Raw genomic sequence first — 246,360 nt, 5'->3', positions numbered from 1 at the left:
TGAAAATAACAAGATGGATGACTTCAGCTGAGTAGCTTCTCCATGGAGGATTGGTGGCAAGGCATGGGTGAGGTTCCATTGAGGCAGATCTATCTGTAAGAGCAGTGAGGCTACAGAAGACAATGCAGATTGAGTCTCCCTTATCTGGAATTCTGAAATCCAAAACGTTCCAAAATCCAAAATAGCGACATCTTTGCTTCCTGATGGTTCAATGTACACAAACTTTGGTTTCATGCACAAAATTATTTAAAATATTGTGCATAAAATTACCTTCATGTGTAATATTAGCATGCACACATGCTATGTGTATGGACCTTATCACATGAGGCACTTATCACACTGGAATCATGGCCCAAACACTTCAGAAGCGCAGAGCTGGGATCGCCAGTCACGCTTTTCAAATGTCATTGAGGCATTTCTCTGTTCTTCCATTGTCAAAGCGTTTGTGGAACAGCCATTTTTTGCATAATGGAATATCCTGTTATTACAGAAATGGCTGCTCCACAAACGATTTGTCAATGGGAGAAGAGCGGGATGTGTTTCAGTGATGCTTCAGAAGCATGACCGGCGATCCCACCTCCACGCTTCTGAAGTGTTTGGGCCACGATTCAGGCCTCATGTGATAAAGTCTTATGAGATGTATACAAAACATACATGAATTTCGTGTTTAGTCTTGGATCTCATTTCCAGTATGTATTTATATGTAAATATTCCAAAATCTGAAAAAATCTGAAATCCCAAACACATCTGGTTCCAAGCATTTTGAATAAATGTGACTCAACCTGTAGTGTTTCCCTTTTGCTGTTTCCCCCCGTCTTCTCTGAAATCCATATAATATGAAAGCGCCACCCTTTAATAACCAGAAATTGCTTTCCAATATAGAACGCCCAAACCACAGTGCTCACAACAACCAGAATGTTCTTATCCTGTAACTGTACCAGTAACTGAGAGACAGTTTGCTTTGTCTGAGAGACAAAGAGACAAAGTGGGTTTGCTTTGGAGAATGCCATTAAGAATGGTGTTGTTCATCCTAGCAACACTTCATTATGACAGTAGCATCTACAGCTGTCATATACTCGTATTTTTCATATAACTTTTATATATAGCTCGTGTATAGAGCTTTATATAGAGTTGATATAGTTGTCATATAATATATTTAAGGAACTCTTAGGCTACATCTACCTGGAATTCTGGGATTTGTAGTTTTGTGAAATATTTAGCCTTCTCTGTCAGAGAGCATTGGTATTAAAACCAATGTATTGTTTTTAAAATGCTGTAAACCGCCCTGATCTGTGGAAGGGCGGTATATAAATAAAAATTTTATTTATTTATTTATTTATTAAAACGAATCCCAGTATTCCATAGGATGAGAGCCTTGAGAATTAAAGTAGTGTCAGACTGCATTAATTCTGCAGTGCAGATGCAGACTTAGATCCTCCTGTTAAGGTCTGACAGGGAGGGTACAAGCCTATGGACTGGAACAAGATGGACTTGCAATACAGTCACTGGCAACTAAGTGATGATCGGGACCTAAAATGTTGTAAATCAATGTGTCCAAAGTAGGAGGTGAGTTGGATAATTTGCTCCTTCTTTCTTCTTGCTGCTGTAGAAGAGGAAAGAGATTTGCTATTGAAAAGCTTGCTGTGGAAACTTTGACTGACCTGGAAGGTTGCTTCAGTGGGATGTACTATGCCCTCAGTTTATTTCAGTTGCTGCAACTGAATTGAAAGTGCAAAAGCAGTTTATACTCAATTAACTCAGCTGGGGGAAAGAGGAAACAATGCAGATGAATCTTTCCTTTTCTTGTAAATTCAGGCAAAAGCAAACTGTTGTGCCCTCTTTTAACTCATGTGCTCTCTCTTATTAATATTTTTTGCCATCTTGACCAGACTCTGATGTTGCTTGGCCACTTGTGTCCCAGTTTTCACCTGTGAAATGTTGGAGAGCAGGTAAAGTAGGCCCATGGAATCACTTCTTGAAAGGTGAGTCGACTCTTATGTCAAGCCCATCGATTCACTTACTCTAGTTGAGGCCACCAATAAGATTCAGGCCTAATACTTACCTGAGTACCTCCCTCCCTCCTTAGATTCTTCTGGAATTGTATCTTCCAAGCATTTCCTTCCAGCCATGTGGTCAATTTCCTTTTCTTCCTATATAAAACAGCTATTAGAATAGTCATCTTTTTCCTTCCAGTACATCCACCCCAGATGTTTTATCTTTTCATATAATTGAAAGCAGTGCCCCAACCCCAATAACACTCTTCACCAAATGGCACATGGCCCTTCCATCTCAGCTTACTTTGAAGTTTACAGATCTGATTTCCACTTGGACCCCTGCTGGTCTTGGTGGAGCAGAAGAGCATCCAAAGGACACTGAGAAAGAAATGCAGATTGGATGACCACATTTCCATCATTCAGAGCAAGGCTAGGGCTACAAATACCTGTTCCAAATACAGGTGCACACTTTTCACTCCTAGATTTCTGACATTAGTAGCTGAAGCTGAAAATCTGGACTGAAACAGAGTAAACAGTACAGAATAGACAGTACACAATAGTTGGAATCCTGTTGCCCCAATGGAAGCGATCATTTCTGTCCAATGCAGAATGTTTGCACTGAGTTCAGGGTTATAGGTACCAAGCAGCATTGCATGAGTAGATGTGCATTGTGCATGGACACACCTTTGCATGGACACCTGGTAAATTGGGCTATGCATTTAGCCAAGGAAAAGGCAGAACTGCTTCTGGTTCATGGTCATCCGGGCAGGGTGTGGGTGGCAAGATATTTAGATCCTTTTTGATTTCATGGTACTTTGGATGGGCTACTTGGTTAGTGGAATGGGACTAATAATTCCTAGTGTCTTAGTTCCTGGTGTCTTAGTTCAGTTGCACAGTATTGCCATTGACCTCAGTCAGAATTACCTCCAAGTAAACCTGCTTAGCTATGCCCTGACACAGGGGCATCTTCCAGGGGATGGGGGGGGGGATGCAGACCTTTTGAGGTCTGGCCAGGTGACACCAACCCTAGTAAGGCCACTGACCTCACACATAGTTCTTTAGTGGTACTAGATATCCATTATAATCAAGGAGCATACTATGGTCACCAGTATAATGCATCTAGATTCGCACTGGAATATCATCACTGGTGTCCAAAACCTTTGAAGGGCCAAAGCTTCCCTATCCCTGCAATAAGATGGATTAATCAAGTCACCAATGATCACCAATGCATAGTTACCTATGTTATCAGCCCAAATAACCATTGTTAATAAGGTAATTGTCATGGTACTGTCTACATTTTAATTCTTTCCAACAGCGTTTAAAATCTTATCTCACCTCCACCCAGACATGTCTATGTTTACCTGTAACTTAATGGGTAAAATGTCAATACATCTGACACCCAACTCCCCCCCCCCCCCGGAGAGTTTCTGTCTGAGAATGTTGCCAACACACATTCACATGGCTGATAAGAGCCTTCTCGGCCAAAGGAAACCACGCCGAGCTGCCAAGAAGCAGTTCCTCAAGCAACAATGCCAAACGACGTCTGAATAGAATAAGCCACTAGCCAGTCCAAAGTTCAGGATTACAGAGAGCAATACTACCAGTCCAGTCCGAGGTCAAGAGTGCCAGAGAGTTGGTCAAGGTGTCCAGTCTGAGGTCAAGGATTCAAAGGCAGTCAAAGATCTAGGAAGCAAGGAGTCAGATCAAGCAGCATTCACTAATGAGAACCAATAGACTCTGCCAAGAGAGCTCAGCGTCTGCCCAGGGACGTAGCTAGGATTTTAGGAAGGGGGGGGAGTCCAGACTAAGTGCCACCATTATAATGGGGCTTGGGTGCGGCGGCGCAGCAGCACACACCATTCATTTTTCTAATAGAAGGGGGGTTCTGGACCCCAAGAATCCCCCCCTTTGGCTACATCCCTGGTCTGCCAGGTGTCTTATATCCAGCTCCCTTATCACAGCTGCTGAGTAGCTAATAAGCGTTTCTCAGCAAGCCTCTTGGAACACCAAAGGCACGCCCTTTCTGATCTCCTCTGGCTGAAGGTAGGAATCTCAATGCTCTGCTGCTCTATGTCTCCCAAGTCTGGCACTTCTTCTGGGGCAAAGCTGGGCTGCTGAGCCCCAGGCTCCACTGGAGAAGATCCCGCAGAGCTAGGGTCTGGCTGAGCCAAAACTACTGGGGCTGGGAGAGCAGAGCTGAGATCTAGCAGGGAAGGACTGGGGCCTGGCACAGCCTCAGGTTCCTCCTTTACCTGAGGAGCTGAGTCCTCCTTGTGGCTGGCCATGACAGTTTCCTGGAAGAGATATTGACATCCTTATAGGATGAGAGTCCCTTTGTGAAGCTAGGTTGGTTACTGTCAGCTTGTGACCCATCTATTGCATATAGAATAGCTCTATTTGCTAACGCTGCAAAAATATTAATGTAGTCACTCTGTATGTTATTGTGGTGGACTGTGCAGGGGATTCATTAACATAATTTTTTATTGTATTTTATTCTATATGTGGTTAGTAGTGGCTTTGGGGCAAATAAAACAAAAGGCACTGCCTAACTATCAGTACCCCTGCTAAAGCAGATTGTTGCGGTCGCGTGCCCTCAACTCGTTTCTGATTTATAGTGACCCTAATGTGAAACAATCATGGGGTTTTCTTGGCAAGTTTCTTCAGAGGGAGTTTGTCATTGTCTTCCTCTGAAGCTGAGAGAGGGCAACTTGCCAAATATCCCCAGGGGCTTCTATGGCTGAGCCAGGATTTGAACCCTGGTCTCCATAGTCCTTGTCCAACACTCAAACCACTATGCCATGCTGGATCAGTCAACTAAACTCTGTGGGGTTCATTCCAATATTTAAAAACCTCTCACTTTAATCTCCCTTGGTTTAATCTACAGAAAAAAGGATCTTGGTTTTCTCCGGATTTGCCAGGAAAATTCAGATGAGCAGATGGGGGGGCTGGTGGATTTGCATTGGCGATGGAGGGAGGAACTTGTGGTAGGATGGGATGGGTCAGAAAGGGGTGTCGGTCACATGATTGTTTCCGGAAGGAAATGACAATTGCTTCTGGGAGGTTCAAAGGGCTAGGTTGCCATTTTTAAAATGTGAAAGGTACAGGTGACCACAGAATACCTGCATAAATTCAACCTGGACAACAAGGAAATTGAAATAATTCAAGATTTTCCATACCTTCGATCAAACATTGATCAGAACTGAGACTTTAGTGAGAAGATAAAAAGACTAGGAATGGGAAGGGAAGTGATGAAAGAACTAGCTCACAATTTCATTAGGATACGCAAGCCTCTCCCCCACGACAAGGGAGCATCAATGGAGAGGTAGACAAGATACCAAAGAGCAAAGATATAAATTGAGCAGTAGAGTTAGATTAATCCAAACCATGGTATTCCCCATCACTAAACAGGACTTTATCACATGGGAAAAAGTGACAGGAGCATAGCAGGATGCTCCCGTCACCATCACACTAGTGTGCTAAAATTAGACGATGTCATGTGATGTCACCATAATCCCATCATTCACATGAATTAAAAGCAGCTCTAGAATTCCTCTTTATTCACCCAATTATGAGATTATGGCGACATCATGCGACATTGTCTGATAATTTTAGTACACTAGCGCGATAGTGATGGGAGCATCCCACTATGCTCCCATCTCTTTTCACTGTATGATAAAGTCCATAGTATGGATGTGAGAACTGGACAGCAAAAAAATAAAAATAAACCCATTTGAGATGTGATGCTGGAAAAGAGTGTTGAGGATTCCACGGACAGTCAAAAAGACAAGCAAATGGGTCCTTGAACAGATCAGTCCTGAAACTTCCCTGGAAACCAAGATGATCAAGCTGAGGCTCTAATGCTTTGTCCACATCATGAGAAGACACAACCCTCTGGGTAAACCAATAATGTTGGGAAAGATTGAGGGTAGAAGAAACAGAGAAAGACCATAGGTCACATGGATTACTGAATTAGGGAGGTCAAGGGCAAGAATCTACAAGACTTAAGCAGAGCACCTCCATACTCCCTTGTCCCCCACTGTGCTGCTTAAATCTTGCAGATTCATGCCCATGACCTTTCCAATTCAGTCAATCCATCTGACCTGTGATCGTCCTCTCTTTCTTCTACCTTGGGCGAGTCACACTCTCTCAGCCTCTGAGGATGGCAGGAAAGAGCTGCATGCTTCCTTGCCTGTGGAGCATCTTAAGAACTTTCATGGGCACAGTACCAGCAATTGCACCAGTTGCCTCCTTCCAGATGTGTTGGATTATAGCTCTCATCTTCCCCAGCGATGTTCATTGAAGATGCTGGGAGCATCATCCAACACAGCTGGAAAGGATCACAAGATTGGGAAAAGTTTGAGGGTATTATTGTGATCTCCACCAGATCTTCTATTCCAACCAGCTCTTCTGTCCACCAGCCATCTTGGCCATATAATAATAATAATCTGTATCCTGCCTCTCCCTGTATTGGATCGAGGCGGGTTACAGATAGTTACATCTCATCCCCACAGTGATCTGTACAAACTGTACAGTTGCGACTTGTGTTATGCATGTTCATTTGACCTTAACTTGGTCAGGTTCTAGACATGGTTCTGCCTTCAGCCCATTTAAGCCACAGATGGACAACTGTGGAAGGGTAGGGACCTACATTAGTCCCCTCGGAAATTTTTGAGGACCATATATCCACTGCACTTGCTCTGAAAATAACAACAACAACAACAACAACAACAACAATTTAAAAATCTCCTCCATGTGCCAAACACCATCTAGGGGGCACGGAGGCATTCTCACCATGTTTGGGGGCTTTCCTGGGTCATTTTCACCATTTTGAAACCAATTTATTATTATTATTATTATTATTATTATTATTATTATTATTATAGTTGTTGTTTTGTTTTGACCCCCAGGCAGCCCAGTAGAGCACCAAATATGCCATGTTTTTCCCCCCTGACTGTCACAGCAAATATCCTCCAGCCAACATGACCTGCATGCACCAGGACCCTTTTACATACTTGTCCATGGAGGATTTTGGGAGCTGTAGTCCAACATGTAACTTTTTGGAAATGCTTTTGAACCAGGTGTGAACTTGACCCCCTCAGGGAGACATTTGGTTGAGATCTTGCATTCCTCCCCCTCCCCCCCCCACAAAGCTTTCCATCCCAACACAGCCAAGTGTGTGTGTTTGCGTGTTTTGTGTCTTCAAGTCAATTCCAACTTATGGCAACCTAAGATGAGGCTATCATGGGCTTTTCTGGGCAGAGGAGGTATGCCATAGCTGAGAGATTTTGACTTGCCTAAGTTCATCCAGTGGGTTTCAGGGCCAAGCTGGAAACTGAACCCTGGTCTCCAGAGTCCCAGTTCAACACTCAACCTACTACACCAGGCTGGCATGGTACACTTGTGTTTATCTACCCAGTGCTCTGAGTTTTGATAGCCTTCTCCAACTTCATGTCCATCAGAAGAAACAATCAGCATTAGAATAGCCTTCCAGGGACCTTAGAACAGTCCCCAATGTGCCATTTTCCATACGTGTTAAACTACAACTCCCACAAGCACCCCCACCCCCACCAGTCTACTGGGATTTAAGAGATTATCACATGGGGGGAAAGAAGCAGTTTGAGGAGGTACAGTCACACAACGCCACCAAATGCTTTCACAAGGCATCCATTTGTGCAACTGCGCACTTGAAATAATATCTCAATAGCTTTTCGTGCACATCCACAAATGAATTGTTAGTCCATCGCAGTTGATTGTTTTGTGCATGTTTGGCATATTGGCGCAACAGCGTATGTCTGCTAATCATGTTCCCGGATCACAAAGAATAAAGACAGCAAAATAAAATGTATTACTTTGACACATTGTTTTAATCAAGTGTTAACTAAATTGTGCTCCACAGCTCAAAAGGAGACTGAAATCCACTGCAAAACTGATTCTGGCAATGAGAATGGATTGTGACCACTGCAATGCATTCTGGGTATCTCGAGTTGCTTCTTTGATAATGGTAATGTAGCGTGATTGACACCCACATTTTCTCAATCATTTTTTATTCCTGCTATCATGAATGAATTCATGGGAATGAATGAAATGTTGCTCTCTACTGCTTCTGCGGCTATAGATTTTGTGCGACATCATTAGTACGGATCAGGGAAGTCCATGGGCAGAGGTCCTGGGGGCCTCTGCTCTGTCATGGACGGACCACTTCCTAGTCAAGGTGCGACTGAAGGCAACCACCCAACTCCCCCCTGGGGGTGGAGGACCTATTAGAATAGTCTGCTCTCGAAGGCAGATGGAACCCAAAAGGTTCCAAGAGGCCTTAGAGGGATTTATGGCTGGAGCTGACGATGATTCTGTTGATGCCCTGACAGATACCTGGGACAACGACCTTACCAGGGCTATAGACAGCATCACTACCAAGCGTCTTTACCGGCCCACTCCTAATAGAAAAGCCTGGTATACAGAAGATCTTCGGGAAATGAAGTGGGCTGCGCAATGACTAGTGTGCTGCTGGCGGAGACATCAGCACCTATCCAACAAGACACTCCATCAGAGTCTTTTGAAGTCCTATGGAGTGGCAATAAGTGCAGCAAAGAATTCTTTCTATGCTGCACATATTGCATCTGCAGAGTCTTGTCCGGCAGAGCTGTTCAGGGTAGTGAGGAAGTTGACCCAGCTATCTCCCACCCTGAACCCTATATTAGAACCAACAAAAGCCTGCTGTGACGACTTTAATAACTTCTTCACAGATAAAATCTCTCGGATAAGGGCTGATCTCGACGTTGGCATTAAAACAGAAACAATAGGAGAGGTATCCAGAGCTTCTGTGGACCCTATTAAGCTGGATTACTTTGAGTTTGTAAATACCGAGGAAGTGGACAAGCTCCTTGGATGTGTAAAGAAGACAACATGCCCTCTCAATCCCTGCCCTTCCTGGTTGACCACCCAGGGAGGAGATGCCGTAACTACATTGTTATGATTAATAATCAGTGCATCCTTCTGGGAGGGCAAATGTCCATCCAAATTGAAATTAGCAGTGGTTAAACTGCTACCGAAAAAACCCTCCCTGGACCCCCTGGTGAGAAACAATTATAGACTGGTCTCCCTGCTGCCATTCTTGGGCAAGGTAATTGAGAGAGCGGTTGCCTTCCAACTCCAGGTTGTCTTGGATGAAACTGATTATCTGGACCCATTTCAAACTGGCTTCAGAGCAGGATACAGAGTTGAGACTGCCATGGTCGCCTTAGTCGACAATCTCCGTCTGGGCAACGACAGGGTAAGTGTGACCTTGCTGGTGCTCTTGGACATCTCAGTGGCTTTCAATACCATTGACCACGGTATCCTTCTGGAACGCCTGAGGGACTTGGGTATCGGGGGCACTGCGCTCCAGTGGTTCCAATCCTACCTCTCTGGCAGATTCCAGATGGTGAAGCTGGGGGACACTTGCTCCTCTAAGAGGGAACTGACATCTGGTGTCCCTCAAGGAGCTATTTTGTCCCCATGCTGTTCAACATTTACATGAAACCGCTGAGAGAGATCATCTGGAGATATGGGGTGCGATGTTATCAGTACGCTGATGACACTCAAATATGTTTCTCTATGTCTCTGACTGATACAGAGACTAAGGATGGCATCTCTCCTCTGAATGCCTGCCTGGAGTCAGTAATGGGCTGGATGAGGGAAAACAAACTCAGACTGAATCCAGAGAAAATGGAAGTACTTATGATAGGTTCCTCGGGTCTAAGGAAGGAAATTTGTCAACCTGTCCTGGACGGGGTCACACTTCCCCTGAAGGATGAAGTTCACAGTTTAGGAGTACTTCTGGACTCGTCCCTGCAACTGACATTTCAGGTAGATGCGACGGCCAGAAATGCTTGCTATCAACTTCGGTTGATATGCCAACTGCAACCCTACCTAGACCGAAGGGACCTTGAAACGTTGGTATACGCTCTGGTAACCTCTTGTCTTGATTTCTGTAATGTGCTTTACATGGGGCTATCCTTGTACCAAGTTCGGAAGCTTCAATTAGTGCAGAATATGGCAGCCAGATTGGTCACCGGTTCATCAAGGTTTGACCATATTACACCTGTCTTAAAAGATCTTCACTGGCTCCCTATTTGCTTCTGGGCACAATACAAGGTGTTGGTTATTACCGATAAAGCCCTACATGGCTTGGGCCCGAGTTACTTACGGGACCGCATCTCCCCATACAATCCGCCCCGCACTCTCAGAACATTGGATAAGAACTTATTAGAAATAGCAACTTCCAAACACGTTACTACTTTGCAAAGAGCTTTTTCTACAACGGCTCCGAGACTTTGGAACAGTCTCCCTGAGGAGATTGCTTGGCGACCTCATTAGAGACATTTAGAAAAGCAGTTAAAACCAAGCTTTTTAGCCGAGCATACCCCACCTGATATGAATACCCCCCTGATTTGAATGACATGCCCCTTTGTATATGATCCCTGCCTTGCTTGTTGATGCTATTGTTATTATTGTCTGATGTTGGATATTTTATTGTTTTTAGCTGTTTGTAATTGAATTTTGATGTAAACACTTTGTGCTTTTATTTAGTCTGTAACCCCGCTTCGATCCACTGGGAGAGGCGGGGAAACATAAATAAAATTTATTATTATTATTATTATTATTATTATTATTATTATGTGATTATACACGGTGCAATTGCACAATTTTACTCCTCCAACTGCTTCTTTCCCCCCGTGTGATAATCTCCTTTGAGTCTAAAAGACTTCTGGAGGGCACCAGATCAGGAAAAGCAGTTCTAGTAGATAAGAGAAGCAGCTACAGTTAGGCCACTTCCTTCTGTCAGTTGATTTTTCCAGCCCTTGGTCTGCTCCACTCACTCAAAACAAAGATTGTTCCCAAACCGTTCAGTGGCACCCAACATTTCCATACTGGAGAAAAACTGTATGCCCGGAACTCAGTTCATAATTTGCACCTTCAACTGTCCCAATTTGAAAGGATAATTCATCCTCTGTTGTCCCCTTTTGAGCTGCTTTAAAATTGTCTCAGTTTCTCTCTCCTCCTCCCACTTCCCCCCTTTGTCCTTGGTTTACTTCAATTGATGTAAACTGAGTTCAAAGTATGAAAGCAGACTGTGCTCGGTTAACACAATAGGAGGAGAAGAGAAGAAAGAAGAGGTTGGAATCTTGCCCTTCCCAATAGATTCTGCTTTTATTGGATGGCAGCTCCCAAAATCCATCAGCCAGTACAGGCCAAAGCAAGCTGCTACAGCCTCTTCTAGCCTGGGTGTTCTTCTTCATTAATAACTTTTGCAATTTTGATCACACTCTGATGTTGCTTGTCACATATGTCCTGGTTTCCATCTGTGAAAAGTCAGAGTATGTGTATTCTGTATCCATGGATTCAACCATCCACAGCTCAAAAATATCTCCCCCCCCCAAAAAAAAAGTCAAAATAATTAAACTTTGAGTTTGGTATTTTATATAAGGGACATGATTATGCTATGCCATTATATATCATGAGATTTGAGCATCTATGGATTTTGTTATGTATGGAGAGTCCTGGAATCAAACCACTGCAGATACCAAGGGTCCACTGTATGAAGTTCTCCATGGAAGTGGCTAGCCATTTTTTGTCTCATGCAGAATATTTGTGTTCAGTTCAAGACTGCAGAAGCAAAGTTGCACATGAGGTGCTGCTGTTCATATGAATGCCCATGTTGGTGTGTACTGATTGTACACTGGTTGTATGTTTGGTAGTGCAATTTTGCTATTCAACACAGCCCTGACGTAGGAACCTCACCTATGTCTACTATTTCATTTACTATTACTGTTTTCAAGTGCTTTTATCTTTTAGATGACATTTTATTCTGTTAAAGAATAATGTGTTTTAATACTGTACTAGTTTAATCTGTTTTAATGCTTATTTTTTATGTTTTTAATTGTATTGTTCATTTAATTTGAAAGCTGCATTGTGTCTCAATTTTGGGGAGAAAGCAGGATGAATAATAATAATAATAATAATAATAATAATAATAATAATATTCTGGACTCTCCAGTAGCTATTGCTCTTGCCTATACTGAGAATGGGAATTGTGAATACATGCTAGCACCAGAGTTACCTTCCAGGTGTGTGGGTGGATCACGAGAATGCACATCTGAGCTTCAGAAATGCCTTTATATATGCATGTCCAACATGAATTTGCCACATTCCAGAACTTCAAACATAAGGTTTACACACTGTTTCTGCACAATTGAGATTCCTTGCTCACTTTCATGGAGTGAGTGAGGAGGTCTACAAGACAATTCCTTTTGTGGATATCATCCTGAATAGCTCAATGTAATGTAGCATAGCTTCCACCCAGCTATTACTGACTGTTTGAGACCAGAGGAGTGGTTGTGGTCAGAAAAGCATCTCACTATGTTCTTGTAGCCAGACGTGAAATGTCTGCATCACCTGCTCATGTATGCTGGGTCCTCTGGAGGTCTCAGTGGATTATGTAATCATTTTGCATCTAGTTACAGGGACATAGCCAGACACTTCTTGAATCTCCCTTCCACCAAGTAAAGAATAGACATGCAGTTCATGGCAGTGACTGTACAGTAAGGAAGGGAGGGCTTTGGTTGCAGAAGGAGGAAGTGAATACACTCCTCCCGAATGAGAAAAAGCAAAAGAAAACCAAAAACATACACGGGCATAAGCCTACATATTCCACTAACAGGATGCCAAGTGTGTTTTTGCTGTCACCTTCAATTAAATGGAGAAACAGTTACTGACTGATGAGGGGCAGGGGGAGCTCTCAACATGCATTGGAGGACCATATCTGCTAGTAGACCTCATTACATCTAGGTGAGTGGCTGTCTGTGATTAATTCTTCAGATGTCATTGCCATAAACATAGCTCAAGAATGGTGCCTTTAAAAAGAAAATGAAGTAAAGCAAATGAAATGAGAACTTCATATGAATTTAGAGACCAGAGTCCATGGGGAGTTCAGCACGTGCTTGTATCACAGAAGACAAGCAACCACGGAAAGCACAGTGCAGAATGGGGTCTCTACCCTTCCATAACAGGCAGCTATCATTGTACAAGACCAGTGCTTTGACACCATTGCAGAACAGGGAAAAATCAAGAAACAGCAAGAGCATGAAAAGTGTGTATTGTTTCTTCCACCAGAAAATGAACTGTGCCATGAACCAGTTAACATATAATCCAAACCAGATCATCCAGGGGCAATCAACCTTAACTTGTTAACAATAGTAACACAATCAGCATCCATTGTTCCTTTTAACAATCAATAGTCTAATAAGGTGCAAAGTCACACTTGAAAGTCTGTTTAAAGAACTGCCCAATTTGTGGGTCCCTCAATCAAATGGAATGGCATCAAGACATTGACATTGTCTGGACTTCAATTGTCTGAAATTCTGGAACATTGTTAAGAATTTATTCACACATGCTGTTTCTTAAGTGTACACTTTAGGGCCTGAATCCTGTTGGCTGGATCCAACTAGCGGGGCCCTGTTAAATCCACTGTTGAATGGTGAGTCAACACATAGGTAAATCCCATTGATTCAATGGGTCTAGTTCAGTTAAGACCAACTGAACTAGATTTAGGCCAAACTATTTAAGTATGTATTTCACAATGTAAGATCTGAATGCTATAAACATGCTTATGATTACATGCATCATATTGGCTAGTCCACCTGAAGAGTCAACAGCTGAATTGAATGAAAAGGTCTGTTTAGTTTACAATCCAGGCACAAGAAGGTCGATTTTTCTATTCCCCTCCTGCCAAGGAACAAGACTTTGACAACTGTCAGGTAAGAACAAGATACATTTACTTAGTTACTTCTCTGTAAGTCAGTAGCTGATCTAGAATATTGGTGATCCTCAGTAAAGATCCAGGAATTCCTGTAATGTGTGAACCAACCTTTACCTTTTCAATGTTTTACTAATATCCACCGGAATCCTATATGACCTGTTAACGCTACATAACTTTATGTATACCTAGCTATGTAGCAGAGATGCCACGAAATCCCTTTACTGAACTGCGAAGATGTGTTAACAAGACACTAGCAAGAGCGCCCAATATGCACTGGTAACCAATGCACCTCAGGACTGATGTGACATGCATCAGGACCAACGTGATGTACATCAGGACCAATGTGATACAAATCGGTTCCATTGTGCATCAGTTCTGTTGTGCATTGGGCACTAATGCACATCAGGCACTCTGCTGGCTCTGGAACATAGTAAGGTATCAGCAGCCCTTTACTGGGTGTGAATGTTACACAACTGAGCAATTCTAATTCTTACTTATATAAGATTATTTACAAAGACATATGTCCCCAACAGGATTCTGACCCATGCATTTTTTAAAGAAAAACCCTGCATGTTGCCAATAATTTAATAAAATTAATACTGCTCAATAAATACATAAAAGTATCTTTCCTTGTCTTTTAAAAACACACACACACAAAATCTAAAACTTCAAATAAAAGTTAAGGATGATTGTCCCTTGATTATCTAAGGCAAATCTGTTATATGTTGATCTCCCCCCTCTTTTCTTCTTTACATAAAGCAATCACATAAAAATAGTTATAAATAGAAAAATTCCAAAGGGTTTTCTACCTCCCCCAACACACAATCCCATCCCAACAATCAGGAAACATAACCCCCCAAATGGTCCCTTTTTTTCTTTTTTCAAGTTCTTGCAGATTATACAGTACTCAGAATCTTTGGATATTTTACAAGGACTCCAAACTGCAGGTCAACCCTCCCACCAATTTTTTTTTTAAAAAGGCAATCCAACCCCAAATAATTCTCCCAAACCTGAAGAAAACGATCATATGAAAAACAGTTTAAATCAGAAAAGGTATCTGTACATTAAAAAAAGAAGAGGAGGAAGAAAAAGTCTGATGTTGGACTTGGAACAGTTCTCCTTTCATCCTTCTGTATTTGCTGGATGCAAAGAAGCGATGTCTTTTTTTGTGGAGTTTGAACAGGGCTGGGCAGTTTGTGTGGGCAGTTTGATTTTCAACAGTCTTTCAATAAGAAAAAAAAAGTCCTTGATTACTGATGAGTCCCTTTGCAAGAGGTGGCCATAGCAGTGCTGAAGAGGGCCTACGGATGGAAAAAAAGAACAATCAGGCTGTTTCTGAGATAGGAAAATGATGCTTCCAATGTGCAAAGACCTACCTCCAAGAGTGGAGGTAGGTCATAGCAGCCGCCGCCACCACCACCACTAGCATCATCGTCATCTTTCTTTATACCCCACCTGTTTCCCACAATGAGAACTCAAGGCAATTTACAAATTAAAATGAGTACAATTATGACTGGTAGCCAATGATAGCTTGATCCTTAGGAATTTGGGAATGTTACTCTATGGGGAAGTTGTTGTTGTTGTTAACTGCCCTTGAGTAGACCTCAACTCATGGCAACCCTGTAGATGATCTGCTCAAGGACCCATTTGTTTGTCTTTGGGGAAAATAACTCCTCAAGTCCCCCAACCAGCATGGAATTGTAATCCAAAAAGAATTTTTTCTGACCTCTGCAAACGACCATGCTGAGAGAATGTGTCTTGCCCAGAGTCATCTAGTGGGTTTCCATGGTTGAGTGGGAACTCAAACCTAGTCCAACAGTCTAACCAGTACACCACAATAGCTCTCTTCTCAACCTCATACTATTCTTATCTTATCTTAATATCCCATCTTTCTCAGATCTGAGGCAGCTGGATTTAGTTAAGTATAAAAGATTTGTTGCTGTTGTTGTTGTTGTGCATCTTCAAGTCATTTCTGACTTATGGCAACCCTAGGGTGAACTTATAATTTTGTTTTCCTGGCAAGATTTTTTCAGAGGGGGTTTGCCTTTGACTTCCTCTGACGCTAAATGTGACTTGCCCAAGGTCACGCAGTGGCTTTCCATGGCTGAGCAGGGGTTCAAATTCTGGTATCCACCAACACAGAAATAGCCATTGGTGGGAGTTGGAGGACTGTAACACTGAAAAGGTGGAATTGGGGAGGGGGGGGGTTGATCACTGCACAGTCTGAACAGAATTTTGACTTTTATGGTTACCAAAAAAGTGGGCTACAATGGCATAAGTTTGACTTTCACGATTGCAACTCACTAACTAGAGTTCTGCAGGTGAAACTCTGCTATGGCTGGCCACTCAGCACCCCAAGGATTCACAGTTTTATTCTAATAGCCTGCCCCAAATAGCCTTCTGTGACTGTTGAAGGGAGATAGAAAAACTGTGAAGCTATGCCCCAGAGCTTGGCACAAACCAATTACATCTTCTAGGCCTTGGTGGGTTATGTCACTGGTCTGCTTCTGGTTATGAAACATAGCCTAATGCTTCTCTCCAGCAGCTATGGAATGGCCATTCATGTGGGCTATCACCTAGCAAAACCATGAACTGTGGGAGGGCTTTGGTCACTGTGGAGCATGGTAGAGAATACCAACTTCTGCAGTGACAAAAGACAAGACATACACAGATGTTAGGTGGATTTATGCTTGCATATGTCACTAGCAGGATGCCAGCCATGGTCAGCATATCTTAATGTATACACCTAGCTCACACTCATATTCTATGTACTTCCCTTCCCTTTTTTTCATTCTTGTTTTGGTTTTCTCCTCCTTGTAATCATATCTTTTAAAAATCATTTTTTTAAAAAAAGCAAACAAGTAAGGTATTAAACTTACCAAACCCATCTATTGGCTAGAAGGTGCCTTAGTTAGTAGCTTCCGTAATGGGGCCAAGGTGGCTGAGCCCTGTCAGTCCACCAAACCCTGTGCTCCATGGATCAGGGAGGGAGAAGAATGGCCGGGCTGAGAGGCTCTCATTGGGGCCCAGCGCAAAGGCAAAGAGTCCACCATTTGGCTCCATGTCCAGGTGCGTCCTCCCAAAGAGTTTCATTTGGGTTTCCTCAAACTGGCTCTCCAGCTCTTGTAAATTCAGGGAATTCTTTGCACTGTCCATAAAATGCTTTGGGCTCGGGCCCGGAAGGCACATTGCTGCACTGCCAAGATGGCTACTCATCTCTTCTAGAGTCGGAGGCATCATGAAACTTTTATCATCTGTCTGGCTATTCTGCGCAAAGAGTAAGCTCGCTGTTCTCCAGGTGGCTGGTTTCCGTCCCCTCCTGGGCCGGGAGATCCGGCAACTCTGGCGTTTGATATGGCGATGAAGGTGGTCTGAGCGGGTGAAGCTCTTGTAGCAGAACTTGCACTGGTAAGGACGAATGCCTGTGTGGATACGCATGTGGTTCTTTAGGTCATAGTTGTGAACAAATTTGGCGTTGCAGTGGATACAGAGGTAGGGCCTTTCTCCAGTGTGCTTCCTCATATGGATCTTCAGCTTGTCTTGCCTGAAAGAAAGGAGACATAAGAGACTCCTGTCATTGTCAGCTTGGGACTGGTGCACAGAAACATGAAGTTGGAAGGCATCTAGAAAGTACCACCTATCCCAGAGGTGGGGAAACATTGCTCTTCCAGAGGTTTTGGATTTCAGCTCCCAGAAGTACAAGCCAGCATGGCCAATGGGAGGGAATCAAGCAAGGCTCTATATATTTAAAAAGATAAAGGTAGTCCCTTGACATTAATGTCTCGTCATAACTGACTGTAAGGGGTGGTGCTCATTTCTGTTACTAAGCTGAAGAGCCAGCATTGTCCAAAGACGACTCCGGTGGTCGTGTGGCCAGCATGACTACACAGAGTGCTGTTACCTGCCTACTGAAGTAGCACCTATCTATTTACTTGCATTTGCATGCTTTCAGACTGTTAGGTTGGCAGAAGCTGGGACTAGTGAAAGGAGTTCACCCCATCATGTAGCACTCAGGTCTTGAACTGCCAACCTTATGATCTTCCAATCATCAGAATTGGAGTCTTAACCACTAAGCCACCACATCCATACCTATTTAGTTACACGTAGCATTAAGAGTTCTGCATGTGGAACTCTGCTACAAGCCCCCAGGACTCACTGTATTACTGTGATTGTCCCTTCCAACAGCCCTTCTGTAGTTGGCAGAGAGTGATGGTGGTAGTGCAGGGGTAGGCAACCTTTTTGACCCGGGGGCCGGGTTGCTGTCCCTCAGACAACTCGGGGGGCCGAAGCCAAAAAAAAATAATTAAATATTTTTTTAAAAAATTAAATAAATAAACTGGGACAAATGTAGGACAAAAATTTATAATGGAGGACACTTTTTTAATTAAAAAAGTGGAGGACATGCAAAAAAAATCTGCTGATTTTTTAAAAAAATGTTAATATAAATGCATGTTTCTGAGGCTTCTATAGACAATTGCCCCCGCTGCTCCCCCTTGCCCCCACTTGCTCCTCTTTGCTCCCCTTGCCTGCCGCTTGCCCTGTGCACAAAGGCCCTGCGCGCCTGCGCCGGAGGCCAGAGGCCCTGGTGGCAATCTGCAGCAGGGCCAGGCTGGGGCCGGTCCCTAGGCCTCGGCGGGCCGCATGCGGCCCGCAGGCCGTAGGTTGCCGACCCCTGGTGGTAGTGTATCAAATAAGAATCTGGCTATGTTCCTGTTGTCAGGGATGATGGGAGTTGTAGCTCTTCACCTCTGGCTCTAACTCACCACCTTGTTATGCAGCAGAGCTGACCAGCTTTGGTCAGTGGTTAATGCTTTTCTTCAAAGCAGCAGAGTTTCAGAGAACAGGCTGAAGACCCTGACAAACTCTCCAAGCCTTCTCACTCTTCTTCCTCAGATGTTTCCAAACTTCTCCAGGATTCTGCTGGCTCTTGTATCTTCACTCAAGACACCAGACAACTCAGTAATCTTATATAAAAGATCTACTTTATTCTACTATATACAAATACTATATGCCCTACAAAATCACAATCTCCAATACTCCACAATATCTCCAAACTACTCCAACTACCCAACAAAAAACATTGGCAAACATTGCAATTATTATAGCCATTGTTAATCACCACCCACTAGTCAGTTTGCACCCAGTGGGTGGGTGCATTCATTTTGATTGGTTCACATAGTTCAACCCACACTTAAGACCAACCCAAGTATTTCATCATTTTACCTTGTACACTTAATGAATCTCAGGTGTTTCCAATTGTACATTCTATAATTCTGTCCTTGACTTTCAAGACTTCTAAATTACATTAGCTTTTTCACCTGTGTAGCTTCTTAATTGCTCTTGCTTAGTCATTGTGACTTTCACATACATATTTTATTTCTATTACTGTATGTCCCATGTTGCATTTTTCTTAACACCTGTAGCAAGATGTGAAATGATTACATCCTCAGCTGAGACTTCCAAAGGGGACTAGCAAATGATACAATCATTTTGCATCTGGCTACAGGCACATAGCAAGACACTTCTCCAATCCCTTTCCCATGGTGTCTACCAGGCATAGAATGGATGGGTGTGTGCAGCAACTGTATGGTAATTTCAGGGGTGGTGAACATCCAGCTATAGCCAGATGACATGTTTTATCAAGATTTGCCAGGATGCTCCAGAGGACTCAGCAGATGATGTCAATGGTCTGCACCTGGTTGTGAGGGCACGGACAGACACTTTTCTGATTCCTTCTGCTCTCCACCAGAAACAGAATGGCTGTTTGGAAGGGCTCTTTGAGTGACATGATGAGTCCTGGGGAGGGATTTGGTTGGTGTACAGAACAGAAAGCAATACCAAACTCCGGAACTACCAACAAAGGATGTATGGAAATGTAAGGGGGACTTGGAGTTTTAGTCAAAAACACTGGAAAGTCAATATCTTTCCCATCCCTGATTCAATTCAACCCACAAGCTAAAATCGGACATCTCATATCTCAGGGATGGCCATATGGGGCCCTTCATATGTTTTGTGACTTCAGTTCAGATAATATTTCACTGCTGGCTGTGAAATTGTCTTACTTTGTTTTTAAATGCTGTTTATGTATTTAATACTTTACATTTTTCTAGCTGTAGATGGAGGGGGGCGGGAGGGCTGAGAAGCAATAGTTAAATGATATAAACAAACAAATAAACTAGCTAGCTAGTCAGCCAACTAGCTAACTTGCCAACTACAAATCTCAGAGTTGTAAGCCAAAAACATCTTGATGGTCTGGGATATCTGAAAAGGCATGTCTAGAACAACCATTTATATTAGTTTAACAGGAGGACCTTCCACCAAAATAGCCTTGAAATTGCATATTATGTGATGGGTTGATGGTCTGTTGAGAAGAATTCACTATACTCTCAAACAAACCACAGTAACTAAACTATTATAAATCTAGGCTGGAATTCACAATTGCAGATACAAATGTGTAACCTAGATTTATGCAACTGTTAGGTGACTGGCACCACAATCCCTATGTATTCAAAAGTGTTTGGAATACATAGGGATCAGAACAGTACCCCAATCCCGTTTTACCAGGCAGCAGCCCTATTAAAAGTCTGTTCTATCAATCAAAGTGTAGCAGACTCATGTTTTCAACTTCTCTTGGTTGTGATCTCTAGTATGAGGAGAAATTGGGATAGGAATTGTTGCACTGACTGTTGCACTGGAGATTGCTCATGGGATGGGTATGAAAATGTCATAGAATCATATCACAGAATCATAGAGTTGGAAGAGACCACACGTCCAAACCCCTGCCATGCAGGAACACACAAAAGAGATTCCACCTCAACATTAGGAGGAACTTCCTGACAGTAAGTGCTGTTCGACAGACTCCATGGAAGTGTGGTGGAGTCTCTTTCTTTGGAGGTCTTTAAACAGAGGCTGGATGGCCACCTGTTGGGGATGCTTTGATTGTGAGTTCCTGTATGGCAGGGGGTTGGACTGGATGGCCCTTGTGGTCTCTTCCAACTCTATGATTCTATGAACCAAAGCACTCCCAACAGATGGCCATCCATCCTCTATTTGAAAGCCTCCAAACAAGGCGATTGTGCTATACTCTGAAGAAGAATATTCCACTCTTGAACAACTCATATTGTCAGGAAATTCTCAGTATTTATGTGGAATCTCTTATCCTGTAGCTTGAATCCATTGCTCCATGTCCTAGTCTCTGGAGCATCAGAAAACAAGCTTGCTCCATCCTCATTATGACATCCTTTAAACGTGACTATCTTCTCTTCTCCAGGCTAAATACCCAGCTCCATAGGCTGCTCCTCATTAGGCATGGTTTCCAAATTTTCACCATTTTGGTCAATCTTCTATGTCCCAGTCAATGGGAGAACAGAATCCCATTGCCCTCAGAAAAAGCCATCTTATAGGTGTATCAGGTTGGAAGATGCTACTTAGCTATATAACTAAGGTTAGTAGGTAAGTAGCTGATCCAGATTCTCAGCCCTTGAGTGTGGGGCAATTTTTCAAACTATGCTGGCTTTCATGCAATCCATCCTGAGAGAGCTCAGTCTACAGTTGCCTAAACTATTCTTTTGGGTTAACCAGTGACAGTGGTGGTCAGTGATTCCCATGTTGGTGGGTGGAAACTCCACTCTTGCATTTTAGTCTAGAGTGTAAAAGAGGTCAGACTAAACTCCAGAATAGATTCACCACCCTTAATAACATGGAAGCCCCCAGTAACCACTGATGAGTGACCTCCAAAAAGGTATTGTAGATACAAATAGTCAAGATTTCTACCATTACGGCAGCATTAGATAAGGCTGAGGCTAAGGCTGTGTTATATGAGCTCCCAGATGTTTCTTAAAGTATCTCTGGCAGAAATGACTGGACTTTCAAAACCTCCAACAAACATCCCCATGCACTTTAACAAGATCCCTGAGATGTTTAATCCTCCTGACTTAATATTCTTCAGAACAACACATATTCCTTCTTACTTAATTTTCTTAATTTATTCAGAGACAGAGGATCTGATTATGCTCAGCATAAAATGTGGGCTACACCGTCAAGTTCACCTTGTCCTCTTTGCAAGATTGGTGAATCTATGCAGACAAGTGAAATGAAGGAGAACTTTACCTCGAGCAACTGCAACAGAGTCAAGGGAGCCAAGCTCCATTCTGCAACCGAGGATGCGTAACAGCAAACCAAAAATTAAGAGACTGGGGGAGGACACATTCTCTTTCTTGTGCTAACAAAGATACAGGTCAGATGTCTACATCAGCTACTTATTTAATTAGGTAACCATAGTTTTTTTGTGGGTTTTTTGGGCTAAGTGGCCATGTTCTAGCAGAGTTTCTTCCTGACGTTTTTGCCAGCATCTGTGGCTGGCATCTTCAGAAGATGATCTCTGAAGATGACAGCCACATGCTGGCGAAACGTCAGGAAGAAACTCTGCTAGAACATAGCCACTTAGCCTGAAAAAACCCACAAAAAACTATGGATGCCGGCCATGAAAGCCTTTGACTTCTAATTAGGTAACCTTTCCTGCCCCTCCCCCCAAAACCCCATCATTTACCTGCCAGAAAATAGGATCTCTTTCTCTCCATGCAACTGATAAAATAGGTTGGCATATGTACAACCATGTCAATAGTGTCACAATCATGACAAAGCAGTGATTGTGCATATGGAACAGTTACCTAGATGAACTGATACGTCACTGTTCCATATTTGCAAGCACTGTTTAAGTCTTGACTGTGACACTATTGCCACTATTGTGTACCTAAGTAAGTAACCAATGCAGAATACTGGCCACATGTTGTAAAAAATGATTTACAGGAATTATCATAAATTTTGCAGCTCTCTGTCTCTACCGAGAGCTGTAACTTGCATTCTTTGGCTGGAATCATCTTGGTGACATATGCAGGTGTATGTTGTGCTATGCATAAGGATATATTGTGTGTGTGTGTGTGCACACATGCGTGCAGAACAGATGTACCCAGCTGAGGATGGCAAGAATCGAGTTCTGCATTCAAAACTATTGCACATGGACAACAGCACACCTAGAGTTACTGAGACCCTATTGCTATATCCTGAGATATATCCTGAGATTCTAATACAGAGTCCTTTCATAAAGTGTTGATACAAATTCTGCCTCTTTAGACTTTACTGTTTAGACTCAATAATTAAAAGTTGGAATTAATAAAAGGGACCTCCAAACAAATACAAATTAGCTGAAAAATGAGGAGGAGACTCAAACCCTCAATCTCTCAGTCTAAAGAGATGGGGTGGTAACCACACCTGTTTCAGTGTGCCAATGTATGTTGCACATTGCATCTGTGCATTGCACATTTCTTATTGTATGCATTGAAGTTAAAGTCATGCATATTCATCATTTCTCATAACAAACAAACAAGCTTCATTTATATACCGCTACATACCGCCTAAGCAGTGTCTAAGCTGTTTACAACTGTAAGCTAATTGTGCTATGGTGGCATTCAGTATGGTGATATTCAAGGACTGTGTAGTGCTACCTAGCATAACAAAACTCCACCAGCAAATATGTGCATGACTTATCTGAGATAATACTCTGAGGCTACATGTGTAGAGCGACACACTGAACATGCTACACAACTCTTGAGTTGCAAAAGTGAATAAGCAACCAAAGAAATACTAATGGCCATTTCAGCACAGGCAAGTGTATAGACAGCAGCTAAGAATGCACATCCACATGCACAATAGCATTATATGCACAACTCTGCTTCTGCAACCTTGAACTGAATGCAGACATTGACCAACAGACAAAAATGTTCAACTGCTTCTGTAAGGGAAGTTACACATGACACCAACAGGATCCCCAGCTTCTTTTGCAAATATTAATATCCAAAGAACCAAATGAGCACTGAGGTCCTAGAGCCATTAGGTGGCAGTAGAAATCCATATCAGAGCACAGCCCAGAGTAAAGCGAGGAAGGCTGTGATGCAGGGTGCTATGTGCACAAAAGCACCCAAGACTAGGAAGAAAAAGCTAGTGGCTTCATTTAAGTCTGATAAAAAGTCATAATGGGGCTGGAAATCAATGCAAGCCAGAAGCAACGAATGAACAGGATTTTAATCTCTGCCATTCTGTGCAAATATAACAACGAGGTTAAGGTGGTTCACACATGGTACATGGGTCATTTCCATGCCAGCACTCAAGAGGCATTAGGGTGCTGGGGTGATAAGTGATCACATAATCCAGTGAAGCCACATGAATGGTGCTCAAGTGTGTCACCACTAGGGCTGTGAAAAATACTTCTGTGCATTATTTTGTCTTCACTGATGAAGGGTGTGGCAACACATTGAGACACCCCACTGAGTAAACACTACTACTGCATGATTTTTCACATCTCCAGACTTCTCTGTGAAGAGCTGTACAGAAACACACCGTTTTGTATGCAAAAATCAAAGGTTTTTGCATAAAATCAAGATTTCTCAGCAAATGACTTTTTCACCAAGAAGTTTTAAAATGCAAAAACCCATTGGAAAATGTGCAAAAGCTCCTTTCACAGTGGAGAGAAAACTTTTGAAATAATTCATTCTTCCATATAAAAACAAAAAAGGCAAGACTTACATCCTCAGCTGCCACTGGAGTATGCAGCTGCAAACAGAGGTGTCTGATTGGTAATTGTGAGAACAGAATGCTGGACAAGATAGACCTTTGCAGAGAAGGACCACAGTGGGTGGATGGACTCACTTCACCAGTCTGGTCTGAGATGAGGACTTGAGGTGCCTTCCCTGCTCAAACCATAGGAGACATGGCTGTGGTAAGGGGAGATCTTATGTCAAGTAACTATTAACTAGACCACCTAGCCTTTGATGGTCTATTCTAGGTGGTCCCTTCCCTGCCCTGAGCCCCAGGAACTAGGAACCTGGAGATGTCAAAGATCAGTCTTGGCTCCATGCAAAGCAAGCTCACAACCACTGTACTATAGCAACTGCTCCGCCACATTGTCACCCTCCAGATATGGTGGACTGTAATACCCAGAATCCTCTAGCCAGCTGCCAGATCCTGGACAAGGCAATAACAAGCCATGTGCCATGTAGTCTTGGGCTGACACCAACATGCAGCTGGGGTACAGTAGTCCCAAAATGTTGGCTAGTTGGAGTTGGCAGTATCCTCGATGACAACTTCTCCCTCCCCTCATCCCTCACCACATCTCAGTTTTCCAGTGCATGCTCCCTTTTTACTAAGGCCCCATTCACACTACAGAAATAAACCAGTGTGGAACTGGTTTATTTCCGTGAAGTTCACACTTGTCCTGACTGCACTCACTACAGTTTGTGGTGTGTGTGTGACCAAAAAGCCCACTTAAACTGGTGTATTTAGCACTGGACCCCTTAGCAGTTCTTTTTTAAAGAGCCACAATAATCCACACCGTCGGTAGTGTGACCACACTACCAAATCAATTCAGATTGCACTACATCGTTCCCGGAAATTGAGGCGCCTCCATTTTAAATCGATATAGTGGCAAATGTGAACGACAACAAGGTTAAAATGGCACAGAAAGATTCGGTTGCGGTAAACATAGTGGGAACACTGAAACCATTTTGAATTGGATCTGAATTGGCATGGAGATGCAAATCTCTTCTTTCAAAAAAGGTAAGTATGAATGACCCCTATACCATCTTTTTGGCCAGCCACCAGAAGCCTTTGCAATGGCATAATGAAATCTGTGTAATTCTTGAGAAATGGGGTCATAAGAACACAGGGCAGGAATATCATGACTGCCTTTGTCCTCTATGCAAACTCCACCTTGACACACAAGCAATCTGCATGACATCGCTAAGGGTGGCTGGTGGCCACTTCTTTCCTCCTGCTCCAGCCTCGATTGCACAACGGGTGCGGCCATGGACTAATGCTTACTTTGAACACAGAGCAGAGACACCCCACCTATTTCTTGGCTGAAGCAAAGTCAAGAAAAAACAGTCACTCACGTCTACCCAGAAGAAACCTGCTGAATTTGGACTAAAGGTCCCTCTGCATCTAGCAAGGCATTTAACACAGTGGGCAAGGCTAACTACAGTGCACAAGAAGGGCTGAAAGCAATAGTCCTCTTCCATAGAGCTTGGAAAAGTTACTCTTTGGACTGCCTTTTCCAGAATTTTCATATCAAGCATCTCCACTGGCCATGGGCTGTAAACTGCGATTGTACTGGCTGCCAGATTCTGGGAGCTACAATCCAATAAATCAATTTTTCCAGGCTTTGGTTTTTTCACACTTTTCCTCTGCTAGATTGATATGCCAGAAAGAAAGGTTGTAACATACTGGAAAAAGAGCATAATCTTTGCTTGCACTAGGTTCTGGGTTCAGTCCCCATTATTGCCGGGAAGTATTAACTGTGAAGCTGTTTCAGTGAGATGGAACTAGTGGTATGACTGATCTGAGGCAGCTTTGTGTGATCTCAGGTGTTGAGAACATGGAGGCTGCATAGGTAACTGCCTTGAAACTTTTGTCTTCCACAAATGTATGTAATACCTTTTTGCAAATATCTCAGCCACCACATCTTGAAGCAGAGAATTCCACAGATTAACAGTTTATTACATGAAGAAGGATTTGTTTTGCTGATATAAAAAACCCTGTCAATCGGAGTCACCAAGTGACTGTGATAAAGGAAGAAAAGTTACTTTTAACCCCTTTCTTCATGCCATATATATATCATTTCATAAGCTTCTTCTTTGTCCTCTATTGTGCTTCACTGAGGGATACTGGGAGCAGTGGTCCAAAAAAGGTTACTATTCCAAGCTCCCCTCCTTCTGTTCCAGTCCACCATTGTAAACTCTGTGACCGGTCAATTTCTGCATATGTTATATTAAAAAAAGAAATCCTCTGATGGCACTACATAACCTAGTAATCCTAGTAATACAACAACATTCCCTGCTGCAGCAGAACCTTGTTCATTCTGAGGTTTGTCTTTACATGCTCAATGTGTTTTTGGAACAACTCATTCAGACTGTCTGTAAACAGCAGGATGCAGTTTGGGGACAGGTAAGTCTAAAGGCACCAGATCTCATCTGATCGTGGAAGGTAAGCAGGGTCTTCTCTAGTTAGTACTTGGATGGGAAACCATCAATGAATGCTCGGTGCTGTAAGTTATATTGCAGAGGAAGGAAATTAATGGGGCCACCATATGTCGGCAGGAAACTTGAAGGCACACACACAGACACAAGCCACTAGCAATCTGTTACCTATGAGCAGGGTGGATTGCTGAATTGGCCCAGTATCAAATAACATACTGAGATCAGTTTATGGATGTATGAATCAGTGCTTGGTAGAACTCAGCCCTTTCTATCCCACCAAAAATAATGACAGCAGTCTTAACAAATGCTACAAGCAAAGATTTGTTTGGAAACACCAGAGCACAATCTTGTTCCCACCATATCTTTAAAGTGTGAGATGGGAAGGGGGAGACATCTAATTTTTCCTGTTGTGGCTGCATTCTCTTGAGGGTAACCAGCTGTGGGCAGCATGCTAGTAGTCAGTGAGGCCAGAACTGAATGGGCCCACATCTTTTCTCCCTTTTCTCCCTGTCATCTCCTTATTTTCCTCTCTCTCTTATCTTTTCTACCCCTCTCTCCATCTCACTGCCATTCCTACTCTCTCTCAAATCACTTTCTGCCACCAATTTTTTCCCTCCTCTTTCTCCTCTTCCTTTTCTTCCTCCTTCAACCACATCTTGGCAAAGATCTTACAACAGAGTTACATGGTGTAAATCATCACACATGAAGTTATGAATTGATTGTGCCACACAACATTTATGTTGAATGACATAGTTGCACAACTGAATGTACACCTGAATGTGCATCCAAAGTACTGAGTTCTAGTGCCCCCCTACACTGCAAATCCCAGGATTCCACAGGCTGTAACCATGGCAGTTAAAGTGGATTCATAGTGCTATAACTATGTAGTGTGAAAGGGCCCTTTGATATGAAACTGCACGCTGCTGAGGCATTGAGCTAAACCTTGTTCATGGTACTATGTGTGCATAATCAGTTTGCCATTAGGCTGGCAGAACATGCACAGTCTTTTCCAACACATTCCCTCATTGTTCACTCTAATGTCCATGGAGCAATGCATCCACTCTGGGTTTTAGTCCAATTTTTAAAGAAACTATCTCAAGGTGCTGCAATCTACCCCCAATCCCTCCATGCTACTTTTAACTCAGAACAACACCAGCAACATCTTGACAAAATGCAGGACTAACAGCATCAATTTCTTTTTTCCTGTATGATTTTTAACACCTTTGCCTGATGAAGAAGCCAGTGAAGATTCAAAGTTTGTGACACATATTTTGTGCATTTTGGTTGTCCCCATAAAGGTATCACAGTTTTTATGGCTTTTGGATGTTATTGTACATGGCTGAGTATACTTCAAAAAGTAAGCTCTCTTGGCCTGGTGGAAACATCATGCACCAGTGCTCCAACTGCTGTCAGAATGGATCTCCTTCTCCCCCTGAAGCAGATGGCCAGTAAAGTAGGTTGGGGAAGAAGTTCCAATCATTGCAATAGCATCACAATTGTGACTATGCCATGTTCACATTTCATATTCATGACTGCTACTCAGTCACGACTACGACATTATTGCCATGGTGGTAATTCCTTCCCCAACCTACTTTATTGGAATCAGCTGGATGGGGAGAAGGAGGTCTAGTCTACCAATGATGAGAGTGTGAGTGAATGTTGTGTGTTGAGGAGGGGGGATGGGGCCAGGAGAGGTTACCCAGGTTGCATCCGCACTACAGAAATAATCCAGTTGGACACCACTTTAAATATCATGGCTCAGTGCTATGGAATCCAGGAAACTGTAGTTTGTTGTGACACACGAGCTCTCTGATACATAAGGCTAAATGTTGCACAGAATGACAATTTCCAGAATTCCATAGCAGTTAAAGTGGTGTCAAACTGGAGTATTTTTGCAGTGTGGATGCAGCTTTAGTTAAGTATACTTCACTAAGGAGCCAATAGAGAACACCAGTTCTTTTGGATGCAGTTCCTCTTATCTTTGGGACTTGCCTGATGCAGCTCTCTGGGTAAACAACCCCCTTTGTCTTCTCCTTTTTGTCCCAATAGATCTCCACCAGCACAAGGGATGGTGAGGAGGCGAGACAGACTGAGATTTACCCCCTTGGGTTTTTCAGTATTCCCTGCATTCCTCATGTTCCACTGCAGCACTCTTCACAAACTGCTTGAAAAGCTCCCGCAAATTAAATTGGACTGCCCAGGCAAATAAATCCCAAGGTCTGTGCTGGCAGATGATAATTAATGGCTAATGAGTGGAGTCTTTTAGCATAATAATACTCTCCAAGCAGAACAAGACATGAAGGCTTATAGCTGGGCGGGGGGGGGGGGGGGGAGATGCTGATTCTGGACAGATACCCAAGGCCAACTGGCAATAGCGATAGCAATAGAATTTACATTTCTATACTGCTTCATAGTGAACTCAGCACTCTCTGAGTGGTTTACAATCTGTAAGCCAATTGCCCCCAACAAGATGGTATTCATTTTACTGACCTATGACAGGATGGAAAACTGAGTCAACCTCGGAGCCCCGGGATCAAACTCACAATTTTGTGACTGCAATATTGGCATTTAATCACTGGGTCACCAGGGCAACAGCGGGAGCACCCACAAACCTGGCCCCTACCCCTTTACTTCTTCCCAGGGATGACTGATGACTTCCAGGTCAGTGGGATGGAGAATCCACTCCATGTTTTAATCTGAATGCCCAAGGAACTGTCCAAGGTTCTGAAGGTACAGTTCAGCATCTCTCATAGCTGCTCTTGGCTTTAATCTGGGCTTCCATGCTAGTGAGGTTGGTGAACTTGCTCCTGGTTTCATTCTGAATTAGAAGATACCCAACGTTCTGAACTCTGTTCCCCAACTAGCTTCAGCACCTTGCATAAATAACGTCTTTAAAAGCTGGACTAAAAACTGATACAGATTCAATGCTCCTACTGACATGGATGCCACCAGCCACCACTGCTTCCACCTCAGAAATATTCTCCATGTTGGATGGTTACTAGCAACTTTGATGGGGGAAACAAACAGTATTACACAAGAAGAGGAGGTCAGTTTACCCTCTACCTCTGCAACAGACCATCCATCTTTTGCTGCCAGGGACCCAATGAGTTAATCCATAAGAGAGACCCTCCCTGCACACCACAATAATAGACAATTTGCCATCATGAGAAAGTATTGTTTAGAGAACTCTTCCCCAGCCCTGGAACATCCAGATGTATTGGATTATATTCCTCATTATCTCTGTCTGGCTGCAGTTGCTGGGATTCATGAAGACTGAGACCCAACAGATTTGGAAGGTGCCTCATTGTCAAAAACTTCTTGGGTAGGACCAGGTTTAAAAATCCCCCATTGGTCCCTGAAGTTCTCTCTGTTGTGACAGTGGTGTCGCAAGGGTTGGTGTCACCTGGTGTGGTAACTCATGGTGTCTCCTCCTGGCATTGACCTCCTCCCATTCCACACCCATACAGAATCCTTTGGCCCGTTCCGCACAGGCGTAAAGTACGTCCCCAGGACGTACTAGGGTTAGGAAAGGGCGTGCTTTACACACGCCCCTAACCCTAGTACGTCTTGGGGATGTACAAAATGGTGGCGCTCGTTCTACATGGGCGCCACCATCTTGACCTTGCGGATGCATAGTGTCCGCACGTCTCGCAACAGAAATGACGTCGCGAGTGCGCCATTGGCCACTTGTGGTGCCACTTCTGGGGTCCAAAAAGAAGCTGCTTTTTGCGGCTTCTTTTTGGTGCATCCAGGAACCGCGCGGTTTGACCACCACGGTTCCCGGACGCAGCAACCAGCGGCGCCGGCAGAGCACCCATTTTGGGCATTCTGTAACACGCCTTAGTAATGTTTTTTGTACTAATGTTATTCAGAAATCATAATTCCCAGATATCACTGTATGCAAAATGGTAATAGCTGTGACATAAATAACTAGCAAAATTTAAATTATACCTTTAAATTACAATATCATATGTACAGTGTAAATGTATTGACATGCACATAGTTTCATGTGGTTAAAGTGAAAATTGGATGAGATGAGATGTTTTAAAAGAAATTTTGAAAAGAATATTTAAATAAAATACTTTTTTTAAAAAACAAACAAACCGCTTCATTTATATACTGATTCATACTGAACTAACAGTGTCTAAGTGGTTTACAACTGTAAGCTAATTGTCCCCAACAATCTGGGTACTCATTTTAGCGACCTTGGAAGGATGCAAGCCTGGGTTGAGCTTGAGCCCTTTCACTGGTATTGAACGCACAACCTTATGGTTTTGAGTGAGTGGCTGCAGTACAGGCATTTAACCACTGCGCCACCAATATATTTTTAATTAAAAAAAAAAAACCCCTGGAGATTCTCCTTTCTCTTCCCACTGAGCTTCTCCTCACTCACACCATCTCTTCAGCATTTTAAAGGCATGCAGTTGAATCCCAGAGCACGTTTCTGATCAAAGGCAGATGTTTGGGGGGGCAGTGGTGTCATCTCCCTTAGGGTATCACCTAGCATGGTGAGCACCCCTTGCACCTCCCTAGTGACACCCCTGTGTTGTGAGCGTAAAGGAAAGTAACCAAGGCAAACATGACGCCCTGAAGATGAATTGGATAATATACATAATAAATATATGATACAGGTTGCTAGACACCTGATACTGATCCTTGCTGAAAGAAGGATTTTATTTCTCTTTCCCCCCCTTCCCCCTTTTTTGCTAGCTTGAGAAAGTAGCATTTAGAGAAGTCTTCCCCAAACAGGCACATGCTGGTGAGTTAGAACATATTGCCCATCATCCCCTGCTGGCTGGGGATGATGGAACATATGTTCCAACAGATTTGGAGGCTGCTTTACTGTTGAAAGCATAGAATCATAGAGTTGGAAGAGACCGCAAGGGCCATCCAGTCCAACCCCCTGCCATGCAGGAAATCCAAATTAAAGCATCCCCGACAGATGGCCATCTAGCCTCTGCTTAAAGACCTCCAAGGAAGGAGACTCCACTACACTCCGAGGGAGTGTGTTCTACAGTCGAACAGCCCTTACTGTCAGGAAGTTCTTCCTAATGTTGAGGTGGAATCTCTTTTCCTGGAGCTTGCATCCATTGTTCCGGGTCCTAGTCTCTGGAGCAGCAGAAAACAAGCTTGCTCCCTCCTCAATATGACATCCTTTCAAATATTTAAACAGGTCTATCATATCACCTCTTAACCTTCTCTTCTCCAGGCTAAACATACCCAGTTCCCTGAGTCTTTCCTCATAGGGCATAGTTTCCAGACCTTTCACCATTTTAGTCGCCCTCCTCTGGACACGCTCCAGTTTCTCAACATCCTTTTTAAATTGTGGTGACCAGAACTGGACACAATATTCCAGGTGGGGCCTGACCAAAGCAGAATACAGTGGCACTATTACTTCTCTTGATCTAGACACTATACTTTTATTGATGCAGCCTAAAATTGCATTGGCCTTTTTAGCTGCCACATCGCACTGTTAACTCATGTTCAACTTGTGGTCTACTTGGACTCCCAGATCCCTTTCACATGTAGTTTCATTCAGCCAGGTGTCTCCCATCCTATATCTGTGCATTTTATTTTTCTGCCCTAAGTGCAGTACCTTACATTTCTCCGTGTTGAATTTCATTTTGTTAGCTTTGGCCCAGCTTTCTAGTCTATTCAGGTCATTTTGAATGTTGATCCTGCCCTCTGGAGTATTAGCTATTCCTCCTAATTTGGTGTCATCTGTAAATTTTATAAGTATGCTCCCACTTCTGTCATCCAGGTCATTGATAAAGATGTTGAATAACCCTGGGCCCAGGACAGACCACTGCATAAAGGGAAAGGGACAACTCAAGTATGTCACCCCGAAGAAGAATGGGATACAATGTATAATTCAGGGCGCATCTACACTGTAGAAATAATGCAGTTTGTCACCACTTTCACTGCCCTGGCTACAGGCTACAGAACCCTGGGATTTGTAGCTTTGTGAGGCACCAGCACTCTTTGACAGGGAAGGTGAAAGACCTCATAAAACTACGAATCCCAGGATTTTGTAGGTTGGAGCTACGAAGTGGTTCCAAACTGCATTGTTTCTACCAATACAGGTGATGATACAGCTGATTACCACTCCCTGTTGAAGGAAGCCTACTGCTTAAAAAAAAAAAAAAGTAGGCAGACCTGGTAAAGCGAACTTCACAGATACTGCACATATATGGCTTCTCTCCTGTGTGGGTCCTCATGTGCCGTGGAAGCTTCCCTGCCCCCATGATTATTTTGTTGCAGATGGGGCACTGCTGGGAAGCTTTGGGTTTGATCTTCCTTTCCTCAGGCCACCGAGGAAAGACCCCACCAAAGTGGGCAGCGCTGAGGAAGTTCAGGTAAGCGCTGTAATCATTTTCGGCCTTAATGTGTCCCAAATGGCTGGCTGGGTTGCTGACAAACATGTCCTTGAAGAGGCTGTTGGGGAATGGGGTGGGTGGAGGAGGCTCCTCTTTCTCCTCTTCCTTGATCTTCCTTTTCCTGATCACCAGATCCAAGGGCCCATTGTCCACCTGGGCCTCCTCCACTTGGGAAAAAGTGCCAAAATCTCCATTCCACAAGTGAGGGAAGAGGTCCGGCACAAATGGAGACAGAGCTGGCCTCCGTTCAGGAAGTCCAGCTTTGGGATACAAGTTTTCCCTTAGGAGGGATTCAATGGAGAAGTCTCTTATGGCCCCCAAGCTCCCATTAGGGTTACTGGCTGGGAAGTGGTTGGAGAAACCATTCTGCAAATCTGAGTATGCTTCTTCGGCGAGATCAGATTTAGAGGGGCTTTGGTGACAGCTGCCATCTTGGACATCTGTTAGATTCTGGGTTCCAAAGTCCTCTGCATCCCCTTCCCTTTCTTCTTCCTCTTCCTCCTCCTCTTCCTCCTCCTCTTCTTCCTCCTCCTCCTCTTCCTCCTCTTCCTTCTCCTCCTCGCCCCCCGCAGGCTCCATGATTTCCAGACAGACGTTGATCACACATGGGATCTCCAGCAACTTGGCCGCATTGAGGATGTGCTTGACGTTGGCGGTGGTGATGGTGAGGGTGGAGGTGTAGGCAAACTCAAGGATTGCTGAAAGTGCTTCAGGCTTGACAAAGTCTATCTCGTAAATGCAGGGCTGGTCTGCTAAAGTGCCAGTAGTGAAGAGTTTCTTGAAATATTGGCTGCAGGCCGCCAAGACAGACTTGTGGGTCCTGTATTCTTGATCCTGGACAATGAGGATGACGTCGCAAAGGAGGCCGTTGTGCCGCTGCTCATTCAAACCACAAAGGATTTCACTGCTGTGGTTTGGGAATGGGATCCCAATAAGGTCTTCAACGCCATTGGCCATATTCTCATTTAGAGCCCTAGGAGAAAACATATATGGAATGAATTATGTGTATCAAAGTATTTATCCATGGAGATGGCAACTACACTGGTTGCTGGTCTATTTAACATCAGAATTCAAAGTGGTGGTTATTTATTTTATTTATATGCCACTTTTCTCCCAGAGTGGGATGAAAGCAGCTCACAGAAGGACATTATGATCTACCCATCTACCCATGCAATTTATGCCTTTTAACGGCCTACATGGTTTGGGTCCAGATTATCTGAAAGACTTCTTCTCCCTATATGAATGTGCCCAAACTTTAAGATCTGTAGGAGAAGGCTTTCTCTGGGTCTTGCCACCATTACAGGCACATTTGGTGAGACCATGGGCGACAACCTTTCGATGGCAGCTCCCAGGTTGTGGAATTCCCCTCCATGGGAGATACGGTTGGTCCATTCCCTCCTGTTTTTCTGCTGTCTTTCTGGCCTTTTTTTAAAGGGAGGCATTTGGCTTTCTATTTGTTGCGGCACATAGAGCTTTTAGTGTGTGTGTTGAGTTTCCATTTTATTATGCTTTAAACCTATTTTTAAAATTGATTTTTATCAGTATTTTTCACTTGTTTTTAAAATAGAAATCTGGCTTTTGTTTCATCTTTGGTAGTAAGAGGTTTTTTTTAAAAAAAGTTGTACCATGCATTTGAATGACTGTAAGCCACCCTGAATCCCCTGCTGGAAGAAAGGCAGGATATTGACTAACTAACTAACTTTACTAATAAATATACCTAATGTCATAACAGGGTTTTCTTGGATTTGTTCAGGGAGGGTTAGCCTTTGCCTTCCTCTGAGGCTGAGAGAGTGTGACTTGCCTAAGCTCACTCAGTGGGTTTCCATAGCAGAGTGGGGATTCAAACCATGGTTTCCAGATTCATAGTCCAATACTCAAACTACTACACCAAGCTGGCTCTCAGCATTATTATATTTCCTAACAACATACCAATGCTAGTGATGTAAAATTTCCAGAAATTTTGAAGCCATGGGGGGAAAAACCTATTTTATTTCATGTAGATTTTGAGAGAGTAAATGGAAATTTTCAGGGGAAAATATAGAGACTAAAAGTCAGTTTTTAAACCTTAGGAACATGAAAAAAGCAATTCAGCATGTTTTTTTTAAAATGGCAATAAGAATTTTATGCAATTCTTTTATGCATTTCTTTAGCCTGACAGCGGGGGGGGGGGGGGGAGGGGGGGTTCAGAAACTTCTCCCTTCACAATAAAATTTATTGACAACAATTTCAGGGGTTTATTACAGGTCCAAATATAGGCTGGGATTCCATTAGGTAGATATGCCAGTGTAAGTGTCCCTTATGCATACAGATGTCCCCTTTTGAGTACTGCAGGGGCTGGTATTTCTTTTTTTCCTCTGCAGTACTCAAAGCTCCAATGACTTATTATAAAATTCACAAAACCACCCAGCATGATAATCCAGCAACCAGGATATGTAGATCAGTATAGCGTAGGTCCACAGGTGGATATTTACATTCCACTGAGGGGATTTTGGATTGAAGCCAGTTTATGTTGCCGGTTGAGTCTCCCTTATCCAGAATTCCAAAATCCAAAATCTTCCAAAATCCAAAATGTTCCACATGGGTGGCTGAGATAATGAAATCTTTGCTTTCTGATGGTTCAGTTAAACAAACTTTGTTTCATGCACATCATTATTAAAAATATTGTGTATAAAATTACTTTCAGGCTATGTGTGTAAGTTGTATAGAAACATAAATGAATTTAATGTTTAGACTTGGATCCCATCTCCAAGATATCTCATTATGTATATGCAAATATTCCAAAATCCCCCCAAAATACAAAATCCCAAACACTTGTGGTCCCAAGAATTTCCAGTAAGAGACACTCAACCTGTATTATGTTAACCATCCTCCAAGGAGCTTACACTATCTTTGCAACAACGCTGTGAGGAATCTTTATGACAATGCTGTAAGGTCATCAGGTTGATCTACTGACAGACATAAGCTTTATGAATATTTAAAGATCTGAATCTGGGTTTGTCACTATTTGGGTTCTCAGGTACAGGCCTGTATCCTGTTAGTGACATATACTGGCATAATGCTGGTGTATGCCTTTTTATGATTGTTGTAGAAAAAGGAATTCACTACTTCCATCACACAATGACCCCCACCTTGAGACTCACTTTCCTGTTGCTCCCCCCAACACTTATTTTATTAATTAATTACAATATTCATATCCCACCCTATATCTAAATAACTCAATTTACTAAAGATAATAAATAATAAAATACTTTTAAAAGATTAAAATATCTGAAATATATAAACTCTCTAAATTCATTCATCCTAAGTTGCTTTTCTTACTGATTTTATTTTTAACCCAGTGCTCTGCTTCCGTTTGAAGGAATTCCTCAAGAGAATTTACACAGATAATTCAAAGCCCCCAATTCTCCCCACATTTCATGCATGTTGATAGAAATAGTCTATCAATTATTACAGTAAATCCTAGCCAATTTAAAACTGGTAAAAATTTACACAGTGCATGTCGCAGCCAGAGGCTGTTAGGATATTATACAAAATTTGGCAATGCTACTTTTATTTTGGAATAATGGCCACTTGCCATGCTCATTATGTGATTCTGGAAGTTGCCGTCCAAACAAATTAATTTTGCCAGGTTCTGAGATTAGGTGGGGTACATAATTTTGTTGATGTAGACCTTTCATTCCACCCACCTGATCCCTCCCAGCACGGAGCGTTCCTTTCCAGCCACTGTTATCTCATTAATTTTGCCTCATCCCAGTAAGCTTTTCATACTCGCTGTCCTTCCAGTTACCTACTTTCTTCCCCCAATTGCCATGAATGCAATCCTGTTCTATCGGTGCACTTGTGTGGCTCCTTATCACCATCACATCTTTGCTCCTTCCAAAAGCACATTAAGAAAACCACAACTGATTAACATCCTTGGTTGCTTCCAGGTGCCCCCAGATGCATCATATCTCTGCAGTAGCTGCCACATTCCAGACATTAAGCTCCTTGTTCTGTCCTTCAAAGCCCACTGTGATCTCATTCTACACCCTCCTCCCTCCGACCCTCCTTCCGTCTGCTCTCCGTCTTTATTTAGACTGTTCCTGACAAATGTAGCTGCCTTGGGTCCCTCCTCACCTTCATTTAATTATCCTTCCTGCTGGACTCCTGTTCTTTGCTCACAGCATCTCCCACATTTTCCCATCTGATGTCCCTTGTAAGACTTGTTTTGTGTATGTCTTCTTGGGAGACAGACTCACCAGGGTGGCTCTGACTTTGGCCAAGGTGAGAGGTATATCTCTTGAGCAGGTAATCCTTGGGTCTGATGTAGTAGCTCATTTAAGGTATTGATTTATGACCTCTGTGTGTCATATGACTTCAAGTCTTTCCAATTTATGGTGACTCTAATGTGACCCCATCACAAAGTTTTCTTGGCAAGTTTCTTCAGAGGGGGGTTGCCATTGCCATCCTCTGATACTGAGAGAATGTGACTTTCCCAAGGTCACCCAGCGGGTTTTCATCCCCAAATAAGGAGACACTTTATCCTTGGGCAATGAAGCACTTTTGCACATTACTGTCATGATTAGAACTCAAATATATTTGCAGAATCATTGCCTATGGCACATGGACACTATCACATGCTGGAGGCATGGTACTGCCTCTCCTCCTGGGAAAATGGAAATTTGCTTTGAAAACGTGGCCACCTCCCAAAAAGAATGCCTGATAGAGGCAGGTTCCCAAAGAGGGTTATCTGTGATTTGGTCCCTTTATCAAAAGTCTCCAGCAAAGGCCTCAATCTGAGACTGAGGAGAGGAGGAAAGACATTTCCCACTCCATATTCCCATTTCCATCTGTGTAATACTGGAGGCATTTACATTTAAAGCTGTACTTAAAAAACACAAAAACTTTTGATTGGTAAGTTTTAATGCCATATTCAACACTTTAATGCCACATCCTTCCCCTTCCTACTGGTAGGCATTAGCAACAGCAGTAGGCTTCCTGGTGCAGGGGATGGGGACAGACCTGGAACTGCGCAGGAGGAGCATTATGCTCTGCCTGCTTAACGTAGGATCTTGGCCAATGAGGATCAAATACACTTGTGTAAATAAACTCTCTAAATTCATTCATCCTAAGTTGCTTTTCTTACTGATTTTATTTTTAACCCAGTGCTCTGCTTCCGTTTGAAGGAATTCCTCAAGAGAATTTACACAGATAATTCAAAGCCCCCAATTCTCCCCACATTTCATGCATGTTATGAAACTAAAATCCACAAGGCATTTTCTTCTTCTTTTGTGTAAGGTCTCTTGATCATAGAATCATAGAATCATAGAGTTGGGAGAGACCCCAAGGGCCCTGATCGAGTCCAACCCCATTCTGCCATGCAGGAAATCACAATCAAAGCATCACCAACAGATGGCCATCCAGTCTCTGTTTGAAGACCTCTAAGGAAGGAGACTCCACTACACTTCGAGGGAGTTTGTTCCACTGTCGAACAGCCCTTACTGTCAGGAAGTTCTTCCTAATGTTGAGGTGGAATCTCTTTTCCTGCAGCTTGCATCTATTGCTCCAGGTCCTAGTCTCTGGAGCAGCAGAAAACAAGCTTGCTCCCTCCTCAATATGACATCCCTTCAAATATTTAAACAGGGCTATCATATCACCTCTTAACCTTCTCTTCTCCAGGCTAAACATCCCCAGCTTCCTAAGTCGTTCCTCATAGGGCATGGTTTCCAGACCTTTCACCATTTTAACTTAGACTTTCTCCAGCCTCTCAAGACACATTGGCTGGAACCCTATTGTTGACATACTTTAATGGAATCTGGTGTTACATAAGCACATGTGCTTTTACATTTGTTGCACAAGGAGATATTCAATGCCTCCTTCCACAATGCCTCACTTCCATGTAAGTAGTGTCTTAGGAAGACAGGGAAGCCCCAGACAGCTGGGAGAAGACAGCATACACTACTTGCTGGAAATCCAGGAGGGCAATTTCTTCTCTTTTCTGTCAGCTGCAAAACTGCAGCCAGATACTGCCCAAGCACTCCTCATCCTGCCATCTGGGGGCATGATCTGGCAGTGGAAAGCTACCTTCTTGAACCTAGCAGAACTGTATGGGCAGAAGGTTAAGTCCTGCCTGTGCATTGTAGGAGCTCATCTACTGATATTATTCTGGAATAACCCTCAGTCCCAGTGTCTGTTTTCAATTTCTTTCCATTTCTGTTCACACTTTATTATCTGGGAACAGAGAATCACAGAATCATATAGAGTTGGAAGAAACCTCAATGACAATCCAAACCCCACCATGAAGGAATACACAACCAAAACACCCCCCAACAGATGACCATCCAGCCTCTGTTTAATAACGTCCAAAGAAAAAGACTCCACCACACTCCGAGGGAGCATGTTCCACTGTCAAACAGCTCTTCCTGCCAGAAAGTTCTTCCTAATGTTTAGCTGGGATCTCTTTTCCAGTATGTAGTGTGAATCCACTGCTCTGGATCCTATTCTCTGGAGCTGCATCAAACAAGCTTGCTCCCTCTTCAATATGACATCCCTTCAAATATCATATCACCTCTTTACCTTCTCTTTTCCAAGCTAAATGTGCCCAGCTCCCTACATCATTCCTCATAGGGCATGGTATCCAGACCTTTTATCTTTTTGGTTGTCTTCCTCTGGACATTATATGGATAATGTCATTTCACTGTTCTATCACTAATGACACTGGACTGTATTTTATCTGAGTGGAATCAGGCGGTTGATATGTATGTTTTGTTCCTGACTGAGTGAGACAATAAAGTTCTCATTGAGTTTCTTCCTTGGTGCAGCTTGGATGGGGACAGGGGGTAAGCCTGTTAACTTGGAATAAATGCTTTGCCTGCTGATTCTGTTTTGAGACTTGTTGTCCATAAGAAGAAAAATTATCCTGCTCTCTTATAAGAGTTGATGGGAGGGGGGAGAAGAAGAAATGTCCATCTGATTGCACATTAGAGTCACCTTCAGATCTCCCCAAGCTTCTGCCTGCTTCCCCTGCAGGGCATGAGTTGCACAAGGTTACTGTGCAACTGGCTGCCACCGCATCCACCTGTCCAGCTGTGAAGAGACACAACTGTCAAACTGTCAAGCAGGGGGCAGAAGCTGTTCTTCACACGGATGCAAATATTGTCCTTCAATGGATGGCTCGAAAGAGACCAGTCTCAAAGGTGTACACAGCTTGGAAAGTTTAGCTTGTTTTTGGACTACAGTGCCCAGAACACTTCCTTTCCCCCAGCCAGCAGGACTGTACTGGCTAAAGGATTGTGAAAGCTGCATTCCTCCCCTCTCAAAATATGAACTTTTCTAAGATCTGGGGTTGCCTGGGAGGGCAATGCATCTACCCTGGACCCTAATCTGAGCTGAATTCTACCCACCAAACAGGCTCAGCAAGTTGGACAGCGCTTTTAAGGTTTGGACTAAAACACAGAAAGGTTTCACTATCCCTCTGACATGGAAGCGGCCAGCTGCTATTGGCCACGGATCTAACCTGAGATCTTCTAGAAGCATCTAACCTGTAGCTGCTTCCCAAACCTTGGTTTTAAGATCTTTTGGGTCTTGGCTGACTCTAAGTTCTTTTGTGACAGTTTCACAAGGAATAGCTCTGCAAGGACTCTACCACTATCCATGCAAGGGAAACCGTCTTAACCTGTCAAAGCTGGGAAAACATTATGAATTCATCTAAGCAGGTGTCAACAATTTTTAAAGCAGATTGTGTCTTAGGTTGAAACATACACACATACAAACACTACCCACATGACATATAACAAATAAAGAGTCCTATAGCAACTCTTAAAGACTTCTTTGTTTGTTTGCTATAAGATTTTGTAGACTTCACCCCACTTCCAGGAAACCTTGTGCCCAGTAAAATGTCTTAGTCTTTAAGCTGCCACATTTCTCAAATGCCTGTCAGAATAAAAAGGTATTCACCTGCTTGCAGAAAGACAGTAAGGAGAGTACCACTTTAAACTCTCTGGGAAGGGAATTCCAGAGCCTGGGGGCAGTCACCAAAAAGGTCCTCTCCCAGATGTATTTGTGAGAGTGGTGGGACAGAATGAAGGGCCTCCCTTGTAGATCTCAAAACATGGGAGAATTAAATAAGCTGGATCTGAGGCTTATAGGGATTTATCGGTCATAACTCTTTAGACTAGAATCATAGGAGTTTATCACACAGGACAGATCCCATGCAGAAACTGAATTTAAACTAGAAAAAACTCACAAACGTGGGTAGGTTTTCAAATGATGTTGGGGGTTAACCCAAACAAAAAGTGGACAAACCCCACAAAAGCAGGTTATTTTTTACATGTGTTTGTAACCTGCTCCTTTTTACTTTCGGAAGTTCCCGAAAGTAAAAAGGAGTGGGTTTTGGCAACTTTACATTTGGGTTAGTGTCGCATTATTTCTCCTTTACACAAACATGCCTGAAAAACAACCTGCTTTTGCAGTTTTTTTTCCAGACTTTCTGCATGGGATTTAAACAATTTGCCTCTGTGTGATAAACTCCATACAGTGGAAAGGGGTCTCATATAGCAATTGTGTCCAATTGCACCCACTGCTAAATGCAAACCAGTTTTGTTTGCATTACAAAACAGTTTCTTTGGATGGTAACTCCCAGAACCCCTCAGTCAGCACAGTCATTGGGGAATTCTAAGAACTGATGTCCTCTCCCCCAAAAGAACATGTGCCCAAGCTTTGGTCCAGACTCTGGGTTCCTAGTAAGCCCAAATTGGAGGGAGACTGGTTGTTCTTAAAATAGTTCTGCTCGAATCAACAAGGCTGGTCTGCAGAGGCAGTTGTTCTCGGTGTATCTTCTCTTCCGTGCCATTTCCCAAGGCCAGCCTGCTCCCTGCCAAGCAGAGGCTGGCGAAGACAAGTGGGGGTGGGCATGGAGAGGAGAGATAACCTCAAGGTCTCAGCTGCTTATTGATCTTCTGAGAGAGGAAGAGAGGTTGACCCCCATGAGAAAGCCCCCATCTACCCAGGCAACATCTGATTGCTGGTGGAGTCAGAAGAATGCAGCCTGCCTTCCCTTTTCCCTTACTATTCTTCTTCTTCTTCTTCTTCTTTCTTTCTTTCTTTATTTATTTATACAGTGCCATCCATGTACATGCCATTTTATAAGCAGTTGCAGAATAAACCATTTGTATACTATTCAATAATATAAAAAATACTAAAATACAGTATTAAAATACAATTGAAAAACCACACACACACATACACACACATCATGCAAAATAAAACAAAATAGGCAATTTCTCTCCTCTGCACCCTTAGAAAACCATCTTGAGTGTTTTCTTAAGCTGTGCTACCATCATCCCAGCCTTTCATAATGTTTTGCAAGATGGTCTGAGCCAAAGCTCCCCCAAAGCCCAGTATTATATTTCCAACAATGCCCAGTCAAGCATCTTTAAGGTGCAAGCCTATGTATGTTTGTTGTGACGGTGGCACTGTGCCTTCAAGCTGTTTCTGACTTATGGCAATCCTAAGGCATTTCGTGAGTTTTCTTGGCAAGATTTGGCCAGAGGAGTTTTGCCATTGCCTTCCCTGAGGCTGAGAGCATGTGTCTTGCTCAAGGTCACCTAGTGGGTTTCATGGCCAAGCTGGGAATCGAACCCTGGTCTCCAGAGTCATAGTCCAATACTGAAACCACTACACCACACAGGTTCAATGTGCCCATGTATTTGTTGTTGTTATGTGCCTTCTTGTTATAGAGTCCCTAAGACAACCCTATCACGGGATTTTCTTGGTAAGTTTCTTCAGAGGGGGTTTGCCATTGCCATCCTCTAAGGCTGAGAGCATGTGACTTGCACAGGGTCACCCAGTGGTTTCATGCATGAGCTGGGATTCAAACTCTAGTCTTCTGTTCAAACGACTACACCATGCTGGTTCGATGCATCCATGTATATACATGATATTAAAAAAAAACCAAACCTCTGGGCAGGATACTCACTCCCAGGTCTGCTTATAAAACTGTACCCATCATTGGCTGGAAATAAACTCCCAGCCAGTCTGTACATGGTTGGTGTTTGAAATTCAAGCTTGCAACAAGGATTAAGAAAGAAGAAGGAAGGGAAGGTGGGGGGGAAACAGAACCCATTAATCCACCCAGACGCCCACTCCCCCAAGTCACAAAACATTCCAAGCAAGGAGGGCTTTGGCTCATAAATCTCCTGCCACCGCCTCATGCGTAGCAGCAAGAACAGCATCAGGAAGCCACAGCAATCCCACTGCTTTCTCTTTTGTCCCCTGCCCCACCTCCAACACACACACACAACTGCACCACAAGATCAGAGGGCGGGGGGAACCTACCATTGTCTCTCCTTTCGGCATGTGCCATTTAGGGCCAAGTTTGTTATTGCAAACCTTCCCCCTGGACACACCCTGGAGACTATATTTGCCAAACTGCAGCCAAACCCACCCTGGCCTCCACGGGCGGCTTTTGGCTTTGCAAACTTTACAGAATTTTCTTTTTTCTTTTCTAAGATTTATCTCAGGGGTACATTTTGTTCCCACCCACTTTTCCTTTCAAACTTTGGCTTCACTCTCTCTTTATCTCCTCCTCTCCTTTCACTGGGAAAAAAATTATAGAACACGTAGAAACAATTTTGTGCACCAAACAGGTTATTTTTTTACCTTAAAGAGAAAAGGTAACTGCCAAGGAAGGAAGGAAGGAAGGAAGGAAGGAAGGAAAGCAAAGCAAAGCAAAGCAAAGCAGAATCTGTCATTTTTTAAAAAAATGTGCTGTTCCTGTTTAAGCCATAGCCATTTTCAGGGTACTCCATTCCATTTCCCCACTCCAGTGATGGCCACAGAACAGGTCTAGTTCTTATTAAGTTGTCACGCTTCCCAAGATTGCCCCCCACAAAGGTTCTGTAATCCTGCAAAGCTTGAGATTTCCCTCAGTATTCTGATGTGTCTCTGTGTGTGTCTCTGTGTTGGCTTTTGTTATTGTGGATGTTATCAAGTTGATCTTGTCTCATGGTGACCCTGTGGATGAGATATCTCCAGACCTCCTATCCTCTACTGGTCTGCTTAGGACCTGCAAATTCACTCATGTGATCTCTCTGGTTGAGTCTATCCAACTGGTGTTTGGTTCCCCCCTCTTTCTACCTTTCCTAGCATTGTTGTATTTTCCAGTGAGTCATTACCATAACTCATGATTGTGGCCAAAGTACGACAGCTGCAACTTGATCATCTTAGCTTCCAAGGAGACTTCAGGCTTAATCTGTTCAAGGACCAATTTCTTTGTCTTTTTGGCTACCCATGGTATCCTCAGCACTCTTCTTATTCATGGGTGGTGGTGTTTGGTCACATAAAATGTGGCTTTTGAAAAACTGAGTTTGCAATTTGAACACAGAATATTTAGAGATCCTTCTTTTAGGGAAGAGCTGTTGTTGTTTTTTACAATGTAGCCTGGACAGACCTTGGAAGAGTTAATTTTTGAACCTGTTAGTAGTCAGGATGACTATATGGAACATAGCAGCAGTATACTGGGAGTTGAAGTCCATTTTTTATTTTTAGAAAAGGATATTTCCAATCTCTAGTGTTGGATGGTGAGCCCTGGGATTCCAGAGAACCTAACTGTTATTGATCATGATGAGAAAATCAATAACAGCAGACAAACAGCTCTGAAAAGCAGCTTGTTCTCTCCCATCACATTAATGATCTTTGCCTCCCACCCCCAAATCCCCCACGACTGGGTGTGCTCTAGTGTCAGTTTGTTTGCTTTTTGTTTAAATTGTTTCTACCTCTCATTTCAGTTTTCAGGTCAAGGCACAAAATATTTAAAAACAGTAATAATTAAACACACAGAACAGCACGGAAAAACAAAACAAAACAGGGAGCCCAAATGGTTCAAATGTCAGGCTCAAATGGTTGCTGCCTTTCCCATACTAGATGAATTAGGTGCCCTCAACAGCACCCAAACACTCAGAGCTGACCCAAGACTTTTGGCTGCCTGAGGTAAAGGATGGCACCCTCTCCCCCATATCCAGTTTCATGTGCCGATGCAAAATGGACTGGCAGTTGAATATTATTTCAATATTGGTGATGGAATGGCATTGTTCTCCTCAATTAAAACCTGGGCGGAGGAGGGGAGCAGAAAAGGATATCAAAAATGCATATCTGCAGAGAAATCTGTACATAGGACAAGAGCCAACTACTGTATTACAACAGAATATGGAAAAACAGAATGGCTCCCAACTGGCAAAGGAGTCAGGCAAGGTTGCACATTATCACACAACTTGTTCAACTTGTATGCAGAAAAATATCATACAAAGAGCAGGTTTAGGCTCAGAAGAAGGAGGAGTGAAGATAGGAGGAAGAAACATCAACAATCTAAGATATGCAGAAGACACCATACTACTAGCAGAAAACATCATCAACTTGGAACAATTACAGTCTGCCCTTTGTATCCTCGGGGGATTCGTTCCAGACATCCTCAGGGATAAGGAAAAAGGCAGGACCATGAGTCCCATTGTCCTCAATGGCGGGTGTGACGTGTGCACAGCCGCATGCACATCCACCCATTGAAAGCAATGGAGCTTGCTGTCTGTGGATGCTTAAATCTGCAGTGAAAGCCCACGGATATCGAAAGTCCACTGTACTAAGAAAGATCAAGGAAGAAAGTGCAAAGGCAGGCTTACTGCCGAACATAAAGAAAACCAGAATAATGACCACAGAGGATCTACACATATTCAACCTAGAAATTGAAATAGTGAAAGAGTTCCCATACTTTGGATCAAACATAGATCAGAATGGGGATTGCAGTGAAGAAATAAGAAGACTAGGAATAAGAAGGGCAGCCCTGAAAGAACTAGACAAGATCCTAAAATGTAAGGATATACAATTGAGCACCACAATTAAAATTGCCCAAGTGATTGTATTCCCTATAACCAAGTATGGTTGCGAGAGCTGGACAGTGAAGAAAGCAGACAAGAAGAAAATCAATTTATTTGAGAAGAGTACTCAGGATAGCGTGGACAGCCAAAAAGATAAACAAATAGGTCAAGCCTGAACAGCTCAAGCCTGAACTCTCCCTGGGAGCCAAGATGATCAAATTGAGGCTGTTGCACTTGGGCCACATCATGAGAAGGAATGACTCACTAGAAAAGACAATAATGCTAGGAGAGGTGGAGGGTAGCAGAAAGAGAAGAAGACTTAACACTAGATGGATAGACTCAATTAGGGAGGTCCCAGGCCTGAACCTACAAGACCTAAGTGGAGTGGTGGAGGGCAGGGGGTCTTGGAGATGTCTCATCCACAGGGTCTCCATATGTTGAGGCCAAATCGAGGATAGCCAACAACAACAATCATCCATAGATGGTCACTCAAGCACACACTATCAGTCTCTTTTAGTCTGCTCAATTATAGATCTATGATTTCACTTTAACTGCCACAGCTCCATCTTACGGAATCCTGGGATTTGCAGTTTCACAAGTATTTGGAATTCTCTGCCATGTGCTTACCTTTGCTGAAGCCTGATTCTCTGAGGAATTCACATTGTGGGAGGGAATACAGTTTAATGGTGGGGAACTTGTATCTCGCTTGTCTATTTTGACTCTGAGTGAGGCAGCCACCTCTAGTAACAGATGCTGGCATTGTAGCAGTCTCCTAACTGCTCCTCTTCACACACACAAATACACACAGCCTGCATCAAAACTGCAGAAACAACCCAGATTGACACCACTTTAACAGCCATGGCTCAGTGCTATGGAATTCAGGAACTGTCGTTTTATGAGACATTTAGCCTTCTCTGTCGGGAACCTCTGGTGCCACAACAAACTGCAATTCCCAGGTTTCCATAGCATTGATCCATAGCAGACTGTGGAACGGCCTGCCGGATGAGATCCATCTGCTTACATCCTTAGACAGCTTTAAAAAGGCTGTTAAGACGGATCTCTTCTGGCAGGCCTTTCCAGAATAGTCAACCCAGCCTCAGGAAACTCCCATAAAGAGATGCTGCTGCTCCCATTGATCACTGTTGTATTGATTATTGTTCTGTTGTATTGTTTTGTTGTTTGACCCTTTGGTCAGTTTTAACCTGTATGATTTTAATTCTTTGTTAGATTTAATACCTTTTTAAGGAGGGGAGGGTACCAGGGATTTGATATGTTGTATATTTTTAACTTGTTAGCCACCCCAATTGTTCTCAGAGGGGCGGGATACAAATAAATTTTATTATTATTATTATGATTATTATTATTATAGTGGTGCCAGACTGCATTATTTCCACAGTGCAGATGCAGCCATAATTTCTCCCCTATCTTTGACAATTCTATCCTTCTTTGCAATTCAGTGATGAAATAAACTGGATGGCTGGTGCTTGAGGATTAAGTGTAACTTCATTGGTATTTTCTTTTCTTTTTTAAAAAATTATTTTTATTTCAAATTTCAATAATACATAAAATTCCAATTATGTCTTTCCTTCTTGTAGCTCAATTTACATATACAAATAAATTTGAAATGCATCTTCTTTTTTCTTACTTCCAGATCTTCCACCTTCTATTTATAGTAAATAATGTTAACTTGTTTCACCTCGGGTAATTTGCTTGTTACCTTATCTTTCGACATGACTTAAATATAATTGTAAACTTAGAAGTATCCCAATTATCACACTGGATCGGTTGATATATATTTAACAAGATATATATGATTACAATATATATTTTTGTTTCTGCTTGTTCTTATACAAATTTACATTGACCAAATTCTTCTTAGCTTGACTGGTATTTTCAAGATGCAAATTGCCTTATTTCTGGCCATTATATTTTCTAACTCTTCCACGTTCCTACTTTTTTTTTGGAATCTGATGCATTTTTTTCTTGTGATGTTCTTGATATTTGCTGTATGACATTCTTATATTTGATTGGGTTGATTGGGAGAGCTAAGAAACCTCTTGCACTTCACCAATTTACATACTACATCTGTATTCCTTCAACATTTACATTTGAGTGTTTAAAGTGAAGCCTCGGTAGGGACGTTTAGGACAAGGCACAACAACTGATGGGGATTATGGGTAGGGTTGCCATAAGTGAGGACCTCCAAACCGGGACAAATGTAGGACAAATGCAGGACAACATTTTCAAATGTAGGATGCGTTTTTAAAAAATGGAGGACACGCAAAAAAATTGAGGCTTTTTTAGAAATGTTCATATAAATCCATGTTTCTTAGGCATGATCAAAATGGAGGACATTTTGACATTATTCGTAGACAGATCACGGAAATGTACTTCCCTTTCTGGCCACCCCCCTCTCCCCATTCCAAACAGCACATTTGAGCATTGAACATGGCTTTATTTTAACATTGCCTCTTGCATATTTCAGAGGCTTATTCCACAACCAAACCCTTTGGTCAAGGGACTTTGGTTTTTCTTCATTTTGGCTTGTTTTGTCTGTATTCCTCCCCACTAAATAAAGGAGACATGAAATGGAGTTAATGGGTACAAGTTGTTCAACAAAAAAGTCTTGTGAGACTCTGTAGGCAAGAGGTGCACCATGTTAAGAACTGCATTAAGCATACTTAGGCTGCTGCCACACTGCTTTCACTCTCATCACTCCATCCTATGGAATCCTGGGATTTGTAGTTTGTTGTGGTGCCAAGGCTGGGCTTTGAAATCTCAGGCATAAGAGAGGCAAAAGGCTTGGGCTGCATCTACACTGGAGAAATAATCTGGTTTGAGACCACTTTAACTGTCTTGCCTGAATGCTATGGAATTCTGGGAATGGTGGTTTGTTCCAGCACCACAGCAGAATGGCAGTTAACCCCTGGAAAGCTCTCTGACCAAGGTGACCAATGCCCTCACCCCAAAATGTAGGGCACCCAAGCAAAAAAAATGTAGGACATGGCCAAAAATAAAAGCTAAAAACACCCATGTAATTATAAATCCATGCTTCTTAGCCATGATCCAAATGGAGGACATTTTGAAATGTGACAGAAGAGGACATGTCCTGGAAAAGGAGGAGGATGCCTGGTCACCTTGTCTCTGGTCCAAAATACACTGCAGAAATCAAACAATGCTGGACTGAAATGCCCAGAGTTCCTCACCAAAGCTGCATCCACACTGAGGAAATAATCCAGTTTGAGAGTGACTTAACTGTCCTGGGTTAGTGCTGGGGAATGCTGGGAATTGTAGTACATTGTGGCCCCAGAGCTATCTCTGACAGGGAGTCCCATAACCCTCCAAACGTAGTTGAACTGCAGTGCCCAGAATTCCTCCCCAGGTGCATCCACACTGAGGAAATGGTCCAGTTTGAGACTGCTCAGTGCTGGGGAATCCTGGGAATTGTAGTCTATTGTGGCCTCAGAGCCATCACTGACAGAGAAGTTTCAATGTCTCCCAAACACTCGCATTCCCAGGATTCCCTAGCACTGAGTTAAAGCAGCCTCAAAGTGGGTTATTATTCCTGCAGTGTGTGTGAGAGATATAAAAGCTAGGGACTGGATTCATTTGGAGGATCTCTGTGTCCAAAACACACTGCTTGGACTGCCAGGGCTCAGTGCTATGGAATCCTGGGAATTGTAGTTTATTGTGGCACCAGAGCTCTCTGACAGAGAAGGCCAAATGCCTCACAGACCCCAGAATTCCAGAGCATTGAGCTTTGGCAGTTAAAGGGGTCTCAAAGTGCAGGGGGGGGGGAGAGAAAAGCCAGGGAGTGTGAATGAGCTCTGAGAGGAGGAGGAGGAGGGAGGGAGCCAAGGGAAGTGGCCAGGTGTGGCATCCCCTGGAAAGCCCAGGGGGTGCACCCCCTCCCAGGATAGCAATGTCTACTGAGAATAGGATGCGATGGCCTCGCTGGCAAACCACGAGGTCATGACTCACCTTCTGGTTGACAATGCTTTATCCATAATTGGATAAGCCCATGTTGATTCGGCTGAGACAGTGTACACATCCTGTTCCCTTTGCTAATTAGGATTTTCCTGAATACACATTGGTCCCTGATTCTGCAAATTGCCTTCTGATGTACTATGAGATAATGAAAACCTAATGTAACCCTGATGTCAATAAAAGGGGCTGGCCAAGACCTGGCCAGAAGAAGCTTTGCACCCCCATTCCTGTCTCTGCGTCTCTCTGCCGCGACAGCTGGTGACCCTGACGTGATACGGAGAAGGTGGTTTTGGCCCAGCTCACTCGACTGGAATAGTCTGCACGCACATCCTCAAAGGATCCCGTGAGTATGGGAGGAACGTTGACCGCCGAGCAAAGGTCTCACGCTAGGGAGTTATAGTTAAGCGGTTGTCAGGGGATAGACAAATCATCCAAAGAGACATTAAAAATTTAGTCGCAGAGATCTCATGCCAGTGTCCCTGGTACCCAGAGAGGGGAATACTCTCTGCGGAGGAATGGGAGAAGATAGGCAATCATCTTAAGGCTGAGCCTCGTGCCGTGGCACCCCATTTGATTGCCTGGCAGGTGGTAAATACGGCCGTGGGACGGCTAAGCCAATCCACGACCCCCAAATCCTGCCCACAGCCCTCTGCTCCTCCAGCCTCGTTAGCTCCTCCAGGAGATCCACCTGGTTACCCCGTTCCAGTGGTCGCTCCTCCCTTATCGCCTGTAAGGCCCCGGCTGGGAGCGGTAGAAGCAGGAATAGCTGAAGCAAAGAAAAATCCTAAAGTCAGAACACTAGAAGTGGCCTGGCTTTAAATTCTACCTGAGTTGAAAGGTGGAGGGAATGCCAATAAATCCCTAAAAAGTCTTGGCCAAATTTGATTTGGAGCAAGTGGTTTTAACCCAGACTCTTCACTGGACAAACCTTTTAAGGTATCCATCAACTTCGACTAAAAATTGGGTCTAAACCCTAAGCCAATCACGTCTAAGAGGCTTTACAGCTTCACGACAGACTTGGAGGACATTCTTCCAAGGAAAGGAATAGTAAGTTTTCTCAGCTTTTCTGCCCTTCATCCTCCCACTGGAGGATAAGACTCAGATAAGCTCCCAAAATTGCTAGGGCTTTCCCCAATAAAATGAAGAAAGAGATTAAAGAATTGGTAGCCCAAGTCAACCTCCTCAAGGAGGAAAATTCCATTTTGGCAGCCAAGGTTCAAAAATGGGAAGCAACGTCAAATCAAGAACAAACCCATTTCTCCATCGCAGAAGCATGTATAATGGCAGATTTGTTAGGTCCCTTAAATCAGGAAACAAGCATAAAATGGATGATTCGGGCTGCAAATAGTTATCCATATGCTGCAGGATTTCATCTGACACAGTTGGCTAGGCTGTGCATGTCCTCTGTGGACAAGGACAACCTGGAAGCAGCAGTGATGTGTCGAAACCTTTTGTCCCAAGATATGTACTCCTGGATGGGATATATCTTGAGCCTATTGTGGCCAGGACAACTGGCCGAGGATTTATACTATGCACAAGAGCAAAAAACAAATGAGGGTCCAGAAACATACATGGCTAGGAAAATGTTGCTTGCAAGAATAGCTCTCCCCTCCAAAGCTATGAATAAAGAGTTCATGGGTGAAATATATAGAGGACTTCATCCCAAGAGCAAGGAGTCTCTGGGATGCCAAATCAAAGAGTCAGAGCTATTTGGGGGTTGGGAAACCTTTTCCCAGCACCTAAGGCAACTCTCTTCAAAATTTCATCTGATGATAGCACAGAGACAAGAAAAGTCCCTAGCCCTAAAGAAGAAAGCTAGAGAAAATTCCCTTAAAAAAGGCTTTTTAGATCCATCTAAAAGCCCTACCCAGCCTTCCCTCATTCCCCAAAGAGAGATGGAAACACCCGAAGGTCTGCCTCACCATGGCAAGCAGAAATTGCCAGAGACCCCCAAGGGACTCCATTCCAAGAGCCCCTATATTACTAGTTGCTCTGTAAATCTCAGGAAAGCAAGCCCCCCTTGCCCAAACGGAAAGAAAAATGTCTCACTTTCTTTTGGAGACACCTCTGCTACTGTTCGGACTACAGTCTACAAACAGAGAGATCAGAACCATACCCCAAATAAGCACTTAGAGGCCAAGAGGGTCAAAACCCCAGAAAACAGGGCATGGACTCAACCACAAAACCCCAAACTTTGGAAACCTTTCCAGCCAGACATGCCAGAGAAAGGGAACCTCAGAGGTCATATTTCCCATTCCCGTGGTTCAGATTGGAGTGGCACTGGGAGATGTGTTTCCTGGAAGAGGCAAAAGCCCAGCTCTCTGGGAAAAACAGTGAAAATGTATGACACCGTCTCAGCTTCAACCCAGCTCCTTGAGCAAGAGGTCAGGCACACTGTTTCAGCCTCAGCTCCCAGAACAAAGACCTCAGAAGGTAGTTCTCGAAAAGGAACCATAGAAACTGCTCTTTGAGAAACACAAAGCCCTGCAGGCATTTTAAACATTGCAGAGAACTTCTGTAAGTGTTGGGATCTTAAAAGACAGGAAGTTTTCCTTCTCCTCAGTAAGTCCAGTTTATCCAGTAGTCTGTGTTTTTTGTATTTCTGCATTTTCCTTTGTGCCCATGAGGCAAGTGGATAAGATCATTCAGTAGGAAATTCCAAATTCCCCCTCTTCTGCTCCTGCTTTGCAAATTGAGATTGAGAAATGTCTCACTATTTTCTGTTGCTGGCACTCTACATGTGCTCAGGCAGAGTGACTCTGTCTCAACCTTTTGTCTCTACATTCTGTTTTCAGAGGATCCTTTATGCCTTTAGTTTGTTCTCTCCTATTTAATTGTGGAAATTGTAAAGGGACAGGAGTTTCTAGGGTTTTTTCCCCCCACTCAAATCTGTGTTAATTTTGCGTTTTTGGTTGTGATAAAGCATAATTGAAATTCTCTTTGGATGCACAAATCTTACAGACAAAGTGAACATACCATTTTATGGAATAAAATCAGTACTTAGAGTGTGGTTGGAAAACTATGTCTCATTCTTCTAGTAGTCAGCTTGGCTTGCGCTCTGTCTCCTTTATGTGTTTGATTTGCCCAGGCTTGGCTGGAGAATTGCAACAGCTAGAGGCCAGAAAGGTTGTTGTAGATCCTATTAATTGTTGCTTGTATCTGTTAATTTGCTTGTTTGTTTGGCTGCTTGTGATCTGCAAATCTGAAGACAGCTCCCTTCCTTTAGTCCAAAGGTCTTTGCTGCATTGGTTTTTTTCCATAGGGATTAATTCCTGTTCTCAAGAGTCTTTTTCCTTGCTGTTAAGCCTCACTCTGGTCAGCATAGTCTATGTGTAAAAACTGTCTTGGCTAAAGTAGGAAGAAAGTTTTGTCTAGGTTGCTTTATATTCTCATGACTAAAGGACTACATATCCCATCTACCTAAATTGTGGTACATGTTTAGAAACAGATTCTAGTCCTCTTGCACCTAGAAATTGTTCATTTGTCTGTCTGTTAATGTGTTTGGATTTGTGCTTCACTTTTGCAACTCATAAGCCTGAATTTCTTGTACTCTTCCTACATTTGTGTTGTTTTTGCTTCCTTCTTTTATACATTGTTTCCTAGAGAGAGAGCTTCTCTTACCAGCACAGTCTATCTGTCTCTCTTACTCTTCATCTGGGTTAGCTATAGTGGGATTACTGGAGGGGGGAGAACCCCTCCTTCTCCTCTGCCTCGTCCTTTTTGTTCTGGAGTTTAATCCTGTACCCCATAGGTCTGCTTGCAGAAAAGGATTTGCTAAAATAGATTTCCTCATTTTTGCTAAAATTGGTGTCCTACCTTCTTTACTAAAGTCTGCTATTGCTATTCTTCTATGTTCTTCCCTATGGATAGACATCTCTGTTTAAAGTTCAAAAAGGGGGGAGAGATTCTTTTCCTCTCTCCTACGTCTTCTATAAACAAAAAAGGGGGAATGCACACCCCCCAATCAACACAAAAAGGTTGTGAACCGGGTCATATCTGTTGTATTTGATTGTCTGGAATAATTTAATTGCACTGTCTGATTATTTATTTCCAACACAGAAACATTTTCTTCATTTTCCCTGCTGCTGTGGCCCTTGGTGTGATATTGACAGAGACAGCGGAAAGGACCAGCAACCCCCGTCACTTGGGAAAGAGGCTGTGCAGCAGTGTCAACCCCAATAGGCAGAGTGTGGACATCAGCCAAGTATCTTAAACCCACAGAACCTAATATTTCAACCCAATCAACAATTTCACATGATGCTAAATGATGAACAACATGAACTTAGAAATGCCACTCTGGACAATGGAGCAGCCATAGACTATTTACTTTTGCTATGTGAAGAAATCAAAAATATGTGCTGTATTAACCCATAACTCTTGTACTTGGTTTATTATGTTTGACCAGTGGAGCCCCTTCAGCCCAGTGGTATCAAAGGGGAGATCAAAATGTTTGGGAAAAGAGATTTCATTTATATATATCCATGTTTTGTTGCCACCTGGATGGTCTTTGTCAAACCTATAATTCTATACCTGCCAATGTATCTGATGGCACACAGTGCTGTCTGAGTAGGCTTGTCCCTGTTCTCCAACACCCTTCTATCTCGGATGTTTCCAGGGTTCAGAGAGCAGTAACACTCACCTCTGACTACAATATACCTCCATAGCCCAACTGAATACTTTTGCTGTGTGAAGACGTCAAGATATGTGTTGTTTCAAATTGTCAGATAACTCTTGTTCCATTAATAATTTGATTGAAAGAGCTACATGATTTACCTGACTCAGGTCCACCAGAACATTGGATATTCTGGATTATGAAGCTGATTGATTTACTATTTGCCAGACCTTCATTGGCTGAAAAGACTTCTTGTATATGGCATTATCATTTTTGTATTATGATCCTATTTTGCCATCTCATCCAATGTGTTCTTGCTTTGTGTTCTAGGTTTTCGCAAAAGACAATGACAACCACGGAAAAGCAGCTGGTCGCAGGATATGTACACCAGCTCATAAAAAACAAAAAAGAGGGAGATGTGGCATTCCCTGGCAGGCCCAGGGGGTGCACCCCCTCCCAGGATAGCAATGTCTACTGAGAATAGGATGTGATGGCCTCGCTGGCAAACCACGAGGTCATGACTCACCTTCTGGTTGACAATGCTTTATCCATAATTGGATAAGCCCATGTTGATTCGGCTGAGACAGTGTACACATCCTGTTCCCTTTGCTAATTAGGATTTTCCTGAATACACATTGGTCCCTGATTCTGCAAATTGCCTTCTGATGTACTATGAGATAATGAAAACCTAATGTAACCCTGATGTCAATAAAAGGGGCTGGCCAAGACCTGGCCAGAAGAAGCTTTGCACCCCCATTCCTGTCTCTGCGTCTCTCTGCCGCGACAGCCAGGACCACCAGAGGAGCCCCTGCTTTTCCTCCTCATCGCAGCCTTCTCACTGCTGGCAAGAGGCTCTGCCCCCAGCCAGGCAACGCCTCCATTCAGTCTCCTTTTGTCAAAAGAGCTCTGGTGCCACAAGAAACTACAATTCCCAGAATCCCATAGCACTGAGCCATGGATGTTTAAGGGGGGGTGTCAAACTATTTCTGCAGCCTTTGCTACCCCAAAGCCTTCTATTATTTACCAGCAACTTGCAAGGCAAAATCTCTTCCTTCCAAGCCCTTGAAAACCAACCCAAGGGGAGGGGGGCTGATTGCTTCTTTCTCATTGGTCAGCTTCGGGAGAAATTTGCATATTCCAAGGAAAGGTGTTTAGGGCCTCAAAAACGACCCTGTGATAAAGAATTACAAGAATACTGAGTGCTATACATTTAAAAGATGAGGCATTTAGACTCCCAGTGAAACAGGAACGATTGATGGCCTTTTTTTCTTTGCTCACTATAACCTGAAAGTAATGCCTTTTGCAGGGTATATATACCAAGTGGGCTGGCAATAGCTCTGAGTGGCAGATGTCTTGAAGACCTGCTCTCTAGGCTTAAGTCAGGCAGGGAAGCGGGGAGGGTGGCACACAGCCATGGGGAGGGCTGGAGCTGCCTCCAGGGCCTTGCTGGGGGGGGAGGTCCTGGGGGAGGGGCCAAACCGGGGTGGGACTGTGTGGCCCCGCCCCAAACCGGGAAAGTCCCGCCCCCAGGCGGGATATGGCAAGCCTAATTATGGGACATGTTGTTGAACTTTGTAGAGACATTTTAACCTTAACTCCTGATTCTTTGGTCTCCTTATTAATTTTTTATGTTGTGGTACTGTCTTTACCACAACTCAAGAAGATATACAACCAGCCTCGTAAAACTGTAATCGCTGCCTTGTTACTTGCCTTTAAAGACAAGATGAAGAATTGATCGAATGAAATGTGTTTGCAATACATGATATCAATCTGAATTTCCCTCGTCTGTGTGCCGCATTTTGTACTGCACTGTTTTGTGCTGTATATAGTCTTTTAATGCATTTTAATATTTTAAATGCTTCATGTTTTAATGGTATAAATGGGTAGCTTTAACAACAAGTCTTATATCTAGACTTTTATTAATGCTCTTGTATAGTTTTTAATTTGTATTGTTTTAAATATGCTGTTAGCTGCCTTGAGCCCCATTATTGGGAGAAAAGCGGGATATAAGTGAAATAAATAAATAAAACAGCACTGTGTTTGATAATGTTATATTTTAACCTTGATATGTGTGTGTGTGTGCGCGCGCATGCATGACTTTATAGGACTAGGACACTGGGAGACCACCATTGTTTGAATCCTGGCTCAGCCATGGAAACCCTTGGGTGACCCTGACCAAATCACACTCTCTGAACATCAGAAGATGGCAATGGCTTTGAAGAAACCTGCTAGGAAAACCCTATGATAGGATCACCCTTAGGATTATCATAAATCAGAAATAACTTGAAGGCACACAACAACCACAACAACATTAGAGAGAAACTGAGTTTGAGATTGATACTGAGACAGAGAGAGAGAGAGAGAGAGAAATTTGCGTTCAGTGTCCACAGTCACAGTTCCCAACTCATTTGCTTACAAAACCTTGTAGGAACATTCCTCAGGAAATGAGCTAAGGACTATGTTCATTCATTAATTTTAAATTAGTATGAATGTAGTTTTTAATTAATCAATTATATGCAGTAGCAATATTGTTTTGGGGCATATTCTTCTGTCATGTAAAATGGGAAGCGCTTATATTTTTGCGCCAAGTGATACAGGTTTAATGGCTTAGATGGCTGGAGGCTACTCCAAGCCACTAAGAATTTCAGTTGCATCCACTTGAAGATAGCTGAACGAAACAGTTTTGCAGTTTGAACTGAACCATAGAGAGTGAAGTGAAAGTAGAAGTGTGAAAGCGACTAGCAAAAAGCACCACTGGGAAGTTGTTTGAGGCAGAAATAATTCTTGCAAATGTTTTCAGTCTTCATAAAGAAAGTTGTCTCGAGATATTTTTTTAAAAATAAAAGGCCTATTGCTATGCAATTTTCATTTCATTTCATTTCATTTTGCATTTGGGGACTTTTTTGGCCAAAAAGTCTGGCCAAGAACCTACATCACAGTATGTTTTGTAACTTTATGAATCCATAGATACATAGCAAGAATGCAATGAAGCACTGTTAGCAAACTGCAAAGATGCACATCTGGACACTGGCAAGAGTGCACCAATGCAAAATGGGTATGCCTGTCATGCTCTGGGATTATCTAGAATTAGATGGGGTCCAGAAACACATTGGGGAGCTCCACTGGCACTAATGGAGCATTAGTCACCCCAGTGCTGCACAATGGATGCGCATACATTTCTCTAGGTGAAGAAGGATATTGCAAAATCGCTTCTGGGCCCAATACAAGGTGTTGGTAATTACCTATAAAGCCCTAAATGGTTTGGGCCCAGGGTACTTGGAGGACCGCCTCTCCCCATATAATCCGCCCCGCACACTCAGGTCAGCCGGGAAGAATCTGCTGAAGGTCCCAACTGCGCAATATGCGGCGACCTCGCAAAGGGCCTTTTCCATCTCAGCCCCAAAAATGTGGAACAACCTTCCCAACGAGCTCCGTTCCACCTGGACCTTTTCAGAAAGAACCTTAAGACCTTTTTCTTTCACCAAGCTTTCCCCCCATGAGATGTGATATTATGCCCTCTCCCCCATTGTGTAACATTTTTGCAATGTTTTTGGATCAGTTCAACCAAGCTGGCTGTGTAATAGCTTTTAATGTGATATTTTTTTACATTGTTTTTATCAATATGTATGTATTTTTATGTTGAAATTTTAATCTGTATGCCGCTTTGATCATCGCGGAAAAGTGGGATAAAAATAAATCTATTATTATTATTATTATTATTATTATTATTATTAAAATGACCCGATCGATTCTGTGTAAGGACACTTACAAAGATGTAAGTCCCAAGCAGAATGCTAGTCTTAATTTGTACAAAAACCTTGGATTTTGTCCCAAACTCAACATTTTTATACAGAAAACACCACATTTTTTGTGCAAAATACATTGTTTTCTGCTCAAAATACAGAATTTTAACATAAACTTTACTTTTAGTATGAGCAAATGTTTTGTACAGGCAAATGTCAAGAGCTAGTTGGTATAGCGGTTTAAGTGTTGGACTACGGCTCTGGAGAGCTGGGTTCGAATCCCCGCTCAGCCATGGAAACCCACCATGTGACCTTGGACAAGTCACATTCTCTCAAACTCAAAGGAAGCCCATGCCACACACACCCTGAACAAATCATGGCAAGAAAACTGACAGGGTCACCTGAGGATCACCATAACCCAGAAATTATTTAAAGGCACTCAACAACAAATGTTTAGTCATTATGTATGAAAAATCAACCAAAAAATTAAGCAAAAGCTATTCCAATGTCACATCACAGAAAGGAAATACTTGAAATTATTTGTTCTTGCAATGAATACCAAAACAAGTGAACACTGACATCTTTAGAGGTTACTGATATTTGGGGGTGGGGGGAAGGGGAGGGAACTATACTGTGAACTTTAGATTCCTTGTCTGGATGCTTGTCTGTACCCCTCCCCATTGCACAACTTAAATATCTGTAGAAAAACAGGTATTATCAAACGTACTATAATTTGGGTGGGCAATGTCTAATGAAGACCTACAAACCAGGTGGGGTGTGGCAGGGCTTGAAATAATCAAAGTTTCAAGAGTAAATTATATATATAGCACATTTTGGGGAACCAAGACCGCTATTTTTGGTGCAGGAGCAAACTAGGAATCTGGGATTCCCCCATCCTTAATCGTGGAACCTGAAATGAACTTACAAAGAGTCCCAAAATGGATTGGTCATGGAGGGATGTTCTCCTTCCCCTTGAGATTCTGCATCTGGTGCTTTCCATTTTATCCCTTTATGCAGGAAATGAATAAAACAGCAACCGCCTGACCCTCCAGCAGAAACGTGCAATTTTCAGACTTAATTGCACACTTCCATGTAACAGCATGATCATAACAAGCAGGTTCTATTTGCTCAAATTTCTGTCCCAATCATCCCTTGTCCATATTTATACATCCTGGCCTCCGCTTTGCCCATAATTTAAACTCTCCGATCGGGTGGGTGCTGAGTGACAACCGATGAGTTCCAAAACCTTCTTTAACAAGAGGATAGTGATTCAAACCAGCGGAGGCCATTTCCTGAATTGTGTCCCCTTCTCACAATTATTCAGTGATTCTTGCTCCAAGAAAACCACTGGAACAAATGTATTATGTGACCAAACAGTGCCTGGAAGCAATTAGTTTAAAGTTAATTTGTTAATCATAAATCACAATTTTAAAAACAACCTTTAAAAATTATTTAGATGTACACTCTTAAAGATGAGATATTTCTTAGTATATGACAAGATACAGAAAAGACCGAGATGGTTCTAAGGAATAGATAACGAAGGAGGAACAAAGAAGAGAGCTGAATAAGTGATATGAGAAGATGTGTGTAAGAGACATCTAGGATGGTAAAGAATGATATGCGATGGGAAATGGGGGTGGTGGTGGAAGAGAAGGAATGTGATATACTGTAATGTGAAAATGTAAATATATATGTGTGTGTTTTAGCTCTATAATAAAATCAATAAAATTAAAAAAACACGATTCTTTACTTCTTAGACTGTACTGGCAATGTTGTTGTTAAAAGTTTGAGTGACAAGTGATGTTTTATGTTATGTTAATTTATTTATTGCATTGGGGGAGGGGGTAAATTTGGATTATTTTAAAGTTGGTTTTTGTTAAACTTTAAAAGTAATGTGTTGCTAATTATTAAGACAATGGCCAACTGCTCCAGCATAGCACAAATGCCCACTTGCAGAGTTATGTTACACTGGCATTATGTGACTCCTAAACAGAATATCAGAATATCATACACGTGGATAAATGGTCAAGAATATGGGCGAACAACTCCTTGCGTGAATGCAACCAATAATACGCAGAAGCAATAAGTATTCACACACTACTCTGAGTACAGTAAAACATGTGCAATGGTTCCACATATGCAACTCCATTTCTGCCATCATCTGCTGACTATGACTGTTGAAAATTATCCACAAAATTCACTCCACTTGTGTAGCACAAATTATGCTTGCATATCTCACCAACAGGATTCTGGTCAGCAAGTGATTTTAATACTTTTCTTGAAAATGACTAATGCTAATAAATTAACTTTCCATTTAATGTAACCCGTTAGCATTTCCAAGCTCTAGTATCTAGGCAATGATATCAATCAGCTGATGTGCTCTTGTCCACTGTGTCTTTCTCAGCTGCATTTCCCAAACCAGGGAGATGGTATTAACCAAAAATTGGCTAACACCAATTCCAAACAACTTTCAGAAAATATTAAGGCTCTTCAGATTCAAATCAGAGGCACACAGAGCACAAAGGCTGATGTGCAAATAAGTATAACAGACCTGCTCTGCAAGTATCTCCCTTGCAGACCACTCCAGAATGAAGTTAACGCATTGGGCAAACTGTCTCCTTAAAATTGTGGGGTACATGGGGATGGGGGGTGCCTTTGAGGGTTTGAGGCAGGCATAAAAGCATACCTGGGGTGAACTTCTCAGCCCGAACTACAGTGGACCCTTGTTATACGCTGGGATTTGGTTCCAGGATACCCCGTAGATAACAAAATCCATGGATGCTCAAGTCCCATTAAATATAATGACATAGCAAAATGGTGTCCCTTATAAAAATGGAAAATCAAGGTTTGATATTTGAAATTTATACTTTTTTTGAATATTTTCAAACCGTGGATGCTCGAATCCGTATATAAAAAATCCGTGTATAAGAAGGGACTGTACAACAGTAGGTAATGTTGGTGGTGAGTTATGTATCTATAATAGTAATGACCTACGTTTTAAACACCAACAACCAAAGCAGTCCTGCCTAGATCAAGGAGGGAACCCTCCAACTGTCTTGATTTCACAGGAATAGTCCCAACGAATCCTCTGTTGTCCCACTTGCTCAGCTGCTTTTTAAATATCTCAGTTCTTTCCTCTTCCACTCCCACCTTACCTCTTTGTCCTCAATGCACTTCCACTGCTGCAAACTGAGTTCAAAGTACAAAGGCAGTTTGTCCCCAAACTGTTGCAACCCCTTCTAGGGTGCAGCTATACTGTAGGGGGAAAAAAGCCATTTGATACCACTTTATGTGCTGTAGCTCCATCCTATGAAATCCTGGGATTTATAATTTTACAAGTTATTTGGCCTGCTGTGCCAAAGTATGCTGGTGGCTCACAAAACTACAAAACCCAGGGTTGTGTAGGATGGAGCCATGGAAGTTAAAGTGTGGTCAAACTGCATTATTTCTACAGTGTAGATGTACCCCTACTTTGTGGCTTCTTTTGCACTAATAACTTGACCACATGGTTTGGCCACATCCTTTTTTCACCTGTGAAATGCTTGAGGGTGCTATGTCCTCACTGAAATGCTACCGACATATAATGTATGTGACCAAGGGTGGGATGTGTAGTGGTGGAAGATAGGTGGGTGGGAGAAGCCCGCTGGGTGGAGTACACAGGCATGCTGGCCAAGCAAATGGCAAACTATAGGTATGGGATGAATGGTTTCCTCAATTCAAAGATGGAGATCTAAAGGCCTGAAATTGTACGCCCAGTTTCTGAAATTACAGTTGTCCTTTTTGGGAAGGAAAAAAATAACCCAAGCCCTATACCACCACCACCCTCATTCCAAAAATTCTACACTACATGTGAGACGGAATTAAAGAGACGACGTTTGTTAAAAAGAAAAAGAAATTTGTCATTTTAAACTGAGGAGCTGGAGGAAAGCTCCCACCTTTTTCTGGGTTGGTGGAAACAGTAATTGCAACTGGCAATCGCCACCTACAAAGGCCACCATCCTGCCCTTTTTTATAGGCTATTTGATTTCCTTTCTGGACTCAGTCATTCAAAGGAGTGAAGGAAAAGCAATCTCCAAGGGAGACAATGTGCCCAGTGTCTTCCCTCGGTTGAGTCATCCCCCTTTGCCACAAACCACTTTGGAGAGCCAGGAGCTGTGATTAGAACTGCTGCATCAGCAAGGGGGGAAAGCTATTTCAGAAGACGACTCTGCTTCTGCGGTTGCAAGAAAAAGTAGCCCTGGTGTAGAATGGGTCCCATAACACCAGAGAGAAGCAGCCATTCCTTTGGCAAAAGCATCCACTGGTAGAAAATGCTCCTGGTAGCTGTCAGTTCTGGACCCTCCCTAGTAGCACCCTGAGCGTGGCACTGTTCCAACTGGTCTTTGGTTCTCGAAAATTTCGTTTTTTGAATTGTTTGGTTTTAAATGATTTTTAAGGCATATTTTTAGTTTGTTTATACATGCCTGCCTGTGGTTTATGGTCTGCTAGAGGGACATGTGTGGTGTTGTGGTTTGAGCATTGGACTATGACTCTGGAGACCAGGGTTCGAATCCCCACTCAGCTGTGGAAATCCACTGGGTGAGCTTAGGCAAGTCACACTCTCTCAGCCTCAGAGGATGACCATGGCAAAAAACCCTCTGAACAAATCTTGCCAAGGAAACCCCATGATGGGCTTGCCTTAGGAAATTACTTAAGGCACACGACAACAACACTGCTGTCTCTCATCGATCAGTCAACCGCCTGTGGATACCAAAATCCATGGATGCTCAAGTCTCATTCAATACAACGGCGTCTTAAAATGTTGTCCCTCATATAAAATGGCAAAATCAAGCTTTGTTTTTTGGAATTTCTATTTTGAAAATAGAACCCAGGACAGGAAAAGATGCCCAAGAATCAGCTCTGGGGAAACAATACCACCAGATTTTCTGCTTTTAAAAAAAATGGGGGGGAGGAGGCGGATGAATAGTCACATTGCTCAAATACTTTTCAGGGTGGATCTACTCTGTATAAATAGCCAGTTTCAACCTGAATATCTGGCACAGTCCTACATAGTTGCTGCATACATGCAGGTTGATGGTGTCCTCTCTGCTTAATCTTTCTACAGTGGGTTGAGATCTAGTTTGCAGCTGCAGGATTATCAGTCAGCTTGGTATTGAGTTTCTGGTCCCGAGAAAGAACTTTCATCAGGGATTCACTCTTACTGCAAAAGAAATGGTCTTGCTTATATTTATATTGTATCATGTAGGCCAGTTTGAGAGCCAGCATGGTGTAGTGGTTTGAGTACTGGACTACAATTATGAAGACAGGGTTCAAATTCCCCACTTGGCCATGAAACCCACTGGGTGACTTTGGGCAAATCACACTCTCTCAGCCTCAGCGGATGGCCATGGCAAATCTCCTCTGAAAAAATCTTGTCAAGAAATCCCCATTATAGTTTCTCCTTGGAGGTCGCCATAAGTCGGAAATGACTTGAAGGCACCTAACAACAATAACAAAGGCCCAGCTTGGACAATTTTCTCACATCCTGCAACATTTCACATATGAAAACAGGGATGCCTGTGGCCAAGTCACACCAGAAGATGGTCAAAACTGCAAACATTATTAATGAGGAAGATCACATAAACTAGGAGAGGTTCTAGCAGTTTGCTTTTGCTTAAGCCTACTGGAAAGAACAAGGTTCTTCTCCTGTCTTCACCCCTCTCACCTCCTGATTTAATGGAGTACAAATTAGCATGGTGTAGTTGTTTGAGTATTGGAGTTGGACATTGGAGTTGGACCAGCATTCAGCCATGGAAACTCACTGAGTGACTTTGGGTAAGTCATGCAATAGTAAACCTTCTCTGAACAAATTCTGCCAAGAAAACCCCATGATAGGTTTGCCTTAAGGTTGCCATTAGTTAAGAATGGCTTGAAGACAAAAATAACAACAAAACTACATTTGTACTTTGAACTCAGTTTGCACCAATTGAAGTAAGCCATAGACAAAGGAAGAAAGTGGTAGGAGAAAAAAACTGGGACATTTTAAAAGCAGCTGAAATAGTGGGATGGCAATGACATAGAATTAATCAACCAAATCAGAACAGTTGGAGGGTGTGTACTTCCTCTCTCTCCACTCTCCACAACTGCCATCCACCGGCCTGAGAGGAAGGAGACTCCACTCTCCATAACTGCCATCCACCGGCCTGAGAGGAAGGAGACTCCACTCTCCATAACTGCCATCCACCGGCCTGAGAGGAAGGAGACTCCACTCTCCATAACTGCCATCCACCGGCCTGAGAGGAAGGAGACTCCACTCTCCATAACTGCCATCCACCGGCCTGAGAGGAAGGAGACTCCACTCTCCATAAGTGCCATCCACCGGCCTGAGAGGAAGGAGACTCCACTCTCCATAAGTGCCATCCACCGGCCTGAGAGGAAGGAGACTCCACTCTCCATAAGTGCCATCCACCGGCCTGAGAGGGAGTTGACCAGGCAGGTCCAGCTCCATCAGGGCCAGCCTGAGAGGCAGGAGACTCCGCCCTCCATAACTGCTATCTGCCGGCCTGAGAGGGAGTTCACCAGGCAGGTCCAGCTCCATCAGGACTAGCCTGGAAGAAGGAAGAGCCCTCCCTCCAATCCATCTGCTGTGGTCCAGGCCTCAGAGGGAGAGAAGAACCACTGGACCTCATCCCCTTTCCCTCCATCATTCTCTTCTCTTTTTGTGTCGTGTCTTTTAGATTGTAAGCCTGAGGGCAGGGAACTGTCTGATTAAAAATAATTGTAAGCCGCCCTGAGAGCCATTAGGGCTGAAGGGCGGGATATAAATACCTAAATAAATAAATAAATAAATAAATAAAATCCAGCAAAGTAAATGGAAGATATTGAGTACCTGCTCTAGCCCAATGTAACGACCTCCACTGCCAGGAGCTGAATGGCAGGGCTTACATGGTTAAATACACTCCATGCACACAGGCTGCATGTAGAAGTCTCTTCATGCATGACAAAATTGTGCTGTTGATTACAACTTTTTATATTAAGCAAGAAAATCAGCTGTATGGTTTCCTCCTAGGAACATATAAGAAAACAACAGACCTTATTCCAGTGTTCCTTTCTTGTCTGGAAGTGCAGGATTATCAGAGGCTGGTGAATGGGATTCCTAGCCTGGCAAAGTTACTTTTTTGGACTGCTGCTCCCAGAATCCCTCTGCAAACATGACCAGCAGCCATGCTGGTTAGAGGATTCTGGGCACTGTGGACCAAAAGAAGGACTTTGCCAAACTCTCCTCTAGCTATTTTCCAAGCTTTATTTATTTATTTATTTATTTATTTATGGTATTAATACCCCGCCCTTCAGCCCTAAAGGCTCTTGACCAGATGTCGGGGAGGGGATGTGATATTATCACCTCCTCCAGCTCATGGATTATTTTTCAACATTATAATTTACTGCATCTGGTTTTTGATCACATTGTGAGCCACTTGGGGTCCCTGCAAGGATATAAAGCAGCTAGATCAGGGGTAGGCAACATTTTTGAGCCGGGGGCCGGGTTGCTGTCCCTCAGACAACTGGGGGGCCGAAGCCAAAAAATAAATAATTGAATATTTTTTTAAAATTAAATAAATAAATAAACTGGGACAAATGTGGGACAAAATTTTCAAATGGAGGACACTTTTTTAAAAAATGGAGGACATGCAAAAAAATTTGCTGATTTTTTAAAAAATGTTAATATAAATGCATGTTTCGGAGGCTTCTATAGACACTTGCCCCCCTTGCCCGCTGCTTGCCCCCCCTTGCCCGCCTCCTCCTGATAGGCAAAAGGCCCCACGCCCTCACGCGAGAGGCCAAAGGCTCCGGCAGCAATCGGCGGCAGGACCGGGCTGGGGCCGGTCCCAAGGCCTTGCCGGGCCACATCTGGCCCGCAGGCCACAGGTTGCCTACCCCTGAGCTAGATAGACAGACAGATAGATAGATAGATAGATAGATAGATAGATAGATAGATAGATCGACCAACCAACCGACCCTAACTTGGTGGGAAAATTACAGTGTTCACCCCACAAACTTTGACAATAGTAGGTGTTTCCGCACTGCCAGTTATAGCAACTTGACACCACTTTAACTGTAATGCCTCTGCCCAATGGAATTCTGGGATCTGCAGTTTAGTAACTTAGAATTGCCTGCTAGAAGTCTGGTCCATTCCCCTGCACTCTCCACTAGGGCTCTTCTTAAGCAAAGCAAGTACCTGGCCAAACCTACAAATCAAAGGATTCAATAGGATGGAGACACTGAAGTTAAAGGGGTATGGAAGTGCTATAACTGTGCAGTGTAGATACTCTTGGTTAGAAGAAAATCTAGAAGAAACAGAAAATACCACTAAGGTAAACTGAACACTGCTGCTTTATTTTAAATGTTATAAACAAAACAAAACAGGAAAAACACAGTTAACAACAAGATAAATGTGTCTTTTTAAATATAAAGACTATTATTATTTTTTTTAACAGAAAGTGGAGACTATGACCAAGGATGGAATGGGTATGAACACACAGCTGAGAGTGTTATTTTCTAAGCGCACCACTGAATTCAAGAGAAGGCTTACTTCCTCCTCACTAGGGATGGAAAGAACATAGGAAAATATTCCAAAGAAAAGGTAAAAAAAAAAACTGTTCCTTGAATGTCTGGAAACCCTGACAAGGCGATTCCTGGACAGAAAACATTCTTTGCCATTCATGACTTATTCTGTACAATTTTGCATAGAAAATCAAATTTTCTGCATAGAAAATTGTGTCATGTTTTCATTACCTGCAAAGACAATGTTCTTTTCTGTGCAAAAACGTATAGCTTGCACAGAATAAGTCCCCAACTACCACCTATTTTGTAGCTCTGTCTTCAGACGTGACTTCCCAGCAAAAAATAGTATGAAATCATGCTGTACATCCACTAATTCCCAGGCACTGGCAATTACGCCTATGGCAAAGCTACCAACACCCATCCTCTCCCTTTGTCTTCCTTTGTCTACAGGCGTGTGTGTGTTGTGTGCACATGTATACACAATAGGGTTCCATTTTTCACTTTGGTTTGTGCAAGATGCTAAGGAGGGAATTCAGATTCATATATGAGATAGCACTAATCCCTTAAACTTCTAAAGTAATTCCAGGGGAAAAAAAATCTTTACTGGGCTTTAAATTCCTCTTTCCTGTAATTATGTCATAGTCTATATTGGTTAAGAGATAATTCGGACTCCCACACCTGAAAATGGTTTCTCCTGTGGCTTTGGGCAAACAAGGACTCAAATGTTTGGTGACCCAGTTTGCACATGGTGGGGACCGCCCAATGTTTCATCATGGCAAGACAGAATAAGTCCCTGTACGGTTGTATGACATGTGGGCACAAGGATGTAATACCTGGACTATTTCTTTGCATGTGAGGATTAACAGTTATGGTAGTTTTCTCCATGCCACGGCAGAAAACACATCATCTTCTGCAGTATTCTCCCTATGGGAGCCAGTGTGGTGTAGCCATCTGAGCGCTGGACTCTGGAGACATGAGTTCAAATTCCTGCTTGACCATGGAAACCTAATGGGTGACTTTGGGCAAGTCACACTTTCTCAACTTCAGAAGACGGCAACAGCAAACCCCCTCTGAAGAAATCTTGCCAAAATAATCCCGTGACTTGGACGAGTCATAGAATCACCGTCTCAGAAAACCACATGATGGTTTTGCCTTACGGTTGCCATAAATCAGAAATGACTTGAAGGCATACAACAACAACAACAACAACAACAACTCTCCCTATATACAAACATCTTGAAGTGTTTCATAGGAATTAATCTGCAGAGTAAAATACATGGGTTGGAATCCTCTTGCGTAACTAGTGTAGTTATGAAGCTATGCAGTGAATTCCAGCCCAATTCCCCCTTAACTGGGAAGCAGTCACTACAACTGACAGGAGTCTGTTCCTTGGTTGCTTAGGAAGCAACTGACTGATGTTTCCACCCCTTCCCATGAGTAATCTTCATTGCAACAGACTGAAGCAGTGTCCTTGTTACAATGACAAGTCATGCCAATCCCTTGCATGAGGGGTTGGTGGGACCATCAGTCAGCAGATCCCTGAGTGAGAGAGGAACAGACCACTGTCAATTGGAGTGAATGTTTCCTGGTAAATGGGGATTGCAGAATTTTCATGGTCCCTACACGAGAGCCAGCATAGTGAAGTGGTTTGAGCATTGGGCTATGACTCTGTAGACCAGGGTTCGATTCACGCTCAGCCATGAAACCCACTGGATGACCTTGAGCAGGTCACACTCTGTCAGCCTCAGGGGAAGGCAATGGCAAATCTCCTTTGAACAAATCTTGCCAAGAAAACCCCATGATAGGGTCTCCATAGATCAGAAACTACTTGAAGGCACACAACACACACACACACACACCTTAAACTAGGGGCTACATAATTAGTAGTATAATTCAATATTAGTATTTTATTGATTGTTCAATTTGTATTTTATTATTTTAATGATGTAATCCCACTTCGATCCTTGGAAGAGGCAGGATATATAAATAAAATTATTATTATTATTATTATTATTATTATTATTATTATTATTATTATTATTATTATTATTATTACATAGTGAATATCACGAAATTAGAAACTCCAGGTTACACATTCGTAACTCTCCAGCTAGATTCCAGCCATGGGTGGGGTTTTTTTGCACTTTTTCCTGAGCAGTTTTTCTGCACAGAAATTTCTGTGTTTGTTTTTTGTTTTCTGTGTGTGTGTGTGTGTGTGTGTGTGTGCACACGTGCAGTGAACTGATTTTCTGTACAGAAAATGGTACTTTTTTTTGTTTTGTTTTTGCATGTATGTACCCTTTTCCTGAAAATTCTTTTTATTCCACAACACTTTGGGACACTGAATAGCAGGAGAACACATCATGACATTCGCACTGCTCTATTTTTCTTCCCAACAAGTGACAGTCAGGAAATCAATTTTTCAACTTGAGAACCATTAATTATGCATATTATTTCCACTCCTACCTGAGAGTGTCATCTATGATATTGACCTTCAACTAGAAGATTCTGATCGACAATGGATTCCTACTCATGCTTAAAGAGAGTTGCACTAGGGACTCCATTGTCATTTGCTTTCCCTTTTTGGTTTATTTGGTGTTGCTCAAAGGAAAAGACCTTTGAACAACAGTCAGGCAAAGTCTTTTTTTTCCTTTTCATTCAGACAGCCTTTTGGTGAGTGATTTGCTGCTGAGGAAAGGGCTTCAAACAGGTCACTGCTGTATTTTTTTTACTGATGGCCTTTCAAAGAGCTTTTTTTCTATTTTGCATTTGAATATTGTAATTTGTTTAATTGTGTTTTAAGGTTATAACTTTCTGTGGTTTTATCTGTGCAAAGCACTGTACAAATTAATCTTGTTGGGAGTTAGCTTGCATCCCAGTTTTGGAGAAATGGCAGGATACAAACCATATTAAGAAGGAAAAAATGTTTGGACTGATTTGGTTCTGTTTTGTAAACTACTGGAGGAGAGACTTGTTAGAGAATCAAAATGGTGTATAAATAAACAAGTATTTAAAATAATGTTCAGGCTAATACCACATGAACATTTCATGGCCTGCTTTCACAAGTTGTACAGCTTTCTTTATATGGAATGACTTTTTTGTATGTTTGTAATCTGTAGTGTTATTAATAATTTGTAAACTGCTTTGAGTCCTAGTACTGGGGAAAAGACAGGGTAAAAATTAATAAAATGTAACAACAACAATATCAACAATGATGATATGCAAAGGGATGTTGTAGCCCCTTTGAAGCTGAATGAAAGATGTTGTACTGTAAGCTTTTGTAGATTTGGTTTACTTCCTGAGATGCACATGCATCTTATGGTACAATTTCTTTCACCCAGTTAGTCTCAAAGATGCTACAGGATCCCTTCACATACTGATATTCCATACTAACATAGCTATGTCTCTGAAGTCTACCAACAATGATGATATTGCTATCCTGGGATGTGTGAGGCGGCCCTTGCTGTTCTCTCTTTCAGAAAGGAAACACACATCACTGCCACTGCCACCCCCCTTCCTCCTTCCTTCAACCTGCCAGTACCAGACAGAGCAGCTAGCTTGGGAAATACAGCCGAAAAGTCTATGGGCCACAGTATGCTATCCCAAGAGCCTAAAATCCCAGCTGTGCTCTGCCTTTGCCAAGTGAGAAAACGCTGGGCACGGTGCCATGCTATAGAGAAGCCGCAGCAGGATCCCTGGAAGTTAACAGCCAGGAAGGTAGAAGCTGGCAGCCAGCCGCCCACGCAGAGAGTTCTGTCTATAAAGGCTGGAAACTGCACTGTGGACATGTTTCCAGGTGAAATCTGAGGAAGACAGAAAGAGACAAGTGGAAAAACCTGGTCTCAGTTCCATCAGGATGCCAAGGACCTTTGGGGAGAATTGGTAGGCTTCAGGATGGAGCATCCAGAAAGCAGCATGTAAAAGAACTCCAGGAGCAGGCTGGAATATTACCACTCAAACTGGAAGGAACACAAGAGAATTTGTTTTCAAAATATATAATTTTGAGGCTCAAGGGACAGGAGCCCTGGGTGAGTCATTTGAACAGGGTAGCTTTCTTAAAGGAAGCATCACCGCCAACCAGATGCTTTTCAACATTAGGAATGCCACAGAACCCTTCCTCATTAGCTGGCATCTGGGCCAGAGCCCCTGAATTCCAGCTGGGTGGCAGCCTTCCCAGAACAGATTCCAGGAATGTGGAAACAGAGAAAAAACCATGCAGATCAGATAACCAAGGATCCATCTACAGTAAAACAAGGGCCTGGGACTCTCAGGAATAATAATGAGGTTGCAGAGTAAGCCTAGAAAAAAATGTGGAATTTAATAGCACTCTTCAGAGGCTCAGTGATGCAGTAGCTCTTCTGGCCTTCTGTACAAAATCCCTGACCACTGCATGCCTTTCAATGTTTCACAGATGAAGACTGGGACATGTGTGGTCAAAAATAATCAGAGCATTGATAAGACAGTAAAAGTTATTAATAAGGAAAAACACACAATCTGGGAGATGGTGCAGCAGTTTGCTTTTGCCTGAGCTTACTGGGAAGGGCACAATTCTGTTCCTTCTTTTCCTCTCTCACCGCTGAGTTAATTGAGTGCAAACGTCTATTGCAATTTGAATTCAGTTTGCAGCAACTGAAGTAAGCTGAGGTCAAAGGGGGAAAGTGGGTGGGGGGAAAAATAAACAGGGACATTTTTAAACTGCTGAAAAAGAGGGATGACAGAGGAATTATCAGGACAGTCCCTGCCAAATCAGGACAGTTGTAGGGTATGCCCTTGGCTATAATGGCTGAAGATTCTGGAAACTGAAGTCCAAACATGAAGAGAACCAAAGATTGAGAACCACTGTAAGATGGGTTCACTGCTATGAACATGCCATCTATGCCCACCTCATAGATACTGAAAAGGGTGTTAGCCACACTAGAGGGTGGAACAACATCTGTGTCAGTCCAAGGGGAAACCAATAGTCTTGTCTATTGGGATGATTCTTCCAAGGGAAGAATAATAATAACAATCATAATTTTAAAACCCTGCTCCACAGCAGACTCAATGGGTGGGTTTCCTTCCTGTGAGGGAGAATATGGGCCTGCCTTAACCACAGAAAACTGGTTTGGCTCAAATCTGCCCAGCCTGGTCCAAACCCAGGGGGATGTGGACATCATCTTCTTTGAAGAGCTGTCAGCCTTTGTCAAGAAACACCTAAAATAAGCTGCTCGCCCATGCAGAAAGACAATGAAAAGGGAGACGGGGGTGGCATGGTGGGGAAAAAGAAGGTGGGGAAGGGTGCGTAGGTGTGTGTGTGTATTTAAAAGCAAACGTACACAGTCAGTTCATGAAGCCCTCAGGGAGAAGCGAAGGGGAAGCCGAGGTTGGAGAGTTGGCACATTAAATCAGAAACAGATGTGGTGTGCCCACACGGCCGCTGCTCCCAGTCTGCTGGACTGAGTCACCAAGACTGAGGGTGGTGTGTGTGTGTGTTCGTGTGTGTGTGTTGTGTGCGTATGTGTGTGGTGTATGCGTAGGGGGAGTTATCTTTATATCAGTGCTGGGTGTGGGGCACAGGCAACAATGCAAGCAGAGAAGCCATGGAGCGTCTGAGCAGGTTTAAGGCTGGATTAAGAGCAGGTACAGGCAAGCCTGGGATAGACTCTGGAGGCAAGAGTATGAAAGAGGGCTCCTTAATTATAGATACTTAATGACACAAAGGAATAAAGAAGAAGCCTGTTAGCACATCCAGTCCACCCCCCACTGGGACAGGATTGTTTTCCCCACAGATTTGTTTTCCCCCCAAATGTTTTTTCAAGGGATGGGTCTGAACCGCGCCAGCTGCAGGGAACACACCACTTCCCTTGGAAAGGATGTTTTATTGACCTTACTATGCAAGAAAAGTTTCCAGAGGTCCAACCCACATTTTTCCTTCTCTTTCTCTCTCTTTACGTTGCTTCCAAATACTCCTCCTCAACTCTTTGCTTCCTTGGCTATATGTCCAGTGGCCCAGCCTGGCCTGGCCTCTTCTGGGTATCATACATTATGCCTGTCTCCAATTATTTGCTCCTGGCTCAAATGTGCTGGGAGGGGGAAGATCCCAGAAAATGACAGAAGTTAGGGTGTTTGGGATTTTGGGTTGTTTTTTTTTTTTTGGTTTTTTTTTTAGGGGTGTCTCAAAATCAGGGTCATTCAATTACAGTGATCTCCTAGAAGCGAAGAACCATAGCATTAGAAGGGGCCTCATAGGCCATCAAATCCAACCACCTGTTCAGTAGAGGAACTCCAGCTAAGAGCAACCCCAGCAGACATCAGGACAAAGTGACCCCCACCACCCCTCTAGTTACAGTGGGACCTCCACATTTGCTGGGGTTAGGAGTGGAGAACCCCTATGAAAGTGGAAAATAATAAATTAAAAAAATTTTTTTTAATTGAGAGAACACCTATCCAGGAATCTCCAGGTGTCATGGAGTCATTGTGAACCCTTTAGGGGCTGCGTGCCGGGGGTGGGACTTCCAGGGCAGGACTTCTTCTCCCGCCCTCCCAGGCCTTCAGCTGCCTCTCCAGAGACAGTTGAAGGCCCAGGTGAGGGGTAGGGGGAAGAAGAGGAACAGGCATTTACCTCTTCAACCTCCTCCTCCGCACTGTCCCTGGCAGACGGGAAGGATCGGGAAGGAGGAGGAACAGAAGGGAGACAGACAATGTTAATCTTAAACAGCTCTGTCTGCAGCTGATGGTCCGACTCCTTTTGCCTGATCTTTATCTGTTTTATAACTAGTACAACTATTTCAAGTATGTAACTTGTATTTCATTGATTTTTTGCTGTCGGGGGAGAGCTGGGGATTGTCTTATCAATTATAATGTTATGGTAAGCTCTGATTACTTGCTATGCTATGTATTTTTAATTTTTTGTATAACAACGTTAACTGTTATGGTATTTTACTATTAAGTAATGGTTGGGGGGGGCTATAAGGGGATAGCATAATGCATTATTGTTTGTACTTTGTATGTTTTATTCTGTTGTAATTCCGCCTCGATCCGTAGGGAGAGGCAGGAAATCTAAATAAATAATATTATTATTATTCAGCTGCCTCCAAATAGGCAACAGAAGGCCAGGAAGGGTTGGAAAGGAGGAGGAACAGGTGTGCACCACTTCTTCCTCTTCCTGCCACACATGCCATAGGATTGCCATCATGGTTCTAAGTTCACTGGCAGCATTCTGTGGTCAACATGCTGGAGGACCTACAAATGCCTAGAGAAGTGTGTTTGGTAGGAACCTCTAGATGGCAGTTGTGTTAAAGGACCTAGAGATTCCTAGAGAGGATGTATTAATCAAATCCACAAAAGTCAAAGCTGCAAATGTGAAGTGCCAATTACAGTGGTACCCCGGGATACGAACGCACCGCGTTACGAAATTTCCGGGGTACGAAAATCTTAGATTTAAAAAAACTGTTCCGGGTTGCGAAGATTTTTTCGGCTTACGAACATTTTTTCGGCGCGTTTCGGCGCGAAATTCAAAAGCCGCCGCTAGCCGCTAGCGGCTTTTCGGGTTGCGAAATGTATCGGGTTACGAACGGCGCCGCGGAACGAATTAAATTCGTAACCCGAGGGAGCACTGTATAATTGTTATGACTGCAGAACCATTCTTACTGTCAAGATGTTCTTTCTGATGTTCAATAAAAATCTACCCTTCTGTAGCCTTAAAAGCATTACACCTGGTTTTACCTGGGACAGCAGAGAAAGGCGGCCGCCTGACTCGGCAGGCAGGCCGCGTTGCCGCCGGGGCCGGCCACCGCAAGGGCACCTGGCAGTGCTGCACACCCCAGCATGCCTTGCTGGGGCACACTGGCTGGCTATTGGCTGGCCGGGGGGGGGGGGGGAGGAGGAGGGACTTCCGCCTCTAGAGGGACACTCTGGGGGCAGAGAGCTCATCTCTATGGTCGCCCCGGTCCTCCAGGGCGACTGATTGGCTGGCTGCCCTGGGGGTGGGGCAACTCCCCTCCTGGCCCCACCTAGTATCTGGCCTATTTAAGGCCACATGGCGCTCCAGCTCGGCGCCATTTGCTGCTTGGATCTCCCACCCTGCCTCCCTAGGGTGCTTGGCTTTCCTTGTCACAACTAGGGGCGGCAGCATGGGTTCTGGATCTGGTGGGTATGGTCTACACGGGTTGCGTAGCACTGCATCGGGAGTCCCTGCGAGACATGGGAGTGCTGAGGGCATGCGCTGTGGCCACTGCGGGGGCCATAGCATGACAGCGTCTCCCGGTGACTAGGAGCTTTTGTTGTACATGCAATTTGTTGCTTGCATGGATGAAGAGATGGTGTTCCCTTAGCCCCTAGCTCATCCTGATGCCTTGCTGTTTTGACATGTCCCTTCATCATACAACAGCAGGCTGTACGATGCTCCAGATCCACACCTCATGCTTTGGGCCAACCCTACCTTTGGTTGCTGGTTTGCTTAATCAAGTTGTGGCCTTTCCTCCACATGTGGCTCCTGTTTTTCTTGTGGCGCCGCCCTCCAAGGCAACAAACCTGCATACTCCTTTTTCATCTTTCATTCTTCTAAGGCTTAAGGGGAAGGCCCACCATCTGCAATAGCCAAAAAGTTGGGCTATTCCCCTTCCCCCCATTGTTATTTACTTTGCAATGGAGGTTATTTATGGTTATTAAAAATAGTGGATCTCCTCAACACCTCCTCCTCACTCCCTTGTCAAAATCTCTCTCTCTCTCTCTCTCGTGTTGTTGTTTGCAAATGGAATTTGGGGGAGGTATAGCTTTCAGCCATCTCTTCTCTCAGACTGCTAAAGATGCTCTTCAACTGCATCCCTTTCTTGCTTCTGAATGCAAAAAGCTACTTTGGCCAGGATGTTCACTTGCATTACAAACAGCTGTCCCCTGCTTTCTCTTCCACATGAACAGCTATGAAAGCAACCATCAGACAGCATAAATAGTCAATGGGGGTGGAGGGAGACAGAGTGAGACTGAGAGAGAGAATGGTATGTAGAGACTGAAAGCACACAGATATGGGTATTCCTTTTGAGGCAAAACATCAGAATTTTGAGGACAGCCAGAAACATTTCAGTAAGATAAGTGTATTTTTCTTCAGCTGTCACCTGCATGCAGGATTGCTAGAGTGAAAACTGGAGTATGCTTCTGTACCTTTAATGGCTGTGTAGACTTTCAGCAGGCGTTGCTTGTCATTCAACTAGCTAACAAACAACAGCTGCTGGAATTCCATATTCTGCACAACCACTAAAGGTTCAGTATCTGTCTTCAGTTTTCCATCTGGCAAGCCTACCTGCATGTCTTCACCAGGCATCATTAAATGTCCATCCTTTGGATCTCAGGCTCTTCTTAGCAGCACTGGATGTGTTGTTGGGAATTAGAGGTGGGTAAAGAAATTCTCCACACAGCAGTGAAAGCTGTCAGATTAAATCTCGAGCTACCACCAAATTTCACCTGTTTTGATTGAATTTGGAGGTTCCCACTTGACAAAAACATCTGACAGTGTTCATAGATGCTCAAAAGAATTTAGACAAAATGAATTCCTACATCATTGCTATAGTACTCTGAGTTTGGTAATCATGTGATTCCAGGTATCAATCCCATGCTACCACTTATGATAAAGCTCCTGCATCTGCTTCTCTCCTTCAGTATGGTCAAAACGTTGCTTGAAAAAGCTGAATGCTGCTCAGCTGTCTTCTCGCCCTGCCCATATTACTCTTCCCATGGCATGGTATGAAGGTACATATCGAAGCAACCTTACTTTAAAAAGGACAAGGACTGGCCAGAACCTGGATGGGAGACTTCTTGTAATAATCTACCTGTGTTTCATTGTGAAAAAAAAAAGGCTGGATAGAAGCATGATAAGTAAATTTTTGCCAGCCATCACACACTTGACAAGGAGCAACCCAGGAATGTCTGTATTGTGCAGGGGAAGCCAAGTGCTGTACTTTCATGTCTTATGCCAATGTCAGCTGCACATCTGGGAACTCCTTCTATTTGGCATGTAGATGAAAAGCATAACAGGTATGGATTTTGCTTTGAGGTATTTGTTTTGAAAAATCCCAGCCTTCACATCACAATGAAGAAGGCAAGTAGATGAAGTGCCCTCTAATCTTAGCAATTTCCATCCTGGAGGAGTTGGGGTGAAAGCAAAAAAGAAATGTTACAACCCTTGATTCACCTGGAGATTTGTATGCATGCCAACTGTCCAGATTTGGCAGGGGCAATCCCAATTAATATTCTCTCAGCCCATTTCTTCAGTTCCTTTTAAAATGTCCCAGTTTCTCTCTCTACTTCTCACTTTCCCCCTCAGTTGCTGCAAACTGAGTTCAAATTGCAAAAGTACAGGACCACGTATTATATGAGGGATACATTCCAGCGCCCTTCCTGGAATACAGTACAATAAACTGGAATGCCATTTTTTAAAACCTGATTTGAATGATGAAATGTTCTCTCTAAGCATTTTTTAGGTCATCCTGAACAATTATATGGTATGCTGCTGCTGGAAGTTGATTAGAGAGTTGTGCTGGAGGACTCAGAGGTTCCTACAGAGAACACTTCTCTGGGCATTTTTTGGCTCCTCCAGTGCAACTCTATGACTCCAGAATTGCACTGGAAGACCTAGAAAATGCCTAGAGTGAACATGTTTTTTGTAACGTGTGTAAGTGAACCTGTGTTATATTAACTTGTGTCATATGTAATCTTATTGTAGTTTACACTTAGCAGGGTGGAGGTAAGAGGGCAGAATCTTGCCCTTTCCAATAGACTCAGACAAAAGCAAACTGCTGCAGCCTGCTAGCTTATCTATTCTGCCTTTCACCATCTTGAACACATTCTGATGTTACTAACTTGGCCACACATTCCAGTTTTCATCTGTGAAATGTTGGAGGGCCAAGAAATGATAGTTTCATCTTAGGGGCTCCATAACTTGGAAAAAAATTTGAGGGCACATAACAAGAGCAACAACATGGACTTGCACTAACTAGTTCCTAGACATGGAACAGTTTCCATCTAGAAGGAACCCAGCTGTGTGGAGAAAGTCTGTTACCTTTCTATGATAGAGAAGGAATGCATGATAGCAGAACCAATGTCATGCCCCAGCAACCAAATATATTGCAGTGTTTTGAATTTATGTCATGCCATTGACAAATGTTTCAAGTCAAACTCCGAGTGAGGTGCCAAATAGAAATAACACATGTAAACACAAAACCAACATGTTTATCCAACCAAAGGATTTACAAGGAAGGAGACCGATTGGGTGTAACATGGAGGCAGAGTCTCCTCTGAATGATGAATCAGATAGTCTTCATTCCATAGACAGCACCTGCCTTGAACACACTGGGTGGCCTTAAGCAAGCCTCTCTCAGTCCAGCTCAGTGCCCCACCTGTAATATGGGAATTATAATATTGAACTTCTTTAGAGGGCTGGTCTGAGGATTATAAGAAAATAACAAATTATTCTAAACTAGTGCTTCTCGTGCTATCAGATCCCCCCTTCCCAATGCATCAAGGACCAGTAACATATTTGTGTCCATTGGTTACAACTGTTCCTTTCTTTCCTGGATACTCTTCATGGACTTGCAGCTTATGGCTCATAAACTACCACTAGTCCATGGATCACCACTTTGGGGTTGTTCCCACTTAAGATTTGAAACGATTTAAAATACAACGTTTTTAATAAAATCGATTCAAAATAACACTGTTCTTATCCCGCTATCCGAATCGCTTTGTTCATCGTTCCCATCTGGTTATTTAAATCGAAGTTTTTACCTGCAAGCGTTCCTACTTGGCATGAAATCGGTGTTTAAATAAAGCGATTCTTCTCCTCCATACCTTATTTGGAGCTGTCAATCAATAGTACGTCAGAATGACGTAACGTTAATCCGGAATATTTGGAAGCGATTTATCCTTTGGCATCGTTTCCATTTCATTGACTGTTTGTGAATTTAGCGAATTTAGGAAAGCGAATTTAAGAAACCCAAGCTCTTTCCAGAGGAACTATGGGATAGGTTTTCCATGACAGCATCCCCTCTTCATGTCTCCCAAAAGACAGCCAGGGAGAATCCCTTCAGAGAGCACAGAGATCAATGGGGGAGGCTTCTGGCAAAGCGAAGCTCTTTCCAGAGGAACTATGGGATAGGTTTTGGAGGGCAGCATCCTGTCTCCCAAGACAGCCAGGGAGAATCCCTTCAGAGAGCACAGAGATCAATGGGAGAAGCTTCTGGCAAAGCGAAGCTCTTTCCAGAGGAACTATGGGAGAATCCCTTCAGAGAGCCCAGAGATCAATGAAGGAGGCTGCTGGAAAAGCAGGGAGGGAGCACTCTTCCCAAAGATTCTCTTTCCAGGGTTGGAGGAGAAGGCAGATTCCATTTGAGAAAGGGAGAGAGAAAGGCTCTATCCCCCCCCATTGATTAGAGCCCTTCCCTGCCTGGGCGAGATCAGATGTCTCCTCGCGAGGAGCCATCCCTTCCCTGCCTCTCCTCCGTTAGAAATGGGCTCTCCCCACACAGAGGGGAGGTTGCAATCCACCGGGGGAAGCCTTGAGCAGCCGGGACTTCAGGTGTTTAAAGCGCTGAAGAGATTAAGCGCCTGTAAACCATTAAAATAAAAAATAAAAATAATCCTTATCTCTTATTGAAAGACCACAGCGGACAAAGGGGTGAGGGAAGCAAAAATGGCGACAGCCAGACGGATGGGGACAGAAAGGGCAACTCCCCCAAGGACAGCCCCATCGCACTCCGCTCCTCCCATTCATCTAACGCAATTTTAAAGGCTGTCGTTCCTATTTAAATGCTCCGGTTCCTAAATCGAATCAATGGAAAAACGTAGGTCGGACCCTAGTGTTTTTTAACACGTGTTAAATGAGGAAAACTCGATTCAAAATTTTATTCCGCTCTACAATTCGATTTGTAGTGGGGACGATTGCGGGTTGCTCTAGAACCATTCTAGGTTTAAATCGGATCCTAATAGGAACGCCACTCCTTGGATTCGATTCAGAACGCGGGGTTTCACCTAGTGAGAACAACCCCTTTGAGTAGAACTGCTTTAAACTGAGGCTCTGGATCTCAGGACAGGCACCTGTGTCAAGTTACAACATTTTCAGGCAGACTTCTAGCTGAAGATGTAACATTTCTAGAAATTTTGGAGCAAGTGTCCAAATTTATTTCAGGAAAAAATTGACATTTTTGGTAAAATAGAAAAAAAATACAACATTAGCACCCTTTACAGTTTGAAAGTCTGTATAGATGGAAAATACATTAGGTATAACTCAGTTTAGTATAAAATTATAGGCTGGACTCCTCTGTCAGCTACTTAGTTCAGTATACTTGTGTATACAGGATTCTGTATTTTTCATCTGTACAGACTTTCAGTTTGTAAAGGTTGCTATGATTTTATGTCAAACTGAGTTATACCTAATAAAGTTTCCATGCTGTTTCCTGTGCAGAAAATACTTTCTTCTGCTCAAAAACCATTTGCCATTTTTGCAAAGAATAATTGCTACATTCCAAATATCCACATTGGCCCAGATGTTAATCAGGATGCCCAGACACTTGTTGTTGACCAATTTCTGAACCCCCTATTGGAGGGGTTAGTGGCATACTAATTCAACCTTCCATGTGAAGCAACTGCCGCATCTTGTTGAACAGTGGGGCCAGTCCTGTCTAGCCATCCTTATGCCTAGAGATTTTTGACATGTGAGTGCTTTTCAAAGAACTGACCCTCCAGATGCATAATCTGGGGGAAACATGCCAAAGGCACATCTAAAAAGGAGAAAAAAAGCAGCATTAGTTGCTCTTCTCTAATTGGAAATGGTGCCCCTTACGACAACCTCTACCCTTTTCCCTCAAGAAGCTTTTTAGCCAGCTTCCCATGCCTGTACCTTTGCCCTTCTATTTCATTGCAAGCAGCTGTTCCCTGTACACTCCTATAATCAAACGCTCTGCAGCAAACATAAACTGGATCAATCCAACCACACTTTCTATAGCTGAAAAACAAGCACATACACACACACACACACACACACATATATATATATATATATATATATATATTCTCTTTCTTCTTCAAAAATTAGATTTTGTCTAGTGCAGTGGACTCTGGGTGAACCATTGCCATGTTTCAGTAATATTAAACTAACAGATTTCTGTACTTGCTCAACACTGTTTTAATACCAGCGCAAGGCTAACCCACCCAGTAATATCACCTTTCAGATGAGCATCGGTTTTGTGCCAATTTCACTCTGAAAATGGAAAAGCAATGCTGCTCAACCCAATATTTCTCAAATTCTGATCAAATAAATGGTGTCTTGCTTCCCAGATGGCTAGATCTTCTGTGCTGCACTCTGCAGCCTAGAAATGCTATTAAGTATGTATCTCCCACATCTCTTCCGGAATGAGATAAAGTATTAGAAGTACAGGAGGGCAAAACTTTGTCTGCTAGCTGTTAGGTACTGTTTCTGGAAGGTTCTTGGGCAAGTTGATGCAAGATCCATGCTTCAGAAATCCCAGAATTTCATTAAATCAGGAGCAATTAAGGTGATGCCAAGTGGCTTTATTTCTGCAGTGTGGTGGCAGCCTTAAGAGTCTATGTATATCACATTCATTCCCTGTTTTTAAACAATTTTTGGGAAGGTATTTAAAACTATGGAGAGTCTTTTGCATGGGTTGGCTTGCCCTGCTGTTTGAGAATCACTGGCCAAGAGTCTATTTTGAGTTTGCGTAGTGTGGACTTTTTGAGTGTACATTGTGTCTTTTGTGTTGATTGGCAAGGTTTTACAACTAAAGGTGCAATGGAATGCACAACTGAAGAAGACATTCAGCAAGCACAGATGGATACCCAATAGCCAAGAACATATACCCTCATGACCAAGGTGCTCTGCTACTGCAACCTTAAACTGAAGGCAGAGGTTGCACATCAGGCAAAAATGCCCAACTGCTTCCATAAGACACCAAAAGATTCAAGCCACACCAGGCAGGTAGAAGACAGGAATACCTATTATAAAGAACAGGAAGCTGATGCCCAAAATGGCAGTCCAGTATCAATTTATCCTCATATCTACCTGTAATAACCAGTACAATTTATTTCTTCCTCACTGTCATTGTGGTGCAAGGTTTCTTCATCTCTGCAGGTAACAGCTAATGCAGGATTTTTTGGGAAAACTCTCAAGATATAACCATGTACATTTTAAATTACACATTATGGAGGGACAGGTATGGCAGACATTTTCTGAAGTTGCCTCATGCTCTTTGTCTTCTGCTCCCTCCTAAGATGACTGGGGACAATGTGGTAACAACTGAGCATTTAAAAAGTGGTACCCATATGGTGTAAGGACTGGCAATTGCCTTTGATCTTCAATCACATGGTTAAGCACAGTTTTTACTCCAAGAGAAGGCAAATGGCTTTTTGTGGGTTTTTCAGGCTATGTGGCCATGTTCTAGAAGAGTTTATTCCAGAAGAGGAAAGTTTTGCCAGCATCTGTGTGACTGGCATCTTCAGACAATGCCAGAGAAGAGAAATGTGTTGATAGTGAGATCAAATATAACATCAAAAATAGAATTCAAAGATCTAGATGTGTTAGTCTGTAAAATCAGTATGTGAAGAGATCTGTAGCACCTTTGACACTATGAACTTTATCACACAGGAGGCAAGCCTTATTAAATTGGCATTAATCCTGCCAATATCGCACAATAACAGGTTGATTTTCACATGATGTCACCACTTTATTCATGGGATAATGGCACAATAATGGTGATGTGTGAAAATCAACCCATTTTTGCGCGATATTGATGGGATTTAATGTTGATTTAATGCTTGCCTCCCATATGATAAAGTCCTATTTGAAAGAAATTGTCAGTATGAGTTTTCATAGACTTAAATCTACTTTCTCATATGCATCTGAGGAAGTAGATTTAAGCCTATAGAAGCTCATGCTGCCAATTTCTTTTTTTCAGTTAGTCTCAAGGTTCCTACAGTATCTCTTCACATATTGATCAAAGCGTAGAAATCAATCTTCTCTAACATGGTGCTCTCCAGATGAGTTGGACTACAAGTCACCAATCGTTCCTAACTACTATGGCCAATGCAGGCTTTTAAGAATGGAAGTTGTAGTCTAACACATCTGGAGGCCACCTGATCAGAGAAGACTATATAAGGGCCTCTGGTCTTTAGAAGGGAACCTCTAATTATGTAGTTTGGTGAGGTACTTTCAATTCTTCCAAGGACAACTTTTAACTCATTCATGACACTGTAAGGTACAGTAATTAGTCATACAATTCATCTTTATATCGAATACACACAAAAAAACCTTCAACATTTATCCAATTTATAAAATCTCTTTAATTCTACAGGCCTCAATGTACTTTGTTGTGTTCTTTCAAATCATTTCCAATTCATGGCGACTCCAAAGCGAATCTATCATGGGGTTTTCTTGCCAAGATTTCTTCACGGGGAGTTTGCCTTTGCCTCCTCTAAGCCCAAGGCTACTCAGTGGGTTTCCATGGCCGAGTGGGGATTCAAACCCTAGTCTCCAGAGTCAAACCTCTACACCATGCTGGCTCCCACACCCAATACACTATTGTTTGAAAATTCATAATAACATTTTTTTGGGTTATACCAGGGGTCGGCAAAGTACGGCCCGCGGGCCACATCTGGCCCGCCAAGGCATGGGACTGGCCCCTGCCTGGTCCTGCCGCTGCCCCCACCGCAGCTGGGTTGACCACGCTGCACGGCATGGGGCGGAGGGGGCGGAAAGGGAGGCCGCACGCCACCCTCTCCGCCCTCTCAGCATGGCCCCGCGCTGCCTCCTCCTCCTCCCCCTCACGGAGGAAGAGGAGGCGGCGCTTGGGCCGCTCTGAGGGCGGAGGGGGGCGGAAAGGGAGGCTGCGCACCGCCCTCTCCGCCCTCCCCCGCCCTCTCAGCGTGGCCCCGTGCTGCCTCCTCCTCCTCCCCCTCGCGGAAGAGGAAGAGGAGGCAGCGCTTGGGCCGCTCTGAGGGCGGAGGGGGCGGAAAGGGAGGCCGCGCGCTGCCCTCTCCGCCCTCCCCCACCCTTTCAGCGCGGCCCTGTGCTGCCTCCTCCTCCTCGCAGAAGAGGAAGAGCAGGGCGCTGGGGTCTAGGGCGGAGAGGGGAAAGGGCAGTTCCCCTCCTCGCCCTCAGAGCGCGGCCCCGCCTCCTCTGTCTCCTCCACCCCGCCCCCAGGGGGGAGGAGAAGAAGGAAGGGAGGGGGGAGGAAGAGGAGGAGGGAAAAGGAAGAAGAGGAGGGAACAGGAGGAGGAGGAGGAGGAGGAGGAGGTGAGTGGCCAGAGAGGCCTCAAGTGTTTTTTTTTGGGGGGGGGTGCTTTTAATGCTAACAAGTCTCCCTTGTTTTGACAATGATGATGATGATGATGATATGAGTCAGCTTGAGAGGCATGCAGGCACTGTTTCAGAAGCCGAGAGAGTGTGACTTTCCAAAGTGCCTTTTCTGTGTGTTTTTGGTTCTGAGGCATGGCCAGTGTAAATTGCTGTGATTTTTACAAACTCATGCACAGTGAAGAAAAACCAAAGCCCCTTGACCAAATACACACTTCTGAGAAGTATAGTTGGTGCAAGAAACCTGAAACAGCAAATCCACTTCTTTTGAAACCACCTGGACATGTTCAATATATGCATAGCCATGTTAAACCATGTTCAGTGTGAAACCCAAAGAGTTTGGTTCTGCAATAAGCCTCTGATTAAATATGCAAGAGATTGCCATGTTAAGTAAAGCCATGTGAAATGCCCAAATGTGCTTAGTGTGTGTTTTGGAATTGTGTGTGTGTGTATTGGGGGGGGGGGGGGGGGGGGACGGGTGTTTGGCCAGAAAGGGAAGTCCATTTCTGCCATCTGTGCCCTCATGCCTTCAAGATACAAGGGCTGGGAGGTGTGGTTGTTGTTGTGTGCCTTCAAGTCGTTTTCCTGACTTATTATGAAACGATCCTTTGCAAAGTGTTTTCAGAGGTGGTAGTGGTTTGCCATTGCCTTCCCTTGAGGCTGAGAGAGTGTGACTTGCCCCCCCCCCCGGGCAAAGTTTGGGTTTGTTGCTGTGTGTGCCTTCCAAGTTGTTCTGGCTTCTGTGGGGTTTTTCTGGGCAGTTTTCTTCAGAGGGGGTGGGGATGCCATTGCCATCCTCTGAGGCTGAGAGAGTGTGACATGCCCAAGGCAAAAAAAAAAAAAAAGGAAAGAAGGAAAGAAGTAGTAGTTAATTTTTCAAACTCTTTCCTTCCTAATAAAGTCTTGTGTGCAGAAGAGGCAGGAGGGGGTTTGCTTTTGCAGAACTGCAAGGCTGCAGAAAAGAGAAAAGAAAAAAGAGAGAGGCTGCATAACGACTGGTTTGGTTTTTACTCCAAAATATGATGTGTGCAGTGTATGTAGGAATTGTTTTTTTATATTTTATTTATTTAACAGTTATTTAATTATTTATTTTTTGGCTTTGGCCCCCCAGTTGTCTGAGGAACAGCAACCCGGCCGCCGGCTCAAAAAAGTTGCCTACCCCTGGGTTATACTATAAAATAGTATATATCACAAAATGTACAAAAAGATATCAGCTGGGTGATTAATTCACCTTCTTTTGCCACTGAAGAAAAGCTGGTTATGCTGCACTGAGTAGAAAGTATCCCAATATGCTTTTCAGCACCATGTAGGAAGAATGAAGGCAGATACCATATGGTTTTCTGGTTATAATTAGCCAAGAGTGCAGTACTGTAAAGCTGGCATCTAAATCTCCCATTCTATGTTTTACACTAAAGCTCAGAGACAAGATTGTTCCACTGGTATTTATAATGGTAAATATGCCCTGTGCAAGGAAATACCATACCTCCAACATTTCAAGATGAAAATTGAAACACAGGTCGCCAAGCAACACCATAATGGGAGCAAGATGGCAAAAGTGATTAATGAGGAAGAACTGCCAAGCTAGGAGAAGCTGGGACACATGTTGGCCAAACATCATCAGAGTGTGGTCAAGATAGCAGAAGTTATGAAAGAGGAAAAATGCATAAGCTAGGATAGGCTTCAGCAGTTTGCTTTTATCTAAGCCTACTGAGAAGGGGGCAAGACTCCTTCGCTTTTCTCCATTCCCCACTATTGAGTTATGTGAATGCAAACTATTTTTGCATCGTGAACTCAGTATGGAGCAACTGAAGTAAACTGGGAGGAGGAGACAGAAACTGGGCCATTTTCAAAGCAGCTTAAAAAGTGGTCTGATAGAAGATTTATTGGAACCATCCCTGCCGAATCAGGACAGTTGGAGGGTATGACACAATACACCTCCAGAAATACAGGGAATACATGTACAAACTGCAGTCCGCTCAGGAAGTGTTCCCAGGTTTTTGTGGGATGAGTAAACATGTCATCATAGGAAACGCCAGGGAAGTACCATTTCATTACACTACTGACTGTATCCAAAGACAGTATAAAACAACTATAAAATGGCATCAAAAGAAATCTGAAGGGAAGGGCTTTAAGATCCTTATCAATAGGAATGAACATGACACATGGCCCTTGGATGTTTTGGACTCAGGACCTGAGAACAGATCCATTTTTCAAGTTATGTATTTTATATGCTGCTAGATAATGGGCTTTGCACCTGCCTTGAGGCCTATAAAAGGTATTTGTTTATGAGAACTTAAAGCCTAGTTAAAGACAGACAGATTCTATAATGTTATCTGCCCCTGTACATGCTTTCTGCATATATCTCAAGCCCGGTCTGCCTCAACACACACAGACTTATTTCAAGGCCAAAACTGTGGATGCTTCTTCTGTATTTTTTTTTTTTACAGGTATACTTTAAACTTGTAGCTATTTTTTTTTTATATATAAAAGCACTACGTGGCTTGTTCCTCAAGCTCTTAGGAGGAAAAAAAGTCTTTTCTATGTCAATGAAACTTGAACTGGTCAAAAAACGTAATTTTTGTCTGAATGGAAAACAGACACACAAACACAACAAGCCAGATCCTGCAGTACATCTAGTGGTGGAGCATTTCTGACATGTCCAATGAATGCTCCTGAATACACAATGAGGCTAGTGTTGTGCTCTATGGTTTCTACGTGCAACCACAATGACCCTAAAAATTATATGGCTCTGTTCCATTGCTGTGTATGCTTAACTGTGCAAAGCACAGAAAAGGCCCTGGACTGTGGTGCAGAATTCAACATGTAGTTTCTGATTAATCTACAATCATTCCCCAGAGGTAGTCTTCCAGTTGGAACACTGTTAATTTATTAAATATGTAAAGCTAGGAATTCAACATAGCTTTACAGGGATCCCATTCTGGCTTGGATCTAGTCCATGCCTATGTACTGTCAAGCCCCAACAAACTTTGCAAAAATAAATCTAAGTTAAATACAATATATTCCTGGAAGGAAGGGAAGAAAGAGCGGGGAAAGGAGAGAGAAGGACAGGGATGAGGTGCATCGACACTGTAGAAATAATGCAGTTTGACACCACTTAACTGCCATGGCTCCATCCTCAGTAATCCTGGGATTTGTACTTTTGGGAGGCACCAGCACTCTCTGACAGAGAACTCTAAAAACCTTGCAAAACTACAAACCCCAGGATTCTGTTGGATGGCACTACAGCACTTAATGAGGTGTCAAACTGCATTATTTTTTACAGAGAGAGATGGCTGCTTCAAAAAGGAGAAGAAGAAAAATCTGATCAGATCCATTTTAGACTAGATGATAAGCTCCTCTGTTGTTGTTGTTGTTGTTGTTAAGACAGGCAGCTCTGGCTCATTAATGTCTCTTTCAAAACGTTAGGGAATGAAAGATGTGTCTGGAGTCATGTTGTCCCAAGTACACCCCATCTACCTTGAGCATAAAAAGTAGAGAATAAAAATATGGGCACAGAATTGGGCATAAAAATTATGTGTATGACAGAGGTTTACTGTACTGACCAATAAGAGGGTCCTGGGATTTTAGATTAAAAAAGGGTGACTGAGTACTTAAGCAGAAATCCTACCGATAGGTCTTGCATCAATCACAACCAAAATTGGAAAAGTGGTTTCTTTTAAAAGACCTACAAGTCCCAGGATCCCCCAGTCAGCATGGCCACTGGCCCACCTCACTCAACCAACTCTCACTCAACCAACTCTCCATGACTTGAGACAATCCTACCTGGAAATGATGGGGATTGAACCCAGAATCTTGGGCATGCAATATATGCACTTCTTCCAGTTAGGCTGCAATCACATTTCTTTGTTGTGGCACCAGAGCTTTCTGAAAGAGGCGGCTTAATATCTCACAAAACTACTAATCCTAAAATTCTATAGCACTGAGCCATGGCAGTTAAAGCAATGTCACTCTGCATTAATTCTGTAATGCAATGTAAATGCAGCCCTGGTTATTACATCAAAGAATTGCACAGTGGTGCTCCTAAACATCTTTGCATTTGCTGGAATCCCCTTTGTTTAGGACCTTTCATGTTTCTCTCATCTTCTCCAGCCAACCTTCTCTACTGGTTACCTAAATTCTGAGAAAAATATCATGGACGCTTTCTCTCATTTGTTTTTGTCATACTGCAAATTCTGTCTCTGAGATAACAAGATCAGCCTTTGGAGTCGCCATTAAGACCAAGAAGGTGTGGTTGTCTGTCATTATTTTATTTTATTTTATTTTCCCCAGCCTTAATTGCCAGAAGAGGAAAGTCCTTCTAATGAGCCCAGCCATTAAAACTTCTCTCGGCTTTTAATTTCAGATAGGAAGGATGTGATTTTAATTAGAGAGCTGCAATCCTGGCACTCCATTTACAGCCACAAGGTTAAGGTCTTTCCATGTGCTCACCTGGAACATCTCTAAAATTCTACCTGCGCATGTTTTCTTTTTACAATGTCATGCTGTCTGCTATGGCTTTTACAGACGGCAGGAGAAAGGACAAATAATTGGTGTTAACCAAAGAAATAAACTTTGCACAATGGAGAGCAAATTTGAGGAGCAACCAGTTAGCTGAAATTACTGGAATAAGAGAAGACAGTGGTTGAAGGGAAGTGTATTCACAGTCAATGGCTGCTGCCACACTGCAGAATTAATGCAGTTTGAGACCACTTCAATTGTCATGGCTTCGTCCTATGGAATTATTGGATTTGTGGTTTGCTGTGGCACCAGAGCACTCTGACAGAGAAGGCTGAATATCTCACAAAACTACAAATTTCAGAATTCCGTAGCATTGTGACATGGCAGTTAAATCAGTGTCAAACTGCATTAATTCTGCAGTGCAGATGCAGCCAAAATGAACTCAAGGCCACTTCTTACACTGGGACCAGCTGGTTTAATTTGTAGCACACTTAGGCAGAACTACACAGCATTCCATTTATCCAATTTTAAAAGTACATCCTGCTTTATATCTGACCTGCCAGGGGGCCATAAAGATGCTCTGATGTTGTAAAACAATAAAAAGACATCACTGAATAAAAATTACAAACTCGACCCAGAGTAAAACAAATAAAGACTCGAGGAATCAAATGACTGGCATCTTAAATTTAAACTGGGCAGCTAATTTTGAAACTGCAGCCAATCAGGATGGATGTATTTCGGAAGAAAGTTCCATAAAAAGCAAAGCTATCGAATTCTTCTGAAGCCAGTGGGATTTACTTCTAAATCTTCTAGCCTTAACTTCCAATAAAGTTGACTGGAAGTCGATTCAGGAGGAAATAGTTCATTACAAGGAGGAGAAAAATAACCCAACTCATTCCATTGGCTCCTATAGAGTGATGTGTGCTATCTATTAGCTCAGGTGGCTTTATGGAAAGATTGAGCAAATTCATAGAGAACAGATGTATCAACTACAGTGGGCTCTTTCTATCCATTGGGGTTTGATTCCAGGACCCTCTGTGGATACGAAAATCTGTGGATGCCAAAGTCCCATTATATAAAATGACATAATAAAATGGTGTCCTTTTTATACAATCAGCCCTCTGTATCCACAGATTCCTTAGCCACAGATTCAACCATCCACGGTTTGAAAATATTAAAAATGTATATAAATTCCAAAAAGCAAACCTTGATTTTGTCATTTAATATAAGGGACACTATTTTACTGTCATTGTATTTAATGGGACTTGAGCAACCACAGATTTTGGTATCCATGAGAGGCCCCTTGAATCAAATCCCAGCAGATACCACAGAGCCATTGTAAAAATGTCAAAATCAGGGTTTTCTTTTTCAATATTTTAAAAAATACTTTTTGGATGGTTGAACCATGGATGCAGAATCCTTGGATACAGAGGGAAGACTGTACTGTTAGGTTATGATAACTAAACTATACCATTGCCAGGGTCACATTCACACTACAGAATTACAGCACTATTATTCCACTTTAACTTCAGTGATTGCATTCTACTGAATCCTGGGATTTGCAGTTTAAGAAAGGGCATTTAGAATTCTCAGCCAGAGTACTCTAGTGCTCACCAAATTACAAACCCCAGGATTCCATAGGATGAAACATGGATTAATAATTGAATAACAATGCTATAGTTCTGTAATGTGAATGCCCAGATGCTACAGGCAAAAAACAGTGAAAGGCTACAGTATCATAGGTATTTCTCAGAGGCTTCTGACATGATCTGGGTGTGTTGGAGACAGCCATCCCAAGCTTGATGCCTTCTAGATGGTTCCGAAAATAACTTCCATCACTCCTAATTGTGAGCCATGCTGAGGAAAGCTATATTACAATGGTTGGCTTTCATCTGGTCCAGAAAGCCAGCAGTAGTACACTGGGACATGTATGCTGCCATTGGACATGTGCGGAGTGTGGTTCTCTTGAAAGAAAGTTCCATAAAAAGCCATGAAATAGAATTCTTCTGAAGCCAGTGGGATTTGCTTCTAAATCTTCCAGCCTTTACTTTGAATGAAGTTGACTTGAATTCCAGCTGGCCATGAAGCCCATCAGTTGGTGTTGGAGTACCATCCTACTGAATCCTGGGGTTTGTAGTTTTACAAAATCTTTAGCCTTCTCTGCCAAAGAGTGCTGGTGCCTCACAAAACTACAAAATCCTAGGATACCATAGGATGGAGCCATGGCAGTAAAGTGGTGTCAAAGTACATTATTTCTACAGTGTAGATGCCCTCCAAGAGTAGAAGAGAATGGAAAGCTTTCCTCAAAGACCATGATAACATGCAGTAGTGCTATGTCCAGTGTGTAAAAACACATTACAAAAACATTTAAATAGTTTCGGGCAGAAAATAGATATAAAAAATATTAATACCAGCCTAGCTTGGAGCACAACAAGCCAGCCCAAGTAAATCATGTTAGCAGCTGATCCAATCTTTTATGTAGCTCAGGATTTCAGAATGTTCTGAATTAACCCCAGTAATAGTCCACTCAAATATTACACTAGACTGGAAAGGCAAGGGTGATGCTAGATGGATCCACAGTATGTATAAGAAAAAAGACTACAGAATGCAACTTTACATCTATTGAGATTCTTATTTCCAAGACTCCTCCTATACCTCTAAACACAACACAGTTGATCCGAAACAGCATATGGTAGAGTGCTTACCACAGTCAGCCTTCCATATGCATAGATTTTTTTATCCGTGGATTCAAGAATCCACAGCTTGAAAATATTTTTAAAATGTATAAATTCCCAAAAGCAAACCTTGATTTTGCCATTTTATATACAGTAAGGTGTTAAGGAAAAAGCAACATGGGATATACAGTGAATGAAATAAAACATGTATGTGAGAGTCAGGGTGACTCAGCAGAAGCAATTAGAAGTCACACAGGTGTAAAAGGTAATGGAATTAACAAGTCCTAAATGCCAAGGACAGAAATGCAAAGTGGATAATTGAACACACCTGAGAATTGTTAAGTGGTCAAGGCTGAGATGATGAAATCATTAATTGTGGGTTGAACCAAGAGAACCAATGAGAGTGGATGTACACGCCCACTGGGTGGAAACAGACAACAGTGGGTGGTATTTTGCAATGACTATAATAATGGCTATGAATTCCAATGTATTTTGTGGGTAGTAGTTGTGGAGTATTGTTGTATTGGAGTTGTGTTGGATAGTTTTGGAGCTGTATATAGTAGAATAAAGTAGATCTTTTATATAAGACTACTGAGTTGTCTGGTGTCTTGGGTGAAGATACAAGAGCCAGCTGGATCCTGAAGAAGTGGGAAGACTTCTGTGGAAGCAAGAGTGAGAAGGCTTGGAGAGTTTGTCAGGGTCTTCAGCCTATTCTCTGTAACTCTGCTGCTTTAGAGCAAAGCTTTAACCACTGGCCAAAACTGGTCAGCGCCGGTGCGTAACAAGGTGGTGAGTTCGAGCCAGAGGTGAAGAGCTACAACTCCCATCATCCCTGACATAAGGGACACCATTTTACTATGCCACTGCATTTAATGGGATTTGAGCATCCATGAATTTTGGTATTCATGGAGGTCCTAGAACCAAACCCTAGCAGATACCAAAGTCCCACTATATTTGAAGCTGTATTTTTTAATAAATAAATAAATAAATAAAATCCTTCATGATTAAAACTAGCCTCTTAACAACAACAGCAGCAACAACAACAACAGACACGCCCATTCTCCTTGATGGTCTAGCTATCTACTAGCAGGACCTATTGGAAGATGCCTCCACCCAAACTTCAGATGAATAGCAACCTGTGTTTATGTGATGAATCTCTTTGACTTGAAACCAGTTCTAGTGGTGACAAGCCATCTTAAAGTTAAACAAGAAGAAAAACAAGGAGTCCCAACCACACACAAAGGCGTGATGCAAGTCAAGTGCTGCATGCTATATTTCAGAGGAAGGAACTGGCAAAACCACCTCTGAGCATTCCTTGCCTAAGAAACCCTTATTAAATTCATGGGATCGCCATAAGTCTACAGGCAACCTGAAAGAATATACACACACAATTCTAAAGAGCAGTATAAAGTAAAAAGACAGCGCACACCCTTCCAGGGTGCGGGCATTTCTACAATGAATTCCCACCCTGGAATCAATTGTAGTTTATTCTGGGCTAGTTACCTCTTAAACAGAAAATAAGGTACCAGAGGCAGAAATAACATGGAAAGGATGGGGACAGGTTCCTACACCACAAAAAAAGAAGAAGAGCAGTTCAATATGTTTCAGCAGACTTTTTGTTCAAAACTAACAATATAAACATGTGAAATAAAACAACTAAGGTCCAAAACTCACTGCAGAAATCATCCAGTTTGAGACTGGTTTAACTGCTCTGGCTTAGTGGTAGGGAATGCTCAGGACTATAGTTTTTTGTGGCACCAGAACTTTCTGACAGAGAAGGCTAAATGTCTCACCAAACTACAGTTCTCAGAATTCCCTAGCACTGAACCAGGGCAGTTAAAGTGGTCTCAAACTGGATTATTTCTGCAGTGTGTTTTGGACCTTTGTCAGGCAAGCTTTTGCATAAGTATACAAAAATAAGAATTTGTTAGAGAACACGTGAAAGCTTCTTCCAAAATGCAGTAAAGGAGGATTGTTTATAATTTTTGTGGGTTTTTTGGTCTATGTGGCCATGTTCTATAAGAGTTTATTCCTGACGTTTTGCCAGCATTCCAAATAGCCGCGGCTCCGCCGCCTGCGAGGGAGTTGCATGGGGCCTAGCCGGCCAGCTAGATCCCAAAAAAGGAGTCCAGTTTGATATTAAAGGTATGTTTTAGGCAGGTAGCCAAGAGGGCACCCCAGTGCAGGAAACCAGCCATGGCCATATATGAAGATGTTGCTGGCTCAGCATGGGGGAAGTCAAGGCACTTAGCCAGGACAATTCAATTAAGATCGGAATCTATATAATTCCTTCACTGATAGGAATGATGGTGGGTGATAGACCTGGTGCTTATACATGAACAGAAGTCCAAGATTACTTCCCTCTGTAAGTGAGACTCCTTTGTCCAGCGACATTAATGGCGATTCTCCAGCCATTTACAGACATTCAATTCTATTCTTTCCTCCTGGGAATTTCATCTTAATCCCAAAACTGCCCTGGGATATGTTTTGTCATATAAGTATACCTGACAGACACTACCAATTTGAGGCACTCAGAGAGGCATTCAATCTGTATTTCATTTGACTCCTCAGTAACTGCTGGCCAACTCAGATCCACAGGCAGCATGCTGATCCATTTTCCTCACCCTATTGGAACCTTTGCCTTTGGAACTGGGATGTTTTTTGTTGTTTTTTTACACTTTATTTTTTAGCATATCAAAATATAAAACAATAACTTCTACATGAATATAAAAAATTGGATTATTTAGATACAATAATCCTCACCAAGCAAAAATGTCATATAACTTCCAAATGTCTTCTCAATGACCAGTCCTATTACATCCTGTTATCTACATGTCTTATTATTCACACATAACTAGGGTTGCCATAAGACAGGACCTCCAAACCGGGACAAATGTAGGACAAATGTAGGGCCACATTTTCAAATGTAGGACACGTTTTTATAAAAAATAGAGGACACATGAAAAAATTGATAATTTTTTTAAAATGTTAATATAAATGCATGTTTCTTAGGCATGCTCAAAATGGAGGACATTTTGGCATTATTCCTAGACAGAAGGCTGAAATGTAGTTCTCTTTCTGGCCAAACACCCCCCACCGCCCAATTCTACATTTCCCACTCCCAAGCAGGCATAGCATTTGCAAGATCACAGGCAGCCCCTTGTGCCATTGCAAACTACATTTCCATTTGCAAGATCACAGGCAGCCCCTTGTGCCATTGCAAACTACATAGAATCACAGAGTTGGAAGAGACCACAAGGGCCATCCAGTCCAACCCCCTGCCATGCAGGAATCCAGATCAAAGCATCCCACTCCCAAGCCTTCTTAGCAATTTCCCCCCCTTCCTCCTTTTCCTTGCCCCCTCCAACCCCCCCAAACCCCTCGCCCCCTCTTTTTCCCAGGTATGTCTCAACTTAGGAGGGATTTATGGGACAGATCCAAAGCCTTTTTTCTTTTCTAATGGGGGCAAAGCCTTGAGAAGCCCTGGACCCCTGAGAAGAAGAGGAGGGGGGCTTAGAGAGAGGAAGAAAGAGAAAAAGAAGATGAGGAGGGGAAGAAAGGAAGAAAAAGGAGAGGAGGAAGAGGAGGGGAAGAGGAGGAGAAGAAAAAAAACGGAGTAACAAGAAGAAGAGAAGGAGGGGAAAGAGAAAGAGGGGAAGGACTAAAAGAAGCTTGCCTGAGTGCAAAGCCCTCCCTGCTTCGACGTTGGAGCATGCCAAATAAGGAGGCAGAGGGCTGGCCAATAGAGGCAGGGCAGAGCAGCAGACCCCGCCCTGCTCGTTTCAGTCGTCCTGCTGCTTGCTCCAAACATGCTGCGCTGCACAGCACTCTATAGAAGGCAGGCAGCAGCCCTGGGAGCTCAGAGTCGGGCAGCCACCCGGGAATGGGGGCGGGGGCGGGGCGGGACCGGGCACGCCCCCCAGGGGGCGGGAAAGTCCCGCCCACCACCGTGAAATGGCAACCCTACACATAACAAAAAAGGATATATATATATATATATATATAGAGAGAGAGAGAGAGAGAGAGAGAGAGAGAATATATAGGCTTGTCTAGAAAAGAAGAAAAACATTTGTATCCTATGGAAAAATCACCTGGAGTTTGCAAGTTCACTTACACTTCATTTTCTACACCACTACCTCTTAAAATGTGGGACAACAGAGGATTACTCAGGACTGTCCCTGCCAAACTGGGACAGTTGGAGAGTATGTATGATGGCCTGACTGAAGACAACTGCAAGCACAGAGAACAGACAGAGGAAAAGCACCAACAGTAGTTCAAACCCAGAGTTTGGAAACTACAACTCCAAGAATCTACCCATCTGATATTAGGTGGGGATTACAGAAGTTACAGTCCAACCATGTAGTATTTCCAATCTCTGGAGGGCAGCTGAGAAGGTCTAGTCTGGTGATACTTCTTTTTGCTACGTGTTGCTGATGTGAGAAGATTATCTGCTTACCAGGCCAGATGTGCTTCTAGGTTGCTGGAAGTGACAAGCCCATGGACTGGATTCTAGCCAGACACTGACATGCCTGGGAAGTGGGTCAGATATTTAGCTGGACCTCTTGGAAACTCTGACAACAAGAGGATTTCACTCCACTAGGTTCCTTGTTTGTGTGACCCCAACATGAAGAAGGTTAGCTCACTGTTAGTGCCTGGCTTTTATTAATCCTCGAAGACAAGATGGGAGTGCCACTACGGAAGTAATTATGAGCAGGGAGGGGAGATACACTTGGTGATGGGGTGTCAACAGTCCAGTGGTTTACAAATTAAAAACAAAGCAATATAGCTAAAGCATATTAAAGGTTAACATTAAAATATAATTAAAGTGTCAAAAACATTTAAAAATTAGCATATCCTATTAAAAATAAAAAGCAGTTTTAAAAAATACAGGCAAAAGCAGCAAAGCAACCTATTAAAAAGTGGTTGAACTAGATTTGCCTTTGAAAAACCTTCCACTTCTTTGGTTCCATGAAAAGCCTTTTCTGTAAATACACTCAGTTCTTGAAAGCTTGTTGGAATAAAAGAGTCATTGCCTGCCATAATGGGAAGGACAACAAGGATGGAGCCTGCTTAGCCTCTCCAGGAAGAGTTTTGGAGCCCAGGAGTAGCCCAAGTGGGGACACAAGAAAGCAGCTGAAAATATTCAAACCCAGCAGGCTCATCTAGTAAAATATGGTCTGTCTGATAACCTGGATCTAACTTGGATAGGGCTTTATAAGCCATAACCAGGAATTTGAATTGGTCCCAGAAGCATATTGGTAGCATTAACTGAATGCAAACTACTTCTGCACTTTCAATCCAGTTTGCAGCAACTGAAGTAAACTAAGAACAAGGTGGTGGTGGGGGAGTGGGAGTTGGACAGAGAAACAGGGATATTAGTGGAAATGTTGCAGCAGAGAAATTGTATCCTGTCTGCACACCTGGATCCTATTCACACAGAATTGTAGCATTATCATTCCACTTTAACTGTCATGGTTCAATCGTATGGAATTCTGAGGTTGGCAGATTAGGGAGGGGCATTTATAACTGGATAACTGGATTTTTTCCCTACAACTATTGAGTCATGCCTCCATTTTCATCTCTGTCATCACTTATCTCCCTTGAGCTGATTTAGAGATTGTAAGCCCCTTGGGAAGAGAGTCAGCATGGTGTAGTAGTGTGAATATTGGACTATCACTTTGGAGACCTGAGTTCAAATTCCTAATCGACCATGCAAACCCAATGAGCAACCTTGGGCAAGTCAAACTTTTTCAGCCTCGAAGGAAGGCAAAGACAAAGACCCTCTGATGAAATATTGCCAAGAAAACCCTGTGATGGCGTCACTATAGGATTGCCAGAAAGGATTTGAAGGCACACAACAATTCAAAATTCTCAGCCAGAGGGCTCCAGGGTCTAACTAGATTATCAGTGTCAGAATGCAACAGGGCAGAACCGTGGCAGTTAAAGTTGAATAAGAGTGCTGTAATTCTGTAATACCAATGCGCTCCTAACTATTCACACTCCCCATTCTCACCCAAAGCTGGATATATAATGGTTGCTCTACCAGTGTGATCTTAGAATCATAGAATCATAGAGTTGGAAGAGACCGCAAGGGCCATCCAGTCCAACCCCCTGCTATGCAGGAAATCCAGATCAAAGCATCCCCGACAGATGGCCATCCAGCCTCCGTTTGAAGACCTCCAAGGAGGTAGACTCCACTACACTCCTAGGAAGTGTGTTCCACTGTCGAACAGCCCTTACTGTCAGGAAATTCCTCCTAATGTTGAGGTGGAATCTCTTTTCCTGCAGCTTGCATCCATTGCTCCGGGTCCTAGTCTCTGGAGCAGCAGAAAACAAGCCTGCTCCCTCCTCAATATGACATCCCTTCAAATATTTAAATAGGGCTATCATATCACCTCTTAACCCTCTTTTCTCCAGGTTAAACATACCCAGCTCCCTAAGGCGTTCCTCATAAGGCATAGTTTCCAGACCTTTCACCATTTTAGTCGCCCTCCTTTGGACACGCTCCAGTTTCTCAATGTCCTTTTTGAATTGTGGCGCCCAGAACTGGACACAATATTCCAGGTGGGGCCTGACCAGAGCAGAATATAGTGGCACTATTACTTCCCTTGATCTAAACACTATACTTCTATTGATGCAGCCTAAAATCGCATTGGCCTTTTTAGCTGCCGCATCGCACTGTTGACTCATGTTCAACTTGTGGTCTACTTGGACTCCTAGATCCCTTTCACATGTTGTCTCCTTAAGCCAGGTGTCCCCCATCCTATATCTGTGCATTTCATTTTTTCGCCCTAAGTGCAGTACCTTACATTTCTCCCTGTTGAAGTTCATTCTGTTAGCTGTGGCCCAGCTTTCTAGTCTATTCAGGTCATTTTGAATTTTGATCCTGTCCTCTGGAGTATTAGCTATTCCTCCTAATTTGATGTCATCTGCAAATTTGATAAGTATTCCCCCAATTTTTCCCTCCAAGTCATTGATAAAGATGTTGAACAGTACTGGGCCCAGGACAGAGCCCTGTGGGACTCCACTGGTCACTTCTCTCCAGGATGAAAAGGTGCCATTGTTGAGCACCCTTTGGGTTCGTCCGGTCAACCAGTTACAAATCCACATAACAGTTGCCTTGTCTAGCCCACATTTTACAAGCTTGTTTGCAAGAATGTCATGGGGAACCCTGTCAAAGGCCTTACTGAAATCAAGATATACTATATCCACAGCATTCCCTTCATCTACCAAGCTGGTAATTTTATCAAAGAAAGAGATTAGATTTGTCTGGCTTGACTTGTTTCTCTGAAACCCATGCTGACTTTTTGTGATTATGGCATTGCCTTCTAGATGTTCACAGATTCTCTGTTTAATGATCTGCTCTAGAATCTTTCCTTTTCTCTGTCTTCTGTTAGCATTTTGCCATCTTCTCTATGCAGTGGTCCTACCGTTTCCTTCTTCTTCCTTTTGCTGCGGACATATCCAAAAAAGCCCTTTTTGTTGTTCTTAACCTCTCTAGCAAGCCTGAGTTCATTCTGCGCTTTAGCTTTTCTGACCTTATCTCTACACATGCTAGCTATTTCTTTGAATTCCTCTTTGGTGATTTCCCCATTTTTCCATTTCTTATACATGTTCCGTTTAAAATTTAGCTGAGCTGAAAGTTCCTTGGTCATCCATCCTGGGTTCTTGCGACACCTCCCATTTTTCTTTCTCACTGGAACTGTTTTAATTTGTGCCTTCAGTATCTCCCTTTTGAGAAACTCCCATCCATCTTGAACTCCCTTCTCTTTTAGTATTGTTGACCATGGGATCACCCCCAGTATTTCTCTAAGTTTACTGAAATCCGCTCTCCTAAAGTCTAGGATGCGTGTCTGACTATGCCTGGCTTCTCCTTTCCACTGTATAACAAACTCCAGGAGAACATGGTCACTTCCACCTAATGATCCCACCACTTGCACTTCATTAATCAAGTCATCCTTGTTGGTTAGGATCAGATCTAAAATAGCTGATCCCCTTGTTGCCTCTTCCACCTTTTGGACCATGAAATTGTCTCCAAGGCAAGTGAGGAATTTACTAGACCTTGAGGATCTGGCTGAGTTTGACTTCCAACAAATATCAGGGTAGTTGAAGTCACCCATCACTACTACATCTCTCCTTTCTGAGTGTGTGGTCATCTGTTCTAGAAAGGCATCATCCAATTACTCCGTCTGACTTGGGGGTCTGTAGTAGACTCCCACCATAACATCCTTGTTGTTTCCCTGCCCTTTAATTTTTATCCAGATGCTCTCCACCTGGCTTCCGGGATTGATGTCCTGGATCTCTTCACTGGTGTAAATGTCCCTGACATATAGGGCTATTCCTCCTCCTTTCCTGTTTGGCCTGTTTCTCTTGAAAAGGTTATACCCCCCTATTTCCACATTCCAATCATGAGACTCATCCCACCAGGTTTCAGTGATGCCTATTATATCATATTTGCTTTGTTGTACTAGGAGTTGAAGTTCATCGTGCTTATTTCCCATGCTCTGTGCATTAGTGTAGATGCATCTAAGACCATGTGTTCCCTTTACTTGCTGCCTGTGCAAGTTCTTTTGCCTCCCACTGTTGGGTCCTTGCACTGTTTGTCTTGTTCCCTCTCTGTCAGTTTGACTATCTTCTCCAGCCTTTTGCCTTCCAGAATACTGTCTCCCTCCCCCACATAACTCAGTAACTTAATTAGTTCTAAACGCCTGCTCATTTCTTCAGAAGACTTCCACGTGGCGCAGTGCCTGTTCTGCAGCCACTGTCTCCCTCCCATAAGGTTGAGAGTTCAATACCAGCCAGGGGCTTAAGCTCGACTCAAGCTTGCATCTTTCCGAGGTCACTAAAATGAGTACCCAGATTGTGAGGGCAATTAGCTTACAGTTGTAAACCGCTTAGACAATGTTAGTTCAGTATGAAGTGGTATATGAATGAAGCTGTTTGTTTTTGTTTTGTTTTTTCTGATGTGATTACAGATGAGAAAGACAGTCAGGTGTGTACTACAGTGACTACAATTAGTTTATTGTATTTGTTCATGTTTGGGCATTTGGTATAATACCACTGCAGACTTTAGGGTCTGGGAGCTGCCACTGAGATCCATTCCCTCCTCTAGACTTCTTGTCCAGATAAAGTGCCAATACTTGGAACTGAGTGCCCTGCATCCAGGCCTCAGATACTGGAAAGGTTAAGGATGGTGTATGCTGCCATCTTCACAGATCAACAATCTGAGCTGATGCAGATGACTTTGGACATGGGGTGGGTGAGGAAACCAAGGATGTTGCTCCTCTGTGATTTTCACCCCAAGGCTGTGGTTTCTGAAGTAGCTCATGACTTCATGGCCACCATGACAACCTCTTGGCTGACAAAAAAAGAGTCCTGGGGGAAAGGAGGGTTATATATAAAATAACATAAAATAAGTAATAAAATGAAAAGAGCTTTCTGTATAATGACCTCCCTAGGGTGATTCACCTGGTGTCCTCATTATACATCTAGGCTAAGACCTTCTTCCATCAGCTATTTAATCTGGAACCTGTTGCTTTTAATTATCAATTCTATTGCCAGCATCCGAATGCCTTTTATATTTCTGCATTTCACTTCAGCACTGAAACCGGATGCATTATTCAAAGACACAGGCCCCATGGATGTATCAAAATCTTGCCTGTTATTTTATTGACTGCTATGAGCTGATTTAACCACCTTGGGACCATGTGCCACTTGGCTAGCAGTACGGAAAAATGATAAATAAATAAGAAATAAATCATCCAAAGGGCTGCACATAAAGGTTTGGAGTTATATTGTTTGCCATGTTTTCACCAGGGAGTTGCTCCTTCACCCTCCTTCACCCACCAGTTCTGGAAGTGGGCATAATTCCTGCCCCCCCCCCCCCAAGATTCATTTTGTACTCGACACTGACTTAGGTTACTACTATAAGGTAAGCTTTATTGGGAGTAAAATGATGCAGCAGATGGTACGTAGCAGGGAGGTATACCAACCAGGCAGAGAAGTATTGTCTCACAGTCAATGATAGAACTGGGTGCCGGACTATTCCTGGGCCCCAGACTAAACCCATTTCTCTATGGCTGATTATGGAGAACCTCTGGCCTGGGGTTCACCTCGATGGGCAACCAATGGAAGACGGATTCTCAAGTTTATACAGGTTGAGTCTCCCTTATCTGAAATGCTTCCGACCAGAAGTATTTTGGATTTCAGATTTTGGAATATTTGCATATACATACATAATATCTTGATATCTTGAGATTTTTTGGAGATGGGACCTCAGTCTAAGCATGAAATTAATTTATGTTTCATATACACCTTATAAACATATCCTGGAAGTAATTTTATACATAATATTTTTTAACAATTTTGTGCATGAAACAAAGTTTGTGTACACTGAACCATCAGAAAGCAAAGGTGTCACTATCTCAGGCACCCATAAGAACAATGCATGATTTTGGAATACTTCAGATTTTGGAATTCCAGATATAGGGGACTCAGCCTTTACTGTGCAGAAGCAAACAAAGAAAGTCCACAAGCATCACATATAGGGTTGCCATATCCCGCCGGGGGGCGGGACTTTCCCGGTTTGGGGCGGGTCCGCACGGTCCTGCCCCGGTTTGGCCCCGCCCCCGGGACACCCCCCACCCCACGACGGACGCCAAGCAGGGAAAGGAGCCTCGCCTCCGTTCCCTGCTTGGCCTCCTCCGCTGGCGAGGGATGCGGCCTGACAGCAGGAAAGGGTCTCACCTCGGCAAGGCCCTTTTCCGCTGCCTTGTCGCCTCCTCCGCCGGCGAGGGAGGCGGCCTGGCTCTGCTCCCTGCTTCCCGGCCTCTATGGAGGCCCAAGCCTCCACAGAGGTCGGGAAGGGGAGTGGGGGCCGCCCGCGATCGCTGCGAGCGCGGGCGCCCTTCTCCCTGCTTCCCGGCCTCTATGGAGGCCCAAGCCTCCACAGAGGCCGGGAAGGGAAGTGGGGGCCGCCCGCGATCGCGGCGATCGCGGCGATCGCGGGCGCCCTTCTCCCTGCTTCCCGGCCTCTATGGAGGCCCAAGCCTCCACAGAGGCCGGGAAAGGGAGTGGGGGGGCCGCCCGCGATAGCTGCAATCGCGGCGATCGCAGTCGCCCTGCTCCCTCCTTCCCGGCCTCTATGGAGGCCCAAGCCTCCACAGAGGCCGGGAAGGGGAGTGGGGGCCGCCCGCGATCGCTGCAATCGCAGCAATCGCGGGCGCCCTTCTCCCTCCTTCCCAGCCTCTATGGAGGCCCAAGCCTCCACAGAGGCTGGGAAAGGGAGTGGGGGCCGCCCGCGATCGCCGCGATCGCGGTGCCCTGCTCCCCCTTCCCAGGCTTCCCTGCTGCCTGGGAGACATCCTTTCCCAAGCTCCAGGGAGGCCTTGGAGCAGGCTCTGCGGCTGCGGAGCCCCTTCCCAGGCTTCCCTGCTGCCTGGGAGACATCGTCTCCCAAGCCCCAGGGAGGCCTTGGAAGACTCCGTGGTCGGAGCTCCGGCCACAGGGTCCTCCAAGGCCTCTGCGAGGCTGAGGAGGCTGCTTGTCATCGTGGCGATTGCCGCGATGACAGGCGGCCCCCACGCTCCTTCCCGGCCTGGGAGCAGGCTGAGGCTTCCTCCCAAGCCGGGAAGGAGAAGGAGGGCAAGGTTTAAAAATGTAGGACCTTTAAAAAAAAAAAAAGGTCCTACATTTTTAAACCTTGTCCTACATTTGTCCTGGTTTGGAGGTCCTCAGCTATGGCAACCCTAATCACATATCTCCCCACCACCGTAGCTATGAGAACTATACAAGTCAGTTGCTAAAAGAGTTGTCCCATCTGTTCTTAGCTTTCATATCTTTTCCCACCCTCAAAATGCCAAGCTAATGGAAAAAATATCCAACAAAGCCACTAAGTACAAATTAACTTTCTGTCCCATTGAGCCACTGTTAACTTTTGGCCATGATCTTGGCAAGGACTCTAATTCCCATCTGCCTTGTGATAGGGATTCAACCCACCACATACTAAAACCCCTCGTTCAGTTCCCCTCAACACTCTTTGCCTATGATGGTCAGATTCACAAGTATTTCGAGTCACACAGCTTTCAAAAGTCTGAATTGTGAATCGGGGGGGGGGGGGGGCAGCTTGTATAGCATGGATGGGGAACTGTGTGAAGGCCAGGGGGCAGTATCAGCCCTAGACACAGACACACAAATACATGTGTGTCATATAACTACCCACAGCGCAAACCCAAATACTTCCATTTTCCTCTACAGCCCCTCTCAAAATGGCAACAGGACATCCTGTCACCATTTTGAGAGGGACTGTAGAAGAAAGTGAGGCTTTATGGTGCTTGTGGAAGTGACATGAACATTTTCATGTGTTTTCATATATTTGGGAGATTTTTATGTTATTTGGAGGCGAAAATTGTCTGATAATCACCCAAATCTTCTTTTTTTTTTAAGGAGAGGGCTTGGGATTTTGGCACGGATCAACGGAGGGCTCCAGGGGCCACAAATGTGAAGTCTAGCAGCCACATGTGTCCTACAGGCCACATTTTATCCACTTCTGTTCTAGAGAATCTGACAAATACTCAGATCAGTCTGTATGATTAAGGAGTGCTGTACAGAATGGAGAACATCCTCTGCCAGTAAACAGGGGAGCATAAATAGTCGGGACAGAAAAGCATTTATTTTCCCTGAAAGCACTATATACATATACATATACATATATATATATATATATATATATATGGCATCAAGAATGGGGAAATTTCATGAAATCATTTGGCAAACAAAAAAAGCTTCTTCGCCATCTCTGGAAAGGGCCAGACGACGCAGAGGGAAAGCATCAACCTTTAAAATATGATAGTGGCACATCAGAAAACAAGGGGCTTTGGAGATGCAGGTGATTTGTTAAGCGGCCACTTTCCAGTCATCCTCGAGGAAGATGGAGAGGACATCGAGCAGCCTGAGACAGGCATTGTATTTCACGACGCAAAGTGGAGATGATCTGCAGATAGCGATGGGAACCCGTCTAAAGAGATTACAGGGCTTTTTGAGAAAAGGTGAAACATGAACTGCTCCAGACAACTCACTTTGAGGGTCAACCTAGGGAAGGATCTGCATGGACCTTGCATTCATAATGAGTAATTACTATAATTATCAGAATTAACAATTCATCTATTTTATATCAGAGTATCACCAGAAAGAACCTCACAGAGTTACACAAAGATGACCAAATCTGGCCAGTTTTTAGGATTAAAGAACATTGGATAATCTTTCTACATTATGATATTTGATTATTGCTTGTATTATTGCTTGCATCCTGCGCCGTGTCCTCCAAAAGGCTGGGTAAATGTTCACTTTATGTTGCATTTCCTGAGTATTGGGAGAACATTATTTTGTAGCCAAGAGAACATGCAGCCCTTCCTGCAGTTCACTGTGCTGCATAACCTCTTCCAACATTTCACACATGAAAACGAGCACACATGTGACCAGGCAACATTAATGTATGATCAAGTTGACAAAAGTTATTAATGAGGAAGGACAGATAAGGTAGAAAAGCTTGCAGAGCTTGCTTTTGCCTGAGTTTACTAGAACAGGGAATGTTTTGCCTTCCTGTTGTCTAGTCATTTGGCTTTTTAAAAAGTCTTTTTAAACCTCTCACCCTCTCACCTTTGCTGTGCCCTACTTTGTTTCATAACCTCCAACTGTCTTGATTTGGTACGGACAGTTCCACTTGGAATCATAGAGTTGGAAGAGACCAACTTAATTCTCCATCTTTCCACTTTTTCAACTGCTTCTAACATTTTCCAGTTTTTCTCGCCTTCTCTCATTTTTCACCTTTGTCCTCAGCTGATATGAGTTACTGCAAACTAAGATGTTTATCACACTATGCTCTTAAAGTGCTACTATTCCACTTTGACTCCTCTAGCTGCCTCCTGTTGCATTGTGGGGTTTGCAGTTTTAAGGAGGGGTATTTAGAATTCTCAGGCAGAGAACTTCTCTGCCTGAGAATTCTAAATACCCCTCCTTAAAACTGCCAATCCCAGAATGCAACAGGAGGCAGCTAGAGGAGTCAAAGTGGAATAGTAGCACTTTAAGAGCATAGTGTGATAAACATCTGAGTTTAAAATGCAAAAGGAGTTTGCACTCAATTAATTGATGGGAGGAGGAGAGAGGACAGGAGAGGGCAGAATCTTGCCCTTCCCTGTAAACCCAGGCAAAAGCAAACTGCTGCAACCTTTCCTAGGGCGGTCTGCCGGCGCCGGTGTTTGCTGTGTGAAGGAGCCACAGCGGACAAACAACGCGACTCCTCCGAGCAGCAAAAAGAAGCTGCAAAAAGCGGCTTCTTTTGGTGGTGTGCTTATGTTGCCGCAAGGCACCAATGGCGCACTTGCGGTGTCATAAGTGAGCCGCGACGTGTGGACGCTAAGCATCCACAGTGTCAAGATGGTGGTGCCCATGTGTATAGGGCACCACCATTTTGTATGTACTAGGTACGAACTAGGGTTAGGGCATCCGGAAGGGACGTCCTTTCGTAACCCTAGTATGTACCTAGTACGTACTTTTTGCCCATGTGGAATGGGCCCTAGTTTGTCTTCCTCATTAAAAACTTTTGCCAACTGCTGTTGCTTGGTCACACAGCTCCTGGTTTTTGTCTGTAATATGTTGAAAGGTATGCTGTTCAATTCCATACCTCTTCTGCTACTTCACAACCACATTATTCTCTCCTCCCACCCTCCCTGTTCCCCATAAGGGTATAGCATACTTAGTGGGTGGCTTCATTCATCCATATATTTAATAAATAAATATCCAGTCTTGCTCTCAACATGTCACCCAAGTCAACCTCCTTGCTCCCTCCTTCCAGTATGCCTCTACTATTTTGCACATAGAAGAAAATAATACAGCAGGCCATTAGTATCTGCTAGGGTTTGGTTCCAGGACCCTGAATGGAGACGAAAGGTGGATACTCAAATCCTATTAAATACAATGGCATAGTAAAATGCTGCCCCTTATATAAAATGGCAAAATCAAGCTTTGCTTTTTGGAATATACATATATAATTTTCAAGCTGCAGATGGTTGAATTCGTGGATAAGGAATCTGTGGACAGAGAAGGCTGACTGTAATTTTAAACTGTGCATGTGTATGTTGTGTGTCTTTGTTTCCAACTTATGGCAACCTATCATGGGGTTTATTTGGCAAGATTTGTGCAGAAGAGGTTTGTCATTGCCTTCCCCTGAGGCTGAGAGAATGTAACTTGCCCAAGGTCACCCAATGGGATTTATGGCTGAGCTAGGAATCGAACCCTGGACTCCAGAGTCATAGTCCAACACTCAAACCACTATGCCATGCTGGATCTGTACTTATCCCAAAGCTCAGAAAGGTTACATTTTGGGGACTATAATTCTCTATAATATATAAATCTCCCATAATAACTGCATGAAGGTGATAGGCTCTTCACTAAGGTCCAAAACACACTGCAGAAATAATCCCGTTTGAAACTGCTTTAACTGTCCTGGCTCAATGTTAGGGAATTCTGAGAACTGTAGTTTTGTGAAACATATAACCTTCTCTGTCAGAGCGCTCTGGTGCCACAATAAACTACAGTTGCCAGGATTCCCTAGGGCTGAGCCAGGGCAGTTAAAGCGGTCTCAAACTGGATTATTTCTGCTGTGTGTTTTGGACCTAGTTGACTCTTCAATGGGCTATTGAGCTGTATTTGTTTTCAGCCCTTCCCAAAAACACAGATGCACACATCCAAATGCATCTGTCATTTTATGAATCTTTTGCAATGCCTGTATTTTCAATGCTCAGGGGGCTCTGTTATCTCCTCCCTTGCTTCTCTACAAGGGACATCAAACAGGACACTAATTAAATCCTCTAATCCTTTCAGGAAACAGAAGTAATTATACTCGGCAAGGGGACTTCTTGGTGGGAGGATTAGGTCTGCTGACTCCTGTTGATGACTGAAATTTTTTCGTTAGTGCTGTGCTCTGTATCAGGATGAGGATACAGCTTGCTATTTTGGGACAGCAGGCAAGGACAGGTCAAGATTTTTTAATAAAGAGATGGTGGCACAGCCTCCAGGGTTTTCACTGATGAAAACTGGGACATGTGTGGCAATGCGGCATAGTGGTTAGTGTTGGACTATGACTCTGGATACCAGGGTTCAATTCCCAGCTCGGCCATTAAACTCACAGCGTGACCATGGGCAAGCTGCATGCTCTCAGCCTCAGGGGAAGAGGTGAGCCTTAGGCTAGCCATAAGTCAGAAATGACTTGAAGGCATACAACAACAGCAACAACAAGTGTCCATGCAACATCAGAGTATGGTCAGGATTGCACAAAATCTATTACTAGAGAAAATCCAGCAAACTCGGAGAGACTGCAGCAGTCTGCCTTTGTCTGAACCTACTTGTGAAGGGCAACCCTCCTCTCTTCACTTCTCCTCAGTTATAGTGGAACCTGGGGCCCTTTCATATTACTCATTTCTGGCACTATGATTTTACTTTTAATTGCCATGACTGCATCCTATGGAATCTTGGGATTTGCAGTTTAGGCAAAGGCTTTCAGAATTCTCTGCCAGAGAGCCCTAGTACCTCATTAAATTAACATAGAAAACTAGCTCCAGCTAACTCATCAGGGGGAACAGGATATGGGCAGGAAGAATCTTGCCCTTCCCAGTAGGCTCAGGCAAAAGCAAACTGATGCAGCCTCTCCTAGCTTGTTGGCACTTCCTCATTTGAATCATTTATAACTTTTACCATCTTGACCACACTCTGATGTTGTCTGGCCACATGCATCCTGGCCTCCATCTGTGTAACATGTGAGGCGATGCTCTTTGTAGGTGTCCTCATCCATTTCACTATATTCCTCCCAAGACTGTATATTGCCCAAATCCTATTGTTTATTCCAGCTCCAATACAGCCATTAAATTAATTCGATTTACCTATTTGTTGACAATGGATCCCATGTGTCTAGCTGGAACTAACCAACGGAATTCCAGCCGTATCTGTTCTTCTTCCACTGAAATGGGAACTGAATTGATCTCTATCATGGTGCCAGAAGAAGGGATTAGATTACACTTTGTAAACCGCTTAGTACATAGTAAACGGTATAGAAATGTACTTGCTGTTGCTATTAGTAGACTGGTGTGATGTCCTCTGACTTAGGAAGTTATTAGTTTCTTCTCAACATTTTCTTGAACAAAGCATATCATAGGCCAGTGTAACATTAGACTGTTGTACAGTCAGCCCTCCTTATACACGGATTTATTATACACGGATTCAAGCATACATGGTTTGAAAATGTTCTAAAAAAGTATAAATTTCAAATATCAAACCTTGATTTTCCACTTTTATAAGGGACACCATTTTGTTCTGCCAAAGGGGGATCTTGGAACCAAACCCCAGCGTATAACAAGGGTCCACTGTAGTACTTTGTTCTACCTTCAGTTGCCATGGCTCCATCCTCTGGAATCCCGGAAGTTATCATTTCATGCGGTGTTTACAATTCTCTGCCAGAGAGCATGAATACCTTTACCAAACTACAAACATCAGGATTTCCATAAGTTGTAGCAATGAGCTCTTCCAAACTGGTTTAAAGAAGCCTGAGTTCTCACAAAATAGGTCCTTGGGTTTTGCAAGGTTGTTGGTTCATCTGTGTCCACTCATTTCATTCTTATGCAAGGTGTATGTGTGTTTCTCAGTAGTGATTTCTTGACTCTCCTGGAGGGTTTTTTTTAAAAGCGGGCATGGTTTCCTAAAGTGAACCAAAGTGTGCTCTCTGAATTATTATTATTATTTTCTTACCATAAGAGTATTATAGTCCAAAAGTGTGATTTCACTGATGCAGTATAGCACTATCATTCTATTTTGAAATTAAACTGTGTACACAAATAGATTTTGTTTTCTAAAAATCATGAAAAGAAGAGAACAGAAGACTTTTTGTCATTGTTCCGATATAACCCATTCATGGATGGGAAGAAAATGTTGCAGCTGGTGCCAAGAATTGCCAGAAAATAGTCTAGGACAAAAAAGTTGTTCAGATTTTTTTAAAAACCCATGCGCCGCAGCATCCAGCAATCACTCCCCACATTTGCCATGTCTGGAAGAATCCTATGGCAGTTAAAGTGACAGAAAAGTGCTATAATTGTGTAGTGTGAAAGAGATCATATTATCTGTCATCTTAAATTGCAACCTGTGGTATGAAGCCATTCATATCTCCATTCTAAAAAAAAAAGGGGGGGGGGAGCTGAAGTCAAGAGAGTATAATTCAATTAAAGGACACAGAATTCAGAGACACTGCCATATTAATCTGGAAAGTCAGTATACAATGGGATCTTGTAGAATGTCAAACTATACATCTGAGGAAGCAAACCAAGTCTATGAAAGCTTATGCTACAAATTATTTCACACAGGCTCAAAGGTGCTACAAGATCCCTCCACATATTAATTAAGGATACAGACACACAGCAAGAGACCAAGGTTCATGATGACTGACACGGGATATGAATGGAGGGCACTAACACACACACACACACACACACACACAGTATTTCACAGTATTTCAGTATTGCCTCCTAGCCCACAAGGGTTCCCAAAGTGATGACCAAATAAAAACCAATTAAAACAATTCTGGTCATCACCACCCACGTTCATTGCTTCCTTCCACCATCTAGACAGAGATCAATGTGACCCTTTATTGTTTGCATTGTCTTTTTACTTCTGCCACAGGAAGGCAGTTTGGAGGAAGCCCCCTGACCTTGCCCATTATATTGTTACTAAGAATAAAAAAACAACCCATGTGGCATGTGTTTCTGCTGCGGCCATCCGTGTGGTCAGATAATTGCACAATAACTACGGCTATGACTGCGCCACGACTGTAATTGGTCAAAATCTGCCATGCTGCCAGGCTTTCCCCCATCCTATTATCTCTTTATTAATAGAAACCAAATCTACCTTTGCAAAGAAAGCAAGGCCAGCAGTGATATTATGTGGCCTTGCAGATGTTGCCTTCCCTTGGCTGTGATTTTGTTATTTCCAGCTCACTGTGTGTGGGGTGTGTGTGCCCAATCCTCATTTCACATTTGTCAGATACACCCAGGCAAATGTAGGTGTGGTTCTTTTTTCTTTCCTTTTCCCTGGAAAAAAAAATATATATATCCGGACTTTCTCCCTAAAATGAGACTCGGGATTGCTCAAAATTGCATGGAAATGCATACGTATTTTCACATACATTTTTGAAACGTGCACATTTTCTTCCACTGGTTAAAGCCATTTTATGCATATTATTTTAAGTGTACATTTTTAATGTGGATTTTTTAAAATATACCGGCATTTGTTGAACACAGCCAAGATTCTACATCTTGGTCTACATTTTGTAACATTCTGTAAATTCTGATGTACAATCCAGCACTTCCTAGCCAGTGTCAGATGTGTATCATGAGTGTCTCAATACAGTACCCATTACACCCTGCTGCCATGGTATATCAGTCACTCCACCATTGCTGTCATTGCTCAACTGACACCCGTATGTTGTAATGTCATGGAGCTCCTATGGACATTGTGAAACCAGCCAGCTCTATTTCCTGGGCATGTACCGTACATACTCGACTATAAGTTGACCTCATCTGTTGAGGGCAGGTTTTGGGCCCCAAATTATGAATTTTTATATGACCTCATGGACAAGTCAAGGGTAAAACTTAGGAGCATGTAACAAAGGATGTAAAGGATGAAAGAAAGAAAACAATGCCAAAGAACTTACAAAATTCTGGTTGGCATAACTATACTCATCCTAAAGGCTGGATGGATGAGGAAGGAACTATGGTAAATTGTGATTATGTGATGTGTGGGGAAGGCACAAGAGGGCTAAGAAAATGCAGACATGTCAAAGAAAGGATGAAAAGGCAAAGCAAAGAAAATGGCAACAATGTTAGCAGTGATTATAGCCTTTAACTTTAATGTGATAACTTTGTCTGATCATACACAAATGTCTTATTCAAACCCTGCAAAGCCCAGTTCAACACTCCTTTGAGAGAAAACACCAAAGTGTTGCTGCCACTACCATTTTGCCACCCAAGCATTATAAAAAGCTAGAAGTGGCCCCACAGCAGAGGGAGTCAAGGGGATCGGTGCTTCTTTTAGGTTCTCTCCGGACAGAACAAAGCTCTCACCTTTTGCCACTCTACTGAAAGGGATGGTTCCTTTTTTTGATAAGAATTAAAGTATAGTACTTAAACTTACCCGTGGATAAGTCGACTTAGATTTTTGGGATCAATTTTTTGACTACTTAACAAGGATGTACTTACATAGATGTCTGTCCCTTGCTGAATTCTAGCCCACATTTTTAATACATAAATTGCATTCTATAAGGAGTTTATCACATGGGAGGAATTTCTCTTAATTTCGAATGAAAAGAAAGTGGGTCAAGAAAGCATTCACATGAATTCACTAGTTCAGCTAATTCATCTGAATTCGAATTGCGTTCAAACTGACTTCCCAATGCCTGAAAATAGCTTGCCATTGCCCGAAATTGTGTGTGGCAGTCTATCACGCAATAACGGGAAACCCCATGATTGCGTTCGGACTGACTTCCCATTGCCCAAAATTGCGTGTAGTAGTCTATCACGCAATAACATTAAACCCCATGAGTGCGTTCAGATTGCCATTGGATTATACTTCCAATTTCCCTTGTCTGATAAACTCCTAGGTCTAGGCTGTTGCTGTGGAAGGTAGAAAGGAATCAAAGTGCTGTAAGTGCACAATATCAAAGAGCCTTAGATGCTGGTTATTATTATTCACCCAAGGATGTGTCCCAACGCCCACAGACTGGCAAGGTGGGTAGAGATCATGGTTGCTAGAAGAGGTGCCATGCTATATCTTCCAAAAATGCTGCTGCTGCTGCTTTTCCCCTGCTGTCTATTTCTTTGAGTGTACATTGCAAACTCCATAATGAAGTCCCCCAACACAGATTGTATGCTTGCCTGCTCTGGACAAAAGCAACATATCCTTCAGAGCAAAACTGGCAAAGACAGCACTAGTGCTTATGCATTCATATTTTTTAACTAACATGACATGGTCAGGTCACCAGGAAAACAAAGGGACCTAATAGGGGGGACAATCTGTTAGCTTCCAGTGATCAGGGAGCAATAATTTATTTCTTTTGTCAACTCCAGGATTCAGAGCTGCAAGAATCCTCAGCTCCAGCCCATTGTTAAAAGGGTTATTCTGCCACCACCACTTTCACTGCTTCTGTTACTACTGGTATATAAAGGAGGATGCAGTCTGCAGATCGAAGGTCAGACGTTTCAAGGAGTAAATTGGTTTAATGTGGCCGCAGATAGCCTTAGCAGAGAACCTAATAAATATGCAGTGAAATGTAAGGAGGGAAGGCCGCAGACAAGAGAAACAATTACTCTGAAACCAGGATAAGAGCCATCAGCAGGCTCAAATTAATCAGTGTAAAGAGTTTTATATCCCAGCAGAAGATTTAGTATTCATAGCAGGTGCAGGGTCATTGGCTATGGGGGAACAGGCTTGAAGGTTTTCTTTTGCAAGCTTTTTTGCAACAGAGGAGGACAAAAGTATTACTCTGGTCCAGGAGCAGCACAACGAAGAGAAGCCTTTCCACCATCACAACCTTAAACACAGCCATCAGGACTGAAGTGTCAGCTCTTTCCATTGACAGACTGTGAAATTGTTCTCTCCTTTCCTCAGGGAACTTCCTCTCACTTCAAATCCTGACAAGTCCCCGGCCGAGTCTCCAGTTTTCATATCATAGGTCAACTTCAAGTAAGAAAGTAGGGTGCATATTCTCCAGTTTTGGGCTGATCAGCTCTGAGCAAGAAGATGGGCTGAGTGTCAGCCCTCAGCATTGTTAGTAGAGCAACAACTTGGTGTTACTCCCAAGCCTGCATTGATTTGTTGCTGCAACATACAAAAACTCTCCAGTGGGAGAGATGTCTGTGCTTTACTTAGCTTTCTCCTTCTCTCGCAGCCACTGTGGCTCCAGGTCTCACCCTCTGCTCTACTCTGCATCCACCTTCTGGCTAGAAACAAATAGGCTAGATTAAATGTTCCTTAGCCCATCTCCCAAAGAAAGTGAGATGGAATAATCTCCTCATTTCATCTCAAAGTGAGAATACCCTTTAGTTAAAACTTCTGCCTTCATTTGCATACTGGAAATACAGTATGTTCTCTCTCTATTTGATTAAATGACAAGCTGTGAATGACTATGGTTGCTACTTAATACATAATGCTTAATGAAATCACTGGGTGCTATCCTTTTGTGTCAGGTTTTGGCCTTGAAACCTAAGAGTTTGAGATGATCCTGAACTGGCAACCCTATAGTTGAGAGAGCTCCAAATATAGAAGCCACAACACACAAAAGGAGTGAAAAGATAAAATAATGGCATTCCTGCAGGAGGAATAGATGTGGAGGTTAGGGTTCATTTGGTCCCAAATTTAGAAAATTTATTCTTGGGGATGACAACCTCCAGGATACACCTGGTCACAGGGTTGTATCATGATCAAAATAATCTTTATCCTGCTTTTTCCTAAGTCATTTCTGATTTATGGCAACCCTAAGGCAACCCTATCATGGGGTTTTCTTGGCAAGATTTGTTCAGAGGAGGTTTGCTGTTGCCTTCCCCTGAGGCTGAGAGCATGCGACATGCTCAGTGAGCTTCCTCTATGCAAATACTGTAAAGGTATTCTAAAATAAAAAAATAAAAAAAAAATTGAAATCCAAGACACCTCTGGATCCAAGTATTTCAGATTAAAGGAGACTCAACCTGTAGCACTTCAAAACGTTGAAACTTGGAAGCAAATCCACATTGTAATTCCCGACCCACCTGGCATGTTCAGATGCCATGGCTTAGCTAGTGGCCTCTGTAAAGGCGGACCTAATCCAAAAATGGGTTGCCTGCTCTGATGGCTTGTTGTGTCAACTGAACAATTGTTGCTATAGAATTCTTTGATCTCAGGGGATGTTATCAGGCAAGGGAAATTGGAAGTATAATCCAATGGCAATCCGAACACAATCATGGGGTTTAACGTTATTGCATGATAGACTACCACACATAATTTTGGGCAATGGGAAGTCAGTCTGAACGCAATCATGGGGTTTCATGTTACTGCGTGAGAGGTGAGCACATGCAATTTCGGGCAATGGCATGCTATTTTCAGGAAATGGGAAGTCAGTTTGAATGCAATTCGAATTCATGTAAATTCGCTGAATTAGCGAATTCACGTGAATGTGTTCTGGCCCCACTTTCTTTTCATTTGAAATTAAGAGAAATCCTCCAATGTGAAAAACTCCAGGGCCTCTCATGGTCTGTTTCTTCTTCTTTTAAGCTTTGGGAAAGTGGACAACTCTCAGGCCAAGAGCTTTCTGCAGGAGAGAAAGGTGTTTTGTGAAAGAGTGCTGTTGTCCTCACCACTTTAGGCTACTTTAGAGTAACTGCTGTAGATTCTCCAAGGGATCTGCTGAACCGCCTCCTTCTTGCCTTCTTCTGCCTGCCAAAGTTTCTCATGCTACAGCCTCTGAATATGGGACAACAGGGCTGACTGCTTTGTGGTTTTCCCTCTCTTTGTGTTAACCTCCCCAGTTCTGTTTCCACGTTCCTCATCATATCACAATTATATCATGATATAATTTCCTTTCTTCTTCTGAGGTCCATGTAAGGGGCACAGTGGTTAGTACAGTAAAAGGTCCAGTAATGTGTGAATCATGGTGGCATCACATTCTATTCTAATTGAATGAAGAATAGTTTAATTGTGTAGACAAAGTGTAGTGATCTGAACTATGACTCTGGAGACCAGAGTTCGAATCCCATCTTGTCCATGGAAAGTCATTGGGTGACTTTGGGCAAGTCACTCGCTCTCAGCCTCAGAGGATGCCAATGGAAAAACCCCTTTGAACAATCTTGCCAAGAAACCCCCATGATAGGTCACCATTAAGTAGGAAATAACTTTCAGGCACACAACAATAACAGTTACTTCACTCCTTTCTCTTTTAATTCTTGATCTTACTTTTCTCTTGTCCTTTTTTTTATTCTCCTCCGCTACCCAAACTGCTATCACTTTCTCCTAATCTCTCTCTCTCATTCCCTTTCTTCCCACCCCCCACAATCCCTATCTGCATTCACTTTTTCCATCATTCCCTAGTCCTTCATTTTCTGTCCTAGCTAAATTTCTGCTTCTAGCTAAATGTCTTCTGCTTCCCTTCTCCCCCACTTCATATTTCCCCCCTTCAGACATGACCATGGGTAAGTTACACTATCTCAGACTTAGAGACAGTCAAAAGCAAAACCCTTTCTGAACAAATCTTGGGGGGAGGGGGAACCCTCCATGATAGGTTCACTTTAGGATTGCCACACATCAGAAATGACCTCTAGAAGGCACACAACAGAAACTACAAAATATCCCAGTTGGATTTCTTTTCTCTTTCTCTCGCTTTTGTCCTTTCTCCCCACTCTCAACTTTTCTGGCTACTTTCATCTTTTCTCTGCTCCTTCCTTCCTTCCTTCCTTCCTTTTCTTTCTTTCGTTCGTTCCCCACATCACCTGTTTATCATCTTCTTTCTCCTTCCTTCCTTCCCTCTCTCTATGACTATCCATCTTTTTCTCCTTTGTCTTCACTCCCCATCACCCCAACACTTTGAAATGGTTTAGAATATGTTAGATTCCCAGCATTTTAAAGCTAGAAGTCCCATTAAACTAAAAAGGGGGTTATTTCAATTGACATGCAGATAGAATTGAGCTGTTGATCTCAACTGTCCAATTAGCCTGTCATCGTCACCATCTCCCTCTCCCCAAAATAATGGCTATCAGTACCACTATCATCACAGGATTTCACAGTCTAATTACAAAAAACAAAAGAAATGTAGCTAGTGAGGGACACTAGCTAATGTGATAAATCTGTTAAAACTGGGAGTTTGGACAACTTTCTTTTTGTGTGGAAAAGTGCTAAAAAGAGCACTTTTTAAGGACAGTTTGTTTTTTCTGTTCAAGTCAGAGCTTGGAAATCTTTCTTTGCTGGGACCACAACTCTCATGTTGTTAAAAGCTTTGCTTGCAAAGGTGTTTAAAAACAGATTTTTTTTTCTGTTCAATGTAGGCTTGTTGAGTTTATTTCTATGTCATGTTCTGACCAATATGGTTGATGCTTAATGTACATGGCTATTGATATTGCCAAGTGTTGTCCATAATGTTCAGCTTTTGACCCTGAAATCTAAGGCCTGGGAAGTTTCAGGCCTGGAAATCCTAGGTTAGACTATTATTATTATATGAATTGCTGTGGATTTTCACACATTTGCACCAGTGTTTAATTATCTTCAATGTATGGTACTGCACTTAGGGCGGAAAAATGAAATGCACAGATATAGGATTGGTGACACCTGGCTGAAGGAGACTATGTGTGAAAGGGATCTAGGAGTCCAAGTAGACCACAAGTTGAACATAAGTCAACAGTGTGATGTGGCAGCTAACAAGGCCAATGTGATTTTAGGCTGCATCAACAGAAGTATGGTGTCTAGATCAAGGGAAGTAATAATGCCACTCTATTCTGCTCTGGTCAGGCCCCACCTGGAATATTGTGTCCAGTTCTGGGCACCACAATTCAAAAAGGATATTGAGAAACTGGAACGTGTCCAAAGGAGGGCAACTAAAATGGTGAAGGGTCTGGAAACCATGTCCTATGAGGAACGACTTAGGGAGCTGGGGATGTTTAGCCTGGAGAAGAGAAGGTTAAGAGGTGATATGATAGCCCTATTTAAATACTTAAAGGGATGTCATATTGAGGAGGGAGCTAGCTTGTTTTCTGCTGCTCCAGAGACTAGGACGCAGAGCAATGGATGCAAGCTCCAGGAAAAGAGATTCCACCTCAACATTAGGAAGAACTTCCTGACAGTAAGGGCTGTTCGACAGTGGAACAAACTCCCTCAGAGTGTAGTGGAGTCTCCTTCCTTAGAGGTCTTTAAACAGAGGCTGGATGGCCATCTGTCACAGATGCTTTGATTTAGATTTCCTGCATGGCTGGGGGTTGGACTGGATGGCCCTTGCTGTCCCTTCCAACTCTATGATTCTATGATTCATTTTCTTGCACAGATTTGCATCTATTCACCCTCCCTCTGCTGAAAATGTACATTCATCTGAATCCATGAGAAGCAAATGGATGGATACACATTCGATAATGCATATTCTCATAGGTACTCCAGTAAAATATGCAAAGCCTTCTTCTACAGAATTTGTGGAGTTTTTTTTTGCCTCCTCCCCTCATAAAAGAGCCAGAATTGTGAATTGTTGGCAACGTCGATCCCTCCTCTGAATTGTGGTGGGATCACATTCTATTAGAATAGAATGAAAAGTATTTTAATCATGTACACAAAGTAAAGCCAGAGTGATGTAGTGGTTTGAGTGTTGGCCTATGGCTCTGTAAACCAGGATTCAATTCCTGGTTCAACCATGAAACTCATTGGGTGACCTTGTGCAAGTCACATGCTCTCAGCCTCAGAATGGCAATGGCAAACCTGTTGTTGTGTGTCGTCAAGTAGTTTCCTATTTATAGCGACCCCAAGGCAGCCCTATCATGGGGTTTTCTTGACAAGATTTGTTCAGAAGAGGTTTGCCATTGCCTTCCCCTGAGGCTGAGAGCATGTGACTTGCCCAAGGTCACCCAGTGCATTTCATGGCCAAGCTAGTAACTGAATCCTGGTCTCCAGAGTAGTAGTCCAACCAGGGACGTAGCCAGGATTTTGGGAAGGGGGGGGGGGGGTCCAGACTAAGTGCCACCATTTTGAGAGGCTAAGAGCCCCCTCCCCCCAAGACACAAAAAGAGGGTCAAGTGTTTACTTCAGGATGGCACCACTTTAACTTCCGTTATGGTTCCGTGCAATGGAATCTTGGGATTTGTAGTTTTGAGGAGCTGTTTGGCCATTTCTGTCAGGTTCCACAACAAACTACAAATCCCAGCATTCCACAACATGGAGCCAAGAGCAGTTAAAGTGCCATCAAACTGGATTATTTTTTCAGTGCAGATGCAAACTGAGTCCTTCCTCTGAAGGTGTTTGCATCAAATAAATTCAGGTCGATAAAGCAAAGTGCAGCTGCTAAAGCAATGAGTGGCAGCCACCCTGTTCATGCTCTGAGACACTCTGTTCATGCTTTGAGACACTGCATTCCAACTTCTGAGCTGAGCTAAGAACCCAGGCTACATCCACACAACATTTCATTCCCACTTCCAAGAGGGATTTTTAATTTCAAGACACACACACACACACGATTTTTAATTCCAAGACTCATCTATCTATCTATTTATCTATCTTTCAATCATAATTTTAAATTCCTAAACATTATACCTTCCTTTCTTTTTATGAAAAACAAAACCCTTTAAGAGAATCCTATTTTGGGAGAAAGGCAGGGTATAAAATCAATCAATAAAAAATTATAGTGCAATAGTCCATCAGTGCATGGTTTGCATTATAAGACTTTATAATGTTAAAACTGTATAATTTTAAAAACAATCAAAATCACAGTAGGCTCAGAGTGCTATAGAATCATGGAATCATGAGACCCCAAGGATCATCCAGTCCAACCCCATTCTGCCATGCAGGAACTCTCCGTCAAAGCATCCCCATTGACATGCTAAAAAGGGGCCAGCTAACTGTATTTTATTCTCTTTGTCTTTTAAAAAAGAGAAAAAACAAGGCTGGAAGGAAGCCTCTTGCCTTTTTGCATCGCAGACCCTCCTCTTTTTTGTTCTTGCAAAAATCCAGAAATGACTGTTTTTGAAAACCTGAGTTCATTATCAGAAGAAATGTCCAGAGTAGAGTCTGAGGCCTGTTACAGACAGCCAAAATAAAGCTGCTTCGAGTCACAGTGGAGGTATGGTGTTTCAATGATGTGTGCGTCCTAAGAGTCCAGAAGTTGCACCAAAGCCATGCTCCAGCCCTAAGGACTGGAGCATGGCTTTGGTGTGGCTTCTGGACTCTTAGGACGCATGCATCATTGAAACACCATACCTCCACTGTGACTCGAAGCAGCTTTATTTTGGCTGTCTGCAGCGGGATACAAACCGCCGCTTTGCGGCGCTTCCCCGACGCCGCCGTTTGCTCCGCGCGGGAGCTGCAGCAGTCAAACCGCGCGGCTCCTGCGTGGAGCAAAAAAGAAGCTCCATTTCGGAGCTTCTTCTTGCGGCACCTCTATGACGTCGCGAGGCGCCTGGCGCGGACTCGCGACGTCATAGGTGCCGCGACACGTCTGGACGCTATGCGTCCAGTACGTAAAGATGGCGGCGCTCATGTGGAAGGGGCGCCGCCATCTTGTATGTACTGTATACGTACTAGGGTTAGGGGTGTGTGGAAGCACCGCCCCTTCCTAACCCTAGTACGTATACAATACGTACTATATGGCGGTATGTATCCCGCCTGTAATAGGCCTGAGTCTCCTTTTTCTGGACTTCTGAAACCTGAATTATTCCAAAACCCAAAACTGACCCTGAGAGCATCTGGTCTCATCCCAACTCAAGGAAACTTGAGAATCCTAAAGGTTTAGATCAATTACTGAATTACTGAATTATACAAGGAATAGTGGTCTCAGGGTTTTGCTGAAGCTCAGTGTACAGAAGCACAACATTATTTTAAAAGTATTGTGCATTAAATTACCTTCAGTCTATGTCTATGAGATGCATATGAGACATACGTGGATCCCATCTCCCATTATATCCCATTAGACATATATAAATATAGCAAACCCTGAAAAACTCCAAAATCCAAAATACATCTAGTCCTCAGCATTTTGGGTAAGGGATATTATTATTATTATTATTATTATTATTATTTTACTATATTGTATATGGATATAACTGCTGAAAGGAAAGTTAGAAGTCACCTTTTCTTTCTTTTATATCTCCTTTTAGAAGCTTCCTTCCTTCCTTTTTCTTTCTTCCTTTCTCCCCTTCCACTTCCTTCCTTTTTTTCCTTCCTTCCTCTCTTCCTTCCCTGTTTCCCCAGGAAGAGACACTTTTATTCTGGCAAAAGCACGGGGGGGGGGGGAGGAAGAGGAGCGGAAGGACTGGGATGGAAAGGAAACGAAAGGGAAAGGAAACGAAAGGGAGAGACCCCGGCCCACTCCCCCTCCCTCTCTCTGTCTCTCTCTGAGCCCACAATTTAAATTGTCTTTCCTCTTTTGTTTTCCCGCCCTCTCTATCTGAGCCCTCCCAGCTTTTGATGGAGTGGAGGAGAGGGGGAAGGAAGGAGTTTGAATGTCCCCAGGGCTGATGGGGGGGGGGTCCAACCCCCCCCCCCTGCTTTGTGCCTGGTCCAACACTCAAATCACCACACAAGGCTGGCTGTCATGGTAAACCTCCTCTAAACAAATCTTGCCAAGAAAACCCCATGATAGGTTTACCTTAGAGTGCCATGAGGTGGAAACAACTTGAAGGCACCCAACAACAACAGAACAACAGACACGAGAGCACCCCAAGTCATTACCACTAGCTTAACACCTCTGAATTTTCTCCATGATAGGACCTGGGAGGACTGTACCACATACTCTGGATGAGTGTTTCCATTCCTTAGAAGCAGAGTATAGTTGCTTATCAGATAAGACAATTCGATTACCAGATCTACTTTGGGTTTTGGTCTGGCTCTGAGCAGGAGGGTTCCTTGTGGGCTTGCAAATTGGCATCTGAATGGCCACAGTCAAAATCAGGACTCTGTCCTGGTCTGACCTGCCAGGAATTTTCTTATGATCAGTTTCTCTTTGACTTTGATTGCATACCGTTTCCAGTTCTGGGTAAAGAGGATACCAATCATGTTGGTGAGTCAAATGATGGATTCGGACGCAGGTGTATTTGGGGAGCACAGACACTTCTTTCTGAAAGCCATTTGTCGAGGACGCACAGACAGAAGAAAGGCAGGAATATAGAAATGGGTTCTTCTGTTCAAACAAGAGCAAGCCCAGGTGAGGAAACTCTAAACAGGCCCCAGGTGAACTTGGGTCCTTCCCACTTTCTAATGAATACCTGCCGCACGCCTGATATTTATAAGTAGCTGCCGCTATTGTTTGCATGGCAAGATTTTTCTTCAAAACGTTAAGAGCAATGAAAAGTCCCTCTGATCAAAGATGAATGCATGAATAGCTTAGTTATTACAGCTAGGGGCTGAAATGTTAGAAGGAGATGGATTTCTAAGGAAGAAAAGGCAAATGTATTTTTCCCCCTCTCCTTCCTTCACAACGATTCCTTACATTATGAATGTCTGGGCTCCATTGGGCAGGTTACATATATACGAGCTCCTTAAATCCATGTTTTTTGTATTAACTTCAAAAGAGACTGGCAGCAAACAGAGTCTATCTATTGTACAGCCAGTGTATGTCTTTCTGCCAATGTGATGGATAATGCGCGGCAGAGGGAAGAAAGAGTTTCACAGCTGTTAATTCCACCCAAACTCGTTTTTCTATTAATCTTTTTGATCTTGACTAAACAAGTATATGACAACTGCAAATGGAGGGTCAAGGCAAGAGATTTTCTTCTGTTTTCTGGTAAACAATATGCACCAAAATACAGAAATATTCCTTCAAATATCATTTGTTTGTTAAATATACACAATGAGTCTCCCTTTTCTGAAATGCTTGTAGTTTAGAAGTATTTTGGATTATTTTCCTGATTTTGGAATATTTGCATATTCTTAATTATATATCTTGGAGATGGGAGCCAAGTCTAAAAATAAAATATATTTGTTTCATATACACTTTATACACATAGCCGGAAGGCAGTTTTAATACCTTCAGGCTATGTGCCTAAGAGGTATATGAAACATACTCTTGCCACAATATTGTTAATAATTTGGTGCGTGAAACAAATTTGTGTATGCTGAACTATCAGAAAGCAAAAGTGTCTCTATCTCAGCCATCCATGCAAAAGTTTTGGATTTTGCAGTATTTCAAATTTCAGAATTCTGGATCAGGAAGACTCAACCTGTACATCTTACCTTTGCACATTATATTCTTGTATTCATCACTATTAATATGACTGCATTCCAGAACAGAATAAAAGAAAAGCCATTGTTGCAGGAAAAATGAACATTCTCCACATCTTTTTTTCTAAATCTTTTCAATCTAATGTGAAGTCGAAGGCTTTCATAGCCAGCATCCATAGTTTTTTGTGGGTTTTTTGGGCTATGTGATCATGTTCTAGAAGAGTTTATTCCTGATGTTTTGCCAGCATCTGTGGCTGGCATCAAATCACTCCTGCCTTCCCAGGTTCACACAGTATACATATATATACCCAACTCCTTTCCAGGCAAGCATTCTCTGAAGATGCCAGCCACAATGCTGACGAAATGTCAGGAATAAACTCTTCTAGAACATGGCCGTATAGCCCGAAAAACCCACAAAAAACTTTTGAATCTAGTTTAGCATTCCTCAACCTGATATCTTCCAGATATGTTGGACTGCAGTTCCCATCATTTTCTGCCAACATCAAAGTTGTCTAGGAGCTTGGGGATAATAAGAAATGCACCTAAACACATCTAGAGGGCACTAAGTTGAGGAAGACAGACCTAGAAGGCACTCAGCTAAAGGATAGTAAAACCAGAGCCTGAAAAATGTACTGTTTTGGCATACAGTTCCCATAACCCACCATCCAGCATGAACAGTTATCTAAACTGTGCCTAGAACAACAACAACAAAAATCACACCAGAGAATGCTTTTCAGACCTCAAGACCTGGATCTAGTTTTCTAGTCTCTAGGGCAAGCGGGAGGAATCTCTGGAGTAGTCTGTGTGTACTTTCTTCATTTGTTTGACTTTGCGTTTTTTTATTTGAATGTCATATTGCGTGCAACAGTGTCAATGGTTAGATACTCTCCACTTGTCCCAATTTAGCAGGATGGTTCCAATTAATCCTCTGCTGTCTCACTTTGGAGGGGAGGGGGTGCTTTTAAAATGTCCCCATTTCATTCTCCACCTCCCACATCCCCCCTTGTTTTCAGCTGACTTCCATTGCTGCAAACTGATATAAAAGTGCAAACATAGTCCATGCTCCATTAACTGAGGAATGGAAAATGACAGGAGGGGGAGGAATCGTGCCCATGCCAGAAGGCTCAAGCAAAAGCAAACAGCTGCAGCCTCGTGTAACTTGTGTGACCATGGCCATAAGATATGAATCATTAGAAAAGACAATAATGTTTGGTAGAGTAGAAGGCAGTGAGAAGTGAGGAAGACCACATTCCACAGGGATAGACTCAATCAAGTAAGCCATGGTCCTGAGTTTGCAAGACCTGAGTTGGGCAGCTGATGACAGGGGTTCTTGGAGGCCTCTCATTCATAGGGTTGCCATATGTTGAAGTTAACTTGACAGACGTTAAGAACAAAACCTTGACTACATCAGATGTTGCTTACTACACATGTCCTTGTTTCTGTCTTTGAAAGTTTGGGGTGTGTGTGTGTGTGTGTGTGTGTGTGTGTATAATCCACATGAGAGAAGGAGCTTTTAATGGAGTGTGCTACACTTTTATTATGCAATAACACTTTTAACTTTATGTCTTTGAGAGAATTGTTTCCTTACCTCTTTTTAAAAACTAATTTTTTAGAGGTACTTTATTTTAATTGGTTGTGAGATACCTCAGTGCCTGTGAAAAGGTAGGATATAGATATAGATATAGATATAGATATTGCCATTGCCTTTCAGAGCAAAGTTGCCTCTCTAAAGTGGTGGAAAAGGTTTCATAAAAATATGACACCTACAACAAGCCTAGTAAAATAATCATCCAATTAAAACCACATTACTCCTCCCTTAAAACTGAGCACCAGTCATTAGTACACAAGAGAGGCTGGGAAAGTCACTTTTATGGAGATGGTGGTAGGGAAGGAAGGAGGGGGAGCAGGTTCTGTGGGGCTGGTCCAGCCTTTCAGCTATGTGTGCTTGCATTTCAGAGCAGTTTTGTGGCAATTAATCATACTGTAATTAGAGCAAATCCATGATGCAGGCTTAGGGCAGAAACTTGGGAAAGAGAATAGAGTATGGGCCAGTTTTGCAAGGGCTCCTGGGCTTCCACAATTCAGGGTTTGTTGGTTGTTGTTGTTGTTGTTGTGTGCCTTTAAGTTTTTTACAATTTATAGTGATCCTAAAGTGACCATACCTTGGAGTTTCTTGGCAAGATTTATTCTGAAAGTGTATGCCTTTGTTTTCCTCTTGAGGCTGAGCATCTATGACTTACCCAAGGTCACCCAGTCAGTTATCATGGTCAAGCAAAGATTCAAACCTTCATCACATGGAGTCCTAGAACTTTATCACATTGGGTTATAAAGTGGAATTTTAATGGGACAAAAGATTCTTTAGCTGGTACATATCAGACGTCATGCCTGTCCTGCTGCTGCCTTGCATTCCATTCTTTACTGTTGTGCACCTTTTCATTGACAGACAAAACCCATCAATAGGCTCTCAGTGTTGTTGCTATTCCATTACTAACTTCGTGAGACAGGTCCCTTCTGCTGCAGCTGTACATCTCAGACAGCCACATGGTGTGAGTGGGTGTGATTCTGCTCCTCTCCCGCCATCTCACCACCTTGCAGTGATCACTGCTGCCAACATCATCCTGAAGCTGGCTACTATATACACATTCACAGAACAGCTGGCTTTGGGAGGCAGCTGGCACCCTAGATCAAATATCACCCCCCTTCCTCCCAAAGCACAGGGCTGCTATGTGAATGTGCACACAGCAGTTCCACACTTCAAGAGCGGGGAATGAGTGATCTCACTGCTAACACCTTCCCAAAGTCAGCTGATGTTTCCAAAGCAGTTGGCTTTGGGAGCCCCAATTGCTCATTCCCACCTTCCTTCTAGAAGGCAGTGTTCAGCAGTGTGAAAAACAGATGGATAACCAAAGTGCTATCGTGGGGAAAAGTGTGATAAGAAATGATGCCAAACCAGTATGCTTCCATTCTCATACTAGCACAATTGTGGCGGTACAGAATGCTGGTGTGATAAAAACCCTAGTCCAACACCTAAACCACTATACCATGCTGACTCCACATCATATTGTTGCTATGTTACTCCAAGTACTTTTTTAACTTATGGCAAGCCTAAGACAAAACTATGATAGGGTTGTTTTTTTAAAAGTTTCTTCAAGAGGGGGTTTGACATGGCCATCCTCTTAGACTGAGAGAGTGTAACTTGTCCACAGTCACCCTATAGGATTTTATGCTCAAGTAGGGAATCAAACCCTGATCTCCAGAGTTGTAATCTAGTGCTCAACACCATGCTGGAATTGGCAAAGACTGAATCACCTCCATAGAGTAGATGCAACTTGACTGTTCTTAAATCTTTTGGATAGGCTCTTCTTTCTGTTTCATCACCATCCTAGGTATACTGTGTGGGAACACAGGAAATAGACTTCTCGGTGGCTGCTCCTAAACTCTGGCACTCCGTCCCCAGAGAGCTTGGACTGGCATTCAACTTAATCTCTTTCTATAAGCAGGTAAAACCTTTTTTATTCTAGCACCCCAATAATTTCAACCACTGTACCAAACCACTATGCCAGTGATCCCCAAACTTTGGACCTCCAGATGTTTTGAACTTTAGCTCCCAAAATTCCTGACTATTGGTCATGCTGGCTGGGGCTTCTGGGAGTTGAAGCACAAAATAAGATATGATCCACACTATATGGGAACCTCTTGCCTCCAAATGATATGCCTTGCCTCCTTCATACCCTAGTTGGCTCCTTTCTTAACTTCAGAAAGCAGATGTATTCCTGAGCACTACTTATGTAACAGAAAAATTGGTATTGGAGGTAGAAATAACATGGAGAAAATAGAGATAGTTCCTTTCACCACAAAAAAGAGAGCACTTCAACATATTGCAGGAGATGTTTTATTCAGAACTAAGAATGAGGATAGTTGTTGAGAGATCCAGTGTGCTGTAGTGGTTTGAGTGCTGGACTAAGACTCTGGAGACCAAGCTTCAAGTCCCAGCTCAGCCATGAAACCCACTGGGTGGCCATGGGCAAGTCACATGCTCTCAGCCTCAGGTAAAGGCAATGGCAAAGCTCCTCTAAACAAAATCTTGCCAAGAAAAACCCATGATAGGTTCGCCTTAAGGTCGCCATAAGTCAGAAATGAATTGAAGGCATACAACACACAACAACAACAACAACAACAACATGAATGTGGGAAAGGAAGCAACTAGGTCTGATAAGTCTTGCATAAGTAAACAAAACATTTTTAGCTTTCTAGAGAGCACTGAAAGGTTTCTTCCAACATGCATCCAAGGCTGACTTTTTCATTCACCGGCCTTCACTTTTCTTTTGATTTTCACTTTGGTGGCCAAACATAATGATCTGTTTTGTTTTGTTATATAACATGCTGTAAGCAACTAGTGAGGCAGGCCTATCTGTTTTCCCCTTTTCTCTCTGTTTTGTTGTTCATGCATGCTCAGCTCAGCAAGGGATTCTGGAAGCGGCTGCAGTTGCACTTTGCTTGTTGTAGGTAGGCACCTATGATTTGGAGAGTATTAGGTAGAGGAGTATCCCATCATTTTCCAGCTCAGTCGTTGTTTATTGAATTGTTTGCAGCAGACAAGCTTTTGCAATCCAACACCCAAACATGGTATTTTTCTCCAGCCCTGCTTCACCATTCTCTTACTGCTGATGCTACTAAAACACAAGAACAGAGGATAAAAATGAAAGGGGGTCTGGATAGGTAAAAAACACCTTTTTGAAAAGGAGCTTCACTTTCACAGGCTTTGTTAATGCTTGTACAAGGTATTTCCTGAGCCCCGTCTCCACTTTCCTTTCCTGCTTACTGAGAGCCCCATGAGAAGGAAATCATGAAATGTCATAGAATTATAGAGTTGGAAGAGACCACAAGGGCCATCCAGTCCAACCCCACCATGCAGGAATGCACCATTAAATCACTTCCAACAGATGGCCATCCAGCCTCTTTTTAAAAATCTCCAATGGAGACAACATGAGGCAAATCCTGAGTTTAGCCCAATTGTCTGATCAAAATAAATAGCTAGCAGACAGAGTATTGGGGGAGGAGGGGGGAGAAAGGCTATATCATTCTGATTTCTCATACCATCACTACTATGTCACTTTGTATTAAAATATTGGTTTTAACACATACAAACTTGCATAACAAAATAAACATCATACAAGGAAACAGAATAAAATTGGGGAGGTGGGGGAAAGAAATGAAGTAAAATACATATATAGCATATATATTTAACAATACTATAACTAAACTAAACTACTCTTTATTAAACAAAACTAAAACATTAACCTAAAATCTCTAAAACACTTATTTTCTCCAAAATAACATCTAAAACACTAACCTATTTCAGAAGCACAACCTAATCAAACACTGAACACAGACATAGGGTTCATCTTCTACACTGTAGAAATAATGTAGTTTGACACCACTTTTAACTGCTGTAGCACCATCTTTTCCTCTTGTTAATTCATTCTCTGTTTTTAAAAAAATGCCTTCCTCTGTAACTTACATGTCAATGGGATCCAAAAACACATTTTTTTTTCTCGAAACATTATTGGTGTTACTAGATTCCTCTTCCAGAACAATCAATCATTTGATTGTGAAATCTGTCTCATTTCATTAAATTGCCCTAGGATCAGATTGGACTGGCACCTCATATATCAGTATCAATTTTATTTTATCTGCTTTGCTGGGGTTTAGAAGGGAAGGTTCTGCTTTACTTACTTGTTCTGGAAAGATCAGCTTATTGACTGGATATTGGTATCCACTGGAATTTGGTTCCAGGACTTCCATAGATACCAAAACCCATGGATGCTCAAGTCCCATTAAATACAGTGGTGTAGTAAAATGGTGTCCCTTTTATAAAATGGCAAAGTCAAGGTTTGCTTTTTGGAATGTATATTTTATTTTAAATATTTTCAGGCAATGGGTGGTTGAATCCATGGATAAAGAATCTGTGGATGGATACAGATGGATGACTGTATTCTGATATATCAGCAGCGCAATCCTATACTTCTTGTTGTTGTGTGCCTTCCAGTCAGTTCTGATTTACGGAAACCCGAAAGTGAACCGATCACAGGTTTGGGTTGGTTTTTGTTTGTTTGTTTGTTTGTTTTTTGGCAAGATTTGTTTACAAGATGCTTGCCATTGCCTTCCCCTGAAGCTGACATAATGTGACTTGCCCAAGATCAACCATTGGTTTTTATGGCCAAAACGGGAATTCAACCCTCATCTCCAGAGTCACAGTCCAACACTCAAGCCACTACCCCACGCTGGTTCCCAATCCTACACTTAACTACATAGAACAGGGGTAGGCAATCTTTTTGAGCCGGGGGCCGGGTTGCTGTCCTTCAGACAACTGGGGGGCCGAAGCCAAAAAATAAACAATTAAATAATTTTTTAAAAAATTAAATATATAAATAAACCAGGACAAATGTAGGACAAAATTTTCAAATGGAAGACACTTTTTTTAAAAAAATGGAGGACATGCGAAAAAATTTGCTGATTTTTTAAAAAATGTTAATATAAATGCATGTTTCTGAGGCCTCTATAGACAATTGCTCCCCAAAGGCCCCAGCAGCAATCGGCGGCAGGACTGGTCTGGGGCCGGTCCCAAGGCCTCGCCGGGCCGCATCCGGCCCACGGGCCGCAGGTTGCCTACCCCTGATATAGAAATACATTCTGTTATGTAAACAGGCATACCTCAATAAAGAAAGCCTCTAATAAAGAGAGCCCCTTTTATAGAGTCATTTTACGTGCACCTAGTACCCAATTTCCCTCCTTGGTCTCTGTTTAGTTGGATGGTTTTAAGCAGTATCAGCAGTGATAAGATGTTGAAGAAGGATAGGAAAAACAAAGACTTTATGTGTCAGGCACTGGTAGTGTGTCTGCAGTAAACAGTGCAAGCTTGAACTGGGAAAGAGCAGGATTTCGAACTGATCTCATTGTAACCATGTATTTGTTGTTAACCACTCTTGAGTCAATCACTGTGGATTTCCAAGACTCTCTAACCTCTACTGCTCTGCTTATGTCTTGCAAATTCATACTTGCAACCTCCTTAATAGAGTCCATCCATCTAGCATGCCTACAATAAGCAACATAATCAATAGTAGCCACAGGTTGCCTGTCCGTTTCCTCAATTGACCTTTATGCTGAACTGGAAAGCCTTTGGTTGGATTTTTCCATTCCATGCTGAACCTATCACCACCCCCACCATCATCCCATGTTTCTCCCAAAATTTCTTCCAAAACTGGGATTCAAGGCAATTTCCCACTTAAAAGAAAAAAGAGCCGAAACCATACATTAAAATGGAATTAAACTATTCACAATATTAAAACAATCTAGCCTACACTTTAAAGGATAAAAAGCAATTTAAAAAGATAAAAATGCAATTTAAAACAGTTCAGTTTAAAACAAGCCTATTCTTTAAAAGCTTTTCTGCTTTAAAAGCCTTTTGGAATTAAAAAAAAAGGTTTTAGCCTGCAGACGGGGTCCAGTCTGGCTTCCCTGGGAAGAGAGTTCCAGGCTCTAGGAGCAGCCACCAAGGAGGTCCTCTCTTGTGTCCTCACCAAAGCTGCGATGGTGGTAGGACTGAGAGAAGGGCCTCTATTGATGATCTCAGGGCCCAGGCAGGCTCATACAGGGAGATAAAGGGGCTAAACAGACTGGCTTGAAGCAACTGCATGGGGGCACTGTGGAAGCATGGGATTTTGATGTCACGTGCCCTGCTGCCAGTGTCATGCCACCATCATGTCTGCGCACCCAACTGCACAGTGGGGGTGTCACAGCATTCCACTGATGCAGCATTTAGACATGCTGAGCCAAAGGAGTGCCAAAAAGCTGCTGCCATGGCAGCAAGGGTGCCGTTTTGCCAGAGCTCAACCGAGTGGCATTTTACTGTTCTTTTTAGCACTGGCAAGGTACCGGATGCGGTTGCCGAGGCCCCAATCCAGTAAGGAAAGGGGCGACGGGACGCCGTTCCAAAGGGGCGGTCTGTTTTGCCCCACAGTTTACCAGATAGCATCGACTTGAGCCATATAGGGTTTTATAGTACATAACCATCACTTTGAATTGTGCCCATAACACAATGACATACTCATGATACTATAATTTTATCTTTCTAGATTATATATTTTTACCACTGAGGAAGACAATTGTCAAAATGTGTATGGTTTTATTTGTATTTACTATTTGTATACTTTTACTTCTAACATATGTTCTTATGAAGTACATACATTCCTGATATTATATGTACTTTTACTATTGGATAGCTTTATTTGTATGCCACCTGGGACTTCTAGTTTCCAGCATTTGATGTTTATTGCCAAGACTGGCATTTCTTATATTTTAAACTTGCCATCACACTGGTTAATAAAGTTCTTTTTATACTTTTTTATAATCACCTTTCCCTAAACTTTTTTGTTTTACCAATTTGTCCATTTGGTTTAGGGAAACACCTTTGTGTGTTCATCCCATGTCAGGGTGACCAGACAACCTCCTTTTCCAGGACATAACTACAATTCATACTTCTGTCCAGGAGGAATACCAAAACGTCCTCCATTTTGAGCATGTCTAAGAAGCAAATAAATTATATATTAGTGTTTTTAGCTTTTATTTCATAATGTCCTTTTCTTAAAGGTCCCACATTTTGCTGTGCCTTGTCCTCCTTTGCAGTTGGCTCACCCTGGCCCAGAACCAAACTGGTAGCCAGTGGAGCTGTTTTAGTAGAGGAGTCTTATGGTCCCAGTTATTTTATTTTATTTCTGTGCTGCCTTTCTTTCCAGGACAGGACCCACTGAGGCTTCCAGGATAGTTAACACTCTGGCTGCAGCTCTTTGTACTAGCCAAGCATTGGACCACGGCAGTTAAAATGGTGTCAAACTGGATTATTTCTGCAGTGCGGGTGCAGCCTAATTTTCTGCCTTCAGAGAAAAAAATCTTGCTTCTTTCACTTGACAGCTGAGGAACTCCTTGTTTTTTGCACAAATTCAAGCCAAGTTTGCCTAAGGCAGATAACAAAATGACACTCTCACCGACATCCCTCGTCCAGAATTTGCCCAGACAGGGAACTGAACCTGATTTTAATACTGGAATTATGATGGAGTCCTCCACTACACAAGGAGCAGCAGACTGGTTTAGAAGGTAGAGGACAGGCTGTGGGACATAGGTCCAAAACACACTGCAGAAATAATCCAGTTTCAGACTGCTTTAACTGTCCTGGCTCAGTGCTAGGAAATCCTGGGAATTGTAGCTTATTGTGGTACCGGAGCTCTCCAACAGAGAAGGCTCAATGTCTCACAAAACTATAGTTCACATACTTTCCTTCCATTGAGCCAGGGCAGTTAAAGCAGTCTCAAACTGGATTACTTCTGCAGTATGTTTTGGACTTAAGCAAGTAAGAAAAAAAAAAGAAAAGAAATGAAAATGAAAGGAGCTGCAAGGAGCCTGTAGTCCCCATGGTTCTTGGCAGAACAAAATCAACCAACCATCCCCTCCCTCTATTCATCTCTGAAAGCTCCCAGCGAAAAGAATAGAAACCATGCAGCTGTCTCACTGGCCGAACCTGTAAAGTTGCGTAGCTGAATGGGAACACGGCAAGTTAAAAAACAAAAAAACACCACATTTCTAGACAATTATACACCTGTATAACTACTGTAAACACAGAACAGACCCCCATGGCCTGTTCTCTGGTGCTAATCTTTATATTTAGAAAGAAAAGAATACATCTAATCCCTCACACCTCTGTACTGAAAGACAAAGTGTGATTCAATCTAATGAACTCAGATGAGCCTGACTTGAGTCCAAACTATTTCAAACAGGAGTTGACTTACACATGCAAATATGAAGCTATATAAAGCCTCTACAGCTTAGGTCCACACTAGCTGAAAGCTGGTATGTCCCCTTATGAACCTTGTTGTTGTTGTAGTTGTTGTGTGCCTTAAAGTCATTTCTGACTTATGGCGACCCTAAGGTGACACTACCATGGGGTTTTCTTCATAAGATTTGTTCAGAGGAGGTTTGTCATTTCCTTCCCCAGAGGCTGAGAGAGTGTGACTTACCCAAGGTCACCCACTGGGTTTCAGGGCTGAGCTGGGAATCGAATCCTGGTCTCCAGTCCAACGCACAAACCACTACAACACAAAATCTTTCTTTCTTTCGACCCTTATCCCAAGCTCACTTGGTGACAGTGGCATCACTAGGATTGGTGCCGCCCAGTACGGGAATTCATAGTGTCACCTCCTTCCATCTCACACCATACAAAATCCTTAGTAAAAAATGTTGTACTAACGTTCCTCATAAATCATAATTCCCATATAACACTGAATGTAATAGTAATAGTTGTGACATAAACAACTAGCAATATTAAAATTATACCTTTAAATTACAATATCATATGCACAGCCTAAATGTATTTACTTGCACATAATTCACATACAGCAGTGAATGTAATGGTAATAGTTGTGATATAAACAAATAGCACAATTGAAATTACACAGTCAGCTCTCCATATCCATGGAATTGAAATTCAAGCATCCATGGTTTGAAAATATTAAAAAAAATGTATAAATTTCAAAAAGCAAACCTTGATTTTGCCATTTTATGTGTGTGTGTGTGTGTGTGTGTGTGTATAGTATTTAATGGGATGTGAGCACCCACAGATTTTGTTATCCACAGGGGGTCCTGGAACCAAATCCCAGTGGATACCAAGGGTCCAATGTACTTTTAAATTACAATATCATATGCACAACCTAAATGAATGCATAGTTTCATGTGCTTAAAGTGCAAATTTGATAAAAGGTCATGTTTTAAATAAAATTTTAAAAATATTTATTTTTTTAATTTAAAAATATTTTTTAAAAAAATTATTTTAATTTAAAAAAAACCTGGGGCTTCTCCTTTCTCCTTCCACTGAACCTCACACCACTCACCCCATCTCTCCATCATTTTAATGGGACACAGGTGAATGCCATAACCTATTTCTGCACAAAGGTCAATGTTTGAGGAACAGTGGTGTCACCTCCTTTTAGGGTGTCACCTGGTGAGATCTACACCCCCGCACTGCCTACTGACACCACTCCCTGGTGAAGACATGGGAGAGCGCCTTCTTTGTGGCTGCTCCCAGGCTGTGGAACAAGAAAAGAGGTTCCACCCAAGAGCGTCACTAGAGGGGTGTGGGCCACTTCAGGTGACATCCTAAGTGGGGTGACACCACTGCTCCCCAGACATCTGCCTTTGGGTAGAAATTGACTGTGGCATTCAACTGCATCCCTTTAAATGCTGAAGAGGTGGTGTGAGTGGGGCAAGACTCAGTGGGAAGAGAAAGGAGAGGCCCCAGTTTTTAAAAAATATTTCTTAAATAAAAAAATAATAATTTTAACATTTTTAAACATTTCAAATTATTTTTAAATTTTCTTTAAAATCATCACATATTACCAAACTTGTTCACTTTAACCGCATGAAGTCATGCACATGAAAATACATTAGGCAGTGAGCGTGGCACTGTAATTTAAAGTTATAATTTTCATTTTGCTCGTTGTTTATGTCACAACTGTTGCCATTACATCTCTCTGGCTTTACTTCGCAAACGAAGATTCAGAAAGGACTCATCCCGCACTTTCTACAAGTGCTCTGATGACTAAAAAGACCAATCCAAGATAAACAAGTCTGGTTGCAGAAGGCACAGCAAAAAGTGTCCTTGGGTGATGTTTCTGGGTCGTGGTTCTTTCTGCATTGTTGTTTCTCTTCGAGACTCATTCGGCATGAGCTTTCAAAAAAGGCTGCAGCATTGTGGATAGTGCATCTCCATGCCTCCCGATGCAAGGCCAGGGCGGACCATTGTTGGTGATCAATTTGGCTGAGCTTGAGATGTTGTTTCAGGGAGTCCTTGTATCTCTTCTTTGGAGCGCCTCTCTTACGCTGACCGTGGCGAGATCACCATAGAATACTATTTTGGGGAGGTGATGGTCCTTCATCCTAGAAACGTGCCCTGCCCAGCGCAGCTGCGGCCTCAATAGCATGGCCTCAATGCTAGTGATCCCTGCTTGCTCAAGGACAGCAACATTTGTCACATAGTCAGTCCATTGTATATTTAGAATTGTGCATAAACAGCACTGATGAAAGCACTCGAGGAGTCATAGGTGTTGGCGATAGGTGACCCATGTTTCAAATCCATAAAGAAGAATAGACAATACAATGGCTCTATACACACTGATTTTTGTGCTTCGCCTCAGGTGTTTGTTACTCCAGACTTTTTTGTGAAGCCTTCCGAATGCACTATATGCCTTTGCTAGTCTGTGATTGATCTCTTTATCAATCTTGGCGTCTGAGGAGATGATGCTTCCCAGGTAGGTGAACTGCTGGACAGACTTAAGAACAAGATTTGCCTACAGTGATGTGGGGATGGTAGTGTTCTTCCTTCTGTTTTCTTCAGGCTGGCTTCCGGCCCAAAGAGCTCTGCAGCTGTTGCAAAGCAGGATGTTAGGCGCTGCAGAGCTGCTTCCATATGGGCAACGAGGGCAGCATTGGCGGGTTACACACCGCCATTTAGTACGTATTCTATACGTACTAGGGTTAGGAAGGGGCGGTGCTTCCGCACCCCCCTAACCCTAGTACGTATAGAATACATACAAGATGGCGGTGCCCTGTTCATACGGGCGCCTCCATCTTTACGTATCGGACGCTGTGCGGCGTCTATGACATCGCGAGTCCACCCCAGGCGCCTCGCGACGTCATAGAGGCGCCGCAAAAAGAAGCTCCAAAATGGAGCTTCTTTTTTGCTCCGCGCGGGAGCCGTGCAGTGTGGCTGCTGCAGCTCCCTCACAGAGCAAATGGCGCCGGCGGGAGACCGCCACAAAGCGGCGGTCTGTAACCCGCCATTGTCACCAAAAAGCAGCTCATGGACTAGATAGTTTAGAGTCTTAGTGCGAGCCCTCAGGCGGCTTAATTTAAACAGGCTACCATCAGTACGGTAGCGTATATAAATGCTGTCTTCTTCTTCGAGATCTGCCATAGCCCTTTGGGGAGCATCATGCTGAAGAAGATTGTAAATAGAGTTGGAGCGAGAACACAACCTTGTTTCACACCATTAGTTATTAGAAAGGGCTCCGAGAGAGCGCCGCCATATCTGACTTGGCCTTGCTGGCCTTCATGTAGCAGGGTAATCATTTTGAGGCATTTGGGGGGGCGGCATCCTAGTTGTTCCAGGATCTGCCACAGACCTTTTCTACTCACAGTGTCGAAGGCTTTGGTGAGGTCAACAAATATTACATGGAGTCCTTTGTTCTGCTCTCTACATTTCTCCTGCAGTTGTCTAAGGGCAAATACCATGTCTGTAGTGCTCCTATTAGCTCTAAAGCCGCACTGGCTTTCAGGGAGAAGTTCTTCTGCAATAGCAGGAACTAATCTGTTCAGGAGTATCCTTGCAAGGATTTTTCTAGCGATGGAGAGCAGTGTTATACTTTGATTGTTTGAGCAATCAGATTTTGCTCCTTTTTTCTTATACAGGGTGATGATGAGCGCATCTTGGAGATGTGATGGCAGTTCATCTTTTTCCCAGCAACTCACAAGGAGCTCGTGGAGTTTATACAGTGATATAAATGGATTATGATTTATAAGTAGCACTAGTACCAAAAACATTACTAAGGATTCTGTATGGTGTGGTATGGTAAGAGGTTAATTTAGGAGCGGGTCGCACCATGAGTTGCTACACCGGGTGATGCCAACCTTAGTGATGCTACTGGTTCCACCTAACCATTAGGAAGAACTTCTTTACTGTAAGAGTTGTTCAAACATGGGACAGACTAATTCAGACGGTGGTGGACTCTCCCATCTTTGGAAGCCTTTAAACAGAGGTTGGATGGGCATCTTTCACAAGTGCTTTACTTGTGCTGTTAGACTAAATGGCCCATGTGGCCCCTTCCTATTTGTGCTTTCCTGTGGCCCCATTCTATTAAAGATGGTCTTCTGTATCCATGGATTATGCATCCATGAATTCAAGCAAACCTTGATTTTACCATTTTATATATCGGGCACCATTTTACTATACCATTCTGTATAATGGGACTTGACCATCCACCAAATTTGGTACCCTGGAATCAAATACCAGAAGCAACCAATGGCCCACTGTATCTACAATTGCCCAAAGAGCCAATGTAATGTGGTGGCTTGATCATCAGTGTTTGAATTCCTGCTCAGCCATGGAAATCAATGGGTGGCCTTCAGGGATGTAGCCAAGGGGGGAGGGTCCATGGGGTCCAGACCCCCCCTTCCATTAGATACAATGAATGTTGTGTGCTGCTGCTCCTCCACGCCCAAGCCCCATTATAATGGTGGCACTTAGTCTGGACCCCCCCCCACCGCCTTCCCAAAATCCTGGCTACATCCCTGTGGCCTTGGGCAAGTCACACTTTCTAAGCCTTTGAGGAAGGTAATGGCAAACCCCCTTCTGAACTAATCTTGCCAAGAAAACCCCATGATAGGTTCACCTTAGGCTCGCCATATTTCAAAAATGACTTGAAGGCACACACCACCACCAACAAATATCTTTGCACAGAAGGCTTAGTTCATCCTCTCTCTGCTCTCCATTTGCCAGCTGGACAAAGACTGTTGTTTTTTATAATCAAAGCAGCCATTCAATGATTAATCAATTACAGGGTGGGTTTTTTTTAATGGTAGATGCTGTATTTTAAACTTTATTGTTATGTTTTGAAATGATTTTACACTTTAAAAAAATAACAGTATTTTAATAGGATAACTCATTTACCTGTGTTTTAACTTTTTATTATTTAGTTTTAGAATTTATGTAAGCTGTTTTGGGTCCCTTGCTGGGAGAAAGGCTGAGTAATAAATTAACAAATAAATCAATATGTAAGTAAAGAAGGCAAATATCATGCAGCACAGGCCTGGGATGGGATGCTGTCCATTCTTGGGTAAGTGTGTTTTCTTTGTGCCAATGCGAACATGACCATGGTTAAAAGAAGAACCTGGAAGAGTTGCATTTTTAGACCACAAATCAAAAGGAGTCACAGTCCAAAAAAGTAACTATTCCAAGTTCTGCTTGAAAAGACTCTGAAACTACTGGAGAAGCTACATAACGTATCTGAAGTGGAAATTGTGATACTGTTGGACTGCAATTCCCAGCAGCCTAAGCCAACATAACCAATGGTAAGGAATGTTGGGAGTTGCAGTCCAAAAAACCTGCAGCGTTCCCATCACCCCCACCCTTGTTAAAATAACAAAATGGAACACCACCCAATTCAGCACCCCTTCATTTTCACCTCCTCTTCTCTATTCTGTAAGATTTATAAGGGAATGTGACTTCATCGTGTTGAGCTTTCCCCCACCCTACTTCAAGAGCCAGCCTCTTATGGAGCAGGGAAATTCACATGAGATCATGTGTTTTGTTTTATGAGGAACATCTCCTCCCATATGAGTCTTTTATGAGGAACATCTCCTCCCATATGGCACATAAATATGTTGGATGACATCCTCCTCTGGTGTATACAGAGACTGCGCTGCTGTATGGACTCCAGCAGCAGAGACTTCTTTGCTACAGCTCCAGTCCTTGGAGTTGGGTTGGGTTCCAAGGAACTTCATACTTTGGGGCAGTATAGTCCAGCACTTTGCGGACTAGGGCTGAACTAGGGGGGAGCATTTACATGCTTTGAACCCTAGTTCCGCCATACATGTGCCATTATGGTGTACGCCCGTCCACACAGGGTGCACCATTATGATGCACGGGTGGTGCAGCGCCCAAACAGTGCTGGCTGGAAGGGGCATCATCATGGTGTGCAAGCACCACTATGCCACCCCTTCCAGGAAGCTGCTTAGAGCAGCTTCTTTTTGCTCCTGAGAGGGAGCGGATCATTGCCATGGCAATGATCCAGGGCTAAAAGGGGTAGCGTTTAGCCACCCATCTGTCAAGCCCCTCACTCTTCTTCCTACAGACTTTATTTTAAATAGAAACATGGGGGAGAGAGAAATAGAATATGCATAACGACATAGTAAGCTTAACAAACACAAAGCAACCTTGAAACCTGTTGGGTTCATCCACAGAATCATAGAGTTGGAAGAGAACACAAAAGCCATCCAGTTCAATCTTATTCTTCCATGCAGGAACACAGAATCAAAGCATTCCCAACAGATGGCTATCCAACCTCTGTTTCAAAACTTCCAAAGAAGGAAACTCCACCACACTCTGAGGAAATGTCTTCCATTGTCAAACAGCTCTCACAGTCAGTAAGTTCTTCCTAATGGGTGGAATCACTTTTATTCTAGTTCGAATCTGTTATATGGGTTCTATTCTCTGGAGCAGCAGAAATCAACCTTGCTCCATCCTCAATGTGACACCCTTTCAAATATTTCAATAGGGCTATCATATCACCTCTTAACCGTCTCTTCTCCAGGCTAAACAGCTCCCTAAGTCTCTCCTCATAAGGCATTGTTTCCAGATCCTTCACCATTTTGGTCACCCTTCTCTAGACACCCATTTATTATTTGAATGTATATTCTGCCTTTCCACTAAACATACTGCTCAAGGCAGCTGTTAGCAGAATTATAATTGAAAAATTAAAATGCATCAATGAAAATATCCATTAAATTCATCCATTAAAATAGAAGAAGGGAGGGAGGAAGGAAGGAAGGAAGGAAGGAAGGAAGGAAGGAAGGAAGGAAGGGGATAGTGAAATGATAAACTCAAGGTTTGCTTTTGGGTGTGTGTGTGTGTGTGTGTGTGTGTGTGTGTGTGTATAGTAAGTGGTTGAATCCATAGATAAAGAATCTGTGGATATGGAAGGCCAACTGTAAAACACACCACCACAATAAAATAGAGCACACGCATCTCAAATTTCATAGATGAAATCCAGGCCAAGCAACTTCAGTGTGTGGTCAAGATGACAAAAATCAATGAGGAGGAACGCACAAGCTAGGAGAAACTGTAGCAGTTGGTTTTTGTCAGAGTCTACTGGGAAGGGCAAGATTTCAGCCCCTCCTCGGCTGTCCTCCTTGCTGAGTCAACTCAGTGCAATCTGGTTTTGTATTTCGAACCTAATCTGCAGGAACTGAAGTAAGCCAAAGACAAAGGGGGAAAGTAGGAGAAGGAGAGGGAAAGGTCAAGATTCTGCCTCCTCCTGTCCTCTCCCCCCAGCTGCATTCATTGAGTGCAAACAACTTTTGAACTTTCAACTCAGTTTGCGCCAAGCTGAGAACAAAGGGGGAAAGGGGGAAGGCTAGAGATAAGGAGGAGCATTTTAAAAGCAGCTTAAAAAGTGGGATGGCAGAGGAGTGATCAGTAATGTTTCTGCCAAATTGGGACAGTTGGAGAATGCATTATAGGAATCCAAAGAGGAAGTAAATGAATTATATGCTTGCATTAAAATAAAAATTGATCCATGGATGCTTCTTGATGAAACATTTCATACTCTCTGTTGCAATGCTTGAAAGACGAAGAAGTTTCAGGAATAGCCTGCTAGGAAGCATGGAGGTAGGGGGAAGAGAAGCCATACTTCTCTCTATATATGGGTTATGCCTCAAAAGCCCTGCAATGTGCATGGAACATCTCTGCACCGACCTGGGAATCCAGGCCACTAACCGCCTCAGGAACAAATTATGCAAATCAAGCAAATTTGCATGCAGTTCCTTGATTTTCCTGGTGAATTCTAATTGCAAAACATAACAAGGATAACACTAACCACCTGGCGTTTGAGTTGTTTTATGTACTGTAGTAAAATAAAATACAGTAATTTCATATAAAAGCCAATAAAAGCAGAATGCCTTTAAGTGGGGGGAGGCAAGGAAACTGATCTAAAAAGAAAGCAAGCATTTTTTTTTAATGTGGGGGGGGGGAGTGATTTAGTTTCTAAAGAGGAAGTAGCAATAATAGATAGGTGTGCCAAATTCACTCTTCTCTCATAGCAGCCCAACCAATCTCTGCTGGTCTCACTGAGGAGATTTGCCAAGTTCCCAAGAAACTCTTAGCATTCCCCAAACAAAGTTTGAATACCAGTTTGATTGGTAAGTTGTTTTTTGTTTGGAATAGCTCATTCATAGCCAGTGTGGCTTAGTGGCTTGAGTGTTGGGACTACAACACTCTGAAGACCAGGGTTTGATTCCCAGCTTGGCCATGGAACCCATTGGGGACCTTGGCCAAGTCACATGCTCTCAGCTTCAGGGGTAGGTAATGGCAAACCTCATCTGAACAAATCTTGCAAAAAAACAAACAAACAAAAAACCCTCCACTGTAGGCTTGCTTTAGGGTCGCCATAAGTCCAAAATAACTTGAAGGCACCCAACAACTACAGCAACATGTCATCCATAGAAAAGCACTGAAATCTTTTGGACAGTGGAATGAACAAACAAGCAAAACATTTATTGTAGTTTTTAAATGAAGCTTACGTGTCTTTCCTGAATCAGTGGAGAGCAGACAGAGTTGGACGTCACCCTTGCTCTCCTGATCTTGTCATGTCTTTACTAGATTTTCAAGTAGTTGCATTTCTGGTGAGAATGTGGGCTAAAAAGTAGGGGGAGAGGAGGAAGCAAATTACACCACCACACCCATTCTGAAACATGGGAGGGGACCCGTCTCCCCTATAATTACACCCACATTAATGGTTTCACTGTGTTCAACATGTTGGGCTCCAGCCCAGGGTCGGCTTGACCAGTCTGTGACTGCCTGCAACTTACGCTATTATTACCATACCATGTCAAGTTACACTGTGACATGAAAACACACACATGCTGTGGGAGTTTAATATCTTCCTCCAGTGCCAACCATCTCAAAAGCAAGCAGGAGAGGGCAGAGGTTGAGGTCCTACATCAGTGCCACACAGCATAAATAACCTGCCAGCAGAGTTACATTTTCATTCCATTATGCAACCCCTATGTTGTTGTTGTTGTTATGTGCCTTCACATAGGCTCAAACCTAGGCTGACCCTATCCTAGGGTTGAGAGCCAACGTGGTGTAGTGGTTTCAGCATCTCGCAGTGCTTTGATAGCGTCTTCTCACATGGCAGGGGATTGGATTGGATGACCCTTGGAGTCTCTTCCAAATCTGTGATTGAGCGTTGAATTATGACTCTAGAAACCAGGGTTTGGATCCCCCCTTAGTTATGAAAACCTACTGGGCAACCTTGGGCAAGTCACACTCTCCCAGCCTCTGAGAAAAGCAAAGGCAAATCCCCTCTGAACAGATCTTGCCAAGAAAACCATGATAAGGGTTTCTTGGTAAGACTGATTCAGAGAAGGTTTGCCACTGTCTTTCTCTTAGGCTGAGAGAGTGTGACTGGCCCAAGGTCACCCAGTGGATTTCTACTGCTCAATGGAGATTCGAACTCTGATTGCCCAATAGTCAAGCCATTACACCATGCTGGCTCCATGTAACTCCTGTACACAAATCCTATATAGCATAACAACATAGTGCAATGAATGTACATGGAAGCCAATGCATATGGCTAGCATCATGTAGCACAATTTACAATTTGCATTTTCACACAACTCTCTGAATTTTAATGCACAGCTGCATGCACAACATCTCCTCATCTGGAACCCAGCTTCTCCTAGATATGTCCATTATTAAAGATTGTGTAGAAGAGGGAATTTCAAGAGCAAGCAATAAGAGTCCTGTCCCTTATCTCACCTGGCAACATTAATTCTTATATACGGTCCACAAAAAACATCCCACGTGTAGTGATACTTATGCCCACATTCATTGCAAATAGGATGCTGGGCAGAATCATGAAACATGCCTCTCGAAGAAAACTCCTTTCCCTCTGATTAAAGAATTTATCTACATTAGAGGAAATAGTAACATTCTTGTCCCAGGTACCTTTCATCTACGGCTAAAAGAGATCTCAAGGGATTGAAGCATATCTTAATTTCTTTCCTTAGGAACTGAGTCCACATAAAATAATCCAACTAAAAATAGCTAATTAAATTAATCCTAATTCTCCATGAAGTCAAAATTTTATTTTTGAACTGTGGTTGGGACTGAATTTGGGTGTTCCCCTCTCCTACTGATGAGCAGAAGATGGAGAAACATAATGGCATAGCAGTGGCACCCAGAATTAAGCCACATTATTACAAAGCATTATTCTAGAATGGGCATGGATGATGGATGGGGGGAATTTTCCCATAATGCCCTTCAGAATGACATGAGTTCAAGAACATTCGGGTCAATTTAATCCAGTAGGTGTTCATCAGGAGGAAACAAGCACTACTGATAAAGAACAGTGATGTAAAACAACAAATATTAGAGGGAAAAGAGGACATCATAAAAAGTCAGAGTTGGTCCCATAAATTTTGTTGCCTGAGGCAATGGACAAGATGGCAAGCCCTCCCCACTCTATGAGAGGTGCCACTAGTGGGGTAACTCATGGGATCACCTCCCGTTGTGTAAGCATGCTGTGTGCTGTCAAGTCATTTCCGACTTAGGAAGACCATAATGCACTCTATGATGAGGTTTTCTTGGCAAGATTTGTTCAGATGAGGTTTGCCATTTCCTTCCCCTGAGGCTGGGAACATGTGACTTGCCCAAAGTCACCCAGTGGGTTTCACGGCTGAGTGGGAAATTGAACTCTGGTCTCCAAAGTTGCGCTCGAACCACTTCCTCCCATAACACACCATACAGAATCCTCAGTAATGTTTTTTGTGTTTTGTCTGTTAATTGTTGTTGTTCCCTACCTTGATCCTTTGGGAAAAGTGGGTAAATCATCATCATTATTTTACATTTAAATTGTAATTTCCTCATTTCACTGAATGTGATGGCAATAGTTGTGACATAAACAACAAGCAAAATTAAAATTATACCTTTAAATTACAATATCATAAACACAGCCTAAATATATTTACATTTATATAGGCTCATGTAATTAAAATTAAAATTTGGTAAGAGGTGATATTTTTAAAGAAAAGTTTAAAAAAGTAAAAACATTTTTAAAAAAGCCGAGAACTTCTCCTTTTTTCACCCACTGAGCCTCCTCACCTCACGGAGCTTCATGACTTCTCTTCCATTAAGCTACAGGATTTTAAAGAGATGTGGGTGAACCATTTTTGCCAAAGGAAAGACATTTGGAAAGTATTGGTGTCAACCAGTGCAGCCTGCACCTCTGCACACCCTCTAATGACATCCTTTACTCCATCTATAGAAGCCAGCTGGTGGGGTAGCTGGTTTTGCCTCTGACATCTAGGCAATCCCAGACTAATCCGGATGGAACCCATTGTGATGATATCACATCAAATTTGGGGATAAAATGCCAAGGAGAGGCAGACAATTGGGAAAGAAGGTCATGCTTCTCATATAACTGTTGCCCTCGCTCTAAAATGCCCTCACTTTCTCCCTCTTTCAGAGTGATCCTTGAAATATAATGACAAGGGGAGAATTTACTGGTGCTTTTTTTCCTCTGTGGAAAACAATATCTCCTTCCCTCTTTCATTTAACCAACGTGTCCTAAAAACCTACTTGAGTCTCTCTCCTTGTATGTCACATCCCAGCCATTCCAAGCGTTTCCTAACTATCCTTCATCATATGATGTGATTCATAAAGTTTCAAGAAAATGTGGAAATTCTGGATGCAGGAAATTAATTATAAGGGATTGTGCAGTTGAAATGTTGGATTATGCTCTGGTTGGGATGCAGAACATACAAGTAGGTTTCCCTGTCAAATTGTTGCCTGGAATTCTGCTCCATGAAAAAGATAAAAATAAAGTCCTGGATCCCAAGGGGTCTTAGAAATAGCCAAAATAACGGGAAAGTTAAAAATAAAAATGAACGGGAGTTGTGCCTGTTTACTTATTGATATAAAATAACCAAAGTCAATGGTGCTACAGGAGTCATTCAGGTTGAGTCTCTCTTATCTGAAATGCTTGGGACCAGAAGTGTTGTGGATTTTGGACTTATTTATTTATTTTTGGATGTTAAAATTTGCATATACATAATGAGGTATCTTGGAGATGGGACCGAAGCCTAAACACGAAATTCATTTATGATCATGTATACCTTGTACACATAGCCTGAAAATAATTTTATACATAATATTTTAAACAATTTTCTGCATGAAACAACGTTTGTGCACACTGAACCATCAGAAAGCAAAGGTGATTCTATCTTAGATACCAACAAGGACAGTTTTGAATTTTGGAGTATTTTGGATTTTGGAAACTTGGATAAGGGATACTCTGCCTGTATATTATTATTTTGGAACTGGAATTATATGAAATCTCAATGTGAAATACAAGTGTGGGCACCAGAATTGAGGGGAAATTGTTTTTCCAGAAACAGTCAGCCCTTCATATAAACAGATTCTTTATCCATGGATTCAAGCATCCACGACTTGAAAATATTGAAAAAAAGTATAAATTTCTACCAGCAAACCTTGATTTTGCCATTTTATATAAAGAGCACAAATTTACTATGCCACTGTATTCAATGGGACTTGAGCATCCATGGATTTGATTTTGGTATCCACTGGGATCCTGGAACCAAACCCTAGCGGATAACAAAGGCACACTGTATATTGGCCTACACATCCCATCAATCCATCTCAGCACTGACCATGGTAAGGGATTTTGGGAGTTGTAGTCTGAAACATTTCCAAGCTGACAAAAGTTCCACACTATTTATTTATACATTATTTTATTTTACAACTTGGAATTCCAGTACCACCCTTATTTCAGTACCTGTTTCATTGCACAGGTACTGACACTACAGGATCCTCAGAGCACCTATTTTTTTCCCTTTATACATATATTTTACCCTCATTTCTAATCTATCCAACCTTTCTAATCTATCCAACCTGTTTCATCAAACAAGTGCAAAATGAAAGCAACCCAGCAAAATGGGACGGAATGTGAACATCAAAATCTTATCACTGTTTCAGTGGGTTAGCATTCACTAGGGCCCGGAGCAATGGATGCAAGCTACAGGAAAAGAGATTCCATCTCAACATTAGGAGGAACTTCCTGACAGTAAAGGCTGTTCGACAGTAGAACACACTCCCTCGGAGTGTAGTGGAGTCTCCTTCCTTGGAGGTCTTTAAGCAGAGGTTGGATGGCCATCTGTCGGGGATGCTTTGATTGAGATTTCCTGCATGGCAGGGGGTTGGACTGGATGGCCCTTGCAGTCTCTTCCAACTCTGATTCTATGATTCTATGATTCTACTCACGCTTATTTTGTATAATTCAAAGATATAACCATATTAGTCTCTAGAATCAGTACGTAGAGAGATCTTGTAGCACCTTTGAGACTAACTGAAAGAAATAAATTGGCAGCATGAGCTTTCATAGACTTCAGTCTACTTCCTCATTTGGTGGAGTGGAAGCCAGGCACAGACATATATATTTGAATTGACATCCTCACATACCAATGGCATACATAGGTTTGTGCCTGGCTTCCACCCCACCAAATGCATCTGAGGAAGTAGACTGAAGTCTACGAAAGCTCAGGCTGCCAATTTGTTTCTTTCAGATAGTTTCAAAGGTGCTACAAGATCTCTCTACGTACTTGTTTTCTATGTCTTGGATATATGGTTTCCACTTTGGATACTCTATTGTAATTAAGGCATGGCTTTCCCACAATCAGCTAGAAGTGGAATTAAAGGCTGCCCACCCAAAAAACCAATCTTGATTTTATTGTATTTCTATAAATCTCAAAATTAATTTCTATATTGCCATAAATTGCTACACATCTCTTTTGTTCATATCAGGCAGCAAGACTTTGCTTCTTATTTCCAATATCAGCACTCATACACTTTTTCCGCCATGCATGCATTTTATGCATTTCTTCAACATGAAACATTTTTAATGCATTTTCCCCACTGATAAATGTATTCTTGTGCATATTTTTCAGATGCATGCATTTTTAGAAGGCAAAACTACACTTTTAAAATGTATGCATCATATTATCCATACAGTTGGCCCTTTATATCCACTGATTCTGCATCCACACATTCAACCAACCACCTTCAGCAGATACCAAGGTCCACTGTACTTCCAAAATTCACAGCTAGTGTATCAGATGTGTAAATTTCAGAAAACATAAGTGAGTCCTCAGATGTGAAAGATGAACTCCTTCACTCTTCCTGAGAATCTGAATGCCAACAAAATTTCTATCTCTAAAATACCCAATTTGACAGGGACAATCCCAATTAAATATCTGTCATCCCACTTTTTCAGCTCCTTTTAAAAGTTCAAAGTTTCTCTCTCCTCTGCCCACTTTCCTCTTTGTAATCAGCTTACTTCAATCGCTGCAAACTGAGTTCAAAGTGCAAAAATAATTTGTACTCTATTAACTCAGCAGGCGGAAATGAAAGGAGAGGGCAGATATGTGCCCTTCCCAGTAGACTCAGTGAAAAGCATACTGCTGCAGACTCACTTAGTTTGTGTGTTCTTCTCATTAAGATCTTGACCACATCTTGATGTTGCTTGGACACATGTGTCTCAATTTTAATCTGTGAAACATTGGAGGGCATGTTCTAGTTTCAGATGGAACTTAAATTGTTGTTATTGTTGTTGTGTGCCTTCAAGCTGTTTCCGATTTATGTCAACCTGAAGGTGAACCTGTCATGGGGTTTTCTTGGCATGATTTGTTCAGAGGGGTTTGACCTTGCTTTCCTCTGAGGCTGAGAGAGTATGGTTTGCCAGGCTCATCCAGTAGGTTACATGGCCAAGCAGGAACTGAACCCTGGCCTTCAGAGTCGCAGTCCAACACTCAAACCACTACCATGTTGGAACTTACTGCTATTACTATCTAGGAATGTGCATGTCCATAGCTGTAGCCTTTATATAATTTTACTGAGACATATGTTCCATTCAATAAAGGCCTAGAGCAGGTTTAATTACAAGCTTCTTCCTCATCTCTTGATGCACTGTCTGCCTCTTGATGCTTTTCACCATCACTGCAGGATTACTGATAAATCGTTCCTTAATTACACCAATAAGCTACTTCTCTGTTCCTTACAGGCAGGAATTAATTACTGTTTTGCTCTCTGTAGTTTTACTTTTATTGCCACTTCACAATAAAAGAGCAAATGAAGAGAATTAATGACGGGAACCCAATAATTAAAGAGGAAGATAGGAACTGACCAATTAAGAGTCAACCCAGGAATGCCTTGTGTTTGCTCTGCAAGAACTAATTACAGAGACTGAAGCCACAACAAGGGAGCTTCTAATTAATGAAACAGTAGCCCTGTAAACCTACAAGAGTATTTTGTAAGTCCAAATGGTCAAAGCTGTTGCTACAATTGCATTTCAAAAGAAAGCAAAAGTCACTACTAATTGTCTCTGAAAAATTGTTGGGATAAAAACACAGACAACAGTGGAACATGACAGAATAGTAATCCAAGATGGTCTGGATTCTCAACAATAATGAATGAATGAATGAATGAATGAATGAATGAATGAAGGGTGCCAATTCTAGATATTTGGCTAATGTGGAAACTACCACTATAGCAGGAAGTAGCTATTGCTGGTGAAAAGCATCTGCAGCTTTGGTGCATGGTCTAAGGCAAACACAAACTGGATTATGACTGGGAGTTCTGGTAAAATGTCACTATTGCAAAAGTCAATAAACTGCAAGACTGTGTCTTCAGAGTATCTGCTAAAATTATTGAACAGAAATGAAACTGATCCACATTCATACAAAAGAAACAGAAAAGCTGTATAACTTTGTTATTGCTGTTGTTTTTGTTGGGTCCTATACTGAGACAAAGGCAGATGATTGATGATGATGATGATGATGATGATGATACTCATTTATATTCCACCAGTTCCTTAGTACTGAGAGTCAAGATATCTTACAGCAATTAAACAATTTATATATTTGAAACCAATAAAAATTAGTTAATATACAGAATATGAAAAAATAACAACAAAAAACCCACTGAAAGCCTATTGTAGTCAGTTCCTAAAAGCCTGTTGGAATAGGAAAGTGTATATTTGCCAGCAGAAGATGACAAAAAAAGGAGCCATTCTAGCCTCCCTGGGGAAGGAGATCCAATGCCTAGCAGCAGCCACCAAAAAGCTCTCCTTGTACCCATCACACATGCCTAGGACTTGAATGGGATCTGCACCTGCAGTTATGTACACTATACTAAAACAGCAATACAGTAATACATTTTTGAAAGAAAAGTTTTATAAATGGAATGAATGCTTCAAACTTCAAAACAGAGTTATGAGAAACAAATGAATGTGAGTGTGATGAAATCTGCTGCTGCTAAGTTGTGATATTTTTAAAGGCAATACACAATGGCTGAGGGCACATTTACAGTGTAAAAATAACGCAGTTTCACACGACTTCAACTACCATGGCTCCATCCTACAGAATCCTGGGATTTGTAGTTTTTTGAGGTACCAGCACTCTTTGGCAGAGAAGGCTAAAGAGCTTGTAAAACTACAAATCCCAGGATTTCGTAGGATGGAGCTACAGCACTTCATGTGGTGCCAAACTGCATTATTTCTACAGTGTAGATGCACTCTGGGAAACAAGAGAGGAAGTCTGGGGCTGCCCTATGTTTTACAGAAGTATATTTAAAAAAAACAGGAGGAAAATAAACTCTAAACTAGGTGGGGACTAAAGTACACTGGGGTGGCTTAGTCATTACAGTAAATGTAGTATCTATTGGGTGGAGTGGGAAATGGAGAATGGCATGAAATCCCAGGAAAGAGCATGGCTGGCTGTTGTGATCCCGAAGCAGAGCACTTGACAACACAGCCTCACAATGCAAGTCCCACTTGTTATACGGGCACAGCACAAGGTGTTGGTTATAACCTTGGGTACAGCTTATTTACGGAATCGCCTTCTCCCATATAATCTACCCCACACACTTAGGGCCTCTAGCAAAAACTTACTGCAGACAGCAAGAATTAGGCTGGCTGTGGTTAGTCAGAGGATCTACTCTTCTGTCACCCCCAAATTATGGAACAGCTTGGTTTGCTTCCAGCAGCATTCAAGTCTACAGTGAAGATATGACCAGTCTTGAATGCTTTAAAAAGGCGATCAGGATGTATCTCTTCCGGCAGGCTTTCCCAGATTAACATCCTAGTAATTTTTATATTAATTCCATCAAACATCCATTATTGTCCGGAGCTGCCTCTGCCTTGCTTTAACAACTGTTTAATATTTAATTGTATTTTATTGTGGATGGATGGGTTTGGGAGGGTTAGGATATAATGATGATAACTGTTTTATTGTGTTTTATGGGTGTTTTATTATTGTTAGCAGCCTCGATCTGTTTGGAGAGGATACAAACAAATTTTATTGTTATTATATTATTAGTATACTGCATAAAAACGTCAAACACATTTTGGATAAATGGGGCTTCCTGAAGAGGCCAAAGTCCCTTGTGTTCTTCTCCTTCTGCAAGGTGCGCTGATTCAGGGCTCAAGAAGAATGTCTGAAGGAAGCACTGACCCCTTCAGGAAGACCTATTTGTCAAAGCCCATTTAGGCATTTGCATTTCATAGAATAAGTTTTCTTTTCAGCACAAATATGAGGCATCAACAAGACCTACAACTAAGAACTTCAGGGTGTGTGTTAGTTTTTGTGGTGCAATTCATAGCTACAGTGTGGTTTCTTCCATGGTGGAAGGGAATTCTTACTATTCACCCAACAGGCAAGTGATTTAAGTTCTGCAACAAACCTCTGACCAAAGTTGGGAAACACGAACAAACTCCATGGAGTTAATGGCTTCATGAACACCCAGTGCTTTGGGGCTTCAGCATCTCCAATTGACCATTTCACCTGAATGCTACTGGAAGCAAACCAGGGACAGAACCTGTGGATATTTACGAAGGGCAACCTGAACAAAGCACAGATTCAAGGGACAAGATTTAGATTTTACTTGCTCGTGCAACCATAGAAAGCAGAACACAGAAAATCCTGTTTACTGTAAGCAGAGTCTGGAAAACTTCTTTTTCTTCATTGTAGTTCCCCAAATTGTTCAGCACACATGGCTACTGCAGGGTTTTGAGAGCTTCAATCCAAAAAGAGGAAATTTTTCAGGCTCTGCTTATTAATAACTATTCATGATTGTTAAGATAACAATCAAGCAACTGAAGTATCTTATAGAATTGCTAATTACTGTCAACATAGGGCTGCATATACCATCTTGCTGAACTCCTTACCACAACATGTAAAGTAAGACAGATTAGTACTGGTGAATATGTGGGGATCCTTGCAAGAAAAAATAAAATTGTTTCTTTTAAAGTCATTTACAGTGAAGTCTCATGCATCTCTACTAAGTACAGTCAGCCCTCCATATCCACAGATTTTTTTTTATCCACGATTCGAAAATGTTCAAAAAATACATAAATTCCAAAGAGCAAACCCTGACTTTGCCATCTTACATAAGGGGACACCATTTTACTATGTCATTGTATTTAATGGGACTTGAGCATCCACAAATTTTGGTGTCCACAGGAACCAAATCCCAGTGGTTACCAAGGGCCCACTGTAGTATGTCCAGTAGAACTGTGGGTGCATCTTTCCTGTAGAAATACTGTAATGCAGTTTGACAACATGGCTCCATCTTACAGTATCCTGGGATTTGCAGTTTTGTGAGTCACAGTACTCTAGCAAAGAAGGCTAAAGCTATTGTAAAATTTCAGATCCCAGGATTCCATAGGATGGAGCCGCAGCACTTAAAGAGGTGTCAAACTGCATTATTTCTACAGTGCAGATGCACCCTCAGTCATATTACCTCTTATCAAGTTCATGGAAGATGTGAGATCTATTCTAAAGCAAGGATGTTTTGATTAGTAATTTAGTCTAAAGCACTACGCTGTGACAGCTCTATATTTTATTTATTGTTTTTAAATTTGCCTATTTTAATTTAAATAGATAACTTGTTGCTAAATGTTGAACTCCTGCCTAAAGATGGAAGAAAGGTAAACACACACATACACACACCTCAAACATACTTCCTGAGCTAGTAGATGTTCAGCTTTCTTTCTTAAATATTCAAACTTAGCTAACATGTACAAAGCTCAGAATCCTTACAACTATTCTGGAGGGGGGTGTCTGATGTAATTTTAGCAGTTTTAAAAACATTGATTACATCTAAAAGTGAAAAATAAGATTTTGAGATTGTAGAAGAGTCTCAGAAGCTTCAGCCTCTGTAATAGAACGCCTTCAAACGTCAAACTTTTAAATTTCATCCAGAACTTTCAATCATTAAAGATTACAAGCAACAATATGTATTCTTGCTCTATCGTCTTACAGCTTCTTGTTCTGTTCTCTTCCATATATTGTCTTTCTCCTGTTCCTTAATAAATTTTGCTTTTAAACCTTATAAACTCCTCGGCTATGTTTCCCTGCAAAACAACACCTATAGGGCTGGCACGATAAAAATCAACAAAAGCAACTAATATAGATCTTGATCACTCTGTCTGCCCGCTGCCTTTCTATAATCTGTGCAGCTACTTGTCATAAACTCAGACTTAGAACTGTTGCTGCAACTTTACCTGATGCAAATTTCAAAGCAGAGTACTTCCTTGCACGAAGGTTGTGAAAAATACTGAGGAAAGCAAAAAGAGCCTGAGAGACTTGCAAAAATTCTCAAAGAGGTGATATCTACCTCCTCCACATTCCTAGGTAATCACTGGATTTTGTCTAAAGAGAAGAAAGAGAAGCTAATTTGGAGGCTTCTGCTCAGCCAAAACATTGCTGAGATTTTCAAGAGGCACTCTGGCATAAGAGTAGGTTGAACGTTTGGGACCAGAAATGTTTTGCATCTTGGATTTGTACAGATTTGGGGATATTAGATATATCTTGGAGATGGGACCCAAGTCTAAACATGAAATTCCTTTCTGTTTTCCATACTCATTATTATTATTAATATTATTATTATTATTATTCAGTTTCTCTCGACCTTAAATAATCTCGTGTACACCAACCCCAAGTCCCTGAGAGCGGGGGAATTAAAATCAAGATTTTAAACACCTGATGTAAGTAGATAGGGATTTTTTTAACCTCTAGTGAGATGTATACAAAAGTAATAGCTAAGTAAACATGTGCAAGACAATCTGTTGCTCAGAAATCCTAAGAATCATAGACTAAATTATCAAAACTTTCAGCATCCTTAATCTTGGCATGATTTCAAGATTTTATGGATTGTTGAAATGATCTGTACTTCATTCAGGGCAATTCTCACTAGACTGGTTTTATTTTAGCTGTCCTTTAGTAAAAAGGAAGCTGAACAAACACAATATCCCAAAACGGCCCTGAAGCAAATAGTATTTCTGGGTGCTTCTTCTAAAGAAAAAGAAAAAAGCAACAATATTCTTTCTGTCCCCATATAAGACCTCATCTATTAAATCCAAGTGGTTATATTGACAGATTGGCTAGCATATAGCTACAGTTGCCATTATGCAGTCAAATATAGACATCCCTTTCACAAAGGAATTCTTGTGACTTGTTGCAAAGAAAACAAGCCAAGTTTGCAATCCTATATACATTTAATTGAATTCAGAGGGGTTTCCTTCTAAGGAACCTGGCACAGGTTTGCACAATGAAAAAGAGAAGAAGCCAAGGCTCTCAAGTCTCTCTTTTGTTTCCCAGGATCCAGTTTGTAAATAAAAAAGTCACACAAAAGTTTCTCAAAGCCATTCGCAGAATATTCCAACCTGAGTTTCACATGGCAGTGGAATCGGGATTATAAAACGGTTTTTAGTTTCACAGATATAATCGCTTCAGGCTTCTTTGTTTAAAACTTATTTCCTTCGGCAGTGCTGAAAATATGACACTAAGAAGATTTATTTTTTAAAATGTTATTGCCACAGTTGCTAAAGGTTGAGTCTCCCTTATCTGGAATTCCAAAATCCAGAATATCCCATAAACCAAAACTTTTTTCATGGGAGGCTGCCGTTGTGACATTTTTGCTTTCTGGTGGTTCAGTGTACACAAACTTTGTTTCATGTGCAAAATTATTTTTAAACAATATAAAATTACCCTCAGGTTATGAATATAAGGTGTATAAAATTACCTTCAGGTTATGGATTTAAGGTGTATATGAAACATAAATGCATTTTGGGTGTAGATTTAGGTCCCAGCTCCGAGATACCTCATAACGTCCATCTACACAAATACAGGTATTCCAAAACTGAAATCCAAAACACTTCTGCCCCAAGCATTTCAGAGAAAGGAGACTCAGCCTCTAATTCATAAACCTGCAACAACCATAAAGGCTGAACTGGACACCCCCAACTAGTCCCATGCAAAAGCAGATTCCATTGAAACCAAAAGCAAAAAGATCTTGCCCAGGTTTGGAAACATACTGTACAAACATTTATCCCATTCCTAGTGCCACAAACCACTCTCTTGCATTATCTTATGCCACAATTCTCCAGCCTATCTCTCTGTCTATCTCTCTATCTTTTCTAAGATTAAACTCTCAAATCCAGCCTCCAAACAACCCAAGCACAATCTGAGATGCTTCTATCTATCTATATCGGTATATATGAGCCTTGACATTCAGTCCAGTTCTATCTATCTATCTATCTATCTATCTATCTATCTATCTATCTATCTCCCTAACCATCTGAACTCATCTTCCCCTGTCCCCCACTCTCTCTATATGAACCTGACATTCAGTCCAGACGCCTAGTTTTCGGGAAAGAATTCAAGCAGCAAATGACAAAAAAGGGAGGAATCACTATCAGAGCTTCTTTGCCACGGTCTATCCAAACTGTGATATAGTAAAAGAGAACAAGCAAACTGAAACCCACAGGGGCTCTCCAGGCAGACTTGTAACCTTTATATACATACATACATACATACATACATACTGTGTATATGTCTCTCTGAGTGTGTATATGTCTTTTTGTATGTGTGTATATCTATCTATCTATTGTACACACACACATATACATATACATATATATACTGTATATATGTGTATGTGTATATATATGTATGTGTTTATATGTGTGTGTATGTGTATGTGTTTGTGTATATATCTATATATGTATATATGTATGTGTATATACAACTATATATGTATGTATATATGTATGTGTTTACGTATGTATATGTATATATATATACTGTATATATATGTATATCTACATATGTATGTTTGTGTGAATATATATATATATATGCATGTGTATGTGTGTATATATCTATGTGTGTATCTATATATGCACACGTGTGTGTGTGTGTGTGTGTGTATAGTCAATTAACCCCATTCGCCTGGGTGCCTAGAAGAAGGCAAGGCACCTGCAGGCGATCCAATCACCTTGCAGGCTGCGTCTGCACTGCAGAAACCATCCGGGTTGACACCGGTTTCACTGCCAGGGCTCCATGCGATGGCATTGTGGGCAGGGTCGTTTCTTGGGGCACCAGGATCCCATCGCCCGGAGCCCTGGCAGTTCCAGCGGGGTCCCCCCGGGCGATTCCTGCAGCAATGGAAACCAGCACCCCCAAAAGCCCAAAGCAAGGCAAGGAGGCCCCTGCCTACCTGTGCCCTGTGCCCAGTCCCTCCTGGCTCTCGGGCTGCGCTGCGTTCTCCTCCAGGGCTGGGCTTAGGAAGGCATCGGGGGATCAGAGCAGAGATCTCGGCTCTCTCTCCCTCTCTTTCTCTGTGTGTCTTCTCTGGGCGGAGGGCTGGAGGCGACTGGAGGAGCCTTGGCAAAGAAGGCAAGGGAGCAGCCCTGGCTGGGAGGAGGAGGAGGAGGAGGAGCAGGAGGCTTCCTTGCCAAGCCCAAGGCGCTGGACGCAGCCCAGGCTCTCCATCCACCTGGACAGCAGCAGCAGCAGCAGCAGGAGGCAGAGGAGGAGGCTGGGCAGCCCAGGCGCCTCTTCTGCTGCCCTGGGAGGCATCCTGCCTTCCAGAAGGGCCCAAGGCACAAGGCAGCTCCCTCACTCTGCCAAGCAGGGCTGCCAACTGGCTAGCCAAGGGCACAGCAGCAGAGAGGATGAGGATGATAGGATTCCCCCTCCATCATTTAGCTAAATGACATAAGAGCCTGGAGATTGGTTCCAGGACCCCCCCCCCCAACACACACACCGTGGATACCAAAAACCATGGATGCTTGAGTCCTCGTCAACACAATGGCCTAGGATTATGGTGCCCCTTTGATAAAATGACACGAGAGCCTGGGATTTGGTTCCAGGAAAGCCCCCCCCCCCCCGACACACACACTGTGGATACCAAAAACCGCAGATGTGGTGGATATAATAATAATCAAGGTGGGTTACATAGATGCACACATAAATCAAATTGCATAATCCCCTTATCCCCTCCCTTAAAACTAAACATTACAACATGTAGTATGTATGTATGTGTGTGTGTGTGTGTGTATATATATATATATATATATATATGGAGGGCTGACTGTGGTGGCCCTTATATAAAATGGCAAAAGCAAGGCTTGCTTTTGCATTTCTTTTTTAAAAACTAAATAAATAAAACTAAGAGTTTATTGTGGCACTTTTCCTTCAATTCAAAAAAGCATACTTCTCTCTCACACACATTACATCCTCATAGCAACCTTGTGAGATAGTCTAAGGTAAGAGCACACTTGACAGCCAAGTAGTGTATATGTATCCAAGCCTCACCCAAACCTACTCTAACCACTATACCACATTGGGTCTCATATACAAAAATGAGAGTAGCAAAATTGGCAAAATGGAGTGTACCTTTGCAGATGGTGGATGACATGAACAAATACTTCCTTACAGAAACAACTGCCTTAAGCAGAAAGCTGAAGTAAAAGAGAACATGTTGTAATACAGAAAATACCAAGGTTTTTATTTATTTATTTGTAGAGTGGTATGGGAATTACATCTTTATAAGCGGACTTACATATGCAGGAAATAGAAATGACATACTAAAGGAAGAAATAAAATGTATAAGCATTACAATATCTGGAATGAGCAAGCTAAAGTGGGTAGGAATGGGACACTGGAAAGCAATTGAAAGATATAATGCAAAGAATGACCAAATCATGTCAATAAGACTTCAGCAAAAACCCATCAATATAACCTCAATCCATGTTTATGCTTCAAGTACAGAGGCAGAAGAAGAAGAAACTGGAAGATTCCATACTGGAGTCCAGGAGGAAATTGATCAAACCTCAAAACAGGATTAATCTTAGGCGACTGGAATGCAAAATAGGACACAGCAGATTCAAAGACTGTAGGACAATTTGTCCTAGGATCAAAAGATGAAGCAGGAGACCAACTGACTGAATTCTGCAGGCCAACAGTTTGTTCATCACAAACACATTCTTTAAGCAACCCAAGAAGTAACTGCATAAATGGATATCCTCTGATAGCCAACATAGAAATCAAATAGACTGAGAAGCTCCATTCCCTCTGCAAAAACAAGTTCAGAAGTAGATTATGACACAGACCATGAACTACTAATGTCAAAAATTAAAGTAAAGCTAAAGAAGAACACTAAACCAACCATCATACTGAAATACAACCTGAAAAACATCCCTTGGAATTTAAAAATAATGTGGAAAATAGATTTGCCTAATTGATTAATAGACTAGGAGCCAGAAGACCTCTGGAATGAAGCTTATTGTCAGAGAAATACAAAGATATGCTATTTGAAGCCAAAAAGAAAGAGAAGCCTCAATGGATGGAAGTTGAAATTCTTCAATTAAAGACTGAGCAGAAGCAAAAGTAAAAGGTGTCAGAAATAGGGCCATTACCCTTAACGGAATTGTTCAGTGACTTGAGAACAAGGGCAAAGAGAACTACTATAATACTGCAAGGAAAAAGAAGGTGACAACAAATAAGGAAGAACAGGAGACCTCTTCTGTAAGATCCAATAAATCACAGGGAAATTTAAACCAAGAGTAGGGAGGCACTACAATCGGCAGGGAAACACATTATGCAGCCAAAGTGCTGAGAAGATGGACGGGGAAAGCTGGCTTACCTCTTCAGTTTCCCAATTTGTGGTGAGAACCTGCTGATCACAATGTTGGCTCCCACAACAGGCTGAATACCGATGGGCAGTCCACACCACTCCCCCTTCTTCTACAAGGACAGACTGGCCAAAACAGGGCATTAGCATGTACAAGCTGCACTGCACCATTTTTTTCTGTTCTGTCCAAACCCATGTGCAAATGTGTGTGTACGCACAGAGGTGCCACCAGCAGCCACCATCATCTCCCTTGTTCCAGGTTCCAGACCATTTGATGCCTCGGCTAACTGGCCATGTGACTGACCACTTGATTGCAAAAGTGATTGGCCACCCATATGTTGCATCAGTGTGCCCAGTTGTACAATGGCACAGCACGATAATAGATGCCCCCTCCATATGTCTCCTTTCCCCTCTTTCCCCTATGGCCCCTTACTGGACCAGCCAGTTTGTTATTATTCTTATCACATCCACAGTATCACTGGCAACCTCCTTTGTTTGTCATCATTTTGCTTCATGGGGTGTGTGACAGGTCAATGGTGCAGCTGACCAGTCATGTGCATGCATGATCAATTTCTGGGCAGGCAACACAAAAAACTATGAATGCCTGGTGAGCATTCAAGTAATGTGATTCTCCATTTCCAGTGTGAAGTAGCAAATCTCCTGTACCATGCCAGTTCTACCTCCCAACTCCCATCTAATTCTGCTCCATGCATGAGATATCAAACAGGACATTCCCAGTTTAGAATGCCACACCCACTATGAATTTTAAGAGAGGATTTAAACATGCCACTTTATCCAACTCCTCAGTCTCAACCTCAGTCCTTCCATCTGCAATGTGGGGGCAATCATATCGATACTGCTCTCTGGGCTCACTCTGGAACACAGAAGACCCAGAGGATGCCACCACTCTATTTGTTGTCAGGAAGCAATGATGCATCACTACCAATCACCTCTCAGACTGTTTGGGGGCATAGTTGGCAGTTTCACAGTAGGGAGCCCCTCAAAACAGAATGCAACACATCCATGAAGTGGTTTTTAACCTTTAAAGTGTATTTTTAAAACATGAAGTCCAGCATTTTTCAGCTAAAAGAATTTGAGAAGGAGGTCCCAAGTGTTGCAGGATACACCTCGCTCCGTGCTTCCTGACTCCCACCCCAACTTACAAGTTTGCTGTATCATGATAATATTCATGAAGATGTTTAAATACTTTAGCCACTGAATTACTAAGAGTTAAGGCCTAGAATTTAGCATGGGATTTACATTTTTGTAAATGGACCTGCATGTACAAGAAATGAAATGGAGCCATTTCACAATGTCCATGTGCACCTAGGAATTGTCTCAATGTTACAATGTACAGGTGCCTGTTACACAATGGTATCCAGTGGGGTGACTGATGTTCCATGGCCTTGATGTGCAATGTGCACCAATGTGCATTGGGGTGGTTCCAATACCCATCCAGACACTGGCTAGGAAGTGCCAGAGAATAACAGAAGTGCTCAGTGTGCATTAGAAATGTCCAAAGACCACTGCATATGCCCAATGCACAATTTGTCTGATATGGATCTAAAGTGCCTGACACACATCAGAAGTCCTTGTTGTTTATTGGAAACACTGTATGTGCATTGGAAGACTCTTGCTGGTTCCCAGTTGCGCATCTTCACAATTTACTAAGAGGGTTTTATTGCATTTTTACATTTCTTTGTTGTTGGTTGTTGTGTGCCTCCATGTAATTTTTAATTTATGGTGACCCTAAGGCAAACCTATGATAGGGTTTTCTTGGCAAGTTTCTTCAGAGGGGGTTTTCCATTGCCATCCTATGAGGCTGAGAGAGAGGGACTTGTCCAAGGTCATGCAGTGGCTTTTTATGCTTGAGCAGGGAATCAAATCCTGTTCTCCAGAGTCATAGTCCAACACTCAAACCACTACAACACTGTGGCTCTCACACTGTAGCTACAGATCCCTAAAATTATGAAATGCATACTATGATTTAGAATCTCAGCCGTTAACAACACCATTGACAATAACAGCAACGTTCTTCTTGATAAAAATAAATCTTTGATTTATTAAGAACAGAACTGCTGAAATGTGAGCACATTCAAATTATGAATAAATAGCAACCCTCCTGGTAGTAAATTGGGTGAGGCTCTAGTTGAACTGCAGACGTCAAATGCCTGGAACACTTTTAAAAAACAACCATTCAGAATACTTTGGTTTCAGAACATCCTTTCCCACCTTCTCTTAAAACCCCACACCCAAGCTACTATCAGCACCTCCTCTGACTCCTGGATTTTCTAAGGAGTGTCTGGGTACTTTAATCAGAAAAACCAGTGCAAACCATATGCTTGGGCCCAGATAAGGTACCAGCAAAACTTGGGCAGTGTCCAGTAAATGCCAATCCACCCAGCCTTGTAAATGCAGAAGAAAAGAAAAGTTCCTCCCACTGGCGTTCCTGTTCTATCAGCCTGAAAAGGGACACACCCTTCAGTAGCTGCTTTCACAACCTTGCTTTCAGCCCACCCATCCAGACTTCTGTTAGGAGAGGGAAATGTACAAAGAATGCATACAAGCAGTCATGTAGAGACAGCACATAACCTCCAACATTTCACAAATGAAAACTGAGATGTGTGTGGCCAAACAACATTAGAGGGTGGCCAACACAGTAGAAAATATTAATGAGAAAAAGCAAACAAGCTAGGAAATGATGCAGCAGTTTGCTTTTACCTGAGCCTATTGGGAAGGAGAAGGCAGGCAGTGTGGCGTAGTGGTTTAAGGACTGGACTATGACATTGGAGACCAAAATTAGCATCCCTGCTCAATCATGGAAACCCTCTGGTTCATGCTCTCTCAGCCTCAGGGGGAAGGCAAAGGCAAACCTCCTTGGAACAAATCTTGCCAAGAAAACCCCATGCCCTTAGTTAGGGTTGTCATAAGTTTGAAATGACTTGAAGGCACACAACAAGAACAAACTGGGAAGGGCAAAACACCACCCTCTCATCTCTTCTCAACCCTGATGAGTTAACCAAGGACAAACTAGTTTTGCACTTTGAACTCAGCTTGCAGCAACTGAAGTACCCCTATATACTCGACTATAAGTCGATCTCATGTATAAGTCGAGGGTGGGTTTGGGGGCCAAGATTATGGATTTTGATATGACCCATGGATAAGTCGAGGGTAAAACTTAGGGGCATGTCACAGAGGATCTAAAGGATGAAGTAAGGAAAACAATGCCAAAGAAGGTACAAAATTCCAGCAGGCATAACTGTTTGTGTTCATATTAAAGGCAGGATAGATGAGAGAAGAGAGGAGGGTCAGTGCTTCCAGGACAAATTACACTCTTGCCTTTCACCAGGGAATAGCCCTATTTTTAATAAGAGTTAAAGTACAGTACTTACATTGACCCATGGATAAGTCAACTCAAGTTTTTGGGGTCAGTTTTTTGACTAAAATTTCTAGACTTATACATGAGTATATACAGTAAGCTGAAGAGAAAGGTGGGAGGAGAGAGTAAAAAGGAAATGTTAAAAGGAGCTGGAAAAGTGGAATGACACAGGATTAATCAGGACTTTCCTTGCCAAACTGGAACACTTGGAGGGTATGGGGTAGATAAAAACGCTTCCAGTAGCAGTGTTCTTCTGTGGAATGCAAGTCAGGGGTACAATTATGTTCAAATCCTGCTGGTCGACTTCCGATAGGCAAGAGGCTGACCACTGGACTAGATCCAATATGGCTCTTCTTATGTTATATTTGTTCTGTGTCTTTTTCTTTTCTGTTCCTATGACAGTAACTAAGAGAACAAAAAAAATAGCCTCAAGAAGTGAACAGGCCAGTCTGCCCTCAGCTCACAGCCAAATGATTACACTTTCCCCTTGTCTTTTCAAATTGACCTGAGCAGAGTTAATCAGTGGCTGAGTGTCTCAAGAATCTTTTCCTCCTCTATGGAAATCCTATCTGATCACTGCATGTTTGAAGCCCTGCTTCAGGCCTCTGGGTCATCAGATTTACAGCAGGTGAGCATAGGAAGCAAGAGCTATTCCATGGTGACAGTGTTGGCATCCACACCCAGCATCCTTGGGTCGTTGCCATAGCACCAGCACATCAGCAAGGACCATCACTGACACCTCGCTGGGAATAACAACCACTAGGCACCAGGTAAAGAACCAGCTAGGAAATGCAAAATCTGTTAGCTCTTTGGCATACTCTCTCATTTAATTAATCAATATGTAAACTTAAATCTTAATGCTTATGCTGAAATTTCAACTTAAGCCAATCACTTTAAATTGAAAAAATAAATTTAATGCAGTTACTGTAGTGAGCTGGGCCTTTGTCAACAGGCAGATGGGTTCTGGAATCTTTCTTATTATCATGGCCCAGTGTTTACAGCTGTCCAATGGTGCAAAATACTTAACTTGTATTTGATCTAACCTGTACTGCAGCAATAATGCAGTTTGACTGTGTTTTAACTGCCATGGCTCAATGATATGGAATTCTGGGATTGGTAGTTTGCTGTGGCACCAGAACTCCTCAGACAGAGAAGGCTAAATATCTCACAAATCTCATGGCACTGAACAATGGCAGTCAAAGTGGTGTCAAAGTGCATTATTTCTGCAGTGCAGATTAGACCTTAGTGACCTTGTTGGATACTATTTGCATTCACTTTACAATTTGAGGCTGGGAAAAGATATGAAGGCTGAGAACTAACTAGCGTTGTGGATTTTTCTGTTGCTAGTCTGCTTGTACAGTTCTCATAGCTATTGAGGGGATATGGGTCAGGCTTGGGGGTCATATTTGCACACTCAAATTGTCTTTGTATGTTTCTGAAAATCTTCCATTGGCCATATCCTGGGAGGGGTGCACATCAGTCCATGGACATCCCATTAGCCAGCGTTGGGAAACTGGATTACTGGTTAGAAATAGTCTGGGTAGAATTAGTTGTTCAAGGGCCCAGTTCTACCACTTGCTGTCAGGGGATGCTGCACCCCATCAGTGAAAAGCCTGGATTACTTCTCTACTGTGTACCACCTTGTGTATAATTTACCACCAATAAAGCTTATGCTGTAGGAATAATGTGTACCAGAATCCACCATCAAAACAACTCTAGGAGAGGACTAGAAATACATCCATGCCTGGAACAAGACAGTTACACCTTTTCATTATAGATATGTATTTAATTCTGTGGTCACAGACCCAACAACCCCATTTCATTAGCAATCTTATAACCTATTATTGTTGTGTGCCTTCAAGCCATTTTCAACTTATGGCAACCCTAAGACAAGGGTCACAAGGTTTTCTGGGGCTGAGAATGTGTGACTTACCACAGAGTTTCCATGGCCAAGCAGGGAATCAAACATAGATCTTGAGTCCTAGTCCAACAATCAAACCACTATACCACACAGGCTCTAATTCATAACATAACTTATTTAAAATAGTTCCTGGCTCTAGGAGACACCAGTAAGCCAACCCAAAGGGCACAGGAATTTTTGGAAAGATGTTCATTCATCTTGCTGTAAGCTTGCAAATCTTAGATTTATGGTAATAAAATGTCCTTCCCCCTCCCTTCATTCTTTCCTTCCTTGTTTTAGCTTCAGGAAAATATTAATATTGCTTCTTCCAAACTAAAATAACCAGTTGACCTGATTTCCCCCCATCCTCTAGATCAGGTCTTAAAAGTGCTCCAAGGCTGAGAACATACTGACCGAGTTTCAGTTGGAAATGAGATTCTTTATGGCCAGAGTACAAATCCGTGTGTGTGTGTGTGTGTGTGTGTGGGTATACATATCCGCATATAGAAAACTGGCTATGGCCCAAGCGGTAAATGACTCTCTCTCCTAAGCAGCCACACTGCATCAGACACTGTCAAGCACACAATCCTTCTCAGCACCTAGCAAACGGTTACATTTTTCAGTCTTGGTTGAGAAATAAAAAGATGTAGATTTTATGCGCCTTTAGCAGAGTTTGATGATGTCTGCAGTTAAGCTGTCTTTTCTCCATGAACTGGGCGAGGGTACTAAGAATTCAGTCCCAGTGCTCAAAAGATTAACTTTTGAAAACATTGAGTTATGCAGGTAGTTATAATTCACTGTGTTGTAGCGGTGTGCTATCACCGTTACAGTTTTCTGAAGTAATGTGTTACTTTCCCATGTCCTGTAAGTATTTAAGAAACTAAACTAAAAGCTCAATTAAAAACATCAGGACATTGTGAGCCTCTACACCAGAATACAAAAGGCATCCACCACCCATAGAGCTACCAGGTGAAATAAATGGTCATAATCCTAGAGCTAGAAGAGGTGGCCATCCAGCCTCTGCTTAAAAACCTCCAAAGGAGACTCCACCACACTCCAAGGCAATGTACAGAAGGCCCTTGGTATCTGCTGGGGTTTGGTTCCAGGCCCCCCAAGGATACCTAAATCCTTGGATGTCCAAGTCCCATTAATACAATGAATAGCAAAATAGTGTCCCTTATATAAAATGGCAAAATCAAGGTTTGCTTTTTGGAATTTATCTTTTTTGGGGAATATTTCCAAACCATGGATGCTTGAATCTGTGGATAAAATATCAACTGGCAATGCTAAATCACTCATGCACCTTATTATCATGTCAATGCTCATAACAGGACAGGAAGCAGCAGTGAGAGGAACAGCCCAATTCAGCATGTGGGTTCTCCTATTTGCTGTACTGGAGGGAGAGGGTGTTAAATGGTTTATGCTTTAACTGCTTTTTATTGTTTACTCACTTTTTAATTTTTGTTTTTTGTGACTTTATAATGGTGGGTTTTTAAGCTGTTGTAGGATGAGAGCCAGCATGAGACAGTGGTTTGAGCATTGGACTGTGACTGGAGACCAGGGTTTGAGTCTCTGCTGAGCCATGAAATCCATTGGGTGACCTTGGATAAGTTGCATGTTCTCAGCCTCCAGAGAAGGCAATGGCAAACTTCCTCTGAACAAATCTTATCAAGAAAACCCCATCATAGCCTTAGGGTCATCATAAATCAGAAATGACTTGAAGGCACACAACAACAGCAAAGCTGCTTTGAGTCCCAAACCAGAAAGAAAGTGGGATCAGGGATGTAGCCAGGATTTTAGGAAGGGGGGGTTCCAGACTAAGTGCCACTATTATAATAGGGCTTGGGCGCGGCAGCGCAGCAGCACGCACCATTCATTTTTCTAATGGAAGGGGGGGCAGACCCCAAGAACCCCCCCTTGGCTATGTCCCTGGTGGGATACAAATAAATATAATAATTATTACAACAACAACAATAGCCATGTAATATTCCTCCCCTGCCATTTAATGCAGAGCCAGTGGTTTGAACATTGGACTTTTATAGTGGTCTGAACACTGGACTACGACTCTGGAGAGCAAGGTTCGATTTCCCACTCACCCATAGAAATTCACTGGGTGACCTTGGGTGAGTCACACACTCTCAACCCCTCAAAAACCCATCATAGAGTCACCATAAGTCAGAAATGACTTGAAGGCACACAAGAACAACATGTAATGAGGCCACACATGCATAACTGTGAAAGTAACTAAAGAAGTGACCATCACAAAAGGAACATTTTTGTTAAATGTTTAAAAATCCAAAGACAACCATTTTAGCTTTCCTCCCCAGCTTTTCTTTTTTTCTTTCCTCTCCAAACAAACAAAAAGACAAAGCAGCATTTCTTTCTCTTTTCTTTTCTTTTTCTTCCTTCTTTTCTTCCCTTTTTTATTTATCACCTTCAATTTCAATTCACTTTCAATTTTCATTGGCTTGTAGGCTGTAGCTCTATTTTCCTATTCATCTTACTTCTTATTTTACTTCAAGTAAGGAGTAAAGATGTTTGAAGCTAATTGTTTGCGGTCAAAAAATAGCCCCTCAAATAAAATTAAATCAAAACTCACATTTATTTTTTTTAAAAATTGAGGTGTCCCTGACCATCCGAAGGTGGTATGCACAAACGCAGCCATGGCTCATCCCACAGTCTCCTCTGTTCTTCCTCTCTTCTTCTTCCTCCTTGATAACTCATGGTGTCTGCAAGTTTGGAGGACAGGTAATAAACCAAAATGGAACCCTTCATAACACCTTATCCCAAGGGTATATTCTTGACCACTTGCCATGTTCCCAAATGACATGGTCTGGACACCATGTTTGCTGCTCAATCCCCTCACAGCTACAGTTAGAGACTTCTTATCAGGATGCCATTGCTAACTGGAAAATCTTTTGCTTTTCACAGTTACAGTTCTATGATTCCACATTACCTGCTATGGCTATGGTTGCATCCTTTGAAATCCTGGAGTCTATAGTTTGGTGAGGCACTAGACCTCTCTGACTGAGAATTCTAAGTAAACACTAAATGCCAGGATTCCTAAACTGCAAATGCCAGGATTCCATGGGATGTTGCCATCGCAATTAAAGTAAAATCACAGAGCCGTAATTACGTAGTGTGAAAGGGTCCCCAATCTAGTTCTGTGTCAATTCTGCAACAAAAGTTGATTCTGGAAACTCCAATATTGTGTTCTGGAGCATGAGGGTTGAAAAGAAAACTATTTATTTATTTTAGTTATATCCCCACCTTTCTTCTGCTACGGGCCCCAAGGCAGTTACAAAATTTAAAATAATGGATTAGTTAAAATAGCAATAGCAATACCAAGTACATTTCTATAAAGCTTATCAGTGCACTTAAGCACTCCCTAAGCAGTTTGCAATGTGCAAGCTAATTGCCCTGAACAAGCTGGGTACTCATTTTAGCGACCTCAGAAGGATGCAAGCCTGAGTCGACCATGAGCCTCTGGCTGGTACTGAACTCACAATCTTGTGGTTTGTGAATGAATGGCTGCAGTACAGGCATTTAACCACTCCGCCACCAGGGCTGACACCCCAGGAAACTTTAATTTCCAACAACAAAAACTCTTGTTGCTCACAAGTATGAGTAAGATAAAATGTGGTAAGTTGCCTGTGGCCACAGACTCACATCCACCCTTGGATAAAATAAAAGGTTTCACTAGTTGTACTGAATCAGATTTTATTCAACTTGAAATGAAATGGAATTGATAAGTAGAGCAGAGTGAGTGACTGAAGCTGAAGCTACTACAGTTGTGCTTCAGCAAAAGAAAGTTAAACTGTTGATGTAAGATATAGCAAGTACTGTACTATAGAGCTCTCTTTAAGGATGAGACCTTCAAAAGGCTTCTTTCTGGTGCAGTCATTTTTTTGTTTAATGCCCTTTATTACAAATGTTCCAACAAAATAATTTCTAAATAAAGTTTTGAAGTGTGTGAATAGGAAATGTAAACTGAACATGCTAAATCATATAAGGTTATGTAGAACAATGGAAACATTTTTGGAAATCTTTCCTTAAGCTTCTGATGGACAAATTTGGGACAAAAGCTCAGCTACTATAGTATAGCACTGAGTGATGTCATTGACTACAACATTTCTTCCATGGCATTTGTTCTGTTTTTACATTTTTTAAAATCTAGATTCCCCCCTCCAAAAAAACCCATTGTTGTTGCGGTGTGCCCCCTGACAGTCCAGGGTTTTCTTGGCAAAATTTGTTCAGAGGGGGTTTGCCTTTGCCTTCCTCTGAGGCTGACAGTGGATTTCCATGGCTGATCAGGGGTTTGAATCCAAGTCTCCCAGTATCCTAGTCCAACACTCAAATAATGGATGTGAGGGCGATCTGGCTGAGACATCTGTCACCCCATTGATCGCCAGGGTTGATTCGGCTGATCTGGCTGGCTAGGCGGGTGTCCCCTTCCTCCCTCACCGCTCCATGTGCGTCCCTCCCGAAGCTGCGCGCTCGGTGGAAGAGGACGACCGTACCGTTCTTCGGTCAAGGGTATACGATAGCTGCGCTCCCCTGCTAGAACCTCCAAATAACACCATGCTGGCTCTCCTCTAATGCCTACTACACTCAAATCGTAGGACCTCATTGGCGCAATGAAAGCGAGGGGAACCCTGCTAGCTGAAGGTAGCAAGGTATGCCATGCCAGGTTCATGGGGCATTATTTTAACAATGATAGTAGCAATTTATTTTAGCCCTCCTTATCCTCATCTTCTTCCTTCTCCTCCATAGTTGACTGCTGCCATAGGTAAAAATCACAATAGCAATTGCAAGTACATTTCTATACCGCATATCAGTGCACTTAAGCACTCCCTAAGTGGTTTACAATGTGTAAGCTAATTGCCCCCAACAAGCTGGGTACTTATTTTAGTGACCTCGGAAGGATGCAACCCTGAGTCGACCATGAGCCCTTGGCTGGTATTAAACTCACATAAGTGAGTGGCTGTAGTACAGGCATTTAACCACTACACCCTACAATTCCTTTGCTGGGGCCCCAGCTACCATTTTCCTCCTTTTCATACCCCAGAGGCTGCTATCAGTGGTCCATGAGTTCCTCATGCTGCCACTGTGGGATGAGGTGTCTCTTTAATTTGACCATGGGATAATAGTGGATGCATCATCATTTGGACGCACAACAAAACTATTCTAGTTCCTTCTCCACCAAAACTATTAACTCCCCTTGTATTTATTTATATCCCAGTTTTCCTCCAAAATTGGGACTCAAAGCAGTCACAGTTTTAAAAGAACAATATAATTAAAAACATACAAAAAGTGAGCACTGAAACAGAATCAAACTATTACAGGATAAAAACACCACACATTAAAAGAATAAAATGCAATTTAAAAAGCTAACAGTGCTTAAAAACAGTACAGTTAAAACAGTACAGTACCGCCAGCCCATTCTTTAAAAATGTTCAGTTTTAAAAGCCTGTCTGAATAAAAAGGCTTTAGCCTGTCGATGGCAGGATAACAAGGAGGGGGCCATTCTAGCTTCCCTGGGAAGGGAGTTCCAGAGTCTTGGGGCAGATACCAAAAAGGCCCTCTCTTGCATTCCTGCCAACCACACTTGTGATGGTGATGGGACTGAGAGAAAGGCCTGACCTGATGATCCCAGAGCCCAAGGGCGGTGTGGCCCAAACACCATGTAACTATGGCCTGTTACAGACAGGCCAAAATAAAGCTGCTTCGAGTCACTTTGGAGGTATGGTATTTCAATGATGCATGCGTCCTAAGAGTCCAAAAGCTGCACCAATGCAACGCTCCAGTCCTAAGGACTGAAGTGCAGCTTTGGTGTGGCTTTTGGACTCTTAGGACGCATGCATCATTGAAATACCATACCTCCAAAGTGACTCGAAGCAGCTTTATTTTGGCCTGTCTGTAACAGGCCATAGTCAGTGTAGTTTTACATTAAGGGAAATATGGTCTGCCAAATAGCCTGGACCTGAGCCATATAGTTTATAAAGATATTATAAAGTTATTTTTCTTGCTATTTTAAAGTTATGTATCTTTTGGTTGTTTTTTTTAAGAGCCCCTTGGTTATTGCATGAGTCTGTTACAGTATCATTACTCACAGGGTTGGGGCATGTGGCTATATTATTTAACCACAAAGGTTGTCAGGAAGTTAATTAATTTGCTTAATTGGGCAGCTAGTGCTGGGCCTGAGGAAGTTTTGCAACCATTTGCATGGTGCTGGTAATGGAGAATCTCTGGCTTTGGGGAACTGGTTCTGGAACTGGTTGGTTGCTTTTGCTGACTCTGAAGAAGGGCAAGGTGTGGAGGAAGAGGCAGCATGCACAGTCTTTCAGTGCCAGAGCATAATTATGCATATCGTTAACAGCATTAGTGGTTACTTTAAAATGTTCATAACACATTAATGTGTAACATTAATGCTAGGGTTTGAGGTAACATGTCAATAAAGTGTTACCACTGTGCTTTCATTAAAAAAAAGCTTTTTAAAAATTGTCAATCCCACACCCCATGCTCCCAAAAATACAAACTGAGATTCTCTTGGTGTCACACACCTGAGTATGTTCCCTTGCAAATACAGTAAAACTTTTTTACCACTGTGAAACAGATGTATTTAGTTTGCAGTTGCATAAATGGAATTCTACATGTGTAACCATTTCACATGGCCCCCAGTCCAATTTTTAGTTCCAAATACATCGGAGCTACTGAGTGCATTGGATTTATGTGTTGAGTCACTATTCAACAACAGATTAAATGGGTCACCTTTAGTTTCAGCCATGCAGTTGCACATTAGTGGATGGTGTGTATTCCTTGATTCCCTGGGCTTGCAGAAGAGCCACTTTGCATTCCTGATTGCACAATGGGACAATAGGCAGGCACACTGGCAGGTACACAGTTGTATAATGTTATTATTCAGCCAAAGGGCGGTGTGGTCCAAACACCATGTAACTATGTCAGTGTAGTTTTACACTAAGCAAACACAATGCCAGTTCTCAGCCAGGAAGTTAGAATAAGTAAATGTAACTCATGATTCACCAAATATAACATGTTAGTATTAATGTTATGAACATGACTGTCCTTGCTATCTGGAAAAATAACATAATACAGTAATAATGTTGTTAAAACTAAGATAAGGGGATGGGGAAACAGTACAAAGTTTTTCTTTCATACCCATAAGCGTGCACACATGTGCGCACAAACACTTGAAGAAAACTTTTATATACTGATGCATCTGATTCAAATGCATCTGAGGAAGTAGACTTAACTCTACGAAAGCTCATGCTGCCAATTTCCTTATTTTGTTTAGTCTCAAAGGTGCTACAAGATCTCTCTATATTCCTTTTATATACTGAAATCAGCCTTTTCAGGTAAATTTCAAGACCACCTTCCAGTCATAAGGATTAAAGAACAATTGCTATTGGCTGGGATTCTGTATTTTAGCTATGGATTCATAACTTAGGCCTGTTACAGACTGCCAAAATAAAGCTGCTTCGGGTCTCTTTGGAGGTATGCTATTTAAATGATGCATGCATCCTAAGAATCCGGAAGCTGCGCCAAAAGCTGCACTCTGGTGCTTAGGAATGGAGTGTGGCTTTGGTGTGACCTCCGGACTCTTAAGACCCATGCATAATTTAAATAGCATACCTCCAAAGAGACCCGAAGCAGCTTTTTTTTGGCAGTCTGTAACAGGCCTTAGTTACACAGATTTTTAATTGGTCCATGTTCATTAACACTACATAGTCTGGTGCCCATAGATGCTGCCCATCTTGCCCGGCAGCATCTTCATAAAGCAATGGAAGCCTGTTCAGCTAGTGATCAAGGTGTAAGGACTATTGTTTTTTGTGGGGTTTTCAGGCTATGTGATAAATATTTATACCTAACTCCTTTCCAAGCAAGCATTCTCTGAAGATGCCAGCCACAGATGCTGGCGAAACGTCAGGAATAAACTCTTCTAGAACATGGCCACATAGCCCCAAAAACTATAGATGCCGGCCATGAAAGCCTTCAACTTCACATTGTAAGGACTATTATTTATTATTTGTTTCATTTGGGTGCCACCTTTCTCCCAGAAAGGGACCCAAGGCTCTTTAAAAGACCTTACAATAAAAATTTAAAAACCATCTAGTTAAAACAGTATAAAATTAACACAAAAACATACAAAAGTTAAAAACATAGCTAAAACACACACCCCATATAAAAACCACCCTGTCATGATTATATATTAAAAACTATGACATTTCCACCTCCCTCCCATGATGCAACAAAGAATTGCAATGGATTCTGCTTCTGATCGTCACAGTCTCACTTGCTGGAAACGTCATCCTCCTTGCATCCTGAAAGCCAGCTGAACAGACCTCCTTTGCTTGATGTGGCTGCTGGCTGGTAAGATGGGATTGGCAGGGGGGCAGGAGATGTTAGCTGCACATTTTTAGGTAAGTAGGCAATGCAAGATATAATTGTTTTCTACTTTGTCATCCAAAGTCAAGACACACAAGTTAATCAAACAGAAGGGCTCATGAAGAAACACTTCTTTCCAAAATTTGTTCTCCAGACTAGCAGCCAGATCACAGTAACCCCTTTGGATGCAAGAAAGAGTGAGATCTAGTATCTCTTGGCAGATCTAACTAATTGCTAGTCTATCCACACATTTCACCAGGTACAGCTGTGTGTGTCAGAGAAAGAGAAAGAAAGAGGGAGAAAGGGAGGGAAACAACCACAGTCCTACTCTGCTAACAGCACTGTGTAAGTATAGGTACTGAAGTAGCTGTTCAAATCCTTTAAGCAAAGGTTTAACTGACAATTACACAGGGTTAACAACAGACTTATCTTCAGGACAAGTGAAAACAAAATCATATAAATTGTAGTCTGGGATAAATGCTATCAGAATGAGTAAATCACCTAAACCCATTCACACCCCACTAATCTCCATTACCCTTTATCTTCTTCCCTCCTAATTTCCAACTCAACTATCCACTCCTCACAAATGTCAACCCATTTATCACTTTCAAATACCACCTTTAACACCACCCTGAACTTACATGCCCTCCAACATTTCACCAATGAAAACCAGGGTATGTATAGTCAAGCAACATCAGAACATCTCCCCCCTCCCACAAACCCCAAATTAACTGAATGTACACTATGTTTGCACTTTGAAATCAGTTTGCTGCAAGGAAAGTAAGCTGAGAACAAAGGCTTACTTTGGTTGCAGCTAAATTCAAAGTGCAAAAACATTTGCACTGTTAGCAGAAGGGAGAAAAAAAGGAAAAGGCAGAGCCCAGCCCTTCCCTTCCCAGTGGGTTCAGTCAAAAGCAAACTGCTGCATCCTCTCTGAGCATGTATGTTCTTCCTCATTAATAACTTTTTCCATCTTGACTAGACTCTTATGTTGCTTGGCCACACATGTCTCAAATTTTCATCTGTGAAATACTGTGGGGGTAGGAATCAAGTCCCAGGCTAGTACAGGTCCTACTGAAATCTTCCTGTTTTGGACACTACAAAAGCAATTTGGCTCTGGGAAGATAAAATCTTTGTTACATAAACAGAGAGCTCATTTATTTTAGTTAAATTGTAAAGGAGGCCTAATAAAGTCAGTTGAAACCTTCACCCACCCATCTCGGCTGGACAATGGCCGGAAACATGGAGATAATCTCCCAACTTGTTGCAGTACTGCAGTACTAATTAAACATATGAATTATTTATAGAATGAACACATATCATTTCCCCACTCCCTCCAGATCTTCAGGAGAACATTCAGTCACACAACACAGCTTCCTAAGTGCCATGAACTGAGAATATGCTGTTCTGTGCTATCATTCTATCATCAGAACACCAATGACTGAGTATATATCTTGTTGATATAGTGCAAACACCACAGGAGACTTACTCCACCAGTTCTGCATTCTCTGTCTGACAGCATTTAGGCACCTAGCACTAGTCTGCACTTTCCTTTCACCTTCCTGGGATGGGCAAGAGGGATCAAAGTGCAAAGTATTGTCCAGAGAAAAGAAATGTCAGAGAAAGCCTGATTTTTTTTTTAAAAAAAAACAGGTAGAAAAGCAGATAGATGAAAATACAGGGAGACAGAGAAAAGCTTTGTTAAACAGCCATAAAGATCCGAACAAGATACTCTCTTCCACAAAATGTGCACCACCAAGGAAATAATATCACAAGTTTGTCACCAAAAGAGATGACAAATGGACAAAAGCAGCTAATATGTAATATGTAATAAGCAAATACAAAAATTTAAAATACAGTAGGTTCGCCACATTTGCTGGGGTTTGGGATATCCCCATGAAAGTGGGCAAAACACAAATAAAAAAACACCTCTCTAGTAGTCTCTAGGTTCTCTGACACAACTTTATGGTCAACATCAGCCAGAGATCGACCATAAAATGATGCTAGAGGACCTAAACATGCCTAGAGAAGCGTTTTCTCTAGGAATCTCTAGGTCCTACAGCATGACTCTGTGGTTAACTTCCAGCTAATAGTGACCACAGAATTGTGCTGGATGACCTAGAGATTACTAGAGAAAACAGATCAATTAAATCTGCAAATAATCTAATCCACAAAAGTCACCACTGCAAATGCGGAGGGCCAACTGTATATTTATGAATGTATTTTAAAGCCCTATATCTCTGGTGTAGTGATTTGAGCATTGGACTACAACTCTGGAGACAAGTGCTGCTCAGCCATGGAAGCCCCTGGGTGACTTTGGGTCAGTCACATTCTCTCAACTGCAGAGGAAGGTAAAGGCAAGTCTCCTCTGAACCAATCTTGGGGGGAAAATATGATAGAGTCACTGTAAGTAAGAAGTGACTTGAAGATACACAAAAACAAGAAATATCATTTCTTTCCCATAACAATTTACACAAGCAACAAACAATATTATAAATAAGTACTAAGCTTATTAGACAAGTTTGGTAGATACATACCCTCCAACTATTCTGATTTGACAGGGATAGTGCTAGTTAAACTCTGTCATCATACTTTTTCAGGTGCTTTTTAAATGTCCTAGTTTCTCTCCCTCCTCCCATTTCCCCCTTCATCCTCAGTTTACTTCAGTTGGAGCAAACTGAGTTGAAAATGTAAAAGTAGTTTGAACTTAATTGGAGAGTAGAGAAGGGGACAGCATTTTGCTCCTCCCAGTAGGCTGAGGCAAAAGCAAGTTTCTGCAGCCTCTCCTAGCATGTGGGTTCTTCCCCATTTATAATCATAGACTCATCTTAACCACACTCTGATGTTGCTTGGCCTGACATATACCCGTTTTCATCCCACCTCACCACTCAAAATTCGTACTGTAATCCTACATGGAATACATAGCTTCAGTGTTATAGGTATACTCCATCTCCCAATCTGACCCCCTGAAACCCTCCTGAAAAGCCAGGCAGACATATCAATGAAAAGATTTCTATGGCACTGGCAAGCAGGGCAGTGAAGAATGACACATCCAGCCCTTGCCTACCAGTAAGATGTATTGTGACAAGCAGAAGCAGGGACTGCTGAAGGGTTCTGTTGCAACTCCTTGCCACACCATGGCTTGCTGGAAGAAGGTTGGATGTGTTATCCGTTAGCTTCCCACTCATCAGTGCTGCAGAACTCCTTCACTTGGTATGGATGCTTGGTATGGCTTTTAAAATGGGTTTTAGGAGAAATTGCAATCAGGGGCATCACTAGGGGTGTATGTGGGTGCGCGCACCAGGTGACACCCAAAGTGGGGGTGGCACCCAGGATGACCAGATATCCTCCTTTTCCAGGATACACCTTACATTTCAGCCTCCCGCCCAGAAGGAATCCCCCAATGTTCTGCATGTTGAGCATGACGAAGAAGCATGAATTTATATTTCTATGAGTGTTTTGAGCTTTTGTTTTTAAATGTCCTCAATGTTTCTGGAATGTCCTCCATTTTGCAGTGCCTTGTCCTGTTTTGCAGTTAGGATATCTGGTCACCCTGGGTGACAACACTGTTTTGGCAGAAACAAGCTGTGGTGTTTGCCTGTGACCCTTTAAAACACAGAAGAGATGGTGTGAGTAGGGCAAGGTTCAGTGGGAGGAGAAAGGAAAGGCCCCAGGTTTTTTTTTAATGTTTTAAATTTTAATTATAACATTAAATTTAACTTTTTTTTAAAAAAAAGTTAACTCTTTTAAAAAATTTTTTAAAAACATCACATTTTGTCAATTTTTCACTTTAACCACATGAAATCATTCAAAGATATAGCCGTGTTTGTCGGTAGAATCAGTACGTAGAGAGATCTTGTAGCACCTTTGAGACTAACTGAAAGAAAGAAATTGGCAGCAGCATGAGCTTTCACAGACTTCAGTCTACTTCCTCAGATGCATCTGATATTGTAATTTAAAGGTATAATTTTAATTTTGTTAGTTCTTTTATGTCATAACTATTACCATCACATTCAGTGATATATAGGAATTACAATTTATGAGTAACATTAATATACAAAAAATTGCTAAGGATTCTGTATGGTGTGTTATGAGAGGACAAAGTGGGGAGTGACATCATTAGTTACCACACTAGGTGATACCAAGCCTAGTGATTCCACTGTTTGCATTGGTACCATGATCCTAAATATAAATATGAAGCATTTACAAGGTTATAAGTCTAGCTTACATCATACCCTCCTAACAGAATGTTAGCCACTGTGTTTGCCATATTGCACAAAAACAGAAAAACAGCAGCTAAGAGTTGCATCTTTGGGTGAAATCCAATGGAGAAGATTTCCAAGGTTTTCTCTATTTCCAGTCATCCATCATGGATTTTTCAGAGCACACACAGCAGATCTCACTTATGGGAGCCAAAACCATTGCTTTGTTAAGAGCAGACAGTGACATACAATCCTTTATTTGTCACTGCAGTGTTATTTGTTATTTTACATTGAAGATCTAAGTACAACCTGAATTGCTAAATCAGAACATGCGGAAGCGGGATACAAATATCATGATGAACAAAGAAGCAAATGGATATGAACTGATGTTCAGTCCCTTCTCCATTTAACAGGGAATTCAGCAGAGAACAGCTTTTTTTTTATTACATGGCTTTCACACAGACCTGAGTCTCTGTGACTTTCTTTTCAAAAATAACAATCATGAGATTCCTCAAGACTCTAGTCTTCTTGGTAGTAAAGCTGCAATCCATAGGTTCACTCATCTGATAAGAAGGAAGCAAAGCTCTCAAGGCCAAAACTATTTCTCTCTGCTCCTAAACAATAAAGATCAAGAAGCAAAATCATACCACAAAGCAGAAACACTCTACCAGGTATACACTGGCTCATGTGGGGAACACTATCTGCACATAATCATGTAGCAATAAAGCCAGTGCACTGTAGATCAGTTCCTGCAATGCACTTACCCAGGAACTGTCCTTTTTTAGTCAATGGCATTTGCTCACCTGATGAGGTACTATACATTCAATCCCTGCCTTCCAGAAGAAGTGACCAAGCTGAACTCATAGGATCAATAAACCACCCGCATTATGCAAAAACCATGGTGTTTCCTAAATGTTTTCAGCAACAGAAGTCTGCACAATATTCACTCATAAAAAGCTTTCACCAGTACAGTAGTCCCATGCTATCTGCTGGGGTTTAATTCCAAGCCCCCTCCATGGATACTAATATCTGTGGACACTCATGTTCCATTATATACAACAGGGTAGTAAAATACAGTGAGCCCTTGGTATCCCTTGGGGCTTGGTTCCAGGACCCCCTGTAGATACCAAAATCTGTGGATGCTCAAGTGTCATTAAATACAATGGCACAGGAAAATGGCACCCCTTATATCAAATGGCAAAGTCAAGGCTTGTTTTTTGAAATTTATTTATATATTTAAATATTTTCAAACCATGAATGCTTGAATCCATGGACAAAAAGTCTATGGATATGGAGGGTGTATATAAGTAGTGTCCCTTATATAAAATGGAAAAACCAAGGCTTGCTTTTTGGGTTTCTTTTAAAAAAATAAATAAATTTCAAGCCATGGATGGTTGAATCCATGGATATGGAGGACCAACTGTAATCCCTTACTTGTAAAAGCCAACAGTAGGCTTGTTCATGTGCGCCGCTCTGATAGCCTATTGGCTGAAGAGCAGGGTATAAATACTCTAATAAACAAACAAACAAACAAACAAATAAATAAAACAAGAAGAAATAAGCCCCCAACTGCTCTCTGATTTGTGTTGTTTTTTTGTTTTTCTGTAATTTTTTTTTTTTTTTTACAAACTCTTCTCCAGTTTCTAAGTAAGTTTCGGCATTCCTTCCAAGACATCCCCTTCTAACTGGCCTCTCTTGCTCTGGCTTCCCACTGTTCTCTTTGTTCTCTAGGATGTGTATGAAGAATGGTTGTGATTTGAGTTGCAGAGGTCAAGTGTTGTTTGATGTTGCTATGTGCCTTCAAAGCAACCTTAAGGTGAACATATAAACTCAGTTTTCTTGGGTGACTTCTTCAGAGGGGGTGTGGCATTGCCTTCCCCTGAGGATCAGAGAATGTGACTTGCCCTAGGTCACCCAGAGGGCTTCCGTGGCCAAGCAGGGATTGAAACCTTGGTCTCCTGAAATCCTAGTCCAACACTCAAACCACTACCCCACATTGGCTCGTCACATCAAATGTGGCATCATTCTGTTTGCTCTTTAATCCCTATTTAAGTGGGATAATTCATGTGATTCATTCAGGAACAGGAAGGAGGAAAGGGAAACACCAGGTTGGGTGGGGAGAGAGAATGGAGCTGAACAGGTTTGGAAAATAATGCATACTTATACAAATCTTTCAAAAAACATTGCTATGCTGCCCAAATTGACAGTTTCCAGTAAAAAACCGAAACTGGCTGACACCATCCCTTAAAAAATTGTCACAGAGACCATGCTGAATACTTTGACACAAATCCTAAAAGAAGATATACGTGTGCAGCAATCTCTGTTAATCAGAATGTAAAAATGTAGTATTGTTTTATTTACTTGTACAGTTTTTATATTGTTGATCATAAAAATGTCACATAATACTTAAGTGTAACAATAAAACTCACAAGAGTAAAATACAGACAAAAATAAAAAGTCTATTTCCTTCCCCCCCCCCCCCCCCAAAATCAATCTAAGCAATAACATTGCATAAGCAGCTAGTGGCTTCCATGTATGTGGGATGGTGAATCCACTCTGGGTTAAGTCTCAGCTCTAAAGGACCTATCTAAGGTGATGAACCTTATCTCCAAAACAGGTTTGATAATTATTTTACAGCTAGATCTCCATATTCACAGATTCTGCATCCATAGATTCAACTGGCTTGAAAATATTTCTTTAAAAAACAATCAAAAAGGCAAACCTTGATTTTGCCATTTTATATAAGGGTCACCATTTTACTACCCCATTATATGTAATAGGACTTGAACATTTTGGTATCCATGAGAGGTCCTGGAACCACACCACAGTGGACAACGAGTGCCTACTGTATTTTATTCATATATCACCTTTCTCCTTGTTAGCTCCTTTAATATTGGGGTGGTAGTGGAACCTGGATTCATTCCCATGAGAGTCTCCACAGGAGCCCAGAGATCTAGCAAGAACCCTTCCTTGATGTATAGTCTTGTCTTGTACATCCTGTATTTATTTCCAGAATCCCCAATAACCCTAAAGGGAAGAGAACCCTACAATTATTATTTTCCTTTGGGTTTATTGTAGACTAAGGTAGACTAAGGAGCAGGCAACAGAGACAAATACCTGGAATGCTAAACTTGGGTATTATTAGGCTTTGGATATGACTCACACAGGCTTTCTTCCGAATTATCCATACGTCATATAGTTAAAGGCAATAAACAGTCCAGAGAGCTCATCTTTACTTGTAAAGCTATTCACAATAACCCCGTGTGGCCACTGCTGGATAAAATGTTTCTTATTTAATTAATGGCTAAAGGTGTAACTTTGGTCTAATCTGTACTGCAAATGTAATGCAATTTGATGCCACTTTAATTGCCATGGCTCAATGCTATGGAATTCTGGCATTTGTAGTTTTGTGAGATATTTAGCCTTCTCTGATGCCACAAACAAACTACAAAAATTTTGCATACATTTTTCTCTAAGGGAACCATTCCTATATACTCTAAGGAGGAGCTTTCATTTTTAAAAAAAAGAGAGAAAAGCATTACAAAATTCAGGAAAGTGCAAAAACAAAGGATACAGTAACTGCCTTCCTGTTTGTATATTAGCACAAGATGGGAAAGGGCAGCTGATCTATATTTAAATGAGAACCAAACAAATTTATCCCCTATCTCTGCTCCTCACTCTTTTTGTCCATCTAAAGACATAAAGACAGACTCCCAGCTAATCTCTGAAGCAACCTAAAATCTTTAGCATCAGCTGACAAATGGTAAGTTGGTTTTGAACGTTGTGAAGTAAGATCTCTTGATATACTGATGAGCAATATTTGTTTTGCTTACTTTTGCATGCAGCTAAAAACTGCAGACCTTTCAGAATTTTGTTACTTTCATTGAATTAGTTTTTTAAAAAATCATATATATGTGTATGTGTGTGTGTGTATGTGTGTGTGTTTGAATGAAGATGGACAGCATCAGGTTGTCCACCTCCAAATATGTAAGAACAGACTGTCAAGAGAGGGTCTGACAAATGCCACCTCAGAACCAAACCCAAGCTCTTCTGGGTTAATTTGCCAGCAGATTAAAAAGTGGCAGGGAGAAGTGGGCAGTTGGCAGGGAGAGAAGGAAGCACCCTATGGAAATGCTGCCACAGTTGCTACATCACATTATGACCATCATTCATCCAAAAACTGGAAAGGATTTATATCATAAATAAAGGTGCCCTCCTGTCCAATTTTGGTCAGACAGCCTCTCCCAATTCCCCCCCCCCCCCTCCTTTTACCAGCAAAACACTTTTAACTAGCTGCTCGGATCTGCAAGCACTGCCCTGCCCTATTATGTCCTTGAGCATTAATGAGCTCATCAAGAACATAAGGCAAGTGCCCGATGCTTTGCAAAAGAATTCTGGGTAATAGCTGCCAGTTCCCCTTGATTCCCATTTGCATTTGACTTTAACATCCGACACAGTCTGAGAAAATCCCTCCCCCAACTCTTTTTTTTTAATTGCTCAGAGCTTGCTTGGGGGTAGGATGTGCTCTTGAGGGGAGAGGGTAGCTGAAGGAAAACTACGGAGATTAAATGATGAAAAATCCCAGGTGTTTAGCCAGAACAACCTGCATTTATCAATCTCTGCCCATAGTGTTGGAATGCACTGCTACCACTGAAAGTGAATGGATGAAAGTGAGGCATTAAATCACAGGACTATCTATGACCAGGTGACTGTAAACTTGGTCCATCACACGGTGCAGGTTATCAAACCTGTTATGATAGGGAGTGTGCCTATGTGAAGCCAGGCAAAGGCCTTCTTGTTCAACTAGGATTTAAATGACTAATGGTTCACAGAGAGCCTTGCTATGGGGTGCGTGGGTAGGTACTCTAATTTTAACTTTTGTATGCTTTTAAAATGATTTTCTATTGTTTAATGTCTTTTTAAAAAATGACTTTTTAATTGTGTTTTAATTTTATTACGGCACTATGGGTACATCTATACTGTTGAACCAATGCAGTTTGACACCTCTTTAGCAGCCATGGTTCTGTGCTATAGAATACTGGGCTTTGTAGTTTGGTGAGGTACCAGCATGCTTTGGCAGAGAAGGTTAAAGACCTTGTAAAACTATAAATACCAGGATTCCACAGGATGGAGCTAGAGCAGTTGCATCAAACTGCATTATTTCTACAGAGTAGAAGCTCCTAGGATGGGGTCGATAGAAAATGGGCTCGTAAGAGTTACATAGTGCAGACGCAAACAAAGAAAACCAAGATGCACAAGCATGACCCATCTCCCATCTCATAGTTGTGAGAACTGTACAGCAGCAGATGAATATTCATTCCACCACTCCAGTCCCAAACTTCATAACTTTTTACAGTCTCAAACTGCCAAGTTAATGAAAAAGTTTCTTATCAAGTCAGAGAACCAGAATGGCATACTGGTTTGAATGGTAGACAAGGACTTTGGGAGACCAAGGGTTGAATCCCCACACAGCCATGGAAATCTACTGGATGATCTTGGCAAGTCACAGTCTCTCAGCCTGAGAGAAAGGCAATAGCAAAGCGTGTGAAGTTTGCTTTAAGATTATCGTAAGTCAGAAACAACATGAAGATGCATAACAAGAATCTTACAGAATCACTAACACAAGTGGGCTCTTTCTCTACACTGGACAGTTGTTAACATTTAGCTGTGATGCTAACAGCAACTCCAAAACCCATTGGCCTGGTGGCAGAGGTCCAACTCACTACAGGGTTTACTCCATTCTCGGACTCCAATAACTGCTAGTCACAGCCCCTCTCCCATTCTTATCACCTTCATCCTTTTGACTTTGATAGCTCTTCCTTTAGTCTTTGCCAGTCTTTCATTAGAGACCCTCCTCTCTTGAAACCTGTCATTTCACAGTCAAAAAAGCTCCCTTTGACCCTCCCTGCTGCTGCCTGTCATCTCTCTGTCCCTTATTAACCTAATGCACAAACAATGCAACTATGAAGTGTCCATGACCTCTGCCAGAGCTTAGATCCAAACAAATAAAATGCTGTTTCCCTTCCTAAATATTTGCATTATCTCTGAATTGCTGGTGTTTTGTAGTTTCACTACCATTCCTTTAAGCCAACCTATCCTTGCCCATCCCCACCCCCAAAAGAGACTAAACATGTGAAGAATTTTTTTTTTGCATGAAATGCTACTTCTTTGCACTACAACTTCCAAAATCCTCGACAGCTGGCTATGAATTCTAGGAGTTTTAATCCAAAAAAGGAATATTTCTGAGTTACGTGCATACCCATTAAGAAAATACACCAACAACAGTACTTCTGTTTTTAAAACAGCTTCAGGTTTTATAACAAGATCCCTGGCTTCTCATTTCTGGCAGAGTGGTTGCTGAAAGCCATGCCAATCCTTTGCCCAAAGCCATTCCAAGCTCATTGCTGCCAGGCTGGCATGGCCTGGCTTTCTCTACCTCTGACTTTCCTGCCAGCCCCCACAGCTTAATTCCTGTGAAGACAGAATGAGGAATGTGATCTAACCGCAAACACTCTCTCGTCTCCCCAAAAGACAGAGATTACCTCAACTCCCACTCTCTCCAGCCCAGCCTCATCTAACTTCTGAAGCCGGGATGTTTTTCTTAGCCTCTCCTACACATTTTCGCACAACTAGCCCTTCAGCCTTCACCAAACCAAACCCACCCAAGTTCAGCAGAGTGGACAGCTGTGGCTTTGCTGAATAGCAATTCACCCACAAAGGCGGTGAACTAGGGTGTGTGTGTGTGGTTGTGGTTGGGCTGCTCCCCCCCCCCCCCATTTGTTGGCTTGATCATTATGTGAATTAAAAAGGATCTAGCTCTAGCTCCTCCACGTGTTTTGGATGTCACTTCCCAGAAGCCCCAGCCAGCTTGGTCAACAGTAAAGAATTCTGAGAGCTGAAATCCAAAGCATCTGGAAGAGCAGAATTTGGGAATAATTGTTCTACCTCTTACCTTCGGGTGGAAATCATGTGGCCCACCAGATGTTGTTGGACTACAATACCGCATTCCTCCACTGGAGGATAATAGGATTCCAACCCTTACTTTACATAATTTTTGATATTTTTTTGTTAATTTTTGATAATTCTTTGAAGCAGACAGCAGGTAGGTAATTGTAATGCTGCAAAATATAAGTAGAACAAATATCATTTTCATCACCATCATCACCACCACAATCACAGTGTACCAGGTGTTACTGACTAGAGTTTTGGACAATCATAAATGCATCTGCACTGCAGAAATAATTCGGTTTGACCTTTAATTGCCATGACTCAATGCTGTGGAATTCTGGGAACTGTAGTTTTGGGAGGCATTTAGCATCCTCTGTCAGAGAATTCTAGTGCCAAAACAAACTAGAATTCCCAGGATTCCACAGCATTGAGCCATGGCAGCTAATGTGGTATCAAACCAGGTTACACCTGCAGTATGGCTGCAGCCATAGAATTTTATAGTTGGAAGGGGCCACAAGGGCCGTTTCGTCCAACTTGCTGCCATGCAGGGATACACATTTAAATCATTCCTGAAAGATGCACATTTAAAGACCTCAAAAGACAATCCCTCCCTCCAAGGCATCAATGATAGAGATTCTATCTAAAAAGCCAGAAATCCATGGGATATCATTAGATCATGCTAGTGTGGTATAGTGGTTTGAGTGTTGGACTATGACTCTGGAGATCAGGGTTCGATTCTCCATTCAACCAGCAAAACCCATTGGGTGACCTCTGGTGAGTCGCACACTCTTAGCTCCAGAAAACTGTGATAGGTTCACATTAGAGTAGCCATATGTTGAAAATGACAACAACAATCCTTAGATAATGTGGCACATCCAAAGCACTGTTGCTTTCTGTAATCGTGCTACTGTCATCCTATTTATGGCAATTTCATTCAGATGTTTTCTCAATCCCTTTGGAATTAATCCTAGAACATATATCATCAAATAACTAAAATAAAATAAAAAAAACCCATCATTTCCCCCCAGTCTAGGAGTTGACAACCTATCAAAGTTAAGACAGATACATCTAAAAGTCTAGATCATACAATAGTAGCAAATAGAAGGCAGTTATTAACAGAATTTAAAGCAGGTTAAAGCATAACAATTAAAAAGAACAACAAGTACAGACAATACTGCACCCAAAGAATTGACATGGTGTCTTAAAGACTAAAAATATAAACAAATATCTCAGTTAACACCATAAACTTTCATGACCCAGAGTGCATGAGGTGTGTCTGCACAACATGTCTTTCATGCCACTTCAATTAGACTTTGTCCTAAGGAATCCTAGGATTTGTAGTCCAGAAAAGTGGACCAAAACTCTTTTACACAGAAGAGGAACTAATGGATGGAGCCATGACAAGTGGCATGACCATAGTTAGTGCACACACACGCTGGTTTGCATTGAATTGGGCATCTAACTGTAAAGGTCATTTTAATAACCAGAAAGAAAGCAACCAAGCAATATCAGAAGAGAGAAGAGAGAAAGGAAGGAAAGGAGAGAGGAAGGGAGCTTAATTTCCCAGAAGGTATTTTTCTGATAAGAACTCTTAATTTTGTTTTGCACTCTCAGTACACCTGGGAGGGCTAATTTTCAAAATTGTGTGTGTGTTGTGTTGTGCATCTTTAAGATGTTTCTGGCTTATGGCGATCATAAGGCAAACTTATCATGAGATTTTCTTAGCAACATATGTTCCTTGAGGCTTAGAGCATGTGATTTGACCAAGGTCACTCAGGGGGTATCATGGCTGAGCTGGAAATTGAACCCTGGTTTCCAGAGTTGTATTGCAGCACTCAAGCCAGTACACCACACTGGCTTCGCACATTACACAAGTTTCTATAAATTCCTTTTTTCTTCATGGTGACCACAATCCCCTCACAACCCGCCAAAATATCCTATGAATGTGCAGGTGGCAAATGCCATGTTAGAAGAGTAATTACTCCTTGTCTTACATATAGGGGTTACAACTCTTCTGACTTCTGAGGGCATGTCTACACAGGCCATTAAAACCAGTTTCCCCCCACCCTCAAATTGTCCTGTCCAAACGATGCAGGGCTAAAGCCCCAATTCGGGTGCAGATTGTTTTCATGTGGAAAGCCCAATTCTGCACTGAATTTGGGTAGACCAACCCTCAGTCACTTGTATACATTAGCTCTACACAGTCAGTTTGCTTTTTCTTTGGTAGGATAACTTTGTCTACATGAAGATGTATTGACACATTACGATTAACCCATTACAATAATTTGATGTGTCACAAAGGAAAGTACCAATTAAGGGAGCACATGGCAAGCTCCCATGGATGACCTTGCTTCAGGGGAAAAATCAGACCCTCCAGGATTTTGCACATGAAAACTGGGATAAGCAACATCAGAATGTAGTCAAGATGGCAAAAGTTATTAATGAGGCAGAAGACACAAGCTAGGAAAGGCTGCAGCAGTTTGCTTTCCCCTGGGCCTACTGAGAAAGGCATGTTTCTGCCCCCTCCTCTTCCTTCCCTCCTGCCAAGTTGATGGGATGCAATGTACTTTTGCACTTTGAACTCAGGTTTGCAACAATTGAAGTCAGCTGAAGACAAAGGAGAATGTGGGAGAGGAACAGAAAACTCAGAACATTTTAAAGGTAGCTGGAAAAAGTGAAACAACTGAGGATTAAATGAGACAGTTGGCAGGTATGATGTTTTTGTGACAGGCAACACCTGTCTTCTACACAACCATTAAAGGTACTGAAGCCCTCTCCAATTTTCAGTCTAACAACTCTATCCCAGTGTAAGGCAGCTTTCTATAAGCATATGTGGCCTGTGCTGTGACACCATCACCACAACTTCATGTGCTGTGTTATACTTGGTATAAATAGTATTTCCTTGCTTTATACACCCTTGCCTTTGCACCAAGACTCCTTTTATTTGTATGTATGAATGGGATTCTAATTGTCCAAAAACTAATATCACCTAAGAGCAATCCCACTGCTTAGCTTGGGGAAATCTTTATATCCTGAAGATTGCTTTGCAGGATAGGACCCAGGAAAAGTTGTCTTTAGCCAATGAGAATGGCAAAAAAATGAGAGAGAGAGAAGAAACAGGGGGAGGAAATGAGTCAGTGGCTTGCAGGGAGGGTGGAGGGAAGTGAAGATGGAGAAAAGGGAGTGTAGAGGAAAGGAGTTCCAGAAAAGTGGGAGAGGAGAGGAGGTGGAGGACCTGAATGAAAGTCACCCCTCCCTAGGCTTTAGAGATGGACAGAGATGGAGCCAGGCTCAGAAAAGCCAAAGTGCGTGGGAAGGGGAGAAGGGAAAGGGAGGAGATGACGTCAGAGGGAAAGACAGAAACACTCTTTAAACAGAAAGGCTTTTCTTTGTAGGTGGAATCTTACTGGAAATCTTCTCAATGTAACTGCTTGAGTAAGGTTCATCAAAGGAAGAGAACCCATGCAAGGAAGCCAGAACTGCACTTCAAGACATATGTATTTTCTGCCCACATATAAGAAAGTAAGAGCCCAGCTGGATTAGCCAGTAGTATCTAATCAGAGTATGGAAGAATTAACATCTGATATTCCATATTGCAGCTATGGATTTGTAATTTGGTGTTATGAATCTGTAACTGCTCCATATTCAGTAGAACTAGGTAATCTTACTGTAAAATTACATAAATGTCCCCTGCACCGACCACATGCATCAGATGAAGCGGGTCTGCTTAGCTGCTGATCAGAACTCAAGTATGATGCGCTAGATCAAGGGAAGTAATACAGTAGTGCTACTCTTTTCTGCTTTGGTCAGGCCTCACCTGGAATACTGTGTCCAGTTCTGGGCATCACAATTCCAAAAGGTTTTTGACAAACTAGAGCATGTCCAGAGGAGGGCAACCAAAATGGTGAAGAGTCTGGAAACCATGGAAACCATGCCTTATGAGGAGAGACTTAGGGAGCTGGATATGTTCAGAGGTGATATGATAGCCCTGTTTAAGTATTTGAAGGGATGTCATACTGAGGATGGAGCAAGCTCAACTTTAAGCAGAACTTCCTGACAGTAAGAGCTCAGAGTGTGGTGGAGTCTCCTTCTTTGGAAGTTTTTGAACAGAAGCTGGATGGCCATCTGTTGGGGATGCTTTGATTGTGAGTTCCTGCAGGCAGAGGGTTGGACAGTATGGAGAGTCTTACAATGATTCTCTGTTTCTTTCTAATTCCTTCCCAGCAGTGAGCAATGCAGGACCTTGTTGCAATTCCTTGTCCCAGCACTCTTCCCTAGCTTCACATCTGAACTGGATTTATTTTCTTCTTATCCACTTTCTTCACTGTCCAACTCAGATAAGCCTTCTGTTGCCTTCCCTACACTAACTGGAAAATCTTTGGGGGCAAGGACCTATTAGCTTCTCTCAATGGCACTCCATGAAAAACACACCACATAGGTGGCGTAGTATAGATAATAAACAGTAAGAGCAGCACTTGGTATGAGCTCTATAAATACAAAGTGGTGTTATGAGTTTCTTCAGGGATGCAGCTAAGTAGGCTGAAGTAACAAGGATGAGCCCTGACAAGATTAATGACACCTTTTCAGTTCCCAACATTTGTGTTGTGTGGATTCCCCCTCCCCTTTTGTTCCTTTCCATCAGCTCTTCTCTTCTGGCCTTTTCAGAGCCTCAAACCTCTCATGATTACAAGCTTATTCTCCTTGCAATTAGATTGGACAATGTGTTTTGAAAAGAGTAGCTTCTCTATTCTCCCTAGGTTTAAAGTTTCTCATAAAGAGCCCAGGCCCCACCAGAAAAGAAAGGAATCCACCCACATTAGGTATGCTATCCCCAGCTGTCATTCCTGAGTTCCTCTTTAGCAGAAAATGACCCTGGCAGAGAATTTAACTTCATGGTGCACTGGTGGATTTGAGGTATTATTGAGAGAAGTAGGAAGAAAGGTCATTGGATATTTTACATATCGGGCCTATTTGAGTTTAATTTGTGGTTTTTTTTATTACAATTCTGTTTTGAGTAAAACTGGAGACAACAAGCTGCATGGATTATGCAAATGAAACCGAAAACTCTCACAATAATTTACCTTGCTTTGCAACATTTATCTTGATGCAACTGCACATGACTAGATCAAGTTCCCAGCTTTGAGAAGAAATCCTAACAGACACCTCCAGGTTCTGAAATTTCAACAGGTATTACAAGCATAACTTGGCATAGTTAGGGACTAGAAACCTGGTTATTGTGTTTAAATGAAAGGTGAAATTCTCAGGATAATGAGCACTGCAGCCAAATACATATACACATGAGAGCCAGTGTGGTGTAGTGGTTTGAGCATTGGATTACGACTCTGGAGATCAGGGTTCATTTCCCTGCTTGGCCATGGAAGCCCACTGGGACACCTTGGGTGAGTGACATACTCTCAGTCCCAGAAAACCTCATGATAGATTTGCCTTAGGATCACCACAAATTGGAAACGTCTTGAAGGCATACAGCAAATATACACACATGGACATATATGACTGGTAAAGCTAGGGTAGGAAACTTCCTGGAGTCAACAAATGTACACACACTCTGAATCTCTCCCAGTGCTGGCTAATACAATATACAGTACGTCCTCGCCTTACGCGGGGGATCCGTTCCGGATCCCTCCGTGTAAGGCGAATTCCGCCTATGCTCGAGCCCCATTGGAAACAATGGGGCTTGTGCGCGATGGCGCGGGCGCGCGCGGGGCGCAACGGGTGCACGCACCCATTCAATTGAATGAGATGCGCCGCCCCTTCCGCCCCGCACATGCCCCGCAGCTTGAGCGCGTACGCTCAAGTCCGCGTATGTCAAGACAGCGTATGGCGAGGTTCCACTGTATGGGATCTTGTTAATTAGAACAACTTGTTGCCAAACCTTTGCTCTATTATTCAGAAAGCAGCAAAATCAAGGGTTCGAAGAAGCTGGTTGTTTGACATCCTCTTGAAAGGTCAGCAGCCAAGGGCAAAACCAGAGATACCACTACATGGCACTCTTGCCTTTGATATGCAAGATTGTTTGCTTTAAAGGTCAAGATGCTTGGGATAATTTTCACAATTTGGAATTTGAAACAATCTAACCTCCTACCCCACCCTTGCTGCAGTTCTAGCATTTAACCACTCCTCCAAAGCTACTATTTGCATTATCAGGAAAATTACTAGCAGCAAAAAATTGTCCGTTTTTGTCAAGACAGTAGGAATGATGATCAGCACTTCACTCATCCACCCTCTTGTAGAGGCTGCTATTTGCATGTTTCAAAAGGTGAATATGTGTGTGATACTTTTTACATGACAACTAGTAAGGCTCTGATAAAACTGTGCCCATATCTAGAGTGTGTGCATGTGCCTTCAAGTCCCCTTTCGACCTATGGCAGCTCCATGAATTTCATAGGATTTTCTTAGGCAACTCAGAGGTGGTTTTGCCACTTCCTTCCTCTGAAATATAGCCTACAGTGTATAGTATTTGTTGATGGTACTTCATCCAAGTACTAACCAAGTCTGGCTCTATGTAGCTCCCATGATCAGACAAGAGAGCTAATTTAGCAAATGTCTCCATATCTGGAAAGAGAAAGCCAAATGTGGTGAAATTCCTCCACATAGGTCTAGGATCCCAGCCCTTTCTGATCAATTAACCAGCTGTGGCGGTTTCACTGGTTAAAGAAAGGCATGAATGTCTCTCAGCAACAAGGGAAGGTTCTACCTTTGCTAAAAGAGACAGTTTTAAGACCATTAATTAAAATAAGGTCTTCTGTACTGGATAATTACAAGCCATTCTTCAATACCATGTTCTTGGGAAAGGTCCTGTAGCATGTGGTGGCCTCTTAACTCCAGGGGTTCCTGAAGGAGGTACATTATTTAGGTTTATTTAGATGCCTGCTAAACTGATTTAAATCCTGCTTATAGGAAAGATACAGTTTTGGTTACATTGATAGATTGTCTGTGCTATGAAGCAGATGGGGAAGTGTGTCCCTGTTTGTTCTGCTGGATTCGTCAGCAGTTTTCAATACCACAACTGTATTCTTCTGAGAGAACTGCCTGAAATGGGACCTGAATCTTTGTTCTGCAGTAGCTTTAATTCAGAGTGAACAAATTGTGGCCTGTGGGCCATATGCAGTCCCTGAACCCCACTTTGAGGGTCTTCTCCCCATCCCACCCATCCTGCCAGTTTCCTAAAGACCCACAACACCCTCCTTAAAAAGCTAAGAACTTTTTGGTGCAATTTTCAGGCAATTTTTACTCCCAAACCATGGAGAATTCCACCCAAATTGTGAAAACCCATAAAAATATCCCCACTCCCCTGTACAAGTACCCCAGAATCCAGTACCATCCATATACTTCCATTTTTCTCTGAGGTTCTTCTCAAAATGATAGCAATAGCAAGTACATTTCTATACCGCTTATCAGTGCACTTAAGCACTCCCTAAGTGGTTTACAAAGTGTAAGCTAATTGCCCCCAACAAGCTGGGTATTAATTTTAGCGACCTCAAAAGGATGCAAGGCTGAGTCAAGCTTGAGCCTTTTTGCTGGTATTGAACTCGCAACATAAAGTGAGTTCCTGCTACCATTTTGAGAGGAACAGCATCAAAAATGAGGTATTTGGGTTTGCTGTGGGGAAAGGTACAGCCCATTGGAGGGTCCATTGGAGCCTCCAGCCCCATACAATTGCCCACCCCTTGTTTCTGGAGGGATGTGTTCTAAAGTTGGTGCTGACACTACTGCAGGATTCCTGATTTAAATGTTGATTGTTTGCCTGCAGGGCCCTTCAGGACTCTGAATTGTATGTATTGTCACTGAAAAGTTTTAAATCATGTTACCTTTCTGACATAAACATTCTATTTTAGTAGTACAGCTTAATTTGTATTTTAATATTATAATATATAGAGTTTTACAGGTAGTTGATTTTAAAAAAGTCAGAATGCACCTTGCTTTCCAGTGAGACAGGGAAAGCATGGTATTGATCGATCCATTGATCCTCAAATGGTCCAGACAGTTTCCTCTACACAGCTTGTGACTGAATAAAATTCCTCCAGCAATTGCCCATAAAATTCAGAGTTTGGAAAAGTGACTTTTTTGGACTACTCACCCACTCACCCCCCAAGAACCCAGGAAGCACAGACAGTGGCCATGGTTCTGAGAATTGTAATATTGAAAAGTAACCTTTCTAAGCTAGTTTCTTTGCTGATAACTAGGAATGCTTTTTCTATTAAGTATTTCTTTTCAGTTTTCCATATGAAGAAGCAAGCTTGTGGCACCAGAGATGATACATGAAGAGAAGGATTCCTTGGAAAAGTTGCTGTTTAAATTATAACTCCCAGAATCCTCCAGCAAGTACAGACAATGGTGATGTTCACTGGGCAGTTCTGGGAGGTTATTTTTCTGATCTCCCATTCTGAGGTTGGGTGGAACCACTGTCCTGCAGAGAGAACATCTGGCTATAAATGCAAATTTCTGCTCAGTCATGGATTCACTCAGTGGATTCACTTAGCCTTTGTATGAAATGAAATAACTATGTCCAACATCTCCTAGGCTTTGCAAGATAAAAATTGCAAAAATACCATGCATAGTACCTAGGACTCCTGGAAAATGATGTGATTCAGCTCATGCCAGTATTTTTTCACATTCTACAAAATGGTGTTAAGGCTGCAAACAGCAGCCTTAAATTGAGAACTATGTGAACTGAGTGCTGTCCACAAGAGTGAGCAACAGGCCCATCTGAGTGAGAAGTGGAGACAGTAGGCTGTTATTTTCCTCCAGGATGACCTGACCAACGTCTGTGGACTCCATCTCAATCCACCAACAGAAAAGCCATACAGAGGCCTAACCATCAGTGTTGATTCATGGCGACAAGACCTCCTCTGCTTGGCCATGCAGAAACGCACTGGGGAAAGAGGGAGGGATGCTGACGGGCTTTTAAAGACAGGTGTGGGAGCACATTTGTCACAGTGCCTGAAGTTCTGTAAGCCATTAGGAGGAAGCGTTGCCCAAAATACACTGCAGCATTTAATGCTGGTTTAAAGAGGTAGGCTGAGACTGTCAACTCCTATAGAAATGGGAAGGATGTGAAGTGTGAGCCTGTAAACAAGGTCATTGTCTGAAGTGGGTCGAGGGCGGATGGGTCTTTCAGTGCTTCTTTGGGTTTGTCAGGCACTATTAGGATGGTTCTCTTATATTCCTTGAAGTAGCTATTTTGATGCACTATCCAAACACCACAAGCCTGATAGAGTCACCACTTGCTGCCTGGCATTCCTAGCTCTTGTAAAACCTGACCTTATGTACAGCAACTTCCAGAAATCCTGAGCCAGCAGGACCACTGGCCTTGCTGCCAGGAGAACTGAGGGAGCTGTAGTCCAAAACAGCCTTGTCCAAACTCTGTTTCCAAGCTTTATGTGAATAGATGCAGGGTGGTGTATACAGTGTGGTGTTTCAAAACAGGCAAAGGCTACTTGAGAGCCAGCATGGTGTAGTAGTTTGAGCGTTGGACTATGGACTGGAGATCATGATTAGATTCCCAGCTCAGCTATGGAAACCCACTAGGTGACCTTGAGTGAGTCACACTTTCTCAGCATCAGAAAACCCCATTTTTGCACAGAAAACATTAGTAGTAGTTTTGCACAGAAAATATTTATAGAACAATTACTTTCTAAAATGCTCTTTTCTACACAGAAAATGCTGCATTTTCAACAAAACCACTGTGCTATGTGCAGAATATGTCTTGAACTGTAAATAGTCTTCGAAAAGTGCAATTTTCAAAGACTTTCTCACCGCTTGAAAAAATGTGAAAATTTCTTCTTCTTTTTTTCCTTTCAGGTGGAAATTAGCAAAGAATTACATCCCTAGTTTGTGAAAGGTTGTGAATACACCTTATTTCTGTATAGGGTTGTCCTTATATATTTTTCATTTCATAAACAGAAAAAGACATGGAAAGATTGTTTGGCAAATTGTTTTGGCAGTTAGATTAGATTATGCAAAATATTAGAAAACCCCTCAAAATCAACATACTGCTGAATGATTTGGGGGGGGGGGGATGATTGAAATTGTAGAGATGGAGAAGTTGACACATCTGATTAAAGAAAAATCTATAAATGGGTTTGTTTGTTTTGGGGTTTTGTTGTTGTTGTTGTTGAAAGAATGGAAAGTATTTATAGAGTTCAGCAAATCGTTTCATTGGCGGGTTACACACTGCCATGAAAGTACGGAATCAGTCCGTACTAGGGTTAGGAAGGTGCGGTGCTTCCGCACCCCCCTAACCATAGTACGGACTGAGTCCGTACAAAATGGCAGCTCCCCTTCCACATGGGGGCCGCCATGACGATGTCACGACCACACTGCCTCTATATGGGGCGGCGCGGACGTGACGTCGTCGGTCCGCGCCCGGGCGCTTAGTGCGCCCTTTCCGTGGACCAGGAAGGAGCTCCGTTTCGGAGCTCCTTCCTGGTTTGCGGCGCCGCTTTGTGTCGCTGGGCGCAGCCTTCGACGGCTGTGCCCAGCAAAACAAGGGAGAAAGGGGCCAAGCGGCCCCTTTCTCCTTCTCCCCACCACCGCGGGGTGTCCTTGGGGCTTGAAGCCCCAAGGACACCCCTTTTCAGGCTGCGGGGAAGCGGCGTTTTGCCACTTCCCCGCAGACTGAAAAGCGGCGGATTGGGGCCTCAGCGGCTGCCGTTCTGGCAGCTGAGGCCCCGATACACCGGGGAAAGGGGCGGGTACAGCCCGCCCCAAATGGGTGGTCTGTAACCCGCCATTATATACTAAATGTTACATAAGTATTCATTAGTAGCAGACTTTCATTGCTACTTGGTTTAAAGACCTTATTTGTGTATGAGTATACTGCCCTTACCACCAAACCATCAGATCCAACTTCTCCATTTCAATACTGTCCAACTCCAATTTGTTAATTAATGACAAATGTATATTAATAATCCTCTCCATTGATGTCCCCTTGTCGTGGGAGAGAGGCTTGTGTACCCTAATGAAATTGTGAGCTATGCTGGCGGTGGTATAATAGCCACCGGTAGGGCCTCCCATGCCAGACAGGTTACAACCGAAGGGTCTGACCAAGAGCATCAAAGGTCAGGATGGGCTCTCTAGCCTTATGGCAACCATCCTAGGAGAAGGAAAACTCTAATCCCAAACCCGGGCAGATGGTGCTCGTCTAACCCTGTAAGGTCAACCATCTAAGAGAAAGAAACTCTAATCAAACCTACGACCCGAGGACCTCGCTGCTACCGTCCATGCTTGTCAAGGCCCCAGCAGACGAACCTCTGGCTTAAAGGGTGAGGCCAGTTCTGTGCATGCTGCGCTCTACCAGAAAAATCCATTGCACAGGCTCGAAGGATACATCCAATCTCTGAAAAAGCCCTTTAGTGATAAGCGAGAGACGAAACGGCAGGTGTAAAGATGCACTGGAAGCCGCAGACCCAACCCTGCATGCAGGCGGTTCAGGACTTTGGTCGCTTGAGACTGACTGGGGATGACAGTCTTGTTCGGCAGCATCCTGAATGACCAAGCAGCCTTTTTTAAGGAGAGCACTGCTTGCTCCATATGGAGAGGGGCCTAGAAAAGGTGGCCTAAAGAAAGCTCATCCCCAACAACCCGGCTGGCTAGCCGTGGCCAACAGGCATCTTCTGATGTGGTCAAACAAAGACAAAGAGACAAAGGCACACACCAGCCTCCAAAGGTGCAAATAGACTAACGCATGCATGCTGGAACATCAGAACCATGCAAGATTCTGCAGATAGCGGACGCCCTGAGCGTTGTTCTGCTCTAATAGCCCATGAACTGTCACGACTTAACATCGACATTGCTGCTCTTAGCGAAGTTCGTCTCCACGAGGAAGGCAGCCTTAAAGAACATGGTTCTGGCTACACACTCTATTGGTCTGGCAAACCCAAAACTGGAAAACATCTTTCAGGTGTAGGCTTCATGATCAAAAACTCTATTGCCTCCAAACTAGAAACCTTGCCAACAGGACACTCTGATCGCATTATCACCTTACGCCTCCCACATGTTGTTCTCTTCAGTATATATGCCCCAACTATGCAAGCTGACCCTGCGGAGAAAGACAAATTCCACTCAGACCTACGCCACCTTATACAAAAAGTCCCTGCAGAAGATAAAATCATCATCCTTGGTGACTTCAATGCCAGAGTAGGAAAGCACTTCAAAGCCTAGAAAGGTGTTTGAGGCAAACATGGTGTTGGAAACTGTAATGATAACGGTCAACTTCTGCTAGAGTTCTGTGCAGAACAGCAGCTGACTATTACAAACACCATCTTTCAGCAGAAAGACAGCCTGAAGACAACCTGGATGCACCCCAGATCCAAACACTGGCACCTCATTGACTACATCCTAGTGCGCCAGAGAAATATTCGCGATGTCCATCATACCCGAGTGATGCCCAGTGCAGAATGTCAAACAGATCATCGCCTCGTGAGATGTAAACTAAATCTTCATTTTAAGTTTAAACCTAATAGGGGTGGCATCCTAAAGAGGAGACTCCAAGTCAACAATCTTCAACAAGCTGCCATGAGAGACAACTTCCAGGCAAATTTGCAAACAAAATTTGAAGACCATCCTGTAGACTCATTTGGCAAATAGCTCATTTGGAAGGCTTCACAAGAGTGTCTGGAGTAACAAACACCTGAGACGAAGCACAAAAATCAGTGTGTATAGAGCCACTGTACTGTCTATTCTTCTTTATGGGTCTGAAACATGGGTCACCTATCGCCAATACCTATGACTCCTCGAGTGCTTTCATCAGCGCTGTTTACACACAATTCTAAATATACACTGGACTGACTATGTGACAAATGTTGCTGTCCTTGAGCAAGCAGGGATCACTAGCATTGAGGCCATGCTATTGAGGACAGAGTCTCGAAGAGAAACAACAACGAAGAAAGAACCACAGCCCGGAAACACCACCCAAGGAGACTTTCTGCTGTGTTTTTTGCAACTGGACTTGTTTATCTTGGATTGGCCTTTTTAGTCATCAACACGCTTGTAGAAAGCTTGGGATGAGTCCTTCCTGAATCTTCGTTCGCGAAGTAAAGCCAGAGCAAGATATTAATAATACTAAATTTTACTGTAGTAAAATGGTAGCACAGGGCATTTCATCACCATCCGCATGAATTAACAGGTTATTTAGTTTGACAGAACATGAAATATCTTTAGTTGATTAAAATTCCTTGTCTCATTACTTTTTATTATTTTACACAAATAAAACAGCATACATCATACATATGCGATTCATATATCTGCATTATATAACATTCATTACTTCCTTATTTTTCTCTCAAGCTTTTATACATACATTATTTTGTTGTCAGCATCCTTTTTCCTCCCTATCTTACCTCTCATGGTGAAATATAAGAACTTATATTGTCTTTTAACTTTCTTCTTATCACCCTTCCAAATCTTAAATTCTTTTGTGGTGGTGCTTATACTACTCTTCCTCTCTAAATTTTATTGACCAAGATCATTCCAAAGACAAAGACACCTTTTTATATCAAACAATATCACTGCGTAATTCATTTTCTTATCTTTCATAAATTTTGTCAATGGCTCCCATGTTTTTTAAAAATCTTCCATTGTACCCCCCCCCCCCCCCTTAGCCTTTGTGTTAGATTATCCATTTCCATATAATCATATAATTTCAACAGCCATTGTTCTTGAGTTGGAATTTCAACACTTTTCCACCTACTTGCGTATAGCATTCTAGCAGCAATGACTATATAAAATATTAACTTCCCATATTTCCTCTCTATCTCTTCTTGTTCTACCATATTTAACAAAAATAGTTTGGGGTCTTTATTTAGATTTATTTGCAAAATCTCTATTATCATAAGATAGATATCTGTCCAGAATTTCTTCGCTTTTTTGCATTTCCACCAACAGTGATAATATGTCCCGACTTCTTCCTCACATTTCCAGCATTGGTTTTTAGAATTTTTGTCTATTTTAGCTAAGATTTGTGGTGTTAGATGCCATCGATATTGCATTTTGATCATATTTTCTCTCAAATCATAACACAGTGTGTATTTCCTTCTTTTTTCCCAATTCTTTTCCCATTGGCTCAATGGAATATTTTGTCCCATGTCTTTTGCCCAGTCTATCATGCACTTCTTTATCACTTCTTGCTCTAAATTTTGATTTAACAATAACTTGTATAATTGTGAAATTTCATGTTCCCCTTCTTCCTTTATTATTTTTTCTACTTCTGGATCCCCTTTATCTATTCCTTGATTCTTTTGGTCCATCAAAAATATTTTAATCTTCTATACAAAAACCAGTTACATCTGAGTCCTTCCTCTGTTAATTCCAATTCCGTTTTGAGTTGATTAAAATTTCTGAACAAGAAAACTTTCCTAAATTCCTATGAAAGTAATTATGCGAAACAAACTAAGCATTTAATGTAAGTTTTTATTTTAAAGCTGGAGCTGGAGTCTACCATCTCCACCTCCACCCAATATTGCTTCTGACTGCACAGCCCTGGTTGTGCAGAAAAAGAAATTTTGGCAAGTGTTGCCTGTCACATACGTGGAAAACAAGCAACATCTGCTGAAATTCTCTGTCTTCTCCCCAGTTTTCACTCTGGCAAACCTCATGTTAAACTACCACCAGATTTGCAGTGTATGTGCATATTGGCATCACAGTTTTGAAGAATCGTGTTGCATGGTTCCAACCCTTATGAGTCACCAGGACCAGGGCTGTTGGGTCACCTCACAGTAAGGAAAAGGCCATTTTTCTGAAGCACCAATTATCCTGGAAAGCCCTCTAAAGGAAATGAAAGCTCATAACAAGTCACCAACAATTCTCATAAACAGGAATTCCTCAGCGGCCTAGTTCTCATCCTATCAGTTGAATCAGGCCAAATGTTCTTTTCTGTTAAGAGAATGGGGTCAGCTCAACAGAAAGTCTAAAGTGTTAAGGAAACTCTTCCTTTGAAGATTTTTTTCCCCTTTTCCAAACAGGAAATCCAAATCTCTCCTTGGATATTGTCCAAGACTGGAAGCCATTTTGAGAGGGACCTTCCTGGGCTGAAGAGAACCTTCTATAAGCTCTCCCCATTCCCCTGTTTTATATAGGTCAAATTGTACCAAAAAACTATTGGCAACTCTGAGTTCCATTCCTTCCTCTCCGGCGCTCAGGGCAATGTAGAAGCAATTAAGCCAAGGTGCTAATAAGCAGAATTAACATGTACAATATAGAAAATCAAACCGTTCGAATAAGGAAGACACTGTGGTAAAATCTAGGCACGGTGTGGGTCTTTCCTGCAGCCGCTTCGTTGTTGAGTCATGTTCGTTGGAGAGCATTTTAATAATTAGCATCCAAAGGGGGGGGGGGGGGGACAGGTGTTTGGATTTCTGGGTAGATCTTCAGGGAGGTCTGATTTGTATTTATCCCCCCCTAACTGCCTTCCTGATTTAGTTTCCAAGTTGGCAATGCCTCTGCATTAATAGGCTTATATAAACGCTGGTGAAATCAGGGCAAGATATATTCTTTCCACAAAGGAGCTAATAAGCCTATCAGATTTAAAGGACTGTCCCCCTCATCCCTATATTCGCTTGTTACATCCAAGGCTGCCCCAAATTATTCCCTTAAATGTGCCATCCATGTGTTGAATTTAGCCAAACGAAGGCACTTAGAGAGGCATCTTTGGTGGCTGCTCTTCACGGGTTGAATTACCATCTCTTAAATACACTAAAACAATGATTTCCAAACTCTGGTCCTCCAGGTGTTTTGGACGTCAGCCTCCAGAAGCTTCATCCATCTTGGCCAATGCTCTAGGATTCTGGGAACCAAAGTCCAAAACACTTGGAAAGCCATAATTTGGGACCAAATCCTATATTAAGTTCGTAGTTTAGGAGTACTTCTGGACTCGTCCCTGCAATTGACATCTCAGGTAGATGCGACGGCCAGAAGTGCTTGTTATCAACTTCGGTTGATACGCCAACTGCGACCCTACCTAGACCGAAGGGACCTTGAAACGGTGATACACGCTTTGGTAACCTCTCGTCTAGATTTCTGTAACACGCTTTACATGGGGCTACCCTTGTACCAAGTTTGGAAGCTTCAATTAGTGCAAAATATGGCAGCCAGATTGGTCACCCGTTCACCAAGGTTTGACCATATTACACCTATCTTAAAAGATCTTCACTGGCTCCCTGTCTGCTTCCGGGCACAGTACAAGGTGTTGGTTATTACCTATAAAGCCCTACATGGCTTAGGCCCGAGTTATTTACGGGACCGCATCTCCCTATATAATCCGCCCCGCACTCTTAGAACATCAGGTAAGAACCTATTGGAGATAGCAACCTCTAAGTATGTTGCTACTTCGCAAAAAGTATTTTCAACAACAGCTCTGAGAATCTGGAACAGTCTCCTTGAGGAGATCCGCTCGGCGACCTCGTTAGAAACATTCAGGAAAGCGATTAAAACCGAGCTTTTTAGCCGAGCATACCCCACCTGATATGAATACCCCCCAGATATGAATGACTTGTCCTATCTGTGTATGATCCCTGCCTTGTTTGTTGATGCTATTGTTACTGTATGATGTTGTATATTTTATTGTTTTTAGCTGCTTTTAATTGAATTTTTATGTAAACACTTTGTGCTTTTTTAGTCTGTAACCCCGCTTTGATCCACCGGGAGAGGCAGGGAAACATTAATAATAATAATAATAATAATAATAACAACAACAACAACAATATCTTGGAAGCTAAGCAGAATCAGGCCTGGATAGTATAGCTGGCCCTCCACATCCACAGCTTGAAAGTAAGCCTCCCACCCACCCAAAAAATCCAAAAAGCAAACCTTGATTTTGCCATTTTATATGAGGAATACCAATTTACAATGACTACACTAAAATACAGCCTACACCACCTGGTGTTCTCCCAGCCAAGTACACTGGGCCCTTAGTATCCTCTTGAGTTTGGTTTCAGGACTCCCCTGTGTATACCAAAACCCATGGTGTTCAAGTTCCATTATATACAGTGGCATTGTAAAATGCTGTCCCTCATATAAAATGGCAAAATCAAGGTTTGCTTTTTGGATTTTTGGGGGGTGGGGTGGGAGGATATTTTCAAGCTCTGGATGCTTGAATCCATGGATGCAGAATCTGTGAATATGTAGAGCCAGCTATACTATCCAGGACTGACTCTGCTTAGCTAATGGGAAAGGCTTAAGGAGGAGACACATTCACACAGAGAAAGCTGCAGGAAAGAGAAAGGGAGGGAAAGAAGCAAGCTGTTTCTTTGTGTGTGTCTGTGTTGTTTGTGCCTGCTGCCCCGTTAAGAACAAGGCTAACTCTCTCTTGGCACAACAAAAGAACCATGGGAGAATCCCGCAGATGGTTATCGGACTGCAGCAATTGTGCAAAAAAAAAAAAAAAAAAAAAAAAAAAAAAGTGAATTCATGAATGAAATGGAAATGAAAACATGGTATTTTCCCAAAAATTCCTTTTCCCTGATTCATACCACTTTCTGTTTGGATTCTAAGCAGTTTGTATACAGCATCATGTGAAAAGCAATTGTGAAATTGTGCCTAATACCCAGGATAACCCCAGGTTCTGTCCAGTTTGAACTTCCAATTTTCCTCGTGTGATAAAATCCTATGATTCTTTAAGAAAGCACCTCAAATGTGCTAAAACTAATAATAGCATTCCACTCAACCACACAACCTCGCTGATCACCCAAATGCCTCAATTTCTGTGTGCAATCCCTTTCAAGTCAGAGATAGCGTTACTTCCCATTGCCATTTTGAGAGGGACTGTAGACAAAAAGCAGAGATATTTTGGGCTTGCTGTGGGATGGAGTGGAGGCTTGTGGCAGGAGGAAAATATTGGCCTTTGGCCTCCATGCAGTTGCTTACCCTATCACAGATTCAGATACACAACCTTCAGAGCACAGAAAGAGAAGACAGGAATTTCTATGACTCCCTACTTCATAGTTTGAATGTGGAGGGGTAATATAGGACCTTTGCAGTGCACAAGCCTTCTGTGATGTGCTGATAAAGACTAAGAATCCCCTCCCGCTCCTGTCAAAATCCTTAAAGCTGCGAGTTTAGCTGCTTTCAAGTCACTGCTTTCAAAAGTATTCTCTTTTAAACATGCAAGGAAACTGATAGATGATAATTGCTCTGCAGGTGGTTTCTGCTGTCTTTATGACCTGGGCTCACTTTTCTTTTCTTTTCTATTCTTTCTCAGGCTGGAGCACAGGCTTTGTTTAAGTCTGATTGAAGTAGACATTTGTACAGTTACTGGCTAAGATCCTGCCTCAAAATATAACCACCATGTCATAGCTATGATTTAACTTCTCATCTGACCCCTGAAATTCCCCTTAAAAGCCAGTCAGCCAGCTAGAGCAATGGAGGTCTGTTGTGATAGCAAGCAGGGAGCTGCAAGATGATGTGACCAGCCCCTTTCCACCAGAGAGTGAGGATGCAATGAAGAGTTGTAACAGATCCTTGCAGGGGTCCCTATTTCTGTTATTCACAACATCACTTCCTGGTGGGAACAGGTTGGTCATACCATCCTGCAGCATCCTACTTACTGGCACCACAGACCTCCATCACTTCAGATAGCTGATTTGCTTTTGAGGTGAGTTTCAGGATCCACTATGGTCATGGCAGTAGTGCTACAATTGCAAATGAGCATATAAAGAACTTGCAATGTCCTCTGTCCAAGGCCCTTTCTGCCTCAACCCTCCCTAGCCCCAGAGCTGCCTGGACCCTCTCGCTTTACAAAGACCCTCTATCCTGATACTAGGCAGTTCTTCACATGCATATCTCATAAAGCTTCACAGCACATCTGCCATTGCCATGGGTCGCTTTGCTCTGAGATGAGAATGAAGCCTGATCCACAGCAAACAATAGGTGTTTTTTTTAAAAAACTCTGTTATACGGGAGTATACCCCAGCTCTGGTGCTGAACAGGCCAGATGGCATCTGGTCTGTTCAGCACCAGAACACAGGTTTGGATCATGTGTTATCCAGACTCCCTGCCAAGAGGATGGGGGGGAGGAGAGAATGCCCATCATCATCATCAATATAGTGCCATCCATGTACATGGCACTTTACAAACAGGACTTTATTTAGGACATCATGACTGATTAGTGGATTGACAACCAATCTTTGATGTGTTACTGCCAATCTTACTTTTGGCCATTCAAGGACATATTTCCCTGTTGTTCTGAGGGTGCGGGGAGGATTATGCAGGGAGAGGTGCTCCCTCAAGTAACTTGGGCCTAAGCCATGTAGGGCTTTATATCTTCAGAGAACCATTGCTTTTTTAAAACCTGTAACTTGTCTAACTTGAAGGAACCTTTGCAATGGGAATAAATTTAAGATTGGGAGGCTGAGGCAACAAAGCTGAGGTCTGCGACAGAATGCTGCAGTAAAAACTGCACCTATTCAGGATTTCATATAGGCAAGTTCCAACCATGCCCTCATCCCATTCCCTCTGTTCCATTCCCTCAACACCCTTCCTGGTTTTTCACTTCTTCCCTCCAACAGAAGTTTTTCATCTTTCCAGGATGACAAATTTGAAGCATTTCTCTGCACAAAAGCAAGAGTAAACTTTTCTGTCCCACAGTCTGCTGTGAAAAACTCCAGTCGCAAAATTGCCCAGAATCTGAAAGCTCATTCCTTTGTATGTTTACTCAGAAGCAATTTCCACTTAATTCAATGGGACGCACTGGATTCTAGCATCAGCTCCAGACATCAAACAAGCTAAATCTAGAGACAGGCAACTACCAGTCTGTGGCGTCATAGGGAGGTGTGGGGGATACACACCGCCACATGACATGTGAAACTATCAGAAGGGGGACACTGGGCATTAGAGGGGCATCTCAAAGTGCCTCCCCTGGAAAGAAAGGAGGGCCTCTTCTTGGCATGCTGCTCCCCATTGTGGGGTAAGGATGGGAGTGAATCCACATAGTTCTCTCTGCTCCCCATCCCCATCTGTTCAGCTCCCTCCTGCAGCTGTCCTCTGGCAGAAGAGTCGGCTGTTTACTGTGACTGCTGCTTTTCTTGTGGATGCAGATAGATCAGGATGGCCCAAATTTGGAGAGAGAAGCTGCCCTCAATTCCTGTTGTTCCTGTGTCTGCTCAATTGCATTGGTGGGATGGAGGAAGCTTGACTTCAGAGACAAAACTAAATAAAACTTCACCCAGGCATGGTGATCAGAAATCACAGATTTCTACTGTGAATTCAGAAGAGATCTTCACAATTCGTAAGAAGCAGGGAAATGAATTTGTGAAGAAAGAGTAACTATGAAGAAGCACTGAAGAAGTACAATGAGTGTATGAAGTTAAATTCCCAGGAACTGGCCATTTACACTTTACATTTTCAAGCCCTATATCGCTTGAAAATGTCTCAATATGAAGAAGATCCCCCCCAAATCTTTTGTAATTAAAAAAACCCCTTCTTATTCAGGAGGGCATCCCATCTTTGCTGTCTTGGCTGGGGGTATGGCAGTGGCAGGATGCTATGTTCCTTGGGATGCTACTCACCATCCACTTCCCCATTCCATGATTGACTGCACTGGGTGACACCAACCCTAGTCACACTACTGCCACCAGTATATGAAGAATCAATGTGACTGCAAAGTTTTGGTCATTGGAAGACTCATGAAACTCAGAGGGAACTGTTTGGAATCAAGCATCTCCATGTTGGTATAGTCTCACACCTTCAATGTCAAACTCCACATTGGCCTGTTACAGACTGCCAAAATAAAGCTGCTTCGGGTCTCTTTGGAAGTATGCTGTTTAAATGATGCATGGGTCCTACGAGTCTGGAGGTCACGCCAAAGCCACACTCCATTCCTAAGCACTGGAGTGCAGCTTTGGTGCAGCTTCCGGATTCGTAGGATGCATGCATCATTTAAACAGCATTCCTCCAAAGAGACCCGAAGCAGCTTTATTTTGGCAGTCTGTAACAGACCACTGAATTCTATTTTCTTAGACATACTGGAGTTCAACAATTCACCCTGGAAGTGAATGAAAACCAAATTGTGAGACTCTAACCAGCATCCATTTAAATCCAGGCTGACCTGAAATCCTGTTGTACACAGGTGGAACTTGCAAGGGAAAAAAATGTTGCAATGTGCAGTGCTCCTGTGCAGGATTCTAGACAGGCGTGCCCTTTCCTAGGATACTCCATTCTGTCCCTCACCCTAGTTTTCCACTGTGTTGTTCTAAACAGACCCTCATCATTCTGTGGCTACTGCACATGCTCAGTCCTTAATAGGATGTGTAGGTAAGTTCCTTCCAAATATTTTTGTGCTTCAACAAACCGTGGGCAGTTTACTTGGTCTGCAGACACCTCCTCTCTTACTATGGATGGTGATATTTTAGCTATATATAGGGATCACAATTGACAAAACAAATCTACTAATAAATGCATCCAAAAACAAAACAACCTCAACTCTCACAAGAAGCCAAATATCCTTTGAATAAAATGTCCAAACTGAGAGTATTGTATCTTGGACATATCATAGAGCCATAGATTCTAGATTCATAGAATCATAGATATGATTCATAGAATCATATGATTCTATGATATCATGAGACAACAGAATATATACTAAGGCTTGTTAGCAGGCAAAGAGAAAGACTGTGTTACAGGTGGATTGACTCAAGCAAGGAAGCCACAATCCCAAATCTGAAAGATCTGAAAGAAAAGAATGTGGTCTTTTCTTACATGATGGGTTTCCAGAGAAATGAAAAATGTACTGTTGCAGAAATTTACAGTATATGGTCGCCATTTTCACGGACCTGAAGTCTGCAATCTCGACTATTCATGGAAGGCTGACCCCATTGGCTAAAACGGTGCACGGGCCCATGGCACTGGAATATCGTGCCGATGGGGCTTGAATATATGCAAGTTTCCATTTTGGTGGGGAGAGGGTCTGGAACAGATCCTCCACAAAAACGGAGAGGCAACTGTATACTCGACTATACGTTGACCTCATGTATAAGTTGAGAGCAGGTATTGGGGCAAAAATTATAGATTTTGATATGACCTATGGATAAGTTGAGGGTAAAACTTAGAAGCATGTAACAAGGATGGCAAGGATAAAGCAAAGGAAAATAATGCCAAAGAAAAAAGCCTTTAAAAATTCTAGCAGGCATAACTGTTTGTGCTCACACTAAAGGCTGGATGGATGAGAGAATGCTTCAGGACTCTTGCCTTTCACCAGGGGATGAGTCCCTTTTTTATAAGAATTAAAGTACAGAACTTACACTGACCTGTGGATACGTCGACTCAGGCTTTTTGGTTAATTTTTTTGACTAAAAATTCTTCACTTAAATATATGAGTATATACAGTAATTGCAAAGTGGGAGGCAGGATTGTATTATGTCAGTGAGATGCCTAATTCCCAGGGATTCATTCCAAAGGTCTGTGCTAGGCTGTATGGATCTCCCTCTCAACCCGTTGCCAGCACCCTTCCAAAAACCCCATAGCCTCAACACAAGCAACCCATTAACATTCCCTTCCTCTTGTAAATATTGCCTGAGCAATCCAGCCTCCCTCCTGGCCTCAATTAATTGTGGCCTGGGGGAGAAGGAGATAAGTGAGTGTTAAAACTTTAACTACATCTCCACAGATGGTAAAAATAAAGTTTGATGAGACAAGCGAGGGCAGCCAGGGAATAAGGAGCTGGTTTAGAGCAGACACTTGCTGTTAAAAAAATGTAAGGGATTTTGATAAAAATATTTCTTTTCTTTTTTAAGAAGGAAAAAAGGTGGATGAGTCATTAATGTGTTCACCTAATGATTTTTGTGATTGGGCAATTTCACAGTTTGGGGGCTTGTGCAGCTGGTGTGACGGTGCTGACACTGTAATTATTCGATCCAGGCATGTCCTTGCGACTTCACCCACCCCTGGACATTATTCATGGCATGTTTTTCAAGAGACCATGAAAAGAGTCTTGGAAGAAAGGCCTGGGGACTCAAATTTTGCAAATGAACCAAAAGAAAATTTGCAGCAAAGCTAAGGTGGATTTTGCTGACTCCAGTGGCCTAAAATTGGGAACCAAGTCTGTTTGGATGGTTTGGAGGTGCTGTATCACCCAACAGGATGCTCAGGATCTGACCAGGCTAATGAACCACAGGCATTTTTGGTTTTTTGTGGGGTTTTCGGGCTATGTGGCCATGTTCTAGAAGATTTTCTTCCTGACATTTCACCAGCATCTGTGGCTGGCATCTTCAGAGAATGCTTGCCTGGAAAAAGTGGGTCTATATATACTGTGTGAGCCAGGGAATGCAGGGGTGATTTGCATGTGTATTGTTCTGTGCTGATGGCAGGCCTCAGGCTGGGAGGCTAATGCAAAAGAGGATTAGTGTCTGCTAATTGGTGATCATTATCTGCTGGGAAAGCCCCTGACTCTGAATGGTTTTCCATTTGCATTTTCTGAGTCCAAATTTTGCTATCCCTCAGGATTGGTAGCCAAATTTTGTTCGCTTTAAGGGTTTCTTCTTTCCGGTTGAAATTATCCAGATGTTTGTGGATTTCAATGGCTTCCCTTTGCATCCTGACATGGTAGTGGTTGGCATGGTCCAGAAATTAGAACCTAACCCCTCAGCTCCATACATCTTGCTCATATATGGATTGAACCTTTGCTTGCTCCCACTAGCCAATACAAATATTGCTAGAAAATTCTCACTGTGAAGGATCCAAATCACTTGATGAGTTGTACAAATGACATGATTGTATGATGGAAAACCTGCAACCCAGATGCAGATCACCATGGAAGAGTAATGTCTTGAGCAAGGGTAAGCAATTGGAAAGCATTCTTTTTGGCAGGCCACAATGACATATCCACAGCAAGCAAGAAGTGACATCACATCACTTCCCATATGATATTCAGCCATTTGGGTAGGGTGGATTTGAGGTGGGTAGTAAAATAAGGCAAACCAGCATGTTCTCAGGTAGTTTGAAGGATCTGAATTTCCCATGTATTTTTCATCCTTCCCGTCAAAAATTATCTAGCAAAAATGGAGACAAAAAAAAATGGGATGGTGGGTTTCCAGGAGATTTGTGTGTCTCCTGAGGGCCAGAAGAAGGAGTTGGGGTTGCACATGGTCCATAAATAAGACCTTCCCCACCCTGGGTGCAGAATCAGCTGTAAGCTGAGCTTTTTCAAGTGCTTGGTAGCCAAGCTGCGAAGTGATTCTGACTTTCCACTTGTTCTTCCTTTCAAAGTTGATCTGATAGTTATCTTGTGGTGTAAGAAGAAGAGATAGCTTGTTACAGTTTTGAAGGCAACAGCAATGCCAGAAACATAACTGATCCCTCGGGCATTCTATGAAGATCCATTTCTTCCCATTGTAAAGACCAACAGGTTATCTCGAGTGCTACTAGGCCTATGTCCAAAACGACGCAATAAAATTCCTTTAAAGAAAGAAAAGCAAAAGGAAAAATCACAACAGGGTGAAGCTTCTTCTTAGACCCCTTCATATAATATCAGAATTAAGTGGCTCAAAGTTGCAAAATAGGACACACTGAGATAATGTATTCCTTTGCATTGTACGATTCCCATTTCAGCATCCTGCAAGCAATGCTTTCAGTATCAAGGTAAAAGAAGGAGGTGGGAATGATTTAAAAAAAAATCTTGCAGGCTCTTGGTCTCCGTATGAAACCTGCTGTTTCAAGCATGGACATTCTTTTATCTTTTCATAAGCAACTCTTACCATGAAGCATTTCTGAATGGGGGCTTCTAAAGGCCAAAAAGCTGGTCTCTGAGCGGTATTTAAAAAATAAAATAAAAGAAAACCTCTTTGTTAGCTATACTTTTGGAGGGGGTGCGTCTTTCAGAAGGCATATAGTGCACTAAGCACTTCCAAATTAGTTGCCAGTGACTCAACGTGGTTATTATTCATTTTTGTCAGAAATATTAGCGAGTGCCTTCTGCCCCTTTCAAAGTCCATAAGGAGGGTCTTTGAAGCATTGTGTGACTTGAAAGCTCAATGTCTGAAGAAGAGCCTCATATATATATATATATATATATATATATATATATATCCATCCCCCCAAAGGAGGGGGGCTTTTATATCAGATGAATTCAGCTCTCTTCTCTACAATGAACACAATGGCATCGGAATCTTGACCTGCCTTGTGTCTGAGGGGCCTGAAAAATCTCAGACATGCAAGGATAAAACGGACGTTTCTATCAATACAGCTTAAACACTCACAACTCTCTATTAGCAGAAAAGGCATTATCCAGAAGGCCCTCCGGGCTGCGGATAGTCAATGAAATTGGATGCAGAAACAGCTGACCAGTTCAGGGGGCTGGAAAATGACCCCTAGCACAGCAGGCTTCCTTTCTCTCCTTGACTGGGAGACTGGTGTGAAGCTCAGTAGGAAGCCAGACCAACCTAGATTCATTTCCCTTTTGAAAAATCCACTCTCTTTCTTTTTGTTAGAGATACTGCAAACTATCCATTATCATTGTCCCGCTATGCATCAGCTACATGAGAGTGCTGACAAGCTACCACAAGTCAACAGCCGTCTTGGTATTATCTTCAGTGCTACAGTAGGTACTTACTTTCAAGCAGATATCTACTTCTTTTAATTAATGACACCAGAAGTTTTGGGGTGCTTGTAAAACACCAGTGGGCATTATCTAAGTACTGGAGACCACTTTTGGCTCCTCTGGTCCTGTTCCTTAGTGAGCCCAGCAATAACTAGAAAGGAATGACTAGTGATTCTTTCTGGCCACTTTCTGGTTGTTTTTTGCTCCATTTGGGGACATAATTTGTGGAGCAAAACATTCCTCCTTTGAGCGTATTGTTGGTCAGAAGAACAGGACCATTGATCCCCAAAATAGGAGGGTTTTTTTTCAGGGTTCAGTGGGGTTCCAGGGAGTACTGGTTGGACAAGAGCCACTGGGACCCCCTCCCTAAAAGCCACATGTGGCAGAAGGCCTACACTGTTCCAACCCTTTTTCTAGACTAAGAGTTATTTTGGAGGCGGATCAGGAATACAGTATTATACCCACAAGGTGACCAGATGTCCTAAATGCAAAGGAGGACAAGGCACTACAAATGTAGAACATTTAAGAAAAATGTAAGATATTACAAAATAAAATCTAAAAATACTAATATAAATATAAACTCATTTCATGTGGTTTATTTACACCTATATTACATATACTATATGTTATTATGTATTCAACAATATTTTTCTTCATTAAATGGCCTTGTTGGCTTGCAATTTATTTATGGGACTCTGAGCAAGACAAATGTTTAAAATTGTACTTTACTAGCTACAAACTCTAGACTGAATCTACATTTAAATTATCCCTTTCATTTGTCCATTGTGCTCTGGGGGCAAGTCTTGTCTGCTGCTACTCTTTGGAAAAAAGAACATTAGTTGGATCCATACTATCCCCCTATTTTCAGTGAAAACAGGCTGCCAAACAGATGAATTTTTTGAAAGGGAACAGCAAATGTGGTGCTACTCAATGGGCTTCTTAGTCATGCTCAAAAGAGAAGACATTCTGGAATTCTTCCTGGACAGAGGTTTGAACTGTAGGAAATGTCCTGGAAAAGGATGATGTCTGGTCATCAGTGATGTAGACTTGAGTCAACTGACTCGGACTTAAGTCAGACTCAAGTTACTTCGGGGCCATTCAGACTACAGAAAAAAACGGGTTTGAAATCGATTCTTCCACGTGAAGTTCATATTAATAATAATAATAATAATAAGTTTTATTTATAGACCGCTATTCCGCTTTGATCATAGCGGTGTACAAGTAAAAAATTGCAATGACAAATACAAAGTACAATCAAAATATTTTAAAAAGAAATAATTGATATTAATTAAAAAAAGAATGTTGTCTTCCAGGCGAGGCCTGTTGTTGCTGGCCTGCCTCTCTCCCCCTCAAGATGGTGGTTGAAGGAGGGCTCTTTGTCTTCAGGGCTAGGCCTCTCTCCCCCTCAAGATGGTGGTTGAAGGAGGGCTCTTTGTCTTCAGGGCCAGGCCTCTCTCCCCTTCAAGATGGTGGTTGGAGGAGGGCTATTATATTGGGCCCGATTCTGTCACAATCCATGTCGGGGCTTGCACAAGGAAATGCCCCTTACCCCGGGGTATCCAGATTCGGGCTAAAATCCGTCTTTTCTCAAAAGACTCGGGTTGCGCCAAATTTGAACTTGCCCTCGATCATGATCGGGGCAAATTAGGGAGGGATTAGGGTCAGGGGTGGTCAGAGGTCAAAGCATTCCCTCCCCTCATCCGAGGGGAGGGGCTAGGAGGAGGAGGAGGAAAGAGCCGAAAAAAGGGAAATCTGGATGCAAAGGGTGACAGGAGGAAAGGGGAAATCAGGGGTGACGTTTGAGCTGCAGAGGGCTGTCAGAGAGAGGTGGAGGGTGGAGAAAGTGATGAAGGAGGAGGAGGAGGAGGAGGTGGTGGTGATGGTGGTGGAGGAGGAGGAGGAGGAGGAGGAGAAAGGGGCCGTGGGAGGAAGGGAGCCATGGAGGGGATCCTAAAACAGAGCAGGAGGAGGAGGAGGATGAAGGAGCTGGGGGAAAGGGTCAGTGGGCATCCCCAAGGAAGGAGAGGGTCTGAAGGAAGGAGAAGGAGGATTTCCAGGGGGAATTGGGTTGCGGGGCTGCGCTGGGGCATGTAGGGAAATCAGGCTGCTTGTTCTACTCTCATTCCCTCTTGCGCCTGGATTATTGTCAGAGGGAGGTGGGGGGTGGTGGAGAAAGCTGAAAGGGAGGAGAGGGTCGGAAGGAAGGAGGTTTGCCCAGGGAAGTAGGGCTGTGGGTCCAAGCTGGGGGATGTAGGGAAATCAGCCTCTTTTGACAATTTATACGCATTATTTTTTGGGTGCTTGCTAGTTCTACTTTCCTCTTGCTCCTGGATTATTATTATTCTTATTATTTGTGTTATATGAGGATGCTACAGGAATGCCTGCACTGCATTTCCATTTTATTCCCAATTGATTCCATGGGTCTACTTTAGTTGGAACTGACAGGCCACACTCTCTCAGCCTCACTGGAAGGCAATGGCAAAGCTCCTCTAGCAGGAGGAAAAGGGTCAGGTCAGGTCAGGTCAAAGGCAGGGCACGAACGGAGCCCACATCAGGCACCCCCTCTTTTCATATTTTTTTAAAATTATTTTTGACCAAATATGTGCATGATTTTTTTTTCTTGAGGCAGATAGAGCAGGGCTAGCAGCTTGTGCAAGGGGTTTCTCTGCTGGCTTCCAGCAAAGGGGAAATGTTGCGAATGCAAATGTTACAATCCTACAATGCGAATGTTACATTTTTTGCTCTTGTCAATTAGACAATGATACATGCTTTTGCTACTGAATTCAGAGGCAGCCTTGAATTGCTTTTAAAAGAAAAAAAAAGGAATGCATGGCAATTGCATCCTTTACTGGCATTTCTGAGGTGAGGAAATTATTATTATTATTATCATTATTATTATTTCATGTGTAAAAGGCATTCTGGGGGGCAAGGAGTGGGGGATGCATTAGCTTGCATAGGATTGAAAATGAGGACAGGGTCTCATTTCTGACCCAAATGCCCACATATATACACACAACATACAAAAAAGAGGTTTTAAATATATTGACACTTGGGGCATTTTGTGCATGGCTCTTTAAAAAAAAGGAGGGGGGAGGACACCTTCAATGCCCCTGCAAAAACGTCACCATGACGATCGCTTGATTGACAGCAGGCACCTTCACAGCAGACACAGAATGCATTCAATTTAAAATGCCCCTCTTTTTGTAGTGGGCACTTGCTAACAGAGAGATTTGGGGGAGGGGCATCCAAATCAGCCCAGTTCCTTCCAGATCTTTGATGCCAGTCTGCATGGGACATTCAAGAACTTGTCTTGGACTTGATTTGGTAAAAATGACACACTGATTCAACTTGACTTGAGACTTGTGCATTTTTAGTGACTGACTTGTTGGTGCCATTCACTTTGAGAAGCTGGCAAGTCCCATTCCCAAAGCACAAGGTGCATTTCTTGGAAGAGAACAACAAATCCATTAAGCAATAGGCTTGGGGCAGAAGGATTCTTCTAAAGCTTTTGAAAAACTTTAGAAGACACCTCTGCTGTGCAGTGGGGATAAGCTCTCAAGCAGACCTTAAGCCCCGCCACAAGCCCATTGCCTAACGCATTTGCTGTTCCCTCCAAGAAACAGACCATGCCTCCTTTTTTTTTCTGTTAAAAATTGGCTCCCAGACCTAAGACTCAATTTGAGACTTCACTTAAATGTATCTTGCAAGAAGATGAAAATCAACCTGAGACTTGGACTAAAAGATTTGAATACATCACTGCTGGTCACCTTGTACACCCAAGACCTGCAGACCATATAGAAATTTCCACTGCTCCCTTTGAGAATTTTGGCTCATCCAAATAGCAGAACAGAGGAGGAGAATGGCAGCCCATGTGGCAGAACCATCATTTGCACATAGAAGGTTTAACCCCTGGAATATCTGATTAAGAAGGTTAAGTAGCAAATGATGGGGCAAAGCTCTGTCTAAAATCCTGGTGAGTTGCTGTCACTGTAGCCAGTGCTTGGTTAGATGGCCCCATGACTAGACTCAACAAAAGGCAACATACTATGCACCTAGACCAGGGTTGGGCAAATTGTGGTCTGTGTGCCACATGCAACTCTTGCACCCCACTTCTGCAGGCTCTGAAGCCCACCATCTCTCCCCAACTGTCAATATAAAAAGCATTCTGGTGCAATTTTCAGAAAATCTGTGCTCCAGAACCACACAGAAAGCCCCTTAAAGGTACAAAGACACCTCCACAAGCACCCTAGAAGCCTGTATGTCCCTCACATCCTTCCACTTTTTTCTCCGCAGTCACTCTCAAAATGGTGACAGGAGATGACATTCCATTACTTCTTGTCACCATTTTGAGAGGAACTACAGAGAAAAATGGAAGGATTTGATGGAATCATGGCCCATGGGGGAGGGAGTGGGGGGGGCACACAGTTGCCCACTCCTGACCTAGACTTAGAGATATAAATCTTCCGTTATTTCACATTCTCACAAATAATTCCAGCAATTTTTCTCTACATTTTGCAAGAATATGAAACTTGTTGCACAGTTTCCATACACTATACATACTTCATTCTAAGAAACCCATCTGCTCAAAACTACCCATGGCTTTTCTGTGCAGAAAACAAGTTGAGGAGTTGCTGCCTGAAGGATATTCCTCAGCTAGTTATTTATGCTGCACTACTGCCAGGCCAGACTGCCATGAGACATGAACTTGCCACTTTTACAAGAGGCACCTCCAGCCATTTGAGCTAACTCTCCTCATCACTGGGCCACCACTTTGCATTAGCTAGCATGTAGCTATCTTATGCAAACAGAGACTACAGACAGCCACAAAGATGACCAGAGTTGGAAGAGATCACAAGGCCATCCAGTCCAACCCCTGCCATGCAGGCACTCTCAATCAAAGCATCCCCGACAGATAGCCATCCAGCCTCTGTTTAAAGACCTCTAAGAAAGGAGACTCCACTACATTCCAAGGGAGTTTGTTCCACTGTCGAACAGCCCTTACTGTCAGGAAGTTCCATCTAATGTTGAGGTGGAATCTCTTTTCCTAGAGCTTGCATCCATTGCTCCGGGTCCTAGTCTCTGGAGTAGCAGAAAACAAGCTTGCTTCCTCCTCAATATGATATCCCTCCAAATATTTAAACAGGGCTATCATATCACCTCTTAACCTTCTCTTCTCCAGACTAAACATCCCCAGCTCCTTAAGTCTTTCCTCATAGGACATGGTTTCCAGGCCCTTCACCATTTTAGTCGTCTTCCTTTGGACACGCTCCAGTTTCTCAACATCCTTTTTAAATTGTGGTGCCCAGAACTGGACAAAGTATTCCAGGTGGGGCCTGACCAGAGCAGAATATAGTGGCACTATTACTTCCCTTGATCTAGACACCATACTTCTGTTGATGCAGCCTAAAATCACATTGGCCTTGTTAGCTGCTGCATTGCACTGTTGACTCATGTTCAACCTGTGGTCTACTTGGACTCCTAGATCCCTTTCACATGTTGTTTCCTTAAGCCAGGTGTCCCCCATCCTATATCTGTGCATTTCATTTTTCCGCCCTAAGTACAGTACAGTACCTTACATTTCTCCGTGTTGAATATCATTTTGTTAGCTTTGGCCCAGCTTTCTAACCTATTAAAGTCATTTTGAATTTTGAACCTGTTCTCTGGGGTATTAGCTACTCCTCCTAGTTTTGTGTCATCTGCAAATTTGATAAGTATGCCCCCAATTTTGTCCTCCAAGTCATTGAAAAAGATGTTGAACAGTACTGGGCCCAGGACAGAGCCCTGTGGGACCCCACTGGTCACTTCTCTCCAGGATGGAAAGGTGCCATTGTTAAGCACCCTTTGGGTTTGGCCAGTCAACCAGTTACAAATCCATGTAACAGTTACCTTGTCTAGCCCACATTTTACAAGCTTGTTTGCAAGAATGCCATGGAGAACCCTGTCAAAGGCCTTACTGAAATCAAGATATACTATATCCACAGCATTCCCTTCATCTACCAAGCTGGTAATTTTATCAAAGAAAGAGATTAGATTTGTCTGGCATGACTTCTTTCTCTGAAACCCATGTTGACATTCTGTGATTATGGAATTGCCTTCTAGATGTTCACAGACTCTCTGTTTAATGATCTGCTCTAGAAACTTTCCTGGTATTGATGTCAGACTAAATGGACAATAATTGTTGGAATCCTCCTTTCCCCTTTTTGAAGATGGGGACAATGTTTGCCCAAAGTAATCAGTTATAGTGTAATCACATTATCTATACTATACATAGGGTTGCATGATTTTTTCCTCATTCCTTCCTGCATATGCCTCCTTCCTCCCATCTTTTCTTTTTCTTTCTTTTTTGAGAAGACATCTCGGATGCCCTTATTAAAAAGACAATCAAGGCATTTATGGATTTTGTTCTATATTTTATGGTCAGCCTGGTATGAATCATCAAATGTTGCAAAATTGGCTTGCCGGAGGCAGGTTGACAGGTCATTACTTCGTGTCTTCCAAATTCCACGTGCTGATAAGAAAAGTCCACCAAAGTGATGTTTTATCAGTCTGCTGGATGGAAAGAGAAATTATGTTTCCCTCCACTTTGCCAAAGATTAGAGTTTTGCTTCTTCGGGGCGGGAGGGGGGTGCTACTCTGTGTGTGCAAGAGAGAGAGAGAGAGAGAGAGAGAGAGAACCTCTTAGTGTAAACCTATTGCAGTAAAAAAATATCCTGCATTCAGTGTTAACACTAAGAAAAAGTAAAAGAAAATTGCTTAGAATGAAGATCAAAGGTTGAAGTAGAAAGAGAGAGAGAAAAGAAAAATGGTAACTTACAAGACAAGGGTTGTTCTTGGTGCTATTGTTTCAACAAGGGCCATAATTTTAATTTTTCAGGGTCTCTTGGAATTCATTTTCACATGCAATTTCCCCCACCCACATGTACATTTTATATATACCTAATATATATATTGTATAGGCAACTTTCCTACAGTTCTGAAAAAGTTATTTTTTTGCACTACAGTTCTCGAAATTACCTGCCTGTGCTAGCTGGCATGCTCTAGGAGTTGTGCTCTGAAAAAAGTGACTGTCCCAAACCTGAACTTTTCCTAACATAATCAATGGTCCATGGTTGCCTGAATCCAAAGTGATAATAAATACTCAGAATTAGAAGATGAAAGAGATAGGGAATAAGACAAATGATTTTTTTCATATTTTTTCCCATTTCATTTACTCTGTCTGGTAAAAGAGGTATCTTAATAGTGCAATTAACCATAATTAGAATGTTGGTAGAAAACTGCAGTGACAATTTTTAAATAAATAAAATTTCTGGGGAGCACTGGCAAAATTGCAGAAAAAGAATTTGAGGGATACAGTACAACATTTTACCCATCCTTACTAGAGCAAGTATCAGTAAAATGTTGTACTGTATCCCTCAAATTCTTTTTCTGCAATCTTGCCAGTGCTCCCCAGAATTTTCATTTATTATAGCAAGAGCATTTACATTTCTTTACTGCTTATCAATGAACTCAGCGCTCTCTAAGCTGTTTACAATCTGTAAGCCAATAGCTGCCAAAAAACTGGGTACTCATTTTATTGACCTATGAAAGGAAGGAAGGCTGAGTCAACCTTGGAGCCTGTGATCAAACTCACAACCATGTGGCTGCAGTACTAGCATTTAACCACTGTGCCACCAGGGCTCCCTTATTTATTTAAAAATTGTCACCACAGTTTGTTACCAACATTCACCTTATGGTTATTTGGAAAAGGAACACAATACACTATAATCAATGAGATAGTCAATATCATATTCAGAGACAGAGCTGTGTCAGTTTGGAATATCAGTATGCAATGCGATCTTACAGCACCTTTGAGATTAACTGTGCAGAAGAAGTTGTAGCATAAGCTTTTGTGGTCTGCAGAAGTTTGTGCTACAACTTCTTTTGCACAGTTAGTCTCAAAGGTGCTACAAGATCCAATATCATTGTCAGTTTACCTTTTTCAGCAGCAGTAAGTAATACAAAATTATAGAATCTTAGAGTTGGAGTCCATCATCCTCTTAGGCAGCCTATTCTGCTGTTGAACTGTTCTTACAGTAAAGAAGTTCAGATAGAATCTCTTCTCTTGTAATTTGAATGTATTACTTTACATTCTAATCTCTGGAGCAGCACAAAATAAGCTCACTCCATCTTCTACATGACATCCTTTCCACTATTTAAAGATAGCTATTGTGTCACCTCTAAATCTTCTCTTCTCCAAGCTTAGCATACCCAGCAGAATAGAGTGGCATTGCTACTTGCCTCAGTCTGGACACTACACTACTGTTGATGCAGCCCAGGCTTGTACTGGCTTTTTTGGATGCTGTATCACACTGTTAAATAATGTTTAGCTTTTGGTCTACTTAGGCCCCTAGCTCCTTTCCACAAGTACAGCTTTCAAACTATAGTTGCATTTCATTTTTCCCATCTACATGAAATTTGTTGTTGTTTACTACATGTAGTTTGTTGTTAATAATGACAACCTTGGGTCATCCCTGACTCATGGTGACCCTGTCCCATCTCCAAGACCTTCTGTCCTCTACTGCTCTGCTTAGAACCTGTAAGTTCATGCTCAGGACCTCCCTGACTGAGTTTATCCATCTGGTATATGGTCTTCCTCTCTTTCTACTATCCTCCACCTTTCCTAGCATTGTTATCTTTTCTAATGAGTCTTACCTTCTCATGATGTGGCCAAAGTACAACAGTCTCAATTTGATCATCTTCGCTTCCAGAAATATTTCTGTCTTTATCTCCACAAGGACTCAAATATTTGTCTTTTTTGGATGTCCATGGTAACATTCTTCTCCAACATCACATCTCAAACAAGTATTTTCTTCTTATCTGCTTTTTTCACTGACCAGTTCTCACATTCATACATGGTGATGGGGGCTTGGACAATTCTAACTTTCATGCTCAGTTGTATAAGTTTACTGTTTAGGATCTTGTCTAATTCCTTCATAGCTGCCCTTCCCATTCTTCTTCTGATATCCTGACTGCTGTCTCCATTCAGTGTTTGATCCACAGTATAACTACTCTTTAACTATATCTGTCATGCCCAGCCTGGAGGAGGATGAGCCAGAGCTTCCCCTGGGATCTGAGCCTGCAGCAGTTGAGCCTAAGCCCAGCCCTAGCTCTGCTGGGCCTGTGGCCTCTCAGGAGGCTCAGCAGCCAAGTCTCTCAGTAGCAGAGTCTTTGGACATGGAGGAGGATCAAGGGACCATGCCTACCTTCAGTCAGTGTCGAGCCAAAAGAGAGTGCCTTCGAAGGTCACGGAGGCTTTATCAGAAATGCGCTGGCAAGCAGATGCACCTGAACTCCTGCAGCTTGTTCATTTAAGCGGCTGCAGGATCCCTGTTTCAGTGCCAATGATTATCCGACTTTCTTGGGGAAAGTACTCCATCTTTGGCTCCCATTGCTCTTTGGACTAAAACCTTGCTTTTTGGACTGCTGACTTGTCTTGACTTTCTGGAACCTTTGACCTTTGGACTGCCTTATCGACCTGCCTATCTGATACCCTGGACCTCAGACTTTTTGACAAATCTCCTCTGGACTAAATCAGAGTGACTCTGGACTTTAAATCAGAGACTTTGGCGCATTACAGATGCGCCGAAGGGGCGTGTTAGGGTTGAGAAGGGGCGTGGACCAAGTCCGTACAAAATGGCGGCGCCTGTCCACATGGGGGCCGCCATTTTGACAGACATCACGCGGTGGAAGTGACGCTGCGAGTGCGCGACTAGCGCCTCACGGTGCCACTTCCGGGGCCCAGAAAGAAGCGCCATTTCGGCGCTTCTTTCTTGTTGCGCCCGGGAACCACGCAGTTTGGCCGCTGCAGTTCCCGGACGTAGCAACCGGCAGCACTGGCAGAGCGCCCTTCTTGGGCGCTCTGTAACGCGCCTTAGTCTGCTGTCTCGCACTGGCTCTGCAAGCTGTTCAGTTGTTTGGGAACTGAGCTGATTTTATCGGCCATTTGACCACTTTCCCAGACAATACCATACATTTATTCCTGTTGAAATTAATTTTTTTAGTTTACACCCAGCTCTCTAATACATCAGTGCATTCAATTTGAATTCACAGGTTTGTATTTTAGTCTCTGAAGCAGCAGAAAACAAGCTTGCTCCATTTTCTACTTGACATCCCTTCAGATACATAGTTAAAGATAACTATCATGTTACCTCTCTGTTTTCTCCTCTCTGAGCTAAACATACCCAGCTCCCTCAGTTGTTTCTCATAAGGCTTGCCTTCCAAACTTTTGATAATCTTGATTACCTTTCCCTGGACACTGTTCACCTTGTCAATATCCATCTTGACTGGGGTACCATAATATTCCAGTTGATGTATGACCAAAGTACTAGTACTGTGACTTCTCTCAATCTGCACACTATGCTCCTGTTGATCCAACCAATTATTGTACTGGCCTTTTTAGCCACCACAATGTGACATTAAAACAACTGTAATCATTATGACATTATAACATTATAATAAATATGACATTAAAATCAACTGTCCAAGCCTGTGTTAGCACAGAAATTATTTGCAGTAGAATTTCTTTAGAATAACAAGATTTTTTTTTTTAAATCTGCAGATGTATCTTAAGAATGGGTGCTTAGAAATGAATCCTGCTTACAGGTAATAGCTATCTGGCTTTTCTTCGTGAACGAAGATTCAGGAAGGACTCATCCCGCACTTTCTACAAGCGCCTTGATGACTAAAAAGACCAATCTGAGATAAACCAGTCCGGTTGCAGAAGGCACAGCAGAAAGTCTCCTTGGGTGATGTTTCCAAATTGTGGTTCTTTCTGCATTGTCGTTTTTCTTCAAGACTTGTTTGGCGTGAGTTTTTGAAAAAAAGCTGCAGCATCGTGGACAGTGCGTCTCCATGCCTCCGGATGCAAGGCCAGGGCGGACCATTGTTGGTGATCAATTTGGCTGAGCTTGAGATGTTGTTTCAGGGAGTCCTTCTATCTCTTCTTTGGAGCGCCTCTCTTACGCTGACCGTGGCGAGTTCACCAACGAATACTATTTTTGGGAGGTGATGATCCATCATCCTAGAAACGTGCCCTGCCCAGCGCAGCTGCGTCCTCAATAGCATGGCCTCAATGCTGGTGATCCCTGCTTGCTCAAGGACAGCAACATTTGTCACATAGTCAGTCCAATGTATATTTAGAATTGTGCGTAAACAGCACTGATGAAAGTACTCGAGGAGTCATAGGTGTTGGCGATAGGTGACCCATGTTTCAAATCCATAAAGGAGAATAGACAGTACAATGGCTCTATACACACTGATTTTTGTGCTTCGCCTCAAGTGTTTGTTACTCCAGACTCTTTGTGAAGCCTTCCGAATGCACTATATGACTTTGCTAGTCTGTGATTGATCTCTTTATTGATCTTGGCATCTGAGGAGATGATGCTTCCCAGGTAGGTGAACTGCTGGATGGACTTAAGCACAGGTGTGCCTACAGTGATGTGGGGATGGTAGTGTTCTTCCTGAGGTGCCGGCTGGTAGAAAACTTCCATTTTCTTCAGGCTGACTTCCAGCCCAAAGAGCTCTGCAGCTGTTGCAAAGCAGGATGTTAGGCTCTGCAGAGCTGCTTCTGTATGGGCAACGAGGGCAGCATTGTCACCAAAAAGCAGCTCATGGACTAGATAGTTTGCAGTCTTAGTGCGAGCCCTCGGGCGGCTTAAGTTAAACAAGCTACCATCGGTACGGTAGCGTATATAAATGCCGTCTTCTTCTTCGAGATCTGCCTTAGCCCTTTGGAGCATCATGCTGAAGAAGATTGTAAATAGAGTTGGAGTGAGAACACAAACTTGTTTCACACCATTAGTTATTAGAAAGGGCTCCGAGAGGGCGCCGCCATATCTGACTTGACCTTGCTGGCCTTCATGTAGCAGGGTAATCATTTTGAGGCATTTGGGGGGGGGGGGGGCATCCTAGTCATTTCAGGATCTGCCACAGACCTTTTCTACTCACAGTGTCGAAGGCTTTGGTGAGGTCCACAAATAGGTAATAGAGTTAAAAAATTATATAATGAAGAATCTTTATGTGATATGGAAAGTAACAACAAAAACAAGAAGGAAGTGATTTAGATATGTAGAATTTATTCTTTGTTAAAAGGGAATACAAGGTTGACAAGATTAAAAAGTACAAATAAGACAATGTAACGATAGCAGATTATATTGTATTTTCTTTGCTTGATATTTCTTGTTGGTTTGGGCTTTTTTAAGATGTAATAGAAAAATTAAGGTATGTGCTTAAGAAGTATAAATTGGTAGGCTGAATAAAAATTAGAAGTGAATCCTGCTTGTTTCATCAGTCCTGCCTCTAAACAAGTGTAGAGAGACTACAAATGACCTTAATGAAGTGACAGGGTCTGAATCCCCACTCAGCCATGAAAACCCACTGGGTGACCTTGGGTTAGTTATATTCTCTCAGCCTAAGAGGAAGGCAAAGGCAAACATTGTCTGTTTTTAAGTGTGCAATGTAGGCTCACTTTTGATTAGCTGTGTCTTGGGGGCCCTAAGAAATTTTGGACTCCAGAAGTGAGTCACTGAAATAAGAATGTTGGTAGATCTTGTCCTTGCCTAACAACATTGTTTCCTTGTTGGATATTTTATTTACTTGTAAAGATAATTGTTTATAATTGTTTGTAAATGTAATTATTTTTAAGTATAGTGCGCCCGCGCCATACGCGGGCGCGCCATACACAGCCTTGAGCATACGTGCTCAAGCCGCGGCACGCACGTGTTTCCAATGGGGCTCGAGCATAGGCGGAATTCGCCTTACGCAGAGGGATCCGGAACGGATCCCCCGCATAAGGCGAGGACGGACTGTATTTTGGATTGTTTATTTTATATTGGAGAGCTAACATGGGGTAGTAGTTTGGGCATTAGACTGTGACTCTGGAGACCAAGGTTCAAATCCCTGTACAGCCATGGAAACCCACACTCTCTCAGCCTCATAGAAAAGCAAAGGCAAACCCCTCTGAAGACCTCTTGCCAAGGAAAACCCCATAATAGGTTTGCCATGTTCAGATGCCAGCCACAGATGCTGGCGAAATGTCAGGAAGAAAATCTTCTAGAACATGGCCACATAGGCCGAAAAAACCACAAAAAACTTCCAATGCTATCATTTGGAGCAGATCTGCACAACCTGACAATAGGTATGGGCCAAAATTAAAATAAGTTAAACTTCTTTGGGCCACAAATAAGTTTTAATTAAATATCAATTAATTAATTAATAATTAATTATTAATAACAAATAATATTATTAATTTCATCCCCCTCTGCCCGGCCCTTCCTCCTCCACATGGCCCTCTCCGCAGGAGAAAGCCAAGCAGTGGAGGAGCCTTGAAGTTGTTCCACATCCTTGTGGGTGGCCCAAAATCCTTTGGCAGGACACATGCAGCCCCCGGGCAGTATGTTGTGCAGGCCTGATTTGGAGGGTACACAACACAGCTCAGTACCTGCCTTCTTTCCATATATAATGAGACAAAGATAACTGGACCAAACTCCTTGATCTTCTGGCATCATCGCCACTGCAGAAGGAACTAAAAACAACTTCACTGGTCTATAACTACTAAATTTTCCCCATCTTACTATAGTCCTAAATGTGGGCATTTCCCACAAGTCCCCCCAAAATGTGATATTATTTCTGCACATCAACCAAAAACAAAGCAAAACAAAACCCACAATTTTTAAAATGAAAGATGGAAATATAATTATACCTTACATTGCTGAGTCAAAAAGCATATGGTTAATTTCAGTAATGGAGGAATACTTCTCTTTATATCTGGAATTAACTGAGAAGTTAATACCCAGGCTTGGACTGCACTGGCCACATTTCTTCATTTACAAAATTTAGGCCTCATTCCCACTGGGTTATAAAGTTGTTTATAGGATATCAAGAATCGGATTATAGAATACTGTTTCCATTTCAATGTGCGTTCGATCCTCATTACAGGGACAGTGTACCCATTAGAATTCGCATTCAATCCTCATTTGATTGATTCTCTAGCAATAACCTGAATCAGCTGTGGTCTAACCCGGGTTATCCTGACACCACTTTTCCAGCGGTTCTTTTGCCAGGGACTGTGTCTGATCTGGGGTAAATTAATGGGAATGTCGGGTGTCCGTTTTGGGTATTTTGGGATGGGAGGGCCAATGTTAAAAGCACTGGCCTGGGGGTGTCACCCACTTTGTTCTCTTTCCTGGCATTCCTGGCGCCATTTTCCTGTGCATAGCCTTTCCTCAGTGGTGCGGGAAGCGATCGTGTATGTAGCCGACTAATTTTTTTAAAAAATTAAGCTTTCCATCACCTAGGCGCCCTGTCGGGTTTCTGAACATAGCTACTTGCTAAACTGAGTTCAAAACGCGGTAAGCATATTCCCCCCCCCAACATAACTGTCCCCTGCTGCACAGACATCGAGTGTGAGAAGACCCATTGAACACCATTTTAAACTATTTTTTTTCCTTTGGTGATTGAGTGCCTAAGTGGCTTTGCATTCATTTGACTTGCTGTGGTTGAGCACCTAAGTGGCTTTGCATTCATTTGATTTGGTGCGTGGAAATAATTTAGCCTAAGTGATTGATTGACTGACTGCTCAACCCAAAACAAAATCAAGAAAAACAAGTTTTAAGACGCAATGGGAACGGGGAACAAAAATAGTCCGCGTCAAAATGCACCGAAGAAATAGGCATCACAATGATGTCTAATTGCCTAAGCGCTTGAGCGACAGCTCAAAGTTTTAAAAAAACGGGAAAAAACAGTTCCACAAACACAATGGGAATGGGGAGCAAAATAAATCTGCGTGAAAATACACCGGAGAAATGTAAATGGGAACGAAACATGAACTAATAAAAACTGAGTCCGTATGCTTCTGTTGGCAATGGGAACGATAACTGTGAATCTAATACGATTCGAATACTCGATCTGAAGCAGACTTGCAGCAATATAAGTTGGTTTATATGCCCAGTGGGAATGAGGCCAAAGTTGCAAATCAGCTAATGTACTTTACCTTGGTGAGGGGAGTGCTTTGTATTTTTCTGTTGTATCATTTTGTGAAAATTTCCCTCCAGAAGCTGCTATTTGTCATTTTTTTTCCAAAAAAAAAAAAAAAAAAAATCAGGCAAATGCCATCCTAGATTGGGAGCATTGCCCGGGGGGGGGGGGGGGGGCTGGAAAACAGCACAGAAAAAAAGGGAATTACCCCCTACTCCTGTGCCATGGTCCCAATATGTAACCCACCCCAACTGCTATAGCAAGGGAGACATGGTTATTCTAAGCACATTTTTAATCACATCCCTGAAGTTGCATCTACTCTGACCTTCAAACCCTTTTTGCCTTCTATTGCATCCTCATCCAACCCATATTTGTGTGTGGAATTTTCATCTTCAACATCAAGCCTTTTGGCTTTTTATTAAGCTGGCATTTACTCAAGCACAAAATAATGGAAAGGAAAGAGTAACTCTCTGTAAGTTTGGTATCTTTCTGCCCCTTACTTCCTGCCAATAAGCACACCTTTTGTGAAGCTGTGGTGTTAAAGCACTAATAAGAAAATCTGGACGCTGTAGGAAACAATTCCTCCGGGAAACCTCTAAGTGACAAGCCCCACTGCCATTTGCAAAACTGCCACTGCAATCCTTTCATTCAGGCTGCAAACACGGTCCTGCACCAAGGTCAGGGGAAAAGTACAACCCCCCGCCCCATTCTGCCCGCCCCTAAGCTGCTAATGATTCCATCTGCCTTGGAGAAACCTTAACAGGATCTGACCTCCTGCCCTTTAGCCTGCCGCTTCTCCTTCGCTGCCTCACCAGCCAAGATCATTAGGCTGATGTACAGTGGCTACACTCACAAAACTAATGGTTTGGTCTCTAGCAACTGAAGCCGCTGGAACGTCAGTAAGTCATCAACAATAACAAAAGGGAAAAGTTGAATACAATGCTCCTATGGAGCAGATCTGCAGAATTATAACCGGAGAAGATCAAAATCCTCTCCTGATGATGATGATGTTGCCAATGATGATATTTATAACATTTTTTATCTCATTCCTCAGCCAAAAGGTCTCACAGAAAAGCTCAAGTACATTCAGTAAAATTAATAAAAATACACAACATGAAAGAAAACTGAGAGAGGAGGGCAGAGGAAAAATACAAGTAGTCTTTCAAAAGAGCAAATGACCCCACTCCTTGCCCAATCGTCCTTTGTTGCAGGCTGCTGGATCCTGATTTCCTACTCTCTCTTACTAGATTATAGTGCTACAAAGAACAGCAAGTGATCAAAGAAAGTCTGCTCCCATAATTACAGGCAAACTGACCAAGTGCCACAGGTGCATTCACAACATTTGAGGTCTCTCACAACACTCCCATCCCCATCTCAACACCTCCTCTTAGGGATATGCAAAAGCGTTATTTCTACAGGTCATTCAACAACCCACAAGTTGGCATAACTATGTGGTTTTTGCAATGCACTTTTAAATCACTGTTGTGTGTTGCACATGTACTGGTATCCATAACAAAGTCTTAATTGCACACCATGGTCCCCAATCATAAGCATGGCAGAAGTATAAATGTAGCTCTGAATCACTGTTACATGTCACATATGCAAACAGATCCATTGCTCACAATCGGGTGAATACTTACAGCACAGATCTGATAAGAGTAATAAGCTCTTCAGAATACCTATTTGCAACACCAATCACAGGGAGTAATCACTGATATCTATCTATCTATCTATCTATCTATCTATCTATCTATCTATCTAAATCTCCTTGATCACAACTATGGAATCCTAGCATGTTGAGCCACTCATGCTGTAAACTCAATTTTAGCAACTCTCCAACTATTAGGCTAATTAAGGGACCACAGAAGTTATTATTCATAAAGAAGATTCAGAGGCTGCTGGCTCCAACACTATGATTCTATTATTGTAATTTTTATGTTGCTGTTGTCGTTGTAGTAATCTATATTCCACCTTATCCCTATAACTGGAATTCAAAGTGGCGTACAAATTAAAACAACTACAATACAGTTAAAACAAACAAACAAACAAAAAAACAACAATAATGTGGAATTAAATTATTAGCAACAATAAAAACAGTTTAAACCATGCAATTAAAATGTTTAAAAACAGTTTTTTTAAAAAAACGCAGAGTTTTAAAAAAGCATACTCTTAAATAACCTTTCTCTAAAAAACCTTCAGTTCTCAAACACTTGTTGGAATAAAAAATATCCTTGCTTACCAAGGGAAGAACAGCAAAAAGGAAGGGATATCCTAGCCTCCCTACAAAAGTAATGTCACAGCCCCGGGGCAGCTACTGAAAAGGCCATATCTCTTCTCCATAGGCAACACTTTCCTCACCCCTTTTCTAGTCATGTTGTTCCATTGCTGTTACTGTAGTGAAAAGACTTAAAACCATTTCACACTATGGAGATTACTACATACAGCTTTTACATTGCAATTATAGTTAAAAAAAAAAAAGCACCTTTTGCAAGACTGTGATGGCTGCATCCTGTGGCATCCTCCTGGGATTAGTAGTTTGGTTAAGGCACAAACTCTTATCCTCCAGTTGTTTTGGACTTCAGCTCTCAGGTGCCTCAGCCATCTTGGCCAGTAGTCAGGGATTCTGGGAACTGAAGTCCAAAACACCTGGAAGAAGAGTGTTTGGGAATTAGTGCACTAGAGCTATCTGGCGAATAGTTCTAAATACTCATCCATAAACTACAAATCCCTGGATTCCATAAAATGTTGTGATGGCCATAATCCTATAACTGTGTAGTGTGAAAGATTCCCTGTAATCTGAAGTTGTAAAGAGGAAAATTCACCCTCTATGATTCAAACAGTAGATAATTTCCCTGCTACATGTAATTATAAACATGTAATTTACAAATGCCAGCTATTTTTCTCTAAGGTGCCTCACTCATTATTATATCCAAAGGATCTTATATATTTCCCCATCCTTTTTTGCCTTTAATTTCTTTTCTTCATTTTTGTATCTCTAACAAAAAACTCACACCAATAAATAGTTTTAAATAGTGCTCAGTGTGCCCAATCAATGATGAATATAAACTCTTTTCAAGAGTAAGAATACCACAGACTGCTGTGTTTCTGCACCCAGTTACTACACCCCTGGATACCATTCTGTTTTGTTTTTTTAAAACATAACCACATTCATTATCTGAAAATTGACTGATCTGTCTCTTTTTTCAGAGAGCTGTGCACTTGTTTGTATAACAAAATGACAGGGCAGATACACAGATCCTCCACCAATTCTTTCCCCCTTCTCTCCTTTTGAAAGAAATCTATTCATTCAAATGCCAGATAAAACCTTTTGTACTCAGTTTTTTTGTGTGAGATAGCTGTCTCCCCTTTTCTTCTTCTTCTTTCCTATTTTTGTGTCCTGGTAATGAATTTTTACAGAACAAGCCGTTAATCCAGCCAAGTGAGTGTTTTATCAGTTACTTTGGGTGTATTTTTTATTATTATTTCTACCAGCCAGTAAATGAGAATTGCTTTGCGCTATCTAAACCTGGAACTACCTCAATTGTGGGCTGAGGGTTTGGGTTTTTCTCCTCCTTCATTTTCCTATCACAACCAAATTCAGGTTGGTCCATTATCTGATACTACAAGATCGACTTTCCTTTTAGTGGCCTTTAATTTGGTTGTGTCTTTTGGAGGAAATCTGCATTAAGGCCGACTTTACTTGATAACTGGATAACTACAAATATTGTCTGAGAATTATGATACCATAGATATGCTCCATCTCCTGATCTGATCCCTGAAACCCTCCTTAAAAGCCAGTCAACCATCCTGAAGGAGAGAGTTCTGTTATGCTGGTGAGTGGAGTGCTGCAGAATATCATGACTGGTGGATGGAGGATGGGGCAAGCTTGTTTTCTGTTGCTCCGGAGAATAGGACATGGAGCAATGGATTCAAGCTACAGGAAAAGAGATCCCACCTCAACATTAGGAAGAACTTCCTAACAGTAAGGGCTGTATGACAGTGGAACACACTCCCTTGCATTTGGTGGAGTCTCCTTCTTTTGAAGTCTTTAAACAGAGGCCGGATGGCCATGTCACGGATGCTTTGATTTAGAGTTCCTGCATAGCAAGCAACCATAGTTTGGATGGCCATTGAGGTCTCTTTCAACTTTAGGATTCTACAGACCCTTCACACTGCATTTTAAACTGGGCTCCAAACCGGTTTAAATTAGGGTAGTTCTCACCTGAGCCAGGTCTTCCTGACTCGAATTAGGTCATTCACACTTCAATCAGGTTTTCTTGACACAAAGTAGGGGGTCGTTCACACTTGCACCAGGGTTTTCTGACCTGGATGGGGGGCACGGTACAATTCCCCCTTAATCCGGGTTCTGTTTTTAAATGGGTTTTCTTGTGGTTCTTTTCAACAGAACCAGGTGGGGTTTTTTTGTGGGAGCTGCCAATGGGAACTCAAAAGTTGAGCCCATCCAGAGCATCTCACCACCTCCGATCTTCCTGCCCTTCCTCCTCTTCCTGTCTCTCATGCCACCTCTGATCTCGTCCTTCCTCCTCTTCTTCTCCCCCTGCCGCCTCCAATCTCATCCTTCCTCCTCTACCTCTCCCCATGCCACCTCCAATCTTGTCCTTCCTCCTCTTCCTCTCCACCCATGTCACCTCTGATCTCATCCTTCCTCCTCTTCCTCTCCCCCCATGCTGCCTCCAATCTCATCCTTCCTCCTCTTCCTCTCCCCCCATGCCACTTCGGATCTCACCCTTCCTCCTCTTCCTCTCCCCCTGCCACCTCCGATCTCATCCTTCCTCCTCTTCCTTTCCCCCCATGCCACCTCTGATCTCACCCTTCCTCCTCTTCCTCTCCCTCCATGCCACCTCTGATCTCACCCTTCCTCCTCTTCCTCTCCCTCCATGCCACCTCTGATCTCATCCTTCCTGCTCTTCCTCTCCCCCGATGCTGCTTCTGATCTCATCCTTCCTCCTCTTCCTCTCCCCCATGCCACCTCCAATGTCGTCCTTCCTCCTCTTTCTCTCCCCATATGCCACCTCCAATTTTGTCCTTTCTCTTCCTCTCCCCCCATGCTACCTCTGATCTCATCCTTCCTCTTCTTCCTCTCCCCCTGCCGCCTCCAAACTCGTCCTTCCTACTCTTCCTCTCCCCACACGACCCTATTGTTTTCAATGGGGCTCCACCATACGCGGTATTTCCCTTATGCAGGGGGGGGGGTCCAGAATGGATCCCATGCATAAGGGAAGGGTGCACTGTACATTAAAATACACACACATACAGATGGGCTTTATGTTATCACTCATCAAATGCTTGTCAGAAAAGAAAAGTCTTGGCTTGTCTGTGAAAAGGAAGTAGGGAGGGAGCCAGTCTAACTTCTCTGGGAAGGGAGTTCCAAAGTCTGGGGGCAGCCACTGAGAGGTCCCTCTCCTGTGTGCCCACAAAGGGTGGTGGGACAGAGAGAAGGATCTTGCCAGCATATCTTAGAGCATGGGCTGCTTGCCATCACCACAGAACTCCATCGTTCAGGGAAGCTGACTGGCTTTTAGGGTAGGTTTCAGGGGCATTTGTAGATGTGGCCATGGTGCCACGATCACGAATGAGAATACAAAGCAGTTACAAAGTTGTATGTCTAGCTGATAACACTGCAACTACCAGCCAATTACTACTACTATTATTATTACTGTTGCTGCTGCTACCACTTTTGTTGTTGTTATGTGCCTTCAAGATATTTCTGACTTATGGCAACCCTAAGGTGAACTTATCATGGCCTTCCCTGAGGCTGAGAACATGTGACTTGCCCAAAGTTACCCAGTGGGTTTAATGTTAGAGCTAAGAATAAAACCCTGGTCTCCAGTTTCATAGTCCAACACTCAAACCACTATGCCATGTTGCTACCACTATCCTACTCCAATCTCAGCCATCAAAACTCTATCATAATTCACTAAACAGTCTTTTCCAAATTGTGAAGGTCCACATCAAGGCTTATTATAAAGAGTGGGAGGCGTTACAAACTGCCACTTTGAGGCGGTCTCCCGGCGCTGCTGTTTGCTCCGTGAGGGAGCCGCCGCAGCCAAACCGCGCGGCTCCCTTATGGAGCAAAAAAGAAGCTCCAAAATGGAGCTTCTTCTGGCAGCGCGCTCATGATGCCGCAAGGCGCCAATGGCGCACTTGCGATGTCATTAGCGCCGCGCAACGTGCGGATGCACAGCGTCCGTTACGTCAAGATGGCGGTGGCCGTGTGGAACGGCCGCCGCCATTTGTTACGGATAGAGTCCGTAACAGGAATAGGGGCATCTGGAAGAGACGCCCCTTTTTTAAACTGGGACGTCCTGAGGATGTCCCAAGTGGCGGTTTGTAACCCGCCTAAGTAGCCAGCTTAGAGGGGAAGGAAGAGGAGGATGAGGGGAATCCATTATTATCTGCCCAAAATAACTCATTCCCTGTATTTTGTGCCCCTTTGTCTTCAAACCAAAGGTCTCATTATGACCTGAATGGTTAAATAGTTGAATAAAAAGCAGGGTGGGAATATTATATGCAAGTCTTCTTATGGGCAAACTTCCAGAAGTATAGACAATTCAAGACAGCACACCAGAAGACATGTCAAAAGGTTCTGTTGTTGACAGCACTGAAAACTAAGGTGGCTAGAATGGTAAACTCTAAAAAAATATTGCTAGTTACAAATGACCAAACACAAGACAAAATATCCTCAATCGTCTACAAAGGATAAGAAGGTAGGGGGGAAAATCACACCTATTTCAGCACTTCCATACCAGGCGATGAAAGCTTCCCTCCCCACCACTCCAAACATAAACACAGCATTACCCCAATCCCACAAACTACCAGCATCTTTATAAACACCTTAAACCAAATGTTTCTGTTGTCACCCACACAGGCAAATCAATCAGGTTTATAGCACCAAGTGAACCCATCTTGCTCCACCACCTTGACAGGCAGAGATATTTTCTTTATATCAGCCATAACCAGTAAAACTTCTCCTAATAATTGCTCACTGCAACAAGGCTCCCACACAGAAACCCTATGTTCAGCAAGGCAGGCACAAAAAGAACCAAAATGGAAAACACAGATGTGTGAAAGCTTTCTTGTTCATTGTTTTGATTTCCCAGATTTCCCACAATTCACAAATCTGATACACAAAACTTGAGATTTTGAAAATCTGAATAAGTAAGAAAAGAAAATTGAGATATGTCCAACTGAACAGAGGCCTTTATGTGCTCAGCTCTTAAAAGATCAAGCTTTGAAGGCCTAGGATAACTAAACTGAGACTGTCATACTTTGGTCACATCATGAGAAGACATGAGTCATTGGAGAAGGCAATAATGCTTGGCAAGGTAGAAGACAGGAAATAAGATCACATTACAGATGGAGGACTCAATCAAGGAAGCCACAGTCCTAAGTTTATAAGACCTGAGCAGAGCAGATGATGACAGGATGACTTGGAGGTCTATCATTCATGGGGTTGCCATAAGTCAAAGTCAACATGACAGCAGTTAACAACCACCATACTATCCCACTTTGGTCAAACCTCACCTATCATACTGTCTCCAGTTCTGAGCACCACAGTTAAAAAAGAAGATTGACAAGATTAAACATGTCCAGAGGAAGGTGACACAAGATGGTAAAAGGTCTGGAAGCCTAAGCATATGAAGGACAGTTGGAGGAAAGAATTTATGATTAGCCTCGAGAGAACTGAGAGGAGTCACAACAGCCATCTTTAAATATCTGAAGGGTTGTCATAGAATCATAGAATCATAGAGTTGGAAGAGACCGCAAGAGCCATCCAGTCCAACCCCCTGCCATGCAGGAAATCCAGATCAAAGCATCCCCGACAGATGGCCATCCAGCCTCTGTTTGAAGACCTCCAAGGAGGGAGACTCCACTACACTCCGAGGGAGTGTGTTCCACTGTCAGACAGCCCTTACTGTCAGGAAGTTCTTCCTAATGTTGCGGTGGAATCTCTTTTCTGGTAGCTTGCATCCATTGTTCCGGGTCCTGTTCTCTGGAGCAGCAGAAAACAAACTTGCTCCCTCCTCAATATGACATCCCTTCAAATATTTAAACAGGGCTATCATATCACCTCTTAACCTTCTTTTCTCCAGGCTAAACATACCCAGCTCCCTAAGGCGTTCCTCATAGGGCATTGTTTCCAGACCTTTCACCATTTTAGTCGCTCTCCTTTGGACACGCTCCAGTTTCTCAATGTCCTTTTTGAATTGTGGCACCCAGAACTGGACACAATGTTCCAGGTGGGGCCTGACCAGAGCAGAATATAGTGGCACTATTACTTCCTTTGATCTAGACACTATACTTCTATTGATGCAGCCTAAAATTGCATTGGCCTTGTTAGCTGCCGCATCGCACTGTTGACTCATGTTCAACTTGTGGTCTACTTGGACTCCTAGATCCCTTTCACATGTTGTCTCCTTAAGCCAGGTGTCCCCCATCCTATATCTGTGCATTTCATTTTTTCGCCCTAAGTTCAGTACCTTACATTTCTCCCTGTTGAAGTTCATTCTGTTAGCTGTGGCCCAGCTTTCTAGTCTATTCAGGTCATTTTGAATTTTGATCCTGTCCTCTGGAGTATTAGCTATTCCTGCTAATTTGGTGTCATCTGCAAATTTGATAAGTATTCCCCCAATTTTTTCCTCCAAGTCATTGATAAAGATGTTGAACAGTACTGGCCCCAGGACAGAGCCCTGTGGGACCCCACTGGTCACTTCCCTCCAGGATGAAAAAGAGCCATTGTTGAGCACCCTTTGGGTTCGGCTGGTCAACCAATTACAAATCCATGTAACAGTTGCCTTGTCTAGCCCACATTTTACAAGCTTGTTTGCAAGAATGTCATGGGGAACCCTGTCAAAGGCCTTACTGAAATCAAGATATACTATATCCACAGCATTCCCTTCATCTACCAAGCTAGTAATTTTAATATAGATTTAGTTCCTAATCTTTGGTCCTCTGGATGTTTTGCACTTCAACTCCCATAATTGTTGACTGTTGGCCAAGCTGGCTGGGACTTCTGGGAGCTGTAGTCCAAAACAAATGTAGGCTCAAGATTGGAAACCATTGTTTTCTGCTGCTGCATAGACTAGGACACAACCCAGACTCAAATGACTAGAAAGTAAATTCTAAAACAAACATTAGGAAGAATGTCCTGATGTTAAATAAGGACTGTTTCATTGTCTGAGGCACTGCCTCAGAGGGTGATGGGTTCTTCTTTTTTTGGAGGTTTTCAGACAGATGTTGGATGGTCATCTTTCAGGAGTGCTTTAGCTGTGGAATCCTGTACTGGCTTAGACTGGATAATGTTTGGGGTTCCTTCCAACTCTAATTTCACTTGTCAGTGGCAACCATGTGGAGGCCCCCAATATAATGTCTAGACCTCACATATAACTGTTTCAGGTCTGCAGGCCGAAAGTACAGTAAATTTGGGACTTGCAGAAAAAGCCTAATTTGAAAGGATCTTGCCTCCAGTCTGTCTATGAAGAAGGGAGAGAAATCCATCTGTTGGGATACAGGTCTTTTGGGGAAGATGGTTCTTTAAGTAGATCAGAGATAAGAAGGATAAGGGTGGGACCTTTGTACAGCTTTCCAAGAAGGAAAATAAATGCAATAAAAATATTAAGAGGAAATGAGATGTGTGTGTTTTTTTTTTTAAATTTGGAGACAAAGGTCAGCCTTGTTCAAATCAGCCTCTTAAAACAACCTTCAAAATGACAGTTTATAACCTAAAAACTGAAATTGAAATTTGTACACTTTTTTCAGATTTCCTGATCTCCTCTTCACACAGGGTTTGGGACAAATTGGGTTTGGGCTGCATGAAGAGGAACAGTCTGACTTGAAAATGAAATGACTAGGGCGTCATCCACACTACAAAATTATAGCACTATTAATCCATTTTAAATCATGTGATTGTCAGTTTATGAAGAGGTGTTCAGAATTCTCTGCCAGAGCACTCTAATGGCTCATTAGACTACTATTCTCAGGATTTCATAGGATGGGACCATGGTAGTTAAAGTGGAATTATAGTGCTATAATTCTGTAGTGTGAATGGGGCCCTGGTCTTCATGATCAGAATCTTTTTCATTGTCAGACTATTAAGTTAGATCTTGGGAAGAGGTTGCACACATTCAAATTAGGAAAATAAATCCAACAATATTATATAGATGATCAATTTTTGAAAAGTCATGGCAAAAAATCTTGCTCAAATTAGCCTTTTAAAAAAAACAACCTTCAAAAAGGTAACATTTGAATGAGAGTGAAAATGTGAAAAATTGAAACTACAAGTTTTCAAAATTTCCTGGTGTCTTCATCAGGCAAAATATTACAGAAATACAGGGGGAGGAGAAGAAGAAAAAGAAAGGCTAACCTGGTGCAGAAGTCACAAAGTCTGGATGGTCTCCATCTTATGACATATTCATTCCATAAATAGCATAATAAATGTGTACAACTCAGAAATGTGTATCATTGAAAAATGTGTAAAATAGTCAGTAGTCAAAATGTATGAACAATCCATGCATTAAGAAAATTGTGTTTAAAGGAGTATACATTCAGGAAAGGAGCACACCAAAATAAACATACATTTCCATGAATAAGAACAATAAAGACTTTGCAACCCAATATGAAACAAAGAAGAAAAGGCAGGTGGAATTCTGAAAAATGCAACAAAATTAAGACACTACATAGCTATAGCACTTTGGTTCCCACTTTAATTCTCATGGTTCCTTTTTAGGGAATCCTGGGATTTGCAGTTGTGGGAAGAGGTCCTTAGAAATCTCTGCCAGAGTGCTCTAGTGCTTCACCAAACTAAAAATTCCAGGATTCCATAGGATGAAGCCATGGCAGTTAAAATGGTATCAAAGTTCTTTAATTGCTTAGCACAAAATAGCTAATCTACATCGGCCAGAATACCTTGGTATGCTCCCAGGGTATTCTGGCCCCAGAACTCACCTGGATTCCTCCAATTACCTCCAAACTCTGTAACAATACTGGATCACCTGGTGCCACTGCTGCTGGCACAAGTTGCTCCCTTTGAGGTCAGAAACGATGTGCCCAGTGTTGATCAAATGACTGATGCCTTGTTGTGACCTCGGAGGGAGTAAATTGTGCCAGCATCAGCTGTGGGTAACACAGTGGGATGTATGTGTAAACTGTCATTCAGTGTTGCTATGGAGTGCTCTGGATTCTTCTGCAAAATCCAAGGCAAAAGGTGAGCCATTTTAAACCATTTTAAGGGAGGGATAGGGTGGATTCGGTATGTCATGAAGACAGTCTGGAATTCAATCCGTCCTTGTGTTGCGAAGACAAGTGACCATGAGGATGGGGCAAAACCACTTCATTTGGCCCATGTAAACATGCTGAAAGAGGCATGCAAGATTTTCCTATACCTGGTGACATAGTCTGAGGCCAGGGAGGCCAGAGTGTGTATGCAAAAAGGTACAAGAGCAGCAAAATGGATTTGCCAAAATGGGCTTGCAGTGCTGATTCTGCAGCCTAATTCTGAACAAGTGTCTTTAGAAGAGCCCAGAAGATGCCTGTAATCAAGAGTTCACAAAGCCTCTCTCAGTCTGGCCCTTCTCTCCCTCCACCCTGCTTGGCACTTGGCATGCAGGGAAGGGCACCAGAACGCCGCACTCCAGCCAACACCCCACCCTGAGAACAAGGGCCTCGCCCAGGCCCCAAGCCCTTCCCCATTAAAAAGAGAGAGAGAGAGTGCTTCCTTAATGAGCCCCAGATGTCTGTCCCCACCCGCCATGACTGACAGATTTGTATGATCCTTCTTCGGGTGGGGAAGGTGCTTTTCCTCTCCAGCAAGGAACTCTGAATTCATCCCCTTTTGCCAGGGTCAGGAGCAGAGCCATGTCTGCCTTTGCAACGGAGATGACGAGTGTCTTTCAGTGGGCTGAGCTCTGTTTTGGAAGTTTCAATTTAAGGAAAGAGAGTAGGGAAATTGCATCTCCAGATCTCACAGCCAAAAGAGCAACATTCAGAAAACAGGAGGAGAACCTTTGACGCTCTCACTGGGCATTCTTGCTATTTACAGAGGAATTGTACAGAAGTTTCCACCCTGAAGTAGCTGGATTAGGCCTTAAATCAAATTATATTGATTAAAGCCATGAACTGAGACTATGGTTTTCTGTCCACTATGTTGGGGTGGGCAGAAAGTAAACTGTGATGTACTAACAGAGTTCTAGGAAGATTAGCAAGTATTTCTGGTAAAGTGAAAAATTCCAGTGACATAACAACTCTGCTGCCATACAGCAGCTACTATACTACTGTCACCATGGTATATCCATTGGAGAAGGAAAGGGACAGCCAGCACACATTTCCCACCATGAAATCCATCAATTCTTTCTTCCCAGGAGTCTTTGGAATCAAGGCACCACGGGAGATATGGCTTGGAAAATTGTCTGGCACAAGTGATTTTTCCAGGCCATCTCTCCTACAGCGTTTAGGCTGCAAGGACCTGTGAGCCATGCATGAAAGAAATAGTTGATGGGAAACATGTGCTGTCTCCTTCTCTGGTATGTAGCAGTGTGTGCCTGAAATAGGCGGTCAGGGTCACCTGCTGCCCTTTTTCACTGCTGCCACCACTCTCTCACCCATGCAAGGAGGTCCTGGATTCCTCCTTGCACAATCCCCAGAACTGTCCGATTATTCTTGTTTAGATCCCTTGCACAGCTATTTTGGCTCAGTAGGACCTTGGAGTTTGACAATTAATTATGCAAAAATAAAAATAAAAAAATGACTCTCCTTCATCTGAAATTAAACTGCTGAAATGAAGAAAGCTTGGGGTAACTAAGGATGAATTTGGAGCATAAGGGCAGCGATTGTCATTCAGTTCTGGCACTGAAAACAAATTCCTGGGTTCAATGTGTATCTTTTCCTCAGGCTAGTGGATTCACTAATAAAGAAAGAAGGCTGCATAAACCTTCCAGTCCCTGCACTTTGAAACTTAATTTACATAGTGTACCATTAATTTTATCACAACTTTGCTATGATGAATTGCCACTGTGCTTACTTTAACCTTGGCAAAGACTGCACAGAAACTGTACTACTTGCAATTTGGTTCTTATCCACACCACTCACGACCATACACACTTTTGCCCTCTATGACCATGTGGGGATACATTAGACTACATTAGATCAGATTATGATAAACTAACTTCCAAATCAATCATGTAACCACTCAGATAGTCCACAAAATCATACACCATAGAATCATAGAGTTGGAAGAGACCATAAGGTCCATCCAGTCCAACCTGCTGCCATGTAGGAAGATACAATCAAAGCACTCCCAACAGATGACCATCCAGCCTCTGTTTAAAAGCCTCCAAAGAAGGAGACTCCACACCATAATCCACTGTCAAACAGTTCTTTCTGTCAATTCTTACCCTAACAGACCCATAATAGAATTGTTGTTGTTGCTGTTGCTGTTGTTGTGTGCCTTCAAGGTGTTTCCAATTCATGGTGAACCTAAAGTGAACCTATCATGGGGTTTTCTGAGACTGAGAGTGTGTAATTTGCACAATGTCTCATAGTAGGTTCCCATGGCCAAGCAGGGATTCAAACCACTACTATGTCATGCTGGCTCTATGATAAATGAGCCTGGCCTAAATCCAATTACTACTCTCAACTACAGTAGCCCCATTGAAGGGAACTTATGTACAGTGGCATCAATAGGGGATGTGATGGGAGGGAGGTGAGGACTGCACCAGGGGACATTCTAAGAGGGGGTGACACCACTACTCCTCAAACATCGGCTTTTGTCAGAAATGAGCTTTGGCATTTGCCTGTGTCCCATTAACATGCTGAAGAGATGGTGTGAGTGGGGTGAGACTCAGTGGAAGGAGAAAGGAGAGGTCCCAGGTTTTTTAAAATACTACTACTAGTACTAATAATAATAATAATAAATTTTAACATTTTAAACATTTAAACATTTTTAAAATTTAAAATGTTAAGATTCTTTTAAAATTTTCTTTAAAACATCACCTTTTGCCAAATTTGCAGTTCAACCACATGAAATGATGTATATGTAAGTGCAATGGAGCTGTGCATATGATATTGTAATTGAAAGGTATAATTTTAATTTTGCTAGTTGTTTATATCACAACTATTACCATGACAAACAGAAGCCAGCAGAATGCTCAAACTGAATCTGTCAATATGCACTGAAAAAGTTTCAATCAGTAAAACAGAGGTAGTGCAACCCAGACTACTATCCAATCTAGATGACTTTTCTTTCTGCTACCCAGACAAGACCAATATATCTTTGTAACTTTCTAACAGCCAGATGGAACCAATATATGTAAGCACATGCCACTTGGCAAAATGGGAGATAGAAAGATTCAACTGGAAAAGTATCAAAATTGCTCAGCTACTGGTATGGTGTTATAGATAATAATGACTTGAACAGTCACTGTCAGAAGTCCTTTCATGGAATAAGCTTCTCCCTACCCTACTCTGAATGATATAATCTGCCCTCCCAATCCACAAATTCCTTAACCATTGATTCAACTCTCCATGGCTTATACACACACACACACACACACACACACACACACACACTCCAAAAATCAAATCTTGAGTTTGCTACTCTATATAAGGGACACCATTTCACTATGCCACTGTATGTAATGGGACCTGGGCACCCATGGCTTTTGGTACCCAAGCAGATACCAAAAGCCCACTATACCATTGGAGACTCATTAATTCACAGTTCAGACACTGGTCCACCTGAATGTCCACTCAGAAAGTGCTGTGTGTGTGTGCGCGCACGCATGCGCGCACATGTGTAATTTCACATTCCAGACTTCTTGTGTGCGTAGGTTGGTCTGTGTGCATATAGTCATGGGGTTAAAGAATGAATTTACAATAAGACTCCTCTGGACACTCAAATGTCAGCTTTAAAAGATCTGATAGAATTCATCAAACACAACCACCAGATTCCTCACAATGCTCCAACCAATATTTCTTCTCTTGGCATGCTGAGGCTGCATAAGAGACTATTGTTGAGCTCATAATGACTCCTCCACTTGGCTACACTGGAGGTATTCAGCTCATTACCTCGCAAAGTGCTTTGAAACACAAATGTTAAAATGAAAGGTGCCCAGGAAGACCAAACTGCGCTCCATTTGATAGTACAATAAGGTGCATTTTATCATGCATCTTTTGACAGTATTTTAGAAGGCAATTGTCTCCCTAATTCAGTATGCCTAAGAGAGTCATTAGCCAGAATTAGCAAAGCAACCATGGCGGCATATTCTCCTCTTTTTTTGCAGTCAACATTTCAAAGTTCTACAGTCAATTTCCAGTAGTTTTTCTGTCACTTAAATCTGTTCTGGCTGCATATTCAGGTGGAGGGGAGCTGCAGCTCACTCAATCAGAGCACACACGAAAGAGGCTGCCACATTATACTTCTGCAAAGGATTATTAGTTTGCCAAGAAGTCAGCAGTATACTGGTGTACACAAAACAACATATTTCCAATCTGATATCAACCACAGGAATGCCAACCAATAGAATTTCAGCTAGGGCAGAACAGATAGGGAAGGGCAGACTTCAAGTGTGGTCAGTAACTTGGAAAGCTATTCCCTGCCCTCAAGCATGTGCCTGTTTATCTCTTCACGGTGGCCATTTATGCACAGATTTGAATAAGAGAGAATTCTCTATGGTGGAAGGGAGCAGTAGGTGAGAGCAATCTGGTTTTGGGGAAATCATTCCAAAGCACTGTTTCATGAGCACATGCAGAGGTTCTTATCAAAAATACACTCTCTCCCAGTTTAAACATATTTGCATCTCATTCACATCACCTCCTGGCATCCTTCGACAAATGTTCGTACCCTAGCATTCCGGCATGGCAACCTTTTTTTTCTGACTCAGATCACTGAGCAATATCAAGCAGCTGGATCTAGCCATTCTCTTAATGAACCACAATGTCCTTGCCCTACCATTGCTCTGAGGCAGGGGTGCACAACTTGTGGCCCGGGGGCCACATGTGGCCCGCCAAAGGATTTCTGGAGGCCCGGGGCCAAATAATCAGGAGGAGGAGGATGTCCCGGCTCCCAGAGTCCTCCCTGATCGCACAGGGCTTTGGAAGATGGGAGCAATGGACTCTTCCCCCTGACTTCCCAGGAGAGCTTTTGCTGGGGGCAGGCTTACAGCTCCTCTCACCCCAGAGGGAGTGAGGCCCAGAGAGAGGAGCTTTTTGTAGGGCAAGCGGCAGAGTAGAGCCGGGAGGGCAGAGAGAGAGCAGGGAGTGAGAGAGCAAAAGAGCAAGAGAGGGCAGGGGTTTGGCTCATTAAGATAAGGGGCCCAGGGTCTTCACTGGGGTGTGGATGGGAGTGGAGGAAGAGGAGGAGGAGGCCACCGCACTTTTGGCGAGCAGCCTGGGATTCGAGATCCTCATCCTTGCAAGGCTGTCCGCCTGGCAAAGCCCCCAGGCCACTCAAAGGTGAGCGACTGAACAGAGGAGGAGGGGGGAAGGGTTGTCCTCTGCCATGTCATCCGTGTGACCTGGGTTTTTTACTGGGCCGGCAGCCTTGCTGCTCCAAGATGAACGGCTTGGCAGAAGAGGACAATGTGGTGGATGGGTTCTCTTGTCTCTTACCCCCATCCTCCCCCCTCCTCCTTCTCACAAGGCTGCCCGCCCATCAATGGGGGAAAGAGACAAGGACCCCTGCCCAGCAAGTTGTCCTCCTCCTCTTCTGCCGAGTCAGCAAGGCTGCCCGCCTGGCAAAACCCCCAGGCTGCTCAAAGGCGAATGACTTGGCAGAGGAGGAGGAGGACAATGTGGTGCGCAGGCATCCTTATCTCTTTCCCCATCCCCCTCCTTCTTCTCCTCCTCCTCTAGAAAGAAGGAAGGAAGGAAGGAAGGAAGGAAGGAAGGAAAGGAAGGAAGGAAGGAAGGAAGGAAGGAAGGAAGGAAGGAGGAAAGAAAGAAAGAATCAAGGAAGTGAAGAAGTGAAGAAGGAAAGAAAGAAGGGGAGAGGGTAAGAGGAGGAAAAGAAAGAAAGAAGAGAGGGAGGGAGGAGGCAGGGAAAGGAAGAAAAGGGGAAGGGAGGAAAGAGAAGCAAGGAAATAAAGAAGGGAGGGAGGGAGCAAGCAAAGGAAGGAAGGAAGGAAGGAAGGAAGGAAGGAAGGACGGGATGACCAGACTTTCCCTCCTTTTCCTGGACATGTCTCCCATCTCAGCCTTCCTGTCCAGGAGGAGGGATTCCAAAATGTCCTCCATTTTCAGCATGGCTAAGAAGTATGGATTTACATTTATATGCTTCCAGCTTCTATTTGGTCATGTCTTCCATTTTTCTTGAATGTCCTACATGTCACCTAAATGTCCTACATTTCCCTGTCCTAAACCTATTGGCAGCCCGAACAGCCTAGCAGACCTTAATTTTGGCCCCTGCCTCCTTCTAAGTTGGGCACCCCTGCTCTGAGGCAATGTTGGTAAATTAAAAGGATGGCGGGACCCATCTGGCTGGTGCAACTTGGAGTGCTGGCACCATACTCAGGCACAAACCCACCAAATACCTACTGATGGAAGAGAGGAGAGGAGAAAAGAGGAAAGTTGAGGGTCCACTAGGGTGCTACTTAAACTGGTGATCTGTGGACTAATGCCAGTCTGCGAGCTACTGTCAGCCAATCCAGGATGAGTTTCCAGGAAAGAAAGAAATAGTTGTAGCCAGAGGACATAAACAGGGTCCAAGTCTCTGGCATGTTGAGGGGAAAAAATCCTACCCTCCTCCCACAGCAGAGATGTTAAGAAGTAATGTTCTAGATCACATTCTGGCTAAAGACAGAGTTATCAAAGTACTATAAATGTTATCAAAGTTTTAAAAGTGTTATCAAAATACTGTATAGTGTGACAGAGACCTAAATTAGAGATGAAGTACAGGGGAGACAGCATTGTGGAAGTGAATGAAAACATTGACCCTATTCTGGAGAATATTAAAGAAGAGACTGAAAATACCTTTTAAAGTAACCATATCATCTTAATGTCTCAATAAAGGTTGTGTCAAAATATCTGAATATCTTATCTGAAATGCTTGGGACCAGAAATGTTTTGGATTTAGGAGGTTGTTGTGGTGGTGGTTTTGTTTTGTTTTTGTTTTACATTTTGGAATATTTACATATACCTGAGATATCTTGGAGATGGGACCCAATTCTAAACATGGCATTCATTTATTATACACCTTATACACATAGCCTGAAGGTATTTTATACACAATATTTTTAGTAATTTGTGCATGAAACAAAGTTTGTGTACACTGAACCATCAGAAAGCAAAGGTGTCATTATCTCAGCCATCCATGGCAACAAGTTTGGATTTTGGACTATTTTGGATTTCAGAATTCCGGATAAGGGAGACTCATAGCGGTAAAAGGAAGCCCTTGCATCAAAAGCAACATCCTGTCACAGCTGACTTGTTAATGGCTTCAGTATGTCAGTTTATTCATTTTCCTTAAAAGTAATTTTACATATCCAAAGGATACTGTACAGCTGGGGGTGGGGTGGGGAGCAGCCAGCATGGTGTTGCGTATGCTCAAACTGACCTGATTTGGCAGAGACAGTCCCAGTTAATACCAATAAATCATCCCACTTTTGAAGCTGCATTTTAAATTCTCCAGTTTCTCTTGCCTCTCCCCTTTTTTAATCTGCAAAATATTGGATTGTATGGTGTAGTGGCCTGGGTGTTGGACTAGGATTCTGGGAGATCAGGGTTCAAATCTCCACTTAGCCACAGAAACCCACTGGGTAACCTTAGACAAGACAGTCTCTCATCCTAAGAAGGAAACAGCAAATCCCCTCTGAATAAAATGTGCCAAGAAAAGCCTAAAATAGGGTTGTCATAAATCAGAGTGGATTTGATGGCACATCTGGATAATGTTTCAAAGAGGGGCAACCAAAACCAAGGAGATAAAGTAACTCACCTATCAGCTATCCTTGACCAAAGAATGGTGCACTTCTTCTATCTGGGATGGTCATCCTCTTTCACCAGGCATGCAGTTTTTGGAGGGATGCACACTGAACTGTGGGGAAGGAAGGGGGAAACTCATCTAGATCAGCTGAATCAACCTTGAATCAAGCCAGATCAACTTTATCTCTAGTGTGTGGAAACAACTGAGGTGGGGATGTGATAAAAGAACATAATACAATGTGGAATAAGTGAATTTTACCTCTCTCTCATAATAGCAGAACCTGGAATTAGCCATTCAGACTAAAAGGTGGGAGATTCAGTATAGCTGTAAGAAAGTATTGCTTCACACTTCACACAACTGAACTTGATACAGCAAGATGGAGGATAGCCATCAAGTGGGATGGCTTAAAAGAGGATTAGGTAAATGTATCGAGCTATCTCAAGAGCCACATGATGCAGTGGTTTGTATTTTGGACTATGATTTGGGTGAGTCACACATTTTCATCCCCAGAAAATCCCATAATAGGGTTGCCTTAGACTCACCATAAATCAGAAATGACTTGAAGGCACACAACAACAAATATCCACAATTGACATTATTACTATACATTACCTCCAGTATCAGAAACAGCAAAACTATCAACACCCGCAGCTAAAGATCATAAGCATGCAAGTGTTTTTGCATCCATATGTCCTAACTTGTTGCTTTCTCTTTGCAGCATGTGTTTAACCACTGTGGGAATAGAATGCTCTGAACTAGATGGGACTTTGGTGTCATCTAACAGAGTTCTTCTTTTGTTCTTAAGACTCTTTGAAGCACTTGTTGTTAGCTGTTCCATAGAAAATGGTTTTTATCCTAATACAGAGCAATCTACAAAGAAAAAAACCCTGTATTTTTGAAATATTTCCTACGAAAACCACTCTAGAACAAAATACCCTGCTCAGACTTCATCATAAGCTTAAAATAAATTCAACTTTATAGGTTCTCATTTTGCCCTAATCTTCCCTTTGCTATGCTTGTATGCTTTCTAATTATTTTGTCCTCAGGCCCAGCCTTGATGGATGGTTGTTCCTTTTCCAATATACAGTGACTTGTAAAGTGTCTTAAAATGACTGATTATTTCCTATTGTTAATTTCCAATATAAAGAAATCAGCAGATAGCATCCTAATGTAGTTTCATCGGGTTTTAAACTACCACAATTAAAAAATGGGTCACATTTGTATAGAAATTCCCAATGTAGACACACAAAAACATTAGCATTTTTTTTCTGTCCCTGAAAAGTTGTTAAAGGCCATAAATCCATTATCCAGATACAGATCACTCAATAATTTAATGTCTTTAGTCTGGCATGCTTCCCAGTGCAAATTCTCTTTATCTGCCATTATTTTCAGGTTATAACAAATTGAGGAGTATTCAGCGGTGTTGAAATCTTGAAGAGATAGGGGCAATCATGAAGAATTCTGAACACCGCTGCCTGTTTGATGGCTCCACGGGTTCCATTAGAAGATGAGAGCAGAAAGTACTAGAAGGGAAAAGAAGGGAAAGCATTGGTGTCCACCCTGCCCTCCAACATTACATAGATGAAAACCAGGTCACACATCAGCAAGCAATATCAGAGTGGTCAAGATGTCAAAACTATTAAGGAGGAAAAATACACAAGCTAGGAAATGTTGCTGCAGTTTGCTTTTGTCTGAGCCTACTCAAAATGGAAAGATTATGTCTTCTCTGCAACTCCCATGAGTTAACTAAGTGCCAACTACTTTTGCACTTTGAACTCAGTCTGCAGCAAGTGAAGATAAGGACAATGGGGGAATGTGGGAGCAAAAGGGAGACACTGGGACATTTAAAAATGGCTGAGAAAGTGATATGACATATTAATCCCAACTATCCTTGCCAAATCAAGACAGTTGTAGGTTCTCCTTCTTTCCCCTCTCCCCCTCCCTTTCAGTGCTGTTTATTGCTGGGTAAGAGCGAAGCTACCGAGAGGAGGCACGAAGAAGGCACTGCCCCCCAAATAAAAATTCTGCCCTCCTCATGAAATTTTTCCTAACTACCCAAATTTCTAGAATTGCACTAATTTAAAACTTCAGCAGGGCATTCGGAAATAGAATTTAGGCATGCAAAAAAATAAAAAAATAAAAATGGGCAGACAAAGATCCCAAGAAAATTTTCACACAGCAAATGTATGAATTCTAACCATGAACTATTTTCAGTATGTCACTCTCTGCAATGCTAGAAATTTGAGGATTGAAGGAAAATGTCACTGAGAGGTCAGAATTCTTCTTTGGAGGGGCAACACCCTCACTATGCCCACCCCATATAGCTCTACCTTGGTGGGAGAAGGATACATTTATCCCAGGAGGTGCCGGTCCTTTAGGAAGTGTTAGGAAACCATTTGCCAAGTCTATATTTTGTGGCTACTATTTCACACTACTAACTTGACTTTGAGTCTGGCTCATCACTTCTTTTGGGAGCAGGCCAACAGCAGTGAAAAGATGGACGTCATTTGTTTGCCAATGGCAGGATGCACGTCTCAACTAACGCCCAAGAGTGCAGGAGAAGGAGCAGATAGTGTAGCCAGATCTAAAGGGTGGGGTAAACTATAAACATTTTTTGCACTGAAGGAAGGTTTCGGTTCATATATTGGTTATTCACAGCAAGTTTAAAACAACTGGTCCAGGTGATGACTGCTAAGAATAATCCTTTGTAACAGCCATAGGAAACGGGAACTTTTCTTAAAACTTTTCTTAAAAAGAGAAGAGATGTTGTTGACTAGTCAATAGAACTTTCCATTCTGTTATCTATTTAGTGAAGCAGTAAACTCTGATCAAAGGCTAAATCCTACTGACTCAACAGTTTTGTCAGGTGCCAAGAGAGCAACAGCAAATAATATTTCACCTTATCCAGTGTACCATTGGAATACCCCAGATTTTCAACAAAATAACAATCTTCACATTCAAATCTGATTGATGCTTGATTTAACTCCTTTGTTCATTCTATGAACTGTCTAACAAATTATGAGCAGCTGTTCCATGGGTTTTCAGCTTGATAATTCAGTCAACTACTGTGCTGGTCCTGAGAGACAATTCTTCACCAAGAGAGCAACATCAGTTTTCAACATGTATGCAAAGGGATCTTGTAACACTTTTGAGACTGAAAGAGAGAAGATGGCAGCATGAACTTCCATAGACTTGAGTCTATTTCCTCAGATACATGATAGGAATGGTAAATTTTGATTTTTCTGATTCCCAATGGATGTCAAGAATAATGAAACCACAGCTTCAGGACACTTGGGTGCCCCCTCCCCAAATGATGGGAAATTAAACAGCTTCTCTATCATCATCATCATCATCATCATCATCATCATCATCATCATCATCATCATTTGTATCCTGCTCTTTTCCAAGAACTGGGACTTCTCTACAAAAGTTGCACATATTCTTCAAAACAAAAACAAAACTGTGGGGTTTTCCAGAAATGATGCAGCTTTGGGCACAGAAAGAAACTTACATAATCTTCAAACCAGCAAAGCCTTCACTTCAGTCACTCCAAACTTCTTTTCATGCCCCTCACCACATTGTTTGTACAGAGATACAATGTAGGGAATTTAGCAGATGATGTTTTCTCATTCCCTTCCCTCCATAAAGGAGAAGGCACAGAAGGGAAGAGACCATCTGGACTGAATTACATTTCCGGTAGAAACAGATGTGACTTTTAGTTGTGCTAAAATTGTAGTAAGGTCTGGATATGTCAGGCCTTTATATACCTTGAGAGGCTTCCTCACTTCTCTTTCAAGACTCTTTGGTATGGCAAGAGCCAAAGGGTGAGACTGGGTGGCATTCTATTGTGTTTTGCTCATAGTGGTGAACACTGGGGATCATCTTTCTAAAAGCTACAAGAGTATTCAGAGCACTTCTGAGCTTTCCTTGAAGTGTTTAGAGCAAATCAAAACAAAGATTAAAAAACACATTTCACAGGAGGAAATCATTCAAATCCTCCAACTGGATACATACACTGAGAAATCTAGCTACAGTGGGCCCTTGGTATCTCCTGGGGTTTGGTTCCAGGACCCCTCATGGATACCAAAATCCTTGGCTGCTCATCCCATTGTATACAATAGTGTAGTAAATTATGTTCCTCATATAAAATGGCAAAATCAAGGTTTGTTTTTTGGATTTTTAAAAAAGTATATTTTCAAGTCATGGATGATTGAATCCATGGAATCTGTGGATAAATGAGCTAACTATATATATATATTAAAAACTATGGTAACAAAATTGGATACCTAATTTTTTATATTTCCCTTTCTACTTCTCTGTACATTTTACAGTTGCTCCTGTAAATTTGTACATGTGATTTCATGCATTTGAATTGATCTTGATTCAGATGCTCTGTTCTTATAAAAGAGGAATAGTGGAGAAGCTCTTTTTAGCCCAAGAGAATCTAAACCTTTGGTTTGATGCAGTAGGACTTCTTTTTATATGCTAGTATAAAATCTCTCCCAAAATATTTTATCTTAAAAACCAACTCCAAATAGCTGTCATGGGTTATTATTTTTTAATATTAATTCACAATATGCATATAGGATTGCAATAAACCTCATTTAACATTGGTCTCCTCTAAAACAGAAATGCACACACTGAGAGGTCAGAAACATATGGACCTCCTACAGGAGGATTATAAAACAATTCTTTGGGATGATAGTGGTCAAAACTGCTGGTAATTTTGCAGCAGACAACAAGAAAAGCAACTATTATGTCAGGACTACAAGATCTAACAAAACTTAAATCACTAGTTGAAAAATACATTATTT

General features: G+C 42.5%; 1 protein-coding gene across 1 annotated transcript; it reads right to left on the bottom strand.

Annotated features, from left to right (window-relative positions):
* Positions 1-13,201: 13,201 nt before the first annotated feature.
* On the bottom strand, positions 13,202-154,927 carry ZBTB7C (zinc finger and BTB domain containing 7C). The gene is made up of 4 exons (XM_089513513.1): positions 154,808-154,927; positions 32,976-34,169; positions 16,671-17,335; positions 13,202-15,092 (listed from the first exon to the last, which is right to left on the bottom strand). Exons 2-3 carry the CDS (start codon positions 34,151-34,153, stop codon positions 16,699-16,701), a joined length of 1,815 nt encoding a protein of 604 aa, XP_089369639.1. The 5' UTR covers positions 34,154-34,169; positions 154,808-154,927; the 3' UTR covers positions 13,202-15,092; positions 16,671-16,698.
* Between the last annotated feature and the right edge of the window lie 91,433 nt (positions 154,928-246,360).

The sequence above is a fragment of the Sceloporus occidentalis genome, unplaced genomic scaffold (assembly GCF_023333645.1).
Source record: "Sceloporus occidentalis isolate IW3139 unplaced genomic scaffold, rSceOcc1.0.p SCAF_1, whole genome shotgun sequence".
In the NCBI taxonomy this organism is placed as follows: Eukaryota; Metazoa; Chordata; class Lepidosauria; order Squamata; family Phrynosomatidae; genus Sceloporus; species Sceloporus occidentalis.
The sequence above is the reverse complement of the archived record's forward strand: the minus strand, read 5'-3'. Positions and strand labels throughout refer to the sequence as shown.

Bases quoted from the DNA above. Each gene is read 5' to 3' on its own strand.
- ZBTB7C (XM_089513513.1), bottom strand. From the start codon at position 34,153: ATGGCCAATGGCGTTGAAGACCTTATTGGGATCCCATTCCCAAACCAC. The intron at 17,336-32,975 runs GTCTGCCTACTT...CCTTTCTTTCAG, and splicing joins TGTGAAGTTCGCTTTACCAG to GCAAGACAAGCTGAAGATCC.